Source organism: Neodiprion pinetum, chromosome 3 (genome assembly GCF_021155775.2).
Source record: "Neodiprion pinetum isolate iyNeoPine1 chromosome 3, iyNeoPine1.2, whole genome shotgun sequence".
Lineage (NCBI taxonomy): Eukaryota > Metazoa > Arthropoda > Insecta > Hymenoptera > Diprionidae > Neodiprion > Neodiprion pinetum.
The window spans coordinates 1,114,865-1,372,569 of record NC_060234.1 but is presented as its reverse complement, the minus strand read 5'-3'; the positions used below and the strand labels follow the sequence as shown (position 1 = coordinate 1,372,569).

The window sequence follows — 257,705 nt, the reverse complement described above, 5'->3', positions numbered from 1 at the left end:
CCCAGCTCTTCGAGCCGAGACTTGTGCCTTCCGCGTTCTCACCGCACAGGGTGGAAAGTCTCGGGCGTGAAGGAGGGGCGGTAAATCATCCCTGATTAGACGAGGCGTCTGATATAAGGCGTGTAACCACTCACCAGCGACACGTGTGTGAATCGTCGTCGTCGGCATACAAGCATGGGAGGTGAACAGCGACGACAAAGCAAGCCGCCGTCCGCCTTCGTGTCGCGATGCCGTGCTGGAAGCGGGGGTGCGAATAATTCAAGCACGGTTGAAACGGCAAACGGCAAACGGCAAACGGCGAGGCGGCCGAGGAAATGGGATAGGAAAGGGGGGCGTACGGGTATATCTCTTGTCGGGAAAATGTCACGGGGGGAGAGGTTGGCCCCCGTTGATCGTCGGCGTAGGGAAACATATGGATATCAATCCTCCACACCGGTTCCAGTTTAACCAACAACGTCGCACACAGTCGCACGATTCGGATCTTTCGGATAAAATAATAACCGCCTCTTATACACGCGTACGATGAGCACGTGTCACGAGACTCTTGGATGCAACCCTTGTTGCAGTTTCGAAATTTTAAAGATAATACAATTTTCGTCCGGTATCCAGTAGGCGGAATACGATGTAATTATAACGATCTATAATTGTATATGATTGCGAAAGAAGCGAAAGAAATCGTCTTTGAGGAAAGTTCGATTCCCCCTTGTCAAAGCTTTGAAATACTTTTCTCATCGCGGTTGCCCAACTTTTCATCAACTTCATTCATTCGTTTAATTATTCTGATCTTTTCTTGGGATATTTCTTCACTCCGTGCCGAAGACGAGAATGAGAAAGAGAAAAAACTGTATTCGAAAAGTTCTATTATAGAGACACGGTGTAATGTGAAAATTAACTTTATTATACCCGTAGCTTACGTCCACCTAGAGAATATTTTGTTCCTCGCTCGACGAGAACTTCTGTGATAAAATTTCTTCCCCTAACAAGCGCTAGAAAAAGTCTAAGGGTAGAGAATCAAAGGATAGCGTGAAAAAGGAAAAACTAAAACTAAAAAAACTAATGGTCTCCGTTTTTTTTTTTTTTCAACCAACAAACCCAATTACGATTTCAACCTCGCTCACTTTTCAATGACCCTATTTAACTTCTTTCTTACAATTTTTTCTCCTTTTGTGGATTGTTTCTTCTTCAAGTTTTCAAATCATACCTCAGATACGCTCGGTCGAAAAATTCTAAGAACAAAACTGCGATCGCACTTTTCGTCCTCTACTTTCATACGAAAAAATGATGAACCCAATCCGAGACATCGACGTTATAGAATCTCGATCGAGATGTCATGGAATGCCCCATACGTAACAATGCGTGTCGCCGTTGCTGATGCACGTACGTACCAACATCTCCGTGCGGCAAAGCGCTGCGCGAGAGCATCGGAGTATCATCGTCGTCATCGTCATCATCGTCGGTGCGAGCGTTGCACGAGAAGTTCGACGGCGTCGGAGGGGTTGCGAGGGGGGGAGGGTGGGGGAGGTCGGCGCCGGGCCGGGCGATGACGCCCCCCTCCGACGCCGTCACTCATCCCCGGGAAGGAGAAGCGTCACACGCGCCCCTCCCGCGCCCCGGAGTATCGTCACCCCCGCGGGGTGTTTGCGGGGCGGGGGCGGTAGGGGACATGTGCGCACCTCCAGGCTCGCCAACGTCAGAGGGAAACCGTCCGCGCAGAGCGTGGGAGTTTAGTTCTGGTGAGGGCGTCCGTCGGCTCACCCGCCCGAAAACCACCACCACCGCCGCCGCCGCCGCCGCTGCCTCCTCCTCCTCCTCCTCCTCCTCAACCTTGCACCCTCACCCCTCAGCCCCCGGACCCTCCGGCCTTCTTCTCCTATCGTCCTGCAACGCCTGGCTGCGCGGCGTTCCGTCGCCCTCGGATACATGTGTGACATGGAGGTATACGTATATACGTGTAACGCAGAGTTCGAGTAGCTGCTTGTTATTCTTCTTCTTCGTCTACCCAATTCCACCGTCGTTTCATAATCCTTCCTGCACACGGACGTGCATCAGTCGATGTACGAAGTAAGGAAAGAGGGGTGAAGTAAAATCGGTACCGGGGCGCTGCTCTGCGTGCTCTGTTCCCGACGGCGTCGCCACAGGTTCTACCAACCCCGTCGAAACGCGGTGATCTTCAGTCGCCCGCGCTGGGCTGCCCCGACCGAGACGGAGAGCTACCACCACCACCGCCACCACCACCGCTACCACCACCACCACCACCCCCGCCGCCGCCAGCATCGAGCCGCCGCCGTCGCCGTCGACGTCGACGTCGTCCTGCTCGGCCGGCGTACGTCAACGATCATTTCAGTTTTGAGAGAAGCACCAGAGGCGAGGGCAAGCCGAGCCGAGCCGAGACGAGTCGAGACAAACGAGAGTCGGAGTACGTTAATAGGAGTCCAGTCGCGGCTGATCCAACGACGGCCTCAGTTGTCGTATACGTCGCACACGCAACACGGAACCGTACATGCGGACAACGGTAGTAAACGAGAAGAGATAAACGGTGAAACTGGGGTGAGGGGGGGGGGGACGAAAAAAATGCCGTCGATCGAAAGCCCTTTACACGGGGCTGATGTTATGGAAATAAAAACGCTCTTCCATAATAACAACAATAATATGACGCCTGTCAACGGAGAAGAGGACGAGGACTCGGTCTAGTTTTACTCGAAGCAGCTTACGCCGACGGTGCTGCAGGGGTGCGGGTCTCGTAATTGGTCCACGCGTTGATCACGGCTCTGTGACGAGAGGAAAATTGGAAGAGAGCGAAAAAAAATTGTCAAAAAACCAAAAAAAATCGCTCAAGTCCTCCCGAAACCGCGTTAACGGCGAACGACGACGAGGACGGTGTGTGTCTTCTTCTCCCGTCCATTTCGTCCACCCACCAACCGCCTCCGCCTGCAGTCGTTTAACGCCGGTCGAAGTGATCGCATCGCGCACAGTCCAGTCACACAATCGCGGGGAAACGGTCGTTTCGTCGTCGTCGGTCACAGGATCCGGTTGTTATCCTTTCTCGTTTTTATTTATTTATTTTTTTTTATTTCTTCACGAAACTGGACCCCCGTGTTTGATATTTTTTTTCCTCCCACATCGCGCGATAAAACTACCGAGACAATTATTAACGTTTCTTGGATAAATTAGGGTAAAAGAAAAGCAAAAATCACTCTCCGTTAACAGAAAGTGTTAAAGTCTAGTCAGACAGATCACTCCACCGCTTTTCTTACCTTACATATGTATATATACAAATATATAAATACAAGCAAAGTGTGGTCGTGAAAACGTATATAATCAATTTCTTTTTCTCTCTTCGTATGCGTACACGTTTGTTTAAATCGCCAACAAGATATTCGAGAACGATCGTGAATTTAAAGCTGCAACAAGAGAGATTGATAGAAAGAGAGAGAGAGAGAGAGAGAGAAGAAAAACGTAACACAAAATTAATTCGAGAATTCCGAGAGACAAAAAGTGCGTGGCGATAAAGCTGTATTAATCTATAGTGGTACTGTGAATGAGTATAACAATAGGTATAACTAAAATTAAAAGTTTCGCGACGGAGAAAAACCCCGAAGAAACATCTGAGAGAGTTACAATAACGAAGCGACAAGGCGACGCTGATCATGTGGTGGATTCTTGACTAACGCCTTTTATTCGTGCGGGTGAAATTAAACACATATAATAACAAGTGCACGACGAATATAACACATTAAAAAACAAATTTCAACATCGACTGCACGCTGTCGAAAAATATTCACAAATATTCAGCTTAATCCGCGTGCAAATCATCACTACAGTGAAAGAGAGAGAAAGAGAGACTGCAAAAGTCGAGGTCCTGAGGAGCTGTGGAGTTTCCTATCGCAGGCGAAAAATCTGGTTACCCTCTGCCGTCCGTTTAGAAGTAAACGGATATATATCTGAAGAAGCAAGTACCAAATATATTCGGCTTGCGTATTGTAATCTCGAAAAAAAAAAAAAAAAAAATCAAGAAACCAAAACCAAAAAATAAGCACTGCATCGCACAACTGCACAATTATTTATAATTATTGTCCATCACTTTGTGATTATTACATCTTAACGCAAAAACCACCCTTATATTATACATACATACACTCGTAGCAATTTGCCACATAACTTTTGTTTTTGTAATCTGTACAAACAACAGCCAACATCATCATCACCGTTGTCCGTAGTCACCTATTAATATTCACGAGCTAATTGCACAATTGTATATTACATTGTATACGCGCATTCAAAGAAAGAAAGTGAAGAAAAAGTATTCAAAGCGCATGTAAAATAAAAATCTGTAGGATTTGATTAAACAGATTTTCATTTATATGAATGTATACATATGTATGTATGATAAAATTTTTCAAATGTAGCGTATTGACTTTACTTTAGCTCTTCCCCCATCCGATCAACACAGAATGCACATTTTTTGACGCACCTGTTGATATATACATAGAAATTCTATACACCAGTTTGCGTATATATACATATATATATATATATATACATAGTAATAATAATAATAACAATAATAATAATACACACACACACACACATATGTATATATATATATAAATGTATGCATATGTATATACATATGTGTATCTAGTAGTCTTTCAACTCGTGTATTAGATACGTGTAACGTACGAACGTCAGGGAACACAGTGTGATTTAGCACGAAAATTTGACTTACAAACGTCACTCCGAAGCACCTGATCAGTATTATTATCATTTACATTATATATAATTGTCACGTTTTTTTTTCAATTTGTCACGCGTTCGTTCAATTAATACATTATACATACGTGTACTGTATATAAACGTTGGCTATTAAATATATACACCTATACATATATGTATACATTAATGACTGTTGGTTTTCCGTTACGTCGTAGGTAAAAAGCAAACATTAAAGAAAGTTGTAAGTATACAGAGAAGGAAGTATAAAGAAAGAGATAAACATACACACAATATAGATATATATATATATATATATATATATATGTATATATAGATATATGTATATATGTATACAAAAAGACGTAGATAAAGGCCAATTTGTCGACCTGAGAACCTTCAAACACCCATTTTTTATATTTTTAAGCACTTTTTGCACCAAAGAAGTAGAAAAAGAAAGGACGAAGAAACAAACAAGAAAAGTAAAAATAAAAAGAAACTGTAAAACTATGTAAACGCAGACACATTCCGCCCAAACGAATGCCTACGAAAGCAATTAGTATTTGTATTTTGAAATTGTATAAAATATTGTACGCGGAAATTGTTATTATTTATTTAAATTTTGATTTTTCGCGATTAATTTGTTATTACCATTATACACATTGTATATTGTATATAGATGCATAAAATATGAGCACGCATAAGTAGACGGTGTTGTTTGTACAAATATAGAGGCGCGTTGTATTGACCGCGGTTATACATAACAAATAACGATAAATACAACAATAACAATAATAATTAAATAACGACAACAACAATAATGTTTTGCAAAAAGTGATACATAAGTAATATTATACAGTAAAAATAACGATAAAAAACGCATTAGCAATAATTAAAATTGAATTTGCAAAGTTTCTCTCGACACGTGTACTCATATATTTATATTACGCACGCGCCGTGTCCGATTTGTACATTAGTTTGATTTCTTCCTCATTTCGCGCTGTGTCTATTATACGTACCTATGTAGCATATATACGACGATTGTCTCGCACAATTTTGGTGTACTGCGCTGAGTCCAAAAATCGTCATAATCACCGCCATAAAAAAGCACGAACACAGCTCTCTATCACACCCTTCTGTTAGAGCACCCCGCGATCTGCAACCAACCTCTGCACTGTGTTATAAGTGGTCTGCACAAAAATATTCTCTCTTCTTCACGTTTACTTGAGATACACGTCCCAGCACCAGCATTGGCACCGGCACCGGCACCAGCACCAGCACCGCAACCATTAAAAATCCTGCCGAGGTCGAGCGATATATTTTAATTAGAACATATAATAATTTACAGGACCGATCGAGAGAAATATCACCCGGCGAAAGAATCGATCCGAAAGTTTAACCAACGGAAGAAAAAGAAAGAAAAGTAAGAGAGTTAGAGAGAGAGAGAGAGAGAGAGAGAGAGAGAGAGAAAGAGAAAGAGAAGAGTACGGTCGCAGAGGTAAGACTTGGGCTTTCGAAAGCAAAAGTGAAAGAAGAAACCTTTCCTCCAGACCGAGGAGACTAGAGTCGTTGTACCTTTATCTCGAGTGTCGAGAGTGAATTATATTGCAGTAAAATTTTTTTGGAGCAATCTCCGAATAACACTGGCCTAACTGTATAAAAATATTAAAGAAAGATAGAAAGAACAAATAGAGACACGGGAAAACAATTGTCAATGATAATTAAAAGAAAGCAACAAGTGAATAATAAAAACAGACTGACTGACTGACAGACTGACTGCTGTTAGAAGGGAGTTAAAAAAAAATAATATAAAAAAAAAAAAACAATACCTAGAAACTGTTGTAGAAAAACAACAAAAAGAAAGAAAGAAGATTAAACAAGGGGTTACAGCGGTGAAGGACTGATTAAACAATCCCCCCGTAGAAAGGAAAAAAAGCAACCGCTTCAATAAAGAAAAAAAAAAAAGAAAATACTAGAAAAAAAACACACACAATCACACAGAATGACGATCGGAACGCTTTGGTTCTTCAGCTACGTCTGTGTTGGCCTAGCACTGGCGGTTGGTAACCGCTTGGACAGTCCATCGGCGAACGGTGTTGTAGGGAAGGAAGAAAAGACGCGAGATGCGAAGCTCGCCGGAGCGAGTCAGGGAAAAATGGGCCACCTCCACCTGCGAGCTCACCAGTACGACGGATCGCGTCGCGACGCCGTTCAAGATTGGCTCCAGACGTACGACGATCAGACGGATAACATGGTCCCGGGATTCGGACTAGGGATAGGCGGTGGAGGTGGGATGAGGTACCGGGACGTGATTATGGACGAGGCGAGCCAGCCGGCAATCGGGACACTGCTGCCACGGCACGAGCAGCTGCCCTTCCTGTACGAGGAGGCGGCCTTCTACCACCAACAGCAGCAGCAGCACCACGCGAGGAAGAGACCAGGGGGCTTCAAGCAGGCCAAGAAGGTCGTCGGGCTGCCACCCCTGGTCTACGGGGGATCGGAGGAGGAAACGCCGCCGGGCCAATCCGAGCAGGGTGGAACCGGCAGGACTTCGAACATCGAGGACTTCTTCGACCAGCAGAACTCGCGAAGCGGCCCGACGCCCTTCGACAACCTTGGCGGACTACCCGTTGAGCCCCCTGACTCACCCCACAAGCTTCAGGGGGGCGGAATCGGGCTGAGTCCGCTTCTATTCGACACCGATAAACCACCCGGGAAACGTACCACCGCTTCGTCCGGATCGGGATCATCGATGATCAACCAACAGCAGCTCCCATCGCCTCCCGGCAGTGCGGCTATCGCTTCGCAGTTCATGCTCAGGTCGGCAAGGGGCAACAGACAGTACGACGTTCCTCAGATCGGTGAGTAATACGAAAATCAATCATGCGATAATACCAACAGGCACCGATCTTTATCTCTGTACTAACTGGATGGCTGACTCCTATGCTTCCAGGAGACGGCAGCTTGTGCCGATTAGAAGTCCCAAAAACCGACACTAGCGCTGCGATAACCGAAGTTGAACCAACGGGTCGCGTGAATGACGCCACCTATCGGAACCAAACTTAGTGACAGTGAACCACGTGATTCGTTAGTTCCATTGCGGCTATGAAGCGCTGGTGTCGATTTCGTCTGCTTCTGATCGACTCAGGGCGAGGACCCTATCCTAGCCATCCAGTTAGTATAGATATCATCGCTAGTAGGTGTAACCTTCGTCACGGTGTCCGGTGGTCCTGGAAGTCTTTGAGGTGTTGATAATGTCCTTGAATTTGTTACGGATTTTTTTACCGGCCACCGTGTAACCTTTCATATAGCATTGTCCCAACTGTCGGCGTGTAAAAACACGCGGTTCTGTAACCTCTGTCAGAAGCGTTTCAAGAGTTGGAACGATTCTGAGTTCCGGCAGTCTTGGCCACTGCCAACCTCGGTTTACCGGATTTTTGTGATCGCGTGAATGGGGCAGTTTAAAAATTGGCGCACAGGTCGCGGTTCTCTACATATGTCATACCCTGTGGAAGATTTAACACGGTATGTCCAAGTATGTCTTTCCGTTGATCCTCGCGCCAGTTTGCCGTTCATCGATCGAATCACGATGTAATAAGGAAATAAGGCGAAACAATACGCACATACGCTTTAGTTGAACCAATCGGAAAACATATCCAAAGTGACGTCATACAGGCATGATATTTTGTCCTTTGGTGTGTACAGCATGATTTTTGCAACTTTTGACTACGGAAACTGACATTTTCAACAAAATTAATATACCTACGGAAATAAATAAGTAACATCGAGTAACCTCTTTACGTAATTTCCGTGACATCATCTCGTATATGCGCAGACCGAGGGAAAATCGGTATTCAGTTCCGACACACTTTATTTCCTTACATAATGTATTGAATAATCATTTCGTTCAACATGACGTGACGGTCTTCCTTGAATCGTCCTGTCGATCGACTGCACACATTTATATAAGAAGTAGTATTATACTCGTACTACTGAAGCTGATTCATATTTGTGTAAAACGGTTGCTTTGCGAAACGATTCGCGAGGTCTTCTTCGTTCGTGACTCGGCCGGTACGAAGAGAAGGAAAGCAAGATGGTAGAATTAGAAGCCGGACGCTCGCTCAGGATCGTTCGATTTACGATCACTTGCGTGCAGAGTTTCTTTCCCACCGTCGAGAGGAACATTATACAACGATCTAGACGGTATTAAGAGAAACGAACGAGAGTAGGATGAATATAGTTCAGGCCGGAAGTGCCTGGGTATCAAAGGAAAATTTCACATCCACGAGAACCGGAAGCGATCGCTACTCCGTCTATCTCAACGTCGGAGTAGATAATCGATACCGAGAAGTGCTTGCCTACAAAAGAGACGGTTTAAGTTACATCGTTCCCGAAATGTTTCCCTCGGTTAACGACCTTTCAGTACGAACCATCCTGGCTAAACAACGAACGTTTTGTAATTGAAACCGTTTTCTGTGTATGAATAGGGTTTTGTTTGCTTTACAAAACGAAGATAGAAAGGACTGCTATATACGACCAATTAGCCAAGACGTTTTCTCGTAATCTGCATTATAGGTATGGAAATTTTTTTCTCTCACCAACGATACCATCGCGTTAGAGATCCTCTTCGCTCACGGTCATCGCGATGTTACGGGGCGGGTATTCCGTACTAATTGCTACAAAGTTTCGAACAGCGAACAACGAAGAAGGACGTTGGGAAATTGTTTTTAACTCGAATCAAGCGCGGCGGGGCTGGTTTATCCCCTTCGTCAATAGCCGGATGTTATTTCCTTCGAAACCGAGACGCAAAGGTATTTAGAAAGGTTATTTTTTTCTCCGTCTAAATGTCTCCGCGCGATTTCCGATAGAAGATTCAAGATTCAGGCTAGCGGAGAAACTGAGACAGTAAGCGATACTGAATTACCTTATACAGCGGTAAGCCAGCATACACGATAATAACGTAATAAATATCACACGAATTTCTATAGTCCAATTCGTAGCCCCGACGAAGAGGGGGAAAAAAAGAGACACCGCGAGGAATAATTTTCGTAGAATTGGCGAAAAATCTGCGAAATGTGCGGAAAATACTGCGCGTCAGAATATATAAGGTTACGTATACCCAAGGGAGTGGAGGAGAAGAGAAGGGAAAAGAAACGACCGAGACGACGTTGTTTTAGTTTGAAAATATATAGGGCGTAGATTGCAATCTGGTTGAAAGAAGGTATAATACGTGCCGCCCCGAAGCAAAAACTTTGCGGCTATGTATACTTGGGGGATGAAAAAACAAGGAAGAAATCAGGTTTATTTATTTAACGGTCTGCTCCGTCTGCGCCACGGTTGAAAATTCACGGTTCCGGGTGTCTTAGTGGGTTGAGTAGGATGTAGCACAGTCAGCGGGTATGTATGCGAAAAAAAATATATATATTTTTTTTTCAAACGGGCTACAAAATTTCGGTAGCGTATCTCAAATAGAATATTCCAGCCAAATATGAGTTCCTAATATGGATATTTATAGGTGCCTATTTAATTTTTTCCATTTCCAATTTAAATAACACGTCACAAAAAAAAAAATCGTAATATTTTTGAATTTTATTTCTCGTAAACGGCTTGTCGTATAAACTATCTGAACGTAGATTTTTATAAAAAATTTCACGCTATATATATATATATATATATATATATAAGTAAATTAAAAAAATATTTGTATACGAAAAAAAAAAAATTCAAAAATTTTCCGCTTTTTTTTCTACGTGCTATTTAAATGAAAAATGGAAAAAATAAAATAGCAACCTCTAAATATCAATATTGCGAGCTCATATTTAACTGAGATACTCTATTTGAGATACAGTTTTTTCTGGAACACCCCAACGTACCTTGCATTCTTCCCAAGACCACGCAGCATAGGATCATCGAGGTTATCCGTTTCATAATGTTCGGCACAATAATCGCTAAAGCGCCGCAATTTATCGACGATGCTGACCGCAATTTGCTGTCCAATGAAACAAAACAAAGAAAAAAAACCGGTACAACAGCGCAATTTGAATATATAGGTAAATCTATATCGATAACTTATTGCGAGCGTACCTGTAAGCTGTGATTTACGGCACGTAGCGGCAACGTTGGGCGAACAAGTTTGAAACTCCCGAGTAGTTACCCAGGCACTCCACTTACCGCAGCCGCGAGTCTGATTGCACGTTTGTTCATTTTGTCGCAGCATGTGCCCTAGCTTCTCGAGGTATTTTTATCCCCAGCTATATTCGCGACCATAGTAGTATGTATTTATAATCGCCCGGTATTACATACAAGCACACGAGAATAATATCTTTCCATACATCTTGTCGGCTATATCAACCCCCCGCCCTTCCACCACCGTCACCCCGCACAAACACACGCAGACATTCTCGCAAAACTTATACCTCCCGTAAGTGGACAGTTGTCTAAGTTGTGTGTCCATAAGCTTGGAAAAAATCCCAAGTTCAGAAACGCCGCGGCGCACTTGTTGAGCCACAACTTGCGAATCGATAACTCCAGGTCGCCCTGGTCTATATCGAGGCGTTCATTCAGGCCGGGTAGGTTAGTCGACGTCACGTCTCCCCTCCCCCTCCCTCTCGCCCCACCCACCCCACTCGTCCTTCTTCGCGAAAAAAGCAATCATGGAAAACAACTTCTTCGTTCGAAAGAATTTCTTTCTTTTTCTTCCTTTTTTTTCTCTCTCTTTCTTATTTTTTCTTTAATTTTTTTTACACTCCGATTCGTTCTTCATTGTTATCAGCTTCTTGTTTTTTTTTAATTTATTTTTTTTTATTTTTCTGGCGTTTTCTTTTTCTATGTATCTCCCACTTTTTCCCAACCGACGAACCGTCGTGAAAATAAGTTTGAAGTCTAAACGACCGATCAAAAGAGATAGAAATATAGGGGCCGATAAAAAGCACACGTTTATATAACGGAGAATTTTGTAAAAAACCTCCCGCGTGTCATACTTTGTACCTCTTCTCCAGATTTTCTAGCTTCTAAATATTTGAAAGATCCTTCGGACCGTTTCTTATTCTTTTCCATACCGAACTGCCGTGAAAGGTATCAAATACGTTATCACCTTGTTCGAGCCAAGGTCGAAACGCAAAATATTCGTTACACGTATCATGTGGTGAACGATAAAGCCGCGTTTGAAAAAAAGAGTACGAGGCGCACGAAGAAGCTGCAGGGTGGAGTCCCGACCCGGCTGACCGCAACGAGGCTTTACTACTGAAGAACCCAATGCAGAAGCACGGCGCCGTACGTTTCACGATTCAACCGATAAAGTCGGTGTACGCAGCTATAACACGTTTATTTTATTTTGTACTCGTCACAGCGGCGTTGAAGACGATGTCCCGTAGTGCAGAGATGTGGTAAAAGAACCGAGATTAACAAGGATTTACGGGTTATACATTCTCAAACAGACGTGAGTCTCGTCGACAATATTGAATATTTTATGACAAAATAAAAATCGGCAAAAAATGAACCACAGTAAAGACGACGAGGGAATTAAATTTGAGTAACGATAATACCCAAAAGTTATCAATAAATTGTCTACGCAAAATATTGTTTGTTAAATTTTTAGGGAATGTTTTTTTTTTGTCATGTGAAATGAATTCGTTGATTTTTCTGAATACACGTGAATTTTTAAAGAATTTTTTCGGTATTTCGAAATATCCCTATTCGAAAATTTTCCAATTTTTAAAAACGGAGGAAAAGTCTTAAAGTTTGGACATGTTTTTGTAAAACCGTTGTACATTACAATTGAGAAGTTTCCGGGGTATTGAACGAATAATTTCGTAAATACAACCTTTGCATATTTTCGAAAGCGAAAATTTCAAAATAATTCCTAAAATTTAATTTTCTCATCGCCTTTATTGTGAATGAAAATGTTCAATATTGCCGACGAGACTCGCTTTTGGTTGAGAATTCAAAATCCTTAAATCATGCGACGTATAACGTGATGATATATCGACTAGCAGGACGATTTTTAAGATTATTGAAATCACGAATGAACGAAAGAACGAATCAGTTGCGTGCGATACACGGAGAGACAAAATGCAGCAATTCATGCCCACAAATTGCTCCCGAAGCACTCGCAGAAGAGAGAATGAATGAAGAACTTGATTACTTTCCGCCTCCTCGTTACGCCTCGATTTTTCACCATTTGCATTTTTACGCATATACCACGCAGTATGCATGCACGGACGTAGTTACGTAACGTGCAGGCGTGTGCTTGCGGTACGTTCGGATTCCATTCGTCCGGTGAGCTGATTCGGATGAACGGAAGTCGCGTACGCGACCGCACTGACGACCACCTGTCTACGTATCCACTTTCTATTACATACTTTATACATAATACATATACATTATATACCTAAAGTTGAAATTGATTACTCTCCGTCCAAGGCCCCAAGAGGCTCGTTCAACTTCCGCATGTATGCTTGCACGCATACGGTGTGGGTATAAAAGTTATTTAGAGTGATCGTTTAAACTGCCGACCCCCGACTGAGGCGTCTGCACACGGTCCGAAGTGCGTATAACCGAACTATCATCTAGTGGTAACATCGCGTTGTGCTTTTAATTGTCAAATAGCGACGGCTTTTTGATAAAGTTATTCCCTATTTTTTTATTCGTTGTTACAAACGGTTTGAATCGTGAGTCTACCAATTTGTCGAGCAAATTCGTTCGTTCTACAGTCGGTGGCGAAGCATTGACGAAGCAATACGAAGAGGATGGAAAGCGAAAGAGAGCGAAAATTTCACGTCGAGGTTTTCTTTGATTCTACGTATATTGAAATCCATTCAAAGGTTATATCTGGATATCGGTTTTATATGATGTATGTACATAAGAGATATTATATCACCGCGGCACAAACAACGATAAGGACACGTTTCTGTGGAAAATTGAAGGAAAACAACAACGGAGAGAAAAAATAAAAAATCAAATGAAGACGAAGAAGAAAAATTAGCGGTTTACGTGAGGGCTGCGACGATGCGACATGGACGCCCACGTCGGGGTGTAAAAAAAGAAAGAAAATGAAGAGAGAAAGAGAGAGCTAGGAGAGAAAAAACGCAAACGAACATTGGTTCGAAACTAATGACTCTGTCCATCGGAAATAAAAGACTCGGGCGTGGATGATGAGCAACGAACGAACAAGTAAAATGGTAATTAAGGTCAATTATACGATTCCAGGTATAATAGATATACCATGGAATTACATTATATACCAACCATGCGCGTGCTTTTCACGTATATAGTATATGGGAAATACGTGGGGTAAAAATGTGCTTGCTTACAAAAAATGCACGCAGAGTGCCTATATACGTGTAAAATATGTATACGATACACGTATACCAAACTTGGTGTTTCATATTCTTTGGTTTATAAATAATTTAGAGTGCCAGACTCGTGCCGCGCACCACATCGCATTGCAAGCAAGCGGTGTGATAAAGCTCCCGCTGTGAGTGCGTTGTACGTACTTATGTAAATTGCTGTTCTCGTTATCAACGCTGCCAAAGCTCGGTGGCCAATGCGAATTTCAACGTTGCCCAACGGTGTCCCCGACTAATTCCCGGATGTTGAGAGCGGCCCTCGTTTCCAGACTATAGATATCGTATTCGGCTTGTTTCATTTTCTTTTTTTCTTTTTCAATCAATTTGTTCTTTTCTCGCAGGTATTCAAATTGCACAGATTATACGTGCGTACTAGGAGGGTTCATTTTTCAACTTTTTTATCCCACGGCGCCACTCGAAGAATCAGTGAGAAATACCGAAAAAAAAATTGTCGTGAAAATTGGAGGAGGTAGGAAAATATAAGGCGTAGGCATAAAAATCAATAAAAAATATTACAATAATTGGTAGCGACCTCTGAATATTTTCTTACTTCCTCCAGGTTTTACGACAATTTTTTTTTGTTTCTACTACTTGTCACAAATTTTTCGTGAGGTACATCAAGGAAACAATAAGTTAAAAAATGAACCAATGACTATACTTTTTTCTTTACTGCAAAGTTGTAATGTAGATGTAATCTAGATATAGAAATCATGTAGATATATGAAAGTACAACAATTGGTTTCCCGTACGGATGAAACGTATACGAGAGATGGTAGAAGGAAGGAAGGAAGGAAGGATGGAAGGGACAAATTGTCACATGGATATACGGTGAATAGGTTGAAGTTTGGCACCAAAGTGTGTACAAGGTACAAGAGGAAAGATATAGAGAGGTGCTGCAGGGATATAAGGTATACGGTCTAGAGGCTAGCAGTAAATTCTATTTTTAGTCGAATCCCGTCGCCCGCCCGCCCTCGCGGAGAGAGAGAGAGAGAGAGAGAGAGAGAGAGAGCTGACTGGGAAATTATATTAGCGCCGGAGAATCGAGGGTAAATAACTCGACGCCAGCAAGCGGGCGAGCGAGTTCGAGAGGGTGGTTGCTGCAGGGTGGGTAGGTAGATTGGCGGGATGGATAGGCAGAGATAGACAGTGGAAGAATCGCGTTTCGCGTTAGTTCGATGCATGTGTGCGAAATTCGAATCTATCATCCCCCTCGAGACATGTACAGGCGTATAATGTGTAACACATATAAGGAATCCCGAAACCAAGAGAAAGAGAAGCGTTACCACTTATTTACCTCTCCTTTTCTTTCCAAAGTTTTTTCCTTCCTCCCCTATTCGTCTATACCTCCGTCCATTCATCCATTCCTGATTTCGCAGCCGGCACACGTCCCTCCTTTCGCAAGGATCGGAGCTGAAGGTTTACGGGGTGGGTTGCCTTCGCTAACAATCAGCACTGACTCTCCTCTCCTCTCCTCTCATCTCCTTTAGGCTCCCCTCCACAGGTCTTCCGTCATCATCCGGAGGATAGATAGATAGATAGATAGATAGATAGATAGATAGATAGATAGATAGATAGATAGATAGATAGATAGATAGATAGATAGATAGATAGATAGATAGATAGATAGATAGATAGATAGATAGATAGATAGATAGAAAGACAGATAGATGGATAGATGAATCATTGGGAAATTCGATAATGACTTGAAAGGAGCTGAATTTTCCGAATAAGAGCATATTTTATTTACAACAGTTTACTAAATTTCGGAAGGTCATAAAGGTGCGAATTAGCGATTTTCCTTAAACATACGTTAGCGTCACAGTGAAACGTTATCAACTTCGTCCTCATTGAATGGATAGATGAATATTGCTACACATAGATAGACGGATAGATAGAAACATCGGGAGACACAGAGACACGGACAAATCCGAAGGTAGGGCGAGAGGCGGGGAGCGCTGGCGTCTCGGTTCTTCGGGGGCGCCGCTCTCAAGCGTGCATTGCCTCCCGGGAGGGATAGGACGACTGGCTGCCAAAGCGCACTCCGTGCCGACATGGAGGAAGCCTCCAAAAAGCAGAGGCCGTACCTCTTACCGATATTGGCAGCATTGAATCACCGGCCAAACCTCTTCCAACTATCCTGGACGCCGATCGGGTTAACCGTCCTGACTCCTGACGGATACCCACGCGAGACCAACCAAACTACCGTTCACTGTGTTTCTGACTTGCAAGGAAGGTATTCCAGGTCGATTCTTACTTTGGAGAGTGGTTTCACCCCCTTAAAGTGCTTAACGTCAGATGAAAGAAAAAAACGTGCAGCTTAGTTTGTGGTCTACTGTAACATATCACATTGGAAATCAAATCGTAGAGATCGACCTGGGATGGATACCTTCGTTGTTATTGTTTCCCGAGCTAACCACCCTACTACGCGCCAGTCTACAACCCACCAAATCCGGCGAAGAGTTTAAACTTGGATCGATTCATGCTCTCTCCCGAGGAACCGGCGCCGTGCCCGCGGCGCGATTCGCTTCCTTCTTTTCAATTCCCACCCATTGATCGAGAGGACTCGAAACTGATCCTTGAGAATTTTCCACAGCACTGACAATGAAATCTGATCAACCGCACTCCTGACCCGATCACCACTGGTCCTCGTCGCGTTTCCTCGTCCGGTTCGTTTGTTTCAACCTGTTTACTCGCATTTCCCCAGTCTCGTTCCGTACGTCACACTACCCTGACCGACCTAGTTACAATCGAGAAACAATATTGACTCGACTTTGTTCCCACCTAATTCGTTACCGTTTGTCAAACGACGTAATTCTGACGATTAATTTTGACAAAATCCGTTGCACACCGGTAGCAGAGTTTTACGATCGTATTACGTACTAACGACCCCGGGTGTAGTTTTCTTGGCCAGAAGTTCGAATCGACCAACGACGGGGTAATCGGCTGGCTAGCCTATTGCTCTCGATTCTTCGCAGTTCGGTATCGCTGTGAACTCTTTAAACCGGCTCGACTTGGCAACCCGGTGGTAATTAAGGGGTGGGATGGAAATAAGGGAGAGGCTATTTTCGGAGGTGAAGATGCATGCGATGCGGAAATACTCTTGTGCGCGCCTATACAACGTAAAAACCCAATACCGGGTAGGTATAAACATTCATCATGATACAAGCTAGGATTCGTACGATTCCATTATTTCGCCCACAGAGACTACGAATGCTGGCGCATTCTCTGCATTTCGAAAATATGCCAAAAATGGAAGGAAAAAAATGAAATTGATAGAAAAGGAGTTTTTGCGTCGGTAGAATTTACCATACTTTGAACGCTTGCACCCACGGTGTAAAAAAACAAGGTGTGCTCTGAACGGATATGCGCAGTAGCAAGGTCACGTGATCCCCACATGACGTCACGTCACGACGAAAATTCCGTTTCTGTCGTAAAAAATACAACATAACCTCTGTAACCGATTATTCAACATTTGAATATTACTTCCCCATTAAATAAGATTCTATGGACGTACGAACGAATGGCTGTTTCATAGTTTTTAAAAATATTGCTCAATACGCAAACGTCGTGTGGGGTCAACGTTCTTATTCGTCGAAGCGCCAGTGATACTCAAGAACACACCTTATTTCCTAACACCGTACTTGTACCTACAATAGGTAGATTACAGTCCGATTACTCGTTACACCGAATGAATTAAAGAAACAAAATTTGCAAGTAAACAGGCCGATAAAGAGAGCAAGGTGGGGGGGAGAGAGAGAGAGAATGGATTAAAAATATTAACTCGAGCTACCTACATTTAATGAAGAAATTGACCTATCCGCCGTTTCTCTGTAATGTAACGCAAACATGATCACGTGGAGTACGATATATTCGAACCCTTGGGAAATCACCCGTATATGGGCAAAATGTTCTATAATATAATACCGTGACCATCAGAGTATATTGTAACCTACGTGGTCGGCGGTGATTAGGTAATCGAGAGATGATTATTACACACCGCGCACCTACCCAAAGTACCACACGCGCGAACACACAGACGCGCACACGATGATAACCGGGCGAGTTGTCGGAGAATATTGCTGGTAGAAATTCGCGGCACGTATTTCACTTTCGTCTTCGAGACGGCAAGGTATAGCGAGCATATGTAGGATCTAGCTCACGCTACGAGAGTCAGGAGAGTACGAGAGCACCGAGACAGCGGCGATTCATCCCGCGGGTCCCTCGGGAGCCTGACGGGCGCCGTCAAAGGCGAAGAAAGCAGGCGGGCGGGCAGGCAGACACTTGCCGAGGGAGGAAGGAAGGAATAGTGTGCGTAGAGGGATTACAGGGCTTTCTTTTCGCGCATTCCGCCACTCCTTCACTCCGTAGGCACGGCACGGTCTAACCAATACCTTTCACCTGGACCCCTTATCGTCGGGAATAAAACACGAGGGGCATTCAATAATGCAGCTGGGTTGGCACAAAGAGGGCGCGTGCAGCTCTTCTCTCCCCCTCTCTCTCTCTCTCTTTGCGCTTACGTCTCATCCAAGGTACACAAAACGTGCATGTGACGAGCGTGCCTCCTCGGTCCCTTCTGTTCCTCTCGTTTGAGCTCACGGGATCCTCTTCCCTCGTACTCCCCTTGCTTTACAGATGCTTTGTAAACAGAGAACGACATCCGTACCTCCTTACACTCCGAGCGTAATCGGGCATGCCGTACACACCCGCTCTAACGATAAGTAGGTTTACGTACGGTCTAAGCGTGTCACCCGAGCAAGAGAATTTCGGCTGCGAAATCAAGAAATTGTGACGAATGTGCCGCAAGGTGTGAATTAAAAATACACCCCAATCTCTTCGAAAAGCTTACGACTGACATGTATTTCTCGTATAATTCGATCTCCCCCTCCAAAAAAAAGGGACTCGTAATATTTTTCGAACAAACTATCGAGTATTCAAAAAAAAAAAAAAAAAATAAAATTCAATTTTGCAATCGATCGTTGTAGCGTGAGAATAAAATGGAAGCAGCTAATCCCGTTTTAGGTCTATCGAGCATACCTGTTGGTTGTCTTTTTTTTGTTTCCCTTTCCCCCGTACATATTACTACGGTTTTCACCGGCGTCTAACGAGTCGCCAGGACCCTCAGCAATAACAGGGTCGTAACGGAGTGTCGTAGAAGCCATCAAGAGCGTTCATTCGAACCATAGATCACCGGAGCCCGTCGTTCGATTCGATTCGATTCGGGCTCCTTACTTCGATATACGGCTAGTTTAACGGCTGTCGTGTCTCGGAGAATCGCCTCTAGGATGCTCCACCACGAGCCGGGGATAGATGGCTCGCGATCGGGGACGAGGTGGGGCTCGCCGGACGGAATCGATATCATCCAGTTCTCTCTGTGGGTGACTCTGCCCGAGTTGTCGACGAAGGGTCCCTCGGGGTCGTAAAAATCACAAGTCCGAGTTATACGCACGCTGCCCGGTGTAGAATTATCTACCGTTCAAGTATCGGCTGACGCATTTTTTGCAAATTTTCACATCCCACGCCTAGTCACGACGATTGGCAACTCTCGATTGTTCCGCCCACCATACTGTTTTTAACAATAGCTAAGACTTTTTCACAAGTTTATGGGAAAATCGATTCATTGCCCGGGAATTACAGAAATGCCATTTACAGTCGCATCCTGATCAATTTATTTCTACTTTGTTGAATATTAATTATTATTAATTATTAATACAAATTGAAATGTTCAGAAAAACCTAAATTCATTATTCATTGAGCATTAAATACATTATATATTGTCTTTCTTCTTAAATACATGCAATAAACGTTACATTTGCTAACATATTGTTATTGAGCAATTCGTGCATTGTTAATACCTCCTTTTAACGAAATTTTTTTTATCATTCTCAGGCAGGCCTTGAGCACGCGCTTTGAATTTCCTACGTTCGCTCACGCTTGCCTGGAATGCCTAATAACACAGGGTACCAGTTGATAACGTTTTTCTGAATGGTCTACCCCTGTTTTAGCGTTAGCTAATACTTGAATGGTCTCTTATACATACAACAATACATTTTAACGGGACGAAGAAAAGAGGGAGAAAAAAGAAAAAAACACACAGCGATAACGATAGCGATACGATTTTTTTCAATTTTTTTTTTACCGCTATTAATTTTTTTCATCAACTGAAACATTGTTTGAGCAATCGGAAAATTCCCGAAAAATTCACAAAATTTCTATTTTTCACTCAGAACATTTGTAGACCGGTTTCATCGCGAAGTTGATAAAGAAAAAAATTGAATACGCAGAAAAAAATAAATAGACAAAAATCGCTCTGTAATGGAACCGGTCTAGAAATGTTCTAACTAAAAAATTGAAGTTATGAGAATTGTTCGTAAAGTTGAACAAATTCCTTTCCAGAATCCCTTTAAATATCCACAAATAATTGGGTAGTTGAACAAAGGTTCGAAAAAATTCAGGGTACTGTTTCAGAGTTGGGAAAAATTGCAGAAAATTTTTTAACGCACATTCAAAAATATTGGGGATCCAAGGTTTGCATGGAATTTTCCAAATCGTCCATACACGGCTAGAGGGAATTCAGACACGCGCCCAAGAATCTCTCGCGAATTCCTTACATCTCCGGAGACGAGAGTGTCTAATTCGCGATTCGTGCCGTACCGTAACGCGAATCACGGAGGGTTTAGTTTAGGGCCATTGACAAGGCGAGGCACACGCGTGCGGAACCTTAACGTTAAACTCGCAGCCATGAAACTCGAAACTTTCGAGTGCTCTTCAAACGCCTTTGGCTATGGTCTGGGGGAGCTTCTGCTGATACTCGACTCGGTGGAAATTAGTCAGCCGTTTATCGTACACTCCACACCCGCGTCGCTTTTTCATCCCGCGTATACCCACCGACTTGCATTTCTTTCTCGTTTTTCTTTATCCGCCGCTGCAGGGCATCTTGATAAAATCGTCATCTTAAAATCGCTCGTAGGATCGAGGCTAACTTCGATACGTCTAGCCACCCGCCGCGCGTGTGTCTGACTCAGCATCGGCTTGTTCTACTCGCGTTATGACCGATTGCCCGATTCCACGCTGACTCGGCCCACTTGGCACTCTTTGCAGCGATGGGAACGACGCGACGGCCAAATTATACACGTGGCTGTTGACGAGAAAAAGAAGAAATGTGTACGCTTTTCCTTATCGAGATCCAACCACCGACAATTAATTCCAATTCTAATCATCCATTCTTCCAATATTCGGTCGGCCTCGTTAATTACGCAAGACTTTTTTTTTTCTCTCCGAAATGACGTGACACGAGAAACAAGAAGCAGCCGAGAATGAGGTAGGTAAATCGGATCATCTTCGGACCTATTAGCACCTTCAATGTGATTGCGAGGCTTTTCGAATTATGAAATAGCCAAAAATTTCCATTCAAACGTTTAAAGTTTCGTCAAAGTTGAGCAATCTCCTTATTCATTTTGACGTTATACAACGAAGGATGAAAATTTTCATTCTATACCTGATAATCATCGTATACTATACAGAGGCTTCCTTGCTATGCGATAATTGATGAGAAAAATTCGATAACCCCCTTGATTACAAGTATATATAGGCTGATAAAATAAAGTTAATAAAATGAAATTTGAAATTTACATAAAATTTAGAATCAAGCCGAAACGAAAGAATAAAATTACTCATTGGTTCAAATCCATCGCTTTAATTTATATTTTCCAGATCTCTCTCGTATCATGATTTCGTTGTTAAGATTAAGCGATAAGCTTCAAGAGGGAAAAAAATATGTAAAACGTTCCCAGACCATTTTAGCCAGCGAGAATGAAGATGGACGTTTAGATCGGAGAGTCGGTCACGAGCACAATAACGGAATTGCGGAGCGAAGCGTATCCGAGATAAATCGATTTCCTCTCTTCGGTAACGAATTAATACGATGATATAGAGATAGACGCGAAGGTTATATGTTATATCTCGACTCTCACCTCCTCGCATACGGTGATTGATTATCACGGGTGTGTGACATCATCGACCACTAAACGGGGCGATTTGACGGAGGCGAGAAGGGTTGATTAGAATCCACGTGAGAAGATTCCTTATCTAGTACACATTTTCTTCTTCTTCTTCTTACCTTTCTTCTCGCATTTCGTTCGATTCCTAATTTGGAACCAGATTGTACGACCGTCCGGAGATCAGGAGAGAATGAGAAAAAAGCTCTTCTCCAAATAAGGTATTTGTACCCTGATATAGCTGGCGACTCTGTTATGCTGAGCGGAGTTTTTCTTATTTTCTTCGTTACAAATTATTCGAGATAATATAAAACCAAGCGTATGAATCGATCGAAGAGACGATTCTTACGATGCAGCTTGCGTCGCGATAAGACGTAATTGGGTTACCCGGGTGTAAGGTTCAAAATGTAACATTTGAGCTAATCGAGTTGAACAGAATTTAAAAAAAAAAAAAAAACATCTCTGCGTGTTGGAAAAAAATTTTAGAACACTGAATTTCAAGTGTAAATCCTATAAAAGTAAACCATTATTGACCAGAATTAATTTTTCGGTTAGGAAAATTGTAAAATAACGTAATTTGTCTGAGGTCATTAATCTAACAAAACGAGATGTTAATAGTTAAAATTGCGTGTTATCAATCTTTTTCCTCCATAAGGAGAACTTTTCGAATCAATTTTAACTGCAGATTAGCTTCGGTGAAATTTTTCAAATCTTTGCTCGATCAAGTTTTTTCTTCAACAGTTTTCACCCCGTTATAAATTCTCAACTATGAATAAATACAGGTATGCGATAACAATTGTCGACGAAGAAAAAAAGGCAAGGGTAAACTATCCTCGGCGTTACGTAAGCGTCCACCCATACAACCGCGCATATACATACATATATATGTATGTATATATACATATATATAGAAATGTAGAGTGGATGGATATTCCGGGAGCTTTCCTACCGGACCGAGACTGTTTGATATTCCTCCGGAGTTTGAATAAATGTATTTCGGTGATTGCGTCACCCTCGAAGCTTGCGGCTTCCCGCTGTCGCTGACTGAGCATGGCCGGGATTTTACCCGGCCGAAAAGTGCAGTGTGCTTAAGCCCAGAAGTGTTATTTGTAAAATACTATACATATATGTATGTTCAAGAAAAAGGTGGGAGTCTCGAAATTTTGATTGTCGTATTTGCCTCGGCGCTTCACGTTGACTCTATGAGTGCCGCGTTATTGTGCCGAGTCAACTTTTATAACAAGACAGTGTTCTATGATTTTGGGGTCGCTGATTACGAATCTGAAATTAGATTTTAGAAATTCAGGATGGTGGATCCAATATGGTGAAAGAAAATGTTAAATTTGATCGAATACGGTCAAAGAAACTCTGAGCAAGGGTTTTCCGGGTCACTGATTGGGTTCGTCGCACTGAATTTTCAATACCTGATTCCAGATTCGTAATCAACCACCCCAATAACTTATAATTGACGTAAAATGAATGCGATATTACGTACAAGGGTACATAAACACGGAGAATTTACAAAGCATATAGGTACTGTGTTGTAGTAATATATGAATGAGACGGAGAGTGAAAAATAAACTTATTTCATCGAATTGGATCCGATCCGTTAAACACAAATTTAATTTACCTAGAAATTCTGTGACTCTTGTTTCAATCTCGAACAAGGAATATCTAAATTTTTCTTTTTTTCTTGTCACCTCTCTTTCTTTTTCCTTCACACTGTTCAAACGTTTGCAGTATCGTATAACTCAGTCGGTTAGAAAGATTCGAAATAGACACCAAGTTTCCGCTGGAATGGAAAATTTTCTCTTACATCAGCTTCGTACCGTTTGACATCGACCCAAGTTACACGGCAGGATTGACCTTTGCAGGGTGAGAAGAAGGAGAGAATATGACGAGAGACGCGGTGCTACGCGTGCTATATCGGCATCCTTCCGGTTATCCCGAAACGCTTTTATGGTAACGAGCCACCGTTCTGTCAGAGAGTTAATTAACCGTTATCGCGAGCGAGAAATTCGACCATCGCCGACGCGTATCTTCGTACATACGTATACCTACCTATGTACGTGCATACATTGTACAGGCGCGTGATGTAAATTAAACCTGCTGCAAAGAGAATGTATCATCTTATCCTTAAAATAGCTTCGGCAGGTCATCCAGAATACATTAAATGATCGTTGTACGGAGAATTGATAGCCGAACACGCGGCCGATCAATCAGCATCGTACGATGGATAAAATAGCGCCAGATTATGCACAAGTGATTTAACGAGTGTAAATTTTTAAGTATTCGCTAATGCGAATATTTGTCGTCGATATGCATTTTTAAAACTGTCGCCACTTCTCTACGTGGCTAAAAGTCGAATATTGATTGACCGCCAGGTACACCGTGCAAGTTGCATGCACACATTAGCGCCGTTTGTATCTCGTCCCGGAAATTGCCGAGTTGATCCGAATCAAGCGGATTGTTGGTTTGATTATTTAATGACAAATTGATAGCAGAAAAAAATTTAATTTCAGGTTACAGTGCGAATCAAACGCGAAGACAAACTTTTCTAATAAAAGTTCATTATCAAACTAATATTTTTTTGTCTTATTTAATATTATTTTCACAATTTTTATAAGCAAAATATGAAGTATTTGCGACAATCACGGTCGCCGAATGTTCGCCACGTGTTTTGCGAATGTCAAGAAATATGCGAATATTCGTTACATCGCTGTTAGGTATCTAAGATACGATACATCTGTTCCGTTCTTGCCCTTCGACCTTCCCTATCGCGACGTAATTAAGTCTAGCTGATCCGATGTAGGTAGCTAGCTGTACAAAATAGGATATACCTACAACGAGCAATTTGCCCGGGACGCGGGGATATAAATGAGGAGGAAGCACGTCTAACGACCCCGTAAAGCCAGAGTCTGCAATGGTTGCACGTAACGACACGCCGAGTGTCGGAGGAGTTGATAAATTAAGGTGAATGCAGGGAAGAGATCGAGGGATCCAAGATTACAGTTTTCTACGGTACCTGCAGCCTATCCGATAAACCTACAAAGTTCAGCGCAGCTTGCACCGGTTTAGAAAAGCTTGATTCTCTAAGTATGGAGCGTAGAAGTAAGGAAGACCGTCTCTGTGTGCAGAAAGTATCCGTTAAATAGAGTAGAATTGAGACGGCGTTGCTGTAGGAAAAGTTTCACATTTGAAATAAAGCGCCAATCAGATCGAACCCTGATTGCTTACACGGATCTGCATAAAAATATTTTATTTCAACTGCGTGGGACGTTTTTGTTAAAGGTTATATTTTCGAGTGTGCTGATTCCAAAAATTGCTTCCATTTCCCTCCATCGTGTACAGTATTTTTTAGGCAAACTGCAAGATGTTTCCATAAAAAAAGAAAAGAAAAACAAACGTATAACAATAATGAAAAAAAAACACCATTTCATTACAATGAACTAAACGCTATTCCTTAAAAAATTAAACAAACAATTTCTTCGTGAAACGTACTTCACATTCCGTTTTCGTTCTTCTCGAGTGCTAATCAATAATTAATTAACAGTATAAAAAACCTGTAAAGTTTTTTGGTTGCAGGCCTGTCTTATTAACGCCATGCCGGTGACTCGTTGAACGACTATTTCTCGCTTCTTGGCGGAGACACCTTTTCAGTCGAAAGTCCATACGAGATATTTCTCATTACCTCTACCCTCCGTAAATCAAAGATACCCGACTGTAATTGCATTCAGCATTCGGCATTCAGCATTTAGCATTTAGCATCGCGACGTGATCCGGTCGAGCGTATTTCGCAGGCGAAGCGTAGGTGCAGGAACGGACAAAAGCTTAAACCCCGTGGCTGAAATTCACGCCAATTACGGAACAGAGCGAGGGCAGTTGAACCGGAGTGAACTGCAGGGTACCGCTTGCACCACCATCCGCCTGCCTTCCGGCGATTGCAGATATTTGTGGAATTAGAGGGTATTACCGTGAGCCCGTCCGGGATGCTAACACTTTCCCTCGACGCAACGCGGCGTGCAGCAGCGCGGATTATACAGCTACGTGTGTATAGGATGCAGTGTTCGAAAGCTTGCGGAAATTACAGAGAGCGAGAGAGATTTGATTTGTTTATTGTGCCCTGGCATACCTTTAAAAAGCAAAGATTACATATGCGTGATATAGCGTAGAATAGCAGTAAGAAATAGTTGTGTCCGCGTGATTATCACGACGATTAAAGAATTAAGAAAAGGACTCTGAGCCGATTACCGTAAGAATCCATGCTATTTTACGTGTATAGCTAAACTGGGCACGTGGGTATAACAATAAGACGAATAAGGCTGAGAAACGAGTCGAAGAATGACAGATAATAAATTAAAGAAGAAAACACTAGAACTAGCGGCGCAGTTATCACGGGATAATTTGACGTCGAGTAAAAGAAAATGGTTATAAGGACTTGGAGCGGAGTTGATATACGCAACGTACGAATATCGACAACGCATAGTATACGAGAAAGACTAACGATAAGGTGAGCTGGGATGAAAATATTGTGATCAATAATACTCGGGTAAATCCTGGGCGAATAGGTGAGTGTAGAGACAAGTTTTAAAAGAGAGAGAGAGAGAGCGAGTGCAGAAATTAACGATTTGACACACGTGTCGGCTTGCGCGATGCTAATTAGCGAGCTAGTCGCAGGACGCATCGTGTTGTGCTGTACATAAATCAGAGAGCAACGAGAAACTGCATCATTAACGAGAATTATAATATAGTTTTAATTGCTGATGCAAACTTGAAGACTCCTTCATTTATATACTGTATGTGAATGCATATGCACATATATATATATATATCTATACATTCGTATTTGAATATTTTCCACGAGATTTCAATATCTGTATATCTATGTATAAGCGAATGTACCAATCACCTAGACCCCGAGTCTTATCTAGCAAGTCTCGCTGAGCATATATATGAGGCATTCCAGCCAAAATGGACCTACGCCTGACACTCTCACCATCGGCCATTTTTATTTTTATTTTTTTTTTCATTCGTAAACAAGGTGCGAGTCGTAGAAAACTAACATCTCTCACCGAGTTCTAGACGTTGTACAATTACATCACGAGTCTGAATTTTCTTAATGTCAAAAACATGAAAACCCAACTTTCGAATGAATATCCTTATAATCGAGTAGCTTTAAATTTTTGCTCGTGAATTTTTCGTTAAAAAGAAGAAAATTTTGACACCATGACGGATGTTGGCAAGCTATACAATTGAAACGGGAGGAAAAACGTTTAAAATATAAATTTGTATTTTTTCTAAATTTATATTTAATTCCATTCTTCTCACTTTTCAATCACTTGTTTCGCCCGTAACTTCTGAACCAAAAAAGTTTACCAGCTTCCATTTTGGTCTAAAAAATTTTATTCTACAACAAAGAATTAATGAAACAAAATTTGAAATCAATCGTTGGGGCTGTCGATTCGATAATTGGGTTCTCGTGTTTTTGAGATCAGTAAAAATCAAACCCAATATCTATGTCACTTGTTACATTCCTATTAGTGAATATGACACAAATTTTTGTAGATTTAACTTTTAAATAGTCATATCAACATTTTTTTTTACAACTAGCGATACATTAAGAAATGGTTATATATTGGTTTTGGTGAATCTGCTCAGACATTTTTGTTTATCATTTTTTATTTCGTTTTCTAACCGCGCGGGCAATAAATTTAAAACCAAGCAGACGACGGAAATATTATACACAAATTTATACACCTGTATATTAAAAACATGACGAAATATTATTCGTGGTCGATTGAGCTCTTCCTCCATACGCAAACAATTCGATCCGATAATATTGTAGCATTGAATCGGGATTGATTTTTATTGACAAACGCGACGGCGAAAGTATGTTTACACCGATGTGCGACGAGAGTGCAGGGAAGTAAGAAAGAGATATAGGAGGGTAGGACTGATATTGGAGAACGATGCCGGAGGTACGAGTTGACGAGGATAATTCAATTTCTCAATCGGAGTGTGTTCCCCGGGCGGAATAAACGGATTCATCAGCATAACCCGACTGACACTTCGAACGAACAAATCGCGGCGGCGAGGCTCGTCGAGTACGCTGTACATTATTGTTATACCTACCAACAACTAGACGCACATACACATGTATGTATATGTACATATTACACGCAATATAGTTAAATGCATATTCATCCGGCAACAATAATTGTTGTAACATCAGGACGGTAAAGGGCTGTCGTAGCTGGGCTGTCGGAGATCCAGCTGCTCTGCAACTTTCCAGCTTATTATAATATGTTTAATCAAAGGATTGAATACCTCAGGCCTTGGGCGTTTGCTTTACATTTATATTTAAATATACACCGCGTATCCCACAATGGAAATTATGCGTTTAATTTGGGTGAAAATTTAATCACATTATTATACAGTCTTACACATACGGCTGATGTGTATGTAAAGTGAAACGTATACATACGCGTGTACGAAGTTTCCGCCCAAATATATTACGCGTTCAGTTTCCAAGTATGTTCTCCCACCACCCATAATGAAGTTTCAGGGGATTGAAGTAGAACATTTAATTAATGAAAAATTTTACTCGACGAGTGAAAATTTTTTTCAACGAAACGGAGAAACGGTTTGTCGCTACAAAACGAACAAAGTGACACGTCGGCACAACGCCTTACCCATCTATTACAGGAGAACCTCGGAGCTTTTTACATATGTACACGTATATAAAGTATATCGGGTATATAACGCGCAGCGAATGCTTCACACTTGCGTTATATGCACTTATATACTTATACACTGGGATGTCGTATACACAAATGTACACATATACATACATACATACGTGTGTGTATACACGTATGTATTATATGCTCATTTCGGTTACGCCCAGGCTAAAATGACCGCCACTTGTTGATACAGCATTACGGATGTATGTACATACACATGGCATACGTACCCTTGTGCGCTTTTGCCTCTTATCGGTGGCGAATGGTTGCTGCGTACGAGACTTGTGCTTGAGAAGCACACGTGAGAAATACGTGAAGTTTGTTCAATTGTTGTTCGCGACAAATGTTTGAGAAAATGAGCAGTTTTTCTTAAAATCCGCAATATCGTTCTGGTTTCTACAGGAAAAAACTTTTATCTGACAAAACTGTTCTTTCATTTATCAGTTACGTAGAAGAGATGAAAATTTGACATCTAGAACCCAGACACGAAATTCGCGTCGACCGGTGTAGTGTGTTCAGACGTAACTATGGAGATAAAATATAAAAAGTAGATGAAATTAAATTCACCAGCATGTTTTCATACAGCACCGAACAACGTTGTCCATTTGTACGAAATTGAAAACGAAAGTAACGACGATCAATTTACATATTATACGTACGTGTGTGCAATTATATCAGCAGGTTCGTGATGTATAAACGTGGTTAATTATCAAGAGGTTAAAATTTGCTCTTTCAAAAAGGACAGAATACTATGAATAATTCGTAAGGTTGACAGAACACGAACGAAATGTCCCTCTGACATTCGACTATCTAATAACAGACAGTCGGAGCTGGGTGGTTGTGATAATTACGAACAAGTCTGAAGGAAGACGTGCTATTAGCAGTCAGAGGCGACACACCTGGCTCTATAATTAATGTCTCGGGCTCGTTATCGAGGTAAAGAAAAAGACGTGATAAAGAAAGCAAGAAGAACAGAAAGAAGGTAGAAGCGCGACTTCGAGAGACAAAATTTCACCCTCGAATTCCTTCAGTCCGATTTGTCCACATTATTAGACTCCCATCAACTCGTGTCTCCTTGTCTCGTTCTTGGCTTTGTCCGATAAATCGAAGAGGGCGAGAGCGAGGAGGGAGGGGGAGAGATGTGCTATAAACGTAACACGGGTCGAGGTGGTTACAAACAATCCACCCCCCACTCCACCTTTCTCTCTCTCTCTCTCTCTCCGTTGCCCTCCGACATTTCGCCTGCTGTCAATTGTGTCGGGCAACATCGTCGAAATCACTTGGTTCGTTAAATTGCAGGTACGTGGGAATCATCGGTGATTTCCTCAATTTCGAAATATGCTTCTCTCTCTCCCTCTTCATACATCCATTGCACGGCCCACGCACTCACGCACTCACACACACACACAGAGACATATTGTAGGTTGAGGCAATCCCTTGTTTCCGAATTCGAATCACGTGCCGAAGGTACGATCGCCCGACGGTTTCGCAAATCCGAGGCAAAATTTGGTAAACCAAATGACAGAGCTTCTCCGTCAACACAATGCGAGAGCGGCAACCTCTTATTCGAGAATCAGGATCAAACGGTGCGAGATAAACGACGACGACAATGACGAGGTATTCGCAGAGTCGCGGTAGGACAGGGTGAACGTAAATCCTCCTCGATCGAAGGCTGGATCGATCGAGGGATGAATGGACGAGTGGGCCGAGGAGGGAAAAAGGATTCCTGAGATAACGCGAGGGTGTAAAACACTGTCCGACGGTCACGAGGTAACTCTTATGGGAACCGGTGAGAGACCAGCGGCTACCGGCTCGTGTCTCGCTTATCGTAAATCTCACGACGAAACAATAAACCAGCCAGTTTGTCATCGGGTATTCCGACCCTCGTCGGCTCATTTTTCAACCCCTTTACACACGGTGCTTATAACATCGCCGACGTTCCTCAACCATGTTCAACGAATCCGTCCTCCGTCCACCTCAACCTGAAACCATAACGGAGTCAAACGGTTCATTCGATTTTTCAACCAACCGATTCCCCTTATTTTTTCAACACACCTCGTACGCGTCAGCTTCGCGAGGGCTTTTCTCCTTCCCTTCCAGTTTTCAAGTATATCGTCTTGGCCGGGCTGCGAAGGAGAAAAGTATGGACCAGCAGCGACGCGGACTTTCGAATCTCGAGCGTAAGCGTCTCGACAACTTTGCAATGGCACGACGTCGCGGCTTGGCGTTGACCCAAACCGGCTGGACGGAAACCATACGGAACTTATTCTCTGTGCAATTTCCTATTGTGTTTTGTCTCTGGGGGATAATGTAATGGCAACCACCTATAATACCGCAGTTATATTCAAGCCCGAGTCGCGTATGCGTTACATAAGATATGATGGAAGAGAAGAATGCAAGTTGCGATGTACGTATAGGTGTATAGGATACACGCGTATGTGCACGATTAGTTTAACGCTGCGTTGCCGTTGCATCGTGATCCTTCACTTTTCATACACACTTTGCAACAATTCAACTGCGCTCGCACTTCGTTCAAGTGGACCGTATGAGAAGCTTGCCAAAATTTACGAGATATCAATACCGCTATCCGCTTACTTTCACGCACTAAAAAGAAAAACGCGAAGCTTACAGTTTGAGAGTATAAAAATGGCGGAGCAAGACCGGACGAGAAATAAACATTTTTTTCTTTCATTCTCTCATTGTACACACGTAGGTATCGTGTGTTTATACGTAGCTAGAAGTGCGCATCTCTGACCCGTGAGAAAGATATAAAAGTCGGCACCTGGCTCGATCGTATAACCTTTTCTTGCTCCATCGGATCGCTTTTCTTTTCTACTAGCTAGCTGTTTTACGACTTGGGGTTATACGATAAAGGTAGCTTGAGGACTCTAATACCCTCTGCAGGTGAAATTTTCTCAGGACTCGCAGAAGAACTAAATAAATAAATAAAAAACAATGAAAAAAATAACTCAGAGGAGTAAAAAATCAGCGGACCAAGAAAATTTAAAAGACAAAATCTTCGTCGCCCTTAGGTGTTTGATAGCCGTTCGTTGTTTTCGCCACCTATATTGATCTTACAAACCCGGTCTTCGCTCCGAGTCACATTTACACCCCGTTATTGTAATCCGAGGAGAAATCAAGACGTCGATGTAATCGACTTTTCTTGATGCACTTGTACGTCGTTACGATGATAGGGATTTCCACGGGATACTCGATCTTGTCTGAATTATCGCCATCATCATCATCATCGTCGTCATCGTTAATTCATTAATTTCATTAATCGGAACTCTCTGAAGAATAAACCGATACGCATTATTTTTTATACGATACGATGTCAGTCATGGCGGTAGGGCTTGTGATGGTGGTACAATTATATATATTTAAGTATGGCAGCGATAAAAAAGAATAAGAAGAATAAGAAGAAGAAGAAGACGAAGAAGAAGAAGAAGCACTCGTCGTCAGCAAGCCTCCTCTCCTCTTCCTTCCTTCACTGCTCTTCACGTCCCTTCGTAATTAACACATCGAGCTAATGGCTTCTCATTAATTTCTTTTCGTACAACGCGCGAGACGCACTGTACATGCAGTCTATGATATATATATATATATATATATATGCATATAAAATATGCTTATATATGTATATATATATATATGTATGTATATACGAGTACATAATAATGATGACAGAGAAACCCGTCTGCATTACTTTCACTATTTCTTTTACCTGCACTCCCGCACTCACCATATCACCGAGAAAAGTTTAATCCTTTGAGTCGCACGTTATTGTGCCGAGTCAAGTTTTATAGGAAAGTAGTATTCTATAGTTTTTGGGGTTGCTGATAACGAATCTGAAATCAAATCTCTAATAATTCAAGGTGGTGAATTCAACATGGTCGACGAAAACTTCGAATCCGTGTTTAATTTCAACCCGCGGCTTGTCACTGACATTTTCAAACACGTGTCACCGCCGATAGAGAAATTCAAGTTTAGGCAACTAGCCGTTTGAAATTTGCAAACTTTCACGATTGTATTTCTGCGTACGGTATACGAAGCGTCGACACTACTGGTGGTCGGGCAAACTTGTCTGTAACACGCCGCTACCGCAGACCATCCGTGCGGTTTGAGCTACAGTAGCAAACTTGTTTTCACGTTTATTTCCGCGGTTACTGTATAAGTATGTTCATATTCCAAACGAACGAACGAATAGAGAAGAGATCACTTCGAGATATCCCTATAACACGTACGCGTAGATAAAAGCGAAATAAATCAGGACCGCAACGGTTGCGTATATTATAATTCGAGTGGCAAGTATTCAGCATTTAATATACACCGCGATAAATAACGGATACCTGAATTCCAAATCGGTATCCCAGTCGATTATTCACGCAGGGTGTGAAGTTCGACGAAAACAGGGAACCAAAATGTTCGTTATTTTTAACCCATTCAGTTGCGGCAGCCATTGCAGTGTCGTCCTTCTCATTTTTCTTATACTTCATTCAAAAGCCTGATTTTTTTATTCATTTCCAGGTAAATCAAATACTCAAACTTCGGAATGATTAGGATTTTTCTTGAATCTCAGAATGGCTATTAGATTTACAAAATTCAATGCACGGGGGTAGTTTTCACCCTCCCCAAGTATGCATCGTAGATAGTATCGGGGGCTGCACCTATTCTCGGTCTAAGATCGTACTGTTTAAAAATAAATATTCATATAAACAATGTTGATAATTCGCCCAGTTTTCACCCCATTTTAGGGGTTATTTTCAAGTTCTATCGCATTTTTTACATCAGATTCGCATTCAGCGTCGAAAAATAAGTAGACAATGTGTAATTGCACTTCCGTGTGAAAAAAAAAAAAACAACTGAATTACGTGACTAAAAGAGTCGAGAAAGATGCGAGGATGTGAGATTGAAGCGCGCTCCTGTCCGGGAGTGTGACAAAGGAACGTGTCCCGATGAGTCTAGTCCCGGAATGGATTACGATCCATAGACAAAGGAGGCATTCACGGAGACCGAGAACCTCATCGTGAATTTTAGAATCTGCCTGCGGAATGTACAAAAGCAGAAGGATAGTCGTAGGGTTAATCCAATCGAATTGAAAGAGTTTCCGGTAGCCGAACGCCAAAGGAATCTCCGGACTTCTCAAAGATAAGCTTACAGAATAGGTGGGTATATACTAACTCTGGCTCACAATCAGTTGGTACTGGCAACGATTCAATTCGAGCAATTCGATTAGTTATACTGGGAAGAGAGAGAATATCGAGTAGCGTAACAAGAATGTCACAATATTTCAAGCGAGCAGCGAGCAGCCAAGCACAATTAATTACGAAGTTGAAGTTAGTAACGTTGTCGTAACGAAACATAGTGGAAAGGTCACTATTTTCTTATAATTTCGCGTAATCCATAAATATCAAACAATCCACACAGCCTCCTTCCGGTGCCTATATCTCGGTAACTACCGATTTGTGGGACTTGTGCCTCCGAGAACTTTTTTGATCAGGAGGACAGGTTCTATAAAACATACTGAAAATCCAGCCGATTTCCGTAAAGATTCTACGTGGTCCAATTTACCGGTGGTCTGTTTGATTAACGCTGATGATCAGGTGGCTGTAAAGACTGGCAAAAGATTATCTTCACCATCGTTTCTACCACTCTTTCAATTAGGTAGAAAAACACGTATAAACGCAGCTGCAACGTCCCGCGAGTAAATATTATCTTGGGTACAAACGAGGCGAAGGGGAGAAACTTTCAACCGTCGATCACTCAGAGTGCAGGGTGACCTCGGGGACGTTTGAAAACGTGAAAAAAAGATTTAAAAAAAGGGGAGTGAGTGGAAGGAGGGTAACAAAAAGGTGAACAAGAAAAGTCGGGAAGGCTGGGAATAAGAAAGAAAAAAAAAAAAAGAAAAGAAAAAAAATTATCGGCGTCTATCATTTTGATGGAAATTAATGTGACGCCTCGCCTTCTTCTCTTTCGCGCTTTCTTTGTACGCCCTTAAGTGGGCAGATAAAAAGCTGAATCAACAGGCATATAGCGTTATTCAGGTATATATTTATACATATGTATATCGTATAATAAGATGCGCGAGAGCAGAGCACCTAGCATCGTTCAGGCGTCTGATGTCGTGGAGACACCCCGGGGAAACGATTACCATGGCATTTGCATAATATCCTGTGTGTATACATACACACATATACATATACATATAGTATAACTACGTCGAAGAATCCGAGCCATAAGTCGGTGGTTATCGAAGTTCAGATTCTGAACTTTGATAAGTCGGAATACAGGGGGTGGTCCCACGTCTCAATGACGGTTTTCAATAATTCTTGTTTTCACAGTAAATTTTATTTTAGTGTTTCAAAATTTTTTACGCACAAAATTGAAAGTTACAACGCAGTGCTAAACATTTTTTTCTTCGTTTTTGATGGTAAATCTCGCTGGTAAAATGTTAAAAACAGTCGTTTGAGATGTGAGACTAATTCCCGTGTAGAACTTGGCAACGAAGCAGCATTGTTGATTGAAATGATGTAAATCCCGTTTGTTGTACAATTTTCCAAGTTCTAAATGAAGGGGTGTCCAATTTCAATCACCCGTACAGAAGTATTTGTTCTGCAATATCGTAATTCCGTTCACAATTTACACAGCACCGAAGTTTTCTCGTTAATTATGCTTTCAATGGGAAGGATTGAATGAGAGAAAACTGAGATAATTGATTGTTGAGACGAAATCGTAAAGCGAAGTAATCACTCCTTAGACGACAAGTCGGCGAGTAATCGACGAATGAAAATATTCCAAGTGTCTGTTTTAACCAATCTCTGGGTTTTCGCTTTGATGATCCCTGCGTAGCAAAATACTAGCGAGGAAATTAATAATTACAAAACGACGATACCGGCAACACGGACGGGCATGAAAAGCTCGTCGTTGTAATAATCAGTCATAAACGTAGAAGGCATAAATCGACAAAGCGTTGTTTGATCGTGCAGACTATAATACCAACAATCGTGCAGAATATCATCAAAGAGCTGTACGAAGTATTCGAGTTATTGTTCGTCAAGTTCACGTAGAAACGGGGCGCGAACGAGGAAGAATCGCGAAGGGTTGAGAGCGACGTTAAACTTGTGCGTTTATATTCTCGCATATGGGAAATTCCGTGCAAACCCAACCAACGTCTAAATCTCAAACAATTATTGACTTTTTTAAAAATTGTTTCTGCATTTTTTTTTAAATCGTCCCATCGTGAGCCCGCTCCTAAAATGTTTGGAATAAAAATTAAAGTTTCTGAGAATTTTTTTCCAAAACTTAAAACACGTCCCGGTCAAAATTACTTGATATATTTATAAAAAATGTATAAAATCAAGTAAAAAATTAAAAAAAATTCAGGGTACTGTTTTAGAGATGGGAAAATTGCAGCACAAGTCTTAAACAAAATCAGAAATGGCGAGGGTGAGACGTTGGTTGAGTTCGCATGGAATTCACCATACATACGCGTAACGCGGTCGGAAGGGTTGTTCGTGAAAATCGATGCTCAGTGCGAGCAACAAGCTGTGTAACGAAAGCCTGTCCCTGAAAACAGTTAAGAATTTCTTAATTGAAATTGTGTGTGTGAAAAACATTTGAAAAAAAAAAATAAATAAAAATACTAAAAATACGCGCGAGCGTGAAAGGAAATTTGTTGCGGCTTAATTCCTCCGACGTGGCGTTAAATCGAATGCTTCACCCGCGTACGCGTGCATGTAACCCCTTATTCAAATTTACTACCTCGCAGCCTATTAATACACCCCTAGTTTTTAATTTCGTCTATCGAGCGGCGGCGGCGACGCGGCCTCGACGTTTGCGGTTTGGGGGTTGAAGGTTGGGGTCTGGGGTCGAACATCGAGTCAGCGGCAGGTTGGCAGTGGCACTCGAGTTTCTAAAAATTTCCCCTCGTCAATTTCAACCACCCCTTAGGTATATTATATTAAGCAATTCTCTTCTTTGTACGCTGCGGTGTACGGATCTTGATTTTCTCGACGTATACCGCATATTAAAAATAATTGTCAAGTGTATGAAACAGGGGTAAAATTTTTTGACGAATCGATCGCCGCGATCTATTTTCTATAATTATTCTCACGTTGCGAGAGATCATAAATTTTAATGGCAAAAATAAAAAATAAATAAATAAATAAATATCAATTTCTGAAACATATTGTGAAAGACAATCGCAAAATTTCAAGTCAACATCTTCGTTTTTAAGTGAACGGTTCAAGCGATTGTATTTCCAGGTTTACGCGATTCTCTCCCTCTGTCTTTCACCTCAGCCGTTTCTCTATCCGTAGCCCCGACTTTGTATTTCAGCTTTGTACGAGTCGGAGAAGGGATAAAAAATGGAGAAACAACACCACCGTTCAACGTTTCTATACATATGTGTATACCATATATATTATATATAATATATATAATCGGTTCGCATTCCTTAAATAGATGTTTTGCATACACACAAGCACAGGTATATCTATAAGACTTTCCACGAATCATTATATCAGCACGCAATATATATCAGAAAGCCCAGGAGCTTTCTCTTTCTCCGAAACATGGATTCAGTCAACATCAGATTCTTCGACTTGGTTCTTATTTTTGTATTACATAGAGGCATACATCCGTATATATTCCCCGAATGATTTTCTTTCCTTCCGCCAAGTATACTTTTCGTGTAATGTTTTTTCGTTTCTTTTTTCTCTTCCATCTCTGTCGAAGGAGGATATCGTCGCAGACTCGCGTAATTAATCGACGCGTCGAGTTATTCGAGGAGGCGGAGGCGAAAGGGGTGAAGGCGGGCACCGGCCGGACAGCCAGCCCCGGTTGACAAGAATATGTGTATATTTTAAATTGTATAATTGGATGGGCTGGGCTTAGCGGATCTCATAGGGCTTTAGGCGCATGTAAGTTCCATTAAAATGCAAGAGAGCATTTGCAGCGGCGGCGTTGGTCTTACCTTACACGTTCACCGTCCCTCGGTTTAGATGGGTACACGCGTTTCTATTTATTCAGAAGCCGTATAACGAATTTTAAGACCGCGTACCCGACAAATTACGAACCTGCACCAGAGACGATGCCGAGCTATCAAGTTATGCGCGATACACGGTTACCTTACAAATACACCGTCGGCAAAAAGCTTGGATACACCGGTCAAAATTTCTTTGAACCGAAAACTAAAGTTCATCAAATTTACCGGGCGGCGTTTTAAAGAGAGCAAAATTTATCTTCGTTTTGCTTCTTTACAAAATTCTCGAAGATTTTTTTTTTTTTAATCCTTTTTAAGTTTATTATTTAAAAAAAAACCGGGGAAAAAATTTTCTCCGAGCTTTGGGTTTAATATTCGGCGGTTAATGATGAGCCAAAAATCGACCATGTACAAAAGTACGTACCGGGAGCGAAAAAATAAAAATAAAATCGTAGAGAATTTTCTAAAAATGGAAAACGAAGGCAAGTTTGTCCTCTTTAAAACGCCGCTTGGAAAATTTGATTACCTTCATTTTTAAGTCCGCTGTCTAACTTTTAATGCGGCTAGAAATTTCTAGCGGTGTACCCAAACTTTTGGCTGACGGTGTAAATACATCCATACGTAAAGAACGGCACAGAAGCAAACTTGAGCAGTCCAATCAAGCAATTCCAATTTCGTTTAAATTTGCATGAAAACCTTTCCAATCAATCGGAGATAAAAATTTTAAAAAGAGGTTCAAAGGATCTTGGAAGAATATCCCCGCAATTCGTACGGAATAATAACGTCTGGGGATTCCGGAGGGAAAAGTAAATCCTTTCAATTACTAACGGAGAGAGCTGTACAGGTATGTATGTATAATACGTAGCTTAAAAAAGCAAACGAAGGGTTTCTCTCTTATAAAAATACCAAGCAACGTTGCGTATACCTGCGAGGGTTCAGGGTTGTGCAGGTTAGATTCTGCGATTCGGCGTCTAAACTTGGCACGATATTATCGCGATTACGCGTCTATTTCTATACAAGGAAAGAACGCTTCCGCGTCACCTACCGTACAAGCCTCAATCTCGGATACAATAAACAAACGAAAACGGGGCACGAGGCGACGGGGAGGTGGAAACAAACGCGTGGCGGTTTTCAAGATACTCCGTGCAATGCACATTAATATCCATAAATGCTTATCCCACCTCTCTATTCGCGTAGTAGCTTATTGCGAGTCGGTTAAGGCTCGAGTTTAAGGGGTTATACGGGGTCAGGAGGCCGAACAAAATGCGATTTTTCAAGGATTTTTCATCAAGAGACGTTTCGATTGATTAATGTAAAAATTTACATACATATTGTGGTAGCGTTGAACTTCGTTTTGATATTTTTTATTTGTAAAAATAATCATTCTTAAAGCTGCTACGTACAGCCGATCTCCGGGAGCACGTGTAAAAAAAAGCGTCTTGCGGTGAGCAAGATATTTCTGAACTGGATAACTCGAAATGAAAAAACAATAAAGATTCAATTAATATAAGCTGTTATCTGCTCTTTAATCAAAGGAACAAGCAAAATATTAATTTATGACAAAACGGCGGATTCTATCGAAAAAAAGAAATCGATCTTTCATAAACATTTCCGCCTACATTTGTATATTAATTAATATTGAAAATTATTATCCTGCTTATTCCTTCGATTGAAGACCAAATAATACATTATATTAACTAACAACAGGTGTTTTCTGTTTTTTCATTTCGGATGATCCAGTTCGGAAATATCTTAAAATAAATTTTTATATTAATAAATTGAAATGTCTTTTCACGAAAGATCCTTAAAAAATTATTTATTTTTCGCCCTCCCGACTGCGTATAACCACTCAAAGAAACCCTACCCCAAACCCGCAACTAGAAATACCAGGAAAATGAATACTTCACGTACAGGCGTATAATTTTTTCTTTTTTTTTTTTTTATACTGTACAAAAAATGAACGAAGAGATGAAAAATCGACAAAACCCTAATATACCGTGGCTGTACTCGAAGAGAGAGAGTAAGAGATAATATTTTTTGACGACTGAATTCCAGTTGTACGGACGTGCCTCGTATTCGAGCAAGAAACGTATAAAATTCATATCTCAGCGATAATTAATAGGAACGTTATCGGTATAATTTATAGAGCGTGAAAAGCGAGATAGTGAAAAAGGGAGAGGAGGTCAGCTGTCGGTTCAAGGACTTGCGGGGAATTTGACCTCGCGTAACCCTCCGTCGCATCGGAGAGAAAGGAGCCCCTAGACGCCCGCCGTCCGCGCACCTGTGGCACTTGATTTATTTTTTGCCACCCGCGTTCTCGTGCCGAGCTTATACGTATATTATACCGATTCCTCCTCCGCTCATTGAAAAACACTCGCGTTGTTGTAAGAACGAAAAGCTTCGACGACGCATCATTCGTTTCCCACCATCCTCGACATCGTCGTAGTTTTTTACCGTCGTCGTCGTCATTCTCACAATTATTGTTGCGAAAAAACAGAAGCTTGCAATAATTAGCCATCGATGGTTAAAACAAAAATAAAAAAATAAAAAAATAAAAAAAAAAAAAAAAAAACAAGGTAGACGTATAGCCGATGTATGTATGTACGAAGGAACAACGCCGGAAATGGAATAAGAAGGAGAGGACGAGAGGAGAGAAGAGAAGAGAGGCGAGAGAGAGAGAGAGAGAGAGAGAGAGAGAGAGAGAGAGAGGAAAGGGCGCCTCTCGAGTCTGCAGTGAATTATTTATATCGGACGTTTCTGACGAAGGCCCGGCGGGAGACGGAGTGAAGGTAGAGTATCGACATGGTATAGACTGAAAGCTCTGAATCAATTCCCTCGGCTCTCGGGGTTCTTCGAATGAAGAAAAAGTAAATCAATATTATCCTTGACTTGACATTAAACATCGTAGAAGTCAGATGAGATAAAAGAAGAGGGTGAAACATTACTGGGAACACTAGTTTTATAACGTTGGAATAAATGAGGGAAGAGTAATACATACGTATAATAAGTGTAAACGTATATACGTGCACCGTTGTTAAGAAAAGACAATTAGATTTCTCAAGTAAATGTGGTACCCGAGTACAGAAGCGAGGATGAAAAGACGATGAAAGAAGAGAGAAAGTTGATAAGAACAAAAACAAGAAAAAAAAAAAAAAAATTCACAGATACGAGAAGAAAGCATATAAGGGGATGAACAAAAGGTAAAAAGAAAAGAAGAATAAAGAGAAAAATCTCGACCAGAAGAAAGAAGGAAATAAGAAAGGTAAGAACGAAATAAAGAGAAGAAAAAATATTACAACGTCTGCCAAGCTCAGGGAGAGAGAAATACGAGCGAGTGCCCATTTCGACTCTCGACGCTCTCACGGGGGTTGTAAATAGCGACCCCGGGGTATATCGGTGGGTGAATTTCATCGCAGCACCCTCGTCTCCGATCGTCAGTCTTGGCGTAACATTAAGTACGCCACGATTCTCGTCAAACACCTAATTAGACTGTTTAGGATATAAATCTTCCACCAAAAGCACATACTCCACACACTAAAAGCTATCCGATAAAACGAGTTCCGTAAGTGTGTCGGTGATTGGAAAAAGCGCTGGCGAGAGTGCAAATTATCCAACGTTGACTGTTCTGAGAGGGGTTAACATTGCTGTCGACAAACGAATAACTTTTTTTCGAAAAAAACGAAAGTTCCCCTCAATTATTCAACACACATTATTTTACAAGCGGCGTTCTAATAATACAAATTAAATCAAATCAAAATCAAAAAAAGAAACGGTGTATGCGTTGATTTAACGCGTGTTGACTTGTGTATGCGTCGAGATAAATTATGCAGTCGACCGTGCGAGTGTTGAATTGACGTACTGAATTTATCATGCGTTACTTAGGCAAGCAACCGCGTGAGCTATAGTCAGATAGGTAGATACGTAGGTACGTTGTGATCGCGACAGGTAAATCTAGCCAGGTTACGCTTTCCGCAAGAGACTTTAACAACCGCCACATGCCCCTTTGATCCACACCCCGGGCAAAAGGAGTGGAGAAATAGACAAGGGGGATGACGGCGGAGGCGTACAGCTGAAGCTGAAACGATAATTACAATCAGGCAGACAGGCAAGGGTGGTTAGAGCCGAGGAGCCGGATAGACAGACGGTTGGCTGCTTGTAACGTATCGCGTCAACCGCAAAGGAACGCGAGGCTGATGATGTAACGAAACATGGTGGGGGGGGAAAGATTATTCATTATTCCGCTATTTTAGAACGATTTTCAACGAGTCGGCTTTAAAAAATTAACGAATATGTTTTGTTTGTAACGTTTTACGAAATTTCAGACAATCCAGAAGTCGCGAAGCAACGATTTCTCCGAAAGATATTGCATCGTTACACTAACGTTACGAACTTCAACTTCGTGAAGGAACGTCGTTATGTAACCACTACCAACGGAGGATCTTGCTTAAAAGCACCTTTAAGGATTATTCTGTTTTTTTTTTTTGTTTTTTGCTATCTACTGCTCGTTATTCTCGTTTGTTATTACATGAATATTTAAGGCGCAGGCTCGCGTTTAAGATACCTTACAATTTATATCCGCAGGTATGTACATACACCTGTAGTCCTCCTCCTCTCTCCGGTTAGGTACACGATCCTCATTTTTATCTCTACTACTCTCGAGGTTTCCTCTCTTCTCCTCCCCCCTCCTCGCCTTATCGTATCTCTTCGTATACTCTTCCACCGAATGTTAACGTTAGCATTCGTACGTCACGTAGCAAAAAACGTTTACCTTAAGGGGATCGTCTAATGTGAAGGCTGTTTCTTAGAACGTTTTTTTGGCTATTTTTTTTTTTTAAGACAAACTGTTGAAATCAAATTTATAATAATTTTCACATTACATTTATTGACAATTAAACGAACTTTGCGATTTGAACACAAAGTATTGCCTGATAGGATCGTAATTAAAAAAAAAGTGTAGACCTGATATCTGAAAGAGCACTGGACTCAAATTTCAACAGCACCTTTACTATACCTATACCTATCGCGTGAACTAGGATAATCATGACTGCTTTCGTAGATTTTTGTTTTGTAAGGAAAATGTGAAATTTCTTTTTTTTGTCCATTTACTTATAGCTCCTGAACCAAAAACTTACAACGCAATCATGATTATCGTAGTTCGCGCGATAGATAAAGATATAATAAAGATGCTGTAAAAATTTGAGCTGAATCGGTCGAGTACTTTTCAAGATATCACGTCTACACTTTTTTTGTCACAAACATTCCAATCGGGTAGCATACATTAGGTTATTTTCACTATTTCGACTCGAAAAAATGTACAAAGTTTGTTCAAACGTCAATAAATAAAATGTGAAAACTATGAAAATTAGTACTAGTATTTCAATGATTTGTCTGAAAAAATAGCCGACGAACCTTGTTTTTCTCAAAAAAAAATTAATAAATAAAACAGCTTACACCCTAGTCGATCCTCTTAATTTCCTAATTCTACAATCTGAATTGTACTCTGTGCATTTGCTTCCTGATGATTTATCTTTCGACCGACACACGGTACAAGGTGTCGTTTTGACGTCTTTGACCAAAATCCAAATACCTTGGAAAGACGTACCAGTCACAATCAGTATTGTAATAATACACCCAATAACGCGACAGATTCGCGGCGCATATAATACCCTGCACGTACGTAACAATGACAACGTACCATGTAAACGAACACCATTGTATTACTGGATAGGTATACCTATTTCACGTACACGGTTGCACACCTGTCCGCTGGCTAAGTAGGCACCTAGCCAGGTACTTACACGTTCTCGCACTATGCGCTCAACCCCTTCCGTTCCAACGTCTCGCTCTATAATCTCGTCCTATGGTTATGGCGTGTATAGCTGTACGGGGTGACCCGAAGTAAAAAAGATGCTCAAATATATCGAAAACCAAGCATTGAATTGACAAATATTTCGGAAAAAAGTTGTTGTGCATGAAGGGGGGGGGGGAGTCTCATCGGACGAGCATCCCAGTTTTCGGGTCCGGAGCCTACCGCTGAGCACTTGGAGACCTTGAGAGATAAGAAAATGGAATAAAAAATAGGAGGTTCCGTTTGAAAAACAAAAGTTGGACCTCAATGGGCCCAGCAGAGGCCCCGGACCCAAGAAATGTGACGCTCGTTCAATGAGTCCCTCCTTTATACGCAACAACTTTTGTCCGAAGTATTGATCAAATTGCTGCTTACTTTTCGATTTATTTGAGTATATTTCTTAAAACAGGCCACCCTGTATATCGGACGCCACAACTGCGCCTGCTCTCGCTATTCGAGAGTCCATGCATAGTGGAGAGCTTCGGTTGGAGGGTCGAGGGTATAGTTGAAGTAAAAAAAAAGCAAAAATACGAACGAAAACAAGAAACTGTAAAGACGTCATTTCCAATCCCACCTTCGGACAATGTTGAAGCAGTATATTATAACAAAGTGATCGTGAAAGTTGATAGAAGAATTTCAAACGGTGACATGAAAAGCAACCGAATAAAACGTATATGCAACGATGGACACGAACGAGGAGACTGTTTAACGAAAACCTAAAAATAAATTCACCCATAATTTATTTCGATGGTGTTTCGCTGTCCAACTTGCGAATTCGCGACTTATTCTCTCTTCCGACTTAAATTACACACAGCTCCCAACGTCCTGTAGAAAACGGCGGTGCATAAAAACGACGCGAAAACATGTTTACGTATATACGTGTGTGTGTATACATATCCCCACATCTGTATAGCATATAATCTGTCATCTAAGCCCAGAAATCATCACCGGCTGTGCAGCAGGACATCCCAGAGAGTTGAATTGGAACGAGAGTCGCGGTGGTAGACGAATAGTCTTGTTTACCGCGAGTAGCGCTGCAAATCTAGTATAAGGCATATAGAGCTAGACTTGTACCTATATAAAACGAGCGAGAAACTGAGATACGCGTACCTATGCTAGATCCGACTGAGGCGCGGGCTGTGCGGGAGTGTAGCTGCAGGCTTTTACTTCCTTTGAGGATTTTCACAAAATAGCATCACATTTATTACACTGGTCCGTAGGAAATTTTTTTTTTTTTTCCGAAGGAGTATTTCGTCGCAGACCTGTGTTATTTATGTACAACGGAAACGCGTTAACAAGCAATTTTCTGTTGGGTCATATTGTTATAATATTATAGCTTGTTGCGTGCAGTCCACTGCGCTCATGTCTTCTCTAAACTAATTCGATGAGAAAAAAAAAAAAAAAAAACACAGCATAAGGGTAGAAAAGTTATTTTACAGTTGGTGAAAAAGAACCGAATTATGGGAAGAAGATACACTCAACTGTATCTCTTCATTCGGCTCAGTGGACCGTGATTTATGTCTCTCTCTCTCTCGACTCGAGAGAGAGAGAAAGAGAGAGAGTATTCTTCGCGGACGCTCATCTTCATCGTTGTCTTACCTTTTGTTTCTCACTGTACTACTCCGAATATTTCTCCTCGACTTCGACAAGTTACGGAAACGGACGTTTTTTTTTCTGTATTTCTTTCTTTCTCTCTCTCCCAATCTTTGCGTATCTTACAGATTTCCACGGTGACACCTGTCAATGCCAGAAGTAGGACATAGGTAGAGCTCCTGTCGATGTATCGTTCAATCATGAGCTATAAACTGACAGCAAAACCAGCGGCAATCGTTCCGTTACACGAAATATACCTACGTGACAAGAGATTGAAAGCGAATTCGAAAACACGCTCAGTCAGGGTCCTTTTTGGAAAATAACTTTCGGCTTTCGCCGTATAATCGCCGTTTATATCTGTTAGGATGTATATTCTACGGAATGTTGGTGTTAAATAAAAACGCTTTGCTGTGCGAGCGGATCAGATTAAATCACAATATTGCCCGGCATAGACAAAACAACCGGACTGATACGCTCCTCGCACCAATTCCTCGCACGTCAATCTTGCAGCACTCATTCCTAGTTGTTGGCACTACCTTTTGGAACTCTCTACAGCCAATTGTTACTACTTCAATGTCATTGGATGTGTTTAAAGCAGCTTGCTTCAATCATCTTATGGCAATTGAGCGAGCTGATGTGAGCGCGTTGGATTAATGTGCAGTTACATGCCTGTGTTTAATTTGAGTCCTGAATCTGTGGATCACTATTATGTGCAAATGTGCTTTTTTATTTTTATTTTAGGCAGCCTAGTGCAATTTAAGCTTCATTATTTTCTTTTTGTTATTATTGACAATTGACGTTGAGAGACCATACATATAGTACTGTTATTATTCTTAAAATGTTTTTTTTTTTTTATTGCTTATTGTTAACTACGATTTTCAATTATTCTTTCGACTATTGTTCTTATTGTATGCTCTGTATATTTGTTGTATTTTCTTTAGGCCGTTAGAGGATTTTAATCCTACAGCCTGTTTAATAAATTACATTAAGAAAGAAAAAAAAAAAAAAAAACGCCTCCACAGACTCTACCGAAGAACCCATCGGGATTTGGTGCAGACCGGATGGCGGTATTGGTAGGAGTTCTGGATTGATAAAGCCGTCCATACACCTAGAGAGCTGCAGCTAGACGCGGCGTAGAAAAATGACGTTAGGTAAAAATAGAGGACGTAGAGAGAAGCGGAGGGATGTTGGTTGCTGGAAGAGATCGTTCCCCCCGTGACCTGGCGCCCAACGTTATCCCGGGTACACCGCCCGGGGGCGGAGGGGAAGAGAGGCAGGGAGGCACCTGGGGGACGCCAGAGGCGCGGAGGCGACGTCCAGACGGACCGCCGTTCGTTCCCTGCAGCATCCGACGATTCCGACCGGGGATTCGTTCCTCTTACGTTCGCCGCCCCTCTTCCTCATCCCTTGAACAGCAGCATCGACGAACGAACGAACGAACGAACGGAGCTTTTCGTAGTAAACACTTTTGCCGCCGTTATACCCGCGAGCTGGTCGTTTTGTATATATGTATACACTATACATAACACCGTAGAGTCGCGTTATGTAGGGCGTTCCAAAATCGGATTAACGACTGTTTAAATTGAGGGGATTCGATCGTCGACGAGCTAAACCGCAGCTGTTGTTCGGAAACGAATATCGCGCGTTACCAGACCGGATGTTATCGTGCCTACGCGTGGTACGATTATGAAAACACCCCGTAAACGGTGATCGGTGCCTCTTATACAGCTCGTGCCCCGTCATTCGTTGTACATAGGCGTTCTCGTGATTATTAAAGAGCAAACAAAGGGTTGATTATAGTCGTAAAGTCATAAAGGGGTACAGTTTTGCTCGCTTAACGAGAGCGACGAAATCGAAAGGTGAAACACGGAGGTGGGATGGGTACGCCAATAAAGAACACCGATCAAGTAAATTTTTTAACAACGAAGGTGCTTACGGATATTGAAATATCTGTCGTCTACCCTCGTTATGAAACCATATTTATTTTTATTCGATCACCTCTAGTTTCTGCGTTACAGGTTGGTTATTCGTTGTAACTAATTAACTGATACTTGTTGTAAATAAAAAAACAGCTTGAATCAAAAAAGGTAATTCAAAACGACGAACATTCAATTATACCGGTAGTAGTTGTAACGCGAAAACTATACCTGATCGAATCAAAATAAATATGATTTTATAGTGAGAGTAGATGGGTATTTCAAAATTAGTAAGCACCTTCCTTGTTAAAAAATTTTGCTGACCAGTGTAATTAGATATATTGAAGTCTCCCAATTTTCCACTGATTGACTAACGGAGAATGTATCTGGTTTAAACGAGTTATGAAATGAAAATGTAAAGGTATCGGACACAAACGAGCAAGTTTTCAACGCATACAAATCGATTACGGGATATCTTTCGTTATTTTTTTATTTCTATTTCGAATTCATTTCATCGTTAATAATGTCAAGCCGCAAGTTGTAACGGCTTCGATATCAGCAGCATTTGTGATGCCATAAACCGCATACCGGATGCACAATTGAAGTGCGTAAAAAGTTTTCATACCGCACCATAGTGGGGTAATTATGCGCGGGAATCGAGCAGTCTGCAGCAATATAAAATCTCTCTTTCTCTCTCTCTCTATCTTTCTCTCGCTTTCTCTCGTTATCATGTCTGAATTTGCAGTGCAATTATTATCCTATCTGAAAGTTCTAAAGTTGTTTTACAAGGGTTGAGACTGCCCGCATACACAATAATTTATACGCTTTGTCCAATCTACTATAAATTCGTAATAATTCATCCCAACGAACATATACCAGGTTAAATTCTTAACGCAGAATCATCATTGTGAGAATATTGCGTGTATATGTTCTTGTATCTAATTGTCGGATGACGTAAGGAGTGTACTCATCGGTATCACGTCTAAATATCACAAATGATAACATTTGCAAACTCGACACACATTATTTTCAACGTTAAAAATTCAGCAACAACCAACGTGCCTAAATTATGTTGTATCACGAACCCATTTCACGGTAGTGAAAATCATGCGGCCTTATACAGAGTTAGTAGTCAACGATCGAATGATCTAACGCGCATGAGCTAAAATTCCAGAGCAAAAGCGGTTGTTTTCTGAGGTTGACCAACCGTCGCGCGTCGTAAGTTCAGATGACAATTTTTGCAGCATGTACGATAGATCAAAGATTTTGGCCGTTGGAACTGTTTTCGTAAGATCGAATATTTATTTTATTAGATTAATATTGGCAGATTGCCAATGTTTATAATCGTAAAAACTATTAATCGGTGAATGACCGAATTTGAGCACAACTTAATACGGTTGGTCAACCTGAAAAAACAACTGCTTTTCCTCTAGAACTTTAGCGCATGCGCGTTAGTCCATTAGAACGTTGGCGACCTATTCACTCTGTATAAATTTTGGTGAAATCCCCTATAAACAGACATTACAATATGACATCGTAAAGCAACTTTTACCCTCCTTTAGCGAACGGTTGGTTGCTTCATGGCGATATTTGCTGCCATATTCCGTTCTCTCCCTTTTCTTTCCGCGACCCATGACGGACTTTGGTAAATGTTTTCCTCCGGAGGATATTTTAGGCGGACATAACCCAACTTTCTCGTTTCCTTAGTATTATTATACCTATACACATATCGTACGTGCGTGCGTGTGTGAAAGGTGTATATACGTATAAGAGAAGTCCGAAATAAACTGATCTTCACCACGCCAGCTACCGTACCTAGAGGTAAGATTCTTCGTCTTGTTTTATCTCTTTGGTCAAAAAAATAAGAAAAAAAAAAAAAAAAAAACAACCCTGCTGGGATCGTCTGTCAGGATTCGAGGGGAGTTAATCAAGAGATTTTCTGCTGGCGTTACAGCCGCGTGTCTCACGAGGGATGCCCACCCTCCAATCAGTTTGTTCCTCGTTCCACGTTCTAATTTCGTTGCCCGTTCCCATTGTTTATTATATAAGTGGTAAGGGAAGAGCAAGGCAGCCTCACGTCAGCGATGATCTCTACCGCCACGTTTCTCTTTCCTCGGTCTCGGTCTCGTCCCTCCTTTTCCGCAGGGTCTCTTTTGTTTCACAAGCAAAGTGACAAACGCCATACTCAAGAAACCTTGCAGCAAATAGCGGCAGCGACTGCTGTTGTCGATGGTGGTAGTCGTGGTATTCATCCAGCTTGCCGTCGTTTTTGTAGCTCTGTCCTCGTAATTTCCCAACTTTGGATCGTAAAAATTCTCAACCACGCAGAGAACAAGCCACCGTGTGAGGAAAAGTTTATACTTTTGTGAAAATGGAAATGAAATGTAACGGTTTTTCGCTTATTCTACTCCGTGGTTTATGCAAAACTCGTGCTTTTCCTATCTCTCTGTTCTAACCGCGCGGTGCGGGAGAAAAATAAAAACCCGATGTAAAACACAATGCGCGCGTTTATTCCACCAGTGAAATACTCATGCATCTATGTACATATATGGGGCGTTCCACTCCAAGTCAGTGAACGGTTGACCGTGACATTTTTTTAATTTCACCGAGGATTTTTCCTACGTTATTACGACCCTGTTTTTTAAACCCATATCAAAAACAATCAAATTGATTTTTATGAAACGAGAAAAAAAAAAAAAAAACATTTGGTTTTACGAAATTGAACATTTTCACGCAAGATTTAATTTCGGAAACCAGACGGTTTTTTTTCTCGTTTCGTAAAAATCATTTCGGGTTTTTTTTCAGATAGATTTAAAAAATCATAGAGTAAAGACGAGTGATTAAAAAAATTTGCACATTTCTTTGGAAGCCTTTCACGGGTCGTACCAGCGTAGGAATAATTCTTGGTGAAATTCAAAAATGTTACGATCAACCGCTTGACGGGTTGTCTTGGAATGCCCTGTATGTGTATATGTGATTCAGGGTGAAGATAACCAGAGTGCAACGCTCTTATCGACGCCTACCCGGTCTTACCCATAAGGCGCAGGTGGCATGAACAACAATGGCACATAGCTTTCGCACCCCTCGTCATGCGGTATTAAAAACTTTTTCCATTCCTTATATTTTCTTTGGATGTATGTATGTATGTATGTACTGTATAAGAGGTGTGTAATCCTTAGAGTACCTTGACACTCGGTATTTTTCGCACCAACTTGCGGGTACGTACGCTATATTTTCTCATTTCAAATTTAACGAAAACAAAGCGCAGCAGCCTGACACCCTCTTTTAAACCTTAATTCTTTCACCCTTAAACGCCAGCTAATGTAACACTGATCAAGTCAGCGCGCTGGGGTGACCAGTAGTACGAGCCGTGTTAAAAAAATAACGGGAATTTTGTAATTTTACTAGTTCGTAATTTGTTAGTTCGATTCGGGCGATTTTACGCTTTTACGTTGGTAAAGTTGTCTGAAAAGTTTCCGCACCGTGTTAGCCATATTGGATATTTAGTCTATTGTCGGCTGTCGAAAAGTTTGCATGTGTTTTGGTAGGATCGGCGATTTCGAAAATGGATCGGAGAATTTTCATTCAATTTTGCTACAAGAATTTCATCGCTTGTTCGTGACTTTTCTTCCAAAAACAACGCTGCAACGATGTCCCAGCCTCAATATTCGCCAGACGTGGATCCGTGTGACTGTTTTCTGTTCCCAAAAACAAAGAGAACCTCAAAATGGCCGTTCTTTTGCAAATATAGATGAGCTTAAAAAGGCATCGATCAGAGAGCTAAAGGCTATCCGAAAGAACGAGTTCCAGAAATGTTTCCGGAATTGGAAAAAGCGTTGTCATAAGTGTACAGTATCCGATGGTGACTATTTTCAAGGGGGTAACATTGTTCTTGACGAATGAACAATATTATTTCCAAAAAACAAAAATTCTCCTTATTTTTTTAACACACTTCGTATACAAGAAAAGCATGTATTGATCAGGCGTAAAATGGAAATCGATGAGATTTCGGTAGATATGTACGTGATATGTATCTATCAGCATCAGGTTGAAGTTCGTCGTTTAATTCGCAGTATTCTTCCTCATTTCGTCATTTGACATTTTCTCCGAGTAACAATAAAAGCCTCGTGTGAGTTGACCTCGTCGATACGTATAACTCGTCGTATGTGTACGCATACGTGTACGTACCATACAATACAACACACATCAAGGTACACATGCATGGACGTATTATTCGAAGGAACGAAGCATCCCGAACTCCACTGCGCGTCAGAATGGCATTATAGAAGTTTCGATCGATATGATATAGGTGTACGTATAAGAGCTGAGAAGTGGATACGTGAACGTCCCGTAGCATCAATATTCATACGAGTAACAGAAAAAGATGATATTCCCAGACGGGAGTTGAATAATGAGAATATGACGATAGACCACCGCTTTGATACCGAGTTCTATATACATACCTATGTATACGTATGTGTTGGACCGCATCAAAAAAATCACTTACTTATTTTTGTTCAAAATTCGAGTTGAAAATAACGAATATAAATTACGAGAAAAAGATGCTCTCCGACTGTACTGTACCAAAAATGATTCAGGGTTCTTGTAAATAATTTTTGATCTCAAATAACATTAGAGAGAGTAGATTTATCGTAAAATGATGAGAGACCTTTTTTTTAGAGCGTTCAATTCCCTACAAAAACATTCTCTGGCCTTGTTGGAGTTAAAAAAAAAAATTTCCCATGTTGTTATTTATATGGAAAATAGAGAATCGCGATGATGAACCTTTGAATATTAATAATAATACCTGAACTTGGACGTCATCTTTTTTTCGTTATTTGGGACAATATTTTCGACTTGCATTTTGAAAAAATAGTCGATACAGTTTGTGATACAGTCTAATTATATATGTACATACATATATACGTAAATATATATATCAGTCAGCCAGCGTACGTAAAACTATACCGAATACACATCCATCTGTCCGCTTGGCACCTCGAGCAATTACTAAACCGTCATCCCTCAAATGAAACGAGATGAAGAGAAAACAGTCCATCGAAAAAATTTTTATCAAAGAATACATCGCGGTTGAACGAAACGTGATTGCCTCGGTAAGAAAAACACATCGGTTCTTATTCGTTCTCCTCCTCCTCCTTCTCATCACCGAGCAGGTTCCGATGAAAAAGGAATTTTGCATTTATTAATGGCAAAGCTAAGAGAACCGAATATAAAATGAAGGTGAAATAAAAAATCTTCAAATAAAGAACGCGAGAGAAGATCGTGACGTGAAGAGGGCGTGAATTTGAGAGAAAACGGAGAAGTAAAACACAATTATGAAACGATAAGAAAAAATTTGCTGTTTTCACGAGCATTATTTTTACCTCGTAAATGGAAAAATCGAGAGACTTACCAAAAACTAAAATATCATAACAAATGCTTGTGACATGAGAACCAGTACGAGTAATCAAATTTTATTGGCACAAGACAATTCGTTCGGTTATCGACTCTTATCCAATTATTGACCCTTCTGGGTTGTATATCTGTTTGATCCTTGGTCCTAAAACGACCAGAAATTAAATTTGTACCATCTAACCCTCCAGCAATTGCTTTTGGTCATCGAGAAATTTGCAATTTGAGCCGTAAATTTATAATTTTGAAAAATAAAAGTGTCAATAATTGGTTCCAAGCGTGTCAATAAGCGGTACGCTGACTTCAGACGCTCTTCCACCTGCATCTGGCCTGATATAGATCCACATAAAAGAAACGATATCTACCAGATGCCGAGTCCTTCTCACTCTTTGGATCTCGACAACCTGTGGCTCTTATTCTCATACCGTGTTGCAGACAATAGTCTTGTGTCACATTTTCTTATCGTCGTAGAAAAATGAGTGTGGTGGATCTGTCGGATCCGCACTGTGACAGATTTCCGTTTCTTTCATTCTCATCCGGTTGAAAGCCTGTTGAGATTTGACGCTGTTTTAACATTGCTTAGGTATAATATATTTTCATTCCGTCATCGGCGTAAGATGCCTTGCCGAGTTGAGCTAATCAGGGATATATTCGTATCCCGAAGCTGGGCCAATTACCAGAGCTTGGGCGACGAAAATTAAACATGACGAATAGACCTTAGGGTACGACGAAGGAATTTACGAAAAAAGGAAATCAGACCTCTTGACGGTCAATAAGAGGGGTTTAATTCCCTTACTCCCTCTCCGGGGGTGGAGGGGGGTTAAATTATTGAATTACACTCGATGAAAGGAATTATGGTACCGGCTACAGCGAATAAACGAGAGTGCCGCCGAGTATCCCCGACTCTCGTTCCTGATTAACGTCATTCAAGTAAATAATTGGGACGTTTCATCAAAATGTCAAACGGTCCAACAAGGTTCACAAAGTTATCTCCAATTCAATCCGATCCAATCGCATTGGTTCGTACAACGCGCATCACTCGATCATCGAGTTTATACGTTCCTCCAAATGTAACTCGTCGGTTCGATTTGATACGGCATGCACTGCGTGCACTTGCACCATTGACATCTCCTTCGATGACACAGGAGTTTCTATCGAAACAAATAAATTTACATTGTATACATAAAATACTAACCAAAACCTTTATTTATTACTTATAAAGTTTGTTTTGGTCTTTTTTACCCTGATAAATTAACGAGAACGCGATGGGAGACTACGTTTGGGGTTCGATACGAGAAAATTCGTACGAAAATAGAAGAAGTACGGAAAATATTCATTTTTAAAATTTGTTCATCAATTCTTTTACGCCTGTAGTTTATTATAAATTATTATTTATGAACTAAAGTCATTTAAATGTATACCGAAGTTTGTTCCATTGCTCTTGAAAAAATAATGTTTGAGAAGATTAGTAATTTTTCGTAAAATCCGAAATATCGTTCCCGTTTCTACAAAACCGAACTTTATCTGATAAAACGGTTGTTTCGTTTATTCGTAATGCTTTAATTACCGCTGAACCGACTTGCGGGACAATGAGAAGAGTTTGACAGGAAAGGAAGAAATTCAAGTACCCACCTACAGACTGTACCGTTCGGTCGTAATAGCCTTAGGAGGCCAAAGACCACACCCGCTAGATGAATCGTGTATCGGAAGAATAGTTTCAAAGCTATCGGCCAGAGGTAAGAAAAGGAAAAAAAAATAATCAAGGTGCCTCCTCAGCCTTCGTCTCAACCCCAACGGAAAATTTGTAAAACTTTGTTCGTTTTGTTTAAGCAGGTATACGGGCGATTATACATGTACGTACGCGTACCTTTCGCGATAAAGGCGAAAGGCCGAACTTTGGAATACTTCTACCTTTGGCAAACCAGTCAACTCCGCAGAGCTAACACTGGCACGGTGGTAAATATAAAGGAACTTCGTTTAATATTTATTACACGACAGGTTTAAATTCTCTCACGCCACGGGCGCTTACTTATACCTACCCACCCGCACCCTCTCGCAACGATTCGCCATTACAAAGGGTACAAAGAGACGGCATCAGGATGGATAGCTCTTGAGTTTGAAATAAGGAACAAGTGTACTCAGGGATACGGCTGTCCAACTGCTATTCTTAACAGGCCTGCACAGTACCTGTCCCATTGTTTTATATCCGCCCTCCGTTTCAAATCACGACGGATTATTCCTAATTACCATTTTTGGTAACTAATTTTCCAAAAACGGTGATTGTGAAGATGTGGTTCAACGATACACGATGTCAACGTTATTACACACGTCGCGTGTCCAATGGCGTAAGGTCGTAAGCGCCGTCAAAACGAGGGTGTAATTTTTATTTTTTTTTATTTTGATCGTATCTAAGCCTAAAACATGAAAGTATGGACTGAAACGTTGAAATTGAATAACGGTTTAATTGAGAGCGAAAGGTCACGTGTACTGGCAGATACGACCTTCTCCCACTGATTCAACCATAAAAACGTACGTCGACTAATTCCATAAGGTCGTATCTGCCGGAAACATATTTTTTTTTACTCCTTTGTTTTTTATCTCAGAGAATTTTTTTCGTTTTTTTTTTTCACGCATCATACGTTTCGACAATTTTCAAAGCGAATGACGAAAGATAAAATATATCATACACCCTGTTGCCACTGAAATCGCATTTTTGGTGTTTACGACCTTATGCCATTGGGCATCCCCGATTCGAGTTGAATAGAACGATAATTTTACACCTGCACTTGGCGTATCGTCGACAAATAATACCTACGACGCTGCAGTTCAACAGGTCGCGGTGGTGTTGCGGTAGTAACGCGAGAGTAAAATTGGAAGTGTCGGTAGTTAAATAACTGGCTGCAAGCGTCGAGCTTGCGGGTAGGTGGGGTATGTAAAAGGTAAAGTTATATGCCGTACGTATGTATATTGTATGTGCAGCGATAAGAGAGCACCGCAGACTCGTTTCACCGATATAAAAGTACATCAAGGTGATTCTATAATAAATGTCACTTCTCGTTCGAACCCGGCGAACAGGTGCAGAGATAAGGGTGCGGTTATTCTAATCACGCTGCGAACGGAATCGGATACCTGAGCATGGAATACAGTCGCATGATAATGCGTTCTTGGAACGAGCGAGAACACCAATGCGGTTCATTGTGAAATGACGATTGAGGGGTCGGAATTAAAATGGCTACATAATTTAGAAATTCTCTTGAAGTAAGATGAAAAAAAGTACACTTTGTAGATAAGCGCACGGTGGTAATGAAAACGAAATCCCGAGTACGGTATGGGAAATCACTCTTTTCACAAACGTCGTCCTTTTTATCACCCTCAATTTCCAAACGCTACGCGAACTCCGAGTCTCATTTCATTCAATTTCATTCAATTTCATTCAATTTCATCCAATTTCGTTCCATTTCATTCCGTTTTAAATCAAAGACAACATTTTGACAAGTAGCCTTTGAAATCGCGTCCTTGCGCCTTTCGCCTTCCAGCCCCGATAAAGAGATTCTCGATAAAGGTAGACGGTTGGACAGTCAGTCGTCCGCTGGCGGATTTGTAGTTGCGGTAACTACACCGGTTCCACAATGATGAGTAAGGAGACTCGCCGATCTTTCGGAAATCCATCGTTAATGTAATTACCTAATTTTCCCAAGCCACCGGCTCCTCCTCGAGCACAGCGCCGCGTTGATGACTTTGTTAATGGTTATAGGTACGCCTACCTGGCTGAGGTCGTTGGGATATAGTCAAGCCAATGAACCTTTCGCGCATAATTAATTTCATCCCTTTTGCGACTTTGCCAACCCACCCACTCCTACTCCTGTTCCTTCGCTGCTCGTAATTAAGGCTCAATTCATTTTACATTATTATTTCTCTGCTTTGTTCTTCTCTTCTCTTTTCTTCTCTTTTCCCTTTCTTTCTCATTGCCACGCTCTCTAATGACGGTAATTATTATACAGGGTGTCCTAGCGTCAATGACGTATCGAATTCCCTGACATTTCCCGCTTTTCCAAACATTTCCAGGATTCGTTTCGACACAACTTTACTAACAAACTCACTTTTTCCGTGCGAATCAGTTAAAACTTATTCTTAGATATCGGACGCTTCCATCGTAAGTTAAAACAGTCCAATTTTTCTCAAACTCAATTACCAAACATATCGATAATAAAAATTTCAATTTCAAACAATTAATTTATCGAGTAGAATCTTCTTTCTCTTAATTTCAAATACAATCCCTATAGTTTTAATTTTTTCCTTTCAAACAGTTCGTTACATACGTTAATTGGCTGTTATAATTATAAACGTTCAACGAGCGGCGCAGGATTCCACTTAAGCCACAAAGCTCCCTCTTCGCGAGAATGTTTTCTTCTATCGAAACTAAAGTTTCCAGGGTAAGGACCGTGAAAAATCAATTTTTGTCTTGTTTTTTTTTTTTTTTTTTTTTGGAATACCCTAGCATACACACACAAGGCTTCACACGCCCAAAGGTAATTGAATTGTCGAGTCAAGTGTCTAGGTATAACCTAGACAACGAACCTGCAATGCTACGCAGCCATCAATTCGGCACTCGAGGCTGCAGCAACAACCCGTAGGTACTGTGTCAAGTCAGTCGAGTGGCTGCTCCTCAAAGCATGGCACACCACTCGGTTCTCTCCGTTGCGATCAAGAACCAAACTTCACTTCTGCTGTCTAATTAATTCCGAAACATTACTTACGCAGGTCTGCGATGAAAAAGTTTTCTAATTACTCGTACATGATACACACATATATATATAGATATAGATTTTGGTCCGCTGATTCGGAATATCAACTTCGTTTTTACGCATCACATCACGATTTTTTGCTATTCATATAAATATACACGAGGTGATACTTTTCTCAGGATAACTGTTATTAAAATAAATATTTATAACAGTTTCAAAGGAATAATCCAGTAAATTCATGTATACTTCGTTGACAACATGATGCAGACTCTGAGAATATCATGACAAGTTCAGAAAAAAAACCTGGAATCGCTTAAAGACTGTTGTTGCTAAATTTTTAGACAACGTAAAATATCCTACAAATTATAAAAATATTCTCCAAGAAATGTTAAACAGCAACTATAAAGACTTGGGATGTAATATGAGTCCAAAATTTCACTTTTGTAATTCGCACATTCATCGTTTGCCAAAAAAAAAAAAAAAAACAAGGTGAACCGTTACATCAAGATGTAAAAGAGATGGAAAGAAGATATGAAAGCCTTTGGGACGTCAGTATGATGGCAGACTGTAGTATAAGTTGGATGATCCATAAAGATGAAGCGGATAAAGTTCATAAATGGACTCCGACGAAGCAAAGCTTTGCTTCAAAAAGAAAATGAAAAAAAAAATAAAAAAAAACACCCACAACAGCGATATGATTTATCCCGCACATTTTGTATTTATTCCTGTTATTTTTAAGCTTCAACCGAACGATGAAAACTTTGGATACGGGTAGTTTTATTTCATTCAACCTGTAGTTTTCACCTATTTTCGTACGAACGTCGTTTCATATTAAATTCATGACTACTTCCGCGAATATTAACACTCCGGTAAGTGAATATTCGGAAAAGAAAAAGACGCAGATCTGCGTTATCTATCCTTATCCTCTGTATGTGCCGGTTATATCAAGTTCAAGTATTTCGTACAGCGTAGGAGAAGTGTGTATAAATGTCGCAAGAAAAAAAAAAAAAAAAAATCCAGACGGTGATTTTTTTCATTCATCTCACCCTAATCTCAAGGAAAATAAGAGAGAGTCGAGAATACGATGAGAGAGTCGATTGTTATTACGTAGGTAATATAATCAGATTACGTCTCACGTTCGACGTCAAGTGACGCCTCTGCAGAACCGCAACTGCCCTGTATAAGCTTTCGAAAGAGACTCTAATCTGGCTTTATGGGCTTTAATAAGAAGATATTGCTTGCGAAGGATGATACTTCGCCGATATATATATATACATGTATTTTCCCTTCGCATTAAAAGACACCGCGCTGCTCGTTATTCTCATCGTCATTACGCGATCGTTATCATTCAGGCATGATGTGTATTCGCCTACAGAGGATCAAAAGAAGACGTTCTCCTCTCCGATACACGACGCTTCGTCATCCGTATATACATAATATATGTATATATATATATATATATATATATATATATGAATAAAAGACACCTACGTGACAAAAAGTTTGAACAAAGTTGATCCAAGTTCCGCTATTTATACGTCGAATCCACACACCAGAGTCACGCGAGCAGTCCCGTATATATCCTGAATACGGGAGCTCGTATGCCCGGAATTTTTTATTTAATACTCAGAAATTCAGCGCACAGAAACAACGATGCGGCATAAAGCAGCGTAAAGTAAACGTCCCTACATTGCGAAACTCAGAGTCGTTCGAGTCGTTCAACAACGTATATAACGTAGGTACAGCTAACGTATACGGGTATTACACAAGGAACGGCTCGCCGTTGAATTATGAATCACGTGTTATCGCTTAACCTCCCCCCATAAATAAATACCCCAAGAGGCAAGGGGATGATTTCTATATCACAGGTACCCGTGAATCATCGCTTGAGGTTACCGCATAAGTTAATAACTTTACCGCGGAATGCGGCGGTTATCATCGCGATTTTCCAATCTCGTGTAACGTTAGAGTTCGGCTGAATTATCGCAACGATAATCGTTGATTTGATCGACGAAGGGTTCTTTTATAACACCATCTTGCGAGGGGATCAGTAAAAAACTGCACAGGTTTCTTTTTTTCAGCCATTTCTTACAGGGTTTTACTCACTGAAACCGGGAAAAATACTAGTAAAAATTTCATCACGTCGGGTTTTTTTCTTAAACTCGTGCACGTAGTTTCATTTAGAGTGAAACTTCCGTTTAATTCGAAATCCGGTATCGTGTTATTTATTCTAAAAATTCTATGCAAAAGCGATTTCTTACTTTCATTCAATATCTATTAGAGCGAGACTCGAAAATAAACAAAAAGAGGGAAAAAGAAAACGGAACGCCGAAGGCGTGTTCGGAGAAGTATCGAAGAGAAGAAGAAAAAGTTTCGTAGATCCAAAGAATGAAGACAGAAACGTCGAGTAAATTTCACGAAGAAATTGTTTGTTTAATTTTCCAAGTAATGTCGTTTAGTTCACCGCAACGAAACGATGTTGTTTTCCATCATCGTCCTATGCTCTTCTTTTTGACGCAAGCACCTCGTATTTTGCAAAAATACACTACGCGACGGAGGGTAATGGAAGTAATTTTTGGACTCGGCATGAAACTGGAAAACATAAAATTTATCAAAAACATCCTGTGCTAACCTCGCCTCTATTTTCCAGAGTGTCCATCCTCGGAGGACGGAATGGAACGGTTCGCGTGCCCAACGCCGGACCGGATGGGACGATATCGGTGCATAGACGACCACGTGTTGTGCGACGGTTTCATAGATTGCCCGACAGGGGAGGACGAGGATAGACAGGCCTGCATGTTCTACAAGACTGTGAGTACCGCGACGCTGCGATACTTTTTTTTTTTTTTTTTTTAAACAAGCAAACAAACAACTCTCCCAGGGGTCTTCCACCCACTCGTACGGGCGTATCTCGCCCGGCTCGAAAGTGATAAAGTTTGCAACACCCGGCACGTACGTACCTTGCAAGCCCGCGCGTTTACCTCTTTCGTTAGCGTACAAAGCGCGAGAGAACCAAAAGCCCGGAACTACGTGACTGCTTCTCCAGCTGTACCTGCCAATATTATACGTACGTACAAGTATATTTATTAACACGTGCGTCGAAAGGCTGATGTTGCTGAAGGTTGGGAAAAATTCTCAACCACCTTCCCCGAGCGTCGAGAAACTACCAAGTATCATATGTTACTTTGGGGTGTAACTTGACAATTAACCGACACCCTTTGGGCTGGTGCACAATTTTCTTTTCTTGATTATTCGCTGAAGCGTTTTTTACCAGACAAAAAAATTTCGCAACGATATTTTTAATCCTTTGAGAACGTACCGGGTACCCTTATCTTTTTCTTCTAAACGGTAATAATTCAAAAATTTCTCGTCTTCCGGTTGTTTTTTATTTTTCTCTTTTTTCTTTTTTATTTACATTTATGACTTATTCGTACTATTCATACTTCTAAGCTACACTATCGCGTTGCAAGATACCGAAAGTATACCCCTGAATTTCTTCGCGTACATCGTATTCGTACGTCAAAAATGGGACAGGCTCATTTTGACCCAGAGTGTCCTCCACGATCGAAAAAACAGGCGTGTACTCGAAGGGTTGATTTTAAGGTAGAATAAAAATTTTTTTTCTCAAGGCAGAAAGTTTCAAGTTACGAAAATCTCGATTAAAAACCCTCGGGTAACCAACGACCCCGAGGTTCCAGCTAAGGCTCAATATTGCCAAACAATGATAATAATTGTAATAATAATAACAACAACGAAAACAACAAGAAGAACAGAAAGTCTGCAAGAACTTAAAAGTTGAAAGGAAAAAGATCACTTTTTTCATCATACTTAAAAGCTAGAACGAGAGGAGAAAAATGGCGAAATAAAAAAGTGAAGAAGAAAGAAAAAGAGAAAGAGGAGTCAAGTTTAACGCGTGTTCTTCTCGCAATCAGCAAGAGGACTCTCGGCAGCGAGAGATGTGATATTTTCAGGTTTTCTCGTTGCGGAGAATAATTCATCGCTGAAACCACGACCACCGCAATCTTGTCTGTGAATTGTCTCTTCGATATCATTTTCAATATTTTCGTGCAAAGAGGAGAATGTCTGTGAAAATCGTTACTTTTTAACTTTTTCATCGTGATTCTTTTATTTTTTTTTTTTTTTTCTTTATAAAACCAGCAGAAAGAGTGGAGAGAAAAAAATACCCAAGAACAACTTCGGTAACGACCTACGAGTACCTACATTTGCTGAGTTATGCATGCGGAAGAGACTAAGGAGAGAGTGCAGACCGTGTGTGTGTGTGTGTGTGTGCGCAACTATACGCGTGTAAGGGCGAGGGGAAAGTAAGTCGATGAAACGATGCGACGACAGGTTATTCAAATTCATGACAATTCAACCGAATGAATGAGAATTGATTGAATCGATGAAAAATAAATGAATTTGTCAGAATTAAGTGAGAAATAAATGATTTATGGAAAATTAAGTCAACTTGATTCGAATTAGTTTGGATTCCAGCCGGTATCGTCTATTTACAGAGAAAAAGAATGCTGAATTAAAATCAACACAGGAATTACAAGAGAATGAATCGAAATTTTTTCAACCCACTTGAATTAGGGTGAATTGACGAGAATTGTCGAGGAAAAAATTGAAATTTTAAAATGGAATTAAATTAAGTTGAATGCCAGAAATTTGTTTCAACTGATAATATTATTTTGATATTAAAGAAAGTGGAGTTAAATTACACGAAGCGATTGAAATCAATTTAACTCGGAAGCTTAGTGTGCCACTGAAATCTTGAGTTATTTCCACCCGAAAAGCAAATTCTGTAAGACGTACGGGGTACGGATGATACGTTCAACAACACCAAGAGGAATCTATTCATAACCGTTCATTTCGTCGCGGATAATATGATGTAGCAGAGCCATATTTCGACTCGTTACGTATTTTGACTATTACTGAAATTTCAATAAAATTACGCCAATGTTATCACTCGGCGACGTTGATACAAGTATTAGGTATTAGAGGTACTGCGGATCGACGGGTGCATGATAATAGTTGTAAAAATAAGAATTACACGGTATATAAGTTAAAATAACACCGTGAGAAATTCTTGACAAATGATATTTCTAAAATTGAAATTGACCGTTATATTCTTTGTTATTTTCGTTCCAGACGAAAGCGCATCTCGACGTTCTGGCGGACGCGTTGCTGCGATGGGCAAGAGGACGCTAATAAAGATGCACATGCATGCCTATATATAATAACATACATACGCATATATTATATATACGACGACAACCGCCTGCAAGAACATCGTCCAACGGTCCTGGAGAGTAAAAAAAGAAAGAAAAAATTACAAAAAGAAAAAAAAAAACAACAGCAACAACAACAACAACAACAAGCGAGGAAGAAGAATAAAAGATGGGAAAAAAAAGAATGAAAATCCGTACCGGAATCAAGGAAAAATGAAATTAAAAGAAGATAAATAAAAAACAGGACAGACGCGGGAAGAAGAGGAAGAAGAAACGTGTGGTAAATCTGACAAATCATTCGCTCGTTGCATAGATATATATATATGTATATACATACATATATAAATGAATAAACACAAATATATACATACATATATACACATATGTATATATGTATATATATAGAGATGTCTTGAAAAAAAAAAAAAAGAAAAGACAACAAAATAACAAGAGAGAAGAACAAATGTTCCATTCTTCTTTCTCCTTTCTCCTTTCTCCTTCTCTTCTCCTTCCTCCCTTCCTTCCTTCCTTTGCCCTCTCTTTTATTACAACAAAAGCCTTGTATCTAAAATTTTCTCCCTTTTCACCCCCTCCCCTCTCCACCTCCTCCCCCTCCCGCCCTCCCTTCATATACCTTATATACGTTATATATAATTAATTACCTATATAAATTATTATACCAAAGAGCCGCGGCCAAATTATTTAGGTATACAAGATGATACAATATTTATTATACCGTGCAGCCGATCGGTGCGTTTTTATATACATATGTACAATTGCATAAGTATATATGTGTACAAGAGGGGGGAAAAAAAAAAAAAAAAACGCTCACGTGCAGAGATATCTGAATTGCTCCAATTATCACCGCTATTATTTATCCATTTGTTTATTGAATTTGTTTGCTCCATTATTTATTTATCAATTTCTTTCCTTCTCCTATATTGTACCTATAGACTTATTTACTATCACTTTGTAAAGGTTTTATCAAAAACGTACCTACCACAAGCTATTATATACTATATTTTTAAGTATGTAAACTATTGTAAACGGAAGTAAAAAAAAAAAAAACAAAAAAAAAAAACAAAAAAAAAAAATTCTCAAAAAATTTATACGTCTATTAAAAAGCGAACCGAGGCTCTCGTGGTGGACATAACGAATTGAAATAGAAAACAGGCAAACGAGAGAAGGAAGAGAAAAAAAATACCTTAAACCAGCCAAAGAAACTGACGAGGTGAAAAATGAAAAAAAAAAAAAAAAACAGAAGAAAAAACAATCACGATCACGACGACAATAGCAAAAATAAAAAAAATACACTGAACACAAAAGTCGATGAAAGTGACAAAATCAAATCAGTTATGTATGATATACAATTATTATTATTATTTTTATTTTTATTATATACAAAGTACATCAATCACCCCCCGTCCCCCATTTCGTTACATTCCTCAATCTAAAAAAGCTTCCGAGGCAGCTTTCTATGAGACTGCGAAAGTCTTCGCAGCATTACGAATTCTTTACCGGCAATTACAATCCAGTACCTGCTATTATTTACAATGAAACCTCGTTAATGTCAATCGCTATCAGGTTTCGCATACTGTAAGCTGTGAACAACGATGACGTAAAATTGCTGAGCTTGAGAGAGAGAAAGAGAGCGGGCAAAGGAGAAAAAAAAAAAACGGAGTTTCATTGCGCAAGAAAAAGGTGAATAAACTTTATAAAATGCGCGATACATACGACGAACCAAGTCTGCTTATAAATATTGCACGTACGCGCATACAGTACATAAAGTACGAAACTGCGATCCTGAAAAAAAAAATCAAAACTACGAAGGAACATACGTATAACTAATATGAAACAAATTGAGACGGTAAATGGTTATTACAGATACGGTAAGACTTAATTCGGCCGCAAAGAGAAGATTGAAGAATATTTTGCCGTATAAAATTTGCGGACGAATTGAAAATTTGTAATTGTGTCGCGAGTAAAAAAAAAAAAAAAAAAAATTCCCATACGTATGCGGCGTGAATTATCGACTATGTGATTAATTATATTGTCGGACCTACCTACACAACATGTATACCTATAATATCTATCCAATTAGATTTGAGGAAAGAAAGGAAGCGATAAAAGTAACAGAAGACAGAACAAAACTTTACTTTGCATTATACCTGCGCTGTACTATACTCTGTAATGACTATAACCGGCAAACAACACACAACAACAACAACAACAACAACAACATTCATAATAATACGAGACGTAAAAAGTAAAACGAATAGTTAATTTTGTTATTTCTGTTACGTTTCTCCTTAATTAAATTGTCTCTGACAACCTTTTACCATGAATGTATAATAATAATTGGCAATTCACGGCTTATATTCAATAAGGTGTGGTGTTTTAATGGATATTGTATAATAAATAATACGTGGGTATCGCGAAGAGGCTCGTTAGAGTCTAGCGCCGGTATCCAATCAACGTATGGAGAATTCCATGCGAAACCGACGAGTGTCTGACCCTCGACATTTCTGGTTTTTCTCAAAATTTTTTCTACAATTGTCCCAATTCTGAAATTTTTCAGATTTTTTATTCAATCCTTCAATTATTTGTAAATATTTGAAGTGATTTCGAAGGGGACCTTTTTTAAGATTCTCAAAAAATTTTCGTAAACCGTGTTTCCTGTTTCGATTTTTTTTTTCTATTTTTTTCCCATACTTTCAATTTTTCTTGGTCATCAAAAATATTGTTCGAACGGTCCGGCAATTCCCGAAAGATTCTCAAAACTTCGATTTTTCACTCAGAACATTTCTGAATCGATTCAACCGTGGATGGATTTTCGTCTATTTTTTTTTTTTTTTGGTGCATTCAACTTTTTTCATCAACTTCATAGTGAAACCGGTCTAAAAATATTCCAAGTGAGACATAAGAGTTTGGTGAATTTTTTGAGAATATTCAGACCGTTTAAACAACGTTTCAGTCGATAGAAAAAATTAATAGTGCTGCAAAGAAAATAGAAAAGAATCGTCCCATCATGGGCCGGATCTTCGGAAGTTTGGAAAAGAAGACATAGCTTCTGATGATTTTTTGTGACTCTTCAGCAAGATCCTTTCCAAAATAACTCTCAACATTCATAAATAATTAACCAGTTGAATAAAAAAGGTGAAAAAATTCAGAGTAGCGACAATTGCGGAAAACTTTTTGAACTCAAGCAAAAATAGTGAGGGTCGGACGTTGGATGGGTTCGAATGAAATTCACCGTATACATCACCAACTTTCCGCACATCCGATTCTGCATGCAGATGTTGATTAAAATAACGAAATAACGAAATAACGATGATAGATGCGCGTTTGCATTATACGAGAAGAAGAAAATTCACCAATATGGGAACACCGAGGTTTGAATGAATTTCTACAACCATACAGGGGCCGAAGTTTCTAGAGGAATTTGACTTCACAGACTGATTGATGTCGGATTAATTGATTAATTATAAATTAAGTTGCCTGGTTGTTGTTGCGTTTTCTCCCTTTTTTATTTTTCCGCTTCTTTAGTTCTGTTCTCATTTTTCATTATCTCGCTCTTTCCGCAATAATCATCACGGCATCGAATCGTTGAACGATCGGAAAGATCGCATGTGCAAAATTATAAATACACGCGTACGCGATACAAGTTGGGGTTATAAATTTGAAACTATATATTATGTTTAAAATCGGAAAATGCGTTGTAGGAATTACATTGCATTCATTAACGAATTATTAATCGCAAATTGCAAATTTAGTACGCCTATGATAGCTGATCATAAAAACGATAATCGCATTCATCATTTATTACATATAATATACATGTATTAAGTATTCGCCGGTGACGATGTATATAAATATATAATGATTTATGATAACCTATATAATATCAATAAATATAATAGTAATAATAATAATAATAATAATAACAATAATAATAATAACAAAATATTATCCGCAGATAAATTTTGCGTTTCCTTTCGAGAGAAAATCAAATAAGAACAAGAAAACTTGAGAAAAAAAAATTGTTGTTACAATATTGTTGTTGTTGCTCTTCCTGTTCTTGTTGTAGTTCTCATATCGATCTCGTTGTTCTTGTATAATATAATATTGCATCGTAAATATACATGGGGCATTCCACGTCAATTCGGCCTGGGGTTTTTGGGTAAAACCCAGGTCGAATTGACGTGGAATGCCCCATATATATATATACATATTTGTATGTATATATAAGTATATATAAATATACATCGTCGCTCGCATGTATGTATGCCGTTACATGTAATAAATGTAATATTTATAAAGGTGAAATTGTATTTTTTATCGAGCATTCCCACGGAGTCGGCGAAATAACGAAACGTACCTAAATAAAATGCACCGACTCGAGAAAATAAATGTAACACGTGATAACTATTTCCAAAGAGTGAATAAAATTTGCAAAGATATCGCGAGCGTGTACAATAATAATAATTCGTACCGCAGACGTGCACGTAGGAAGTAGAAAGACATTGGCATACGACCATAATATCATTGGATTTAATTTTGCATTACTGATAAACAACCATTTATACAATTGCTTATAATTTACCGTCATTTGTCACTTAGGTTCGTATTTTTTCCATTGCAATTATTACCATTACTAATATTATTATTATTATTATTATTAGTATTATTATTGATGTGGTTGTTATCGTCGTCGTCGTCGTTGTTGTTGTTGTTGTTGTTGTTGTTAATGCTGTTGTTGTTGTTATTCACAAGTCACTCGCAACGTATCTGACATATTATATACCATATACTATACTTATATAATTATTATCGCATAAATGTTACAACGTAGACGAGTATTATTACTATCATTATTTTGATTATGATTATGATTACTATTATTACTAGTCTTATTATCATTACTGTTGTTGTGGTTGATATCATGATCATTACTATTATTATTGTTGTTATTGTTGTTGTTGTTCTTGTTGTTGTAGTTATTGTACGTATCGCGATAATGTTTTATAATAATAATAATAATAATAATAATAATAATGATAATAATAATATGAGATTTAAAATCGTCACATAAAGATACTTTACGTTGATATTTTTATCGGGGTATCTATGAGAAAATCCTGACTGCGATTAAAACACGCATAGACCCCAGACGCCTATTTCTATATTGCGAACAATTGTTTTCACAACAACGCATATTACAGCTTATAACATTCCAGGCTCGCCACGATACGTACGTGATACAATTAGTGTTATACGCGTGTTTGATATTCTTACGATCGATCATTAAACAAACCAATGACACTTCATTCGTTACCCCTTTCCCAACCTCCAGATTCACACCAATAGAAAGTGAATTCTTAACGACCGCACGCTCCGTCGTTTGCTGAAATTTAACGCGCACGCGCGTCGAGTCACAGAGCAACTGTTTGCCAGGGCTACCAACTGTCCGTGGCCTCGAAAACTTCGACCGATGTCAATTGATCGCACAAACGCCGGTGACACGTTTACTTTCACGACGGTTGGTCACACTGGCGAACATTTAGATACTCTCGGATTGCGGCGCGTGCGCGATAAAATTTTAGCGGACGACGGACCGTGCGGTCGTCAGGAATTCACTCTGTATACGTATAGATCCGTAAACATGAAGATTATACAAATGTACGCCTCGCCCGATGAACTCGTAACTTATAACCTGCATAAACTCGGCCTAATATAAAAAGTAACTTTATCCACTCGTCGTCCTCGTCGTCTTTGATTATAATAATATATAATATAAAACTGCATGTAAATAATTGACAGATGTTTTCTCTCAACGAATTTTTATCCCTTAATGATAGTTTTTTCTTCTACTAAGTTATTTTTTTTCTCTTTCTCTTTACTTCTTTCGTTCAACTATTCAAATGTAAAATCAAGTTTATTTCTTGTAATTTATATGGAACCTCGTTATAACATAGGTATAAGGCATCACCGCGACTGACACTCTTTCACCGTTGTTGTTAATATTATTATTATTATTGTTGTTGTTATCATTATTATTATTATTATTATTATTATTATTATTATTATTATTATTATTATTACCGTTGTTGTTGTTGTTGTTGTTGTTGTTGTTGTTGTTGTTATTAATGGTCGTGATCGTGATCATTACTATCTTCACTGCATACACGCACATGTGTATGTACAGTATGTATTTATGCATCTCTATACATACACGTTAATAATTCCTGATACGTCGTATAGTCTTTTCGGTTAATACGAAGATTAATTAATTACTTGTGATATGATTAAAATTTGTATGTATCTATAATAAGTCTATTTGTTGTTATTTTTGTTACCGTCATTGTTATCGTTGCATTAAATTTTCCCGATATTTAATACATCATACAAATATCGAACTCATTCGTTTATTAATTAATGCGTTTCTTCAATCTTTCCACATCACAAGCCTTAATTTCACAGTTCCGGTATTATTTATACAACTCCGATATTACATAAATGGACACATATAACACGTGTATGGATAAGATGTAGAAGGAATGACTATATTGTGTAAAACTTTACGATCCCGTGTTATGTGCAGTTGAATTGATCGATTGCCTTTTCACAAAATTTACTTGCGCGTGTGTATAACTCAAGGGGATAAAATTATTATTGTACTTTTATTTTATTCATACAATTACGCTCGAGATGAAAGATTTACGAATTTTACCAACTAACGAAATATGTTGTATGAAGATATTTTATAAAAATACAATCACTGCTGCAGCATTACGACAACAATTTGTTTTGTACCGTTGTTAATATGTCTAACAATAAAATACAAATCAAACGCACACTGAATAATAGATGAAAAAAACCAGAAAACGAAGGAATGTCAAAATCTTATTACTCGAGATGAAATCTTTAAAAATCCTTACAGCGCGATCCGACGAAAGAGATGAATCATAATAACGCAGATGGATTATCGAATGGATATTGATGCGAAGTAGTCAACGGTTAATCGATCCGTGACACTTGTGACGACGAATGGCGCCTGGCAAAGAAAAGGAAAAAAAAAAAATAGACAAAAAGTTGAAAAATTGCCTGACAAAAAAAAACAAAAAAAAACAAAAAAAAGGAAAAAAAAATTGATCGATAAATGGCTATTATAGGTTGGTCTATTATAATAATGAACAATTATTATTATATACGTACAAATATATATATATATGTATATGTATATATATTACCTAATATATATATCCATATTCTATGCCTATATAATATAAGTTTGTGTGTGCTTACAATTAGATGCTATACATATTATATTATTATACGTAAATACATATAACGAGTCGTTCGTTTATATACCATATATATATATGTAATGTATATTAGAGCTGTAATTATACAGTCGCACGTCGTCGTCCCAGCAAATCCGAGGCCAACAGTTGAGAAATTTTGTGAAATTATACCGAGCCTGTTTTCCCCCAATTTTTCACGTCGATGAATATTGAGTGCGTACCCACAGGTACATGTTTTTTACTTCAAAGCACAAAATTATCCTAACCGGACGAACGAAATATTACCGCAGGTTCGACGCGTGTTCCGGATTTTAAAAATTTCTTTTTACACGTATATATATTCAGTATTTTTTATTCAGAAGAGAAGCGGCAGGAGAATGGAAATACGTGAATGCATAAATCGGTGAGAAAGAGGGGACGAGAGAACAAAAACGAGAAAAAAAAAAAGAGAAAGAGAGAGTGCTCATTTTTCGCAACCCATCAGATCCGGGCTGTTCTTGATTTAATGGAAAGCTCGTTTTTTATGGGAAGTGAAAAATGATGTCCATGCACCGGGATTTTATTTTTCTTTTCTTTTTGTGTTTTTTTTTTTTTTTTAATTTTCGTACTCACAAAGTGAATTCGAGAGCTGTAGTATTTGTTTGTTCATTATTATTGTCCGTTTCTTTTTGTTTCCATCGGTTTAGAAGTAAGAGGAATTGATTAATTGTACCAACCTCGCCTCGATCTCGCTTTTTTTCCCCTCTTTCATCGTGTATACATTATTTGAAAACAAATCATTTATTCGTGTTTTTAACAATTTTTTGATTTACCGTTATCTCACCGTACATCTTACACACAACGTAACGTACGTAGGTATTCACAACTGTTGGTCTCGGAGATTTTTGCCGGTAGTGTCACTGACGATAAGGATTTGGAAAAGAGAGTGAAAAAAAATTTGATCAATCTTCAAGGAGAGGAAAAATGGCGAACGAAGAAAACAAAAAAAAAAAAAAAGAAAAAAAAAGAAAAGAAAAGAAACGAAAAGAAAACAGCCAAGATTTGTAACAATTACGACGTTCCTGTCAAAACAGTTTCGGAATTATTCAGACGAGTTTGAGACTAGAAAAGAGGCAAAGAGTGTCTGTTTCGGGGAGAACAAGGGGCCAGCTGGTCCAGGAGGCTGGGCCGAAGGCGAGGCGTCGTTCCTTGGAGTTCGCAAAATTAATCAGCACGCGCGGCTCGGTAAATTAGCGTTATAACACGGCCAAAAAGGGGTTGCGGTCCGGGCGATGGGCGAGCCAATTAGTTCCGTCCATCCTGAGCCACCCGGGTCCGAAACTCCTCGGGCAAATTGAAAAAATCAAACGTACGCGCGTGCTGCGAGAGAAAAATTTATTCGTCGACGATAACTGTTTCGCGAATATAATCGTCCTTGTACGGGGACCGAATCGATTCCTCGATTCCGTCCAACGAATGTTTCGTCAAAATTCGATACTCCAAATTTGCGATCCGCCGATTGCCATCGGCACCATGGATCGCTGCCCGTTCTCCACTCTACAGACACTGCGGCGTACGTTGATGAGACTCGAGTTATCCGGTGAGTGTCGAGGATCGCGGAATCGAGTCGAAAGACTCGATGATCGTAAGGATGTTACGGTTTTTATCGAGGGGTCGATCAATTGTGAAATATGATGTTCACGTCTCTCTGTGAATCTTTTCGTATCTTTCAAATCTCGTCAAACTATTTTAAATCTTGTGAAAATCTGTAAAATATTTGGAAGTTATTCGAAATCCTTTCGAGTCCTTAAATCCCGTGAAATTATTTCAAAGCTTGCATGATCTGAAATCCTTGAAATCTTTTGAAATGTGAAATATCTTCAAATAATTTGAAATCCTTTGAAATCTTTGAACTCGTGCGAAACCTCTTGAAAACATTTGAATTCGATTAAAATTAGTTGTGCGTCAAAATTGACGATTGATTAGCCCCCTCGGTTTTTACATAATTGTATTACAATAACGAAACTCGATGTATTAGCAACGGTACGAGTAGGCGCATATTTCTCTAACGTAAAACTAAACCTCCGAATTAATATTTGACTGAAACACGTGATCGTGACGATTCCTAAAGCGATTGAGAACCTTTCACGCTATATAATGCTTGAGAGAATTTGAAAATTGCGCGATTTCGAATTTCTTTTTCATTCCCAATTTACCAAGTATAGACAATTTTTTCGTTTCACATTGAATTTGCACGCTACAGCTAAATGCGTATAATTCGGATATTCATAGAGATTTGATTTTCACGGCTAATTGCGTACGCACACCTTACCTATGCTTGGCTAGAAATAGAGAGGCGCGAGAGAGACAGAAAGATATATAATCGCGTTCGTCTTGCGCGCGACTTCGCTTGATCCTTCCAGCTGATCTCTCGACCCTCGAGACCTCGTATCAAATTTCCTCGGATTTTCATTTCACCCGCAAAAGCCTCATGTTCCAAAAATCGAGCGTCTAGACTTTCGGCACCGACAAATTACGTCCACCTATACGTACGCCTACACCTATATCCCCATCTACGCGAATTAATTACAACCCGTATAATAACGCGTCTGTCTGTCTGTCTGTTATAAGTCTCTGTTACTCCATTTCACCGAATCGTTGCTCGTTTCTCTGCGTATTATAATGTAGAATACAATATCACACACCGTAATTCCATGCGCAACGGGACTGAACAGTCAGTGTCAAATATTTCGCAACTCGTGTACATCGATTGATTCTTTATTTTTCTTTAGTTGAGAGAAGACGAATCATAAAGATAATAAAATTTGAATCGTTGTCATTTTATTAATTTCTTCTTCTTTTTATTTTCTCCGTCTTTTCGGAAATGCTGTTATTATCATTGTTTTTCCCGTGAGAATACAAACATGTGTATATAATATGTATTTCAATCACTCCGATTATAATTACCAAATTACAACACTATACGAAAATTCCGAGCAGGGCAATATTGATATGAAAAAACCGAGAGTCGACACACACACACACACACACACACACACACATAAATACATATATGCATGTATGTATGTACACCGATTTAACTCAAAGGTTCGATATCGCATCAAATGTATTACATTGTTGTATAAAAATAAGACCGTCGAGTTCGAAGGAGCTCGTCTTATTTGCTTGAAATTATCTATCCAACGGCGAGTGATGAAATTGTAAATGAGTAAGTTATCTAGCCGCTGGTACACGCTTTGTGGTACCTATAAAATATATATCTGCGAAACGCCGTTCCTGCCCCCAAATAAACACCGTAGTATACATATATACGTTTAAATATACATCCTCTGCTGCAGCAGTGCGGTTATCCTGTCAAACAAAATTATTGTTGTCATCATTTTTACTATTTTTATCATTATCACTACACGTTCAGCTCAATAAATTATCTGTATCGAAAGAAACGCTTTTCCATCTCTATCAATTTCCATGATACAATAAATTTCGCGTCGAAATATCGGTTTAACGAGAAAAATGACAAAAAAAAAAAAAAAAAATGATGTGAGCATAAAAAACAAATAATCGCCGATTACATTAGAAGGATCGATCGTAGCAATGTATACACGTAATAAAAAAATGACAAATACCTGTTTCAATACAATATTACAACAACACAAACGCTCGTTACGCATAAGCGGCAAAAAAAAAATGTTTTCAATTTTCTTCAATAATAAATGATCACGCATGCATTGTACCGGAAGAATTTGTTAATTAATTCGAGCAGCGTATCGGTGGAGAATCAATTATTCACTCTCTGTCACGCATGTTTTCAAATTTTTTGTTTTATATATTTTATACCTCATTTTCTTGTTTTTTTATTTTTCTTCTCCCTGCTTTTCATTACCTTTTTTCTGCTTGTCGCAAGCGTTCGAAATCGGATCGATGTATGCATACCCTGACTCGAGAGAGAGAGAGAGAGAGAGAGAGAGAGAGAGAGAGAGACGCACGTCGTGTGGCGTACATACAAATGCGTGGCGTGGGAGGAGGTTCTATTCTTAGAGCCACGCAAAAATTATATTTATTTTGCCACGAATATACGTGCGTACGTATGCGATATACGTACGTGTACAAGTATAACACCCTATAGATATACAGACAGAGTGTATACACGTGTACGTACTATACGTGTATCCGCATGCCTACCCACTTAACCTACACCCTCCTCTTTCCTTTTCCTTTCCTACGACAGCCACCCTCCGACATCTCGCGTTCATCCCCCTCACGACACGTGTATCGTATACCAATACACCGCACACGCACGCACACAGCGTGAATCGGGGATGACGAGAGAATACCCGAAGAAAAAAAATGTGGCGATAAGGGCGCGAGAGGGAGGGAGGGAGGGAGGGAGGGAGGATATCCATCCTTTACCTTTGAGGAACAACGTATCGCGCAACGAGTGTAACACGAGTGGCTGGAAATTCCATGTATACGTACGTGTACGGGACATTCCACGCTAAATCGGAAAAAGGTTGACCGTGAAATTTTTCAATAATAAGACCCGTGAAAACCTTGGAAAATAAAAATCTGAAATTTTTTTTTCGTTTGTGATGTTTTAAGAACCTATCTTAAAAACAGCGAAATTTCTTTTTGCGAAGCAAGAAAAACAAGCCGGATAAAAACGCTTTCTTTGCGATACATTTCATCGTCGTGAAAATGGATTAGAGTCTGTCGGTCTGTCCGACAAACTTCCGCGATGATCTTGAAAACGACCGAGTGAAATATCTGAAACTGATAGGACTTGGCAGACAAATGATAAAATTTCGAATGAAGGACAAGAAAGAAAAACATTTCTGAAAAATAAAAATTTTATAAATCATTTTTCAAATAAAAATATAATCTGGGAAAAAGATAATCGTTTATTTAGAAAACGTGTCTGTTTGTCGGTTAAACATTGAGAATCGATTCATTTCCGGTAGAACGTAAGGTTCAAATAATTTCTGTAAGTTTCAAATTTTTTCATCGATCGGAATCCGAGATCGTCGCGGCAGTTTATCGGACAGATCGACGATCCGACTTTTTTCCAAAAACCTGTTTTCTGGATTCTAGAGGCACGAAAACGTAAAGATTCGTTGAAATTAGACAAAATAATTTTCGACCGAAACCAATACTTTTCTCACACAGGGAAAAGTAATGAAAAGTAAAAACATTTCCCTCTCGCGAATTAAACATTTTCACGAAAGATTTCGGGTGGAGGGTATTTTTTCCAGTATAGATATCATATGATTTATATCATTATTATTATATGAAACAAGAATAATTAATTTCACGTAATAAAATATGTGCGTGTTGTGTGCACTATTTATTGGATAGAATTTTTAATCTCATAGATGATGATGATGATGATGATGATGATGATGTACATTGTATATAATAAATTTCGTCTGCTAATGACATAATTCATGTACAATATACCTACAAGTATGTATATGAATTAATTATATCCAATATACATACATATTATAATTTGTTAGGCATCGTTCTTACTCTCATCACACCTGCGTGTAACAATGATATGATGTATCGATAAATGTATAACTACAAGATAGAGGAAAAAAGGTAGTAGAAAAAAAAAAATAAATAAATAAATAAATATATAAAATAAATAAATAAATAAATAAATAACTCCAGGTTCGATTATACAGTATGAACGACGAATCGCGTTTAACCGAAACAATTACTATGCCTGTAATTATGTGCAGCGATTTGGTGATGAAGAATGAAATGAAATTGAAAAAAGCAAAGCAAAGCAAAATAAAACCAAAAACCAATACCAAAACAGAAAACCACAAAAACAAATTTCCCGCAGGCTAAACTGCTTATGACGAATGGACAAAAAAAAAAGAATAACAATAATAATCTAAGGATTTGTCAAGTATCATAAAAAGCATGCATCTTCTCTCCCGCGATCGGAGATATCCTGTTACGATGTACCTAAATAATATTCACACATTGCATCGACTACCTACGTGTAAATGCCTAACTTAACCTGAACTATCCTAACCTGCCCTGACCTATCCTACCCTAAATTATGCTAAGTATAAATTAACTAATTCTTCAACTGTTGGATGTTCCGATCGGCATTATTATGTACACGTATTATTATTATTATTATTATTATTATTATTATTATTATTATTATTATTATGGTTGTTGTTGTTCGAAAAAAGAGTCAGAAAAAGAGAGGAAATAGTTATCGGTGATGATAGTAATAATAATATTAACAATAATGCTGATGATGTTGAATAAGAATTTTGACAAATCATCAACATAAAAATTATATATAATTTATATATGTATATATAAGTGAATTATGTGTATATTTTACTATCAATAATGCCACAATGCAACGTACCTATATATGTGTGTACTATACATATACGTATAGGTATATATGTAAATACACATATATGTACACGGTCATACATAACCGTACACACCCTGAATTGATCAGTGTATTATACTAACTCTGAAAAAAAAAAAAAAAAAAAAAAAAAAAATTAAAAAAAAAAGGTGCCAGAAAATTGAACGAAATTCTGATAAGGAGAGAAAGAAGTGTGGCGACGAAAAAGATGAAAAAAAAAAAAAAAAAGAAACCTAAGATTAACAATAATTATAATAATTGAAAATTCTTATTATATGAGAAATCGTCATTGCATTATTATTGTGAAATATCCTGTCGGTTTATATTATTACCTTATACATAATATAATAATGCGTATATATTATATATATGAAATAAATTATTATACAGAATAAAAGTATAATAATGTAATGAAACGAGCGAAAGAATTATAGATAGATGGAAGTGACAACTGTAAAAGGTATAACTGCGGAGCAAAAAAGATTCTGAGAAAAAAAAAAAAAACTATATGCAAAAATCATATGTATACTGCGCGAAAGTAAAGAAAATTGAATCAAATTGGACTAATTATATGTTACCCACGATGATTAAACTGTTCGGTGAAGCGTATGATTAGTCCATGCGTCATGGCTATGAAACGAGTATCGGCGAATGACGATGAAAATAAATCCACGAACAAAAAATAATACCGTATCACCCAACTGATTGAAAGAATTCAGCCCAAAGCGAAGAAGAGAAGAGAACAAAAAAAAAAAAACTACTCATTGTATTAAACAAAAAGAAGAAAATAAGAAGAGGGGAAGATGAAGGAGAGTGAATTACATTTAAAAAACACGAAGCAAAAGGAAAAGTGAATGGGTGAAATGAATAAATAAATATATTATATATGTATAAAAAAAAAAAAAAAAAAATTAAATTAAATAATAATAAAAATAAACGCCTCAGCCAGTGAACGAGATCACGACAAAATCATTGTGTAATAATTATTGTCTTTCATTTATCCCCTCACACAGTATCCTATGAGAAAGTAAGTAAACAAACAAGATGAGAACAACGATCATATAAGATGAACATATTTATTATTACATTTCACGAATCATTCGAAACAATTGTACACAGTGCCTGTTAACAGGGAGTAAAATTGTTGATTTTCCGGAAAGAGATTGGACGACGAAATTTTCGTTGGTTTCACGGTTTCGTCGCTTTTTACAATTTCCTCGTCTATAATATCGCTGCAGGCTCTGAGGCTGATCGTGTAAGTGTGAAAAAGATCGCGAGCACCTTGAATAAACTTCGTACGTTTAGCGCAAGATATTTTCGAGTCGATGTCATCGACGCGGAAGCATCTGACCTCGGGATCGAACCTTACGCTACGACGACGGGGACAATTATTATTATTATCGTACGAACAATAGGACGATGATGAAAAACGGGTATTACCGCCGTTTTTTAAACACGAGACGTTGGCGTCGATTCCATTTTTCAAAAATGATAATTTCCGACTCTGATCCCTAACTTCCTCGTCGAACACCCGACAACCCTTCGACGAAGTTTGCGTGAAGCATTCCTTCCTAGTACAACCTCGAGATTTTCCATCCTTAACCCTCAGCCCCCGATTCGAATCATTGCTCAGCTGTAGATGAAACCTAACCTCAAACTCAATCCTATCGATAAGAACGGGATCTGTACCGATGAAAGTCCGCCTAACACTCGCCACTTTCTTAATTTCTTCGCGAAATTTCAAACGAAGAATCTTCCTCCTCGTTAAACTCCCTAAACTGTTCGATTCGGACGTTAGAAAGACTCGATTCCACTCCCGAATAGCATCCATCAATTCTTTACTGAGTACCAAACGCGGTTCGAAACGATCTGCAGAACCACCGTAATCCATTTTGGCGGGCTCGATACTGACGAGTACCCGACAGGAGTTTGACGAGAGGTTTGAAAGCCTGGGAGGTGAAGACGCTGCATCCTTTTTGAAAACGGATGCGTTCCGCGGTATGGAGATGAGCTTGATCACCCTGGGACGAATGGTCGTCGATATCCTGCGAGGAGTTTTTCCCCTCTTCGAGACGGCTAAGAGCTTCAAGCGCAGCTTGTGGCACCTGGCCAAAAGTTCGCGATTCCTTTCCTCAAGTTTTGCGATCTTCCTGACGACCAGAGGATCTCCACCACCAGCGCATGACGAGGCAGCGGACATCCTCGTGAGGTAATTGACCTCTGCCATGTGGGCGTCGAGATCATTTCTGAGCTGGACCCTCTCTCTCCTGTACCTCTTGTTGGCCTCTCTAAGCTCGGCGACCCTTATCCGCTGGTCAAGGAGCGTCTGGTTCAGGCCTTCGATCGTCGCCCGGAGCGATTCCCGGTCGTTTCGGAGGACCTCGAACGCCCTCGGGGTCCGGGACTCCGCCTCGTCCTCCCCGAGTCGTAGTTTCAATGTCAGAGCTTCGAGCGCGGTGGTCTGGTGCTTTTTCAGAGCGGCAAAAACCCTTCCGTAGTCCCGTCGAAGCGCCGTCAGGGTTTCCTGTACCTGGAATGGGGTCGTTTTCGAGTTTTCGTTATCGGAGATTCGCTTTTTGCTGGTTTTCGTAATTTACGAACGGCGTTTGGTTCCTTCGGGGGATCAACGATGACGTCGTCCACCGGGTCCAACGCCTCCTTCGCGCAAATCGACGACGAGCAATTTTTTAAGGAAGGCGAATCCGGGAAGATCGAAACATTGTCGTGACAAGGATTGGACATTTCCGAACTGTACGAGGTTCATACCTGCGGTGAAGGATTTTGCAATGTTTTTAAGATATCAATTATCTTAAAACTATCCTCAATTTTCAATCGTACATTTATTCGGATGAATCATTTTTTAGCTTTTTGTGTTATCAAGGTGCCACTCAAAAATGGACGTAAAAATAAATAAAAAATATCACAACAATCAGCAGGGATCTCTAAGTATTTTGCTACCTCCTCCAGGTCTTGCGACAATTTTTTTTTTTCAATATTTGGCACCAATTTTTCGAGTCGCACCTCAGAAAGAAGAGAAAAGTTAAAAACCGAATCACCCCAGTACGTACGTACGACGTGCAGAGTGAAATTAGGTACTTACTGCAGAAACGGAAGGGAGGTGAATGTTTATTTTAGAGTGATGAATAAAGATTTGAGTGCCTACATCGTACTTTGCTTTTACATTATACGTATACACTTGTCAATTTTGATCGTTATTCCGAGACGTCCATGTTTCACCGTCGGAGGTTTGGTTCTGACAGTAGAAGACAGATGCGGAGAAAAAGAGAGAGGGAAAGAGTAAAATAAAAAAAAAATGAAGATAAAAATAAGTTGAATACGGTGAAGTAAAACGAGTGGCGATAATTCATTCTTCCGAATTTGCCGAGTGCCAAACGGAGGCGGGGTTGGTAGATATCGTGTTAGTCATGTTACGGTCCAACTTCACGCGGGTTTAAATTTTTGACATGGTACGAAATTGGAGGTAAATTTTTTACACCCCACTCAATTTTCCTTCTTCCTCTTCTTCTTCTTCCTTTCCTCGTCGTCGTCGGGTAGACCTAACAGTACGTTGTCTAAACGAGGTGAAAATGAGAGGCAAGCAGAAATCTGGAAGAAGTTCGAAAGCAGGGAAGCGAAATTCAACAGCAAAGTCGGAGGTTAGTCGTCTCGCAGTGGATCCAACAACACAAGTTGCATGATCCACACAGTTGCGATTTGCAAGGCGGAACACGACACTTTTTTAGGTAATTTTGGTAATTGCGACCAAATTGTTTTCTGAGTGCAGTCTGACTTCTCGAAAGTGGAGGCGAAGGTCGACAACAAGGCGCCCAAATTCAATCCGGATATATACCTCAAATCACGGAACCTGCTGGCCGATGCTGCGCGACTAAAAATCATCGACAGAGAAAACTTGGAGCTGGTGCAACGACTGAACTTCGTTTACCGTTTGGGTGTTGGTGTTTAATCATCTGTCAGACACCCTGAACTACGAATTTCGCTGTACATTCTCAACCAAAAGTGGATCTCGTCGACGATATTGAATACTTTGTGATAAGATAAAAATCGGGAAAAATCAACCACAACAGAGGCGTCAAGAAAATTGAATTTGAATCATAATAATGCCCAAAAGTTATCAATAAATTGCTCAAACAACGAAATCGTTGATTTTTCTGAATGCACATGAATTTGCAAAAAAATTTCTCATTATTTTGAAATTTCCATTTTCGAAAAATTGAAATTTTGAAAAATGGAGGAAAAATTGTGAACTTCGGATACGTTTTTGTAAAACCGTTGCAAATTACAATTAAGAAATTTCCGGGGCATTGAACGAATAGTTTCTCAATTACAGCCTTTACAAATTTTCGAAAACAGAAATTTCGAAATACCGAGAAAATGCTTTGAAAATTCACGTGTATTCGAAAAAATTAACCGACTCATTTCACGTGACAAACAAAAAAAAAAAACATTCGCTAAAAATTCGTTGATCAAAGTTTTGCCTAAGCAATTTACTGATGACTCTTGGTCATTATTATTATTCTTATCGCCTTTATTGTGGTTGCTTTTCTTCCAACTTTTACCTTATCACAAAGTATTCAATATTATCGACGAGAATCGCTTTTGGTTGGAAATGTATAGTCAGGTACATCCTTAAATATAACGGTCGTGATTAACCGCAGGGTAAAACGGACTGTTCAGAGCCGACAATGAAACTGGGAAAGTCGATGGTGATAGAAAAAGCAGAAATGGACAACCGTAGGATAACGAGAGAGAACAAAGAATTCCTGCGCGGTATAGAATCGACGAAGGCTACCTACCCGACGGCGGAATTCCTCAGGGATTGGAAACGCATCGAGTTAAACATGGAGCACACCGCGAAGTGAGGGTGGATAAAGACCGCATTAATTTCCTCGGGCAATTTCCCGACTATAGAAATGTAAAGCGTGCCACGATTTTAGGTACCCGTTAATTTGGAAATGCCCCGGGAGCCTTGGGGCCAATCGAGCCCAAATTACGAGCGACCCGGTGCCCGAAGGGGCGGACGGGATGATCGCCCCCAAAAAACGTACCCGATGCTTTTTCGACCTGAGACTAAAAAAATCCGGGGATGACCTGGGCCGAATCGTCTTCGAACTCTACGATGATATCGTCCCGATAACTTGCGAGAATTTTGCCGCTTTATGCCGCGGTCACGAGGGACTTTCGTACAGGTAAAACTCCACCTCGTCTTACGAATTTTATGATCATGGATTGAGTAGAACTCTGGCAATTATCCACACAGCTCTCCGGTAATGATTTCATGAATTTTGGGAAGAATAAATTTGGACGTCCAACGGACGTTCCTTCCATCCTTTATTCATGTGCTCCTCGATTCCATCCACACGGAAGAATTACCTTCAACGGACGTGTCGTGAAAAAATATTTGAAACTATCGCTTGCAAATTTTGTTAATGTCCTAGACAAAAGGTCCAAGGCTTAGGCAATACAGACTAGACACTTAAGAACCACCAAACACGTAGATAGCGGATGAAATTCGCTGCTAAAGTGCCAAATTGCTGGGGCCTTGTTTGACGACCCCGCAAAATCCTTATGGAAAGTGACTCGCGCTCGAATTGGCTGGATTTCCAGCATGTTATAGTACATATATTCCCGATCAAAATTAATTCTCACGGACAACACAAGTCCCAAAAATTCGTAGCTTCCGAGATACAGACTTCGAAAAAAAGGTCTATTAGAGATCGACCATGGATATGGCCCTTTCATGGAGCTTTGGATCCTGTATTGACCTCCGTTAGATGGAGTGTGCCGTGTGGATCACCGTTTTAAATCCACTTTCAACTCGTACCGGGATCGTTGGGTTCTTTGATTGGGGTACATTCGGCAGGGGGACGCCGTTTCACCGAATAGTACCAGGTTACTGGTGCCAAGGGGGAGATGTGACGAAGTTCAACGGTACGGGAGGCGTCTCGATATACGGTGAAAAGTTCAGGGACGAAAATTTCACCCTCCGACACGCTGGTTCCGGGATTCTCTCGATGTGGAACAACGGGCCAGACAAGAACGACTCGAAGTTCAACATCAGCTTCAAATCCCTGCCGACGATGGACGGGAAGAGGGTTGTTTTCGGAAAAATAATTCGCGGCTTGACCAATATTTACAAGGTTTGATTTGGGAGTCTAACACTCGGCCGTGAGAAAAAGTTTGGAGGATATTATATCTGGGTAACGGTACGCGTTATTTTTAATATTATAGTATACTATTTCCACCCTAGATCGAGGAGTTGGGATGCAGTGCTGGTAAACCGATCAAAATAGCCATTGTATCAAACTGCGGGGTTTTATGCAACGGAAGTCGAAAAAATCCAGAGGGAATCTAACCAACTGATTTTGTCCAATCGACGGAATCGATGCGCAAGATGCTCATCTAGTATAATGTGAATTGAAACTTCAGTTTGTACGTATACTATTCCAATCGATGTACCCACATGGCTACAGATTCTAATCCAACATCAATTTTTGAATTGAATCATGTCGGGAGATTTTTTTAATTTACGCGCAATATTCCATGCATCAGGAATGAAAATACCGACATCCTCGAAAAAAGTCGGTAAGTATGCATGCGCAACGTGCATTCTACGGTATCGGCATAATCAGTTAGCGTATCGACGATTGTAAAAGCAGTCGGCATGCAATCTGCAATAGCGGTATAGTTGGCTGCCACACCAACATTTATACGAACAGTCGGTATTCGTCGCGAATTTCGTCCCTGTACCGTGGGCGCCGTTTGACGATGCCGCGCTTTTCCACAGAACCGAAAAGTATCAAGCGACGCGCAAAAGGCGCGGTTAAACTTGAAGAGTTCATTATTCGTATCAAAATTTAGAAAGCAGCTGAAAAATCATACACTGAGAGTCCTTTACTTTTTGATATTACATACCATTTGCGAAATCGTCGCGCATAAGCAGCGTCCAATTCTCGCGATTAATCTACACGCAAAAAAACCTTAAAGCGCTAGGACGTGTCGATAAATTCTCTAGAAACCCAATCCGCATCTGCGTCTTTACAAATTCGACGCAATGCGATGCGGATTGTTGTTCTGAGATGCGAATCAAGTCCGGGAGGGGGGTTGGGGTGAAAAAAAGGCATGCATTATTGCGTGGCGTGACGGTCGGCGGTCCTCTTCGACGCGACGTCTTCGAGCTCAGCATCTCTTCCCATCCAGCGTACCACGGAACGCGAAAGATGGTCCAGAGATGCGTTTCGCCCATTCAGACGATCACAGAGATCGATTGAATAAAATAATGACGAATGACGACTGAATAATTGAACTAGATAACGACTGAGAAATCGTTTCAGTGGCAAAGGCATGCGGAATTGAGCCTCGTTAAAATTTGAAAGCTTACAGATGGTCCGGAAACTCTTATACCGAGTCGTTCGTGTGTTTTAAAAGGAAAATCACTGTGATCGTTTGACGCTGTGGATTGCAAAAGTTAGTAACACCGCGATACGTCGCGACCTTCCTACCCTCGCCTTAATCCCAACGAAACCACCCAACGGAAATGTTGCGAAGAGAGACACTCGCACACACATGCGTAAACACCGCGGCGAGTCCCAAAACGACCACCTCTACCTACCCGGTTACCTATATTCGATCTAAGCGATTCCCCATTCTTTCCAACACACATCATTCTTCCTCATTTGCGCCGTGGTCACTCTGACTTACTTTTGCGTAGTTTACCTGTGGGGAGCAAAATGTTTTTGTACCTTAGTCTGCCGGCCTTCGGAGAAACCCTGGTATTCTAACGTAGGTATTATTTTACCGATTGCCGGCGGACTACCGGTACATCAACCTTTTGTAAAATGAATTATGAACATCCTGTACGCTAATCGGCATTTCTCTAAACGAGCTAAACCTGCAGTTGATTGATACTTGCTGGCCTTTGAAAAATTGAAAATGATTCGAGATGTGACATGCAGTTTGATTACGTTACGCTTTGCCAGACTTCGAAATTTCATCTATTGAACAATCATGTGAAAATGATTAAAAAACCTCAGGTGAATCCATCCCTTAAGCGACGTCATTGATAAATCTCAACGTAGATCATTATATCAGTTATAGTTAAACGCAATTCGTTCTCGCGAATGCCGAGTAAGCGATGGTTACCTGTCGCGATCCTCATTCCACTTTCGGCAACGTGCAAAATATCTAACTTCATCTAAGCTATGGGAAAATTAATGGCAAAAAATGACTCGATTGAAAGTCAAGCATCGTTGCGATTGCGAATGAGTCTATCTCTAGAGCTAAAAAATCAAAGATTCGTGTAACAATTGTTACCGCCACGCCACATGACAGAGAAGTCCCAGGGAAATACACCCGTAACCTAACTCATGCAAACTCACCAGCGTCGCCAAGTAATGGAGAAGTTACTCGGATGTCTCTGCTTAGCTCTGGAAAAAAAGAAGAAACGAAACTCGAGTTATTTTACCAAACTGGATAATTCGTTCTCAAAATAATTATCACTTTTCTCAGCTTTCGTATCTATTCACCGCATCTTACGCGTGGACCAAATTTCGCTTTTAAATGTGCCACCTTGAATTATCAAAAAATTATATTAAAATAAGTATTCATACCTGCTCCGGGATGCTCCACACTTTCCATGTAGTAGTTCTCCTAGCATCTCACGATGGATGAACGGTAAAGCGACGCACTTTTTACACTGGAATGAGGATATAACAGGATCTTACTTACACGATCACTTAGATCAGATTTTACGTCACTACAAACTGTCTGGGTAAAACTAATTTTTTTTTTTACAAGATTTCAATGACTTTTACGTATTAATAAGTAAACTGCAAAAATTAAGAATAGAAAGCAATTCAAATAAGCACAAGTATTGAATAAATGTACAAAATCGGTGAACATTTTAAATCATTTACGATCGAAAGCAATATTATAATTACAAATAATGCCATTACTTACCTGTCACTTTTATTTAGTACAGTGGAGGATCTATTTTTCACTTTGGTCTGAGAAATCGATTCATCGGGTTACTTCATTCGGATCATTGCCAAATGCAGTCCAATAGTAGTGCAATGTAGCCCGTCCCTATAAACAGGTAATAGATAACATTATAATGGTGTTACCAAAACACCAATTTCTTGAAGAAAAAGTTATAGCGTTATTGTATAATAAATAATGATTCCAAACGTATACCTGTTTCTTATTTTTTCACAACCTTATAAAAATTTATCACAATTATTGAAAAACGTAGTAGTCATGAGGCGTAGACAACAATCAACGATTTACATTCATTCAAAATGTCGAAATAATTGTTAACGCTGTTCAACAATGCATCAACATTTGCTGCATGGTAATTAAGGATGACGAAATGAAAGATGACAGTACCGATCCCCAGGAAAAACATTGAAAAAAAAATAAAATTGCTGACTGGTGGGTAATTCCAAGCAATAATCGCAGTGATCAACACGAACTGAGGTTTGTTATTTGTTCCAAACAACAAAACACAATCGTGGCACAAACCATATAAAAACTCGAGACCCGAAACGAAGCGTCGATGTTTTGCAGGCTGAGTTCACTTCGGTATCTCGTTTTTTCTTTACGCCACACACCGTCGTTCGTGTATTATTTACCATGAGTTTGTTGCGAATACAGTAATCGAATTACGTGCATAGTTTAAAGAATGCCATTCGAATTTCGAACCATCAGCGAGCGTGTTTTCACTCCGGCCGTTCGGAAGCAAGTCTCGACAGGTCGAAAGAATCACTTGAACTGCGCGCAACACAACAAGATGTGTTTACGATCGTAAATTGCCGCTGCATGCAGCGTTAGGCGTATACATAAATTCTCCGACGACTTTCAACGAACTAGATTATGCGTACAAATGAACCTCGTCTTTTCCCAACAAAAACGCTAAACGTAAATGGATATCTAGCAATGTAGATTTCCAGGTGCAAAATGCTGTACAGATAGACAGAGAATGTTAGGTACTCACTCGATGAATTTGGGGAATCCATGGCCTTTCGCTTCAGGAAAACAAACAGCGTTGATATCGAGGAAACGTTGTTAGTATTACTACTGCTGTTAGTATTGCCGTGGCGTCCTTCGCTAATGAATATTATAGACTTACACACACTTTGGCGTCCCTATAATTCACTGTTCATCAGGGTAAAGAGCTGACAATTATCGTGGCACGAAACTTTCGACACACTCAACGCTACCACACTGAGACTACGGTCGCTCCGTCCCGAACTATTTACACCCAGCTTTGAGCTGAAAACAGGCGGGAATTCTTCGACTTTTACCCGGTTTCCTTATTTCTGTTAACTTTCACTAATCTGAACTTGAAATGAAGTCGAAATAGGCTTCAAATCGGTTTAAACGTCGATTTTCTTACGCTCTGATCTGTCTCCAACTGTGAGCGTCGACCAAACAATTGAGCATCGCGGAACTTTCTGGAAACTTTTGAATTCCGAAAGCGCGGTATCGATAGTCAGCCGCCATATTGAACGATTACTTCAGGTGATTGCGATTTAATTTTTTTCTTATCAACGTAAACATTTATAAAGCGATGTTCTTAGCACTGATTTTATGTTGCTACGCACGACCAAAACACCCGATGTATTCGACAGACTTAAGACGTATTGCCACCTGTAGCTGGGATTTAAATTTCGCTGCTACATAATTCATAATGATTCATGCAGCGGAGTGATAGGCACAAATGAAAATACAAGGAGCTAGGAGGATGATCGGAAGAGCGATCGCGTTGACGCGTCTAATTTCAGCTAAACGTGCAAAACAATCTGCCACCGGTTCACAGAATATTTACAGATCGATTTCAAGCCACGTTGTAACCAGCAATAAAGTTTCTTCAGGCCAAGAAATGACGGATCAAAACAATAATATTGGCTGCTCACAGTCAGGGCTCACTGTCATCGAGCAGCTAGGACATCTTTTCAAACTCAAGGAAATTCCAAACACCAGTAACTGGATTGTCGAGGTTAGCCTGTAGATTCTAAGTATGCTTCTACTCTGAATTCCAACGGTGTTAGCTTTTTGTTTCAGACAAAAATTCAGTCCCTCTGCAACGCGTACGTCGCTCTCTCAAAAAATGACAAAGAGACGTTCCTTCGCACTCTGGCATCCAAGTACGCTGTCGACCACGATGTTGTTCGGAAAATGGCTTTTAATTTGGCTTGCGACGAGGTACAGATCCTGAGTACGGCGGAAAAGTAATACACCCATAAATCCTAGAATTTGTTGAAAAAAAACCTCTTACACTTTTTGATACAGAAGAAGCAACTTGACGAAAGGCAGATGATCAATGGCGAGCGTACTCTAAAGAATGTTCTCACACCTAAGTATCACTGGCTCTTTTTACTCACTGGACGGCTCAAGCACGGAGTCAAATTCCTTGTCGATCTTCGCACAGATGTCTTGGTACTTATTACTATATTGGCAACTATCAATTTGCATGAGCTTGTTTAAAATTAGACCTGTAGACCTGTAGGGACCTGGGCATTGATTCACAGTATTATAGTTTTTCTTCGCAAAGGAACGTAATCCTAGTATAAGCCCTCCAAATTACTTTCAGAATCTTCTGTCTGAGCTGAAAGATCCGGATGAAACAATCGTGGCGCAACAGCTGAACATAACGCTGCATGATCTTCTTCTACAGTGGTTCTCTGTTGGATTTTTTGACCTAGAACGTGTGACCTGGCAAAGCTCGTGCGAGATGTTAGAGAAGGTAGAAGATCGCACTATAAACTCAAGTTCATTCATTTCTAGTTAATTATTGTACCTATTTCATCGCACTCAGGTTTCCAACTACGAAATGATTCATCCTATAAAAAATTGGACAGACCTGAAGCGGAGAGTCGGGCCTTACAGAAGATGTTACGTATTCACACACAGAGCAATGCCAAGAGAGCCTTTGGTTGTCCTGCATACTGCCCTTTGCGGCTCGATACCTAGTAAGTAAAACAGAACAAGCCAACGAGTTCATCTTGCCATTTGAATGTATCATTTGTGCCTAGGTAGTGTAAAGGAAGTCTTTCAAACCGAGGCTCAAACTGATGGAATGTACGGAAAGGCTGAATCCTCAGCTCCCGAAGACACATCCAAAATAAAAGCAGCTGTTTTTTATTCCATAGCTTCGACGCAGAGGGGCTTACAGGTGAGTTAATAAACCTGTGTAATATGGTGCCAGAGACGTTTGTTGAACTATTTATGAGAAAGACTTTCGCTTACAGGGCATTGAATTGGGTAATTATCTGATAAAAAATGTCGCTGCTAAGGTTTTGGAGGAATTTCCACTAATTGATCAGCTATCCAGCCTGTCCCCGATCCCAAATTACAGGATTTGGCTTTTAGAGAGGATTAAAAATGGTGAAACAAGATTTTTCGAAACTGTATCCTTCATTCCGAATTAGTTCAACTTGTACGAGGTCATAGAATGCTGATATTTTCTTTCAGATGTTGGCCAAACATTCACTAAAGAGGAGCGACAACTTATTGGAAGTCTTTTGTGCAGCACTGACATTCATACCGCGTTAAAGAAGGTATTGAGTAATTCATTATGGATCAATAACAAAGACATAGTCGAGGCTCTTAGAGTACCGTTATTGCGATCTTGTGCTAGCTATCTTTACAATGAAAAAAGGAGAAACTATGCTCTGAATAACGTTGGTAAGTTGATTTATTTGGGTTCAAACTTACACTTGTACAGTGATTTTAACATGTTTTATTAGTGTTTTGCAACAAAAATAGACAGACTTCTTTTCGTTGTCCAACAGCAAACTTTCACCTACGAAATGGGGCTGTTATGTGGCGGATAAATTGGCTCGCTGATCCCTCACCACGGGGGGCAGCAAATAGCTGTGGTATTATGGTGAACTACAGGTACTTAAATATTTATTTTAAAGTTAATAAATCAAGGCTCGAAGAACAGAGAAGAGATAAATTTTGTAAATAACTTGCTGTCATCTTTATGTGAATTAATTTTCGTGATCAGGTACTATTTGCACGAAACTGAAACTAATAGTAGAAACTATATCGAGAGGAATATAATTAAAGCCTCAGAGGATGTGATTAGACTAGCTGCGGAGTCCGAAACGTTGTTGCAAAAATCACGTTTGTGAAAATCTATGGACGCCGAGAATGATGGTGAAACTGACCGAATTGCAAACCATGTTTCCAATGGTTAGTAATCATAAACTCCGAGGTACTCCCAACGCGTTCTGGGGTTATGAGCTGTATCAAGAGAGGGAACAGTGCTTAACTTATAAAGGAGATATGGTGGAAGATTAAAACTGATATTCAGAAAGAAACTGACGGTCTATGAGTTTATTTTTTTTGATGAATAATGTATATACATGTAAATTTGTTTCAACATCCAGTGACAACATTTCTGTACATACTGGATGAAAAATTTTATTCTTTGCGATGAGATAAGGGGATAGATGACGTGACTGATGCATCGAAGATCAAACGATGATCTTGCAACGAATGCCTGTCTGCTGCTGGGTATACAATGTGTGAGCAGCTTCATCACATTGTTAATTCCTAGAAAATGAGACACACAATGTTATCACCAAATGAACAAAAAATTCCTTGACACGTATCATCAGATCTGTTTCAATTATCATATAAGTAATAATTGTCATCTTGGCACTCACCATAATCGCATTGACGATGTCGTTTTGATTATTTTTCAGAGCTTTGATGGCCTTCCCTCGGCTAACATTAGCTTGTGACATAACAAGGTCAACGTCCTTCTCCTCAACTCCCGTCTCATCCACTTCTTCCTCCTCGGATTCCTCTTGGATCGGTGCTACCACCTGATATTTGTCAAAAGTAAGTTAATAATGTGCAAACCGAATCATGTACAAGGAGATTTGTTACAAATGCCTGCATCTCAAATAGAATTGAATTTGTAAGTTATTACCGTTGTGCTGCCACCAGCTTCGGTTGCTGGGATGACTTCGGGTGCCTTGAATTTCTCTGCGGCAGCGACTTGGGCTTGTTGACTCAGATCTTCAATCTAAAATTACAAAAAAAATACTGGATTATTGGAATTGCACAGCTGGGTGAGTTAACTACAAGAAAAAGACTTGTATCGATCACGTTCAGTCTGCCAAGGTTATCGTCAAAGTATATTTCAGCAAATAAGCGAAACACTGTTGGTATCATCATTACGACCAATAACATCACAGGAGTCCAGTTTAATACTTCAATTTCAATTACCTTCGCTTCACCAAAGACAATATAGGTGTCGGATGCAGGATTCTTGTAGACGTCTGGTTTGTTTATGACGAAGAGAATATTTTTTGATTTTCGAATGGTCACCCTGTTGACACCTTGGACCTTGTTGGGAGGAAAATAAAATTATTAAATTAAACATACAGTGTCATTTCGAAAATTTTAAGAAGGGGCTCGAGCCTCAGACAACTCACTGGCTTAAGTCCAAGCTTGCTCATCAACTTTCTGGCCTTCTTTTCCCCGCGGCTTTGCTTGGCCTTCGAAACGGAGTCAATTGGCAAACCTGTTCCCGGCGTGCCAGGAAAACCACCTGCTTCAGCAACTCCAGCATCTTCCAACTCTGGAATCGTGTCGTCAGAGTCCGAGTCAGTTCCTGAACCAGCGGCTGCAGCTGCCGCCTCGACTTTGGTAGGTTCGGAGGACGCAGCCTTGTCCAATTCAGTTAATTCCGGCATAATTGCGGATCTGAGGTAAAAATTGACAAAGGGATAACATCGTTTCTGACATGAATTAATCAGTAAATCAACTGCATCGAAAAGTATTATCAACCGATCATCAGTCTGCCAAGAGTTTCATCACGGTATTGTTCATGACAATGTAATTGTTTGCGAAACCTTGATAGAATATCATCACGTGATCCAAGCGGCTAGAAGCCGGGGGGAAAAACTGCAAGATCGGATATCAAAGTGGGCAATCACTTTTCAGGTGAAGTTGGAGTAATACGAAACAGATCATGGCGGCTGATTTTCAAGCGCCTGAACAACTGCGAAAAAGGCGAAAATCTGATCGGAACGAACTGCCCGATAGAGTGACAAGGGACACGCGGTGAAAGGTGGACGCAAGACTGATTTCAATCCCGTAAACGCGGCAAGGGCCTCTACTTTTCGGTAATACCGGAATAATGTAACGGCGACGCTGCGACGTGCGCGATGCAGTTACACCGAACCGGATGAAAACTCGATTGTAATTACAATAATATACGATAATGCTACAAAGTACTCATGAAATATTATTATTCAGTTATCGCTTGTTAGATTTTCACACACTTCGGATCGGCACACTTTACGATGCCATTGTATCAATCGGATTTACCTCGGATGATACTTCCTGTACGAAACGGCACTACTTTGGTATCACAAACTAAGGCCGATTCACATCTCCGCCTTGTCGTTGCCGTGAATATAGGAACGCGTGTAGTACGGCATGTCAACGAACGGCAGCACCACTTTCGCTTTCAATGGTAGCTAACGCGGGGCGGGACGCAAATTTTTGAATTCAAAATTTACACCGACAGAACGGGCTCAATAATATAGTTATACTTATAACTTTATTCGAAGATTGATGTTTACAGGGCGATGTCAAGTTTAAGGAAAAATTTGGGCGAATTTCTACTCTTCAATGCGAACTCCCGCCACCTTCTATCATCGAGGAGTATAAGTATTCTACGGAAACATAAGGTTAAGACCAAATCATCTTCACAACGTCGTCCAGCAATTAAACCGGCCGTCGAGTCTAGCAGAGGTGATTTTACAAAAAGGGGACCTGACACCGTATCCGTGGCTCTGATCGGTGGTGGTACAACCCCAGCCTATACTGCGCTTCTTTTGAAACAGGCGCCAATTATAAAACGCGTGCACATTGCGGATACCATCGACAAAACGGCGTCTCTGATATTAGATGCAAGTCATGTCGATACCTCGACGAAAATAAGATACTTCAAGAGAAATAACATGATAGAGGCAATGCAAGAGGTAAATGTGAAATATGAGTTTATAAAAATCAAAGACGACACCAGCTGATCGCATGTCATTTCTTCGCAGGTGGATATAATCGCAATTATGGACGAAGAAGACTTTACGTTGGGAAAAGCAAGTTCGCACGGTCAATTCTTGGCGGGTTCGCAGCACGTGAAAGTTGTGGCCGAAAAAATGGTGCATTGCTGTCCCACTGCCTTGGTCGCAGTCTTCGCGCATCCTGTCACAGCAACTTTGCCTCTGATTTCCGAAATTTACAAGCGCGCCGGTTGCTGGGATCCAAATCGCATTGTCGGTTCTGTAGCCATTGACTCAATGCGAATTCAAGCCATGGCTGCAAATCTCTTCGATCTCAATCCAGCCTTCACTACGGTCCCAATTGTCGGCGGGGCTGACGCTTGCACCGTTGTTCCACTTTTGTCTCGAGCTAAGCCTGTCAATCAGTTTTCAAAAGTACAACTTTTGTCTGAAATTCATCATAGACTCGCTCTTTCTTCCATATGTCGTTATTGTCGATATTCTTCTATTTAGGAGCAGCAGAATTCGCTGATTCACACACTCAGGGCATCCGATAACGAGTTGGCGAGCATCGGAGAGTGCAGAGCCGGTCCGACGCTCTCGGCAGCAGCAGCCGCGACGAAATTTATAGTAACACTGGCCTGTGGTTACTGCGGTTTTAAAAACGCTGTTGCCAGTGCATTCGTTCGATCGAACGTGCTTCCGGTGTGCCGATATTTTGCCACAGAACTACAGTTCGGACCTGGAGGTGTGGAAAAAAGTTTCGGCCTCCCAAAGGTCTCGTCTGTCGAACTTGAACTAGTAGAACAAGCGATCCCTATCATCAATGCGAACGTCGACTTGGCGGTTAATTTCATACGCGCGAATAGCAAATTGAGGTCTAAGATGTAATCGACTTTGTCATTTCATATCGCGTGTGGGTCATTTAGTATTTTTTATGTGATGTAAAAAATATTTGCGGATTAATATACTCCGATACTATGAGCATTGCTTATCTGTACATAATTCAGTGCGATACGTAATAGCTACCAAAAATTTGTAGAATTAGACATTTTTGCTTATAGCAAATTTCAAAATCATTAATTCTTGGACGGGCAAGATTCTCGTGCGTGTTTTGTTTTTTAATTCTTTGCCTGCCTCTTAACCCTTTCAGTCATAGAAGCCTCTATAGTGGCAACCTTCGTTTTTTCATATTTCATGAAAAATCCTGAATTTTTTTTCATTTTCAAGTAGAAAAATACTCAAACTTTGAAATCATTAGGATTTTATGTGAATTCATAATTCTTTATAATTGTTATAAGTAAACATATGCAAACAAAAAAAATGTACTTTCATGAATGTAATTCATAAGTGGAAAAATTCGATAATAAACGTACACTAGAAACGCTTGAAACTAATCGGTTAATAAACAGAAATCTCGGAATGGCCATGAGAATTACAAAATATAATGCACAGTAGTAGTTCTCACCCTCCTTATGGATGCATACAGATAGTATTGGGGGCTGCACGTATTCTCGGTTTAAAATTGTACTGTCTCAAAATAAACAGTCATGTAAATTTCAGTCAAGAGCACTGTCTAAAACAATATTGATAGTTCGTCCCGTTTTCACCCCATTTTAAGGGTTGTTTTTAAGTTTTATTAAATTTTTTACATTAGTTTCGCATTCAGCGTCGAATAATACGTAGGAAACGTATAGTTGAACTTCCATGCCAAAAACAAAAAAAAAAACATGAATTGCGTGATTGAAAGGGTAAAAGACAACGCCACTTACGGATCCGTTGTTTAGCTACTTTTTTATCGCAGACGGTAGCGTGCGGATCGTTTCTCTGTGGTTTCTCAGAACAGTCGACTTTCTAGCTGCATTATTTATTCACCGGCAAACGGCAGCGCCGCGTGTTTCGATAAGATATCAAATGCGAATGTGATTCAGTCATTCGGTGCCGTACGGTAGTTGATTAATTTTAAAATCACGTTCGGGATGTCAAGTAACCGTGCGGCGGCGGTAAAAATGTCCCAAATATCGTGATGAATATTAATCCTGTCAGATTTGCGATGACGGTGAAATGATTATCAACGGACCGTTTAGCGTGTTGAAAAAAAATCATCTGAAAATAGGGAAACCTTCGTTGTTAATCCAGTTTCCAGTTAAATTTCCGGTAACCGTATTGAATCGGCGGCAACGGCGGGTGTCATTCATGTCATCATCGCCACCGTCGGCCCCCCGTGGTCATCGAGCTATAAATATAACATCAAGAGGCATTTAAATTTGGACGCGTCAAGTTTCGGTCTGCCCGTTGCCGGTGAAAACAGGCCGCAGCAACAGGAGCGGAGCGGCTGCCGGAGTTCTATTTTCATACCGCGCGCAATAAATCTTCTCGTAGCAACCGATTTAACGTGTCACCGTTAACTCGTTGCATTGATATTAACACCGCTGGTACGGGTTGCCGGTAAACAATACCGCCTTCAAGATGGGGATTCTCTTTTCCAGGTTTCGAGTGAGTAACAATATCATACGTCAACCTCGCATTATATTATACACGAAATTTTTAGGTTACACAAACTTGGACTGATCTCTTGATAATGCCCTAAAGAAATCTCCTATTTTTTCTCCAATCTGTTGTATTCTCCTGATCGTACAACACCCCCTTGGATTTCACGCTATTGTTACCCTGAAACAATAATTCTTCGTTCCCAGTATTGTGGGTATAACTGTTTATCCGGATTCAAGCATAAAAACATTGTAGCCAAACGGAATTTGAAAAGAAACAGCGTTACAGGCACCGTAGTTTGATCCGTGGTAGAAAGTTCTGTTGTTCTAATGGAATTTGATAATATAGCGTTTTCGAATTGGGTAATCACGTACAATGTGCTGGAATTGGTATTTTTTTTATCGTAGCACATTATTGTTAGTCAATTTATGCTTGGAAAGCATCGTCCTGCGACGCTGTTGTATTAGCATTGAATGTGGTCAGTAATTTTATTCCAAATTTATTCCTGGCTCATTTATATCGCAGGTCAAGTTTTACTTTTGAACTCTGTATATATAGATATATATATAAGAATTTTTGTCGCTTCGTTTCGTCGAATTCGTCACAAATGCACACTTTTTGTAATTCCAGAAAAAGAAGGCCACCTATGAGGTCCTGGAGGATCTTGAAACGGTAATCTTACCAAACATGAACATTAGCTTCTACAACAAGGAGTGTCGGAATGAAATTATTTTTAACGCAAATATAATTTATGCTAACAGAAAATTCAGGAAATTGAAGAATACAGACAAAATACCGAGCAGACGCACAAGAAGATTGTCGGCACGCTGATTATCTACAGTGTGGCTCTTTACATTATTGCGGCACTCGTGTTCTATTTCTACTTCTTCCCAGCCGCTCTCTATGATCAAATATTCTATATGATTCCACTACTCATCTTTCCAATATTGTATGTACATATTCATTTCTCATTTAATGCCACGTTGAAATTACTTTTATCCTTCCGATACGCAGAATTTGATAGTAAATTAATTAGCTTTACTGAGAAATTGGGACGAATTTAAAAATTTATCCTCTGTTGATATTTAACACACATTTTTCTGTGCTGCACAGGATATTATTTATAAAAAATTTAGTATCCTGGTACTACAAACGAAAAATATCTCGAAACCAGACCAAACTCACGAGTATGCAGCAGGAGAAAAAGAAAATTTTGGACGAAGTTGTCGAAACTGAAACTTATAAAAAAGCTAAGGAGATTCTTATGAAGTTTGCGCCTGATCAGCTGAGGATGACACCTGTAAGTGGCACTGTATTTTTCTTTTTACTCTATTTCATGTTTGACCTGCTTAACTTGACCACTGTTGCTTGAGTAAATAAAGCAAAGCAAATGTTACTTTATTATATGTAGTATATTTCACACCTAATCACTTGCAATTGACATAACTCAAATATAACTAATGATCGCGGCTTCTTTGTAGTGAACCACAAAACTTGATATAAATATACATTTGTTCCCCTTTATTATCAGCATTGTTCATACCACAATTTAATCTCTGTTCCTTTCACAGCTCTCGCCGCAGGTTTGTATTATGCCGCGAACACAACATTTATTTGGTAAATGAAATCAAGTAGCTTTCAATCCTTGGTATGTACTGCAATGAAAGATTTAAATTATTTTCAAGTATCAGTGTATACACTGATCAATTTTTCGTGAAGTATTCATCTGAATTGATAATTCAGTATTAACAAAATATCTCGCTTTAGTATTTAGCATGGATATATACAAGTTAAAAAGCCTTGCAATAAATATTTGAATTCGAGCAAATACCTCTAGTGTGGAATTTAAACGTTTTAGCCGACGCAAGCAAAAGCTTTGCTCCACAGTGAAAAGCCTCATAGGCCTAGCACACCTCAGGCAGCAACACCGTCGATGCCAAGTGGGGGGCGAACTGAACTAAGAAGACGACCGTTGGTTGTCGCCAATTTAGGACCAAACAAACAAATTGGTAGGCTGGTTAATCCTTCTCCAGTTCCTGTTGGCATGATGCCCCCGCATACTCCGCAATCAGTTAATATATATCCTGCTGGAACGGCTCCTAAGCAGTTTAACACCCCTGCCGCTACGCCTAGTTAGTATTCCAGATTTCGTTGATAATTTCTTTCTTTTTTCGTCTACTTTTCATACTTTTGTTATTTTATTCCTCTATTTTTCGCTGTGTGTGATTTTCTTTGCTTGGAAAAGCTTTGTCATGTAAATTCGGTTCTCTTTACCGCCCGATCTAATGCTGTATTGTGATACCGTAGGAGCGCCTTTACCACGTCCAATACTTCCTCAACAGAGAAGTTACCTAGATCGTTTGGTAGAGTACTTGGTTGGCGATGGACCGTCGAATCGCTACGCGTTGATATGCAGGCAGTGCGAATCGCACAATGGAATGGCACTCAAGGAGGAATTTGAGTATTTCGGTACTATTTTTTTTTTCATCTAGTTTAATTTTTCGACCACCCACTTCGTAATTTTTCCATTTATTGATGAAAAAACTGCAGGATTCAGGTGTTGTTACTGCAACTTTTGGAATCCCGCTAGAAAACAAAAACCCTCCGCACCAAGATTGGAGTACGATAATACCCCAGTGCCTCCAGCCATGCCAAGCCTCGACGTTACCCAAACGCCGTCACCAAAAATCACAGAACGAATATCAAACGTCTCAGACACTGGTGAGTTGTTTTACTATTATATTAGAGAAATATGAGCCTTGTGGTTACAAAAAAAACTTGCATGTGCCATGATCGCGTTATTTGTTACAACAGACCCTGGGTATTGATCTAGCGTAATCTAGTACGCAACAAATTTCAGTGTCATTTTTTTTTTTCGATGTCGTTTGAACAATGCTACTTATGGCAACTTGATAGAGCTATATTTGTATTTGGTTGCAGTGTATAAGTGTCCCGAGACCCAGCAACTGAAATCCCATCGTCAATCAATCCTTGAAAATTGCGAGTTACCAAATCCAACTAAACATCGACTATTCCTCTATAATAAACTGCATTCTGACTCATCAAGTATTTTTAGCAGCAACGGTACGAAGCATTGTCCAAGGCCTGCGTCACTTGCAAACTCGGAAAACAAGACTGAACAAAGAGGAAAATGCATTTATCAAGTTTTAAAAGATAATATCTTCAATTCTGATAATAATTATCCTCCTGACAAATCTTCAGATGCTGACAAACACTTTCATCAAGTTAATGACCAAAAAAATTATACCCAGGATATCGATTCCCAAAAAGTTTCTCACCGCAAAATCTTATCATTTAAAAATTCCAATCCCCATAGATTAAATGGTTACATGTATCCTTCAGCTTTGGTTGAAATATCCAAAACATTGCCTGACACTGCTCTCAGTAAACTTTTAACAGCTTCCGAAGACAGGATTTTGCATATGAGCTCAACTGACAGACAGTTCAGTGAAAAGGTCGACAATTTACATGTTCAAACTGAAATTTTGAGAAAAATTAATGAACAAAAAAGGAAATTGTATACATAGAACCAGATGCTGTGAGCAGTTACGATAAAACGATTCTTTTTCATTTTCTTAATCACTAATATAACGTGTATATGCAGTAAATTATAACAATGATCAACATTATCTAATCTGTACTTACGCATTTTTTAAAAACATTGATTCAATAAAATTTACGTGCGTCTTCAATTCGTTGAAGTTTGGCTGATCAGACGGGTTCATTATGCCCGTAAATACTTGAAGTAATTGTAGAAAAAATCAGTATAAATACGGACCGATATTTAGGTGCGTTTAAGCTGACTCATCCTATACGATGAACCTTGGAAGTGGTATCAGTTACAATCTGTATTGTCGTTTCAATGATATCAATTACTATAGAGCTCGTATTGTTTTCACGTTTATAAAGAGGTTTATAACACTTTGCATTACCTTATTTTTGGACTCTAGATACAATAAACATTGCTCCGAGGATATTGACGAAAAGTATTAAATTTTCAGACTCTGATATAGAAGTTGTTGAGAAGCCTGAAAGTATGGAAGACAGTACGGAGGAAAAGTCTGCCGACGAAAAAGAGGAAGGTAAGAACAAAATCTTTCCATCAGCATTGAAAATTAATTGAACGACATACATGAACATGTCTCTTCTGAAGTGTACCAATATTTTCTTACGAATCTGCGATAGAATTGGATATAAAAATTCGCAATTGTTCTGCCCCGTTATAGCACCAGCAGCTATTGAAACGTCTGAAGTTTCGGTGGCTGAAAAACCTTCGGATGATAATAAAGATGAGAAGGTAGAGAGTAAAGAAGTGGGTGTAGAAGATGACACGGATAAGATGGAGGTGGATGGATCCCCATAAGAATGATATAAAATTCTATTTGTTAACGAAAAGTTTTACGTAAATTTCTAATCTAGCAAATTACTAGTAAGACAGGAAGGTACGAAATACCGAAAGGTAACATCTCTGCCGCGTTATTGTATGGTATGACAATTTCGTTCGTTTTAACTCAGGTCCGTTAAAAGCGTTGACAAAAAACAATCCAATTTAATACTAAAGAGTGTTTAACGTCGTCACCTCGTTGCTAGGCACAGATTTGATCTTGAATAAACTTCCGTCAGGCTGCATTTCCCGAGTGTTGTCGTAGGCATGGTATAATTGTAAATAATTATCGCGTGCTTTATTATATTTTTATCTGAATATCGCGACAAAGACTTATATACCCATGCATATAATATCTTTGCCAAGGTTTTTTAATTAATTCATCGTGTTGTATTACACTATTGTAACAGTAGCTGTCCAAAAAGATTCCCAGGCAGTCTTACGAAATTATAAATATATATAGTTCCCTGTGATGTTATTATTCTATTAATATTTCTTGTTTTTATAGAATTGGCGCGATTATATTAATATTAACGATTGCTATTTGGTTCATTGTTAATGAGAAGATCTCGCAACTTGAAGTCTTATCTGAAATCTTTAATTTTAGGTAAATAATAACCGTTAGTCCTAGCACAACGTTGATTGTTTTACCTTCTCAAGCCTTCCACCACATTCCAGAAAACGAGGAAGAGCAACAAACTACAAACCAACTGAAATTTTACGATTGGTTCGCTCCAAATTTTCTAAGTTCAATTCGGATATGATCCAATCTGCGAGTATTACCTGTATTTACAGTGATGTATTTAATACTTCAATTAGTTTGTTTTTCTTATTATTTTCACTTTTAAATCGAAATAAGAATCCTTCCTCATTTACTGGGATGGCTATCTTTAAGGTAGATATATCTAAAAAGACTTATTTTCGCTATAGCTAATCTATAAATTTCTATTTATACAATAATTCAAAGATATTGTTATAAAACTTAGTTAAGGAATGTACTTTACATCGAAAATCGAAATAACTTATGTGTTTTGTACGCAATAAACAGAAAAAAAATAATTTTAAATCACCCAATTTCCGCATTGTTTTTTTTTTTTTTTTTATTTTTGCGGTGCAAATCCAGTCATTTTAAGTCTCACCGCGGCGCGAAAAGGATCACGGTTTCATTGGTGCAGTCATATTTAATCACAAGCAATGAGAGGAGAGGCTTCGATCAATTGCGTGCTAGTTGGTGCTAGTGAAGTTATTTGACAGTCAGAAAATTTGTGTACGGTAATCCCCAACGTTCCACGAAATAAACATTGATCAAATGAATGACAAATACTGTTTATGAGATGCCAAGAAAATGGACTCCTTGAACATTCTCATCGGGATCGGTCTCGTTCATTGCACCCTATTTTTCTTCGATACATTTTTCCGGGTAAGATTCCTTCTACATAACCTAATACTTTTTTATTTCGTTGATTGCCGGTAAACCCAATAATGCTAAAAATCTTAAAATATTCCGTGACTCGTTATGTTACTAAAGCGAATTGATTTCCAGTCATGCTCCCATTATCCCTATCTCTACTTCCTCAAAAATACCGGAATCACGATCGAGGCACTCCGGATCAGGTGGTACACAACCGCCTGCAACAGGATGATCATGAAATGGGCAACGGACCGCTCCAAGTTCTGGTTGGCCTGGTTCAACGCCGGCGTCATCATAACCATACTTCTCCTGCCTGTGGCTTCGTTTATCATCCTTAAAATGACGTTCAATTTGTGGACCGGTCAAACAGCAAAGGACAACAGCGTGCAGACGTTGGAGCCAATGGTTCGACCCAAATTTTCTTCAAATCTAAGTTGTCCAAAGCCATATCCAGATATTATCCCGATAAACTGCTTTTGAAATGAAACACAAAATATTCTTCAAAGATTTGACAGAAAAATCCTCTCAGCTTTCATGCATGTACAATTGAAAATTACAAAACACCGCAGTTACCAGGTGTGAATCTCCCGCTCGACGAGATTGGCTACTACGCCGCGACGCTGGCACTTTGCAGTGTTGTCCATGAGTTTGGACACGCTTTAGCAGCAGCGAGGGAAGACGTTCAAGTCTTTGGTATGGGCTTGCTAGTTGCATTAGTCATTCCGGTAGCTTACGCTCACATCAGCAGTGAGCAGCTGGGTGTTCTGCCGGTATACAATCAATTGAGAATACTTTGCGCCGGTGTCTGGCACAATATTGTGCTGGCCACTTTGGCAGCTGGTACCTTGATTCTAACAACCTGGCTGTGGGCTCCTTTGTATACCGTTGGGCACGGAGTTGCAGTTAAGACTATAACTTCTGTAAGTTGCCACGTTTTAAATCGTTGGGCTGGCTTTTCGAATACACGAATAACCCGCAACGTACATTTTTTATCCTTACAGAACTCTCCTCTGCTCGGATCGACTGGTCTACTTCCTCGCGATACGATATACAGAATCAACGACTGCACCGTGAACGACTGTGACGACTGGTATCACTGTATATTGACCGCTGTGCGGCAGCCTAGTCCTGGATATTGCGTAACGCAGAAGTTAATACAGGTGATACGATTGCGAATCATGTGTTGACGAACTTGATCTTTCAAATCAACTGATCAAATCGATTCAGGAATATGACGAATCAGTCCCAGCCTGGCACATGGCTAACGGCGCAGTGAGCTGCTGCGGGGAGGATAGCGAGGCGGCAGGTAGCCTGTGCTTCGAATACATTGAGGGACCTCCTGCAGCGCCCCTACAACTGCCACCCCACTCTTGTCTACCTGCCAGATTAGTCACCTCCCATGCGCAGCGATTTTGCCAGTACAGTCATCACTGCACACCTCATGAAACGCACTGTATGCAACCGTCGTTGGATAACGTGACCAAGGTTAGAATATTCAGAAAATTCACCGCGGGTAATTTAAACCCAATAAGCGCGCTGGGCAATACTTTTTTCTTAATACATTTTCACAGGTGGTACAGATAAAGAGGCGAGAGGGTAAGGACGTGCTATTCATCGGTGATCCAGGTGACATATACCGGACAGTTGACGTATCGGATTGGGTGCCCAAGTACAGTTTTTTGAACTCAGAGCTTCCCGAGGCCTTGGCTCTTCTCTGCAAATATGTTACAGTGTTTTCTGCAGGTTTGGCGGTTGTTAATGTGGTGCCCTGCTTTTGTTTTGATGGTCAGTATATCGTCGCTGCTCTGTTCATGCTCAGATCTAGAATACGTCAGAAAAGCTTGCGTCAGGCGCTTGCTCTGACGGTTACATGCATAGGAACACTCTTTCTCAGCATCAATCTCGTGTATATATTTGTAAATAAAATAATTTAGACTAGAATCCTTAATTTATGTAATTGTTTATATTTATCTTTGCTACTATCGTTATTATATACCAAGTATTAAGAACTAATTACGTATTTATAGATAATTCATTAAGTTGCACCTATGTTCAGCGAATAGCTTTCACGAGCCCTTTGTTCGATTTAAATTTCTCCTTAGTTCGGCAAGCGAATTTTCTCCATGTATTATTAGAGACTTGATGGCGAACTAAAACAGAAATTTTGGATCCTGAGACTCCCTCGAGAAGAAATTAAAGCTAGTGATGTTTGTGAAAAAGTATAGGCCTACTTCGTCTTTGATGTCCCTGTTAGACCTGAAGTCATTTCTCGCCCAATCTCTAAGGTAACGCCGGTCCATCTCATCTGGAACTTGTCGAATTGTTCGCATAATATTTCGGTACAATTTCAACACTTCTTGGTGAACCATGAACTGAAATATTAATTTCACGTTCATGATTACGGGACCTCGGCGATAAGTTATGTTAGGTCAAGGTTCGTGTTGTATTAACCTGTTTCAAGCTCATCGCAGATCGAGGCAGCTTACCGGACATTTCGATGCCGCTGCAAATGTTTGAACGGTGTAAAAAATTAACCTTTGTAAACATAAAATCGTGTTAGAGTTTTACACGAATCAATGTTACCTCGATTTGACGTGAAGTTTGATGCAAGAGAGGTCTAGAAAACCGATAATTTTATCACGACAAACGCGTAGATAATATTCGTTGAACAATGCATACAAGTTATTATATTATCAATGAAAACAACTTTTGTATATGATTTAACATAACCTAACACAACCTTGTTTTCCTGGCATAATGTCTGGTGATATTAATGGTTGTTAATAGTGTTTAAATGTTTTCAATTGGCAGCATTGAGTACGTTTTCATCATGTTTTCACTAGGATTGCGTCATTGCTATCGATTAAAAATTGAGGATATCGCTGATCGCACCCTTGAAAAACGTTTTATAAGTCGCGAAGGTAGCGGCAGGACGTACTCGGCAACAATCGATGTTGAATCTCATATGTGTTCAGAGTCGATAACACAATTTTACGTCACGCAATTGACCGTCCGGTGTGGGCTTCATTATTTCACGTAAAAAAATATATACATATTTGCGATTAACAGTATTAGGAGGAAATTCGTGCGGTTGACGAGGATCAGATAATCGCCCGGTGAATAGCTCAATTTTTGTCCCATTAAACCGCGTTTTTCTAACTATTTCTTAACTTAATAAATTAATGTCCGCTTTGATTAAACCGCAGTGCGCTCTGCGCGGGTTTCTCAGCGGTTGGCGGCTCGCTCAGTTCGGGTTGCCATGTTGATAGCTGACGAAGGGTTATTCGTACCGCTGAATAAGAGTGATTGATCCGCGTCGCGTTGCCGAACGTGATACCGACGGATTGCGGATGAAGATGAGCGGCGACATGTTTGAGGGAAAGGACTACCCCACTCAGTGGGCTCTGAACCCCTCGGCCTACCAAAACATGAGTAATGATCAAGGTGAGAATCATCTGATTTATTCCCTTCTCCTAAAAGTTTCACCAAAAACTTTTCTCTCACCGATCTCGAAATTCTTCACCTTTCAGTCGACTGGGCCGCCTTGGCTCAACAATGGATAAAAATGAAAGAGACCGTCGTGCCTCCGGCTCCTCCACCCCCTTCTATTGGCCCGAACCAAACCAGTGACGGAGGAGGCGGAGAAGCACCGATGGATATGGATACCAAAGAGGATGAAGTGCCTCAGGCTCCACCTGCCCCTGGCATAAGCGGCACAGGTAAATCGAGAAATAGGGGAAGTTCAGATCTGCCAACACCTGACTTTTCGTTGTAGCACTTTTAATACATGTTACGAACCTTTTCTTCAAACAGAAGGATGGAATCAGTGGAGTCAATGGAGCCAATGGAATACCACAGGAACGGGATCGAGTGGCTGGGAATGGGGTGGAGTTCCACCGCCTGGCAGCACTCTGGGACCAGATGGAAAGCCTGTTGCTGTTCCTGTGGCTGTACCCTCGGTTCCGCCAGCTCCGACGATATCTGTGTCGCCAGGGTTCACTATTCCTCCACCGGCAGCTCCACCTTCGTACAGTTATAACACTGTCACACCGCCGCAAGCTTATAACCAGGTAATTTGCCCGAGTAACTGGTAGCTTAGTAAGTTGAAAGTTTTAGCTTCCACAGACAATGATTCTATGTTATTTGTTTGATGTGCCGATAGGTACCCGGTTATTGGACAGGTGAACAGTCATCTGGTGTCGTCACGACCCATCAACCTCCACCTTTTATGAAAAGCGTACGACACTCTAACCGAATGCCGCATATGCGAAGTAATGACATCATGAGGGGCAGAGATGACAGAGAGAAAACACCTGAGGAAGATACCAGCACTACCATAGGTAGAAAAACGATCCTGTCATATTGCGGGATTTATATTCCGATGCTTGAATTTAGCTTCGAGTGCAATAGTTTAATTATCGCTTTTAAACTATTGGTTAATGATTTAAATTGTTTGGAACTTTTGAGCCAATTATCTTTGTGTTTATGATCCTGCGCTTAGGCTCAGCAAAGAATTCTTTTGGATTCCATTAATATCTCACAATATTGCACTCCTCCATCCGTTCGACTCACATTAATTCGCAACAAGGATTGGGACTGGTTTGATTGCTGTGCTATTAACTTGAATTATGTGGTTAGCGCATCTAAGAATATTTTTTTCTTCCATTTTTAGTCGCTGTGAGCGTTGCACCTATCTATTTTTTCGTAAAATTTTCAATTTTAATTTCTGTCGTATAATTTTATGGGAATTGTCTGTTGAAATTGAAAATAATTAAGTTATTAAATAAAAACCTATTAGCCTTCTCTAAAGTTAGATTTGTGACGTCTATAGATTGTCTAACGATGTTAAAATGACCCTTGCTTCAATTCTACAGATGCAGCTAAAAGACGACAACTCCCAGCATGGATTAGGGAAGGTTTAGAAAAAATGGAGAGAGAGAAGCAGAAGGCAGTTGAAAGAGAGAGGCAAGAAGTCTTACGTAAACAAGAATTAGAGGTACGGAAACAAGCGGAAGAGGAAGCAAGAGCGGTGCTTAATCCTGCCAAGAGCAAATTCGTGAGTATCTATTTATTTTCCTTATTTCAATCTGGAGGAAGAAATTTTGAATAAAATACATTTATTTTAAAAAGTTCGATAATTCGTCGTTTGTCTAAAACCAATATTTCCGAATTCTTGGTAACATTTAGGATTCAGACTCCGAAGAGGAAGGCGAGGTAGAATCGGAATCGGGCTTACCTAGTACAGACAGAGAAGCCGAAAGGGAGAATGACAAGAGTCCCGATGTTGTTGTGAGGCCTCGGCGATCTCGATTCAGGGATGCCGCTTCCCCCGATCAACGAGTGTCCACTGAAGAAAGTCCCCGTTCTACACCAGTCTCTACTCCTGCTCCTACCCCGATTAAACGATCCCGGGAAGACATACTACAGGATGTGGTAAGTTGGATTCCCTATTTTTTTGTATTATTCCGCCTGACAGGCAGAATACACAATTGCAGAAGAGGATATCTTTTGCAAACCATACAATTACCTTCACAGATGTTGAAAGTGCGAAGATCGCTGACTGAGATCCTGTTGGAAGTGACAAACGAAGAGATATCTACGGTCTGCAGAGAGGTTTGGAGCCGCGCACGTGCCAAAGGTACCCCAGATAGACCCGATAGACTAATAGAAAAATATTTGCGATATTTACAGGCGAGAACAGAGCCAGGCTCTTCACCACGGAGTTGGCCTCTTGCCGCATTGTATACAATCTTAAAAGTATTAAAAAAGGTTTTTTTGATTCCTAAGCTTCATTATTTGATACACTTTCAAGAATGCCCTGTTTTACTTTTTCAGGATGTCGAGTCTGGATTTATATTGTTGCTTAATCTGTTACATTTATATACTATTTTTAGTTTACAGCATTCGAAATATCTCTTATCAAGTTTATTTATCCCAAAGTGAGTTTTAATTTGGGAGAATAATTCGGAAATCTTTTTCCTCAACCGTTAATTCCAATTAATCATTCTTCATTCGCTACAGTATATTTTTCGCGTCATAAGCGAACCATAACTTTCTACTGCTTATGCATAAGTGCGCGAGTATCAGGGCGTTTCAGACACATTAATATCGCGTTAGTATTTAAAATTTCATGCAAAATTCACCCCTTAGCTATTACTTAATCGATATTTTTACATACACACGGCATGACGTTGTTTTAATTGAGTTGTTTGAACAAGTTCAATCATAAAATAGGCAATAATCCGAACTCTTTTCAGTCTGAGGATATTAAGTATTGTATATAAAATACGTTGAATATGTTTAACGTGAGGACAGGGAGAGAAAACTCTCCCTATCGCAGGCCGGTTCGGGACTGTTTAAAGAAGGGGGTGCCCAGAAAAGTGGTTGGCACCACGAGATTGGTTACTAAATGCGTGTGTATTGTAAGCCCCTGCAGGACAGCCCCCCGTCGCATCCTTCAACAACTCGGCCCCTCTTGCTCAGATCACTCGAAAACTTGGTAAGTTTTTTTATTCCAAATATACGATATCTCCCCAAGAGAGAGACTGCGAGAGGAACTATAACTCGTTTCATTGTGTATCGGCTTTTTTTTTCTTATAATAATTTTTGGTGCATAATCTGGGCGAGCAGGTTTTTGTTTCCTTCTGAGATCCGAGACTATGAATAATAAAGCACTCTTCGTCCAACTATATGTTGAATTAGACCTCTCGCCAAGATTTCAGAGTTGTTATTAGATTTCAAACATAGTTCCATCGCACGTCTGGTTTCATTATGTCTCTGTCTGGCTGTGGGAATGATTTTTGAAAAAAAAAAAGAAACCATCGGATTCAATGGTGGTTGCGTGCGACAAAGAGTTACGTGATCTTAATCATTGAGTCTGATTTAACTGGGAGTTCGTGTGTGGTAGGTCTGGGCATCTATGGGGCCAGCGACAGCGAGTCTGACGACGAGCAGAGCGAAGACGAAGAGCAGCAGGACGTCGACAGTGATGAGGAACTGCTGCAACTGAAGGTATGCTCGGTACATTGCGTGATAATTATATGAATTGAAGAATTAGATCAACAGTATGATCAGTGTTGGTTATTTCAGGAAGTCTGGAAGCGACGGCAACAGGCGTTCAAGAAGGTGGAGGAGGAGATAGAGGCTCAGCTTGCGAAGGACGAGGAGCAGGAGTTGCACCAGCAGCAGGAGGAAGATAGTCGTCATAACAAGCAAGAGGATAATCATATGGGTAATACTAGCAGCAATGACTTAGGTACGTTACACAAAATAATATTTTTATTGTTTGAAAATGATTGAGAGCGTAATTTGTGACGTCATACTTTAGTTGATGAAAAAGAAACGATAAATAATCAAAGAGAAGCATCAGAAACACTATCAAGCGGCGGACAAACGCCGCAGCGGCGAAGTGTTACCACAGATACAGCAAAGGCGAGGTCGCCGTCAAGATCGGCGGATTCAGAGTCTAGCAGTGGCGAATCCAGCAGCTCCAGTTCCAGTCTCGCTTCTGTGAAAACGGGCAGAAAATCTAATAGAGATAGTGAGAGGGATCGGAGAAAAAAGAGGTCGAAAAGCAGGAGCAAGTCGAGAAGCAAACACTCGAGATCCCGATCGGCCGATAACGATCATGGCCACAGGCACAGACACAGGTCTCGCTCGCGGTCGCGGTCGCAGTCGCAGTCTAAAACTCCAAAACGGCATCGCTCAAGATCGAGCAGCTATAGGTCAGGAAAGAAACACAGATCGAGATCTTGGGAAAGGAAAAGATTGCGGTCGCGATCCAAGGACAAAAAAAGCTCGAGATCGCGGTCGCGGAATCGAAAGAGAACAAGATCACGAACACGTTCACGGGGGAAGAGGAGATCGAATTCCCATTCTAGGGACAGGAGAAGGTCTCGATCCAGATCTCGTGACATCAGGGAAAGAAGAAGGAGTCGTTCACGAACGAGAGAGCGGAGAAGGAGTAGAACCCGTTCAAGGGAGAGGAGGAGGTCTCGGTCGCGATCAAGGGATCGTAGGAGGTCTAGATCTTATTCTTCCAGAGGCAAAAAGAGGAGCCGTTCAAGGTCTAGAGATAAGCGGAGGTCACGATCCAAATCACGTTACTCGAGCCATCGTGACGGTAAGAAGTCATCGCGTCGGTACAGGGAGTGAACCTGTCCACCATTTTAAACCAAGGTTGTATTTATATTCTTATTATTAGAGATCACAGATTAAAACAGACTGGTCCATAGATGACAATATCAAAAAATACGCAATCACGGGCTTGCTTTTTTGTGTGTTTGCGATTCTATTGCAATGACTGGTTGTCGATAAGAGATACGGTAGACATTTCACAAAACAAGGGGGATAATATATTATTCTAATCTACATGGACACATGAATGTTCACAACAGACGCCATACGTTATTTTACATTTCGTCGGATGAAAACCATCCAAACAGCAAAAACCCAATTCTTGTACCCGACTGAAATCGATCATCTGTATTAATCTGTTCCATAAAGTAATTAGTCGATAGCGTCTCAAGAGTAATTATCTGCAAAGTTTTAGAATCGAATCGTTCGTCTCGATTTTTGCTGATACAAAAAACAAGACAAAAAAGAAAATACGAAAAATATCACAAACCAGGCCAATATAAGTGTTCAGAATAGGTTTTTGGAATATCGTTTTGTTTCAGCTGGTACGATTGGCTTGGCAAACACGTCTACTTCATACCGCAGAACCACTTCCAGCTTTACAAAACTTCCGCTTTGTTTCATCAATGTTCAACACAGTGGTACAGTTTTCTTTTAAATATACTTAGCATCGTTTTTCACTCTCTTCCTTTCTCTTTCTATCTGTTCTTTTAACGAATAATGAGATGCACATGACTTGATAATCTTCTAATAAGAATGATAATAATAGTAATAGTGTCCCATTACAGTTCAAGTTGATATCAGTCAGTTGCCAAAACTTATACATATATAATTTAAAACGTTAACACGGACTAAAGCGTTTGTGTAAATAATAAATATATATTATAATCACTTAGATCCGAGAAAAATTTATTCTCTTCTTGCTACCTTCTTAAGATATAGCGGAAAATGAATTTTATTTTAAGGCCTTGTCTTTAACAGATAAATCTACTTAATCGAACCAATTATGGAAAGAAAATAAAACGCAGCTAATTATCATGAAATACTATGGTAGTTTATTGGAATATGGTTCATGGGTGATCAGTCCCATTCTAAACTGTATGATACGTTCACATATCTTCTTATTATTTATATAATTTATGTATACAATATTTAGATGCAGTATATACACACACGTCGATTCATCTGACCAATGATCACAAATTTTTTCCATGGAATATTTTATACTTATGATTTATAATAATTTACATCATCACACGATACATACCACTGTTGTGAATACATATTATAGGTAGTTTGTTGTCGCTCGGGGAAAGCAAGACGGGAATACTGTCTAAGCTGCAGATTTTATATTTCTTAAGATAATTAATCTGAAATGAACTTTTCTTACAATGCGTTTCACCTAGAAATTTTACGCAATAATTTTTCGCGCTAGATCAATATTTCCCGTACTGCTCCATAATTTATTCTTCACCTTTTTAATTGCTACAAAATATTGGAATATTTTCAAGTGTCGGAAATCGCGCTGAAGCTTGTTTTATACTTATACATGACAAATTTCATTCGTGAAAATAAAATTTCAATAATAATAAAAATTGCTCCATTGTACCATTTGAACAAAAATACATTACAGTTAGATGAATTTATTCCTGGTTGTTAAAAAAGCATAGGTGGCTGGTGTTATATTAAACATCAGTTTAATTATCAGTGTACGTATGCAAATAACACTTAAAATTCATCCAATATTTCCTTAATTTCATACGCATCTATTGATTATTAATTTAGATTAATTTAACGTCGTATAAATACCTTCTATACTTCAGCATAAGAAATTACTACTCCCGATAACAAAATTGTCAGCACGAGAACGGTGCATTGAAGCAGACTCGAAGAAGGACATCTTGTACAGTGATTGCAAATGTTTAAATGTTTACCGATTGTCTGCCATAATTTTTACTATTTGTTCATATTCTAACATATAAGTAAGTAAATATGCTCAGCAATACAGGTTGTCACGTAAGTTGAGAGATGTAAGGAATAGTTGTTCCCTTTTATTTTTTTTAAAACCAACGAACTGCGAAATGTTGTACATACACGTGGGACAAATAATTACATTCTTGCCTGTAGAAGTTGTCCTTCTCTATTCACCGGGGCTCGGAATATCATAGAATCAAGAAAAAAAAAACAATAGTACACCTGGCTGTACATACTATGTAGATATTTGTATATTTGCACTAAACAAGTGTTACCTATATGTCCCATTAACTTCCTCTTTTCAGTCTTTTGATCCATGGTTAGTTCAGCACGAAGTATGAATCCCCCTATATTCGTATGTATAGATACAACAACCTGTGACGATTGACCGGGTTGAATTTTCTTGACAGCCATATGATACGACGTGTTAAAATTTAAGATCCTAGCAATTTTTCATCACTTCCCGTACCGCTGTTCGCATTTTGCGTACTTCTCCAATAGGTTGACAAAATCATTGACTCGTATATTGTGATGACTCTCCAATAGGCTATAAAAGTAAATGTATAATAATTAATTTAAAGACATACCAAGCATATCGAATTACAAAGTAAGTTACAACTTGAATGAAAATAACGTTCGCCATGCAGTTTCCAAAAGCGACAACTTTTTTATAGTACTAATAATTAATGATTTGGAGTCACCTATTGCTCAACTTACAGGAATTCCGTGGTCCTTATGTGCCATGGAAGTAGACCATACGTGCTACACGTTTTTCCACAAACAACAGCTAGATCGGGATCAGGGTGTCCCCCGAGTTCTAGCTTGTTCTCAAGAAGGTCAGAATTGATTTCTTCCAACTTCAGTGCTCCAGTGATTACCCCCTTTCCCAACGATTGTGTGAGTAGTGCCACTTCCCTTTTTCCATCTGTGTAGGACAATAGCTGCACTTGCAATTTGTGCTTCACACCTGTGAAATGCGGTAAAAATCTTTATCGAATTCAGTTCAGGCCACAGGGCATGGGATAAAAATGGGGAAATTTATGACATTAGTTTCGATTTGCGTGCAGGTTTTCAAATATTATATTTCACCAGTACCGAACCTTTGGGATACATGAGAAAGTTTTAACTCAATTACGCGACAGGAGACATAGATCGAGTGCAGCTTTGAAACACGCTGGAGCGATTAAAGCAAGCGTTGAATGAAAGTTATGACTATAAGTGATAGATTTTCTGTGATGCGTTTAGTGGCAAGTTGAAAATGCAGATGTACCATTGACACCGTTCTTAACGGCTTTCACTGGACACGTCGAATTCCAGTTGACATGATCGACCAGCTCAGGTTTGAATTTAGCCAGCGCCCTCCTGGCTTCCTCTTCGTTCTTTCGCAGTATACCTGAAGAAGTGATAAGAGGTGAATAATAAATTGCAAACCCAGAACGGTTGCACCGTCGGTTAATAGTTGTCACATGCAACATGTACCGTATAATTACCATCGTAATCGTAGAAACTGACGCAAGGTATGCCGGCGGTTGCCGACCACGCGATAACGCGGACAATATCGCGAAGCGAGGCTCGTTCGCGTCCTAGAATCAGGACAAGATGCTTCGGGAGGCGGGTCTGATCGACCCTCCGAACGCAACGTACGAGGTAATCGGTGTCCGTAAGGACTTTGCTTCTACTGAGGTTAAATAGTTCAAGTTGAGCCGCGTCCGTCCACGCCTTCCGCAGGAGGGTGATAAACGCGTAAGAAATATGCAGGAGGGTCAGAAGCGCTCTGTAAAACTTGACGAACATATTGTTCCACGGTATTTTCACCCACTTTATACACCATAATAAATACGGGGATCTATTTATCAACTCATAACACAACGCCGCGTGTACGTCTGATTCATTCACGTTGAGGACTGATTACTACCTGCTACGGACAGCCACGGGAACACCGTCATCGGGGCTCGGGCACGGCGATCAGCTGCTACGTCGGCCAATCACGTGCTGACATTTCTCGATTTGTATGTGGAACAGCGTCTCGACCGTCTCGACTTTGGATCGCCGCTGAGTTGACAAAAATCAAATGGTCCATATCGACTCCGTTCGTATTTTGTGTCAACGATTTCGGTGTATCGTTCATCGATTTTTACTATCGATCTTGCAACAATTGCCACCCGAAATTCAAATTTCGCGCTTTCGGCGGCCATGTTTTATATAGGGTACGCCAACTGGTGGCAAGAATGTGAGCTTAGTGGGAGGATTTATTAAATTTTTATAAAGCAACTTCCGGAATGTCATTATTGAAACGTTTTCGACGTAACGTATTTGTGCATCCACGGATGCAACAAATTATTTTCAACGATGACATTACGAAAGTTGATTTATAAAAATTTAACAAATCCGCCCACTAAGTTCACATTTTTATCACCAGTCAGCGTAAAAGTCATGTCGCACCGTCCCTACATCATTGTTTGTCCATAGACTGGTCAAATTCGGTATGAAACTGTTAAAATAATGCTAAAAAAGAACAGACTTGTAAAATATTAATGAATTGTGAATCCAAAAATAACCCTGCGTAATAATTTAGTTCTTACATTATTGTAACCCAACCACAGTTAATTATTTCTGAAACAGTGCTCAATTGACTCACGATACTTCCGTGCCAGATGGCGTTCAATGGCGTTGTTTCCGGTGCCGTTCTTTGCATCCTGACCGTGTAGTTGGAGGTGAGTCAGACATATTGTTAACCGAAATATACTGATTAGTGATTGAATTGGGGGTTAAATAGTGGCGAGAAAAGCTTAGACGTCGTATAATTGATCGATTCTGAATATACGAAGCTGTTTGAACCTGCAAAGACCGTTTCGATAGCGTTGGAGCCCCGATCACTTTTCTAACCACACGTGTTTACGGCGTGACACTGAACGTGTGATTTTTCATACCAGACAGACCTCATCATGCAGTTACACATCCGCGGACAGGAGTCCCATGTCATAGAGTGCCATGGCGATGAAACCATCGGTCACATCAAGGTGAGCCTCACGATTTGCTGTCCAGATTATCCCGAAAAGTTTGGAAAGTTCTGGAAGAGTTCTTTAATTGGCCTGTCAAGCATTATAATGATAACCCGGCGACAAGGAATCCTCTTTTGCTGGAATGAGCAATAATGCCAGATTAAAATTAATCCAGATCTCAGGGAGCCCGAAGTTGCGTAGTTACTTCCGGCTTTTCATAGACCTTGAACAAGACAAACTTACAAAATTTAGTATTTTCTTTCCGGATCCCTAAATTCGATTCTGATTTGTCGTGAATTATTTTCTAGGCGCAAGTAGCAGCCATCGAAGATATTGACGTTGGTAGCCTCAGCCTTTCCTGCGGAGGAGCTCCCTTGGAAGACGATGCTCTTGTCTCCGAACTCACAGCCTTATCCTTGGACTTGACCGTGCCCTTGCTTGGAGGTGAGTTTTTCTTCTATGTTTACTTCTAGTTTCGTTTCTTCACTATGCATCGTCGACTTTCTACCTCTGCTATTGTCTTATGTCTGATATTTAAGCAACGATGCAAACTTATATGGAATTCTATTAGCGGTAATGAACGTCCAGCTGTTTTCGATCTCCGCTAAGTTGTCAAACGTATTTCGACGTTGAGAAAGTATTCGCTGTTTGAGATCTTGTTTTATTTTCTGTGTCGATTTCTTACTGATTTTGTGAAAAAGTGACACTCTGATGCTCAATTGTGTCAGCAATAGCTGTTTTGTTGGAAAATTATACATACTGTAAACGAATGCCTGGAATTTTGCAACTTTGAGATCTGTGGAAGCCCCACAAAGTCATCTACTGATATTATCTGGAATATAATCCCACTTGAAGAAAATGCATTAAAATGATAAACTGTTCGATGGTCTTTGTCATCTAACGGAACGAGCAATAATGCGATATCACAAAGCAGTTTAAAGTGAGTCTATAGTTTATCATTGGCTTTAGTCTTTCATGAAATTGCGACAAAACATACCTTTTCATCATTACCATCATGATTTCCATATCTGAATCTATCTTATCGATATTTTTTCCCCTGTTCGTTAGGTAAGGTGCACGGATCCTTGGCTCGTGCTGGAAAAGTAAAGGGACAAACTCCGAAGGTGGGTAACAATAGTTTGAAAGAAATGTCGACTTCATTTCAATAACCATTTGTAATGATAAACATAATAATCACACTGATCTCTCCGTTTTTAGGTTGAGAAGCAGGAAAAGAAGAAGAAGAAGACCGGCCGTGCTAAGAGGAGAATACAGTACAACCGACGATTCGTTAACGTAGTGCAAACGTTCGGTCGTCGTCGCGGACCCAACGCTAATCCTAACACGTAAACAGATTCCTCTTGTATTCAATAAAATAAGGACGACGACGACGATGATGATGTAAACGCGTCGCGTTTTTGTAATACCATGTAATTATAAGAACAACTGATAATACACATATGCGTCGCAAATTTTTACCCTTACAATTATTAAACCCAAGTCCTTTACAACAGGTTAACATGGTATATAAGTATCCCGAACCTTTATTACAAGTTAACACTCAAGTGATAAATAACTGCGTTCACCTGAGCAATATCTCTGAAAATTTTACGGAGATAGGAAAGATATTTTTATAATTTATTCTCTACCGAGTGGTAAATTTTCGTATGATAATTGAGTATCTGAAATGTCAGAGAATCTTGTAACTGGCCAATATTTTGAATGTGATCGTTAATCTGCTAGGTCCCTTCAGGTAGAGTTTGGTAAACACCAAACGTGATCCGGCAAATCTACATGCGCAGCGTAAACATCTCTAATTATAGGCAATTCAAGGTACCCATGTACACCGAGCAGAACTTCGAATTGCGGATTTTTTTCTTGAAACCGATAGCGCTCGGGTCGCCCCGGCGTAACTCGGAGCGGCTCACAATCAGTGAACTTGTACCCTCAGTTGCCTATGATCGGGAATCGCTGTGTAGTCCGGTATTTACTCCTGATGCTGCCTGCAGCGGCAATTCAGTAATATAAACATCTGACTGCGTTGAGGGCGCAGTTCGCGTCGCTCTTTCGACCTGTCGCGACTTGCTTCAGAGCAGCGGGAGTGTAAACATGCATTCCGACGGTCCGACATTTATATCGTATTGTTCAAGCTGTGTCACGTGATTTGATCAGTGTATTCACAACAAACTCATCGATGAATAATACACGACCGGCAGCGTATGGCCTAGAGAAAACAGAGATTCTGCAGTAAGCATAGCCTGTCAGCATTGAAGGTGAGTTACATGTCCAGCGAAGCCAATTTGTTACTTGAGTTTCAGTGAATTCGCTTATTGTGCATACTCGTTGTTAGAAAAGTTCGTTAGCCGCAGAAACAAATGACGTCGCTTTTCTTTGTTTGGCGAGTTCGAAAAATTCGTTGCAGTAGTTGCAACGCAGAAAGCGATTAGAATTGAGTGATACGTAGGGTTGGGAAAAGGGATCTTGGCAGTTGGTGTAACACCTTCGTTTGATTGTGAATCGTACTGTTGCGTTTCGCGTCTCTCGTGCGAATACACCTCGATAAAACCCAATTGTAAAGCATTTATTATCGCATGGTTGGCTTTTGCGTTTTGTTCCTCATGGATCGGAAGAAATTTATCCGGACGATGGTCGAAACGAAGAGTTCGGATCGGTTGAGGCTCAACGATGCGTTGTGTTACATGAATGTAGCTGCGTTTGCGGCGGTGGTTCGTGCAACGTGTCGTTCGAAATCGAACCCCGGTTCGCGTTTGTTTGTCACTGCGAGGCTGTCTTCACATTTGGAATCAACGATGCTGTCTCCTTCAAAATTTCTTCCTGGGTATCGGTACTGTACTTGTTTATTTCGTTACGTCTCAATTTATTATTGTAGATCAAAGGTTGATGCATGGTGTTGTTGTCTCTAAAATTTAGAGCGCCTTGAACTCGGAGTGTCTTCCAAAGTTGCAACCGAAATACGTATATATACCAGTTATTTTTGCAGTAATGGCTATCCTTTTGTAAAAAGAGTCTAAATTTTCAACAACGATTTAATGCGTATATCATATTTTTCAGAAATTGTCGTAAATCTTGAATGCTGCGTCTATCAATTTGGAAATCATATCGCTAACAAAATATCGTCGTATTTTATTTGATTGCAGAAATGAATTGCAACAACGTTGATACGTGTTATGGATTATCTGGATTCAAAGAGCCTGCCAATAAATTTTGAAAACATTGTGCGGTATCTGAACAGATGAATTCAATGTAGAAAAATAACAGGTATGAAACATTCGGGATCAGTTTCAAAACTTACTTCTATTCAATACTACATACATATACGATTTGTTTGCTTATTTATTAATTTACTTATTAGACATTAACGAGATATACCTATGTTCGAGGAAAAAGATATAATACTGTATATGAATTATGAAAATGAAATATCAGCAAAATGCTACTTTACACAGTAACGGAGAGAAATTACAGCAAGATCGCAAATATTTGAGTTGAGAGATCCCTTATAGCAACAAATGTCGGAAAATATAATACAAAATCAGAACGGGTGACAATGTTGCGGGAAAAAAAAACTGGCACGCGTTTAATATCAGTCTTGATTTTACTTTGATACCGCTGTGTGACGATATTATAATTTCAAAAGTGCCCGCGAAATTTTGCTTGGCACAGCCATTTCGACTCAGGCGTCAGGCGGGAGAAACGGCTGAGCATTTGAGAACATTCTACGGGAAGACGCCAAGCCGACCAATCTTAAATTCCCCGCAGAAATTGTATACTCATTATTAATACCAGTTTTAATTAATTTTAACACATCATTACCAGTTAGTCTCCGTAATTACAATAACGTGTGATTCAATACTAAACAATAAAACGAAGACACGAAATCGACAGAATCATCAATTTTAAAACTTTTGCGCATTGCTGAGTCAGCACGAAGAAAACTTTCAAAAAACCGTAGTCTTCAACTTCATCGGAAAATACTCAATACCATCTAGACGGTTACACGACGGAGCTGCAGCCAAATAATAAACAACGGCACGAGTGATTTTTAATTTATTTATGAAGTTTAAACTTTTTTGTTATCATCCCAGACAATTTTATAAACTGACGTGTGTTAATTCCGGTGTATTTTATTTTAATTTGTTTGTGAATGTTTGAATGAATGTGTAATTTTAATTATTTTGACGATGGACAGGATTTAAAGAGTTATTATATGCTATTTATATTCCCTTTACATTTTATTTATATTTTAGTTATATTTCATTTACATTTTCTTTATATATTTAATTTTTCCCAGTTATAGTCAATCTCATATTTATTATCGTATTCATCATTTTTTTTTCTAAGCCTGTCCATTGATTTCATCTATTTCATTTATATTCTGCAATAGGCTCAAATTCTTCACCGTCCCCTTATTTATGTTATTTATATCCCCGTATTTACATACGTGTTTGACCTCCCGAATTAATAAGAATAGGCAAAAACAAAAATAAAAAAACTGTTATTTACATTTGGCACCCAACGTTCAGGCAAGAATTTGAGTCTTTTTAAGCCTCTAGGAATAACAACTTAGACATAGAATGACAAACATTGTTGATGGGTAAAAGTAATGCTAATATAATCGTTACTAGGTCGAGAGCAAAAACGCTAAGCCTGCACTCTACCACTACACCGTTGACTATTGATAGACGTAAGAAGACGACTCAGTCTATTCCGTTAGACAAGGTCATGGAGGAAGAACTCAAACAGTTACGATTGGAGAAGGAGAAATTGGAACAACTGAAAGATGATCTTAAAAAACAGCAGGACGATCTCCATTCTCGTAGTGAGTTGGCAAAACAAGTCAGCTTGTTGCAAAAAGAAAAAGAAAGTCAAGCGCGAGTTTCAAATGAGCTACGCAGAGGTTCATCAAGTCAACAGGTAAATACAACAACTCAATTGACAGGTGGATTGATAAATCATTTTCAATGTTCACAACTTGAGATTAAAGTCCCTAAATTCAGTGACGAAGAGAATCAAAACCCTTTAGAATTTTTAGCTGATTTAGAAAATTATTTTAATGTAAGTATAACGTATCGAATTTACAGAAAGTATGGGTATTCAATAATTCGTTGATAGGTAGAGCCAAAGTATGGTTAGATTTAAATAAAGATGTGTGCGACACCTATGAAAATTTCAAAAAATATTTTAAATCAGAATTCTATTCCGTGCAGTATCAAGTTAAAGCAAAAAGTAAATGGGCTGCACGTAGATCCGTCCACTGATTTCATCTTTTTCTTTTATATTCTACAATAGGCTCAAATTCTTCACCGTCCCCTTATTTATATTATTTATATCCCCGTATTTACATACGTTTTTGACCTTCCGAATTAATAAGAATAGGCAAAAACAAGAATAAAAAACTATTACTTCCAGCTGTTATTTCCCGAAATTTACCGATTTTACAAGAATGGCCCGATAAAATTTCACTGCTGCGTGTATTGATTTGGCGGATAAAATACTAACAATATCTTATTGTCTCTTATCTAATTACAGAAACAGACTACATTGCAGCGCTATTGACCGCATCTAGCAATGATGGGGGTGAAATCACCAGATCAATCAATCTCTGAGAACAAAGTAGAAACCAAATCAATCACTACGCCGAGTAAAAGTGAGTGGTACGTAATCGATATGATTTTGAATTATCGGGTTACCCCTTTAATTGCGAATGATTTTAGCACTTTATTCTAACTGATATTGAATTTTGTTCACCTATTTATAAAGCATTCCTTAGATACTTGGGCTTATTCGATATACCTTTTGTTATTCAATTCTGTAGTTCTTTCATCAGTGCATCGAAAATCTTGCTTTGAGCCAGACTGTCTTTAGTGACATAAAATCTGATGCAAATGGTCGTGTAAGTAATATCTTGTTATATCCTCATTCCAGTGTAAAAAGTGTGTTGCTTCACCGTTTAACCTGATCGTAAGATGCTAGGAGAGCTACTACGTGGAAAGTGTGGAGCATCCCGGAGGAGGTAAGAATACTCATTTTAATATAATTTTTTGATAATCCAAGCTGGCACATTTAAAAGCGAAATTTGGTCCGCGCGCAAGATGCGGTGAATAAATACGAAAGCTGAGAAAAATGATAATTATTTTGAGAAAGAATTATCCAGTTTGGTAAAATAACTCGAGTTTCGTTTCTTCTTTTTTTCCAGAGCTAAGCAGAGACGTCCGAGTAACTTCTCCATTACTTGGCGACGCTGGTGAGTTTGCATGAGTTAGGTTACGGGTGTATTTCCCTGGGACTTCTCTGTCATGTGGCGTGGCGGTAACAATTGTTACACGAATCTTTGATTTTTTAGCTCTAGAGATAGACTCATTCGCAATCGCAACGATGCTTGACTTTCAATCGAGTCATTTTTTGCCATTAATTTTCCCATAGCTTAGATGAAGTTAGATATTTTGCACGTTGCCGAAAGTGGAATGAGGATCGCGACAGGTAACCATCGCTTACTCGGCATTCGCGAGAACGAATTGCGTTTAACTATAACTGATATAATGATCTACGTTGAGATTTATCAATGACGTCGCTTAAGGGATGGATTCACCTGAGGTTTTTTAATCATTTTCACATGATTGTTCAATAGATGAAATTTCGAAGTCTGGCAAAGCGTAACGTAATCAAACTGCATGTCACATCTCGAATCATTTTCAATTTTTCAAAGGCCAGCAAGTATCAATCAACTGCAGGTTTAGCTCGTTTAGAGAAATGCCGATTAGCGTACAGGATGTTCATAATTCATTTTACAAAAGGTTGATGTACCGGTAGTCCGCCGGCAATCGGTAAAATAATACCTACGTTAGAATACCAGGGTTTCTCCGAAGGCCGGCAGACTAAGGTACAAAAACATTTTGCTCCCCACAGGTAAACTACGCAAAAGTAAGTCAGAGTGACCACGGCGCAAATGAGGAAGAATGATGTGTGTTGGAAAGAATGGGGAATCGCTTAGATCGAATATAGGTAACCGGGTAGGTAGAGGTGGTCGTTTTGGGACTCGCCGCGGTGTTTACGCATGTGTGTGCGAGTGTCTCTCTTCGCAACATTTCCGTTGGGTGGTTTCGTTGGGATTAAGGCGAGGGTAGGAAGGTCGCGACGTATCGCGGTGTTACTAACTTTTGCAATCCACAGCGTCAAACGATCACAGTGATTTTCCTTTTAAAACACACGAACGACTCGGTATAAGAGTTTCCGGACCATCTGTAAGCTTTCAAATTTTAACGAGGCTCAATTCCGCGTGCTTTTGCCACTGAAACGATTTCTCAGTCGTTATCTAGTTCAATTATTCAGTCGTCATTCGTCATTATTTTATTCAATCGATCTCTGTGATCGTCTGAATGGGCGAAACGCATCTCTGGACCATCTTTCGCGTTCCGTGGTACGCTGGATGGGAAGAGATGCTGAGCTCGAAGACGTCGCGTCGAAGAGGACCGCCGACCGTCACGCCACGCAATAATGCATGCCTTTTTTTCACCCCAACCCCCCTCCCGGACTTGATTCGCATCTCAGAACAACAATCCGCATCGCATTGCGTCGAATTCGTAAAGACGCAGATGCGGATTGGGTTTCTAGAGAATTTATCGACAAGTCCTAGTGTTTTAAGGCCATTTTCACCAGGTTGACTAACCGCGCTTTTTGTGTGACGGTTTTGCAAATGTTGTATATTGTCAAAAGGTTAAACCTTCAGATCTTCAGTCAATTTTGTTACGAATAATGTATTTTTCAACTGTCACTGTGCCTTTTGCGCTTCGCTTAATACTTTTTGATTTTGAGAAAAAGTGCGGCATTTGCAAACCGCGCTCAACGCGCCACGTTGGGACGAAAATTGCGGAGTGTATAGTGAATGAAGAATATTTATGTAAGTATTCATAAAGTATTCACAAATTGTTGAAAAATATTTATTGTACTGATCCTATCATTTTTTCTTACAGGGTAACAGACAACAGACAGGTTTTATGCTTGAATGAAGAGTTGCCATAATGACAAAGTGCGGTGAAATTTATTCTTTCTAACGTTTTTTTCGTTCTATATTTTGCATTGTTTAGCAATTAAATTGCATTGCAAGTTGCGGATGATTCGTTGAAGAGATACCCGTTAATGGTCGATTACTTTGAATTTACTTTGAATCCTGCTTCAGATCTCTGCAGATCTTTCGATTTGCAGCGATTGTGCTTCTTCTTCTAATATCTAATTGCCATTTAAAATGCTCCGCAGATATCCGAACTCACACTGCATCGAGATGGAACTCATAACTCTTCATCCTAGTTTAGGCCTTGCTGCAGCTGGTGATGGGTGGTCCACCGCTTCCAGTGTTTTGAAAACAAGCACATGTAAGATATTCTATCTCCATAAATGTAGTACTCGTGATAATTTGTTTATTTTTTTAAATGTAAGTAATTGCGATCTTGGAAATTCCAGGTTCAGGTTGTGTGTATCTTTATTTGATCAATGTGAAAAGTTTGCGAATCTGTTTTTGTATACGTAGGTATATTGTGTGTATGATTACCGAAAATGATGCTACTAATAGTTGGTTTTCAACACCTGGTGCAAAAGTGTCGGGATTTACTCTAAAATGAATAATTATTTATCGGCCGAACAAGTTAATTTGATTCTCACATAAAATTTGCAAAAGCCGAGCTGATGTTTGGAAAGCGTTTCACGATCGGCTTCTTAGAAGTCTCCGTCAAAAATCTAGTTACTTCAACGAGGGGGGAAAATAAATGTACCGTATAGTCAAATCTGGAATAGATAATAATAATTGTTCGATAAGTTAGATTACCGTGTAACTCAAATTCAATATTCATTTCTTTTTGTTGGACGAATAATTATCGTCCGATCATTTCATTGCCATAACAATTTATTGAATTCGCTTTAATCGAAAGGGTGCCAATCAATAAACCCTTGTAAAGCAAACTAAAACTGATTCTCAAATATTCTACAGTGCGTATGGTAGTCGTGACGAGCTTGAATTTTTCTAGTCTAACCAGAGTGAATTCGGATTAATGCACACGTCGATGCTTCACAGTAACAAAAATGAATTTTCATTCTCATAACAATCTATCGTCTTGAGGAAAATCGAATTCACTTCTTCGTTAATTTATTCGCACGAAGAAAAACTTTAAAAGAAGGTAGTTTCCGTCGGTTAAGATGGAGTGCAGAAATTCCATTAGTTTCATTTTCGTCGGCTCGGACGGAGTGCAGAATCGTCATAAGTCAACTCTGACCAAACTCTGACTCTAACCCTCGCAATTTTACCTCCGGAGTTAGCAGCTCATTCAGTTTGATTGAAATATGGCACGGCGGGCATTGCCAATTCGAAGTGCAGATCGGGATGTTCCCGGTGTTGCACGCTGCAAGGCTGACGAACGACTGACGTCCGATCGTTTTCCCCCACCCGAAATTCAGTCGTCACGTGTTGTAAAACAACAGAGACCAGGGAAGCCGATTAATAGAACAGGACACAGGATGTTTTGGGTACCGCGGATCGTACGAATGGGGAATCGTTCCTCCGTTGCATTGATTTTTTCGCAAATTGCAGGCTGAGGTGTTCGTATTTATTTCAACCAAGGTGCGCGTGTAGAAATAGAGCGGGAAATTTTTGGGCGATATTATTAGTATTATTTTCATACCTTTTTATTAACTCGATTTCTTGTCCCTCTGTTTGGTACAAAATTTGCAATCGATTTTAAACCAACTGCCCAGTGAGCCGGGGACTTGAAACTTCAAACACAGCTCAGACCTGGATGACAATGCAATGTTATTTGTTTGAAAAATATGAGAAAAAAAATTTCGGACAATTCGGATTGGAACTCGAACTCAGATCAGGTGAAAAGAAACTGTAATATACGTGACATTAGTCACGTGTCTTCGTCATAATCTCATCAGGATATTTAAAGTCGATTGTAAAATTTCACGCAGTTACAGACAAAACTAAAAAGCAGAAAACAATGATCTACAACTTAAAAACTTTGAAATTCGAATCGGTTTCTATTCGTTTTTCTTCGAGCCGCGCGAAACACACACTAGTCTCTGTTGATCATTGTTGCTGGAGAGCATTTCGCTAATTGCGACTCGAGTATCCTCCGCACTGTCGTCGGTATACGTGGTCGGTGTCTGCACCCTCGACCCGCGTCTGTTCGAGCACCGCCTCGAAGTGCTGCGGGTGCTGAGAAGAGAGCTTTTTCCCCTCCCAGTAATTTAACGTCCCCTTCTTTGATCCTCCGCAACGTAACCCGTCGGGGCTACCAGAGATTTTCCTCCGCCTTTGCGAACTTTGCATTTCGGGGTAAAGAAAAACAAGGTGAAAATATGAACGTATGTACACGCTGTTGATTTTTCGTGTGCCAAATTTTTCTTCTCATTTGCCCTGCCGTTTTTTGCCTTATCTTCTTTCGCCGCACGGACGAATTTCTCGGGATATAGGAGCCTGGTGATCATTTTGTTAGAATGCAAAAGGGACACGGGTTTACGGAAAATATTGAAAATTTGTCGAGCAAATACTTATACGCACAGGCTTGTCAAAGCTTTGACGAGAATCGTATAGACGGTTATTTTATTTGAGTTTTGAGTTGTTACATTTAATCAACAGCGTATTCACGCCTTTTTCATGCTGCAACAAGGCGACGGCATATCGATGATATTCTGAAAACATCGATGGTGAAAACAAGCGCGGGAGTTTACAAAAATTACAGCAACAATCGTAGAAAGAAAAATGAGCACGAAAATTAAAAATTTTCAATCATCGTCGTTGTTATAAATATGTATGAAATGTAAGAATTTAGTATAAATTAAATTAGGCAAAATTAAATTAACTAAACATTCTAACGAGCAGCGAGTAATTTAGCTGAAAATATAGATTTATTATTGAACTCATTGTCAGTAATGTGGGTTTACTTTTTATGTACCTTGATAAGTTCCCGACAGATGTTGGCACAGCAATTTAAAGCGAGCACAGCACCACACGAGCACGTTGTACGTAGTCTCACACACAGAGAGATCACACACACTCTCGCAATTCCGCGTACATACCAGACTTGATTCGATTCAATATTTCCACCAACTCGTGCGACACTCACGCCTTACGTTTTGTCCTGTGGTGTATTTCGCCTTCTATTGTTTCTTGAATTGCCCCTTTGCGAATTGAATTTAACTCCCATCGGTTCATTATTACGTTTACGGTTGTTCGATTTTTTTTTCATCAAACCAATTAGCGATTTTCCCCGTTAATTATTGCTCCCGCGTTTTATTAAAACGGTCCTCGTTACTGCCTCATTCAAATATTTCGTTTCCTCGAATATTCCTTAACGATATTTGTCCGTTTCTGCAATTTTTCCGTTCTATTCAATCTTTTTTTTTTTTTTGTTTCTTAACAACAATTACCAGCTGCTGTGAATAAGTTGTGTTATACGCATTGCATGTTTCAGATTCCATCAATAAATACGTGCAATTGAAATGAAAATTTCAGTTTCTCGATAAAGAATATGAAAACTTACTACATGGGATCAAAGCTTGTCTTTTCTGTGCGTTAGAAATAATTAATGCGCCAACCGTGATCTCAGAGAATATGCCTTAGTTAATATTACAGGACGCGTGCTCGGCATGGGCGTAATAACGCGGCATTCCTGAGCCAATTTTGAAAAGTGCTCGTTCAATTAGTAAAGTTCGCAGAATTGGGTCACTGTGCGTTGTTATACATACGTGTTTTGAATGTGCCTACGTGTGTCGTGTATATGAAGACGATTTTCCCCCAAAACCGAGCGCAGGGCGCAAAGTGGCTACATTATATCTCTGAATTAATAACGGATTAAATTGTACGCTGATCCCAGCTGCTACGAGGGCCGTGTAACGAGCAGAAAATTTGGCTGATTAGACCGTCCGCATCCTTCGGTTTGCGCGTGTAATCATAGGGTAAAAAACAGTTTTTTTGCGGTACTTTTCGTCACAATGAAAAGGGAAGAGTCCGTGGGTCTTGTCGAAAAATGAAAAAATTTTGAAAGAAATATTAGAAACATTCTTGAAATAAATATATAGATTGGAGAAAACGTAATCGTTTATTTGGTAAACACATACTTCCGGTAGAACCGGAAGTTCAAATTAAACGGGATACGGCAATTTTTAATGCCCATCATTTCGTTGCAAAGTTCTGTAAGTTTTAAATTTTTTCATCCAGCCGCTTTCGTTCTTTCGGACAGACCGATATTTTTCTAAAAATCTGTTTTCCGGATTCGAGAGGTTCGAAAACTTACGTTCGTCGATATCAGAATAATATTACTCAACAACGGTGACGAAAAGTAATAAAGGAGAATAGAAAGAATTTTGTCACGTTTGGGCTGTTGTATCATCTGCTATTATAGTCGCAGGTATTTATAAAGCTACCTAGAACATTAATGGTATTAATATTTTACAAATGAACGAGCGTAACTTAATTATTCATAATCGATGGGATTTCCGCCTTGTTGACTCACGCGAGTCGAAATATTTGTCAACGAATCTATGCAGGAATGTCCGTATATGTAGGCATAAGCAATGAAATTACGAAACTGACGCGATCGAAAGTCGATCCACGCGAGTTTAACGATTTCACTAATTTTCAGCGATCTTGATTTCACGACACCGTAAACGCTCACAAAATTTTCACGTACGTGTCTTGGGGGCCATACGAGTATCGGCTAACGCATTTTTTGCAAATTTTGGCATCCCACGCCAAGTGACAACGATTGGTAACGTCAGCTTGTTCTGCCCACTACACTGTTTTCAACGTTTTAAGGTCGCGTTTTCAACGCGTGCGTTTAAAGAATTTTATTTTATTATTCTTGGCTTTGGTCACGCACTCTGAATTTCCCGGAATGCCTGGTACTACAGAGTAACGTTTGATGACATTTCTCTGGACGGCCTATATCCCTGTTTTAGGATTAGCTGATACTTGAATTTCCCCTACCGCGATATCGATTTGTGGAAAAATTTGAAGTTGCAAACGATCGTTGCGTGTTTTCCGTACAACTTACAATTATACTACATAGGTATAATAAATATCTCTCGCAGGATCCGAGGCACATCCTTTTTACCTGCGCTTGTCACATCGTACGTACATAATTTGTCGAAGAATTACTCAACAACGCGAAAAGCTTGTTAAAAATTATAAGGGTTCCCGCTTTGTTTGGGTTTGGGTATCGGATTGCGTCGGGTTGGCTCGAGTTTTGGCCTCGTTTCAGTTACGCCTCCCAGATTTTCGTGATAGGGGCGCCTCGACGAAACCAGCCAAGCAAAATACGCATTAACGCTCCCTTGTTATACCCTACACGGTTAAACAAACTTTTACAATGATACCTGCAGGCCTCGCTGGCTGCGCGCACGAGTTTCGTCCAACGTTGCAAATCAACCTCACTCACCGCGTCCTTTGACCCCGTTGACCACTTACCTTCAACTTTTCATATTGTAAATAATACATCGTTCTGTAGAAAATTGTTCATTAAAATAAATCTGGACTTTATTTTATTTTGAAACACTGGTTGATTGATACACGAGGTTTCCTTTGGCATAATTTGTATACTTACAAAATTAGGTATCGTTTTCCCTGTTGAAATTTCAGACTTTCCTTATCCTATCCTACGTGTGACATCGATGTATATAATTGAAAAAAGAGAAAATTTCACTTGAAACATGTTTTTTTTTTCAGTAAGCGGTGATCTTGCACGATTAATTTTTTAAATTCCAAGAATTTCAGTAGAAAATTAACGATATCTTATCGCAATTATCGTCGTTGCTATTCTACAAAATTCGTCAGTTCTTCATTGCATAATTTATTCATAATTTTGAGTATAATAATCAGCACAAAGTTAACCTTCGATGTGTTTGCAGACATTTTAGACGAATTATACTCGTCGAGAATTAAAAAAAAAGTCCGGATTCATCCACCCTTAAAATTCCTCTGACTTCGCCGTTTTCTTGAAATTGAGAATACGCGTAATGAGAAGTACTGAAAATATCAAAATCTTCGCGACACGTTTCCATACCGAAAACTTGATCGCTAAAATTTAGTCCAAATCCTTCGAGTCATTCCTCTAATAATTCGGATGCGTGTAATAATTGTTGAAAAATTGAAATATTCGCTATCCCGTAACCGGAAGTGGTGGAAGCTTGAAAAATTTCACGTATCATGTCTAAATACCCTATACTTTATTTTTTTTTTTCATGAACCATTAATCGAAATCGACGAAGCAGTTTTCCCGGAATTCACGACGAACAGGCGCAACATTTTCTGCGACAATTTCTCACCGCGCAGCTTTCTGAATTTCTCCTTAATTATACAGCCGTTCGATTTCCAAAACCGCGTCTCTCGGCGAGTCCATTTATCCCTTGACGCGTCTCGCCCTTTTTTCGCGTTTCTTGTAACTCCTCCCGGCGTGATTCTGCTTCGCTCCACCGTGCGGCTGACGCTCCTTTCCGCAATCATTTTTCGTGCAAACCCTCGTGTTGTTCTTGCACCGGCACGTGTTGCACTCCACGTGGGTGATCTCGCCCTCCTTGCAATCGTCCAGCTCGCGTCGCATACGCGTTGCGCAAAAGGACGATTTGCACGAGGCTTTTCCACCCTCGAGGCAAACGCAGCTGACGCACTCCTCGGCCCAAGCGTCACCAACGACGCACGGCCTGTCTGCAAAAGTCGTGAAAAACACACATTGCGATCAATCCAGCGTTGCGAAAGAGAAGGAAACAAGCCGGAAATACACTTTTCTTGCTATACTTTTCATCACCATGGAAAGGGACGAGAGACTGTTCTCCGAACTTTTGCGATCATCTCGAAAACGTCCGAGTGAAAAATCACAGCCAAATTTAACAGTTTTGAAAGCAAAATCAAATTTTTTTTTTTTCATCGATTAATTATCTGACGTCAGAAGTACTGGAATAAATATTATCTTTCGGATCCAATGATTCCTTTTTTTTTATTTCTTGCGTGGTACACGAGAAGCGATAGAACGAGAAGAATTAGAGAAATGTTGCAAAATTATTTCGTCACACGTCTTTTCAATTCATTCCGCTAGAGATTTATTTTATAAAATTACATATATAAATCTAAGGTCAAGACAAGTGTTTGTTGGGGTTGGATATAAAAAGTCGATTTATTCGCTCGGGCGGGGAAGTTTATACCGCAAACGTGGGAATCTCACAACGCGCCAAAAACTGTCGGAAATAATTCAGCGATGATGTTTATTTGTAACGTGTGGCTGTGGTGCACAGGTGCGGAGAAAGGTGCGTGTCTTATGGGGTACAATATATAAACCAGTTTAAAGTCCGCGTTGTACTTTCATTTTTTTTTTACTTTTTGTTTTTTTTTTATTCTCTTTTTCCATGCTCCATATTTTCTTCTCACTTCTCCATCTTCATCCTTGCCTCAACGTTAAATTATGTAGAATGATCGGAGAAAATCCGATCTAGATTAATTGTACAAAACTCTTTTCTATAATCGACGTATGATAATAGTTATAAATAAAGAATTAAAAATCGTGACAAATTACGCAAACGACGTAAACTTCGACCGAAAGAAATAACCTGTAATTTCGAAGATAAATCATGCATAGTCGGAGGATTTGTTTCAATATTACCTTCACTTGGATGTAGAATGGCTTTTCATTAATGTTCCTTTTTTTTTCTCAATGAATTTTACGAGTAACGATGGCTCATCGCCAAAAGTCAAGGATAGTTTACAAATAGTATAAACAGAGATAAAAATATTTCTTCACAATCAGCCACGTTTCACCGTAGGCGTTAGAGAATGATCAGGTTTGACTCGTTCTCGGCTGACGAGCTTATAATGCCTTTTCAAGAGACAAAAACAGAAAAAAGAAACAAATTCTTTCCGCGTATTTAATTACATAAAACTATACAAACAACGATGTCATTGAAAAAATATTCCATATAGTACAACAATTGGTGTAAACTGTGATTATCATTCGTCCGATCAGAACTGATGAGGTTTTATCGAACGAGAATAGAAAAAAAAAAAAAAATTATTTTACACAGAATTTAGACGTGAAAATAAAAATTATACGAACGAAAAAAAAAGGGGGAATGCAATTTCTCTCACCGTGGCTGGGCTCGATGTTCAAGGCCTGAGCGAGAAACCTTTTTGGGTCTGCGGATTTGACGGATAGAAAAAAGATGAGGAAAATGAAAAACGGCGAATTTCCCCCAGCGCCGATCATGACTCGGTGGGAAATTGGAGGGATTGTTAATTTTTTTTAAATATTTCAACTTAATTGATTGACTTTGAATCCCGACGTTTTCCGGTATTCTTACGGAAAAAAGAAACGAGAAAAAAAAACAACAAAAAAAAATTAATAACCAATTCACGCACAGCTCATGACTCGCGTCCGTTCCCGATGATAGCTGCGTATCGACTGAACCAATTATAACGGTCGTCCTCGTCGCGTTGCGGTTTATTCAAATCTTCCCTCTCCCTCTGTGCGTTTTCTACGCTCTCGTATTATTATAGCTGCACGCACAAGCGCTTCGGTATTTTTACGCTCGCGTGCGCGTGTCACTAACACGCATTTAACACGCGATTACATCGGTGTGATTACAGTCTCTTGACCAGCTCGGCGGTCGCTGGATACTGTTACGCACGTGGCTTCTCTGTCTTACGTCACGCGATTCGGTTCTCAATTGACGAGCAGGGAAAAACGGCAGTGCCAATTTCTTTACCGCGGGCGAGAAGATAAGATGACAGGAAAAATACGGGCCTCGACTGACTGACCCTTGGACAACCACTGAACTTTCAGGTTTCAAACTCGTTTCGAACTGAAATATTATTAAAAGTTTTACCAATCTGACTTCAGATTCGTCATCAGCGATTCAAGAAACTTTCCATTATCAATTTTCGTCGAAATTCAAAGGGTTTTAGTTATTTTTTCAGGGTGTTGAACAAGCTATACTTGAATTTTGCAAATCTGATTTCGACTTCGCATTCAGCGACTCGAAAACCTCATGGTTATACCAATTTTAATTCGGATCCATTATCCCATTCTCAAAATATCGTCGTTATAATTTAATCTTTTGTAATGTTATGTTTAAATAATTTAAAATTGTACTCTAGACTTCGTAACGTGGAGATGTAGTGAGAATACAGTTTTTTATATTCACGGTGATTAATAAATAACTCTTTTTTTACTCTGAAAATAAAGAAACTCAAAGTGACAAAATGTAAAAAATCATGCAAACGTATGAAAAAAAAAAAAATTCCTGCACATTAGTACGAAAATAATGTTATTCTTTTACGCTCATTTTCGGCTCGCTTATCAATTTCGCGGGTGTTTGTTGCGAGAGAAAAGCAGAGAGAGTCGCAGCGGCAGGAATTTGTAGCGTATCGTGCAGGCATTAGCGATACCAATTTTAATGGCATTCACGACTCGGTCGTAAAAACGTTGTAATAATTTTGCGCCCGCTATCGTGTCACCAACGAATTTTATCACCATCCTATGCAATTTCAATTTCATATCTGCATACGGGTAGAAGAAATTCTATCCTCGAAAGAATTTAACAATTATCGTTTTTCTAGTCATTGTCAGACAGGAAAAAATTCAAATAGATGTCTTTCGTGTGGATTTAGATTATTTCGTAATCAAAATTGAAAGGATTCTGTGGCGAAATGGTTAAAATCTTGGCAGAACTGTAATAATGTAGTTTTTTTTTTTTTTTGAATAATTTGACAAATCATCATGGTAATTTACTAGTTCTGAAAAGAAAAGTATGACAAGTGAATGAATTTTCGACGTGTTTATAGACGTTTTAATCCTTTCGGTACTATTATCCGTTCCTGTGTACATACATTGCAAAAATTTATAACAAAAGTTTTACTCGGGTTTTTTTTTTTAGGAATAAGTTTTACGAACAATTCGAATACCTACCTGAAAAAAATATATTGAAAACTGACCGTTCATTTAACAATAAGTATGATTTTTAATCGAAAAAGTACAGCTAAAGTAGTCGAAAAAAGATGCGTGTAATTTTCGTTCTCGTGTTTAATTTTATAGCCCATTTGAAATTAATTTTCTGCCTGTAGTAAATAAAAAAACTAATGTTTCTCGAATAGTCTGAAGTGTCATAAAAAGAAATGTACAAGCTCGGCGCCTATTATTGTGAAGTTGTAAAAGAAAAAAGAAAATTCGTGTCCACTGTAATGGACGTGCGTGTAATTTTTTTACACGTGTTTAGGAAAATTTTGAAACAAATTAAATACCGTGATCAAAGAATACAGAATCATAAAAATCAGAAAGATACCGTGAGGAAAAATTTTATCGCAACGCTAGGATCTAATTTAGCTTTGAAATGGTTAAGGGTGGGGGAGGGGGGTTTACAGCTTGGACGGTATAAAATCTTACCTATTTTTAGGAGTTTCTTTTTATTAAGAAAACGAAAACATTTGGAGTAATTTGAGTTTCAGGACTTTGTTATTTATAGTCTCAAGAATATTTTAGAATTTTTTGTCATCGAAATTATTAACAAAATGGCGGCATGGCGTGTATTAAACGAAATGTAAAACTTGGAGAATTTTAGAAAAAGTGGGATACGTAGATGCGTTGAAAATTTGAGGCGGTAAAAAAAGAAGCGAACATTCTCTTCCGATTTCTTTGACCTACCGTTTTAAATCAGCTGTATATTTCTGCTGCCGCGTGTTTCCAGGACTCACCCTCCAATAATTCCTAATTCTCTAGCTCACAATCATCCCTGAGCCTAGGCGCGGAAGGGAAATCGAAGCCGGGACGCCGACCCGTCGACGGATATCAAAACCTGGAACAGTCGTCGTTTTCATCCCCCGCAATTTCCCACTTAATATCCTCTCGCCGCGAATTGTCGACCCTACTCTCTTACTCTTATTACAACCTCACCCCTCTCCCACCTTTCGACGATTTTCGCTTCTTCGTTCGTGCGGGAAACCCCGCCCCCCGAAAAAAAATCAAAAAAAAAAAAAAAAAAAAAAACTAAACGTAATCGCAAAGTAAACAAACCCGTTCATTCAATCGGAAATCAAAGCTCTTGACAATCAATGAAAGCAAGGCTTTCCAGTTTGTCACAGAACCAACGGAACTTTATTTATATACTTGCGTTTCGACGAAGATATCACGGGATTATTGGCTTGAATCGGTGAGTCGATTTTCGAATCGCGCGCGCGTCTCGCGATCCCGTCAATTTCTCGCGTACGAAGCGCGTTGTTTCTGGATGCGCGCGGCTGAGGCGGGAGAGCCAGAAAAGCTTGAGGGATCCAGACGGCGCTGGCGTCCCGACGCCTCGCCGCGAACTTTTCGCTTGATCCCAGTTTGAACCTCACGCGGTACCGAGACACTGGCCGGCCGCCAGTGACGAACCGTAAATATAACGCGCGGCTGATTGATTCCGAGGCGATTCGTTCAATTGGATTTGTTTCCGTGCCCTTTTCCCTTGTATTGAAAACTTGATTGTAAATTGCCGACAAGAAAATAAATCGGTGTTCGATTATACAGACTAAAACTGTGTAAAACTTTACAATTAATGAAATTCGATTGATCCGTCGAGTGAGCGTGATTGATAAAAATTTTATTGTGATCCGTTTTGACAGTGTGGAAAAATAATCGTGATACAAGGAACAGCGATTGCAAAACATACCCGAGGTATCTTCCACGCCAACTCGGCGAATCATTTTTTATACGATTTTCCTAACTCTAAGTAGCACTCGTGATATATTTAAAAAACTTCTCTCAAACCGTTATTGTTTTTTTTTTTTATTTATTTATCAAGTTTTAAAGAGGAAAACGGAATGATATTTTTGAAATTTGGGAAAAAATTGTCACAAAATTCTTCGATCAAAGACGATCATTTGAGACCAAATTCGGAAGTGGAAATTATTTCATTTCATACTTATCTGACGCATTTCAAGAATATAAGGGTTCCTGAATTGGCTTAATTTCGTATTTTCATTGATAATTATTCATTCTTGCACGTGTATAATTATCCGTTTCGTGCATAAAAATAAATAATTACCAATGAAAAAACTAAATTAATCAAATTAAGGAATGTTTACTTTCTAGAAATTAGTCAACTAAATATGCAAAGTAAATAGTTTCCACTTTAGGATTTCGCCTCAAATAATCGTCTTCGATCGAAGAATATTTGAGAATGTTTCTGAAAATTACAAAAATATCATTCAGTTTTAGTCTTAAAAATGTGTGTGTGTTTTTTTTAATAAAAACCAATTTTAGAGGAAAGTTTGAAATAATTACGGAGTGCTATTCAGAGTTCCGACTTTCGTAAAAAAAATGATAAACGAAATAAAAAGTGGTGAGAGGAAATCCTTTTTACCGCGTACACGTTACCTGTACTATATAACGCGGATTTCTGTTTCTGTAATTTTTAATTAGAAACAATAGAGAAAAAAAAACCCGGAATGAACGTGGAAAAATAAAGATAAGCCGTCTTTGCCCATACAAGCCTTACTCTGCGCACAAGCTTTCGACGTTAGCTACGCAACTGGTAAGTGGCTCGATGTAATGAATGTAAATTATGAAACCACCAGCTCAGACAAAACTACGGCTAAATCGCTTCGCCTGTGAGTTCTAAAAGGGATAATTTAGCTTTGAATTGTTCATTTCTCGCCCGGTTTTGTTCATTCAAATGTTGATCCGCAGGAAACCAGACGCGTGACAATGGAAACGGAATTAATCCTCAAGTATCCTAATTCTTTTCACCGATAGAAATATTCTGCAAACGCTTTAAACAAACTCGATGCCTGGTATGCTAAAATTTCATACTAATTGCATCGTACAATTGTTTAGAGAATTTCGTTTTTCGAAAAGCAGGTGACACATTTTGGAATAAAAAAAACAGCAACGGTTGTTGAGATATTTCGTTTCGACCTGATTCGCAACCCCGAGTCTCGTTTCATTTATTTCTTCTGTTTCTCAGAATTTGAAGAGACGGAATGAAAAGTTATTATTACCTATATGGCATTAGAGTTTATTTATTGCAGTGATCACTGAACATTGACGTGTGATTTATATGGTATTAGAACGCAGAATTGTAAAGAACCGCGAGATGAATATCTTTGCAACCGTTTGCGGAGTTCCAATTAATTAACACTCCCCGTCCATAATTTCCCGGTAAGATATGTTGGTGCCGTTGCATCATCGGTGATAATTTTGAAACAATGAGATCTAAGATCGTATAACACGAGTGTAAGAGTTGAGGAGAGGATCGTATGGTAAAAAATACGATTAAACGGAGAAATACAGGAAAATGATAAAAAATGAGTTACAGCGAATTGAGATCAAACGTCTCCGGATGTGGTTTTAAACGTCGTTCGCAAACGACCTTACGCACGCAATTAATTCACGTATTGCCACGGAGTTGATACGATTCTTTGAAATAGGTTATCCAATAAGGAGGGAAATAGGACGGATAAATAAATAAATAATTATATATATATATATGCGCGGTAGAGTAATGGATAATTGTCTACAGGTATGCTAAACGTTTTTATCTACCTGGCAGTAGAATCTGCGTTTAAATTGTGCTGGCCACCTGCCAGTCGTCTATAATCGAATTCAACCTACCCGCTTGCCTACGCAAATAAATATATTGTCGATATTTACCAATCGTGATATCCCGGCTTGCTAGGAATTTTGTCGTTGCGGGGCTTGACATGTGAAAATGTGTATACATGGCACGTACGTACCATGTACACGATATTTTATACGATATCGACAATTTGCTTGTGACAGCATGTTTTCCGGGAGGGGCGTATATTCACTCGGGTTCTCAGCTCTTCGCAAGTCCAATCACGACGGATTTTACGTCACTTCGAGTATTGTCGGACGACTTTTCAAGTATGCCGTCTTTCGATACAGATCCATCGGGGCGGGGTTAAAATTACGAATTTGAAAAGTTTCGAAAGCGCCGAATTCTGAATTTTTTTTCTTAATTTCGGAACTTTAACCCGGCTCTGTTCTCGAACTCACGCGTTGTTAATTTGCTTCTCTTCTTTCTCCTTCATCATTCCCAATTCTGTTGATGGATTGGGTTTGTTCTTGGTCTTTTTTTTTTTTTTTTTTAAATTCACATATTTTCGAACACCGCATTCGTGTTTAATTTTATACCGGCTTTAGGTTGAAAAGATACGTTCTGGTCTTATCGGTAGTACACTAATGCGTCGACGAGTTATAAAATTGGAAAGTTAAAAAAAAAAAATATTCCCCGTGTCATTTAAACGAGAAATAAAAAATTGCGACGATGCACACCTCGTAATATTAACAGCTCAAATTTGGACAGCGTTTTTGTTTTTGTTTTTGTCTTCTGGAGTCAATATTTTCGATTTGAATTTTGAAAAAAATTCTCTAGAAGAAAGCGAATGGTTTAATTTCTGCCAGACTCTAAACCCGTCGGGGATTTTCAGGGCGTGTATATCCAGGAACTAGGTGAGCGAGGGGGCGGCTAGCTGGTTGGCGAAGTAAAGTGCGTTCGTTCGCGATGAGATAAGAGAGGAGAGAGGAGTTAAGAGCAGAGTCTGCGCTGCGTGCGGCACATGTAGTACGTACGCACTATCTCGCCTTTATATTATTATTCCGCGGTATCTCGCTGCCCGATAAAGCTCGCTAGATGAACGCGTCCGTGTTCGGTCGGATGATAGGTATTATATGGATACCTGCCCTCGTACACCGTCGTCATCACCGCCTCTATCTCGCCTCTCAAACCTGCCCCATTCAGCCCTGTATCCTATAATAAGCGACACGAGGTTGTACAACACGCGAGTACGAGTAGGTGTACAAACAACCGTTCGTTTCAGCCATTCTTACTCTCTCACCTTTGTGCCTGATTCGTTCTTATTTTTCTTTTTTTTTTACATAATATTTTTTCTTTTTTTTTTTTACTTCTCTCTTCTTTCCCCTCGCAATTTTTGTTTTTCCCTCGATTCTTAATGTTTCAATTTTTCTTCGTTCGATCTCGTATTTTGTCTGTTTTAAAAAAAAAAAAAAAAATTTTTTTTGTTTTGAATCTCTTTTCCTCTTGCGTGGGTTCAAATTATCCCGTTGAAATTTGTCCCGCCCTTGATATGTTTGGAAAAGAAAATACAGTTTTTGAGAATTTTTGAGAATTTCAAAACCGGTCCGTTTCAAAATCACTCTCAATACTTGATCAACTGGTTAAATAAAAATTTCGAACAAACGCAGAGTAATATTTCAGAGTCGGTACGATTGCAGAAATTTTTTGAACGAAAATGAAAAATATGGCGAGGGTCGGACGTCGTTGGTCGGGTTCGTTATTCAATATAATCAGCGATTAAGTAAATCAAAGAACCCAATTCGTAAGTTAATTTGTTACGTAAAGACAAAAGAGAAAGAAAAAAAAAAAAAAACAAATATCTTTTCGCGAAACGCATACAGACTTACATATCCTACTTTTTTCACCCGCGATCCCCGTGTCTATTTTTTCAACTCTCGAGATTCGGCATATTCATTTGTTCGCGATTTTGAAAGCTTGCCTACCCGTCGCGAGGCTGCTTAACACGGCAACCCTTGGAAAAGGGGAGGAGGCTGCACTCCTCCCGACGGATGAGAAACTGGCTGGCAATTAATTTTAGATCTCGGTACCGCGGAGCTTTTGCTTTTTCCGCGTCTGTTCGACGGTACGCGAGGACCGAGTAGCTCCACTACTGCGTGTCTGACTATCACGCTCCGCTACTACTGGCCGCCGGTTCGCCGTCCAACGAGGCCTCGCTTTCTGAATAGGGACGCGACCACCCCTGCCGCTCTTTTTTCCTCGTTAACACCCTACAAAAGCAGCGATAAAAATGCGGGGGATAAGAAACATAAAAAAAAAACAAAAAAAAAAAAACGATCCCAAGTCGCGAAAATTTTACTCCAAGTTTGGAATTTTGGGCAAAATTTTTTTTACTCCTTCTTTCACTCCGCGTAACGAAAGTAAATAATCAACGACATTTCCCACTAGAATATTTTCGTTACGTTTACTTTGTTTGATTTTATGCAAAATTTTGCGGAAAATTGCACGAAAAAGAGTTGTAAGGAAAAAAAATTACTCCGTATGAATAAAGGTTACTCGTCGCTCTTCTTTGCGTGTTGATAAAAGCAGCCGCTAAAGAAGGAAGAAGAGAATACGGAGGGTTCATTCCACGCACGGTTAGACCCGACTTCTGTTACGAGCGTTCTCTCTCTCTCTCTCTTTTTCTCTCTTTCGTTGCAGTCTTTTTTTACAGCTATGTATTCACCTTGAATGAAAATCCCCCGTTCGTTGGCGGCATCGCGTCGGTTAGGGCGACACGGAATATGAAAGAATGGGAGAAGGAAAGAAAATGAGAAAGCTCCGAGGGAGGGGTAAAAAGCCGAGCTTTACGGCGTAAATAACTACCGACGGATGTACATTTATATAAAAGTATAATAAACGTATATACCGTACTTTAGTTATCCCCTGATGAAAGATCTTCGACCTTGATTCGCTGACGAAGATTTCTGCCCCGCGTATCAGCGCTTTTCAACGATTTCGGTTTCACGTTTGGATCGCCGATGCTAATTCGCCTTCCTTCTTGCATACACAACTCGCGTATCCCGCGGCTGTTACGATTGTAGACACGTGTAGCTATTTTTCCACGTTGACGGTATAAAATACACGCGGATATATTTCTCCGTGCTTCTTTGTTTCGATTCAGCCGCATTCTGCAAGCCAGCTTGGATAATGATCGGAATCGTCGAGTAAAATTGCCGGTGTTGAAATTAACCCTATGCCGTATGGGTACGTATAATAAAAGCTTCGCGCTTGCAAGGATTTTCGAAAACTTTACCGAAGTGCCCCTCTGTGCTTCGGTCATTACTTACTCTCCGACTGTTTTCGTCATACGCGCCTGAACGAGCCTGAACACGTGGTTCGAAATATTTTCATCGACGATTACAAACTTTGCCCCCACGTCTCTACCTATAACAGCGCGGGGCATCGGCCTCTCCGTCATTCGGTTTTTCGATCGATCAATACTCGAAACAACGACTCATTTTTACCACTCTAGATTTCAAGGATGCATGGGACGTACAGGCGGGTCTAAAATATGCCCAATCTTTCTTTTTTTACGATAGAGAATTTTCACCTCATCGAGCCAATTATATCCGGTAAAGCTTATCGTGACTTGGACAGTATAAGTATATGGGGCATTCCACGTCAAATTAGCAGCCCATGTACCTCACCCCCTACCTTGTTACTTTTTTTTTCGAAAGTTTTTAGACTTTCCATGTCGGAATTGTTTTTGCTTTTTTGTTTTTCACATACCTCGATATAAAATTCAATGATTCCGTGATCTATTTAGATAGAGGAAAAGAAAAAAAACCACCAATTCCGGCACGAAAAAACTAAATCGAAAAATATTCCGAGATTCCTTTGGTTCTTTACGAATATCATACTAAGAAGTAATTAAAATCGAAGCGGATGAGGTGCACGGGTTGCTACTTTGACGTGGAATGCCCCATATACTTGAAGACGATCACGTCACTCGATCACACATCCTTCGCACGATCAATTATACTATATGTATACCGGAATACGATTTATATACAATAAATACAATTTCATATATAGCGCATAGCGTTTTCATCAAGGTATCTAATTCCCGAGGATTAGTATCCGCGCATATACTCGCGACGAACTTTGGTGAAAATCCGTCGCTTTTACGTTACAGGGTGTAAATTCTCATTGAATCGCATTACCGTGATGTACTTAAAGCTGTGGTTGGCTTAACCGTCTATCCGCACGTCTTTAACACGGATTGTACAAGCATCTGCTCGCGTGTAAATTTCGGGTGGCAGGATTTATTATTCACCGTTTTACTCGTACATCAACCCTTCATTTCGCGTCCCATTGTTCCCCTCTTCTCTCTTGGTATTCCGATCTTTTTTTCTCTCTATTTCTTTTCCACTATCCCTCAGGACACTATGCAATCGTGGAATGATTTTATTCCGTTGTTGGTGGAGATCGTTTCTATCGCGCGATTAGATTTTGCCGATCATGAAATGGAGAAAAAAATTGGAACGAATTTGACGGACACTGGGTAAAGTCGGACAGTGGTCTCATACTCGTCCGCACATACCGTAACATAATCCACTCGTTATATTGGACGTCGTATTTAACCGCTCATCGTGACGGTTTGACTGGCTTAAAACGACGCGACGAGAGTAAATTTCCGGTATATAGATATATATGTGTAGGTCTGGTACGGCATTACTTTTATCACGATGAGATTCGTTCGAGGAGAGTTGGATACCAATTTCATCTTGAGACGAGGAAAAGAGATAATGGAAGAGATATGTAATTGCGACTATGGTGATCTGATTTTGACGGGCGTAACGGCGATCAGCGAATAATCTAACGTCAAATATAGGATAGGGGGAGAAAAAATTGGACCAAGTTCCATCAGCGTCTTCATTATACCGTGGAATTGTCTTTGGAAGAAAATAGAGCTCCGTGATCGAGCCGTGATTCGCGAATAAGTCGCATTATATGTGACGTATGAAATTTCGCGAGGATCCCCGCGGTCTTGTAATGAATGTGCATAAAAAAAGCAAGCAATCCTGCGCGCCCTTCCCATCGTATTATCCCAATCTTTGCTGAGTGATCGCAATCCTCTTTTGTTCCAGACTCAATCTCCACGTTCAAACAAATCTGCATTAAACGTACTTGAGGCGGTTTGATGGAACATTACACACGGGAAGCGGCGATTCCATTCCATTCCCGTTGCGGAAAGTGAACAACATTGCGGAAGCTAGCCCGCGTTATGCAAGCAGGAAATAAGGGTGCAAAAAAACATCGCATCAACGGCACCAAGATGAGCAGCTCAAACGCTCGACCACCGTCCGGCCATTGTTCGATAGTGAAAACGGCGCTCGAGCTTCCGGAAGTTCGCCGAACGTAGCCTCCGGATCCCGTTCGAAACATGCTGCTGATCGTTTACTTCTTAGCCACGTTTGTCGGCGTCGCTGCTGCCGGGGATCCGTCGGCTAGAGTCAAAGGTGACTTGGTCATCGGCGCCCTCTTCAGCGTTCACAAAACCCCCAGAGGTGGTCAGGGTGCTTTGGTCTGCGGCGAAGTTCGCGAAACGTACGGTATTCAACGGGTCGAGACGGCCCTCATCACCCTCGACAAGATCAACAGCAACAGCAGTATTTTACCTGGTGAGTCCTTGTCTTCGCGACGGTTTCACGTAACAAAAGAAAACGGAAGAGTCAGCCCTTCGTCTTCTTCTCATTCAGGCGTCACCCTCGGACTCGAGGCCAGGGACTCGTGCTGGTCGGCTCCGGTCGCTCTTCAGCAGAGCATCGAACTGGTTCGAGACGCCATAACTCCGGTGCTCACTCAGTCTCAACTCTCGCAGAACGCCGACACTGCGCATTGCTTGCAAGCCGCGCCTCAGGTCCCTATTCAAATCCTCAGCTATCCTGGCTCTGCTTCCAATTTATGACCGTCAAAGTCGTTGTTTGTTTTCAATGTTCCAGCAGGAGACTCCCGACGGAAAAGCTCCGCTTGTCGGCGTTGTTGGACCAGGATCGAGTTCCGTCACTCTTCAGGTTCAAAACCTGCTTCAGCTTTTCTCCATTCCGCAGGTGAGTGGAGCTGAGTAAATTCAGATCTTGCGGTGGTCAGTGATTAATCAAATTCTCCTTTTGTTCATCGGTCCGTGTAGATTTCGAACCAATGCCTCCGATTCTTTCGACCCGAACCAGATATAACCTGCTACTATTCGTATTTCCTTGGGAACTAGTCTCAATCTTTAGTCTCTATCAAACGTTAGAGTTGCTTGAAGTGGTGAAAAAGACCACGTCATCGGAAGCCAACCGATTTTCCCAACATTTCAAAGATCTTACGAAACTTCTTGGATCACGAAAGGAAGTTTAGGTGTCCAAAGCTGCCTACACGATACGAAACTATTTTCCTGAAGGAGTGTTCACTTGAAAAGTTCTTCTCCAAATTCATCGCTGCCGAATGATTGTTATACCGTTGTTACTCAATTTAGTGTTTTCACGTTTTGTTTCCTTACCGGGAGATAATTACGGTCGGTCTTGAAAATCTGTTGGACTCAAGCCGCCGTGTTTTAGGTCGGTTATTCGTCGACGTCACGTGACCTCACCGACAAGTCGAGGTACTCGACGTTCCTGCGAGTCGTACCGTCGGATCATTACCAGGCCCAGCTGCTGGTGGATCTGGTGAGATACTTCAACTGGACCTACGTGTCCATCGTCAACACTGACGGTGAGTGTGTCATCCCCCATTCCCAATTAGCAATTCCCGAGATCCTCGATCAAATCTTGCCGCACAACGCGCATGAATGCATTGTCCCCAAGGCCTAAGTCCCGTTGTGCACCTCGTATCTGCCCGCTGGAGTCCCCCGCATATCGAAACCCTCGGCCAGGTGGCCTTCTACACAAAGCGACGTCGATTCCGCAATCCTCGAATTGCTTCGTTGATTGCCTCGTACCTACCAACTTCGGAATTGGTGCCTGATTCCCAGTCGGTCGTCCCTGAAAAGTTCACTCGCGGATCGATTCATTCGTTCGTTATGAATTCAATTATTCCTTGTCTCGTCACTCCGCTCAGTTTAGAACCGCACCAGAACTCATTCAAAAATCGCTGAAATTCGTTTCTTGAGCGTCTCAAAATTTCGTAGATTATTGAAAAAAGTGTATACACAAAATCTGCGTCTATTCTTGATTTTCATTTCCTCGAGTACTTCTTGTTTGGAATTTTTTCTAAAAATATCTTGTTTGAGGGTGCTCTCGAATTTCCGAATCAAACCGTCGATCTCGACAGTTCTCTGTTGCGTACAAATGAAATAATCTCGGCTCGACGAATGGTCTGAACTTAGCCCCGTTGCAGGGCGTAAGTTTGTTTTGCGGAGCGGCTCTCAGTACTATCGAGTATCTCGTACGCGGCTAATAAAGTTTAGAACAGAAACTCCACTCATGATTTGGCCACGTGCGCGCGCGTATCCGCAACAAAAAAGCACATATCTCAATATTTACTTCCTGGCCTTTCATTGTGGACCAGATATCGGACTAACGCTCAACCTGAGTTACGACCGATCTTAAAAGCTTCTCGGATATATTTTCACACGTGTGAATCCTACGTCAAAGTATCCGGCGTAATTATTCTCACGTTGGGTTCATTCGGAGCGCCATGATACGGAGTTGCGGTTGATCATGGTGTGGCGCTGGTGTATGTATTGTATTACAGAGGTCGATTCATCGCGTTATATGCAGCATATAAATATCTACGGACTCAAACATACTCGAGAAAAAAAATTCCACCCGTTGAAAAATCGCGCTCTCAAATAAAATTAGCGTATAAATAATCGTTGGTCGTGATTTTGTAGCTCACCCTTTTCCAATTATTCTATTCGCGTTCCTCTCCGGGTTCTTTATTTACCCCCGAAACGCGACATGGACGGATCGGGTGAAAAAAAAAAAAAAAAAAACAACTGTTTGCACGAAAAAGAGAGAGAAAAACAAAAACCACGGTTGTAAAGCTCGATCTCGCAAAGTGTACACAATCCCGAACGGAGCGACAGCTGAGTGAATGGAGACGGGAATGAACGGGTAATTAAGGGGTTGGCGTTTCGGTGCTTTGCAAAGCGATCAAAGCTCCGGCTGTCCGGTGATTCGTTGCAGTAAATTTAATTGAAAGGTTTTTTCCAAAAAAAAAAAAAAAAAAAAAAAAAACACGTCCTATACGTACGTCATTCATTTTATTTTCAGACCTCAAGTGTGACAGACACGGAACGTGCGGACGAATCTGTGGTGAAAAAAAATATTCGCGAATTCTTTCACATTGAGATGGATACTCGTATGAAAATGTTGACGTTGAGGCAAGTTTACGGAGGAGAAAAAATGACGATCAGTTCAGATCGGATGCCCGAATAAATCTTCGTCAGATTTCACGCAGAGGCAAAATCGGTGCTTTTCGACTTATAGCCTCTACGGGGTATAGATATAGTTATTTTTTTTTTCCCCCCCCATCTACGACCTTCGGGATTTCCGTCGAATATTGAGAAGAGATAAAATCGGAATGTAGAAAAGAGGCGAATCGAGAAAAACCATTGACGCCGAAACGAGGAGTCCTTCCTTAACCTCATCAGTGTTAGCTGACTCGAGCCAATAAACCTTTCCTCATAAATTCACGCTGCAAGCACATCGAAGGTGGCAGCGGGCAGTCGCCCCCCGGCGTTTCGGGATACATAGATTTTTTTCAATCCTTTTTACAAGCCAGGGGATTCCCGGGGTTCAAGTTCATTTTTACCCCCATCTTTTTTCCGACCAAATTCAAGCGGGGCTGGTAACGTCGACTATAATGTATCCTTGGAAAGAGCGTTAGCGCAGGGACGAATTGCCTCGAAGCGAAGGGTGCTTTAAAGGAAATGAGGGAAGAGAAAAAAAGTATGTCTATATAAATTATCCGTTTAATTGTCGTGAATGAGTTCGCGGATTCGGCTTCATTCTGTTTCGTTGCGCTTTTATCCCCCCCCCCCCCCCCCCTTCCTTTCTTCTTACCCTTCTTTTCTTCTTATCTTGTATTGTCTCCGTATTGACGTTTCGTAAATGGTTGCTTCGAGATATGAATTCAAGGCACGGTTATAATCCATCCACACCGTGACAGGATAAAAAGGGGAAAAAGAGTGGGAACAAAAAGACAAAAAAAAAAAAAGAAAAAAAAAGGATAAAACGCACACTCTAATTACCCTTTGTTCGCTTTTGCGGTAAATTAACCTGCCATTGTTACGTACGGTGATAATTATCTTCGTTCACGGAGTGACGGTATTCGGTTCCGTTTATAGGTAGGTACATACCTCGTCATAATCACGAGAATACGTTTCGCAAGATTTCGCACATTCGATTTTCCGAAACTTCAAATGCACTTGGAATATTAAGTGTATATCCATGTGTATGGTTGTATATGCGTTTCTATATCCATACCAGAAACTACAGGAACCCGACAGAGTCAGCGAATTTCAAGTTGTTGGGACAAATTTATTCTACAACGGAAACGGAAACTGTTACCGCGGTTTCCCGATGCGAAACATGCAGGATCGGCGGGGCGTATATATATATATATAATATATATATTTACGATTTTATTCACGCGACGACAAATCTGTCGCGTTTGCAGTTTTTCTCTATTTATCGATTTTCGTCATATCTTGATATTTTATTTTCTCTTTCCCCATTAACTGTCAAAGTGCGAATCTTTTTCTGAAATATTTTGATTCGTTCATTGACGAGGTTGAGTGAAAACAATTTTGTTGACATCCGTCGACTGTGTGACTAACGAAACACGGTTTTCTTTAACCCTTTCAGTCGCACGTTTTTCAACTCAATATTTTGGCCTGAATTTTGTTACTCGGGGACTTTTTCCGGTCGCCGATCACGAATCCGAAGTCAGAATTTGATGATTTGTAAATCCAAAATGGCGGAAGAAAAATCAAAAATATAATGCCTCTCGCCGAAACTTGTTATTCCGGGGTTTTTTGGGACGCTGATCCCAAATCTGAAGTAACAAAGATCATTTGAAGTTGTAAATAAACTGCGATAAGGGTAGGACATGGAAATTTTTGAGGCGGGACGCTGAGCGTTCCGCTGTGACGGAAACGGTTGAGAAAATGACTGTTTTCTTTCTTTATGTATTTCTCTTTCTTTTTGTTTCAGAAAATTATGGCCAGAGTGGAATCGCGGCGTTTCGCGAGCTGGCCGAACGAAGCGGAGTCTGCGTTGCTCGAGAAGACGCTGTTCTCTCGACAGCGGAGGACGCGGCCTTCGACAGAGTCCTGACGAACCTGAATCAGGATCGTGCCGCGAATGTTGTCGTCTGTTTCTGCGAGGGCATGACGATGCGCGGCCTGCTGGGAGCGTCGAGGAGGCTGAATTTGACAGAGAGGTTCATGTTCATCGGAAGGTACCTTGTTGAATGATCGTTGGAAAAAAAATTATTGATTCAGATTTCGATGGAAAAACATGTCGAGATGTCCAATCTGAAATGGACAACGGACAATGTAATTGCGAATTCTCGTGTAGAAATTCTAAGGAACTTGGACTTGAGGCGAGGAGTTGACCTAAGCTCTTGAAATTTTTTGGACAAAACTCGTAAAAAGATCGTATTCGGAGTGATTGTCTAACGACCGAATAGTCCGTTGTCTCCTAGGCGCGGGTTTGAAGTTCCAAATTTGCTTCGTCGGAACTTTGCTCTATCGTAACTTCAGATTTCGGAACTTTGAGCGTCGGGTTTCGGGCCATTCGAAACTTTAAGTTTCGGCGCTAAAGAATTCGGAATTTGGCGAAAACTCTTCATAATCGACAAGTCGCCAAATTTATCGACACGCAGGTCTAAAATATGGTTGTATTTCGCCAACGATTGATTCATGCTTGCCAAAAGAAAAAAAATCTTTATCTCGTAAAAACTTTCATCGTTTCAAAGAATTGCCGAGCGTTTGTATAGTATAAATTCGACCTTCTTTTCGGAACGAATATTTCGCCAGTCAGCTGCGCCAGCTCAATTCTTCCTCTGGCAATTGACTCGGTGACCTTCCAGCTGGATTAAATCATGACTGATTTGCTGGCTAATTTCAACGCGCCGGTGGTTGCGTCTTCTTCTCCAGAGTGGACGTGGGCTCGGGTTGGTACGATTAGTCGGTACATCAAAACGTCAATTCCTAAATTCATAAATTCATAAATTTTTCCGCCGTTTCGATTCGTCACTCGAGGGTTTCCACCGATGCTAACTGAACTCGTCGGCTCGGCAACGGGGGGACAAATTTTACCCCAACGATGATTAAGCTCTCGAACGAAGTTGGCTAGAGCTACGAAAGCTCGGCGAACTTCCTCGGGGGTTAAATCTCCATCGTCGATAAACGGCGCCGCGACGATAAGTCGAGCAGCGAACGGAACTGTTTAAGTAACGGATGCAGCGACTTAGCTTCAGGAAGCAAATGGTCTAGGGGTGGGTTGACAGAGAAGGGGAGAGACTCAATTACGGTAAACCGCAATCGCAGGTACCTCGAGCTAGGTAATCAGCCGAGGTGCCGGCGAATAAATTGTCGAAGCCTCTATTTTTCCATTCGCTTTTTCGCCGAATCTCACCTCAAGGGTGTATTTGCTATACGTTCTCAACCATAATAAAGACGATAAGAAAATTAAATTTTACCGACAATAATATATAGACCAGAAGCTGTTGAGAAATTGCTTAAACCAAACATTGTTTAAGAAATTTTCAGGGAATGCTCTTTTTCTCACGTGATATGAATTTTTATCTTATCGCAAATTGTTCAATATCATCGACGAGGCTCACTTTTGCTCGATAACGTATAGCCAGTAAGTCCTTAATTTCAGCCTCTCCGTTAATTATACATTATCAACCGGCTAATTCACTCCTTCGCTATAAACAGCGACGGTTGGGCTGATCGAGACGACGTCGTCACCGGGCACGAATTCGAGGCTTGGGGCAGTCTCTCGATACGAATCCACTCCCCCTACGTCCACGAGTTCGATGACCACTACTTCGCCCTCAAACCCTACAACAACTCGAGGAATCCCTGGTTTCAAGAGTTCTGGCAGCACAAGTTCAACTGCTCCTTGCCCGGCCTTACCGGTAACGACGAGGACGTCGAGAGGACTCCGACAACCACTGTCTTTCCCGTCGACAAGAAGATCTGTACCGGTGAGTCGCTGATTTCATTCGCTTCTTTCGCGACTTAACGCGAATCGCGTGTTAAACCTCACCCGCAATCATTCGACGATTGGAATTCATTCGCCCATTTGGTTACCTGCGAAATTTTACGAACAAGGAGAGTATTGGAACTTTGAAGCATGGATTCGGCTTTACCATTTCCTTGGCCTAAAACATGAAGCCTGTGATACGTAATTCCATCTCACTAATTCCTCTCTTCGCTCTGGGTAAAATTGATAATATCAACGATTTGACGAGCAAAATGTTACGACAAATGAAATTCGTTGGGTATTTTTACCTTGAACATTAATTTTTTCTTGATTTCCATCGAAGCTCCAGTGACAGGATCTTATAGATTCATATTATCTCAGTAGTACAATATTTTTGACCCAAGGAAAACTCTCAGAGAAGTCTCAGCAGAATCCATGATCCGAAGGTCTGATACTCTACTGGTAAGTCGTCGAAGGTATACCGTCAAATCTCTTATTATGTACTTCATTGGGAAGCGGGGACCAGTGTCGGTGATAATTGGCAGGATTGGGTAATGAGGGAGGAGTTGATCCGGGTCGAACTGTAGTCTGACCCATAGACGGACGGCAGAGTTTGAACGGGTCGTAGACGCACGGATGTGTGTAATCCGGAAATCCAATTCCACGACGTCGGTGGCGATGAGAAGCTGAAGCTGCGGGCCGTTTTCCAGGGACGAGTAGGCGTCAGGAGCCCCGCGAAGAGTGAATTTATACTTTAATCATCGTCTTGAACGGCTCGGAATTGATGAAATAACGTCGGAAAGACATCTTGAAAGAATTTGTGCTCAAGTGTTTAACCCTTTGCGGCACAGCGTCTCGAATATGAGACACCTTTTTTGAATCGGTTATTCGAGATTTAGATTCAATTTTTGAGATGTCGCTGTATTTTTTTTTCACGCATGATTGGACTTCTAGGATGTCAATGTTGATGTCTTAAGATGGATTATCATGATTCCGTGAATATACTGAGCGCTGTAAATAAATGCAATTGTGGAAAGTTCGTGGGGATTAGAATATTGAAAGTCGCTAAAAACGAGTACACTGTCAGAATTTCAAAATTCAAGATGGCGGGCTGAAAATATAAGAATTGATCCTATTCGCTCATATCAGAACCGGCTTTTTCAACTTTGAAAACTTCAGACATCGAGAACGTTTATACGCTCAGTTTCAAAGAATTCGACTGCAAGGAAAAATGTATGCTTCAGAGGGTTAAATTATACCTGCACCTGTAATCTATGTAAAAAATTTGAAACTATATCAGACTATGGCAGTTCCAGCGATTTTTTTTTTCGTAAAAAGACATACACCATTTTTTTTCGGTGCTTAAATATGTTACACTGTTTTTACTCGACTTTCCTTTGTTCCGAGCCAACAGTAAACCGGAATGACAATACTTCGGCTCAGGAGCCCTTGATTCGCTCCTGGAAAACGATTGACTTCGGTGAACAGTTAGTCGAAGATCGAGTATCCGAACCGCCGTCAAATCGCCCTCCCTATTTAATCGACAGACAAAATGATATTAGGCTGAATTGACATCAGCCGCCGCGACGCTGATCGTCTACATCACCCGAAAAAAATCGAATTCACCATTCAGCGATATTGCCAAAAATTAGAGTCAGCTCGATTATAATTAATTGTCATCTTTTAATTTCGATAAACTCCCGCAAAAATCTGAAAGAAAAGAAATTTCCATCCTTCGTATAACTATTTAGATTCTACACGCGATATTTGTGAGATAAAAATTTGTTCTTTTTTTATATTCACATTCGGAGAATATTTTTTACCGCATTCTTGTCGACGGTCGAACAAATCGTTCCTTTCAACGCTTCTTTTAATTAATTCACTCCTCATATCTCTTCCGCTCGGGTATCGCGTGAGTGTTTAAAAAATCTGGCGATATTCCAATAACAGCCACGTCTGGCCGGATATTTGGTTTTTAACAACCATGTAGCCAGTCGATGCTGTGTATCATTCAGGTAACAACAAAACCACGATCACGAACGCTGCCGTTCGTGGTATACAAATAGACAATTTTACGATCGTCGTCGATCGTCGTTCCCATTTTTATGAAACTAACACGTACCGGGCCAGTCGATCCTGTTTTCCCTGCCCTAAGCCCTGCGGAAAGAATATAAATATCAGTCGCAAGTTTGTTTATTTTTTATTTTATACGTTTGTGTAGTGCTTTTATTTATTTATTTTTTTTGTATTTTTTTTCTTCCTCTTTGCAAATCGTACGAGAGATTCCAAGGCTCACAGAATCTCAGTTCTAATATTACAATGCCTACATTCGCCGCGTCTATTCCAGTCTATACGTGAAAATTCGCCGCCTCTAGGCAGCTCGGCCTCGAAACTGATTAAAGTCAACAAGACCGTGACTGCAGGCCGTTGCAAGTCCATATAGAAACGAGCTTGAAACTAAATTTCTTGCAAAGAAAGTCATAGTATACGATACGCGACGAGTACATGGAACAAACGATTTTGGGAAAAAATCCAAGGGCCGAAAGAGGGTTGAACGATAAAAAATGGTACATTTTTTCTGAATTATGTCGTCGCAATAACATCTGCTATTCGGTGTTGCATTTCATTTCTGTTGAAATTCAGGAAACGAGAAGCTCAGCGAGAAATACAAACAGGACCCGAAAATGAGCTTCGTGATGAAGTCGTTTTGGGCCATGGCTCACGGGCTTCACAACATGCTCGAGGAAGTATGCGGGAAAAATTTCTACGGCGTTTGCAAGGCCATGCGTCCCTTTAACGGGACGCTCTTCAAGGTGAGCTTTTCATCAACTTGAAAGAATTCTGAGATATTTCGCAAATATTGTAGACTCGATCCCCCGTAGTTCGAATGCCTCTTCGGAAATACTGAATCATCGGAAAGAATACCTAAAAAAAAATCTTGTTCTTACGAAAAAATTAAATTTCTTGAAAAAGTTGTCATCTTTTAAATTTTTACATATTTTGGCGAAAGAATTGAAATAATTCGTATAAAATAGCGGTAAAAACGAAATTTGCGTTTTCTCCGAGGGTCAAGTATTTCAATATTTATCGTCGTCTTATTCTTACAACGCATTCTGATTCTTCAACCTCAAGGATCACTTGATGAACGTCACCTTTTCCTTCGGCGGTGAGGACGTGGAATTTGATCGACGTGGTGATCCTCCAGGCAGGTCGGTGCGTATATCGGTTTCCAAAATTTTATTTCTTCTTCTGTCACGAAAGGGGGGATGAAAAGATTTAATTGAAAATAAGTTCTTGAACAAAAAAAAAAAAAAAAAAAAAAAAAAAAAAAACCCGGAATCTTTCATCTAATATTGCTTTTCTGATTCGTGTATAAAAATGTCGATAAAATAAATAACTGGAGTCAATTTCGAAAAACTACGCTTCCTTCTAGGGTTGTTGAGATCAAACCTTACTAAAACCATTCAAATATCAATGGCGATAGAACCACTGATCAAAGTCAACAAGTTAACTGCCCTGAGCCCGATGCAAGTTCGTAGAAACGAGCTTCAAACTGAATTTCTAATTTCAATTTATATCATTACAATCTGCGATCAAAAATTTTGGTAGTAAAAAAATTGTCGGTATGTAGTTTGACGGAAGTAATTAACAACCTGAATTCCACTCTGTATATCTTAAGTGAAGTCATTTTTCTCTCGAATTCAAATCGAAGAAAAACAAAAAAATAAAAACGAAGCCAAGCATGTTTGGTCGTCGGTGACCGAGTATCGAACAACAACCAATATCGAACTAACCCGGTTTTGCTGCGCTTCAGGAAGTCAAAGTGAGATCGAAATAAGGCTTCCTCCCTGCAGGGCGAGTTCCATAAATCAGGGGGTAATCTCGAGCTCGATTTGACGCGTTTTTTTAATGGGGCGGTGGAGGGGAAGCGAAGAGAAAAAAGGGTTTACAGTATTTCACTTTTATTACCAATATGTCGCAGCTTCTCTAGCTGCCGATGGTGGGTGGACGTGAAACCTCGCTCTAATTCATCCTGTACATACATTCACGGGTATCGAGCTTATGTTCAAAACAAAGCGTGAGAATTCTTCCGCAGTCTCGGTGTAATTAATTACCAAGATATGCGTATGGAAAACCGTCGGGGAATTTCAACTCACGATGTTCGTATCTTGGTATATCGGGGTTTTTTTTTCGTATTTTTTTAATCTTTGTTTTCACTTTTAAAAAATGATGTCCGTGTACGTTGCGCGTATCCTGTAGAGCAGATCACGTGCAGATATAAATATGCACGGATGAGTTGAAATATAGATTTTATTTTCTTTCCAACGTTTCGCTAATTATGTAAAACATCGATCGGACTATTTATTCATTTTGTTAAAAACATTGTACGTACATTGCGATAATTGTTCGTGCAATTAATTAATAAACGCTTTGTCAAACGCATTGTATTGTTTCGTTCGCTTTCATTCTTCTTTGCACGATAATTTGATTCACGTTTAAAAGTTCTCTTTTTTCTCTTATACTTTTTTTTTTTTCTTCTTCTTCAAAGTTTGATATTACTATTCGTTTCACACAACGTATCTTGTGAATTTGAAAATCGCGCATCGTAATTCTTGCGGTGAATCGGGACGAAAATTTTCAACAAAACGGAAACACGAGTTACGGAATAATTGTCAGAAGTAAAACGAGAGTATAATTAAATTAATTAGGCATAACATAAATCAGCCTTCAGACCGTTCGTGGAAAGAAGAGGGGTTAAAGTAACGCGTGTTGTTCGAACCGTGACAGCCGCTGCAGGTGCGTGTTTAATTAAAATACTTTCGTGGTTTCGTTTGGCGCGCCCTTAAGGGCTTACGTGGCTCTCGAAGGTTAAAAGAAGAAATATTTTCTGTCATTTTTTTTTATTTTTTGTTAATATAATCAAAGAATCATTTTATCAAACTTGAAGCATATGAAAGAAGAATGTTTGAAATTTATATCGAAAAATTTGGAAAATTCAAACGTTCAGAACCGGTTTTCGGAGATTAAGTATTTTCGCGGTCGACACGATAATTCATGCGAGTTTTATCTGGAATTCAAAAACCAAATATTTTCTGTCAGTAGGTCAGCACAGCTAGCGATTGGACGATGGGTGAAAAAAAAAAAATAAAATTGAAGTACGATTTTTGGTACAATTTACACAATTTATCGTCTTGTAAAAAAGTGGCTATACTCACCTACCGACAGAAGATATTTGGTTTTTTGATTTCAGACAAACCTAGCACGAGTTATCGTGTCCACCGCGAAAATACTGGCTCTCCGAAAACCAATCGTCAAAAATTTTTCGATGAAAATTTTATGAAATTTCGTTGAAATATTCTTTTTTCATATGTCTTAGGTTTGGATGAATAATTCTTTTATTATACTTGTTTTTACAAGTTAGAGAAAATATGTTTTGCTCTTTAACCTTTGAGACCCACGTAGCCCCTTAAAAGTGTTCGTGGATAACAGTGGCAGGGATTATTTGATTACGATCGAGTACCACAATCGGCGTTCGGAGAAGTCCTTCTCTTTTAAACTCGTTTGGTTATTTCTTTTTTTTCTTTTAATTTTTTATCAACGTCCTCACGTATTTTCTCCAATCCATATTACAGGTACGAAATATTGAACTATCAAAAACTACCCAACGGGACTTACGACTACATACAAATCGGCGACTGGAATAATGGGACCCTCGCATTTTCCGGCCTCCCACAATCACGCGGCACTCAAATCGTCGAAAGTGTTTGCTCCAAGCCCTGCCCTCCCGGAAATTACAAGGTAAGTTTACCTGAAAGGAAAAAAACATTGTAAAAAAATAAGAACATTTCACGGGAAACAAACCGCAAAAATAAATTTTTAGCGATACTTTTCATTGCCGTGAAAATGGAAGAGTCTGTAGGTTTTGTCCGACAAACTTACGCGATGGTCTCGAAAACGGCGGAGTGAAAAATCTGAAGCTGATAAATTTTTGCAAGAAAAATGAGAAAAAAAGTTCATTTTCTGAAAAATAAAAAGGCTTATACATGTTTTTTTTTTTAATGAATATATAAACTGGGAAAAACATAATCGTTTGTCGATTCCAGAGAGGTTCGAAAACGTAAATATTCACTGAAATTAGAAAAAGTAATTTTCTTACATCACCGGAGAGGATTACAAGTAGAAAATTCTCGCTTTTCATATACGCGCACTAAAATTATATTATAACTTATGTTGTAAATGAAAAAGAAAGAAACAAAATTTTAACACTGTTTTTTCCTAAACCGCTAAAACGTCGAACGTAATTAAAAGATCTATCAACTCTCCCGCATTGTTGAAATTCTATCCAAACACGATCGATACGAATGGGTGGTAAAAATTGCACGTAATTGAAATATCAAAAAAGAGTTGTTTTTTTTTTCCCTCTCGACGCAAATTCTACGCAAGTCCGTCGAAAATTTTACTTTGAACGAGTTAAATCGAATCAGGACTTGACAAATCGGACGTAATATCGCGCAAACAGCGTTCGTCAAATTCGTAATTTCAGTCTTCGGTCAGCGGTGGTGGCGCAATTTCTGCCCTCGGGCCAAAAACCGAGGGGGAAACGTTTCGGGCGAGGCAGCGGGCGACGAGACGCGGGGGTCAAACCGCACTCGGACGATTTTGCATGTTTGGCCTTTCTCTAGTTTCATCGTACGTCTTCCCCAACGGGATGTTTCAGAGTCTCTGCGATCCGAACAGCGCGCACGTTTCTAACCGAAATTCCCCCTCCGTTTCAGTCTGCAAACGAACCGCGAACTTTCCGCGATCTAATCTAGCAGCGGTCGCCAAACCGCGAATCCGACAAAGATACGTCACGGCTCGCATTTCCCGGGCTCTGGATCCGACCCTTGCGCCTTGGCGTAACGCAAGTTTTTACACCCTTGCAGACGATTTTGCGATACAATTTTTTTTTTTCTTCCAACTTCCCGTTTCTCTGTTTTCAGAGTAAAATTCAAGTTATTGCAATTACTCGTAATGCGAAAAATAGTTCTCGACGTTTTCAAGTTTTGAGAATCACCACTTCCAATCATTATCAGACGGACGTCTGTATTTCTGTGTTTACGTATCTACGTGATCAGTTTTGTGAACGAGTTACAGGATTTCAATGGTTTTGGTGTCAATCGACGCGGCTTTTCTAAACTTAGAACCTGTTGGATTTTTGCTTCGATCGAATTAAAATTTCGATATCTTGAGAACGGATGAATGGATTTGAATGAAAATTTGCACCGTGAGGTTTTTTCGGTCGCTAGTCACAAATCTGAAGTCAGCTTGCGAAATCCAAAACGGGGATCCGATGCGGTGGGATTTGAATCGTTAATCACGAATCTGAATTTCTAATTCGAAAATCGAATTTTTTTTTTTATCTCTATGAACTTGAAACCTGCAGTGTGAGAACGGGAAATTCGAGAGCAGACCAGCTTAAAGCCGATTGTTTTGAGTAGTAATACAGCGCAGATTAGGCCAATTAAAGATTAGCAATTTCGTATTAAACTCGAGGGATAAACAATGGTATTCAAACAAACGGAGCCTTTTGAGGAAACTCGGTGTGAAATTTCGGTGTTTATCAGCAACGAGGCAAACGGGCGTATGCATAATATACAAGCTTTGAACGTTTGTACGTTATAGAACAAAAGTTTCGTATAAAACACGTGAAGAGAAACAGAGGGTGAGTGGAACAGACCTGAATCCAAGCATAGAGAAAGTTTGCACGCGAAAGTACGTACACGTGCTCACACGCGCCTGTGGCAGTCGCTTTGACTTCACTTTGCGTTGTTTAATTAGACCGGTACGAGGCACCGAATTGCCTACCTGCATTACTTTTTCACCCTTATGGACTATATTACGTACCTACCCACATTTTCACGGCTTCGCTGTTCGCGAGATTTCACGATACGCAGCTTTCTCCGCGATTCACGCAACTCGTTGAATAACCACGTCGCGTAATCTACGCAGAGTTGTGCAAGAAGCGAGAGAAGCTGAGAAGAAAAATCGGCAAACGTAAGAATGGACAAAAAAAAAAAAAAAATTGGCGAGGGGTAATCGTTCGAATTGATTGCTAATTAGCACGAATATTCGTTGTATAATATTATAGTAACGATGATGATTAGCGAGCGATTATTATCCTCGGTTCATTCACGCGTTACTCGACGCCGTGTAATTATAATTATCTATTGTGCAAATACGCCGCTCATGTTTGCCTCGCAATTACGGTCTTCAAAGTTCATCCCGTCTCATCGATTTCCTATCCTTCGCTGCTTTGACGTTTTTCTGCAGACTCGATTTGCGGATTTTTTACATGCTTGATTGGCCGACATACGCAATTCTCTGGCGAAAGTGGAAAAGTGGAAAGGAAACGGAAATAAACAGAACAGAACCTCGAGGTAAAAAATTTCACTCGAGGTTTCGTTTCATTTTTATGAATTTCTATTCGTAAAGTTATAAACTATGATTAATTTAGGCTGAAATTTCAAAGCGCTGAGAGCAGAAAGTTGATTAAAAAAAAAAATCTTTTTGCTACGATGAAAGTGTTTGCATAAAGAATTTTTGGTAGCAGTGAGCAGAAAATCATGCGTTGAAAATTCCTTGCGCCTATATGTGCCACTTTCGTAGTAGAATATTGACATTATTTTTCTTCACACACGCTGTACACATGATTTTTTGACTACATGGTTTTCAGCGAGGAAGATGTAAAAAAAAAAACAATTGTTTTCGTCAAAGTCTCACCAAAATCTTCTTCCAAAGTAATGCGAAATTGGGTAAAATTGTGAATTCCGAGGTCTTGACACCGGGCTTAATATATGCGTGAAATAACGTATTCCGCACCTTTTGTGACTCCTTTTACTTCCCCTTGGTATTCACCTCGTCGCCGCCGTTGACGTTTAAGGAGACAAGACTGAGACAACCGACGGTAAAATCTTGATGAAAATTTGATGCCGCCACCGTCTCGCATCATCCGCGCAGCGCTCTCGCACAGCCTCCTGTAATTAGCCTAATCTAACGATCCTCGTGCGGACGATTTATTTCGAAAAGCCGCTTTTAAGGGAAACAGGCGGCGAAAATAGGCCGGAAATGGGATGAAAAAATTCAAATTTCGGCGGTCAAGAACTGAAACAACTCGCGCTCACATTTTCTTTTCAAAAGTTTTTATTGGAGTTTTGACTACGAAATTCAGTGGTTCGAGTTTTAAAAATATAAATATCTAAGAACCAGGCGATATCTGACCGCGTTCTTGAGTTATTCTGGAATAACTAATGGAAAACGTCTAGTGAAAAAGGCGTGTAAACATGTGACACCAACATCCGAACGCACGGTGGACTTCAACGCTCAATATCTTTTTTTATTATTAACGTTTTCTTTACGCGTGCCGCTGATTTTCGTCGACAAAAATGCGACAAACAACTGAGAAATAACAAAAATTGCGTTTATTTTTTGAGTAGTTTGTAAAGGGCGAATTAATTGAATTTTTACCACATTTTCAGCCGTCAAAGCCTTCCTAGTCCACCTGAGCTCAATTTGGCGAATTTTATTTTCTTTATCGCCCTGAAAAGCTGGTTTCCTGATATTTTCACAGAACTTCAAGACCGGTGGCCAAGAGAAACGGTGCTGCTGGGCCTGCGTTCCCTGCGCCGACCACGAGATCGCCGACAAGGATCAACTCCAGTGCCATCCTTGCCCGAACGGACAATGGCCGAACGGCAACAAAACCGGTAAGAAGATTCTTCTCTCCGTTGACGTAAAAAGAGAGAAAAACAAAAATAAATGAAATCGGTGAAAAAAACAAGGGAGGAAAAAGCGGCTGGGTGGAATTGGAGACCAAATTAGCTCATGAATCAGATCAAATTTTGGGATCGCAATCTGGGGGGAAGACGAATGATCCGGGAATAGGGAGGGATGGAACGGTATGGGTTCGGAAGACGGGAGAAAGAAACTCGGACGTGTATATAAACGTCTGGTGCAGGATCTCTGTTGTTATAACGGGGAAAAATGTTATTTATCGCGTAGCTTCCTTCGCCTCTAGCGGCCATCAATCGCCGGTCTTTAGAAGTAATTTATGCCAGCGTGACTCGGGGGAACGGTTAACGCGACAATGCCGTCGGAGGAATTTTTAAACAAGTCGTTAGTCACCTTCTCCCCCGTACTTTACATCCTCATCCCTCCGCCCCTGTCTTCTTCTCTCCTTCCGACAAGTCGTCCGCGTTGCCGCTTAATATCGTTCCCCCGTATACGTCGGAACGCGTCGCTAAGTATTGTTCCCCTTCGATTTCGTCGCAATTACACCACCGCATGGGACGTGATCGTAACGAGGATCTTGGCGCCGCATCGCGTCGCGACGCGGATCCCCGAACTTTATCGTCGCATATCGGCTAATTCGATCACTCCGTCTCTCCGTCACGCCTTTCTCTTTCTCTGTCCCCGCCAACGAAAGAGTGCCTCGTCATCCCCGACGAGTACACCTCGTGGGGCGACGCCGAGGCCGTCGTCGCCATGACCTTCAGCGCCCTCGGACTTCTCGCAACCTTCGCCACCTGCCGCGTCTTCGTCAGGCACAACAACACCCCCGTCGTCAAGGCCAGCACCAGGGAGCTCAGCTACCTCATCCTCGCCGGCATCACCCTCGCCCATTTCGCGGTATGAGATTATGTCTAATCGACTGTTTTTCTTATTTGGTTTTGTTTTTTTTCTTTTTAACACCATTTTTCCATCAGGTCGAGACTTGGTTCTCAATCATTGTACGGCCGTTCGGCCTTTCTTGCTATCTCTTCTGGTTTCGTATCGTACGACAATATACGTACACATACGGGTGGAAAGGTTTTATCGTTTTACAATATTAATTTTTTATACCCTCGTATCAAGGGCTGCGACAGATGGACTGCCGTGTAAAAAGTGAGGCTTTAATCTACTTGAATGACGTATCGTTTCCACTTTTTATAAATTTTTTTCTCAACATTTGGTTCCTTTTTGTTTTTGGTTGTCGACTTTCTTTTTCGAACATCGGAGGGTTTAATTATTTTGTACTATTTTCGCCCTCTGTTTCAACAAACAATCATCCGACGTAATTTTAAACGATAAACTCCGAGCCTTGGAGTGAGTATATCAAACGTCTCTCCGGCTGTAGGAACTGTAGGCTTAAGAAGATAACAACAGCGGACCGGACGGCCAGCTACGGAGCATGATTAATTTGCGGACCAACTCGGTGTTAGCGGTACCGAAGCCGTTAAAATATTTTCGCAAGCTTAATTTTTCTTTCTTCTTGTTAGTTTTTTCCCTCTTTCTCTTTATCTTCTCTCTGTCTTTTTTTTTTTATTTTTTCAAAAATCATATTCCCAATGCAAATTAATCGTAATTGAGTTGAGAAACTCGAAGAAGAAGAAGAAGAAGAAGAAGAAGAAACCCTCGCGCCATATTCTTTGGGCACAAAGTTCAACTCGCTTAATATCGCAGTTGTGCAATCAGCTACCGCAAGAACCCGGAAAACCGCATACAAGCGTTTCGCCAAATTGAATATGGCATTCCGTATTCCGTTATGAATAAAGATGAATGCCGGAACACTGTTCCTCGGGTTTGCCCGAAGGTACGGAGAGATCGGTTGTTGATTTTTCGACTCTTCAAGTCGTAACCATTTCGAGAAGCTCCCTCTCGTTGAACCGTGAGAAAATAAAAATAAACAAAAATCCAGTAAAACTTGGTATAAACTCCCGATAGCGGTAATCCGGTTGATCCACGCGGAGCGTGGCCGAATTTTAGTTGCGATAACGATAAAACACTTCTCCAGGTATTCCCAATCCTGGCAAAGCCGAGCGGACTCTCGTGCGCGGTGAGCCGCTTAATGCCGGGAATAAGCTTCGCGATGATATACGCGAGCCTTTTGACGAAGACGAACAGAATAGCAAGGATTTTGGCCGGCTCGAAGAAGCGCTTTCCCACGCGAAAGCCGCTCTTCATGTCCGCCACGGCGCAGGTGAGTCCTCGAGATTACGCCGCGGCTCGAAAATCGGGCAGGATACAACATTTGTCTCTGATCCCAACGCAGGTCGTCATCACCTGCATCCTGATCCTTATCGAGGCGGGCGTCGCGACGGCGATGATGCTGCTGGACCCGCCGTTACCTCTGCAGGAATTTCCGGCTCGGGACAGATCCGTCCTGACCTGCGCCACGTCGCCGAGAGCCGTGCTCTCCCCTCTGGCCTTCGACGCGGTCCTGATAGTCCTCTGCACTCTCTACGCCGTCAAGACCAGGAACGTCCCGGAGAATTTCAACGAGGCAAAGTTCATCGGGTTCGCTATGTACACGACCTGCGTCATTTGGGTCGCGTTCGTGCCGATTTACTTCGGCAGCGAGTCCAAAGTGCGTGAAAACAAACGCCGGAGGGTAACCGCTCCTGGAGTTGGGTGTATGTCGTACAAAGAGTCCTTTCGAGTTACTTGGACTCGTTCAAAATCACGGAATTGCTTCAAGTCACGTGAAGTCACGTAAAGTTACGACAGTCGCCTGAAGTTATCGAGTCGTCGAGTCACCTGAAGACGCTTTAAATCACGCGAAGTAACTGAAAATCTTTCGAAATCTCGAGGTCCTGAAGTTATTTGTCGGTGCGGCTAACTCGAGGAGCGTTTCTCCCGTCGGTGAAACGAATGCCCGAGATTCAGCCGTCGGATTTCTAACGAATCGTCTCTGCCGCAGGTGATAACGATGTGCATGTGCGTGACCCTCAGCGCCTCGGTCACTCTTATTTTTCTCTTCCTACCGAAACTCTACATAATCGTCCTACGGCCCGAGCGGAATAACCGGGCCCTCTTCACCACCAGCAAGTCAATCAGGTGCCACATCGGGGCCCGAGTTGCCGCCGCTATCGCCGAGCCCCCGTCGAAGCAGACGATATATCGACTGTCGGGGGAATCCGAGGCGACCGAAGCCAGCAGTAAGTCACAATCGCGGTGTAGTTGACGCGATTGTAAATCCCCGCACAGATCCGCATGACAATGCACAACGGAAGAGCACCCCTACGATTCACGCGTTTCGAATTTCCCTGATTCAATCAACTCCCATTCCCATCCCCCCCCTTTCTCTCTGTTTCGCTCTCTATTCGCTGCGTGCAACGAACAATGCGCCGTTGTAATGCAAACCGGGAATCCAGTTTGATGCTAATGCTTTTTGTTGACGTACCGGGAGTAATTGCCAATCTTAAATTGGACTCTCCCCGCCTTGCCCTGGTTCTATTCTCATTTTCGTACAACTCCCGACAGACAGCTGCAGGGCGACGATCCAGCGCCGAACACTCAGCGTTCAGACGGGCGAGGAGCTGTTGGCCGATCTCTTCTGCATATCCTCCGAAGAAGATGACAAAGTTGGAAGAAGGGGCGGCGGGACGGAGGTGCCAAAGTCGGTTGTTACGAAATTGAACAATTCGATGGAAACTATCGTTTCGAGATCGATGGAGAAACTCTGCAGGTCGATCGAGAAGATATGCAATTCCAACGAGAGCGTTTACCGCGCGAAGGAAAGACCCCTCAAGGTTGACGATAACCCAATCGGAAATGGAAGGAGGAGATCTTCCCCGTCCATGTCAAAGGACTTTGGCATCCAGCTGCAGCTTCCGGATTGGGCTGAACTCGATCCGAAAAATTTAATCAACGATCTCCGCAAGTGGTGAGTATATTAATTCGGCAGGGACAAGCTCTTTGGAAACTGTTTAAAGTGTGATTTCACTACTGATTCGACGAAAAATCAATCGCCAACTTGGCCGAACTTGCAGGACATACTAATTGTAAGAGGAAACGAGTAAAAATATCCGAAGAACAGTACCGAGTTGGCGGCTAGTTTTTTTGGTGGAATCTTTTCCGAACCATCCGAAAAACAAACCGCCTCGGAACTCGCTTGTTCAGCGGTGCGTTTTTCCGTTGAAACGTCACAAGAGGGTAAATTTCAGCTCGCCGACGGTGCAGATGTTTCGTTCGTCATCGCGAAACGTTTCACCGACGAAAGACTGCGGCTGTCGTGAAAACGTTTACCAGATCGTTGCCGGTGATAATTGCGTGAATGATTGCAACGTTTATCGCCAATTTCACGACGCGACGAACGTCGGCGACGACGTCGACGAGGGGATCGTCGGTGTGAGGATACGGGAAGAGAACGACGTTCTTTCCGGCGACGACGAACCCGTTGTCAAGATCACCATCACTCTGGGGCAGAATTCGGCTGCTACTTCTGGAGGATGCCTCGTGGAGGAAACTGCCGGCGTTTGATCGTCGAGTGACGTATTTACGCGCACGTGAATCGTTACCGTTACTTTCTTTCTTTCTATTCATATTTATTCTTCTTTTTTTTTTTTTTCGAAACCTAATTACGCAGAAACTAGTCGAAGAGAGTTATATTTTTAACTCATCAAATTGCCCCGATCCGTTTTTAGTGATTTCGTCAACTCTAGTCATCGACGTTGTAGGACGCGTAGTATTCAATTGGCTGCGACGATGCGAACATCGATTTTTCTCAGACGAACAGTTTTTATCTCTCGAGAAGTTGCGCAGTCGTAGAAATAGAAGAAAACGAAAGGAAAGTTCGTGGAATTATGGGAATCTTGAAACAATATCGGTTCTTGATATACGATCGTAAATACGTAACGAACGCAATTCTAAATATATTCTTAAAAAGGAATACGTTCATTTTTTCTACTCTTGATGCTGATTTTGTTCGTTCGAATCGAACGTATTTAAAATATATATTTATAATAATTATTTCAATCAACATCCGCTAACTCGAACCCCTTTCGACATGAAATATTATCACCATTATTCTATGCAGATTTCAATCGATTTTCCTATCAATTTTTATATTCCAGTCTTTGAGGTATAATTTTCTAATTTAATACTCTGTACCGTCTATTAGTCGTCGGGAATAAATAAAAGGTTATCTACTTTGTGTATAAAATACTAACAAAAAGAAGAATCATAATTAGCGTATATATATATACGTACACATATATATATATATGTGTATGTATATAAGCTAACAAAAACTGGAGACGCGTAGCGAAGGGATCAAAATGTAGCAAGATTTTTTTTTTTTTTTTGCGTACTCTGAAATTGAAATTGAAATTTCGTAATGTTACATCTCTACCCGTCATTAGAGAAAAAGGAAAGAATAATTTGAACAATATTTAGGCGTACAAAATCTATTATACAAGTATATATAATATACATGTTGTATGTCAATAAATTTTCAAATAAAAAACGTATAAATATACCTACATATGTTACTCGCACACTGAGAAAGACGATTTTATTTTACCTGTCACATTTCCGCGAGTCGAGAAACTGAACATTTTTTCGTTGTGAAATAAAAAAAAAAAAAATGATATTCTAGTCCCGCGGGTTTGTTCGAAATGTGACAATTGTTGCTCCCGAAAAGTGTTTTTCTTAATGTGCGTGTGTTTGTATACGTAGGCATTTAGATTAGGATATTCATACAAGGAAGGGGAGGGTCTCGACTTGTCTAAATAATTATCGACAACTCTGTAAGGTGTTTGTTCAGTCCTTATCCGTTATCTTCGTGTGTTGAAAAGTGTTTCATTTCTTTCCAATTCTTATAACGCACAGATCAGTGTGCTGATCCCACTCGCCTATCAAAGTTGTTATCATGATCTTTCGTTACCGAATTGGTCCGACGGCGGTTCCAATCCAACAATAATTGTCTAGTATCCCTCCCTTGAGATGCAATTAATAATCGTAGACTATATCGTACACACAATTGTGAATACACGAGTCGTTACGCTTATCGTCGTTTCGTTTTATCGACGACATCCCGGACGTAACTTATTGTAGTTGTGCTATTATCGTTTCGGTCAAGTCGATATACTTGTACGTTTGGCAGAGAGAGAAAAAGAAACGTTTCTCTTTCTTTTTTTTTGTTTACACCATTTTTCGTTGAATTATTACGACGTGGAAATTAATATCTACGTACGTGTAACGTAATTTTAGCGCAATGTATATTCTATTGTTAGAGTTGAATTAAAAAGAAAAACAAATTTTTTAACACTTCGTCAGATGATCGAAATCACTCCGTCGGTTTATACCCTGCGAACGTTTGAGGATTAATGTAAAATTTGAAGGTGAAGGTAAAATTTTATTCAACTTTTTTTCATCGTCAAATGATTTTACATACCTACTTGAACGAGAATTTTTTTCATCTTCACTGTATGTTTCTAACGCACGATTTCAGTAAAACTGTTTGAAGTCTGGAGTTTTTTTTTCACGTACTATAATAATTTTCAGCACAGCGGTAAAAAAAAAAAAGAAAAAAATACTGACGCGAGTCCGCAATATTTCAATCTATGCAGAGTAAATTCACTGCAGCGGCACAGGCGAAGCAATTGGTTGGAAACAAAAATTCCATAGCTCAATTCGAATGGATAAATCGACCCATGGGATAGTCGTAGCTGTACATGCAATCGAGTCGGCTCATACGAACGGCGGATTCAACAACAAAAAGGAAAAAATAGAAGACGGAACGAATGTAGAAGAAAAAAAAAAGGAACGAGCGAGCTGAAAAAAAAACGTGGAAGAAAAACCACAGCGTTGAAAGAATAAAGGTATCAGGTATTTAAAAAAAAAAAAAGTGCGATTCGTTGGACAAATGTCGCGTTTTGGTTCGTGGAGCGAGTATGGAAATCTGAAGCGAAGCGTGCAAGGTGATCAACTCGCCGTGACAAATGTCGCTTAACTTTGACCCGGTAAAATCGGTAACGCTGCCCTCGGGATCCACGAGTAATCGTGATTATGATTACGGCGGATGATCCGCAGCATGCTGCGGTGCGGAACCCGCGACGAAAAGCTCTGATTGCCGCAATCAATTTCAATTGCAAATCAATGACACCGCGCTGTATTTCCCATCCCTCCACGTTTTCGCGGACGCGTACAGAGTTGAGGGTGGGGGTGGGTTACAGCTTGGACGGTATAAAATCATACCTATTTCTAGGAGTTTTCTTTCTTTTGTTTTCTTTCAAGTGCCGCTATTTTGTTATTAATTTCAATGAAAAAATTCTAAAATATTCTTGAAACTATAAGCAATGAAGCCCTGAAACTCAAATTCCTCCAAGTGTTTTCATTTTCTTTGAAAAAAAAAAAAAAACCCTAAAGAGTCGGTATGATTTTATACCGTCCGAGCTTTAACCCCCACCCCCTCAATTTTCACATCAGTGGGGCAACATTATTTCGCTGAAGTTTTGCTTTCTTAATTTTTCTTCTTCTTAGGTTTTCGCAAACTTTTGCGGACAATTGCAAAGACCAAATGTTGGACCTTCCGAAATGTTTTTTTTTCGTCACCGAGTTGAAGCGCTTTCGGTTTTCAATTGATTCTTGGCTCTTGAGTATTGTTTCCCCCGCGGACGGGAAAGCATTTTGTCGAAACTGCGAAAGAGGGAATCTGGCATCTGGTGCAGGCACTTAGATCTCGGCTGCTTTTTAACTCTCCGGCTACCCGAATTCAAAGCCGAACACACATCCGTGCAGGGCGTAACGATTCTTCTTCTTTTCCCCCTGTTCTTCTTTATTTCTTCCTTTATTTCGTTCTTCGAAACTAAATTCGAACTACACTTTAACTCAGTAATTTCCTTTCTCTCCGTAAAATCGAGGGCGAATCGTAAACCGCATCTTTACTTCAGCTGTCCGTTACTAATTATCGTATCGTTCATTGGGTATACTTTATACTTACTTATTATTGCTCCCAGGAACCTGACAAACAGCACCATCAAACAAACGGATAAACAAATATCTCAAAAAGTGTATTCATACGCCAAGAAAAACGTGAGTAAAAATTATCCGATCATCTTGATGAAGCCCGCAATAAAAGAAGAAAGGTGGAGAGAGGACCGCTTATCGCAACTATTAGTCATTGTCGTCGGTCGCGCTTAGCTCGAATGACCGAGCAAATTCTCCGGCATTAGTACCGCATCGCGTGATCCGCAGACCACGAGTCGTGCAATTTTGTCAGGTCGTTGCCGAAGCTCGTATCACCGTGGCGAACGAGATACAACTGCCAAGTTGTGGTCGAATTATTCACACAAGCACTACGGAATTCGACATGTAAGAAAAAGATCACAATTCTATTAAAATTTCGTATACACATGTCTGCAAAAAATATTTTATCTCAGCCGCATGAAATATCTTTGGTACATGTAATATTATGTTTTCGAGTACGCTGAATCCAAAAATTACTTCCATTCCACTCCATCGCGTACAGTATTTTTGGAGGATGCAAGGTGTTTGCACAAAGAAAGCTTAACAGTAAGTCTCACTTTGATACATTTTAAATAGAAGTCAGAAATCATTTTCGCATAGGATTTTTAGAATCAAGAACAGAATACCAGATTTCGAATTAAACGGAAGTTTCACTTTGAAACTACAAACACGAGTTCGAGAAAAAAATTGACGTGATGGAATTTTTTTTAAATCTATAAGAAACGGTATAAAAAACTTGTAGTGTTTTGGTTGTAGACCTGTGACATTATACGTGTTCTTTTTTTTTTTTCATTTCTGTCTAATACGTTTAATAAAAAAACTCTGCTTCTACTAGGCGGATCCGCGAAACCTTGGCACAATAATTCAGGATGAAGAGACTCGGGCGAAACGTTGCGGCGACAAGGATGCGGGAATTGAACGTTGCATTGCGGCCGCTTCGAATCGTGTCGCAGATTCTGGGCCTGAACATACAGGGAAAATGGGGTAGGGCCTACACACTCTGGGTCTTCCTGGTGGTGGGAGGGCTGCTTTACGGGAGTTTCGTCTTCCTGTTGAGCGGAAAGGCGGAGACGCTGACCAACATCGACTCGCTGATTTTGTGGGCGCAGGCGGCGGCGAACGCGATCCTGGTGGCGGTTATCCTGGTCACATGCCTCGTCCAACCGCACCGTTTCCTCTTTCCGATTCAGGACATGAGACGGGTCGACGTGGTGCTCAGGTGGCTTGAAACCCCGTTGAAAACACCGCCTCGCGGACTAATCGCCATCGGCGTTTCTTCTGCTTTCAGGTATCTCGGTGCCAGGATAACGAACGCGTGGCTCCGCCGCAGGCAGCTCGTCCAGATTTCAATGTCATTGGCCTTCCCGGTGGTCCTTGGATACCGGGACCTCTTCAAGATGTTCCAGTTCAGCTCTGTCCTGATCCTCGTCCACTGTCTCTGCTACGGCTACGCGGTCTCGTCCACCATGGTCATCGACTGCCTGTTCGTCGATTACCTAGCCGTGATAACCGACCGGTTTTCCGAGCTCAACCGAGTGCTCAAGGCCTTTGTCGAGCATCGCAAACCGCCCGTTGGCCTGGGCCTCGTCTTCGTTGCTGCCGACTCCGATCGAGGAACCCTCGGCAAGGAGAACGCGAGGATCGTCGCAAACGTCGAGAAACTTCGACTAGCTCATCACGACCTTTGTGAGATCTCGAAGAAGGTGAGGAGGACGTTGGGACACCGATACCATGGAGACTACGTAAGAAGCACGAACTCAAATTGGGGAATTGACGAAAATTGTCACGTTAATCGTACACGTTATGTTTATTTTCTGTACCACTAGCGACGCCAGTGGTTCTTTTGCACCAAAGTGTCATTGGTTCCATGGATGCCCAAGATCGGTCAATCGATGATCTTGCAACGTGATCGGTAGAACCGCCTTATACTCCCTCCACCAGCGTCATCTTATATCGAGCAGTTATTTGTTCACATGGGGTTCGTGCTCCTTGTGTAGTCTCCATGACCAAGACGTTGAACCGGTTCTTTCGGAGTGGTCCAATTCACTTGACGGTCCAACATGAACTCACACTTTTACCTAGCGCGGGAAATGGGTTCGAGGAAGTGTTTCGTCGAGGAAGGTCATTGGATTGACTTGTGCGAAATCAAAAGAATAAGTTAAAGATGCAATTAGTGAAATTGAGTTTGAAGAAAACGAAAGAAATTTGCAATTGAATTATTTTGCAAAAGCCGATCCAATGACCTTTCTCGACGAAACTCTTCTTCGAATTAATCTCCTTGGGCCACGAATCCTAAATTGAAGATGAGTTTGTTCGTCAAGCTTTTCTGACTCGACGATGCAGGTGAACGGATCCTTCGGTGTCCAGCTCCTAGCCATCACAGCGATTTCTCTCGTCATGGTGACCGGGCAGCTCTACGAGGCTTACCACTTCATCCTGCTGGAGCAGAATCCCGCCGAAATAGCAGTCCAGAAGGTGATGTGGTTCACTTTCTACGTCGGGCGTCTTTCCTACGTTAGCTACGCGTGCAGTCGGGCCAGCAACGAGGTGATTTTCGTTTAAGGGGTTACACATACCCGGAACGGCTAAAACTAGGGTTATGTTTGAGAATTTTTTTTCCAGTATCAAACTGAATTTTATTCAACAACCATTACATATCTTTTAAAGTATGACACGTTATCTACAGTGTGTGAAAATTTGGTTGAAAAATTTCAAACGGTAAAAAAGTTACAGTAATTTTTCCCGGGGCGTGTTTATGTTTATAGCATTTGCGTTACTAGACGTACCTCAACTATTTTGTATCTGAGAAAAATTTTTTTTGAAGGAGATAGATGAAACTAGTACTCATCGAGTTGGAATTTGAAAATTCAATTTTTTCGGATCACGTCAGTCTCTGGAATAAAACGGGTGATTTTTTGCCTCAAAAAAGGTATATGTAACCCCTTAAACCGTAAAGGTGGTCTTTCCGTAACATCCCGATCCTTAAAAAGCTCTACCGGTAAAAACTCGAGGCCAGGAAGTTACGGAGAGTCTGACAATTTTTGCCTTCTCTTTCGGCGCAGGCGAGTCGCACCGCTGTTATCATCTATGAGATTCCTTTGCACCAGGCGTCGAGCCTTCTGAGCACTCAGGTAAATTATGTTTCACCTTTTTTTAAAACTTATACCTGTGGCTATGTCGATCTCCCGACCGTTTCAGATTCAGCACTTCTGTCTTCAGATGTCTCAAGAGAGTCTGAATTTCAACGCCTGCGGATTCTTCACCATCGATCGGAGACTACTCAGTGCGGTAAGTTGTAGCATTGAGAGTCTTGATCGGACCGCGTCAAGCCCTCTAAATTTCGTTCCAGATCGTTGGAGTGGTTTCAACCTACTTGGTGATACTGATACAAATGGACAGGAAAACAGTATGCAGTTAGGTATTGGAACGTCAGTTGTCAGGATAAATAAAAAACCAAACAATCGATACCCTTATCGCCCCGCAATTCGCACCCTGATGAGATATTTGCGTCTAGATCCCTTTTACTTAAGTATCATATTAAGTTTTCTCAGTTTTTACTTGTATAACGCTCTCCATCTAGATCACGATGACGAATTGGGTAACGTCGAAACAAATTCACTCACGCTTGTAAAACCGATCAAACTCAGGTCGAAGAATCCGTCGCATCGGTCACGAAAAAGAGCTGCTCCTGGACTTGGAATGAGATGTGGAAGGCTTCGTCATCAAATTTGTAAAACCCTTTCTTGATCCGCATTGCGTTGATCGGAGAGGCAGTCTTGTTCGCCTGCAAGACAAATCGATAATAATATCAGTCATTCAGATGATTGAGAGACTCGGCGGGGTCTCGAGAATAAAACGCTCGCCTCTGCGTTGGTGACATAGCGGGTGAACACATGAGCGAAGCACGGGTGGTCCAAGTGCAATTCGTTCAGAGGCCTTCGACCATGCCGTTTCATCGCTTCGTAGTTCCGATAGATCTGCTCGGTGAGGAATTATGAAATAAAGAAATATCAGTTGAATCACTAAGTCGAACAATTGTTTTACCGAAAGATTATTTATCCGAAAAAGGTTTTTCAGGATAGTTTGTATACCCAATGAACAAATCACAGAATGTATAAGAGATGTGGAAAATTGATATTTATGAATTTGAAATTAAGAACGGCAAACACTTTGAAAATCCAATGAACCGAAAAAATGTGTCGAAAATAAAAGTTGCCAAGAAGTAAAATTTCGATCCGGAAAATGTAGAATGACCAAAGCTCCGAATGATAGGATGCGCTTGTCCCTGGTATAGTGCTGGTAGACAACGACGGTATCTATTAACCGGCACTGAAACTGGTAGATAATATGCTTTCGTTATTTTGGCCCTTCTGTACCAATGAGATTCGGTACATTGACTTGTCGAATTATGGATGTTTCGCTTCGATAAAATTCGGATTTGTGAATTTCCGCAAAAAGTACGACTCTGAAAGTTGAACACTCGTCTTTTCCAGTATTTCATACTTATGTCAAATCGATATTTTGCCCGTCGTAATCTTGCTTATTCTTAAGAGGTATTTCTGTATGAATTTATTTCTACATATTCGCGTTCTCAATTTTTATTCTTTTACCAACACAGTTTTTCCTAGTTACGTCTTTTCTACGTTTTCAATTTTCGTTAATTTGATTTTCGGCATTTCTATCCGTCGACCTTTTAGTCTTTCGGAAATTTTGCCTCCAACCCCTCGAAATCTTACCAACTTACACGTATCTCGTGAAGCGTTTATCGCATATAGAAGTAGCGAAAGACGGTAACGTTCCAACTTTTGAACATTCGGTGTAATCGTCCCAATGAACTTCGACTCGCACCTATCGCGTCTTTCGCAAATTCGTAGAAACACGACGTCAGAAGAGTCGCTCGTCATCCGCCTTGCGTTGTCGGATTGATCCCAATCACCCTGGCTACAATAACGAATACAGGCATCTAGGATGCAGCTTATTTTTTCGTGATACGTTGGATCCCGAATGAGATGAGAAAACCTCTCAAGTATACTCGATTGTTGTGCCCTTACTTTGAGATCCACAAGACAAATTATTCCTCGCGAATAGGCGAAACCGCAGGTACTTTGAGGATGGTGCTTAGCGGAAATTAAACTCGCGGTTATAGTTCAGACGGAGGTAAAACTCGTCGGAGGCTAACGAGGGCGGTGCTGGGACGGAGACGAGCTTCGGACTCATTTGCTTAATTGCATTTCACATGCTCGTATCTACGTAGGGTACGTACCTGTGGGGATGCGGAAACCAGCCTCGTCGTGTCAAGTCTTGTGCAATACGGGTGCGCCGCTGGTTAATGACCGTGCGCCTATACCTATCGACTCTCCTCCAAATGTCACGTGATCGTATCTCGTCCCTTTTGATTCCAGATAGTGGTATCGAGGAAATTGGATCACCGCTGGTACCGGTGCGACGGAAACTCCAGACTTACGGAAGTCATGAATTAGGTGCGTTTTCTTGTTCCAATGAAAATTCACTCTATTTTTTACAACCATGGACGACCAACTTTTTCATGATTTGGCCAAATTAATCTATCGATCGATCCGTTCTCATTTGTCCAAAATTTATTTTACATTGTACAATCATGATAAATTGGAGTTTATGAGGGTAAGAAAGAGATTATGATGAAAAACCAGTTACTTCATCTGACGAAAATCCAACGAAGTAGACAGAATATCGTAAGATTCATTACGTTTCATTTCGTATCTGGATATTTTTTTTTTTTATCATTAATAAATCCTGATTTAGGAGTCCCACGATCTTTGTCTTAAAGGTGACCGAGACTCAAAATCGAAACTTTTGAAACAGAGAGAACGAGAGGCACAAATGGAACTCCAACACAAAGAGCAGGTGGGCCACAACTTCTTCGTGCTCGGCATTCAATTGGTGGGCTACAACTTCTTCGTGTTCGGCATTCACCTGAACGTTCAGGTGAATGCCGAACACGAAGAAGTTGTAGCCCACCTGCTTGATCAACTCCGCGGAGTTAAACCCGTAGAAGGGGCTGCCAAGAAAGAAGCAGAGCCTCAATCATGCAATGTAATTTTTTTGAAATTATTATATGAAATATTTTCTCTTCATAATGTATCTATTTCATGTAACTATTCGATTTTTTTAAACTTCGTATACCATGATATGAATACTATATTTGGGAGTAACGAAAGGCTTACCATGATTTTCCTAGTCCGACTAAACAGAGCGGTTTTGGTCCAATCTGGGTCTTTTTCAACATCACCTTCCAACAGGCTATCATCTGTGAACGGATAGTCTTCGAAACGTTCAGCATTTTGTGTTGGGTATTCTCCGTTTGATTGTTTTTTCTCCTTTTGAGATGAGGTATGAGGTATGGAAAAAAACCATCAACCGAAGAATACCCGAACATATCAACCGAAACGTCAGGACCAAACCATCGAAATCTAAAACACTGCGACAATCATAGAAAAAGCGGAGGATTTCTATCGAAGGTCAAGCGCAATTTTATCAACTAAACGAAACACTATGAATAATTTTGTACATTTCTAATTCATGTTTTTACCTAAAGGACTAGACATATTAAAGTGAATCTCAATTGAATTTCACAATCACGAATAACTTACATGTTTATTCTTCATTTTCTCCTTATTGAGCACTTATATTTTTATTTCAGTACAACTTACGGCGCTTAGCAAGCTCAAAGGTTAAAGGCAAGTAAGTGAAACTATACGCTTTTTTACCTAAGCATTGTGTATTCAAAATTATCTCTTCGTAATTCAGGTATTTCAACAAATTTTCAAGTAGTCAACTAAGCTTGAAATTATAGTCATGTTTAAAGTAGCTTTATAATACATAATGTTATGACTTGATTCCACAACTATTGATGTATTTTTTCGTCCTCAGTAGATCTTGCATCTCTTTTGATTCTAACAAATAGAGTTGCTTTGACCTTTATCTTGCGATAACTGAATACTTGTGACAGTGTTTAGTTCAAAATTCCCTTGTAGTAACATCCCATTGTTATACCTTCAGAACAGCGCCGAATCATCGGCAACCCAGCCAACCTCAGTATCACAGTTGTCCAAAGCTCCGCCAGATAGCGCAACAAGTTGGTTCAAACCACGGTCTCACATCCAGCGGTTCAAACATTAGCGCCAATTTCTTCCCGACTGGTGGCGCTTTCACGAATTATTTTTACCGCAAGCCGGGCAGTGGGATCAGTTCAAATTGCGAGGTAAAAAAAACTCTGGTAAACCTCCGAAGAAATTGTACGCAGTTTCATTTTATGGTTATTAACGATCGACCGCATCGCATTTCCCGTACCATTAAATTTCCTTGATAATCGAGAATCGCGACGCACGCTTACTTACCACCAGTGTGTATCGACGAATATGTATACACCTGTAGGTTTGCGATGTGAAACGATTTGTAGCAAGAATTATTACCCAACTAACGAGAGCCGCGGCGTTCCTGGTCGACGCAGAAGGAGATGAATTACACGTTCAGGCATCAGGCGTTGCTGGGCTTTGCACCGGACTGATGCAGTCACTCTTTGCCGGTCTGTTATTGCTATGGATCGAGAATATTAAACTTCCGGCACTTGTGTTTTGCTCCCGAGAGACGCGCGGGTCAAGGATACGCGCACGCTGGGGCTGAACGTGTTTTCAGAAAGATGATATATACTCCAGGTACGCGAGAGGAGTTCGATACTTTAAACAGGAAGTTGTGCCAACTAATTTTCCAATCTTGTTTCAAGATATTGACTCACTAATTTCGAGGCACAACGATAGAAAAATTTCAATAACAACGGGGGAGCGGATCGTGAATAATTACACACAACTTTAATACTGCAGGGTAGATTTATTTCAATAAAAAATTACAATCGTACGGTGATTGTTTGATTAAAAAATTTCATTTCTTTCGTAATGGAACATCATGAAAGAATTTAGGAAAATTTTTTTTGGCGTTCGAATTTTTGTCATAAGAAGAATCGGGTTCGCGGATGTCAATTCTGAACGTAATTTAATTTGCTGTTAAAATAATAAAAGCAACAACAACAACAACAATAATAATAATACTAATAATACTGATAATAATAATAGTAAGATGAGATATTTGCGTCTAGATGCTTTTTATATAATAATAATAATAATAAGTACATGGTACCGACATAGCTACAAACGCGTTCCTCGTCTCGTAACGAGAAGAAATTACAGACGAGCGTTACGGGAGTTCGTGTTATACATTCTCAAGTATAGTAGTCATGTCACTCACACATGTATTCGTCATTACGAAATATAGTCAGTATGTAGTGTATCCGGCTTAATATGTTTTAAACAGACGAAGAAAAAGAATACATAACATAAGCTCCCACAATTTATAGCAGATAATAATATGATTTTTATTTCACATTCAGCAGTATAGTTTATTACTTACGGTATGTGTAACATACATGTATGTGAAATAAAGTCCGACAGAGATTATGCTTGTGGAATAATAATCCTCAACATTAGATGAAGAAAAAAAATAATACTAAACAAACCGAGAAATAAAATAAAATAAAGACCAAAATTGGCCAATTTAGCGACGACAGAAACGTTGTATGAAAAAAACAAGATCACTCTCTTGAACGTTGGGTCCATTTTAAAAATTTTAGCGGCGTTTTCTTCCAATTGCGAGATATTAATCAACGTGGCTGATAACTACACCGACCGTGTTCTGTTCCAGTATACCGTTAAATACCTGGATGATGTAAAAAAAAAAAAAAAAAAAAAAAAAAAAAACGTTGAAACGATTATTGGGTCAAATCGACGATTGACAGAGTGGAGAAAAAAATATCCCGAGAGCGGTTTTTGAACGGTTATCAAAACGGAGACTATGGACCGATATTTGTGGTCAATTTAGAACTCGAACGTGTGGTAGTGTTAGATTGACAACGAAAAATACTGTATAAAAGTCTATACCGCATTTTTTTTTTTTACAGTACATCGCGGCCTTATCGAGGCTCGAAAATACAAGGGGTGATGGACCCTGGTAATAGTAAGGAGAAGAAGAAGTTGTGAGTAGCCGGTCGAAGAAGAGAGGCGGCCCGGGTTGACCGACGCGACCTGGAGGGGGCCCGGGGCCGATAACAGCGTACGTTTTTCCCTCGGTTAAAGGCGAAAGCCGCGACTCCCACCAGAGAGCCAGCGGCCAGGCCGCGCCGCTTTTCTCGCCCCGCACCTCGCCGCAGCGAGGCTTTCAGCCACGGCTTGACCGCGGCGTTGCCTCGCAAGTCGGACTCTATAGCATCAGCGCAGCTCTGGGTCGCGGATCGCGTACGACACCCGCGAGTTCTCTTATATATATACACAATATAAATCGTAAATTACGAACGGATAATATTCTTCGGCGAAAGGTCGAGGCGGGAGATTTTTGTGCACGTTTTTTATTGTTCCGGTCAGCGAAGGCCGCAAACTCGAGGCAGCCGATGGCCAAGCAGGAGGGCGAACAATTCCAGCATCCGGCTCCGGCTCACAATCAGCCAGGTGAGTCCGATCAGATAATTTCACACCGTTCCGCAACTCGCCTTTTATGCACGCCGGCTCGGCCCGCACTGCGGCACGTCGCACAACCGCTGGGGATGTATATACGATGCTCTCCTCCCGGTATCAGAACTGATAAACTCACCCGTTGCTCGATAACGAGTAACTCCGACCCCCCCTTCCCGAGACTCTACGTGCATCGCAATTTTTTCCGCGCTCCCGATGCCTTTTCACCTTCCGCATGCGTTTTCATCTTGCGTCGTTACCAGTTTTGTGTGTTTAGTTTTTCCGCCGAGATAATTGCCCCGAAGATAGCGAGTATTTCAAAGCTCGTTTCTTCAGCGAGAGAGTTTAGAGAGTTACGCCGTCTGGCGGCAACTTTACGAACTGCGTCGGTCGCCCCGGGAGTTTTGAATCGCACAGAGTTTTATCGCGAGTACTTTGAATAGAACCGTGACTCTGGTATTACATTCGCGACAGATTCTTCGAGAAACTCAACAGGGACACGGACTTTAGCGTGCCGGACATGTTCGCCAATCGGCAAATGGTAAACGGATATCGAACTGCCAATGTAGATCGCGAACTTCAATCACACGGGGCATTAAATTTATCGACGACCGGATTGCTGGTGGTGCATACCTCGGGTACAGAAGCGAGGAAAACAATCAGGCGATTGGAGCCGGGAGTACTTTTGCATCCCATTGAATAAATCACGGCAGGACATCGAGATGTTTGGATTGGAAACCAATTGGATCCTTGGCGAAACTTGTATAGCACACGTGAACAACGCGAGGACAATGAAGTGTAAAGTAGCTTCGAGGTGAGGCGGATTCCGCACAACGAGTGCGCTCGAAGGTCGAGGAACATGGTATATAAATATATTCAACCAAAGGAAGTTAACGTTTCGCAGATCGTGCGGTCAGGGCAGGAGTCTTGAGAACACGTTGGTTTGTTTCTCGGTAGTTCGAAGCCGTTGCACAGGACATTAGCACGGCTGAAAGCCACTCGCTGAAACAATCCCAAGGAAATAAAAGGTCCGGTCTGACAATTACACGACATTCAATTATGCATTCGCAGCCCTTACTTGACACTCAAAGCAACGATTCTCGATAATCGAAATCGCCGATCTTTCCCTCGGGATCGGTTTTGCAGAGTGACGTTATGCCAACGGACGTAGCCAACCGCTTCCGGTGGCCGCATGGCGGGAAAGCGTCAGACTTTCTCACCACGGTTTGCTTCCTTCACTGAGCGGCTCCTCGCCATTTGTAACGTTTGATTTCATTTTCTTTTTATAAATTCTGTAAAAAGTGCGTCAGGATAAGGAATACTCGGCTCGGGATAAGACTGCCAATGGATCGGACCGTAAGCTCGCCCTGGCTCTCTGTCTCTGTCGATTTTCTCAATTCTCTTCGCTTTGGCTGCACGGTTACGTTTAGCGGTGCGATTACTATTACGGCTTATCGGGAGACACGCGTCGCAACATATGGGACTGGTTATCCCGCTATCATTTGAGGTCGATGACGTAGCCGCGGACGAGCTCTCAGAGAACTGATCAAACGCAGCTCAACCGAGGAATTATCGTGGCCACTCATTTCTAATATCGCCGTCCAACTCGTAATTATCTTTTCAGCGTCCCGTTGCTTACCGACATTGAAGAAACCTGCACTTGCGACCATTTCCCCACGTCATCCGCCAGTGACGTCACGCGCCACTGCCGTATCCCTGCTTTGCTAATGTGCACTCCGGAAAGTGGCGGGAGTTTCGAATCTCAGTCGGAGATTCGATGCTGGGAAATCAAAAACGTGTTTTCGGAGCTCGTTTCGAGGGTAGCCTTTCCGTTGAGCCGCGCGATATGTCGCAGCTCGTTGAGCCAGTTTCGTTATCGGAAAGAGCGCTTTACGCGTACGGCGCAGTAAAGCAAGTACAGGAAAATGAGGTAGGTACGAAGCCTCGCGGTAGCGTTGTTTTGTATGGTTATTAAGGAGGCGGGCATTATAATTAGGTCGGAGTAAAAACACCGCAAGTGTGTCGTTGGTCGTGCGGAAGTGTAGGTGAACACACGCCGCGTAAGTTAAGGCCGCGAGACGCGTTGTGCGGACAGCAACTGCCGGACATAGGCAAGCAACAAATGACCACGCAGCGTGGTTATAACTACGTGTGTGCGTATTATATGTTTTCTTAGTTAAAAGCGCTGTACACACAGCATAATAATGCAAGTAAAAGTTGGGGCGGAGGGCACGGGGCTCTTGTGACTCAGTACGCCGAAGGTTCACGAGTCCAACTTTGCTCTGAGTTGCTTGTTTGACTGCGCGTTGCACCCAAGTTGCAATTACATGCGATGTTAAGGACACGTCGGGCGCACAGTCCACTCGTTCACAAATTGTTCATCAATAACAATATACCGTCTAATCGGACCTTTGAAGACTTAAATCTAACTTGAGTTTCGTGAAATTCATTAGCAGGAATCTTTCCTCAACCTCGAAATCGAAAACCTGAAAACCCCAGTTCAAATATAGACATATAGTTTAGTTGTTTGTAACTTTACGGTTCCGGCATTGGAATTAAAATCAACAATTTGTTTAACAATTTTATTTGTTCGGACACGTTTTCGTTCGGACTGTACAACCGATACATGTCTTTGCAAGATCGAGGTGACGAGCTATCGATATTAAAATTTCAATAACAACGCGAAACCGATAGTCTGCATGCCGAGTAAAATGTTTACTTGGATACATAATTTACATTGTTAACTGGGTATACTTTTCCTCAACTTATGCAGCGCTCTGCTAGCGAGGTAGCAAACGAATCTGTATACTTCGAGAATGACCAAAAACAACGGATTTTCTATTAAATCGATTATTTTTTCCCGATTAATCGAGCATCATATATTATTTCACAAACTCGATCAATCGACCGACTCGATTATTTTTTCTCACAGCCGGTTTTTGTTTTTTACCACCATGAACGACGTAATACAATATTAATTTATGTGATTAAAGTATCAATCATTATCATTGTCTTAGTTATTAAGTTCCTGTTTGGTGCAACAAGTGAAAGATGGATGAATATTTTCACCTGAAATTTAAAAATACTTTGAACGAAACTATAAATCATCAAAAAACTTTACCTCTGTCAAGACTACGTAATGAAATCCACGATTAATCGATTAATTTTTATCGGTTCAATCGGGCCGTGTTCGATTATTTTTTGGACTCGATTGATCAACGCATCGATTCTTTTTAGCTCCGGTAACGGCCATCGCTATAATTCAGTTTCAATTCGGAATTCATAAATCGGGTGCGCAACGCGAAGCGTATCGAAACCGCGTCGATTTCCTTCAATCCCATGCTTGCAGGCATTATGGGTTGGTAAAACTACGCCTCAGCATTGAGTATACGTTTGACTCGTTGCAGCCTAGAACGAGAACCGATCCCTGCTATATGAGCAAAGTTATTACACGTCGAGATCTCGCCGCAGCCGTAAATTCGTTCCTCCGATCGTTGCGTGCATAATAATTACATCACAGAACCGTTTGTGTTTCGATCACTTATTTTTTCTCTGCATCAAATCGTACAGTGAAACTAACCACGCGTGCGTACTAAATGTCCAATTCGTTATGAAAGAAGAAAAAATGAAATTTTTCTACATTTCGATGAAGGGAAAAATGAATGCCGTGAATTGAATTATTGAAAATTTTGTATCGTTGCGGCGCGACTTTCCTACTGTGTAAGTAACCGTTGCATAAGAGCTGTGCAGGAATTTATAGCCAGTGTTTTTTAGATTCTCAGCAACGCCGCAAACGTTGGTATCGAGCTTAGTGAAATTAACACAGTTCATAAGAATAAATACAATAAAGGAAAGAGAATAGAGTCGTAAGAAAGTTGAATGTATGATTGACCGCAGTTACGGAAGCCACTATTTCTGTATATGACAATACGATGTGTGTAAAAATAATCGAATCCCCGCATTACAGCAAAACACCAGATCATCGTTATGACTTTTCTTAAGGGATTATACCTAGTCGGAAGGCCGAAAAAAACGATTCGCCGAGGATCTTTCGCGAAGAGACATTTCAATTTATTTGCATAAAAATTTATATACATATTGGAGTAGCGTTGAACTTCGTTCGGATATTTTTTATTTGTAAAAATAATGATTTTTAAATCTGCTGTAGCCGATCTCCGGAAGCACCTTTAACAAAAGGCGTCTTGCGGCGAGCAAGATATTTCTGGACTGGATCATCCGAAATGAAAAAAATAAGAAGGATTTAGTTAATGTAAGGTATTATCTGGTCTTGAATCAATGGAATAAGCTAAATATTGATTTTTAACAAAACGTTGGCATCACAAAACTCTGACCAGGTATAATCCATCAAATAATCTGCAATAATTCCGCAATTCCGCTGCTTAAAAATTCTGCAATTCCGCACGTGATAAATATTTGAGGAAACGAGAATCGGAGAGTGAGAAATGGAAACGAAGCCGCTAACTCTTTGCGCCTGCATCGTGCCGGAGGCCATGACGGAATATTCATGCGACGCGTATATAGATATATTGTTAATGGGGCAGGCTATCTCCCCCTCGTTCCCGGCTCTGAATCAGGTTGGGGCATCGTTCGTAAATCAGGTTTCAGCGAGGGCGGACCCTGGCATCTCGCCTGTCGAATCAGGAGCACAAACGCAGGCTGGATATTCTGGTTTTTACGCTAACGATCCGGTCGAGCGATCCTCCGTACGAACCGCTTTACTTTCTCCTCCTCCTCACGTTTTCCTCTCGTTTGGCAAGACTCGAGAGCGATATTTGGGAATTCTTGTTTTTTCGGACCAAGAAGGAAAAAAAAAAGAACAATTGTTGAGCCGTAATTTTTCCGGCTAGAAACGGGTGTTCAAACTCTCGTGAGGTATAAATTCCTTCCAAGAACGTCGTTCGACTAAAACGGTGAAACGTTTTAGCGTATTCCATGTCACCCGGTCTACTTTAGCTCTCATAACTTTTTGTTTTCGTCTTACATTTTCCCCGCATTTCTGGGAAACGGTGTACGTATAACCGTATACGTTTATCTAAATTGTGCTTCTGCATCGGTGTGCGAAGCACACGCATCACGGATCCACACGGACGCGACGTCGCGCGCGTTATCTCTCCTCGGTCAGAAGTCAGGTTTTCAAATGCCGTCGCTCCGATGGTTCGTAAATAAACAACAGCCACGGACACGCGTATTCAGAAATGGAAGTTGGAAATTGCTGGGTCTAAGCGTTTTTCACCCACGCTTATTTGTATCGTACAACGCGTTGCTCGATACCTTCGCAGATGAGCCTTTCGCATTGCGGCACTTTGAGTATAGGGTGCGTTTGCATTTTTTCTCCCTGCTTGATTATTATTTTCTACGGACAAATTGGAGGGAAACCTTCTCTTCTCGCCTCGTACTTCTCGGTTTATACCCCGCATGTTTGGCCACGCTCGATGTGGATACAAGGCTCAAAAGCGTACAGATAACTCCGGAATGGTCAACAACAGTCCCTGCGCCCCGACATGTATCCTCCTCAATCCTCATCTCTGTACACACGACTGGCGTCCGATTGCAAAAAGTTACAAGAAAATTAAAGAGTTTCGGGGTTCAAATTTTGATTTCTTCTACGTAACTGATATATGAAAAAACAGTTTTATCAGATAAAGTTTGTTTTTGTAGAAACTAGAACGATATTTCGGATTTTAAGAAAAATTACCTATTTTCTCAAACATTTATTGTAAATAACAACTGAACAAACTTCAGTTTTGCATTCAAATAACTTTTATTAAAAAATAATAACCCGCCGCTGACAACGTTAATAACGAGAACGTCCATCACGTCTTGGTGACAACGTTTTCCATTTTTTTCCGAATAAGCACCCTGCATATCAGCTATCAAGCAAAAACACACTTTATAAGTAATAAATAACGGGTTTGGTTACTATTCTATAGATAATATGTGTTTTGAACGTTGCGATGACTTCTGTTATAACATCGATGTGTCCTGCATCCTACATCCATTATACGGGTATAAAAATAACCACGGTTAACGAAAAAAATGTCACGATTTCGGTGAGACGTTTCTTTTTCACTTGCAATTAGCTCAGACTTTGAAGCGTTACACGATGCAGGCACAAGTTTACCGATCATTACTCCCACCGCGCTGCATTGTGCTGTAGAAGAGGAAAGAAGCGGAAGCGTGGAACAAACCGCACGTACACTCGGAACGAACGAAGCCAAGGAACGAAGCTGCGGTGGAAGAAGTGGAAGGAAGAAGAATGAGGGAGAAAAATCTAGCGGAAACAATACCTACTCGCCGGCAGCGCTCGACTCTCGCAATTGCATTTCTCTGCTTGTGAATTGTCCTGCTATGCACACGTGCATAAAAGCTACGGGGATTTCACGGGGAAGGCGGTCGCGTTGCTCAAACTCGGCGAATAACTGTTTCAACTTCCCGAGTAGCCGTTGTCAGAAGTCCGGAAATTTACCCCTCGAAAAACAACAGCTCCGAAGTGAAAAGTGTAGAACTCGTCGGATTCGCTCTGTATTCGATGAAAGCGATCGAAAAGTTTCAATTCTATTGGATCCATTGTCGTTTCAGGCGAATCGTAGGTTGAAAGTCTGGCATAAATATTGCGAAAATGTTCGATAGGCTGCCCGAAGTACGAATTAAACATTTCGGACACTGATTTCTACACGGTGTCACCAGAACCGTGTACGAGGTGTGTTAAAAAAATAAGGGGAATTTTCGTTTATGTGGTAAGAATTTTATTGATTCGTCGACGACAATGTTATCCCCTTAGATAGATTTTTCCAATCCCTGACCCACTTCCGGAACGCGTTCTTTCGGAGAGCTTTTAGCTCTTTCAGCCATGCCTTTTTAACCTCATCCATGCTTGCGAAACGACGCGACGGTCCTTTTGAGGTTCTCTTTATTTTTGGGAACAGAAGAAAGTCACACGAATCCATGCCTGGCGAATATGGAGGCTGATGCGTCGTTACAGTGTTGTTTTTGGCAAAAAAATCACGAACGAGGGATGAAATTCTTGTAGTAAAATTTAATAAAAATTCTCTGATTCATTTTCGAAATCGCAAACTCTCTTTGACAGCTGGCAATAGACTAAATATCCAACACGACTAAGGCGGTACGGGAACTTTTCAGAAATGTTTACCAACACAACAACGAAAAAATCGCGCTAATCGGACTAACGCGACACGCAAAGTTACAAAATTTCCGTTATTTTTTCAACACACCTCGTATACGATAGTTCCAACAGCATAGTTACAGAGGGCACTTTTTCCTTAAACGGAGCGAACTCTGCGCGGTAAGATGACGAAGAAGCCGATCGTTCGATCCATCTTCGAGGGATCGTGAACCGTGCCTAAAGCAAATGTTTGAGGTGAGCCATCGGTAACGGTGACAAACAAAAATACATATTCCGGGTTCGATAGTCCAGAACCTCGGCCAGACTGGCGTCGAAACGCGCACTCTATTGGGGAGGAGGTCGGAATTTCTGACTCTCCGAATTTCCACCAACTTCACGTCACACCGGTCACTGCACGGGAAACGTTTCCCCCTTTTCATTCCGTGGTCGAAAATGGAGCGGCGACGAACCCGAGACCGAGTTCTCACCGTCTCACTTTGTCCACTTGGCCAAAGGACCCCTTAAGCCGGAGGCTGATCCAGTCGAAGGAGCGACTCGAGGATCAAACGGGTGATCGAAAGAGGAGAGCGTGCCTCGAGTAAAACTTCTTTAAACGGCGATCGCGGGCTACTGAGGCAAGCCAGTAAGTCCGCTGGCACTCCTCCCCGGTATACTGATTTCATGAAATATGCAGTGATAATGCCTCACCAACACACGCCACGGCCAGATAGTGGAAACGCACGATATCTCCCGTAGTAAGCGTGTACGTACGGGTTTTCTATCTTGGTTATGTGCCCCGGCTGCATGCACAATCGCGCGAATGACTGCTCGGTGTGCGTTTATAAACCGGGGAACCGATACCCCTTATCTTCCATCCGCGATACCGAATGCCAAACTGCCGGCCGAGGAACTGCTTCCAATTCACTTCGGGATCCTCCACGTGCGATTCTCCTCATCGGCCGAACTCGGCTGCTTTATTCCAACGACGCGTATCTTTGGAGAAAGTCCTTATTTCGCTACTTTCGGGGTTACGGGAAACTTGCTAAACCGTTAATGCAGCATCAACGAACTTAGATTATGCTGACTTAAAATAATCATTTTTCTTTCAACGTTTCCATACGTTAACGTTACTAACTTCAGCCTCGATTCTTCTCTCGATTTTCTATATTTGTTTGACGAAATTTTCAAACTGTAATTATACACTCACCAAAGAATCAGAGTTTTCTTTTTCAACGAACCTGGATGGGTTTTTTTTTTTTTTGCTTGGTTAACCGTTTCATCGATGAATGTCAACGTAACGACTTTTTCAACAAATTCTTCATCAAATGAACTCGTTTTTTGATCGGTAGAGAAACCGAATGTCGACAAATTCTAGCTCCTGCGTGGAAAGAAATATAATTTAGATTCTACATTTCCTGCGGTAAATATGTGTACAGCACTTTTTTGGAGTTTAACGTACGGCAATTGTGGCAAGATTAACAAATCCGATGATAAAAGATGGAACACCACTACAGAGAGTTACGATACGCTTATATTGATCTACCACAACTGATGTAGATTTGACTCCGAAAAAGTGCTGTCCGTACACATACTCGTCATGACAGTTGTGGAATCTACATTGCCAAGAGGGATCTTTTCGCAGAAGTCTCGGAAAAGATCGTTCGGTTCCAGTGCGGATCAATTTAGAATCTGACACCGAGAGGGAGGGGAAGGGAAGGGAGAAAAAGGTCGAAACAAGGGGAGGGAAAATGACACTGGAAGAGATCGTATGTCGAATTGTAAAATACGAGGAAGACTAACCGTACTCGTAAGAATTGGATGACGACGCGGCGACGCGGAGGTGGAGGTTGACGCTTGAGTTCCGGAGCGAGAGACGTCGTCACGTCGTGGTTGTTTAAACAATATTATTACGCGCTGACGACGAGGAGCGTGGGTGGGTGTGCGTCTCCTATTAACGAATGCCAAGGTGCTATCTCGGAAGATAATGATACGCGTATCCCCCGCCATGGCGGTGCGATAAAATTCGATACCCAACAACACGCTCTCCGCGCGCTCCTCTTTTGCTCCCTTTTGCATCCTTTCTCCGTCTCTCTTTCTTTATTTCAATGCCTTGTTACGCGCCCAATAAAACGAGACTTGGAACGCGATACTACGCTGCGGAATGCGGCTGTTTTTATTCGGAAGTCGGAAAAGCTAAACGTACGAGTTGAGTCCAACGAATAATTTTATAAGCAGGATTATTTTTTTATTTACGGATAATGCTGACATCGGAAACTAAAGTCACTTGGAACATAATAAGTATGAAACACGAACAGAGACTGGCTTCTGCATTAGAAGATTAATTGCAATTAGACACAAGTGCCTTGGTGAGCCCGCATCGAATCATTTACAAAATTGAAGCGCGATACGCACTTGGCCTAGATTTTTGAGTCAGAGCTGAAAGTCATCGCTGAGCGAGGAACGTGCGAAAAAAGTATGAATGAAGAAGTGAGCGAAGGAGAAAGAAGGCGAACGAGATAGCCAATCAAACGGTTTGCGCCAACGTATCTTCGACGCGTGTGTAAAGTACGTGCTACGTGGATTACACAGGGACAGATGCAAGCGTCACAACCGTGCGTGTGTGACTATAGCCAAGCATAGTAAGCTATCGGCGATAGGGTAATCTTTGTGGCGAAAGATTAGCCAAGGTCGGAGAGATAAACCGACACCATTGTTACGCGTTACCTCTCTCTTCAGCTTTTCCTTTTCCAATCCCTACCATGTCGCTGGTGGAAATGAATTTGGAAATCTGGTTTCAATCGTTTGTTGTACTGTAGGGTTGATGTTGATGTACCGAATTTGAGAATCTTGGATCATTTAGAATTTCGATATTTCAGATTTTTCAATTTTCTCATATTCGCACTTTCGGAACTTTGAGCGTCGAGTTTCGGACCATTCGAAACTTGATGTTTTTTCAAAGTTTGATTTCTTTGCTCCGTTTCACAGCCAAAAAATTGGGAATTTGGCGTTTTCGAAACTTTTTAAATTCGGAATTTGAACCCCGCCCCTAACAATTCACCACTCCCTCGGTAATCTTCGATCTTGAATATTATACCTCCATCACAAAACTGTACAACGCTGTATAAAATTCGCTCCAAAATTCATCTCCTGGACATTCACGTGTCCAACCCAATTAAACGAACGCATAATAAAATGAAGGGATAAAAAATGTGAGAAACGATAGCTGAAATTCGTTATCGTCCGACAGGGCTGCAGGCTTGTTCCGTTCCGAGGCGGTGACGAAAAAACGGAGCAAACATTCAGACACGCGGTGAATGCGGAGCAATATTACAACGAGCCGCGGCAAGAGTGGCGGGCGACGACAGCTGGAACCCCCGTGAATTGATAAGGGAAAACGGTCGTTGGGCGTCACTGAACGGAAACCACGAAGCTGAGGACCAAGTCGCCTGCACGCTCCATGCGGGCTCCTATCAGCACTGACCAGCTCTCTTTCTTTCCTTTCCCGGCGAGAGTCGACTCGCTTTTTGAAAACCTCGAATTTCCAATTTTCGAGGGAAAACAGGGCTCGGCTAACGAACAATAGCTTATCTCCATCTCGTGGAGGAGCCTCCGACGCTTTCTTATCTTCAGGATCTCCGTGCAAAGGGTAGAAGATCCTCGAGAGGCGGGGCGCGGATATTTGTCCCGGTGAGGGGAAAATAAGCAAGCAATTAACCGGGGATGGTTGTCGTTGTGAGGAAATTTGTAGTATGTTGTGTTTCTACGCCTAACGAGGTATTTTTCCCCCTTTCGTTTTTCTTGTTTCTTGGGATGAAAAGTCGTACTTCCAGTGACACGTGACGTAGGTACCTAGACACGTGTACCATTTTGGCCATCTACTATTTTCACTTCGTTTCCTCGTATAGATCAACGTTGTTTTCTCTCGATCCATCATCGAGATCTTTTCAAAACTATCGGATCATCCCCTCCAGTGGGTGGTCGTTTTGACGATCGTTAAGAATTTACTGGCTATAAATTCTCAACCAAAAGAGTGTCTCGTCGACAACGTTGAATACTTTATGCTAAAATTTATTGATAACTTTTGGGCATTATTATTATTAAAATTTAACATTCGAGGGATGGGTAATGGCACATGATTGTGACTAAATTATTCCGATTGTCATTCCTCTCTTCCTCAATCGCAGAAGCTTGTTGCTTTTGCATGGCATGACGTGAAGGTATTATAAGGCGGCGATCCCTTGCACACGTGTTCCGCTAATTCCTTTTTGCAACTAAGAGCTTACGGTAGCTGCTGTCAGAGCGGACGTGCGCTGTGTTAACGATGGGAGTAGAATCCTCCCGGGAGTCCCTGAGGAATCGAATCCCGCCCAGAATGTACGCCCATTTCACGTGGTTATCTCGTCCGCGCAGCTGAGGAAACGTTGTCGGTTCGTACATAGGGACTCAAACATCCATGTATACCGACACCGTAATACATATGCTCAAATAATACATGGCGTGCAAACACAAGGAGAGGTTGGAAAACCGTTGCAATATGGAATTAATCCTGAAAATGTGTTCATCCCTTCTTTCTTTTCTTATACACGGCAATTGTATCCTTTTGAAATTATAGATTGTAGAGACGACGTGCAGAGTGAAAAAAATTAAGTAATTCAAGAAGGAAAAATCGTGGAAAGAAGGGAAAATATTATAATGGAAAATAGAGATGGCGAAATAAAGAGGAACGATAGGGTTGTTCGATTTAAATATCTGGACAAGGCGAAATCGACATGTAACGTAGGTAACTGTAGTGATGTAACGAATATTCGCACATTTCTCGACGTTCGCAAAAATCATTTGACCGTCGCGGATATTTCATATTTTGTTTGTAAAAATTGTGAAAATAATATTAAGTAAGACAAAAAACATTAGTTCGATAATGAACCTTTATTATAAAAGTTTGTCTTTGCGTTTGAATCGCACTCTGACCTCAAAATTGATTTGTTTCCGTCATCAATTTGTCGTTAAATAATTTGATTAGGCAATTTCCAGAATAAGATGCAAACGGCGCCAATGCGTGCCTGCGACTTGCACGGTGTACCCGTCAGTCTCAATCAATTGTCAATTTTTAGCCACGGAGAGAAATGGCGCCAGATTTGAAAATGTACATTCGTTGCATCACTAACAGGTACGTACAGCGGTATGCGAAAGACGGAGAAGCGAAGTGGAAAAAATAGTTTAGGGAAAAAGGAAGAAAGAAAGAATGCAAAGCGCGACAGCGGTATAGCGAAGGTGTACACCGACAATATTTTACGAGTACCATAAGGAAATGTCGCAGCGCTGATTATTGTTCCTATTTGTGCATAGGTCATGCCTGCATGCCTGTATTACCTGTCCGCATATGGTATTATATACCTGTGTGCACGAACAGGCCTTGCAGGCGGCTACGTAACGCAATATCCACTTTATCTACCTACCCGCAGTTGCAGTTGCAGTTGCAGTTAACGTCGCAGTTCCGTCCGGAACGCAAAACGTAAAGGCGCGTTCACGTCCGACGATACGCAGCGAATAACGAAACCGAAAACGATCTTCTATATCGATGTGCCTTGTATTGCCTGTATAAGATAGGAGCAATGAGTACAAGGAGAGATTTCGAACATTGAAACGAACAAGCGAGTTAAAACGCAAAGTCCCGCAGCAACTGGTGGCGAAATCGAAGAACACCCCAACCTATAAATTGGTCGCATTTAATCATGCGAGTGATTTTTCATCGCGCATTTCATCTACGGAACAAAATAACGCGGTAATTGAAAAAGCCAACAGCTTGCATCAAGTTTTCGGCGCATCGATGTTCCCGCAATTGTCTTCGAGCGATCAGCTGATTGCCCGATGCGACGCCATATTAACTCAGCCTGATGTACCGATTGTAATTGAATAAAGTCGAGGCTGAAACGTGGCTTGGATGTATTCTCGCTCTGGTTTAACATTGGCAGAAAACTAGCCGAAGGAGGGGGAGGAGTCGGGGAACGGCTGATTTAGTGATTTTACGGTGTGACGCATAAAACAATGCAACTAGGTTACCCTACGCTTCGCCATATACCTGCATCCGTACGCGTCGTACAACGCGTACGCTTTTACTCGTGCTTTGCAGCCGAATGGAGAAGTCATTTGCCAGCTCTAACTGCAGCGCCCGATACAAGGCATTCCGCGCCAAATCAATGCCACGAATCGAAAGCTCTTTCCGATTTTGCCGCAATTTTTTCTTCACAATTGTTCGAAACATTTTTCATTGATTTTTCTACAACAGCCGAAACGAAATGTGGAACTGAATTTTCTTCAACTGATTAACAATTTGTCTACCAATTATAATTGTGTTATAAACACAGAGCTGAAAGATAAATTGTTATTGTTATTATTATTATCGACTCGACGCCGTTACAGGCAGTGTACGCATTTTTTCTGCGAACTCGTGCCATCTGTGGCGAGATCCGCGAATCTTTTCATAAACCGGAGAAAGAGAGACGAAAAGAGTTGAGAGAGAGAGGGAGAGAGTGAAAGTTGATTCATGAACTTGTTGTTGTTCGATCGGTTTTTGTTATTCAACTTGTTGTTGAAATCTCTCTCTCTCTCTCTCTCTCTCCCGCTTAATCCTAGTCTCACGATCTCGGCTCGCGACGTTGTATTCTTTGCGGCTAAAATTAATTAACACGATACGCCGTAATCATAATTCTTCAACAATAAATATCCTGCGAATAATAAGAAAATCCGATCGCGTGTTGGAATATTCCGCAATTACGCCGACTGTAATATTCGCCGAGATGAATAAACGCCCCAGTCTTTGTGTGAGTGTACGACATACGCCTCGGCATCGCAACGCGAATTGATAACCGATGCTGCAGAGACTGACCGGCTGATAACGGAGGACAAAACTTGGAGCGTCGCGGCTGCGCAGCGAGAGAATCTCGATCTCAATTCTAAAAACGGCGTACGATTCTTTCCTCGCGTCACTGACGAACTTCGTCCTTTTTCCTGTTTCCCTTATCTGCTTCACTTTCCTGAATACACGCATCGACAATTCTTTCATTTCACATCGTTCTTCTTATTATTATTCGAAGGGTTGTCTATCATCATCATCGGCAATAAACGATCAGCAGTCGAGAGTGTTAGTTTAGTAAGCGTCGGCTCGGCTCATCCCGACCCTGCAAGCGGTGAACAAAAGCGAGGCTCGATCGCAGCCCGAGTAAAGTAATAACGAGGCAAATATTTGCTGATTTTCTCCCACCCTCTTTCTTCACCCTCTCTCCAGGTATAACAACGACGGACCCGAAGAAGCGAAGAGACCGAGAAAGCCTCGGCGACGATTTCTTCAGCTTTGCTGTTGAATTATTTTTTATTCTACCTCGAGGTTTGAGGTCGAAAGAGGCGATTTTAAGAGTGGTGACTAATTAAAATTCTGTGGTATCTCGGCGTGTCCGGCAATTAGTAGCTCGATCCCAACCGCTCCGCTTATTCACGGGCCCAAACACGATCCGTTGATTTCGTTATCGGTTTGGGCCGCATTGCGGCGTTCGGGAAGACCGGATTTCCGCCTTCAAACTGGCACGCTTCAGGATAAAATGCGTTGTGTTGTATTCGGTTTTGCCGCTCTACGCTTTAGTTCGTGCAATGAGTATTAAAAATAGAAATGGTAAAAACAAACATCCCGAGAACAGAGTACACTTTTCAATACCGTTTCAAATATTTACAAAAATCTTAAAGGCCGATTCCACGGTATCGGTTGTTTCTTCCAATTCCGTTCTATACGTATGTATATTAGGGGGGTGGTCTTCATTTGGAGGTCGGAAAAGTTTTCATTGGGACGACCCGCAGATTGATATGGTACAATTTAAAGAACGCAACATACAGTGTCAATGATTGTTTAAAAAATCAGCAAAGTTGTCAGGTATTATAAAGAGTGGCTTATGTTAATTTCGTTCTATGTCGCACGGTGTTTTTTTTTTTTTTTTCTTTTTTTGCCCCCAGTTCGGTCGAGAAAATTAGGTGATAAAACGAAAGTAAAGAAATCTAGAAAACGGAGCGAAGGCGAGGACCTTAAACGGTCATAAAGTCCGTCCGAAAACGCGAGTTTAAGTGGATTTTAGTTTCGATTAGTGGAACAAGTGGGGCATTAAAACCAGAATTCTGTAAATCGTGCGTAACTTGTTCTCTCTGTTAATTTAAGCAGGCATGCGGAGTGCGTAAGATGTATGCCGGGAAAAATAATAAGAATATACAGGGGGAAAGGGAAAAGAGCGGAGAAAAGGAAGACGAGGAGGCGGCGGATGGCTGCGAAGGCTCAGTCCTCTCAGGGTCGAGTTTTGGGGGTCAGACGCCGGGGTGATTTGGGTCCGGACGGGGCTGTAAATCAGTCACGGGGTGGGTCGGAGGGGTTAGAGGCCGCGGCGGCTCCCCGACGCCCCGGATGACGGATACGCGTACGAGGGGCCTCAACCTCCGATGTCGGGCCCATTAGTCGGGCATTATATTATTTCCAGTCAGTCACAATTTTTTGCCCCCCTTTTAAAACAACGTCGCGCTCGTGCATCCCCGATTTTAATTGGTCCACAGATTTACGATCGACGCTTTCACCGTTTTCGTTTTCGTCTTCTTTTTTTTTTTTTGTTTTTTTTTGTTTTTTCGTTTCACCTCTTTTCGGACTTCATTCGACTTGCATGTTTCATCGTTCGTTAATTTGTAAAATTAGCCGTGTGTCGGGTAATCAGATTATTGTTGAATTTCGAAGGAGGCTGATTCATTTTCTCGACCTTTTCTTCTCCCAAACAATTTTTATCATCTCTTGTCGAAATTTTCAACGGCTTTGCAGAAAAACGCTGCCGCATAATTATGGCGTTGAAGAGTAAAAAAAAAATTTTTTTTTTCAACACCACCGTGCTTTTTTCACTGATTATTCGCCTTTCTATGGACTTTTCTTCACGTTTTTCATCGTCCCTTTGAAAACTGACAGCGGAAAGGAATAATTCTTCTTAAGTGCGCAAGTCACTGGCGTTTACTATACAAAAACCCTGACGAAGTCCGCGTGTCGTGTGTATACATATATACGTATTGCGACTGTTAGATATTGGTTCGTGCCTCGTTAATGTTTTGTTGCGTCAGAGAAGACGGTTTACGATCGAACTTTGAGTATATTGTGTTGAATTTTAGAGGCGACGAAGAAAAGAGTCGGAAAAGAAGAAAAAAAAAAAAACAGAGAGAAAAGGATCAGATACATGGCAACAAATTCGTTAAAGCGATCGTTTCTCCCTCTTTCTCTCTCTCTCTCTCTCTCTCTCTCTAAAAAAAAAGGAATTTGAAAATGAAAAGAAAGGGAGGGAAAAAAACGATTCGGCACTTGTCACCAATCCTGAGACGTCCAGCTGCGCTGCTGCAAGTGCCAAGTAAGCTCGCTGGGTTTCGGGACAGGACCGAGTTTCAAATTACTCGACGTCAATGTTCAGGCATATTATATAGCGTTGAATATATGCTGCAGACACGAGTGTATAATTTTTGAAACACGTCGTGCTGTCTGGCTAGCGTTTTTCGCGCTGCAAGGAGAATAAAAAAAAAAAAAAGAAAAAAAAAATCCCTCCCGCATATGCATGCATATCGGTTGACTCTTCTTCACACTCGAATATAGAGAGTCCTTTTCACGCATCACGCACGTACATGTATATTCGAATAGGGAATAAATCATGTCGAGTTTTTTTATTTTATTTGTTTTTTTTTTTTTTTAATTCTAGTCTGGCTGTTTTTTCTGTCCCTGGTTATACGTTGACCAGCCTTTTTCTTTTTCTTTTTTTTTTTTTGAGGGGTTGGGGGTGGGGCTTTTTGAAGAAAACCGCTCGTGACTTGAAAAATTGTCAACGTAATATGTAATTTAAGAATGTATACTCGAAAACGAATTAGTGCGAGGAGGAAAGGGACGATAATCAATCGTTTCTCGGTTCGAATTCTAACTTGTGTCAAAATATTTCAAACCAGTCTGCAACGCGTTTTCCAATCCCCCGACCAATGCATCCCCGCGTTTGATCTATTACAGCTATTATACAACCACTCGCACACCAGACCTGACACTTCTAACTACCGCGAGATTAGGTATCGCATTCTCAACGTTGAGGAGAATGAAAAATGTCATCGTTCTTCTCGTACCATTCGAGGTTCGATTTTTTCCTAAAAACAAAGTCTCGTCGCCTTATCAACGCGGCGAAGAAAAATTGCCCAAGGCAGATAGACAGAAGAAAAGAGAGGAAAGAAAATTTACGAAATCACTAGGGGAAAAGCGTGCGGCGATGGCACATCGGCGAAGATTCGGGTCTTAGGCATAAGCCTCGGTAACGAAAGACAGAAGAAGAAAAATGTAAAGAGAATAAAAGAGGAAAGGTGGCGAGAAAGCAAACAACGTGCCGTGTGTGCATGCGGAGGGTGGGACGAAAATACGATGGTTTCTCGGGCGCGGCGGATGAGGAAAATGGCAAATATTTTGTGGACTAGGAACTGAGGCGAGGGTCAACTTCCGGTACCTGCCTCTGACGGGCCCGGGGTGAGCCGCAAACGAGAGTTGCGAGCCTTCGCGGCTTTTTCCAAAACTTTTATGACACCATCCGCAGGCCGACCCTCCGGCATTGTTTCTTCCTGGCACGCCCGCGGCTAATAACCGCAGCTTTTATACCCCCTCCTCGGCTGTTTGAACTAGTCCTGGCTGCAGGTACGTCTAATAGGAAATCCTGGATGAAGGGATCCTGTGTTCCTCACACCGCCAACAGCGATCCTTGGATGTGAGCCGCGTTCGCTTCGCGTGTTCCCCGCGTCCAGAGTTATACATCGCTAAGTCAAATCACGCCAGAGTCAAATACAATTTGAACAATGTAGCAATCATATCGCACGTCGGCTTCAACGATGTTACAAATAAAAAAATTGCCATTTCTTAGTAGAAGCGAACAGCTGCGAGTAAATGCTTTGCATGTTTTAAGGATGTCTCTTGCTGTTGTACGAAGTAAACCGTTTACGGTGAAAAGTTTTTTCGCGGCTTTTGAAAATCGTTTGTAAGAAACTCGCGTCCATGCGGTTTCACCGAGGTCCCTTTACGTGGCGAGAACGAACAGTCTTTTTTGATTTGTGTCATTTTTGTTTCATACGAAAACAAATAAATTGGAATTATTAAAGGCGAAATATGGAAATCGAACAAATTGAAAGAAGCGAAAACGATGCCAATTTCCACACGGGACAATAATGATGAGTTTTTACACGTATACTTTTATTTTTTAAACTAAATATTGTATTTATGCACCAAATACCGAATTTACAATATACAAGGTAGGAAAGATAATTTAGACGATTCGCTCAAGTTACCGTACTTTTTCTTCCATCGCATAAAAATTATTCAACATTCAATAATAATTATTGTAACCGAGAACGGGAATTCCGTTACAAGAGTAACCTGGCCTGGAGTAATTTTCCACCTTCTCGACTTTGCCGGGTATTCATGCAGCGAACCAACCAATGAACGATATTCGCGACTGCGAGACACCTTCGGCTCTGGAAGTCGAAAGACTCGAGTCTTTAAAGAAGGTTTAAATCCTTGTATTCAAATACTCGGAACGTGCGAAGAGCCTCGGTAATCCGCCCGAGGCTCTCCAGAATTTCGGAGTGAGAAAGGCTGAGACAACAAACATCGAGGTTGGAATAGATTTTCACCCGCGGAATTGCGGAGGTCCTTAAAATCGTCGGGGATCCTCGAGATCGAGACGAGGCTCCGTTTGTTTACAACCACGGCGAGATGATGCCGAGCGAGATGTTTTCAGCCGCTGGACCAGACAGACAGACAGACAGACGGTCTCGAGTCCGCCAACGGAAGAGGCCGAGATAAATGCAGGGGGTTAGTGACCTCTCCTCGAGAACATAACGGAGAGCATAACGAGGATCTCGATTCGAGGAGTATCCGAGGGTGGAAATACGAGACGAACGTAGCGAGAATCACCGTCTGTGAATTCGGGCGAGTCCTCGACACGACGCGGCCTTGACCGGAACGCGGTTATCGGGTGAGGTCCTATCGCTCCGAGGCCTTCCGAACTTCGCGAGGCACTTTGAGCCGGTGTTTCGAGATAGCGAGAGATAGGGGATGGATGGAGTCGTTCGGTCGTCCCGAAGATTTCCGTCTGGAGTGAAAGCACGAGGGTTCGCTTCGCGATAGACGCTCGCGTTCAGATACGACTTCCTGCAGTCGGTAGTCCGCTGAGCTGCACTTACCAGTCTCGTGACTTGGGGCAGATTTCCTCAACGCTTTCCTTTTCTCTCTCTCTCTCTCCCTCTTTGGTCGCTTCAGTCAATTACCGGGGCGCGGTCTTGGAATTTTTTAAGTTTCAGGTAGGTACGAGGTGACCTCCGCCTCCACTCCCCCACATGCAGTTAGACGCTTTTCCACACTTCGATACACACAGCGCGTTTTTGCCCGAATGGACTTTGTCAGCTTTTACCGATTTGTCACTGTCCTCGCTGCAGTCCAACCACGTGCCATTCTTTGCGGTGAATCATTCGGATTTGACGTCACATGTCACCGCGGTTACGTTTCCCTTCTTTGTTTCTCATTCTAATTTTCCTGTACAGCTGTACAAGGATTATGAGATAGATCACATCTCGAGTCGAGGTGGTTTCGAAATTTACAAGTTAACTTTCCCGTTCATCTAGCATATGACTGATTATTGGGGCGATGCCGATAGTCAGTCTCCGAGTCGAAATTTAGCGCCTACTGTAAACCCTACGTAGGGTTTCAAGATAGTACAGAAGGTTCTGTTCCAATGTAACATCAGATCCCAGTTTGGAACCTGCTTCAACCCTACAGAGGCTCAAAATTCTATCCCGCTGATAAATGTCCACCGATTCTGTTTGATTGTGATTGAAAGAAAAAAAGGACGATTAAAACGCGTGAAATCAAAATCATGTTGAAATAGCCCTTGGATTATTCGTTGTAAACATTTGAATGTAATAATGTATCTATAGAGGAGGAGTTACAGGTCCAATGGAGGAGCTGGAGATCAAATGGCGTCAAAATAGGTTCAATCGTCAACCGGGATCGTCAAAGTAGGGTTCGGTACTTCCATTTTTAAGAATTCGAGGTTCAGCGTAGGGTTTGTTCATAAATTTTGCGGAGCCAGAGGGTTAATGTAGGATTTCTAGGTTCAGTTTCCTTCAAAGTAGGTTCAAACGGACCTTGTTCGGGTGAAATGCAGGCGCTGAATTTCAGCTCGGGCTTATGCGAATGAACCACTGTTCTCCAATCGCAGTCTGAGTCGAGGATCAGGCACGTGGAGCTCGGAGAGCGTGGTCACCGTAAGAGATTTCATTAATCATTTAATTAAACTATCGCGGCATGCCGGCAGGTGTTCGCGACTCAATGTTCGTTCTGTGTTATGGTTTTTACTGTTTTACAAGCTCGTCATACCGTATTCAACATCGCGCCGAGCGCGGGCGATGCCTGATTCTCAATTTCACGACAGAACGATTATTATTGCGTCGAGTATGAGAATAGGAGAGAAAGAAGGAACGTGGACAAAAGAACGACGCTCAGAAGCCGCTGTAGTCTCTCCGTGTGGATAGAAGGCGATAAGAAAGCGAGTATTTCCAATCGTGGAATATTTGTTGAACGTATTAAACGCACACTCATCTACATTTTCCGGGGGATGGACGGTACAAAGATCGTCACGGGTCGCTAGAGTTCAGTGGCACCAACACACTCGCTAGCCTGACGTAAACGCGTCGTCATTCTTCCAGCCTGGAAAGAAAGAGAAACTCGACAATGTTTTCGCAAAGCTTCGTCCAGAACCACTGGACCAAAAGACACCGAGTGTTGTTCGATCCCGTGGCTGTCTCGGCGAGCGTGACGAATCGACGATCACGTTCGATGGACGACAGCTTCCGGGTGATGCCGGCTCAACGGTAACTCGACGTAGCCGCAGCTCATGACGAGTGCTAGAAATAAGCTTCGGAGAATTAGTAATCGGGAAAAAAAGGATGCCGGTTTGCGGTCGACGGAATCCCCGAGATGACAAAGCTGCGATCGTCGGGCAGCGATAGCCCGCTCTGGATGCGGACGTGGATGTGGAAATGCATCACGGTACGGTGACCAAGGTGCGGAGCTGGACGAAGAAGAAGCAGCCTCTCGACGTCGGAGACGATAACTCCTCGAGTCGTTGGTTTATTCGTACACACGAGGATGGTTCGTACACACGCAGGGTAATACGCAGATATCGCGTGTAACGCGGCACATTGTGGCAGCTCGTATCGCGGTCGCGTGCCGTCCAAGCTCCTATCGCATCGCCGCTCTTATCCGTCCTTGTATCGCTTCTCTATCCCGGTTATCACCGCGAGATGTTCCCTGCGGTCCGTCGCGCTTCTTCGCGGCTTCGGGTCCTCTCACCTCCCGACGACCTGTCTCATCGTTCCGTTCTCATTCACAGTCTCTCCGCGAAATGCGAAAAGGCACACGGCCAGTGGGACACTCGAATGGCCCGAGCGCAGATTAGCGGCTATCGTCGTTCGCCTCGACGCCTCAAGCTCCTCGGGATGAATGGACTGCGCGATTGCGCTATCACTATTTCTACTCCAAAGCTATCATAGCCAGCCTCTGCGTAACCGTAGTGTAACGTATAACGCGGAGATACGCGTCTCGTTTATAAACCGGCCAAGCGATATCCAACAGCGATTTATTCGGGAGCAGGTATCGTCGTAGCCGCTGTCACCCCGCCGATTACACACCGCGATAGTCGAGTTTGACTTACCGCGCAATCTTCCCACCACCGGCTTCGCAGAAATCCGTGTTAATTAACCCTCCGTTGGCCGACGTATATACTAATTTGTCCAGTCTGACCTTCCGCCGAACGGTCGCGCGACTCGATTTCTCGCTCTTGATTAATTTTTCATCATTATATCGCTGAATATTTAAATTGGTGAAAAACGGTTGTCGACGAATTCGTATACGTTGGCCAACGGTGTGTAGAAAAAAGCACATGGCCAACGGAGGGTTAATTTTGGTGCACCGTTTGATTACCGAGAATAGAGAAAAGACGATTTGACGAGGAGAGGGAGAGAGAGAGAGAGAGAGAGAGAGAGAGAGAGAGAGAGGGGGATGGACTTCTCCTGGATCACGGCCGGCTTGCGGAGGTGGCCACGCGCGATGCGATTCCTCGCTCGTCTGGCGAACACCTGGCTGGCCTCCGAGTCTTATCGGAAACAGGCATAACCTGGCCGCCTCCATCCTGCACCGACTCTGTGCATCCACATCGCTCGACGACGATGTGTGTCAACTGGTTTACCGCGATACACGTTCACCACTGCGCTGCAGTGCGCACACAATGAACAGACTGTGCTCGATCGCAAAACCGCCTCAGTCATGGTTATAGCTGCAGTTTGTAAGCCACAACACGGCCTGGTCGTGTTTAGAATCCCCAACATTCGCATTTTAGAGCAGACTCAACGCTCGGGATACGGTGTGCTTTGTTACACCGATCTCGGATGATGAAAAAATCTGCACGACGATCGTTTTCTCGAAGAGCAATCGATGAATTCCAGCAGGCTGAAATTACGAGTCCGGGAAGTCGTTACGAGCTGCGTCGACGATCTTAACGCGAACGATGCTCGACTCGCCGGAGATAAAGGAGATCATTGAGACTCCTTGAAATCAGATGCATGTAGACACGGTTTATCGGTATTATATTAGCTTACTGCTGGTCATGGATGACAGAGGGAGTTTTTGTTGGTTATAAACGGGGAGATAACGAGGGGGCAGGGAACCGAGGACAGGGGGTTGGGTGGGGCGGGGACCTTTGAACCGTGCGAACAAAACCTCTTCCGTTCCTCAACGTCTCTATACACACACCATATTTTACAACTGTATTACATGCGTTTGCGTCCGTATGGCACGCAGGCGCGGTTTAACTCCTTTCAGGCTAACCATAAACCTGCGCAGACGTTTCCCTCGAGTAGTTATTGTGTTGAAATCGTCGATCTTTCGTAACTTTGAACAACGACGTACGTATACATACACACGCATACGTGTATAAATATCGTTAATATATTATAATCGATGGACGGAACATTTATTATAATAATTATACACACTTTCGTGGAAATATTTATCCGCTATGCAGCATATAGAAAGTATGACGTTGCTAATTAAAGATTGTTTTTCTCCCTTCTTTGTATTTTTCTAGTGTTTTCCTTGTCGTTCTTCAACGCCGATTTTATATTCTCACCAAGCATCTCGGACGCGGCAATGATACATTACATATTATGTATGTTATACCCTTTGACACGAGTGACGCAAATGGCTGTTCGGGTCGCTGCAAAAATTGTGCGCGTATGCGTGTTATTGACCGTGTGTGTCGTACGTGTATGTATCTGTATGTATTTGTACGGACGATACAGAGTAAATTCGAATTTCTGTACCCCACTCTTGAGACGCGCGATTCGTAACGGAGCGAAATTTTTTTTCTTCACCAATTCGCATGCCTAGGTGCGGTAAAAAAATATTCGCATATATTGGCGTTTAATAAATCTTGCACAACGATATCGATCAGTCTTTGCAATCTCCGGACTAATCGGAGAGAAATTGCCGCATCAGCTACCTTATTTTATTATTACTCGTGCGTATCTATACTTGAAATTTATATGCGTGCGATAAGACGCGGCTTAATACGACCTTCTCCCCTTTCGCTCCCTCTCTCTCTCTCTCTCTCTCTCATTCCCTTTTCCTTCAAAATATCTTCAATTTTCAAACGGCAAACAGTTTTCTCCATTTCTCGGTTATTTTACGCCACGATCTCAATTTACCAGCAATTATTGCAAAATAACCAGAGTGGGCGGTGCTGAGGAGCTGGTTGATGAAAAATAATATTACAGTGCAAAATTGTTACGGAGAATATGGCCGTGTTTGTTTCGGCCTCGATAGTATAATTATACGTGCAAAGAGGGTAATTAATAACCTCGAGTCAGCAAGAAATACATTTCGCAAAATGTGCGACGGGTCACGTAATTGTAATTTCATCGCGATGTGGGAAAAACAAAATGTGTTTTCTTAACTCGTCCTCCTTCGTCAAGTCTCCGCACAATTAACGATACGGGTTGTAATGCAATATCGCCCCTCCGCAAGTACGGTTGGCAGAATATCAAATGCGCGGAGATAAATCGCGCTTCGCGAGACGCGAGAGAACCTGACCTTACCAAATTGATTAGGTAACGTCAACAATGTCAGATCAATGTTAACAATATTCTCGACGATACCGCAGTGCTTGCATTGCCTGCTGCATCCGATTCTCCTCCTTATTATTGCTCATCTTATTTTTTCATTCCCCCTTTCACTGGCTCAAAATCAACGCCGCGATTAATCAACATCTACGCTAATTAAATCGTCTCGACGACTACACATGTATATATATATATAACGAAAAAGAAATTATTATTTGTACTTTGATGCGAATGAATTTCACTCTATTTTTCGATCCATTTTATCTTCTTGGCACTTGTTCGACGATTCGCTCGTGCATTTTTGTTGACATAGTTTGGTTAGTTTGCGAAAAATCAAAGGATGATAAAAAAAGAAAATAAAAACACTCGAGATAAATTTCTTAGGGATCAATTCGTCAGGATTTTCCATAACTTCACAGACTGCGCAAGAAGCATTGCGTGCCGTGAATAGTTTTCAACGAAACATTAGTGACAAGTTCGACGATTCTAGAATAAAATATTCAAGAATAATTTAAACGAGCATCTCGATGGAAAATTAGAAGCCGAGCTAACCGAGGAAAAAAGAAAGCAAAAAGAAAGTAACGAACGGGTGAAAAAGCTACATAAATAAATTGCTCGCGGTCAGACTGATCGAGGGGTGGAGGAGGAAGGGACCGGAGAATATTATACCAATTAAGAGTAATATTTTTATCATCGGAGAGAAAAAGAAATATTGAAACAAAGAGAGAGAGAGAGAGAGAGAGAAGAAGCCAGCTCACGCACAAAACTCGTAGTGCACGCACACCGAAAAGGCCTGCACGCAGAGACTCGCTCTGCCTGTAGAGCTGAGAGTGTGTACGTGGCGTGTTTCTCTCTCTCTCTCTCTCTCTCTCTCTCTCTCTCTCTCTCTCTCTCTCTCTCTCTCTCTCTCCCGCACACACAGAGACACAAAATTGTGTACATGCACGCCGTGTACAAACGCGGTGAAAGAAGATAAGGCTATTTTTGTATCGTACTGGATAGCAACAGTGCTCTTGGGGGCTTTGGGGTAGCGAACCGCGTGCACCGCGAGACGCAGTGCCGCGTATAACGGAACGTTTCACACCCGACTTTGCCGATTCGGACGAAAGGTATCGGGAAAAGAGGAAGACAGGACTCTGATGCCAAGGTTTACGCGCGAAGTAATTTCACAGAAATTCAAGGCACTCGTTTTCGGAACAAACTTCTTTCCCGAGGAGTTGGAGGGACGCGGTCATCGAAACGTGACCGGTGGTCGAATCGTCTACGATCGGGACGAAAGGACCATTTCGATGATTGCAGGTATTCAAGGAAGAAGGAAGACCGGGTTCTCATCCCAAAGTTTACGCGCAAAGTAACTTCACTCAAGTTCGCGGCACTCGTTCTGGCGAAAAGCTTCTTTTCCGAGGATTTACAGAGACTGCGGTCATTGAATTACGCGACCTATAGCGTCGGTGATTTCTGAAATGCGATTTCTATACTTCTTAGCGAATATCGTAGATATCAGATGATGGTGGAATCTGCATACATCCTTGGATAGTTTTTTTAAAAGCATCCGACCGCATTGACAATACGTGATCTCGGCGAGTGCAGCTGGACTCTTGGCCAAGTCCTTTACGACGCGATTCGTAATGGTGGGATGGTAGGATTCCTTTACGAATCTACGATTTTCGTTGGGTCGGTCGTTATAACCGTCCGCGATAAGAGTATTTGGGATTGGTACACGACATGAGGCGCATGAAGGTCGTCGAAAAGTTTATATCAGTACTAGAGTCACTGTTCGTGGTGAACTTAGACCTTGTACGTACATCCATGTAGACGTATACTTACGAACGTACATTGAGCCCCGCCGGTTACAATGAAATGAAGCGAAATTGAAGTAATGAAAAAAAAATCAAGCGTCGCTGCGTTTCGGTTATCAGTGTCCGCCCGTCACCTTCGACTGCGCGCGCTAATCGCTGGGTAGCGATGGCCAAAAACCGGGCACGTCGAAATTTGGCGCCTGCATTTTGCCCTACCAAGCTTCGTATGAACCTACTTTGAAGGAAATTGAACCTGGAAATCCTGCATTGACCTTCCAACTCCTAAAAATTTAAGATCAAACTCTACTTTCACGCTCTCGGTTGACGATTCAACCTATTTTGACGCTATAGATATGTTATTAAAGCGACATTTAAGCTACTTCGACATAATTTTGATGAGTTTCGGCAACATTTGAAAATTAAGCATTGCATTTCAACTGTATTTATTCAACGTTCTCACGAATATAGAAACCCTTTCAACCGATTCAATATAGAAAAAATACGATTGGACGCATGTGTAAACCAATTCCTGTTTATTGGGATTTTAATTTGATTTCGTACGTTTTAATCGTATTTCTTGTATTTCAATCATATTCAATCGACGGAACTTTATCAGCGAGGTAGGATTTTGAGCGTCGAATGAGGGTTTCGAGCAATGAGGTTTAACCCAACCTCTGGAGGGTTAAAGTAGGTTCCAAAGATACCCTACTTTCAGTCTAAGCTCGGTAAATTGGGAAGTTTCGGTAATTTTTAGCGTCCAAGTCTGACATTGCATTGAAATAGAACCCACTCTCCTGTCTTTAACTTTAGGCGCTAAATTTCGACCCGGTTCGTTTGATTTCAGCCATGATGGAGTATAACCAGATCATCGTTCCGACGGAATTCTCCGGAGCCGATTCCTCCGATCATCCTATGGAACTCGTCAACGGAGAGCCGGACTCCTCGTCGTCCTCGTCGTCGACGGCGGCTGCAGCGGCTCCTCGGCGTCGGCACCAGCTGCGTTTCCCGTCGGCGAACGACGGTGGGGACGGCGTGGGCGTGCTGGAGGCGGGACACCGACGACTCGAAAATGGCGCCGGCGGTGCCGCAGCTGGTCTCCCAGGGAGAGTCGTTGATCAGGACGAGGAGCACGGGACGAGCTACACCCTCCACCAGCTCGGGTGAGTGCCGTTTAATCCGATCCGTTGCCCGTGGGATCACGGACCGAATCTTACCCCTCGTAGTTTTCCCGTAATACCTTTCGGACGGTCGGCCGAAGGCACGTCATCCTCTTCGTTCCTGTTTCATACGTCACTCCCGGATCCGTTATTCCTCGGGAACATTCACCAAATCTTCGGACGGAATATCGAGCTCGTGTCACGTTTATATCACCGTTTCTCGAGTGCAGACACGCATTTCATTGGAGTGCCCACTTGAGGGTGGCAATAAGAAGTAGCCAGATATACGTATTGAGTAATTATTATTAGGCGCTGAAACGATCAGCGACATTGCCTTGGTGACTTCTTGACTGTTCTTTTTTTTAAACCGTTTTTCACCGTCACTTTCATAGGGCTAATTTTTGAAAAATACTCACAGTCAAGCCGCTTCACCTGCAGGCAATGTGGTAATACCAATCTGCGTTCCAAGTGTCAATCATCGACTCGATCACGTCCTCATTGAAAGAATCAATTCGGTTTAGTTGGCTGCACGTTTTTCTTCAACGCGGATAGCGCGGTACGGATTCCAGCTGAAAATTCGAAGTAAAAGTAAGAGCTCAGGGTTTGGATCAACCGGGGTTTAAATAACTCTGTTCGGTGCCTGAAAATGGTGAAACTCTCAAGTGGCTTGAAAGAACTTTGAGAGCGCTGGAAGACGAACGATGCGCTGACAATTTGGTGGTGAAATTCAAGTGTTATAAGGTGACTAATGGCCTCGATGATGAAGGTTGGAGATATCGCGCAAACTTGACGTAGCCTCGGGTCAGTCGTCGTATTGCAGCACAAAATTCTTAACCCTTGCACTTTGTGAATTGCTTACTCCGTGACGTTGGAGTAATTTCGAGTTACTTCTGTGCCTACTCGGTTCCATTATTCCGACTATTCCCGTTCCGTCGTATCCACGATACGGAGTCCGTAAGATCGGATTGTCAAGAACGGCTACCCCCGGCACTGTTTAAGCATGAAAATGCCCGCAACATACGAGTCTCGTCGCGGTTACAATCGTACCAAAACACCTACTCCCAGGACTCTCGAGCCTTGTTCCATGTAATTGCCGGGATTTTATTACCTTTGTAAATGTTGAAGGGGTTACCTCGGCGAGGAGGGATCGCCGGAGTACGACGAGGATAACCGGGTGCATCCCCATCCGTCGGAGCGAGGGAGCGATGAGCGTTTCGTGGTTCTCGGGGGGGGAGAAGCGGCCCCGTCGACGGGGGAGGGTGGTGGGGATAGCCTAGCGGGCGAGGAGGTCTCGGTGGACTCGGAGGGCCAGCATGGTCACAGTCACATGCCGCACTCGACGATGCATCGGTACGCGACGGAGGCTCTCTCGCCGACGGAGCAGCACCATCACCAGCACCAGCAGCACCACCAACAGCACCAGCACCAGCAGCAGCAGCAGCAGTCGCACCTCGGCGATCACCGACACCCGCACCACCACCACCACCATCACCACCACCACCACCAGCAACAGCAGCAGCACCAGGAGGCCGAGGAGGAGGAGGAGCACCGGGTCAGCGGTATAGCCGCGGCGATGCGTCAGGTCGGGGCTCGCGAGGCCGGCATCGGGGCCCTGATGTTCACCCACCTCCCGGGGGGCGGGGGCCACAACCACCTCGACGGCGTCCTCCCCGAGGAGGCCTACCTCCACCAGATACGCGCCGGCGCCTCGCCGCCGGTCCGAACCGGCAGCTCCCCCGGGTCCAGCCGCAGCCCTCGGGAAGACCCGGGCCTCTCTCCTCACCGGCACCCCTCCCAGGACGCGGGGGATTACTCGCCCTCCCAGGACCAGGCCCGGCTGCAGTCCTTCACCCATCTGACCGCGATGCAACCACCGTCGACCCAGGCCCACGGCCTCCAGGACTCGGACCGCGTCGCCGATCAGCTATACATCGAGAACATGTACGCCCACCATCCAAACTCGACGCCGCATCACCATCAGGACCACGATCAGGGACCACCGACTCCTCACTCACCCGGAGGACCTCTGTCCAGGTTAGTTCTATCGACGGTATTTAGTGTCCTTTTGCGGTATTCGGTTTGTGAAAGGAAAAAGTGCCCGGTTGGATTCCGTGAACAATGATGTCGTGCCGTAACGAACACCAATTTGGCGGGTCGGTTGGTTCTTAGCCCCGGAGATTGGTGATCTAATGCTTCGAATATGCGCGTTTGGCAAGTAACCAAATTCGAAAAACTTCTCGTCTCATTCCCGGGGAAAAGTTATTCCCGATTAGGTTGATAGAAACAGTGTTCTAATAGTCTCGCTTTATTTGAAAAACGAAGTTTTATAGGTATTGGATATCCTTACAGTGGCTTTGACGTATCACCGATCTGACTCGTGGAATTTTTTTGTTTTAGTTTCTTCTCACCCAGTGTTTTACGTTTTTTAATTATTCAGTCGTCAAACCTGTTTGTCAACTAGAATGAAAAACTTCAATCTATTTTTATCGAGCAAGTATTTACCGGTTAATAAAAAGTGGGAATTAATGTCAACTAGTTACGGTCAAATACGATTGATTATTATTATATAATCGATAATCGAAAAAAGACGTCGAAATTGCTACAATAAACTAGATCGGGTGTAGACAGTGGGATTTTAATCCCACCGTAAAAGCGTCCGACAAAATTTCTAAAACTTTTTCAATCAAGTAGTGAAAATAAGAGGAATCGTTAGAAGAGTAGAATTTTCTTTGATTACAACCGTAAATTCGGATTTGATTTACTCGCCAACGGGCTTTCTAAGATGTCCATGAAATTTGAACAATAATTGTTTCTGTCCCTAAATGTAGTTAATTGATAGTTTTTCAAATTCAAGCATCACCTCTGCTAAATGATCTGAAATCGAAATTCTCTTTTCCCGTACAATAATGAATTTTCACTCTAATTTCTTATCGATTCGATTAGAGGTAATACAACCTCAAACTTGACTTGATCTAACATTTATACGTCGAGAACGTCACCTTATCTCTTCGTTCTGTGTGGTTATGAGGCTGATTGTGGTTTGGAAAGATGATTTGATTCCAGCGAGCTTATCTCGTCATTTATCGCTCACCTCACGGGTTTTCACCCTCTGTGACATCAGGATTTACGTTCAGTTCTATTTCGAATTATCGCTCGGTCGGTTCATGCGGTTGTACCCGGTTTGTTTTTTTTTTTTTGTTTTTCTCTTCGTAACAGTATTTAAATTTCCACCACATTCAGGTTTAATTACAGAAAGATATTCCATTTATTCGCAATCGCAATCTAGATTTTTCTTCTTTTCCAAAGACCCACAAAAGTTTAGTGAATTAGCGAACAATACACCAGTGAAAATTTCTTCTCATCGTTCTCTTCTTCGTATTTGGGTAAAGAAACTCCGCAGTTCCGTAATAAAATTGCTGCAGAGAGAAAAAGAATTTGAAACATATCTAGATGATGTAGAGAAAAAAAGGCTGCAAAGTTTTCAAAAAAAACTCTCCGGTTCGGGTGACGAAGTTCTTCAGGCCCAAGATGCAAAAAGAGACATGTATTCTTTCAGGCCCGTTGGGACCTCGGACTGCAGCGGGACTTAAACGCGAAAAATATTTGCTCGTTAGCTTAGGTTCCGAAGTGTATATACACACGGCTTGATCCTCCCCAGCGTTTGGGGACCGGCAAAAGGCCAGAGGGCAGGCCGGCTCTGTATATGCGTAATCTTTGCCTGGCCACGTCTTCCAACTCCCAAAAAATCCATCGCAGTAACAACGAGCTGAGGACCTATGCTAACACCGCGGCCTTAAGAAAATCGCTGGTACAAAACCCGGGCGTCGTCTATACCTCTAGGTTCTTGGCAAAATTTACACCACGATTTAGACGATTTTTTAAACGAATTTTTACTTTTCTCGCGATAGGATCATCTTTCGTAATTATAAAATTAATGTACAGTGATGGAAATTGAAGCTGTTCAACGCTTCAAAGTAGATCGGATCCCAGATTTTACGAAAGCTCATTGTAGGTATTTACTTTTCTTTATCGTTAGGTATTTGTTTCTTTTTTTTTTTTTTTTAAAGCAACATTTGTAACAAGATTCAAACCATTATTTAGACACATTTTTACGTTTCTCGCTACAGCATGATCTTTCTCCTCTTATCAATTCGTAATTATAAGATGAATAAACAGTGATTGAAAATAAAGCTCGTTTGCGCTTGAAAGTAGATCCGATACCAGGTTTTATGAAAAAATCGGTTGGAAAAATACTCATTTTTCTTGCGACATTTAGATCTTTGGTAAGTTTCCATGAAAGCGAGCAATGTATCAGCGAGTGGAATCAGTATAATGTTAATCGAGAGTCATCACGTGTCAGGAAAGTAATGGCGGATCGTTTCCGGCGGCAATGTATACACACACACACACACATATATATATATGCACATAAAACACGTACATGCCGCACACATTCACGTGGTACATATATATATATATATATATATGTATATAACATAACAAATTGTCGTCGGGTGAATCACTGATGCAGAAGAACTGCGCTGCAGTGCAGATCGTACCGACCGATAACGCATCTTCTCATACGCGATGAAATATTTCAATCTTCGTACTCAACGGTTCGAGATTCGATCTCGATCCTCGATCGATCCTCATCCGATTTCGTCCGATGCTCAGAGACAAAGAAGGAAATAATGGAAATGAAAGGAAGAAAGAAAGAAGTGGCAAACAACGACGCGCGTGGATTCGTAGAAACAGATGGCAAAATTGTGTGCACGCATAACGATATTAAAAAACAAAAAAAAAAAAACAAGCAAACAATAATCGCTGTTATGTTTTGCCCGGTGAGCAGCATCGCCGACGATCGTTTGCGCGATTTCGAAATCGTTGCGTTTCCACGGTTCACCGAACTATCACGGATCGACGCTGTGCACGTGTCGGTGCTCGAATTGAACAACATTTCAGGTAGTATTTTGCAAACAAACCGCGACACCCGCGCAGAGTTTTACGGTAGAAAGAAAAATCGGGTCGAACGAAAAGCGCGACGAGGAGAGTCAAGCGGATAAAATGAATTCGACAATAATCGGTGATCGATTCGTGATAATATCGGTTAAGGCTTGTTCAGAGTGGACTAGTCTGTATTTTTTCGTAAAACGGTTTACACAACCTCGTCTGTTACATAAATGTTTCGATCCGGCGATCGATCGTCGACCCGAAATCCTCCCGAGTCTACGTAATTTATTATTTTAACGACCGCGATCGATCGCTCGGGGATATATTCGTTATATGCTTACACGTTACGCGCGGTAATTGCATGCCTGTATCTCAAACACGATCAGTCTTGCACACGCGCGCCTCGTTTTGGTTGCCGAATTTTGCTTGCTTCTCAGTTTGGCGAAACTGCGGGTCTGCGTCGGCGGTGACAGTGAATTTGAACGTACGTGCGAGTCTCGATGTTATCTTTTCTCCTTCTCGTTTTCATTTTCATCACTTGTTGTCGTTCTCGCGTTCGAATCGTTGCAAAATATCACCGAGGAGAGAAAACATCGACCCAAACCCGCGATGCGGAATATCGTTTTCGGCACATGCGTTCCGGCATCGGATTTTTACCAGTTTCCCGACGATCGGAGGTCAATTTTATTGCTTGTAAAAATTGACAAACAATGTATTATCTATCACCTGTCGACGATCAACGATTGATAAATGCCCGAGTAAATTCCGCGGACTGCCTGTTATTTTATTCACGATGAGATTCGCTGGTGCGAAAAGCTTGTAAGGAGCTTTCATCTCGAAAGTTTTCAACGTCCGTATGAATCGTCGAAATAGAAACGCAACGAGATTGATATTCGAATTAGCGCGTGATAAACGACGTGCAAAACTTTAATTTTTTTCCCCGAAACGCACGCTTTTCCGCAAGATTAAACCGTCGAGGTTCAAAGCGACTCGTCCAACCCTTCGGTTTCATCTCGCCAATTATTTTCGCGCAGCTTTCGACGTGATCGAGGCTCGAACCGATCGCTCGGAGCTTCGCCGTGAGCCGAGGGTGTCGTATGACGTCGTCGGCCGAATGCCGCGGGTTCTCCGACTTTGGTGGGGGCTGCCGGGTATTTTGGAGGGGAGCGAGACGTCGTCCACCTTCGAGGGCCTCGGGGCCAAGCCGTGCTGGAGTTGAGCGCGTGTCTTCTTAGTTCTTGTTTGCCCGGTGACAGATACGGGCTCGACTCGAGACTTTTGTCACTTTCGCGGATCGATTTTTTATCCCCGTATTTCTCTTTCTCTCTATCTCTCTCTCTCTCTTCATTTATTACCACTCCGTTTTACAAACCCATCTCTTTTTTTCATCGCCGAATCAAACTTTCTCCCACTCTTCTTAATCATTTCTTTCCCCTCCTCTCCATTCCATCTGTCTCTGAATTTCTCCTAATCTATATAATTTCTTTTCATCTCTCTCTCTCTCTCTCTCGCACTCTTTTTCTTTCTTTCTTTCTTTCTTTTTTTTTTCGCTCCAACTTCGTAACTGCACGCGAGTCGGGATTGCATTGTAAAAAAAGGAAACAAACAAAAAAACAGATAAACTGTATTCTTGTAATTAAATATCGAGCACGTATAATCGAAAAAATTCAGATAAGTGACTGTCAGAAGAGAAGATCTTGAAGAATTGACGACTGACTTTTGGGGAAAGAAGATAATCAGCATGCAGTGAGTGTTTTTTTTTTAAATACAAACACATTTTCGATTTGTTAAATTCTACTATTCTAATTACTCTACAATGATTGTGGTAATAGTTTAACTTATTGTCTCGCATATCAGGGAGCTTGGTTATTCTATTTGAGGCACTTAATACGCAAAAACAATGCTGTTTACCATAATACGTACACTGCACGCTTAATCAAACATCTCTCTTATATCAATTACTCACATATACGTATAAGCATATATAATATTTGTCAAAATCTTTCTATTTGTTTTAAGTATCGGCGAAAAAGTCGGCAAACACGTTTCGAGTTTGACAATTTCAATTCGTACCTTATTTTTTTTTTTTCGATCTCCTGTAATCAACGTGAAAATTAAAAATGATTCGCGCGAGAAAATAGTGCGAAACGTAAAAATATTGAGAAATTCGGACCTTCCCGCAACTCGCCGTAGCTTCGATTCCTCCGGCGGCTTTATACACGGTCCTTGCGAGCGGACAAACGGCGACGATTTCTCTTCTATCTCCTTATTCATCGGTGGCGACGGTGGTCAAATATTAACATTTTGAAAATCCCGCCTCGCCCCCTCGTGCATATATATATGACATAATCTGTGCATACACGATGTGAAATAGACGCGACACTGCGTGCTTGCCGAGAGATATTTATTTGACGAAGGAAGAAATGCGAGTAAAACGAGAGGGACAAATAATTCAAAAAATGTCGTACTCCCTCCGCGGGTTCCCCTGTTTCCGTTTCTTTCGTTTTTTTTAACATTTTTTTATTCCATTTCTTAGCCTCGTTTATGCCTCTATATCTTCCGTATATGCGGACGATATCTTTGTCCAAGATTTGAGACCTGAAGCGAGTGCGTGTATACGTACAGACACACATATAATGACAAAATGTAAACCATACGTAACGAGTGAGCAAATAATCGAGCGGAAAAGGGAGAAATACGTTGAGCTTGAAGAGGTGTATAATTTTTTTCTTCTCCTTTTCTTCCCCCCACTTGGTCACCACAAGCCCTGTGACTTACCAGCCCGACTTCATGGCAGCTTATCAATTTTTATACTCTCCTACTGATATCGATTCGATCATTCCACGGATGGCAGTAAATATTATTCCATTTATCCGTAATATTTTTTCTGTACTGTACTCGAAGATCAACGTCGCGTCGCTTTTCAGCGTGAGTTCAAATCAATTATGGTATAATGTACGGATGGATTAACGAGATTCAACACTCATGGATCTATGAGAGATTGATTTGCATGGTGAAAAAATCTTCGATAAAGTACAGATTCGATATCTTAAAAGCGTCGTTTTTTATTCTCGTCCCGTTTCGAATTCGCGACATTTACGTTCTTTGCCAATTAATTTTCACATTAGCTTGTATAAATCGCTCCGCCGGCGATAGTAACGAAGAAAAGTCCCTGAACCAGACAATCGTAAAACAACAATTTTCTTCCCTTTCCACGTAATTTATATGTTGTTTTTCAACTAATAATTTATGGAATAACAACCGTAACGCATATGCAAGAAACCGAGATTGTAAACTAATTGCGAGTTATCGTGTAAAAGATTAATAAAAAAAAAAAAGAGAGAAATGCACGACGAAAAACGAAGGAGAGCTGATTTTACAGCGTTCACAACAATTTCGTAGCCTGAAAATTGGGCCACAACTATACAGAACATATTTATACACGCATGCCAATTCGTACGTGTAACCACCTTGTACCATATTCCGTTGCTTTATCTACTAACAAACAAATAACAATAGTATCACTTTGAGGCCAATCGGCTGCCTGCCGAACGCGATCGAAGGAAGGGAAGGGAAGCCGGTTTTGCGCATGGCGGTTGGATATTTTGTTTTAGAACGCTGCGAACAAATAACGAGAAAAAGAAATGAAAAGGGGGACCATCGTTTTATAAAATCCCTCCATAGATTTCTACGGATTTCCGTATCGCGAATCGCGTAGGTTTGAGTTACACGAAAGAGAGAATAAATTTGTAGGCGGCGACGTGATTCGATTTACGTCAATAATTTTTCCCAATTTTCTCTTCCCATAACTCGCACCTCGAACGGAATCTGCGAACTCGCGAGATTCGCAGGATCTCGCAAAGCTCTCGGCGTTTTTACACAAACGACGTTCGTCGTCCGTCTAGAATGCGACGGCGACGCGTATTGCATTTCGCGAATTTCGCGCTTTTCATCAGATCGTCATCATCAGCTGCAACAAAAATCCCCCCCTCTCGTCAGTGTCAGTAACCTCTTACGACACAAAACTGCAGCTAATTGTAAGACGTCGCAATATCGTTGTCTCGTTGCGAGACGCGAAGAAGTCTCGTTATTTTCATTTTCATTCTCTCTTCTCGTCGTACACGGTTTCTTTTTTCTTTCTTCCGTTATAATTCTTGTGCAAAATTTGTACCTCTTCGAAGCTTGAACAAACAAACAAACAAACAAAAAAGAAAAAAAAGAAGATTGATACCAGGGTAATGTAGCACTCAATTATACAATTTTTAATTAATTGTGACGAGTTAATTACGGTATAAGTATTTCTTAATCTTGTTATATTTTACTTTTTTTACACGGAATAATAATATTTCCCTTATCGCGATTTAATTTTAGTTCGAAATCCCCAACTCACCGCGACACCGTTTTCGTTTCACGTCATTCTCGCGTATACCTGAAGTATAAGCTTGTTATTTATCGCGTTTTCACATTTTAATTACCAACATCCGTTCCATTTTTTTTCCTTTTCTACACTTGGTTATAATACTAGATCGTACCCATACGCATATTATGTGAGTTATAACCCAAACCTAAAACTCAGCAGCTTTACATCAAGCCACAAGAAACGAAACGTTATCGGCGGTATGTAAAATGTACGCTTTTTTTACTTATTAGGAATTCAGTTAATTATACAACTCTCGTTCTTAAACTCTTTAGCTTTAATTATAATCGGAGCAAGCCAACAAAAGAAGCATAAACGAATACTCTTTTTAGACAGAGTTTTCAGTTTACTTACTACGAAGGATGTGAAACCTGAAAATTTGTTAGCGGTTGAAAAATCGACTCTGAATCTCGCGGAAATCAAGTCATCGGGTTGCAAAGCGGTAAATTTCCCGAGTTTCAGGAGTGAGTTGCGATCGTTTACGGGGTTATACCTAGCCAGGATGCCGGAAAAAGCTATGTCTGAACAATTGTTTCATGAGAAGGGATTTCAATTTATTGATGTAAAAAAATTATATACATATTGGGTTAGCATTGAACTTCGTTCCGATACTTTTCAGTTGTAAAAATAATGATCTTTAAAGCTGCTATAGCCGATCTCCGGGAGCGTCTGTAAAAAAAGGCGTCTCGCGGTGAGCAAGATATTTCTGAACTGGATCGTCTGAAATGAAAAAATAAAAAATATTTAATTGATATAAGTTATTATCTGGTCTTTAAGCGACGGAAAATCAAAATATTAATTTCTAATAAAACGGCGACTATAAAAAAAGAATCGATTCTTCATCAAAAGTTACGCCTTAATTATAATAGAAAATGTTTATCGATGAGAAAAAAACCTTCGATCAAGGACTGAAAAATATATTCATCAGGCTTGTGTAAAAATTTGATACTGATCGGTTCAGCCGTTTTCGAGAAATCTTGCTCACCGACTTTGAGAGCATAGTTTTGAGAAAAGCGCGTTCAAAGTTTGAAAGTGCTTTTCAAACGCTCCGGGACGTTTTTGCAAATCTGCGCGTAACTTCAAGAATATTTGTCGGATCGACATGAAATTTTTTGCGGACGTATTTGAGTATACGTATATTACGAAAATGAAATTTGGAGAAAAAAAAAACAATCGATTTTTGAAAAATCCTGGCCAAGCATAAACTCTTAACCTAACCTAAAACTCGACCACGATCGGCGAGGAAACCTGAAATCGTCAATCAGCGAAACAGGCTCGTTCCTACAAAATATAAATTCAACCGACGAAGAGAGGAATGAAAAACGAGGTGGAAATCGCGGCGCGCTCTTAATATCGGTAACTCGAAACCGGGCTAAAGTGAGTCATGCATCCATAGGTCGGCTTCGCGGTCTTTGGACCGGTGCGGAATGGCATCTGCGTTGTACCGTGGCGATAATTAACGCGGGCGTTAATGCACGCGGTGTTGGGCTCGACGCCGTGCCATTCATGATCGCTCGGTGCGTGAACGCGATCCACCGCCTGGTGTGTGCTCGGATCACGCCGCTTCCGAGAAGAAACGCGAGATCTCGTCAACTATCGAAGAGCTGACGTTGCAATAATTGCCCGCACGACGACGGTTGGGCCTTTTGTTACGGGCGTTGCGTACAAACCGCCCTGCAAATATCGGATCGACATCGGTTCTCGAACCAACGATCCCGCCCGTTTTTATCCCCATTCCTCTTAGATGCGCAATTTTTTGCACGGAGGTGAAGTTAGCAACGTTGTCGTAACGATTCACGTTTCCGTAAAAATCGCCGTTTCGTGTTTAGAGGAATTTCTGAAGTGCGGTAAATTGTAACACCACAAAACGTATTCGTTTAGGCTGGCTTGTGTTTTTTTTACATTTTTTTTTTTTTTTTAGGGTTCTACTCATAGAATTTATGACAAATATTGAAGTAAACAACAAATATTTCAATAATCGGCAACAACCTCGAAATATTTTCCCACTTCCTCAAGGTTTCGCGACAATTTTTCTTCAGTAGCACTTTGAAAGAAAAAAGTTAAAAAATGAACGACCCTGATATACATATTTTGAAAACTTGACTGCTTCAAAGTCACTCTAAACTTGCAAAACAGCGAATCCCCCGCAACGGTTCTTTACGTTAGCGTTGCAAGCTTCAGCCTTGTACATATTTGAGAATTTTTTTTTTTTTGTAGAACAAGCGTTATATCACAACGTTCGGCAACGAGCAGTAAAAAATATCTCTCGTTTCTGTCGCGGTTGCAAGAACCAAGTAACGATTTATAATAAATATCAATATATAGTTACTGTTTTTCGAAGAAACGCATTAAGCTAATTGATCCCGGCTATCTGCTGCAGTCTCTGACTTGCGCTGACGAGCCGTGTCTTCGTCGAATCATCGATTCAACAAAAAATAATTTCCCACAATAATTCTCAGACGAATCATTCGATAACCGATTGGAACTTGTTAGTTTTATTTCCCGTAATAACGATTTTCCGCGTTGCGTCTATTTTCCTTCGTTATAATGCTCGAAAATTTTATCAGAATTTTTGTCCCCGTATCGATTGTATAATTGTACAAGCATTATAATATACCGAAGTGTAAATTGTTCGAGATACATTTATGGGAGAATTTAGCTTATAGATGTAAACTTTGACATCGTTGCAGTCGATTTTAAATCACAACGATAAATCGATACGAACGATTCAACGAACGGCTAATCGTACCGATATTAAATCGTGACATCCGTTTTAAAAGCACGTAAGCAAAATTAACTTTTTATACTTTATTAGAAAAACGAATTCAAAAAAAAATAAAATAAAATAAAACAATTACTAAAAGAATTGCAGTTCGATAATTCGAGTGAAGCACGAAGCGATCGCGCGGAAAATCGCAACGATCGGGGAGAAGAAAGAAAGAGAAATCGGTTTCACGCGATCGCAAATCGTTCGCGTTCAGCCCGAACGATGCACACGTACGAATCCCGTGCGAGCTGCAAGAGCAAAGTGCTTCGGCTCCGCGACATGTTGCGTATCCTGAATACGACACATATTTGCGAAGATAGACTTCTCGAGGCCGCGCGTGCACCGACGCACTCGAAATGGCCTCCTCGCACTCATCGCGAGGCACGTACGCGGACACTAAGTACGTGCCTCAAAGTGCAGCACGCGCGCTCAAGGATACCTCTGGGTATTTACGCCGTTTTTTCAAATACATGCCGCATGTTTTACCTCATTTTTTTCCTCTCTTTTTGACTCGACTCTTTCCCTGTCACTCATAGTCCATCGGGTTTTTTAAACGACAACGCGGGTACCCGCCATTTTTCACAAGGTTTTTCAACTCGAGATATCGTCGACTTTACCGAGAACTGGAAATCGACTGTTGGAATTTTTTCCATTGCGTACGGTGACGGCTGAAATCGGCAGAAATCGGTTCGATATTTCGAATAATAAATAATATTAAAATCTTGGACAATTTTCGGATTATTACTAATGAAATTTCGTAGAACTCGTGGATACGCTTCGCAGCAATCACCGATTCTATCGCGTATCCGGTATATCTGTTCGTTGAAATCGGCGGGGAAATGTTTTGGCAAAATATCATGAAAGTAAAACCCAAAGAAAAAATGAAAATCGTCGAGATAACATCAAGTCCCGAAGGACGTAACGATTTTTCACCAATCGAAGGAGTTACCGATTCTTCAAAGATCGGATCCTCGCAATTTCGGAGTGAATTCCGCGTCGATCGGTAAAAACTAATCCAGTGTCCTTCCAATTTCTCTCGCATGAAAAATCCACAACGAAATCGTCACCTCTCAGGCGCAGAGAAAAACCGTCTTCGATTCGACCGGTTGGTTTTTTTCACTTCTTATTGCGTAGCTGCGAATCGAGCTTGCGGCGATCGAGGCGCAAAGTAGCCGGCGAGTAACGGCGAAGGGCAGCGAACCAGGTACCCGGTTGCAGGTAGGCCACGAGAGAGAGACCACCTGTAGGGCGACCGGCCGGAAGTGGTTCGTTGGGGGCCGGAACCACGGGGCTTAGATTCCGGGTGCGGGCGCGTGCCCGAGGAGCATGCTGGAATTTCCTCGGACGGACGAACGGAAAGTTGGTGGAACAACAATACGGGATGCTCGGGGAGACACGACAAGTCCATTAGCTCTCGGCTAGCCTCCGTCGACGGCTAACTGTAACCGTAATCGAGCCTCGCCCACCCGCCTAATACCTGTCTCGCCTCGGTGATCCGCCTCGGACGCGGTAGAAGAAACTACTCGCAGATAAAGAATGAGTTCGGAAAAACGAGGAAAACGGACAGAAATTCCGCAAGAGAAAAAATACGGAATTTCTTCCTCTTGATACAAATCTCCGTCGCGATAAAATTGCATCTCGTAAACAAGGTGTCCCATTTTTTTTCAAATATGCTCAAATATGTCGAGGATTAAGCGTTAAATTGAAAAAATCTTTCTTAGAGAAATTTTTGGGTCTGGGACCTACTGCTGGGCCCGTTGTGGCCCAACTTTTGTTTTTCAAATGGAATCTCCTATTTTTTTTTTTTTTGTCTCACTGAAAAGTGAGTAAATTGTACTCTCGGTCATTTTTGGTTTTCGTCTTCGAACAGGCCCAAAACGTGGTTCAAAATTTTCTTGTGAAAAAAGTATAGATACGTCGATCTTTGCGAGGAATTTAAAAATGAGAAGGTCTGATCTACGATGAACGGAATTTTTTAGCATTTAGAGGTGTTTAGGCGCTTGTTTGCATCGTTTTTTAAGCATTGCTAAGCGTTTAAGAACCGCCAACAATAGCGTTATCCGATCGAGCAGCCTTCCCGCGGTGTACGTCGGGTAACGTTAATGCCAGCTCGGTTCTTAAACGCTTAGCAATGCTTAAAAAACGATGCAAACACGCGCCTAAACACTTTTCGATGTTGAACAATTATTTTCAACTTCTTCGCAAAGATTGACGTATCGCCACTTTTTTCACGAGAAATCTTCGAACAACGTTTTGGGCCTGTCCGAAGACGAAGACTCTCACTTTTCAACGAGACATAATAAAATGCAATAAAAAATCAGAGGTTTCATTTGCAAAATTAAAGTTGGGCCTCAACGGACTCAGCAGTAGGCCCCGGACCCAAAAACTCGGATGCTCATCCGATGAGCCTCACCTTCATACGCAACAACTTCTGTCCGAAATGTTTTTCAATTTACTGCTTAGTTCTCGATATATTTGAGCATATTTTTTTAAAACCGGACAACGTGTACGTCGTGTAAAATCAAAAACTGATTTATTTAATCTCATACCTAAAACTTTATTTTTTTTTATTTTTTGTTCAACCAATTTCTTGTTTAGACTGCGAATTTTTAGCTGTTAGTTTTTTTTTTTTGTTTTCCAGCTGTTAGTAATTGTTTTATTAATTTTTTTCACCTTCCTCACGGAATTGACGGGATTTTGAAACAATTCGTTAACCGCGATTGTTTTTTCGAATTCTTTGGTTTCCCATCTTTCGAGAACCTCTCTTCGCCTTATCTTGACTTACTACACCGAGAGCCGGTAGGGTTCGGACCCTCCGTATTTTCCGTAACATATTTTCTCGGTGTTTCGTGACCGGACCTCCACGAAGTGCGATGCTTCTTTTTCTTTTCTCACTTCTGGTCTGACCAAGAATCCCGTAAAGTCTTTCTTTGCTCAAAATCTTGTGCTCAATGTGAAAAGCAAGAACATTCCAAACGAACGTGGACACTAATTTAAGAAATATTGTTGATAATTATCCAGCAACGAAAAAAGGGGATAGATTTTCGAAACACGATCGGTAGTTAACGCATCTGGATAATTGTAACTCAGAGGCTGGGTGGCGGCCAGACATTTGAACTGAATTCTATATTCCCTTGAGAAGAGGCGTCGCCAGCAGTTATACGTATAATTAATTAGCTGTGCAGCCTCTCTGGTGTATAATACGTAATCACGAAACTGAACTAAATCGTCTACCGCAGCCTTGCACGGCACGAAGATCCTCGAAGAATTGTCGATCAATGATCGAAAATCGATGTTAAAGTAGCAGCCAGATTTTACCTGCGTGTAAAAAAGAATCTCACCATTGTCGGACGATTTTCAATTTTTCCGATTGATTTTACTTCGCGAGTGCGGAAAAAGAAGAATCATTTGTGAATTTTCGGCACCAATTACAGACACAATACCGTAATACGAATTCCCGTTACTCTGTCGAACATCAAATGTTTTCACCCATGGTTTTCTTTCGTATATTCATCATACTCGTTAATACTCATTTTCAATTTCTTTTTTTTTTTTTTTGTTCGATATTTTGCAGCTCGTTCGCCCGAGGGATGACGGGGGTCGGTTCGATGAACAGCGGGGGCGGTGGAGGCGGCTACAATTTATCATACATGTCGGCCAGCCCCACGGAACTCGCATCCCCGACTCAGGCACTCTGGGCATCGCAGGGTAAGGCCGTGAGAAATCACGAGGCTGAAGTTAGGAACGTTAACGCAGCGAAACACGATGGAAAACATCATTGTTGCACAATTTTAGAATGGTTTTGAAGGAGTTGGTTTGTCAAAATAACCGTATCTTTTGTTTATCGTGGTTTATTAAATTTCGGACATTTCTACGAGGGTGCGGAGTAACGATTTTTCCTGAACATGCATCGTTACAGTAACGCGACCAACTTCGTCCTCGTGCCTCGAAAGCTTCGAAATTACTCCTGTAATTCCACTCTCCTCCGAAAACTTTCAGCCTTGGATTCGATCTTCAAAATTCAAAATTCAGAATTCACTTGTTCCAGACTGTACTCAAAGCGGCCAATTCCGATCTTGGCGCCTTTAAAGTTGTTCGATGTTAGAAATTTTTCCATCACCATTTATACCCGAAGTCTCGAAATTTATTGCAGAAAGAGAAAGTTCTTGTCAATATTGAGCGGAACGTGTCTTAATTTCCGAAATTTCACCCTATCGAAACGTTATTTTTCGGAATCGTGCTTCATCGGAACCTTGCATCATGGAACTTTGAGTCATCCGGTTTCCCGATCGTTCGAAAGTTTGTTCTATCAAAGTTTCGCAAACTTTTCAAACTCGCCCCAAAATTATCACGTACAACCTTGTACTCGAAGTCTCAAAATAAATTGCAGAAAAAAAGGCTCGATCTCCAATCGTGTTCGATTGCGTTCTTCCCACGATCCATGTACGCCTCGTTGGCTTACGCGATAAATTTCCAGGCTTGTCCGGAGGGTTGCCGCTGGTGTCCGAAGACTACGGCACGAGCAAATCCACGGTGACGGTGCCGCACCAGGCGCTACCAGCGTTCTCCCAGCGCTTCGGGACGAACTTCCGTAGCTACAGCCCCCCCTATTCATCGCAGCAAAGCAATCCCGTTTCCGGTTGCGGGGGGACCTCGGCCGAGCCCGGTTCCTGGTCTTACGCCACCGCCGCCGCAGCCGCCTCCGGCGAGCACATGCCCGTGCAGTACGGCAGCCTTTCGACGACCTCCAGGAGGCAGGCCTCGAACCCTCAGGGGCAGCCGATCAGCGCCGCCGCGAGTCTCTCGGCAAGTGAGTTGACCATTTTCGATATCCATATTCTTTTTTATTGCCCCTGTTTCTCGCTTATTCTCAGAGCATTTTTGTCCCGCTCTAAAATAATTCGGCTCGTTTTGTTTGGATATTGTACATTGATCGAACGATCGTCCAAGATCGCGTTGTAAATATTGCATAGTTTTTTGATCGACATTTTTTAACGAGATGACAGAAAAAAAACCAAAAAAAAAAAAAAAAAAAAAGAAAATCAAGAAATAAGAAAGAAACTTCTGAATCAATTTCAATAATTGCCGACTTCGAATGGCATGAGAAGTAAACAAGTTTGCAATTGGAATAATTATACCTATCGAAGAAAAAACGGATAGCAACTAATTTCTGTCCGAAACTTTAAAAAACAATATAGAAGCAAAACCGTTTGTCTTTCATGTTGGATTTTAGAAATTTTCCACTGCTCTGAGATAAATTTGATAAAATCACTGCATTGTAGATGTATTAATTGGGTGTACAAGAAAAAAAATACAACGTACGTCTGAATGAACGAACGAACGAACGAACGAACGAACGAGCGAATGACGGTGTGAAATATAAGAACTTTTTAACCTATCCGAAGGAACGACGTGTGCCTATATATTGAAAACATGGCTAACGAAAGAACAAAAAATAACCAAATCGTGGAAATTGAGAATGCGTTCCTTCCCCAAATCTGGCAACTGTTCACGGAAAACGATATTCGGAAAATCTTCAAATCTAAATCGACGTTTTAATGGCTGCTACGAAGGTGTATTACTTATTTTTTTATTTTTATTTTTTTTCCAATTTTATTGTTTTTTTTCTTTCTTCCAAGAATGTTGAATCGGTCCGCGTAGCGGGTGCCTAATTTGTTTCTTCGCGATAGCGCGAAGGCCTGAAAATGTCGGGAGGGCAAAGTGGATGAGTGTAGTTTATATACGTCACATACATTAAAACCAAACAGGCGACCACATTGCGTCACTCCTAATGCGCCCAGAACTTCCAGAGCTAGAAGAAGCGCGGCGCCTTTTGATCAGGGTGGGAACGGGGGGAACGGGGGGGTGGGGGAGCTGAAAGAGGGAGAACTGGAAGTTGAAGTAGAAGTAGTCCGTCAGGGTGCGCGCGCCGGGCGAGATAGAGAGGGTGAGAAATAGTGGAAGGCGTCCGAGCGAGGGAGATGATTGTAAGAAGAGCGAAAACGAGAAAGAGCGATGTAGAGAAAAATGAAAATGAAAAAGGAAAAGAGGAAACGAAGCAAAGTGGCGCTGCCCGCAGGAGGGTTTCTGGCCGTAGAAAACGCTTGTGATTCTCTCGAGATGCGTGTGCATGCCGTTCCAACGGCGCCGGCGTGCGTGGTGAGTGTCAAGTGTGAGGGAAATAGAGTCGAGGGAGAGGGACGGAGAGAGATAGGAAAGTGACGGAGAGGACGAAAGTCTGCGGGGGGTGGGGCGAACAACGAGGAAATTTGGTGGTTTGAGCCAGTGCAGCAGCCCGAAAATGCCTGCAGACGGTACGCGGAGTGCGTTCGTTCGTGATCGGAACGATTACACGAGAATTTTTTTTTTTTTTTCTCGAGAGTTTATTTTTAAACAAATCAATTTTGATTCTATACATCGAATTACTATAACGGAAATCTTCATTTATTACTTGTAAAGCTTGCTTTTTCACGTTGATGAATAGTTCACGGATCAACACGAATTTTGAGTCTGGATTCTAGATGTGAAATTTTAATTTCTTCCACGTATTTTACTAATAGAAGAAAATATCGTTTTATTGGATAAAGATTGTTTTCGAAGAAAGCTGAATTATGTTTCGGATTTTTAGAAAAATTACTTATTTTCTCAAATGTTTATTACAAATAACAGTTAAACAAACTTCAGTTTCGCATTTAAATTTTTGAGTAAAAGTGGATTTTTTATTTATAATAAATGTTTGGGAAAATATGTAAATTTTCTGAAAATCCGAAATATCGTTCTTGGTTTCGACAAAAGCAAACTTTATCTAACGAAATTACTTTTTCTGTTGTTAGTTACGTGGAAGAAATCAAAATTTGACATCTGGAACCTAGAATCAAAATTCGTGTTAGCCGATGTTACGCATTATTCCAATTCTCTCTCTCTCTCTTTCTCCTTTCACGTTTTGTTTACACTGTTTCATGATTTTACACCCTCAGTTTAGGTCCGATCGGGTCAATCGATCTACATTGATCGGTATAATTCTCGTTTGGCAAGGATAAAAAAAAAAAAAATGAGGAATTTAAAATATCCATGATTGAATAGAAATAAAAACAATATCAGAAAACCGTTACAGCTAAAGACCCTCGCGTTTCATTGTTCTTCTTGTAAATTTTACTTCTGATTTTTCCCCTGAACCAGGTACAATAAACTAACGACAGAACGAGAAGCCCAAAAATTTGTCATGCTCGTAAATTATACTCGGAGAAGTCGATACAATATTTCACGGTTCGACCCAACATATATATATATATATATGCGTATAAATAACACGAGGGACAGTTTAAGTCGGGGTAAAAGAGTCGAAATGCATTACTAAGTTGTCGTCTTGGATATACAGAGTTAATTCACAGCTTGAAGCGAGCCTGTAAGTCAGTCTCTCTTCGTGAGGGAAAAAATGACAGATGGAGAGGAGGAGGAGAAAGCAAGAGTGGAAAAAAAAAATCTTGGGGTTGTCGCATTGCTCAAGCTTTTTTTTTCGAATTTTTTTTCACGTACAAGAAAAATGTGAGAAGAAGAATAGGAAAAAACCATTGAGTGTCGTTTAATAGCTTGCTGTATAAATACTCGAATATAACTGTGATCAAAAAAATTCTTACAAATTGTGGCAAAGAAGAAATGATAGAATGAAAAAAAAAAAATATTAGGAAACGTGAGAAAACTGGCTAGCCGAAAGAAGTGGAGGAAACAATAATAGAAATGAATTAACGGCGGTAGGTGAAACGGCAAAATACTGCATATTATGGCCACGACCTAGTCAATCGCATCGGAATGAATATCTTAACTGCAGAATACAAAGTTACATATAATAATCACACACACACACACACAGACAGAATAAGTAGCGTGGAATTTCGATAGCGAGTGGTTTGGTTTCGTATACATATATGTATGCGTTACATATTGATCATGTATATTTATAATGATTGCGGATAGCGGTATCTAGTCGGTACGAGTTTATTGCACAGAGATACAGCGATAAAATAATTTTATTGTATTTTTAAATTGTGGTTTGGTTAGCTACGAAACCGTCGCCTTCGAGATCGCCTAATAAAAATGTATGTAATGTTATATCTAATCATACTATGCCGATACGATACGCGATATACGTGTGTTACACTTGTAACCACGTTTTCTACCAACAGTGAATAGGTTATGGTTTCAGATTGCGGTTAGTTACTTCAAATCTATCTGTCTGTATACGTATCTTGTCTTGTTGTAAATAATTCTCGTATCATCAAATCGGTGTACAATCGAATCTCTTGCGATTCGATGAGTAAACTTCAATCGAAAACAATAAAAGAAGAAGAAGCAAATCGTTGTACCGTGGTATGAAAATTTCTGCAAAATTTTGATTCAACTTTTTTCCTTATCTCTCGTTCGCTTTAATTAATTACGTTTTTCGGTCATACGAGGCATGTTTCCATAATCGCTTTTTGTTTTCGTGTTTACTTTTTTTTAATTAAATTTAACTTTTGAATGTAAATAAATCGTCCGCGTTTACGCGGCTACGTGACATACTTGAAAACAGAAAAAGAAACGAATAAAAAAACAATCCAACAGTTGCGATAATATTATACGAAAGATCGTACTTTGAGCTGAGTGAGTTTAATTTTGTGAATATAAAATTGGATAAATATTACACAGAATATAACAATAAAGGTGATCGTATGCGCGACTTAATTGGACGGTAAACGAAGAGAGAAATAATTTTTCAAATTCAAACGCACGCGCGTACGACAGATTTCACCGCGCATTAAAAATCGAATGAATTATCGAGCAAAGTCGTTCGTCGAGGCTTTTGTAACGTTCGAAAAAGGCGTGTCGACAACGAACTCGGAGAGGCGGAGAGATCTTATCCGATTTGACCTGATATTTAACTATCGAGCCGAAGGCCTGGATCCCCCTTTTCCCCGTTGTTAACCCTCCCTTGAAACGCTTGACACTCGTCGACCCCGACGGATATATTTGGACGATAAGAGATCATTAAACGGTCACGTGTAACGGCTCGCCAGCAGCGGCATCGAAGCCCCGATGGACCGTATTTTACGGTCCAATGCGCCAACGATGCGCTTGTGCAACTCCTACGTTCGCCGCATGTAACACGTGAAACGCAAAAGCGAACGCATATGTATGTATGCATACATGTGTATATTCATACTTATGCATACAGCGTATATGCATACGCGGAGCGGAGGAGAAGGAGTGAAAAATTGTATCGACGTCGGGCGCACCACCACCATGGGAAATTCTTATCTCTACTTTGTACGATAATAATCGTATAACAAGTCGACGACGATTCTACGACGATACCGTGTCATGTGCGTTAGGTATCGAACGATGGAAGTTGACGAGTTTGATGAAAAATCGAATTACGTAGGGAGACCTGCGTCGCGATAAAAAACGATGGTTATGGAGATTCATTTTTATATATTTTCAAATCATAAAGAAAAAAAAAAAAAAAAAATGTCGAGTCCTCGCTTTTACGGGGACTCGAGCGCAAGCTTTATGTACGTATAATACTTGATACTTCGCGCACATCAAACACCTACGTGTGTATTTTCCGAGAGGGTAATGTAACAAAACAGACCCGCGCCAGAGTTTTCCCATGAGGGCGAAGCACCGGTGCTTTATGTATGTATATATATATATATATAATTATGTATATATATACGTATGCTCGAGTGGATTTTTTAAACATACTCGTTCTTTTTTTTTCGTACAACTCGCTCCTCTCTTCTTCTTCTTCTTCTTCTTAATTTTAATTGACTCGAAACACAAGTGCTGCTATGAATAAAGTCGAGACTTTGCCGGGCCTTTTTGAGAAGCAGCAGCAACATCGCACAATGAGCTGCGAGTCTCGATTAACCCTTTTAAGCCACAGAAGCCACTGTAGTGGATCCCTTCTTCTTTTTTTTTTTTTGCATTTTCGGGAGAAAAAAATACTTTGAAACTTTGGAATGATTAGGATTTTTTGTCAGTCCAGAATTGTTTATCATTGGTATAAATAGATATACGCAAAACAATACATTATTCTCGTGAATGTAATTCGCTAGGGGAGAAACTTGATAATAAGCGTATAATAAAAAGGCTTGGAAATTGAATTGAATCGCGTGACCGAAAGGGTTAAATCCCGCTTTAAAAATCCCATGGAAACATTAAACTTCCACGAGGAAAGTGCGAACGAAGATCAGGCTCCTCGTCCTCAAACCGATCATCTTCGCACTCTCATGCGATGATGGGAAGACGACGAGGAGTGTTCCAGTGTCTCGCTGCTACCGTGCCACCAAGCGAATTCCTCAACCAAGACCGCGGTCTAATTGCGCGGTGAAATTCACGTGGCGGTTGACGCAAGGAGAAGACGGTAGCTCGTCGAGGAGCCGCGATTGGCGTCCCACGATGGAGTCGAGCTCCGGAAACCTGAGGCGAACTGCCCGACGACCCGGTGGAGGGTCGAGGTCCTCATCCTCCTCATCCTCCCCCTCCTCGTCTTCTTCTTCTTCTTCTTCTTCTTCTTCTTCTTCTTGAGTATCAGCATCGTTTAGAGTGCAAATATACCCGGATCCGATTCCAAACTCCCTTCACCCTCCTGCGACATCCACCAGAGCATCTCGCTTGTCACTGGCGCTCGCTAATGTCGTCTTAGATAGTCTGTGAACTCCTCAACTCATCCTTGTCCCAGCCACCAATATCGGCTTACATTTAACGAACTTGAGACAAACTCGAAGAAGGTTTAAAGCGGGCTTTGATTCGACCGTTCAAGAGCTTTATTTCCTTCTTACGGCTTGTTCCGAGTCGTCCGGTTCCGAAGAAACAAACATTTGTAGCAAATAAATGCCTCCTCCTGGTTTAAGAAAAGTTCAAGTTAATTGTTGCGCCATTAGTTGTTATAATCGTTTCACAAATACCGAGTAAACCGTTATTTACTGTCCCTATGCGTACAGTGTTGTTTTTGCCATAAAAATCACAAACAAGCGATGAAACGCTTATAACAATATTTAGTAAAAATTCTCTGATTCATTTCCAAAATCGTCGATCCTACCAAAACGCGAGTAACTTTTTTTGACAGCTGACAATAGACTAAATATCCAACGTTACTAACGCGATACAAATACTTTTCAGACAAGTTTACCAACGCAAGACCAACGCAATACGCGATATTGCAAAATTTAAATTTTTTCAACACACCTCCTAAGCCGGTAAAGTGGAAAGGCGTCTCTTGACGCTGAATGTCGAGCCCCCATGACCGCCATGTCGTTCGAACGAATTTGTATGTGAAGCGCAGACCGCGTGCATAAGATATTTATAATCACAGGCGCTATCGCCGCAGCTCCGGAAGCTCCGATAAGAGGCCCGCGTTGCGTTGGCCGCCATCCTTTCCTGCATTTCCTGCGGCTCTTCTCCCCCGTAGTTCTTCGAGCGTATTATTCACCCCACGTACGAACGCGCATTTAAACCGGTTTGTCAAATACATTTTCACGGCGCCCTCATGCATCGTTCTTATGGTACACCTGCGCCGTGAATCGACGCCGAGCCGATGATTTGCATTTTTTAATATTTTTGATTTTCTTAATTTTCTAAAACGTCATTCGCGACGGTTCGGTAATCCAAAGATCGAAAGATCAGTTGCGTAAATCGTCATACGGACTTTTGGCGAATTGCAAAATTAGCAGCCAAACCTTTCGAACCTTTTGGAATTAGAAAAATGCAGTCGACGTTTATCCTCGTAATTCTATAAAAGTATCGGGACCTCAAGTTCCTTTACAAAATCCGAGCGAGAATTAGAACTTTTGGCTGCTGGCTTCAGCCTCGTGTGAATCGGTACTGCGGTGCAACAATATTAGAAACGAGGTGTTCGATTTTGGGGTTTTTCAAATGCTGGTCGTGGGTAAGTAACCCGGTTAGGTTCGACCGCGACATCAATAATTCAATTCCCGGACTGCAGTCGTTACAATGATACGTTATTAGAGAGGCCACGATCTGAATTCGGAAAACTTGATTGAGGATTTTAATACCGCGCCCCGAGGCTACGCCTTTAAATTGCCTGTATCAAATGATCATTAGGTAGGTGAATATTTCGACATTTCGAGTTCTGGGTCACAGCGGGACGAACGTGTGTGAAATTAGTTTGTGAACCAAGTGAATATACCACTGATTACGATACACGAAGCGAAGAGACGACGTGAAACGGAGGGGAAAAATTAACAAAACGAAAGGACAAAACGAAACAGGTCAGTCCAGATAAACGGCTTTACCCGCTCTGCCTTGTGTCGTACTGTACAATACGATACAAGATCCTCGATAACGTCTTGCTTCGAGCTTTGAATTCCCAATTTTTGTCCCGCTGTGATGAGAACTCCGTTCGAATACTCGCTGCAAAGTAACGACTCGATATTAATTTAACCTTTCATTAAAGGAGGGGGGTTACAGCTTGGACGATCCAAAATCATATCTATTTTTAGGATTTTTTTTTTTTAAAGTAAATGAAAATTCTTGGAGCAATTTGTGTTTGAGGACTTTATTGTTAATAGTTTCAAGAACATTTTCGAGTTTTTTTTCTCATTGAAATTAATGACAGAATGGCGGTATGGCGCGTACGAGTATCCTCCCTCCACCCTTAAGCGACGCGTGAATTTTGAATTTTGAACAGACGTTATCGATAAGTCAAAAACTGCGCACAGTTGTCAGATTTGGTAGATGCGTGATTGATTGATTGCCTGTTTGCGGGATTATATACCTCATCTGAAGTGACTCACTTAATGATTAGTTGTGAGTCGAAATGTGCCGTCAAACGAACAAACCAGAAAAGAAAAAAATAAATAAATAAGTAAAAAAAAAAAAAGAAAAAAAAAATGAAAGCATTTGGCCAACACCCTAAACGGAAAACTTCAGTGCAAAACATCGACGCTGAGTACTTCTCGGAGGGTAGAGAATGCGTCAACTGCGGTGCAATATCGACACCGCTTTGGCGGAGAGACGGGACCGGACATTACCTCTGCAACGCTTGCGGCCTTTACCACAAGATGAACGGGATGAATCGTCCCCTGGTGAAGCAGCCACGCCGCCTGGTAAGACTGCGGGACTAGAAAAAACAAAAACACACGTCGAAAAAAGATCCCCCGCGACGTAAAGATAAAAAAATAAATAATTAGTACGTCATATTATTTTTATTTTTTTTTATTTTATTTTTTTTTTTTGCTTTCACCTTCAACGAGGAAGGAAAATCAAGTTCCTTGTGGAAATCTGCCCGTGGTGTTGCTTCCATTTGTAAATTTCCCGTGATCGGTCTTCTTCTTCTTCTTCTTCTTCTTCTTCTTCTTTTGCCGTCCCCACCACCGCCACCACCACCCCCTTCTCCTTCCCAGCCCCCTTGTACTGTTGTTGTTGTTGTTATTATTATAACCTGCAGCCCGACCGACGCGATGCGAGCGGGGACATTGTCGACGATAATTGTTGTTTGGTAGGTAAAAAGCGAAAGGGAGTAATCGGTGGCGCAGGGTGTTGTTGCGATAGTAGCCGATTGTTAAAACTGACGAATTTCCGAAACCACGAGACGAGCCCCACAGACAACCCTAACATCTCGACTCCTGTCTGTTTCAGTGGCGGACCAGGGCGTTTTCTACAAAAACTTCTGTGGGTATAGTAGCACCCCTCGCATCCACGAGGAGAAATCAAGCCGTCGTTTGGTAGGTGTCACTCCCCCAATCAACGTTCTCTCGCACTCTTCTCACTCGCTCTCACTCTCTACCTCTCTATATACCTCCATCTCCATCTCCCCGTCCTTCATCTTCCACTTCCTCTTTCTCTCATTAATGCATAGAAAAGATATACAGATCGTTTTCATCCTCCCACGTTTCCATCCGTCCTCGTCATCGTCATCGGTCATCTCTTCTCGCAAAGACCTGTCCCGTTCTCAATCGGTCCAAAGATGAAAATCGAGTGCCGGAAAAAACTTGACGGTGAACGGGAAAAGTTCTTATCCACGTCTTACGGTCCCAAACCTAGGCTGCGTTCACACTTCGTGTAAATGGAAACAAGAGAGAGAAATATCAAAACGAAAAAAAAAAAATAAAATACCGTTCAATTATTTCTCACCATTGTAATGTTATATTAAATATTATATATTACGCGAACGTGTGAACGAAACCGATTTCTCTGTGTGAAGAAATTTCCTTTTTCTTAAATTAGTCCGATTACCTGTACATTCTTCTTTCTTCTCTTTCCTTCTTTTTTTTTTTTTTTGTTCGAAAAGAAAAAAACAAAAACATTATACATGTTAAATATCGCAAGTAGTATTTTTTCGCTGTCTGATGTTATGTTTTCTATGCATATGTATGTATGTATATGTATATATATATATATATATATATATATACATATTAACGTATACGCATGTACGTAGATACGTATATGTGTGCGTATATTTAATGGTAGCTTGAGGTGCCACTATACCCATGGTAACCGCCTCACCGTCACGAAATCACTGCACCGTTGATTAATTGATTACTCGATTACTTGGTTACTCAATTATCGATCAATGCCGACATTATTGTCCTTGTTAATTCTGTAATTGTTGTTTCTGTTGTTGTTGTTGTTGTTGTTGTTGTTGTTGTTGTCGTCGTTGTTGTTATTGTGGTTGTTCTTGTTGTTATTGATGTTACATTATTGTTAATGGTGTCCTACTGTTTTATGTCGTTTTAATTTATATTTCATATGAATATCTACATATCGCCGTAGATGAATAATATGTGTGTATGTGTATGTATAATATTAAATTATACATTTTACAGGCGGGCTATGTGACTTCGTGACGGATGGCAATTTTCCTCAATCAGTTTATAAACTGAATACTATATTATTATTATTATCGTTGTTGTTATTGTTATTGTTGTTGTTATTATTACTATTACTATCATTATTATCATTATCACTATTATTATTATATTGTTTAATCCCGCGACCGACAATCAAAATTTTTTCCCTCTCTACGTTGTTTGTTCACGTTTTGTCCCCCCCCCCGCCCCTTCAATTCCGCTTTGTTTTCTTCCACAAACTTTTGGAACTTCCACAAATTTTACGTCTCTGTGTTCGTTTGAAAAAAAAAAAAAAAAAATAATCCATTCATCCAGCGAAACTTTGATATTTTCGTTTTCTGTGCATAAACCATTTTCTCCATCTGATCGCCTCTTTCACGGTGTATAATAATAATAATGATAGTATAATTGAAAAAAGCCTCGATTTTACCGAAATACCGGTGAACGCCCGTGGAACAAAATAAGAAAGAAAAAAAAAAGTAAAAACGAAGCACAAGGACCGGAAATTTGTTAAAATCTATTTGAAAATGACAAAAATTGAACCGAAACAGCGCGACGTACGTGAAAGAAATTCTTTTTCTTCCGGTATTTCGGTGAGGGAAAAATCGAGGGTGCGTATAGATTGGAATATTACATTCGACGTAAGGTTGTGATTTTTGTACAGTTTGGCTTATAAATTTTTTAAAAACACATCCGCAGCATGCCTCGAGACGCGTGGGATTGTCGTGCAGCAATTGTAGCACGAGCACAACGTCGTTGTGGCGTCGAAACGCGGTGGGCGAACCAGTTTGCAACGCGTGCGGTCTTTACTACAAGTTGCACAGCGTAAATAGACCCCAAACCATGAAGAAGGACAGTATCCAGACGCGAAAGCGAAAACCCAAGGGCGGGAACAAGCAATCCGACACCTCCTTGGTCTCCGGTACCGCCGCCGCCGCCGCCGCCGCCGCTGCCGCCAACAATAACAACAACAACAACAACAACAACAACAACAACAACGAAGCTGCACGCATCAAGCTTGAACCGGGTAATTTGAATTTTTTCCAACGAATTTTACACGGTCAATTGTTTATTTGTCGATGCTTTCGAGACCGGATCTTGTACGAAAATTTGTCAACCAATTGAGTCACGCGTTATTGTAACGAGTCAACTTTTGTAACGAGATGGCATTTCGTGGTTTTTGACTCGTTGATCGCGAATCCGGAATCAGATTTTGAGAATTCACGATTGTCCCAGCATCTCAGGTTTTTTTTTCAACTCGCGTTTACAGTTTCATTCGGAGCGAAACTCCCGTTTAACTCAAAATCTGGTATCTTATTCTTGATTATTAAAGTTTTATGAAAAGTGATTTTTGGCTTCCATTTGATATGTGAGTGAATGAGACTCGAGAATAAATACAAACAGGAAAGCAGAAAATGGAAAGCCGGAAGCGTGTTTGGAGGTGTATCAAAGAGAAAAAGAAAAGCTCTCACAGGCAAAAGGAATGAACCCGGAATGTTGAGTACATTTCGTAAAGAAATTGTTTGTTTAATTTTGTGAGAAATATTGTCAAATTCATTGCGATAAAATGGTAGTTTTTTTCGTTATTGTTGAGCCTTTTTTTTATGCAAACATCGTGGATTTTGCAACAACATACCGTACGCGATGGAGGAAAATGAAAGTAACTTTCGGATTCGGCACACTCGAAAACATAATATTCACAAAAACATCCCATGCAGCTGAAAAAAAAACCAAGAAAATAATATATTTTTACAAACCTGTTTAACGCGTGACTCGAAGGTTCGATATAACGTTTCCTGTGTACAGATTTTGCATCGTTCCTCGACAAATTGTTGGTCATAAGAAATTTCTTCAAATTTCAGACGGCTCGTACGGTGACTTAAGAATGGCGCATTCCGGGGTAGCTCAGCTGCCTTACACGGCCACCTTGTACGGGGGTTCCCAATCATCGGGTAGAATAACCTCCTACCACCCTGGCAACGTCACGAACACCCTCTACTACGACATGATCGCCTCCCAGCACCAGCACCAGGAACAGCAGCAACAGCAACAGCAGCAGCAGCAGCAGCAAATGATGGAGACGCACTCCCCGAAGGTCGAGTGTCCTTCGTCTCCTTGCGCGACGCGTTCCCCGGTCCTCGTTTCGGCCGGGCATTCGCCGGACCACCACCAGCTATCCTCGCCCCACATCGTGACCGTGGGGGGTGGCAGCGTGTCCCCCGGATCCGGAAATCCCAAGATAATCATCGACAACGGTCATCTCGATCGACCGACCGTCGTGTCAATATCGTCATAATCCAGCCGACGGTCGAGAGGTGATTCGTAACTCGGATTATTGGAAACTTGGTTTACGACGTGCCCGACGTATCCGATCATCCTGCGTCGTTTGTCTGTAAAATTATCTTTTTTTAAGGAAATTGACGAAGGGTGAACGGACAATGAGAGGCTAAAAAGAGAAAAAAACACGGCAAGGATCGAAGGAAAATGATTTACGATACATCGACGAGGCGAGGATTGACTGCGCTGGGACACGCTACGCGACGCCCAAGCTGAAATACGTTGTACAAAGGATGTGGGAAATTATCAAAGGACACTAAAATTTGTGTTTTTTTTTCTTTTTTTTTTTTTTCGATTTTATTCCTTTATTCATTTCTCGTCTTTTGACAAAATTCTCCACACAGCATCTATCTTCCCATCCATTTTTTTTTCTTCTCAATTTCACCGAGTTTCACAGATGTACAAATGTACCGTATATTTATTTCCCTCTCGATATTCTTTATCTTGCATAAATATATGTCTATGTACGTATCACATTCGCCGAACGAGACGAGAAGAAAGAGAAAAGAAAAAGCCCCGAAATCGAAGATGAGATTCAACGAAATGCGAATTGGACCGCTCCAGGTGATGAGAGATAAATTCGACTTTACCGGGGATTTAAATTCTTCTACCAGATGCTGTGTTAAGCAGACTTGGATGGATCTCAGACGTGATTGTCAGCAGGTGCTATCTACCAGCGATTGTTGGGACTACGATATTCTACGACGATACGGTAACAACAACAACAATCGTGATACGATAATGATAATAATGATAATAATGATGATGATGATGATAATTTCAATAACGGGATATTTAAACTCGATGAAAATTATTATCTGAAACAAAGTAATGAGGGTGGAAAAAGTTTTCGGCTCTTTTTTCCTCTAAATCTTACATCGCGTTGTATATTTTTGCCTGTTTGCTGTGTTACTATTATTATTGTTATTGCCGTTATTACCGTAAATGGCTGTATAACGTTATCGATAATTTTTAATATCCATTTTACGATGATCGTCGCGATCAAATATATACGTTTGTGTATGTATATATATATATATGTATGTGGATATAAATATGATATAAGTAGGTAGAATAATATAACGAACACACTCTCGCGCGTGTGAAATACGACGCATCGATCGGACCGGATGTTTGGTCGTCGCTGAAAGCTTGAAGTAATATGTACTAGTTTCGTGCGGTACGATGTGTATGTGCTCGAATCATAATTGTAAGTCTGAGTTTTTGCGTTCGTGTTGACTTGATTGTTAGAATCGCCAAAGGATATTATATTGACGAGCCAGTGACGGTTTTGAGAAGTTTGGGTGTAACTGCGATATTCATAAACGAGGAGAGGAAAAAGTTTGTCGGATATTCGTAATTTCGTGTAAAATTTATTATCTACCTTGCGGTTTTGTTTTATTTTTTTTTTTTTTTTTTTTAATTTTTTCCCAACGATAATCGCGTCTCTCGGACCTTAATGGCGAAAAGAAAGTAACAGAAAAATAAATAGAAATAATATCAGGTGAGGGAAAAATTTTGAAAGTTTTGATATTTTGAAGAATACGAAGAGGCAAGGTTAATAAACGGAAGGAGGGTAAACATTCCGAGATGGAAATTGAATCCGCGCAACGTGCAGCGCAACATAACGTTTCAATGACAATGTCGTGACAATGAACTACGCGGGCTGCAATGGACAGTGATAATTTGTTACAAATTACGTTATTTAATATGTAGATAGATAGATAGATAGATAGATAAGTATAAATTTGTTTTCAACTATACATATACCACACAATATAAAATTAGTGACGGTAAGAACGGTGACAATATTGAGGAGTGAGAAAAGAAAGGGTGGCAATTGAAGAAATATTCATGGACTTAAACGAATCAATTAGTCATCGGAATTCTACGTGTTAATCAAATTGTTTTATTTTCTTTTTATACGTTGAAAATTTGTATAATATTCTCGTCACGCAGCAGCGCGAAATCCAAGCTTTTTAGTTTTTTACTCTTCGCGGCAGCACGAAGACAGGTTTCAAATTCTTTTTCGAAAACGCCTTGCGATTTCTTATCAACTCTATTTCATTATTTGTAATTGTTATCACCGTTATTACGCTGAAAACAGGGCTATTCGCGAAATTGTGGTAATTTCATCCTTTATCATAAGTCAATAAAAAAATAATACTGATTATTATCGTTAGGTAAATTCGGATGCACATATTGCTATTATGTAGGTACAATTTATACTTACACAATTATAAATACCTATTACCTTATATCGCAATTAAGTATCCTCCGCTGATGAACTTGCCACAATAAATAATTTAATTTTAGAATCAATAATGTTATCGACAACGACAATCCAATCACGATAGTAAAAATCATGATAATATCAATAGTAATACTGGTTATATAATGCGAAATTTGCTGTTCCACAATTTTAACCAAAGACAATTTTTATTGCCAATAATGATAATAATGATGATGATGATGATGATGACGATAATAATAATAATAATAATAATAATAATAATAATAATAATAATAATAATAATAATAATAATACCAACAACAACAATAATAGTAATATTAATAATAACAACGAATAAACAAATAAACAAATAAATCGCTGTCGTATAATAATAATGTTCTTGTTGAAGTGAAAAAGTTGAATAAAATTGAAATTGAAAAGGATCATCTACATGATAATAACGATAATAATCAAAATAAAAAAATAAAAAAAATTAAAAAATAACGGCGCGAGTGTAAAATCAGAGGTGAAATGACGACGGCGATAACAAATGAAAGGATTTTAAAATAGTAAATAAATACCCAAGCGAATATCATAAGTATACCAAATTTAAGACGCTATTCCAAACAAATTATGATGCATGTGTATGTGTGTGTTTAGGTGTATGTACGTACGACGCTGTAGATAACTTGACAATAGACTATAATTGTTACAGGAAAATACATACACACATACATGCGTACACACACGTATATATGTATATACGCGTGTCTTTACTATATTTGCTATTATCGTACGTTAGTTTATACTGTGAGAATATATTATACATAATGTGTACAATTATGCAGAAGTACATGTGGAATATATAATTTTTAATCTATATTAATAACAACAACCGGCGATCATAATATGTAGATAATAATTAATGATAATTAATACGCGAGCTTGATTGAGAGTAATAATCAAAACAAGTCTATGCATAGAAGTTTATTTCATAATAATTTTAGCGCGAAAAATCTGCTCATCGATTAATCAACAACAACGATAATAAGTACTAAGATTAATAATTATAACGATAATAATAAAGGGATATATTTAAATCAGGACTCCGATCGACTCACTCATTAAACGTATATCGAAAGATCCGATTTGTATTGTTGAAAAAAATTAGATTACTTTTGCATCGGTGTGAAATGAAAAGGGAAAGCGATACGAATCGGGCGAATCGTTGACACGTATAATCTGGGGCACAAATGTTTATCCGTCATTTTATACGTGTATTACTTGTACACTCTTACACCAGTTGAACCAAAGCTTAAAGGTGGGTATAAGTATACAACAATCGCGTTTTACGGTTTGGTCGATAATACTTACGTACCTCATTTTACATCAATAATCTTGTGCAAAAAGTGAAGTGACATTGTGTGAAATTCATGTTTTCCTTTAAAGTAGTGAAAAAATTTCAGCAAATGAGAAAATTTTTAATCGATGACGAATAAATTTACCCCGTATGCAATTTTGACGAAAAAAAAACAAACAAGAATCGCGGCATATCGTTTGCGTCTTGTTCGAAGCCGAGGCTGAGAAGCTTCAGTCTATGAATTTGTTACAAGTGTAAGTGTAACCTGCAACGATAATACGCGACATTATCGCGCGTGTATCACAATTATAATTGAGGCAATATCTGACGATGGGTTTATCTGATAAAACCAACTCTTTTATATATATATTAATATATATATTATTACATATATATATATATATATATATATATATATATATATATAGAAGCTCTCTTACAATTAGCTCCTAAACATATCGAAATGCGGAATCACGAAACGTAGTTTCGTATACAAGAGACACGGTATTGCTCTTTAGATCGGCGTCCGAGATTTAGGGTTTCGAAAATTTGGGGCAACGCATCGATGCGTCGCGTTATTCTTCACAAGTGCCTGCATGGCGGTGAGTCAAGTTGACTTGTTTACTTTTCTTTTTCTTTTTTTTTTAAGGTACCACTCGAAAAATTTGTGACAAACAGTGTGAAAAAAAAAAAAAATTGTCGTAAAACCCGGAGGAGGTAGAAAAATATTTTGAGGTCGTTATCGATTAATGTAATGTTTTTTTTTTTTTTTTTTTTATTTATTTATTTTCACGTCTACACCTTTTTTTTCGTATCGTGGTCCAATTAATCGTTCACCGATCAACAGCAAACTGCGCCCAACGATTTCGCAGTTGGCTGTTCTAGTCTTTTATCCGAAAGATTAATCGTCTCGGAGAAATGTGGATAACAGTTTTTGTTATCGAAAGAGGATTATCGCATCACCAAAAATGTCCCCGTATCGTTTTCATTACTGATTCTTATGAACAACGATTAATTGGACCACGATATGAAAAAAATAAACTAATATACGTGATACAAGTCCGTAAGGTGTAGACGTAAAAATAAGTCCATAATATTACAATGATTGGTAGCGATCTCTAAATATTTCCCTACCTCATCCACGTTTCACGACGGTTCTTTTTTTCAGTATTTGTGCAAAATTTTTTAAGTAGCACTAACACTAAGAAATGCGCGAAAGAAGAGAAAACGAAATTCGTTGCGAAAGTGAAGAGAATGGAGCAGAAATCGAAGAAATTTTAAGGAAAATCATGTCTATTTCCCAATTTCTCGTTATTTTCGTTTCTCAACGTTTCTTCTTTTTTCCGATCGAGCTTTTAATTGCACAATTGTAGACGTACGAAGACGAGATTCGTGAGATTGTCAGAGTCACGCAGTCGGAGGCCAAGCCGGCTCTTATCATCGCTGGGGCTCACGGTATGTGTGTTCGGTAACCATGACAACACCCCCGACTTACAGATAAGAGATTCTCTCCAAGCATCGGACGGATTATGCGCAGCGTGTGTTGTATACCTGCAGCACACAGGGATGGCTGTAAAAACGACCGAGAGGCGGAGAGCGACGTATAAAAGTGTGTACGTGTACGTAACACGTTGCGTCGAAGAGAGAACGGACGTTCAAAAATCCTTCATTTTTTATTCATTTCAAACACATCGGGATTACACGAATTTTCGCCATCATTTTTTCGCAAACGATCGTTCGTGTCTTTATATCGCAAGCCTAACCGATGTTGCATCTTTTACAAGAACAAAAATATAATTACTCCAACGGTAAATTGAACAATCATCCGAATAATTATCGATGAAAAATTTAAAACAAATCAGACGTTAATTTTCCGGACTTCTTCCTCGCTCGCTTTTCTCCTAATTATTTATAATCTATTTGTATTATTTGCCTCTCATTCCATTTCCCAATTGAATACGTATCGTACCGTTAACATTCGTAACATGCCGTGTAACAGGACGATTGAATTCGGATTCTCAATTCACGTCCTCTTCGGATGAATATGAAAAAATGAAAAATAAAAAAAAAAAAAAAAAACGCGAGAGTCGACGACCCGTCAAAATTGCGACCACGTCTCAAGACGCGACTAAAATAGGAATTTTCACCTCTTCCAAGGTATCGCCTACACGGGATGAACTTATATAAAACCGTAAGCATGATAAGTTACAAAATGGCGACGAGGCAATGAGTTTCAGATGCTCGCGGAGTTACGTACAGGTAAAATGCGAGGGCAGAAAGTAGGTGGGCGGGGGGGGATGGAGGGGGCGGCAGCCTCGACGTAATCGTCGGTAAATATTTGAGGGTGGGGGTGGCGGCGGGGGGGGGGGGGGGCGGCTGCCGTCGCTGCCGCCGTTCCGTCATCGAGTGCGATGATTTCGGAAGCGGTTACCAGGCGGCGACACGTGCGATGCCTTGTGCATCCTCCGAGGGAGCGAGAGAGAGTGAGACGGGGAGAGAGGAAGGGCGAGAGAGAGAGAGAGAGAGAGCGAAATGCAAGAGGAGAGAATAAAGGTAGAAAAACAGAGAGAGAGAGAGAGAGAGAGAGAGAGAGAGAGAAAGAGAGAGGGAGATAACGGGAGAGTGACTCGCTCTCCGATCAGCACTCGGAGGCCAACCAGGTGTTTTCGGCCTGCGTGCAGATCTAAATTAGAGCGCACAACGCGTTAATTCACACGGGGGGCGGCCGTCGACGTCGTTTAGTACACCTGTCCGGCTGCAGGTAAAGAGGAAAAAATTGAAAAAAAAAAAAAAAAACATTACGCCAGGGCCTAAGAATCGAGGAGGGATACGATTACTGCAGTCTTTATTGTTTTATCGTCGCATTTACTCGCGGAACGGACGCCGGCGTTGAGCTGAAGGTGAGTTCAGACCATCAAACTGGTTCTCTTTGCAAATTTACGTAACTGTAATCAAAGATGCACCGAGCACGAAGAACGAAAAACTAAAGAAACCGATCGAACGCTGCGCGCTTTTAATCGAAATACGAGAGACCCTCCGGTTGTGTGTAATTTACGTTCGTCGATGAGATGCGTTAGCGGGATACCAAAATGGCGGAGGACGCGGCGCGTCGATACTACCCGAGTCGAAATTTAGGATCTGCATTTCATTATACCAGGGTTTATTTATATTTACTTTGCAGGAAACTGAACGCAGAAATCCCAAATTCGACCCTCTAGCTTCTAAAAATTTATAAACAGACCCTACGTTGAAACTCCAACTCCGAAAAATTAAAGTACCAAACTCTACTTTGACGTGTTTACAATGAATAATCCAAGGGCCGGCTCGACACAATTTCCATAAGTTTTGGCAACATTTGAAAATTAAGTATCGCATTTCAACTGTATTTATTCAACGTTTTTACGAATACGGAAACCGATTCAACCGGTTGAATATACAGAAAATACGATTCAACCCATGTCTAAACCAATTCCTGTTTAGTGGAATTTTAACTTGATTTCGTACGTTTTAATCGTATTTTTTGTATAATATCAATCACTGTTAATCAGAATCGATGGACCTCTATCAGCGGGGTAGGATTTTGAGCGTCGAAGGAGTGTTTCGAGCAATCAGGTTTAACCCAACCTCCGGAGGGTTAAAGAAGGTTCCAAACAGACCCCACTTTCAACCTAAACTCGGTAAATCGACGAATTTCGAAAATTTTTAGCGTCAAACTTACAGGTTCTGATATTGCATTGAAACAGAACCTACTTTGCCGTCTTTAAAAAGTAAGCGCTCAATTTCTACTAACATATTTGTACCGTCAACGTGCCTCTGAAGATAATGGTTTAATAATCATTATGCACATTGAAAATAATTATTGTACCTGCTATTGCAATCGCGTTATTATAACACTCTTGCCCGATTCTGAAGATAACAACATGTCAACTACGCGAGTAGTATAGTACAATTTTTCAATCCAAATCATCATTCGCAGTTTCTCAGTTATACCTATTAAATTGCGAACGGAATTGATTATTTTTTTCCTTACAATTATAAATTTGCAACCTTCGTCACCTTCGTTAAATTTTTACCAGAATCAGGCAAATTTTCGCTCTCGAACACGGTATTGAAAACCCGACCGTAACGATGACTCATTAATCGGTGCAAAGTACACGATAAACAGAACGCGTTTATTTTATCTATAATGTATCGTTGATTCATCCAAGAAAATATGTACCTAATCCCTATTTCTTTTCGGTTTCATCCTCGTGCCTATTGCCGATACGTTTTTATGCATTCCAAAAACACCAAACGTATCCACCGCAGTCATCGGACAAAATTTTGGAAAAGTTCCGATCATCCGTTCATTTCCCATTTAATTTACGTCGACATTTCTGATCGGTTTACCGTCAAATCGAACCTGTTCAACGGCGTAAAAAGGCCCGACGTGCAACGATAATAATTAACCGTAACGTTCCTCAAAGTCGCATCAGAGATAAAGCGAGGCGCGTGATACGTACTAATTGTGCGAAACGACGACGGAGACGCGATATCGCGCTCGTGTTATAATCCGCGGAATCTAGCCGAGGCCGAGGATTTTTTTTTTTTTTTTTTTTTAAATCCATTTTCTTTTTTTTTCCTTCTTTTTACGATTTCCTTGTTCTTCCGCGGTACAAGGTGGTTTCTTTCCTCTTTCAAAGCCGGCAAAAAGATGAACAGTTTCCGGTACTCCTCAACCAATAATCCAACATTCGGTCCGCGTTACGTTCTTCTCCGTATTCCTTTCTTTACCCGACACTTTGAAAATCACCCCTCACGAATCGTCGCTGTTTTCACTGGCACAATTTTTCACCGCGGCACAATGCTCCCGTGCATATACGCGCGTGTGTGTGTGTGCGTGTCGAATCGGAGTCGATTTTCGTATCGTCCGTCGGAGGCCGAAGAGAGACTTACGCGGAGTCGGGTGCAGGTCAGAATTTAACCGAAAGAACAGCCCTACGTGCGGCAGGAGGCGGCTCCGCATACTGAAATTATCATTTTAGCTGATACAAGCTAATGTAATGATGCAGTTTTATCTCTTATATTATCATGGAAAACGAGATAAATGGCGATAGTGTGGTTTATTTTGACAACGCTCTCCCTATCGTCAGCGCCCCGCTGGCTATGCGCGGTTATGTCTCTACGCGAGCTGCTCTGCTCGGCTATACCTTAGACTTAATATAGGTATGTTACATGCACGCAGAAATCAGCCCTCGTATACTTCACGAGGACGCACTTCGTTCGTCCCGATTCTTCGCGTCTCGATCCGAAGATTAGCTATGCACGAAAACCATGAGCGTCGTTTCTAGATATCCAAGTTCGAAGTTTCATTGATCCGGAAGTTTCCGCCTTCAAGTGGCAATATTTGGAATGGTCGGTGTATCGAAACTTTTGAAACGTACGAAAGTAAAATAACGAAAGACGAATTGATCGAAATCTTGAGTTTCGAAAGTTGCACTGATTACAGAATGACAGTCTAAACATGGTAGACGACTGATCAGTCAGACTTTGAAATATCAAGATGTCGAACAATTCGTCTTTGGTTACACTTCGATGTATCAACCGTTCCAAATATCGATCCTTCCAAGTTTTGACTCCCATCCAAGGTGCCTGCGTATTCTCCTCTCTTGATTTATTTGCGATCAGTGTTTTATAGTGAAGAATCGCGGAGCAGGAAAAATTGGTAAGGTTTAGCGAGTGCCGTAGGTGAAAACAGCAGAGGATTGAGCTACGGTTCCTTAACTCTGAGAATCGGCGATTGCGTGTCCGCGAATAAACATCTATCGTATCGTAGACACGCGTTACAATTATAAGCGTGAGTGAATTGCGGGCTGTATGGTTGCTCTGTGCACAAACGCGATTATTTTCGGTCGTGCGATTCGTCACGTAGACCAAACGCTTCGACAAGCGTAGGTACAACAAAAAGCGCGACCTGCATCAAGCTGTCCATATTATAACATGACAACCAATTGTTCGATCCGGTCTGGAGAACAAGAGAAAAATAAGACCCAGAGAGACGGTATGAATTAAAGAGGAAAGGGTTCAAAGCTGAGTTATAAGGTAAACGCACCCAAGCTGCATTAAGGATGCATACTTATGGTTCTTATCTTGGCAATGTCGAAATTTCCTCGCGCTCACCCCCCAAAAGCAATCTTGAATTTAATATAATTTACTTTAAATTTAATGCTGTATAAAAAAAATCTCTTTTAAAATTTTCGTAAATCTAATATTTATTCCATCTAAAGCTGTCTTCATTTATCGTGATTTCAATAACGCGATAAATATTAGATTAACGAATATTTTGCAAGAGATCTTTTTTGTACAGCATTAAATTTCCTACAAAATAAAAATTTTTTTCAAGTAATTAACGATGTTCTTAGAAACAATTTCAAATTGATGCATGTTTACGTATAAAAATTCAACTGCTTGGCTGTTAGGGGTGTCAGAGTCATCGGAAAAATTCGAGGATTTAGCCGTATTTTTTTCTCCAAACGTTGATAACTCTTGACGAGGGGGGAGTGAGCGCGAAGATTTTCCGTCGCATGACCAAAATATAATACCTACTCGTAAGAAGCACTCCAATACCCCCATGTACACGATATATATTGGGCCGAAAGGTGCGCGTTGATCAAACGTCAGTCGATGACGAGCGTCAGGGTTTTTCACCAGTCGTCATAGCCGCAGATCAGTTTGCGTGTTCGCTCGTCAGGTGGGTACCCACCTACACCCATACCACACATCGCGAAACGAGGAGAAGTCTGCCCAAGTAATAAGCAAAAATCGCGCCCATGCGGCGATCGTCGCGAGGCTTTGAGTGCACGGATTCGTCAATTCGTCATCCCCCGCATCGACGTCTGTCCCGTGGCTGCGCGAAGTGGCGGCCACCGATCGAGGACGATGCTCAGGTGTTACGCGCGTCGTTTGCTGCACGACAAAATGGCCGACGAGCAAGATGGCGCCGGTAAGTTCGGATCGCCCGGCAGCCGCGGCAGCCCCACGGCAGGCGGCTCTTATCTCCCGCTGCCGTCGGCCTCGCGTGGAACGACGAACGCATCTTTCCGGTTTTATCGCCACCGAACAAACACTCGACACCCTGTACATTCAATATACGTTTACATTACGCCCGTGTGTATTGTGTACATACTAGGGTGGTTTTATTTTCTTGTTGACTACCCTTCGAAACGTTGGTTTTCAGCCCGAAGCGAAGCCTCGTGAAACCGGAACTCGGTAGCAGTAGTATTCTGAGAGCCACCTCGTCCGGTTTGAATTTGTCAAACATTATTACCGAAATATCTCGCAAACAAGATATAACCAGATAAATAGTAATGGTGAACAAGACGTAAATAGAAATTTTCGGGAGTTTCGCATTCTATTTTCAACTTCTCCTTTCATGCACTCGGCTTATCTCCAAGACTCCTCCGTACAGATGAATTCTGAACCCAAAAGCGTTCGAGATACGATCTACTCTGAAACGACGCTGAAAATCGTGAAGTATTTAGAATCTCACTCCATGCCGGATGCAAATAAAGAAAACAAAAATTGGAATCGGATTGTAGCTTATATATACCTACAATTTATGGATATAAAATGTTTTTACCGTCACTTGTGCCGATTCATCTGCGTAGACACGATTATTCCTCTGCATGCATTTCGCCGTTTACGTAACCCCGATTTCTATTGTTCGCATTCCGAACTGGTCTCATTTCTTCTCGGCACTATTATCTCGACAATCTCATTTCGTGCTGCAGCGATCAGCGGATAATCGTTACACGGTATTACATACGGCTACAACGTATATTCGATACAAAAACCGATCCCGCGGTCTCTGTAATCGCTCAAAGTTACACTCCGGTATCCCCCCTCCCCATACGTATATTTTCTTGGACGATAACGATGTGGTCGATTATGTAGCTTGGAGGCGACGTTGTACCTGTGTATCTGTTACACAACCTATACAAGTCGGTGTGTTCGACAGATAAGATCCGATCAATTCGCAGTAATAGACTCTATACGCGGAGAATGGTGCAGGTACCTGTATGACACACGTTATAAATTATGTAGGTGTGAAAGGTTTGCGTTACACGTATACACAAACATGCAACAGACAAGTCGCGGTGAAAAATTAAAATCTGCGATAACAACCTGTGTAATTGATCGATCGCTGCAGCAGGTACGTTGACGATTTTTTAATTCTTTATTCTCTGTGACATTTTTCCACTTCTATTTACAGACGCGATCCGCCAATTCCAATCCGGCTTTGAAACTCTCAACGCGAGAGTCGACTCGAAATTTAACGCCTGCATTTGATACGAGCAACGTTCATATGAACCTGCTTTCAAGGAATCCGAACGGGAAAAACCTACATCGATCCTTCAACCCCTAAAAATTGACGAACAAACCCTACTTTGGAACTCCACTCGTAAAAGTTAAAGTACCAAATCCTACTTCGACGCTCTCGGTAGACGATTGAACCTATTTTGATACCTACTATTCAATCTACAACCTTCTCCATTGAACCCGTAATTCCTCTATAGATATATTATTACAGCGACATTCAAGTGTTTGCAATGAATAATCCAAAGGTTATTTCGACATAATTTTGATAAGCTTCGACAATATTTGGAAGTCAAGTATTGCACTTCGACTGTATTTCTTCAACGTTCTTACGGATATAAAATATCCCTTTCAACCGATTGGATGTACGGAAAATACGATTAAGCTCACGTGTAAACCAATTCCTATTTACTGAGATTTTAATTTGACTTCGTACGTTTTAATCGTATTTTTTTGTATTTCAATCGCCATAAATCAGAATCGACGGACCTTCAACAGCGGCGTAGAATTTTGAGCGTTGACGGAAGGTTTCGAGCAAGCACGCTCCGAACCCAACCTCCGGAGGATTAACGGAGGTTCCGGACAGATCCTACCTCGAGCCTAAACTCGGTGAGATGGTAAATTTCGGAAATTTTTAGCGTCCAAGCAGGCTCTGATATTGCATTGAAATAGAATCTATCTTACAATGTTTAACCCCTACGCAAGGCTTAAAGTAGACGGCAAGTTTCGCGCCGGACTAACATGGAGGCAATAATAATAGGACTCGGCCGGCATGCGGCCTCGCTGTGACCAATGGGGTGGTCGGGGCCGGACAATCGGCCGAGGGTTGGGGGACCTAAGCCGCAAAGCGGCGCCGAACGTCACCGTCGGCAGGTAGATAAGTTCGTTTCTCTCCTCTCCTCCCCTCGCCACGCCGCCTGGTTCGTCGAGCTGAAACGTCGCTTTTGAGCCCGGTGGTAAAGTGCGGGGGGCCGACACGCGACCGACACCCACGCATCATTCCAGTTATTCTCCGCAGTTTGCCGCGCGCGGTTTAAGCAGGCAGGCAGACCGATCAGAGCAGCACCGCTCGAGCCCCTGCAAAACCCGACCCTGATCCTCGTCCATGTGTGCGGTGTGATAGTGTGCCGAGAGTGCGAGCATCCGAGAGGAATTTTTCGACCCTTCCTTGCTCTTCGAATCGTCAGCCACGCGAGGAACGCCGAGAAATCAAGTCAGTCCGTTCAGATGCGACACGTTACTGCGGTTGAGGTAATTTTTAAGGTCTACCATTCTTTTTAAAAATATCCCCAGGACAAAATTCCCCCTCAAGAGTTTTGCGTTTTCACCCAGAGCAATCATCGAATTGTCAAAATCGCACGTTTAATTCTCAATTTGGTACGTTTTGGCTTAATTTAATTTCATTCAGTTTAATGTACACTTTTGTCATTTTGTGTCAGTTTCAAGGATGATTTTGTCCTGAAAGGATTTTATCCGGGGAAATTTTATCAGGGAGACTTCGTTAATGCGAGATTTTTACCGGCCAACAATTTTTGGTCGCACTACGGTGGGAGGGATTTACTTGTTTTCGAATACGAAAAAGAGATCGTGCCATTTTTGACAATGAACCTTAATACCGACGAAATTTCTTACGGTGATTATTTCTCCAGGCCGTGGATTAGCTAAAGACTGAGTGTCTTGTGAATTGTGGGACTAAACTTTCATACGAAATTGCTTGCGAGGTGAATACTGGTAGTTGATAGAAAAATTATTCTTCTTTGAATCGTATAACTGTATAATAGAATGAGCTCACAGGAACCACTATCTAAGTGACGTTGAAGTTATATTTCCAGGCTGACAATTTGTGTGTTGAACGATCGCCTTGTTCCATGTTGGTAAATCAGCTCCAAAGGGGGTCAAAGGCCGTAGCGGGTCAAGCGGGGTGAAAATTCCTTTCACGAATACCGTAAGGATATTTCAAGGATAAGCAGGTACCATCGAAAGACGAAGATTCTGCGAGCAACAGATCTCAATCTCAGTTGGTTGTCGAGAAAAATAGAGAAAACTGAAAGATACAAAATAATTTTCACCCTACGATTGATCTGACCGATTTGTTTCAAAATTCATGGGGACAAATTTTCAGCTCCATAAACTCACGATGAGAAAAATTATTGTCTCTCTTAAAATCTTTGTTTTTCACTGCGATACTTTTCGGGAAAAATTATGAAACTTATTTTTACATTTCTTATAGATTTCTCAACAACTGGTATTTTTTTCAAAACTTTCGTAACGGTACACCCTAGTTACTAAATAAAAAAAAAACAAAAATAAAAACCTTCTTTGTTATCAGAAGAACTGAATTATTAAACGAGTTTCAGGCGCATTATTGGATCATAAATGATATGCTGAAATAATTCATTTGCGTTAACGTAACTCAATTATTTCAGCGTATTATTCATGAAAAAATAAGAGTAGAGTTTTCAATAGTACGGCCTCGAGTACGGCTAAAACTTTCGAGGTTACCTCATACTGTAAAATTTTTAGAAGCTGTTTGTTGTTTACCCCCTTTAAAAGACAGTTTGAACGGTTAACTAACATGCAATACGAGGATTGACGGTGAGACGTGTAAATTCAATTTCTTCTCTCAAAAAACATGGAAAGGCGCGAAGAGACATATTTTATCAAATTGTATTTTTTCCCCATAAAAATGTTTGAACCCACTCCTCGAAGCGTACGTGAGTTGAATACTAAAAAAAATTGATACTACCTCGGCAATTTGCCCAATATTAACTTTGCTCGAAAAATATCACAGTGAAAAACAAAAATTTGAGGGTATTGTCTCTAATTTTGATTCGTGAATTTATTGAGCTAAAAATCTATCCGTTGCGCGCGTGAAAGCTCTCGACTTCCTTAATAACATATCAATGTTTTAGACTAATCGGTCAACTCAATCCTAGGGAAAAATCTATTTCACATATTATAGTTTTCTTTACTTTTCTCGAAAAGACAATTGAGATTGAGGTCCGATACTTTCAGGATCTTCATATTTTAATAGTATTCTTATCCTGCTTAGCCCCTTACGGCTTTTGACCAACAACTTGTTCCGCGGGTTCCTGAAACTATCCAGTGATGACTCATCGTTGTGTGCCCCGAAAGAAACTCTTTTGTGACGGAATGTCAGCTTGTAAAAATGAATGAAACGAAGTGAACGCTAGTGAATTGTGCTCGTCCAAGAAGAACGTCGTTTAGATCGTCGCTAAACTACGATTCTTGTGTCAAAAAAGTGGGAAATAAGGTGAAAACCCGTACGGCGGCAGCATCGGTATGATTCATTATCAGCCGAAAAGAGAACCCGAGAGTTTATTGCACGTGAAAACCTCGATTCTATCCTAGTCACGACCCTATACATTCGACATAACGATGAAAGAGTTTCAAATTGTTGGGGAAATGAACTGGCGCAAGACGGACATTACATTACGTACATGATTTACCGTCACAAGAGATTCGTCACATTTATAGACGGAATCGTTATCGCAGCAGAGTGTCGAGGGTGAGTGTAAGGATGGGTAGGTAGGCGGCGGTTTGAATTTGCTCAGGAACGCGTCATCGGTCGAGGGTTTGGCACTGAGGTTTACCAGTTGGTGGACTGGGGGATTTTCGTACGCGTCAACCTACACAGCTCTGCCTTTCTAATGTACGTACCTGCGTTTACCGGCGACAAAAACGTGAGTCACATTTTACAGTGTGTTTACCCAACGCCTCAACACGCTGGGCTTTGGCCGGACGGTATTTAATGACTTGACGACGTCGATCTGCACGCCTTTTCAACGCTGTGGTTCTACCGCTTTGCCAAATTTCCTATGATAAAATATTACGTACAATGTGGTGTCGGGTCACCGTGTAGTTAAACTTATTACCGTGCGGAAACGATGTTTGCCTCTCGAGTTGCAATTTATCAGCCGTTAATTGTCCCAGATGTCGAGTGTAGATAAGTCATCAATGCGGAAGAATGGTACAAGGACATCGTTCAAAAGCCTCGTTTCGGTTTCTATAGAAATTCTAACGTCAAGTTTTCGTCGCACTTAACCAGACGTGGAATTTGATTCTTTTGGAAAACGAATTCACCCTTGTGGAAAAATTTTACTAGAACCGATATCATATACGGGAGTTGGGCTGACGCGGCGAGCGATTATTGAGATCGCGAATACGAGACGAGATTGTCGGATGAACTGGTTAGTACGAAATTCCCCGTTTCTCTTTTCGCTGTGTAAACACAATGATCGGTTGCAAGTCGGTCGGTGAGAGCTCGACGGGATTATCGGGGAAGGGGATTAGCCTTTATCTGAGGCTTGGACACTCGGGGTATTAAGACGCATTGATGCAGGTAGCTCTCGTGGCTAGATAAAAGAATCGGATGATTGAATGAGGCCGAGACGACGAAGCTCTGTGTCTGTCTCTTTTGGCAAACAGTTACAAATCCGGTTAAAATCGTCGAACTTCCGAGCTAGGTGCCTTGGAGGACAATGCGAATGACTAGCGTGGGCGGGGGGAACAAAGCGCGCGTCACCTCGTTTGAAGAAACGATCCCGAAACCGGCGGAAGTCGAAACTTGACATTGCGGAGCGGAAGTGTGACGTGCCGGGCAAACAAAGTCTCACATATTTCAGCTCGCCACGTCTCGAGCTTAAGGTGCGCCTCGGGCTGCAGCGCAGTGAAAACCGGGCACAACGCGTGTCGTCGCGTGCCAACCGTCTCGACCCCCCTTCCAACATTTTCCGGTCCATGACTAACGGACCCGACAGCCAACCGAGAGAAGGCCCAGACGGATATATCCATCGAACGACCCAGAAACCGATGAACCGAATATCTGCAGAGAGACCGATCGGTCGGCGCTTGCTTCCAGGTAACCATGAAGGAGCCCCTGATCAGTAACCAGCAGGAGTCGAAGATAGACTGGGACGGAAATCGGACTGAGGGAAATTCGCCTCGGATGTCGCAACAACCCCCGGATGACCAGAACCAGGAGCCGAACCCCCGCAGCGTGATAACCGCCAGGCGGCATGTCAGAACCATAACCACAGCGGGACACATAACCGAGGGGACGGTCGGAGACCAGGAATCCGAATCCCCGATACCGAGTCCCGTTGGCGCCGGGTTGCAGCAGGCCATGCCGGTCGGCACCGCCCAGGAACAACACGAGCAACATCAGCACCAGCAGCCGCGATACCAGCAGGATGATCAGCACCAGCAACACTTCATCGAGGTATCGCGAGGCTCAAGTCCCGGTGATCCTCGTGACCAGCACCACGTTCCGACGTACGCCACCAACGGTCAGGACAACACCGATTCACAGGAGAGCGGAGAATCCACCATCACAATCGCTGTCAGCAAAGAACCACCGAGGTAACCACGCTTCGATGTTTTATTACCGGACCGATGACTCCGTTCGGCTTCAATGACTTACAAGTACTGAAGAATATTGTAATTCTGACAACGCTGATACAGTGGAGTGATGAGTATTGGAATTTTAGGTCAACGAATTACGTAACATCATCTTTCGTTAACGGCTCGACTCGAGTAAGGGAGCTCTTCGGAAGGAATATACATTTGTTAAACTGTCACTTGTCATATCCGTAGACCCTCGGCCGGTCCCTCATTACCTTGTTTTCTTTGTGTTCTTGACACTTTAATTAAATACGTATTCGTTCTGAGAAGGGGCCCTTATTCGGGTCGAAACGTTAACAAAAGACGATGTTACGTTTTCATTGACATACAATTTCAACACCCGTCACTCCATTGATTTATAACTGCAGTCTGCTGACTTGAAACTTGTACACCTGCAAATTTGATCTAGATACGGGACGCCGAGACCCGAGAGAACAGAAGTGAGGTATATGTACGGAAACCAGGAACAGGAAGTGCGTAGGGAGGAGCTGGTGGTGCATGGCGATCACCAGCAGCAGCAGGCACACCAGAGGTACAGTCCTCAGGAGAGTGAGTTGCGGGCGAGGTACCAAGGATCGCCGCTCGGTCACCGCGAGGATTACGCAGCCTCGCCAATGGTTTCGCAACCCGGGGGAACTATCCAGATATCGGCGTCACCGGCAGCTCCGTATTCCCCACCGATCGATGGGATCAGAGCAGCTCAGCAACAGCAGCAGCAACAGCAACAGCAGCAACAACAACAGCAACAGCAACAGCAGCAGCAGCTCGTAGTCGCGGGATACTCGGATCCCGGTAGCGTGAATGTCAAGTACGAGGCTGAGACCGTCGCAGCGACAGAGAGCATCAAAGGCTCCAGTACTTACACGACCCTGGAGACCGTTGCTCTAGCCCCAGCGCAGCCGGTTCAGTACGCGCAGTACATCTCAGCAAGCGAATCGTTTCAACAGACAGTTCCAAGTTACAGCTACTCGAAACCGGGTGATTTCTACCTGAGCTTTCCAGCCACAAGTCAAGCTGGAGGCCGAGCGGCAGAGGTGAGTATCTATCTTAAATAAGTCAGTGTGAATTTTGAGATTGCATATCAACTCACATCTTCGCGCCCGGGTGCAATGGCTCGGGATTATAGTCAGTCGGTAATCTAATCACACCTCCTCGCCGCTCCTCCCTTACCCTCAAGGTCGACTCACCGAGCAGTGTCTACATAAAAAGTGACCCGACTCTCACCTCATCCTCGCTTCTAAGCGGTGGACGACTCCCGCCGCTGCATTACGAGCAGCCTGGATCTCCCGGGTCCCAGGTCACCCTCCATGGAAGCGGGACGGCTACCTACCAGTACGTCAAATCCAACGGGGACCAGTACTGGTCTACGGGGGGATCGACACCACCATCGACCCTTGAGTTCGTCCAAGGGTACGGGGGCGGCGTCGCGGCCATTTCGGCCAACGACGCCGCCAACATGCAGCTCTACCCTGGCGGCGGGTACAACGGTGTCGGTAACGGGAACGGACCCCAGTCACCATGGACCACTCTGCCGCCCGGTGCGGGCGACGACTCCTTCGAAGGCCCCATTATGACCGCCGAACTTAAGGAGTGCGTCAATTGCGCCGCCAACATGACACCTCTGTGGCGGAGAGACGGGACTGGACACTATCTCTGCAACGCCTGCGGCCTCTACAGCAAAATCAACGGTGTAAACAGACCTCCGATTAGATGCGGGAAGCCCAAACAGCCCGTCGCACCGGTGAGTAGATCTTCTTTCGTATGTTTTGCGATAAAGTCGCGGGATGACGAGAGGTCAGCTGAGTTTTGTTCCCGACCTCTCCAACTTCGGGTCAATTTTTCGAACACCGAAGTTCATTCTCCCGGATTAAGTATATCGGAAAATTACCTTAAGCACCCTCAAGGCTCGGACTTGACTGCTGGAATCAGGCCATTGATATTTGCTCTGATAAGGTGGTCGAGCTGTTCGTTCGTCCGCGGTTCACGGAGGTGACTAGCGACAGACAGACAGACAGACAGACAGACAGACGGGCACGAGGGATGGCTCGTTCTGCTACACGACTTCGATATTAAGTAATGTTTGTGCACTCGACGGGCAAGCGAGCGAACAAGCAGCTCGAGCTAGCCAGCCAGACCCTTATCTCTCTATCCGGGCGAGCAAATACGACGAGAAAACCCGCGTCAACCGACACAATGCGGTACTCGAGAGACAGGCTCTGTTTGCTCTAGTTTACTCCCCCTCACCTCTGCCCTGGATACCAAAATTCTTCCTCGAGGAGGCGCGGTCTCCCTCCTCGTTCCATGCACAACAACATTTGTCAACGAATAAACCGTCTCTATCGTTTCGGTATTTTTAATTTGTGTGACATTTTTTCAGACCGGGGGTCGCAGGACGGGAGTTCAATGCGCCAACTGTCACACCAGCAACACGACGCTCTGGAGACGCAACAACAACGGCGAGCCGGTTTGCAACGCGTGCGGACTTTACTACAAGCTGCACAACGTGAGTTTTGGGTCGTTTTCAGAGTTTAACAACCCTCTGTTTATTTGGCTTTTGATATCAGCGCCGTGGCGCTACGTTTAATTATATTCCCGGCGGTGAAGGTGACAACCTCACTCGGCCGGCCAACCCGTATCTCGGAGCGATTGCGATGATCCACATTTAGATAACCCCCGTGCTGCGGCACCAAACCGTCTGTAACGTATTCGGTAACGTGATAATGGTGTGTGACGGTAGTGAGGAGAGTTGGACGCCGAACGAAATCATCATCCTCGTGACGCAAGGCGAATCTTGCTCCACGGGCAAGCTTTAAGTGAGGCTGTAAATTTCTAGTCAAAACAAGCGCCGTAAAGGGCGCAAACAAGTACGCCAAGTCTCGCGAGATTCCTCTTCCAGGAACGGTTCACGCGCGTTTGGAGAACAAACAGAGACAGCGCCTCCTCCTCCTCCTCTTCTGCAGGCGACCCGCTGCATGGCTGCTCATGTATAACTCATCCCCGAAGCGAGACAATGAGAAAAGAAAGAATTGTTTCCGCTCTTGAGCGTTTGAGCTCTGAAAATCCAGGCGCCATTCGAACTCGATGGTATCGACGACGTGCGGTCGTCATTCCGATACGAGAGGTGACGTCAACCATAGGAATACCATTTTTATGCGCCGGGATCTCAGGGTAACCAACGGTGCTCTACTAACTCGTACACTTTATTGTGTGCACGTCGTACCTGCCTCGGTGGATTACGATACTGTTTAAACTGTGCGCGAGACGCACACCGAGGCAGATCTACGTGCCCGAAGATGGAAGGCGAGTGGTAACCGGTAATTCTAAGCCTTGAGCAACCTCTTTGTCCGGGCCGGTAATCAACTTCATCATTTTTAATTAACATTAATCTTGCGTGTCGGTCGACTGGTCTTATCGCGGTCTTGCCATCGCTCGGCAGTTGCGATAAGACACCGTAATTACCTAACTATTTCTGTCGAAAATAATTTCACCACCGAATAAAAAGATCGCGGGTAAGCTCGACGCGTCACCGTTCGGATTATCTCTTCATCGCGCCGATCATCGATACATATACAGGTACCCGCGCTGTATCTACACATAGGTACTCAGAACTGTTGCTTAACTGAAAAATCTTCCATTTACCAAGATCGATTCCACTGCTCGCTTTGTATCTCAGCCATGTCAGCCAGCTCTTCGCCTGTTTTCCCCCAAGTTCGATCAACCCGTTACTAATTATACCAAATCCTCCTATCAAGCCTAGATGCTTATCCGATTTCAATTGGCTCCGGCGATCCAAAGTCCGAATCTCTTCGCTCCGAGACAGTTGCAGTTGCCTGAAATATCCCCACGGCTTTGAGACATGCTCTACCACTCTACTCCTTCCGTTTTCAGGTGAACCGACCTCTGAGCATGAAGAAGGAGGGAATCCAGACACGCAAGAGGAAGCCGAAGAACCCAGCAAACCTGCCGGGAAGTCTGGCTGGATCGAGTGGAATGCACAAGACCGAGCTTAAAGCGAGCTTACTCGGTGAGTCTCCGGTGAGCAAGACACTCATTATTATCAAGTAAAAATCAGCGAAACAAAGGAACCTCGACGTCGATGCGCACATTTCTCTAATTATCCTCCCGATGCATGATGGCCGACCAAATTCCCCGCGCATTCGCCGTGGGCGGACCCTGGCCCTCGATTGGTCGGAGCGTTTCCGATAAGCTTCCGCTCTTTGTGACCCCTTCCTCTCTCCTCGGCGAAAGAGGGCTAGTCGATAGATAGACGGAGGGTTGGATGGAGGGGAAGACGGAGTATCGATCTCCTTCGTTTCTGATCCTTGTGTTTTTCGTGTTTCAGTGGAATCGAAACTGCAGCTGAACATGTACCCCAACGGCGGTTCGGGGGGTGGATCGGGTGGCGGTGACGAGCACTATTTACCCGTCGGTGCCCTCACCACTGCCCAGCTGAACCACGCGCATTCACCCCTAGCGCTGCCCTCCGCTGCCGCCCTTAATCGTCAGACCACCCTCTCGTGAGTTGAAAATTCGACATTCGAAGCTTGGAGATATTTGCTAGTTAAGATGCGACAGGACACGCTGCACAGCGACTGCTTTTATCGTTGAAATTGACCATCGTGCCACTTCGTCTCTAGCTTGACAAGACAGTTTCCATCATCCCCAGGGATGCGATATCTTACCATTCTTCGTCTGCAAATTTCACACCACTTTTACCGCCAACCTATCTCGCCCGTGGGAAACAAAACGACGCTAGTTACTTCCTGACAGGAACAGCTACAGCTTCTGACATCCTGATGCAGCGAGACTGAAAAGTGAAATTGCTGATTGCATTCAATAAAAATTCTCTTCAATTTTGATACAGGGTGCCCCCGCTGGAACCGATCAATAGTCGATCGGCGGCCGATCTAACGTCGGTAATAACCTCAACAACAGCCGCTCATACCGACAGAAACTGATCTCGCATGTGGGTAAGCGATTATAGAACGTGTCTTGGCGTGATGCCGACCGTGCGCTGTTGTACTGGCTAGTGATGTGGCCGAGCTGATTTGAGATCAGTTCAGTGGGTAACTGAAGCGCCCTCGTCGCCCTTTAACCGTGGTCAATAGTGAGTATATTTTATTACCGAGTTTTCTAGAGGCATTTCAACTGCGCTGGATGATTGCCGTGAATTCCATAACGGATAACACATTATTAATTTATATGACTTATTATTAATATCATTTTTATGTAATATTAATTAAGTACCTTATTATAGGTAAATATTAACTAGGTAATTTGTTATCACCGTCGTTGTTGTTAGGATTAATTATGACTATCGTTATCATTTTATTATTAAGACCTTCTGTAGCGAAGTTTTATCCCATCACGTACAGTCGGTATGACCTTTTAATTAATCGTTTTAGCGGAATACTTGTTGTTTTAATATGTATATATACACATATATGTATATATATACATACATATATATATATATATATAGCTTTTTTACGAAATTCCCAAAGATTTATAAATACCCATATATGTATATGACTATATATATATATATATATATATACTTTTATGTGTGCGCAGTGTATTATAAACGGACAGAAGGAAAACAAAATTTAGCCCAAAGAGTAATATATTATTATGTAAAATAAATACGTACGTGTAATATATTAACGTAAATATTATACACGTGAATGCAAAAATATAAATATTTAAGTGTAACTAAGCGCAGTTATTGTATGTAGAATGACGTAAACGTAACATATATAGCGTACTGTAAGCCGACACATCGATAAGAAATATTAAGATACCCTAGCAGACTTGAATAACTCACGTGGAGTAATTGTCGATGTCATTACACTGATCGTATCTAATTATTATACCTATATAATACATAAGTGAATGTATAGTAATATTATATGTATACAGTATACATATAATCGTTACATGTGTACATTACCGGTCAGTGATCGAAAACCGGTAATGTACACGTACGCAATATTTAAAAGATTATTGATCGAAACAGCAGGTTCAAAAAAAATTAATATATCATTTTTGCTTTTTGGTCATCCAGGGAGAAATATTTAACCGTCTCTTGGCGGACTTTGAAGCAATTCAGAATAAAAATACGACGAGGCGGAAACAGAAGACATTAAGAAGCATTTAATTAGCAATCGCGAGTCATGTGATTTGCTTGCGCGAAAGTTTCGTGAAATGGGGTTGAGCGCGATTACTGCGCAATTAGGGTGACAGAGGGCTGCGCAAGAAAAGGGACTGCCGGTGACTCGGGGTGGATTAACTATGCTAGAAGATCCGGGATGAGTGGATAGTGCCGGGTTCGGTTGGTCCTCTCTCTCTCTCTCTCTCTTTCTCTCTCTCTCTCTTTCTCTCTTTCTCTCCCGGACGAATGGCTCGGCCGGAGACGAGGCGCGAAGAGGGGGGGAAGTCCATCAGCCGAAAGAGCGGTAAGACTCCTATCAAGCCGGTCTCGACTCCGCTAAGGGCTATTCCATGTTAGCCGGTCGTCGGGCGATCTTTATTTTTATTTCGTCCTCCTTTTTCTTCCTCTTTCCTCACTTCCAGTCCGAGCAGTATTTTCTTCCTTTTCTCGTCTCCTCTTCTTATTCTTCTTCTTCTTCTTCTTCTTCTTCTTCATCTTCTCTCGTTCGCAGCCTGGCGTCGCCCTCGGAACTCTGCAGACGTTACGCTGCACCGATTCCGAATTAACCTCGCAATAACTGTCCTTGATCAAGGAAATCGAGAGAGCTTTTCCCGCTCGAAATACGTCGCCGATTTAAAAAAAACACCCCGGTATACGCCTGCGGTCGACGTCGGCGCGACGCCCGACGCCGCCGACGGCCAGGCGACAACCGCATTCCCCCGTTATCAACTCCACTTCGCTAGATTCCCACAGATTCAAGGCTCGGAATACACCGCGATGCGCGCTTCTCTTATACGTATACGAAGACCGCAAGCGGCGCCAACATTCCACGATCTTGTTCAATTCACTCGGGGGTTAATGGAACGTTGCTCAAGGGACCAACGAAGCCGAAAACGGAAACCGAGTATTTTACTTTATTCATACACCGTTACGTACGGTCCAACGTGAAAGCGTCCGTTAGTTCCAAAAGTCTACGCGACGTCCAGGGACGATTCTTCACCGGCAATGAGATAGAGCGAACTTGTAAAGCATGGGGCAACTCGCCTGAATTGGGACCACACCTGCCTCTCCTTGCCCTAATCAACTGAAACGGTCACAATCTCCGCGAGGAAGACACCCCGGTACTTTAAGAGTACCTCTTCGGCTGTCCAGCTCAACCGCATTAATGTACCAGGCACTTTAAAAACCGGCGAGAGAAAGACTGGTACATTGTTTACTCACGTGCCTCGAAAGCTCAAGCTATTGTCGGAGTCAGATTATGAGAGAGAAGGACGAATACTCGGGTGAATTTATTGGCTGCGAAGTTCTCAGACCGAAATTAATCTGTCCTCCGATCATGATTTCACGAACGTTTCTCATCCCACGTTTGACGGAATATTATCATCATCCCTGTTATCGTGGTGAGATTGGATTTTTCGTGTTGTACAAATGATCGGTGATTACCGATTTCAGATTACCGGTTTTTATAGTCTCGCGATCTTGGGCAGTTCGTATCCCAAGCAGCGTATGTTGATATGCATATTCAGAAGCTCGTACCACACGACACTCTTCCTGTCTTGGCAAACAAAGTTGGAAACATTAACGGACTCGTTGGCTACCGGATTGATTGACACCGTTTACTTTGTTCCAGTAAAAGAGTGTATCAGCCAGCGATGGCCGGTAACGATAGGCATATAATTGGATTACTCAATCATCCGTTAATGGAAGCTCGATAGGAGGAAACTCGTCATTCTTCACCGATATAACTGACCCGGCGCAACTTGGGACCAGTTGGTATCAGCGAGATTCGCCTCAAGCTCGACTGTCACTCGGAAGATATCTCTCTTCGTCAAGTAACGCGATCCTTGACACCGTTACTCTGCAAGGGATCAATATGGAGGAGAGCCTGCGGGTTCGACGATGATCGTCCACGGGACTGCAGACAGGATTCTGGGTTCCCGATCGGAGGCATGGCGCCGACGGAGTCCACTTATCAACCAGGACCCGTTACACCTTTCCCTAATTTCTTTTCTTTATTTCTAGTCGTCCTCCCGATCGTTCGACTCCATTCCAGCCCCGGCATCAGGGTTATCTACGAGATTACACGTGCATTACGGGATTGAGTCCTCGTTCTTGGCCGCCCCCGCCGGTTCCCCCCTTATTCCTCGTTTGTACGTTTCCAAATATTCTACTCCAAGACTATTCTCCGTCCGTAGGAAATTAATGACTGATCACCCACCGACTCGAGGGACGCCGAGTGGTTTGCCTAACGGTACCTGCCTGCACTTCGAGCTTCGACCACCGAAATGACTGCTTGGTGGTTTCGAGTAGCGGAGGACGTGTATATTTCTTGATAGCTAACCAATTTCACGAACACGACATGGAGCCGAATAAGAAGTTGAAGAACAATCCGCACCGCGTTATCATCCCTCGCCTCGCGCTGCATACACGGTTTGCAGGGCTAATCTCCTGTCTTCTTAGAAGTTCATTCGCGATAGAGGGATACTTTATCGTACACCTCGGTGGATCGAAGAAGCGACGGACGGACGGCAAGCGAGAGGAAGAGGGACCCCGGTCTTTATTCCCGTCACATCGCCCTCCCGATTGGTCGACAAGGTTCCAAGATGGCTGAAGAGCAATCCTCTCGATTAACCAGCGAGCGCACGTACACGGTAACCGCGTCCACGGCGAACCGTGGGTGGAGGCAAGTTTAATTTTTGGAATTTGAGCCGAGCTAGAAAAGCTCTACCGCC

General features: G+C 41.3%; 14 protein-coding genes and 2 long non-coding RNA genes across 39 annotated transcripts; 11 read left to right on the top strand and 5 right to left on the bottom strand.

Annotated features, from left to right (window-relative positions):
* Positions 1-1,965: 1,965 nt before the first annotated feature.
* Positions 1,966-64,570, top strand: jeb (jelly belly). 2 transcript variants are annotated; one of them, XM_046616792.2, is made up of 4 exons: positions 1,969-3,949; positions 6,059-7,571; positions 59,942-60,102; positions 62,443-64,570. In XM_046616792.2, exons 2-4 carry the CDS (start codon positions 6,713-6,715, stop codon positions 62,500-62,502), a joined length of 1,080 nt encoding a protein of 359 aa, XP_046472748.1. In that variant the 5' UTR covers positions 1,969-3,949; positions 6,059-6,712; the 3' UTR covers positions 62,503-64,570. The 2 variants fall into 2 exon arrangements, with proteins under 2 accessions (XP_068990596.1, XP_046472748.1); XM_069134495.1 differs by lacking the exon at positions 59,942-60,102 and having other exon boundaries at positions 1,966-3,949.
* A 22,238-nt stretch (positions 64,571-86,808) lies between these two features.
* Positions 86,809-89,572, top strand: LOC124215235 (malonyl-CoA decarboxylase, mitochondrial). Of its 3 annotated transcripts, none has more exons than XR_006882313.2 (10): positions 86,809-87,243; positions 87,309-87,449; positions 87,537-87,683; positions 87,838-87,990; positions 88,063-88,216; positions 88,280-88,419; positions 88,496-88,631; positions 88,719-88,804; positions 89,039-89,144; positions 89,257-89,395. XR_006882313.2 is itself a non-coding variant. In XM_046618377.2 (10 exons), the coding sequence occupies exons 1-10, from the start codon at positions 86,965-86,967 to the stop codon at positions 89,381-89,383; spliced, it is 1,596 nt and encodes a 531-aa protein (XP_046474333.1). In that variant the 5' UTR covers positions 86,809-86,964; the 3' UTR covers positions 89,384-89,572. The 3 variants fall into 3 exon arrangements, 1 of the variants encoding a protein (XP_046474333.1); XR_006882312.2 differs by having other exon boundaries at positions 88,994-89,144; XM_046618377.2 differs by having other exon boundaries at positions 88,719-88,931; positions 89,257-89,572.
* Position 89,573: 1 nt separating this feature from the next.
* On the bottom strand, positions 89,574-90,958 carry Nacalpha (nascent polypeptide associated complex protein alpha subunit). The gene is made up of 5 exons (XM_046618380.1): positions 90,698-90,958; positions 90,489-90,608; positions 90,190-90,285; positions 89,921-90,082; positions 89,574-89,807 (listed from the first exon to the last, which is right to left on the bottom strand). Exons 1-5 carry the CDS (start codon positions 90,956-90,958, stop codon positions 89,793-89,795), a joined length of 654 nt encoding a protein of 217 aa, XP_046474336.1. The 3' UTR covers positions 89,574-89,792.
* A 5-nt stretch (positions 90,959-90,963) lies between these two features.
* On the top strand, positions 90,964-93,787 carry LOC124215572 (malate dehydrogenase, mitochondrial). 2 transcript variants are annotated; one of them, XM_069134414.1, is made up of 4 exons: positions 90,964-91,466; positions 91,855-92,254; positions 92,324-92,710; positions 92,789-93,787. In XM_069134414.1, exons 1-4 carry the CDS (start codon positions 91,453-91,455, stop codon positions 93,164-93,166), a joined length of 1,179 nt encoding a protein of 392 aa, XP_068990515.1. In that variant the 5' UTR covers positions 90,964-91,452; the 3' UTR covers positions 93,167-93,787. The 2 variants fall into 2 exon arrangements, with proteins under 2 accessions (XP_068990515.1, XP_046475074.1); XM_046619118.2 differs by having other exon boundaries at positions 91,071-91,743.
* A 395-nt stretch (positions 93,788-94,182) lies between these two features.
* Lnpk (zinc-ribbon metal-binding protein lunapark) lies at positions 94,183-100,237 on the top strand. 4 transcript variants are annotated; one of them, XR_006882309.2, is made up of 10 exons: positions 94,183-94,771; positions 95,396-95,437; positions 95,527-95,714; positions 95,879-96,065; positions 96,337-96,348; positions 96,624-96,897; positions 97,073-97,234; positions 97,316-97,486; positions 97,706-98,697; positions 98,788-98,868. XR_006882309.2 is itself a non-coding variant. In XM_069134840.1 (9 exons), the coding sequence occupies exons 1-9, from the start codon at positions 94,745-94,747 to the stop codon at positions 99,147-99,149; spliced, it is 1,281 nt and encodes a 426-aa protein (XP_068990941.1). In that variant the 5' UTR covers positions 94,199-94,744; the 3' UTR covers positions 99,150-100,237. The 4 variants fall into 4 exon arrangements, 1 of the variants encoding a protein (XP_068990941.1); XR_006882310.2 differs by lacking the exon at positions 96,337-96,348 and having other exon boundaries at positions 94,184-94,771; XM_069134840.1 differs by lacking the exons at positions 96,337-96,348; positions 97,706-98,697 and adding an exon at positions 99,013-100,237 and having other exon boundaries at positions 94,199-94,771; positions 95,879-96,077.
* Positions 100,238-100,335: 98 nt separating this feature from the next.
* On the top strand, positions 100,336-102,529 carry S2P (membrane-bound transcription factor site-2 protease). The gene is made up of 6 exons (XM_046618378.2): positions 100,336-100,590; positions 100,714-100,986; positions 101,151-101,501; positions 101,583-101,741; positions 101,809-102,066; positions 102,153-102,529. Exons 1-6 carry the CDS (start codon positions 100,516-100,518, stop codon positions 102,513-102,515), a joined length of 1,479 nt encoding a protein of 492 aa, XP_046474334.1. The 5' UTR covers positions 100,336-100,515; the 3' UTR covers positions 102,516-102,529.
* Positions 102,273-103,502, bottom strand: LOC124215241 (LYR motif-containing protein 2). 2 transcript variants are annotated; one of them, XM_046618384.2, is made up of 5 exons: positions 103,165-103,502; positions 103,033-103,084; positions 102,813-102,953; positions 102,628-102,731; positions 102,273-102,402 (listed from the first exon to the last, which is right to left on the bottom strand). In XM_046618384.2, the coding sequence occupies exons 2-4, from the start codon at positions 103,072-103,074 to the stop codon at positions 102,648-102,650; spliced, it is 267 nt and encodes an 88-aa protein (XP_046474340.1). In that variant the 5' UTR covers positions 103,075-103,084; positions 103,165-103,502; the 3' UTR covers positions 102,273-102,402; positions 102,628-102,647. The 2 variants fall into 2 exon arrangements, with proteins under 2 accessions (XP_046474340.1, XP_046474339.1); XM_046618383.2 differs by having other exon boundaries at positions 102,273-102,731; positions 103,165-103,499.
* LOC124215233 (arginine/serine-rich protein PNISR) lies at positions 103,495-110,365 on the top strand. 3 transcript variants are annotated; one of them, XM_046618372.2, is made up of 13 exons: positions 103,495-103,697; positions 103,788-104,025; positions 104,112-104,300; positions 104,395-104,651; positions 104,744-104,921; positions 105,456-105,637; positions 105,769-106,014; positions 106,117-106,219; positions 107,009-107,080; positions 107,489-107,592; positions 107,671-107,836; positions 107,909-108,759; positions 109,260-110,365. In XM_046618372.2, exons 2-12 carry the CDS (start codon positions 103,932-103,934, stop codon positions 108,733-108,735), a joined length of 2,418 nt encoding a protein of 805 aa, XP_046474328.1. In that variant the 5' UTR covers positions 103,495-103,697; positions 103,788-103,931; the 3' UTR covers positions 108,736-108,759; positions 109,260-110,365. The 3 variants fall into 3 exon arrangements, with proteins under 3 accessions (XP_046474328.1, XP_046474329.1, XP_046474330.1); XM_046618373.2 differs by having other exon boundaries at positions 103,495-104,025; positions 107,018-107,080; XM_046618374.2 differs by having other exon boundaries at positions 103,495-104,025; positions 107,671-107,812.
* On the bottom strand, positions 109,750-112,807 carry Tango14 (transport and golgi organization 14). Its single transcript, XM_046618379.2, has 4 exons — positions 112,182-112,807; positions 111,962-112,084; positions 111,409-111,658; positions 109,750-111,238 (listed from the first exon to the last, which is right to left on the bottom strand). The coding sequence occupies exons 1-4, from the start codon at positions 112,483-112,485 to the stop codon at positions 111,148-111,150; spliced, it is 768 nt and encodes a 255-aa protein (XP_046474335.1). The 5' UTR covers positions 112,486-112,807; the 3' UTR covers positions 109,750-111,147.
* A 525-nt stretch (positions 112,808-113,332) lies between these two features.
* RpS30 (ribosomal protein S30) lies at positions 113,333-115,165 on the top strand. Its single transcript, XM_046618382.2, has 5 exons — positions 113,333-113,405; positions 113,625-113,711; positions 114,002-114,137; positions 114,762-114,817; positions 114,912-115,165. Exons 2-5 carry the CDS (start codon positions 113,637-113,639, stop codon positions 115,041-115,043), a joined length of 399 nt encoding a protein of 132 aa, XP_046474338.1. The 5' UTR covers positions 113,333-113,405; positions 113,625-113,636; the 3' UTR covers positions 115,044-115,165.
* A 686-nt stretch (positions 115,166-115,851) lies between these two features.
* Positions 115,852-163,763, top strand: LOC124213681 (metabotropic glutamate receptor 1-like). 5 transcript variants are annotated; one of them, XM_069134089.1, is made up of 22 exons: positions 115,903-115,966; positions 116,852-116,972; positions 118,340-118,628; positions 119,244-119,368; positions 119,640-119,727; positions 119,911-122,083; positions 140,411-140,944; positions 141,023-141,183; positions 141,266-141,373; positions 141,866-142,019; positions 145,466-145,712; positions 147,199-147,470; positions 150,113-150,282; positions 150,602-150,678; positions 153,103-153,268; positions 157,080-157,215; positions 157,935-158,137; positions 159,282-159,467; positions 159,540-159,854; positions 160,188-160,425; positions 160,751-161,153; positions 161,434-163,763. In XM_069134089.1, exons 7-22 carry the CDS (start codon positions 140,707-140,709, stop codon positions 161,747-161,749), a joined length of 3,390 nt encoding a protein of 1,129 aa, XP_068990190.1. In that variant the 5' UTR covers positions 115,903-115,966; positions 116,852-116,972; positions 118,340-118,628; positions 119,244-119,368; positions 119,640-119,727; positions 119,911-122,083; positions 140,411-140,706; the 3' UTR covers positions 161,750-163,763. The 5 variants fall into 5 exon arrangements, with proteins under 5 accessions (XP_046471176.1, XP_068990190.1, XP_068990192.1 ...); XM_069134091.1 differs by lacking the exon at positions 115,903-115,966 and adding an exon at positions 116,472-116,538 and having other exon boundaries at positions 141,269-141,373; XM_069134088.1 differs by lacking the exon at positions 115,903-115,966 and adding an exon at positions 116,472-116,538.
* On the bottom strand, positions 127,537-130,185 carry LOC124213684 (uncharacterized). Its single transcript, XR_011176714.1, has 2 exons — positions 129,838-130,185; positions 127,537-128,406 (listed from the first exon to the last, which is right to left on the bottom strand). It is a non-coding gene; the product is annotated as an uncharacterized lncRNA (long non-coding RNA).
* A 1,570-nt stretch (positions 163,764-165,333) lies between the features above and the next one.
* LOC124213683 (putative gustatory receptor 28b) lies at positions 165,334-171,564 on the top strand. 7 transcript variants are annotated; one of them, XM_069134093.1, is made up of 8 exons: positions 165,334-165,583; positions 166,074-166,941; positions 167,582-167,785; positions 168,301-168,526; positions 168,588-168,656; positions 170,641-170,718; positions 171,080-171,310; positions 171,456-171,564. In XM_069134093.1, exons 2-7 carry the CDS (start codon positions 166,108-166,110, stop codon positions 171,241-171,243), a joined length of 1,575 nt encoding a protein of 524 aa, XP_068990194.1. In that variant the 5' UTR covers positions 165,334-165,583; positions 166,074-166,107; the 3' UTR covers positions 171,244-171,310; positions 171,456-171,564. The 7 variants fall into 7 exon arrangements, with proteins under 7 accessions (XP_068990194.1, XP_046471183.1, XP_046471180.1 ...); XM_046615227.1 differs by lacking the exons at positions 170,641-170,718; positions 171,080-171,310; positions 171,456-171,564 and adding an exon at positions 168,819-168,942 and having other exon boundaries at positions 168,301-168,369; positions 168,437-168,526; XM_046615224.2 differs by lacking the exons at positions 170,641-170,718; positions 171,080-171,310; positions 171,456-171,564 and having other exon boundaries at positions 166,074-166,457; positions 166,527-166,941; positions 168,588-169,621.
* LOC138190535 (uncharacterized) lies at positions 165,583-171,242 on the bottom strand. Its single transcript, XR_011176545.1, has 4 exons — positions 170,502-171,242; positions 169,102-169,215; positions 168,862-169,022; positions 165,583-168,620 (listed from the first exon to the last, which is right to left on the bottom strand). It is a non-coding gene; the product is annotated as an uncharacterized lncRNA (long non-coding RNA).
* Positions 171,565-174,369: 2,805 nt separating the features above from the next.
* Positions 174,370-234,668, top strand: LOC124213682 (uncharacterized). Its single transcript, XM_046615221.2, has 8 exons — positions 174,370-174,771; positions 201,815-202,130; positions 203,253-204,161; positions 217,836-217,969; positions 218,739-219,071; positions 227,192-227,367; positions 229,813-230,140; positions 230,976-234,668. The coding sequence occupies exons 1-8, from the start codon at positions 174,714-174,716 to the stop codon at positions 231,407-231,409; spliced, it is 2,688 nt and encodes an 895-aa protein (XP_046471177.1). The 5' UTR covers positions 174,370-174,713; the 3' UTR covers positions 231,410-234,668.
* A 3,058-nt stretch (positions 234,669-237,726) lies between these two features.
* LOC124214679 (uncharacterized) lies at positions 237,727-254,960 on the top strand. Of its 4 annotated transcripts, none has more exons than XM_046617219.2 (8): positions 237,727-237,943; positions 248,281-248,780; positions 249,232-249,856; positions 250,000-250,563; positions 251,200-251,325; positions 252,711-252,846; positions 253,165-253,339; positions 253,460-253,761. In XM_046617219.2, the coding sequence occupies exons 2-8, from the start codon at positions 248,287-248,289 to the stop codon at positions 253,587-253,589; spliced, it is 2,250 nt and encodes a 749-aa protein (XP_046473175.1). In that variant the 5' UTR covers positions 237,727-237,943; positions 248,281-248,286; the 3' UTR covers positions 253,590-253,761. The 4 variants fall into 4 exon arrangements, with proteins under 4 accessions (XP_046473175.1, XP_046473174.1, XP_046473177.1 ...); XM_046617218.2 differs by lacking the exon at positions 237,727-237,943 and adding an exon at positions 244,349-244,649; XM_046617220.2 differs by lacking the exon at positions 237,727-237,943 and adding an exon at positions 244,352-244,649 and having other exon boundaries at positions 253,687-254,960.
* The last annotated feature ends 2,745 nt before the right edge of the window (positions 254,961-257,705 follow it).

Coding starts and splice junctions, on each gene's coding strand:
- LOC124213683 (XM_069134092.1), top strand. CDS start 166,108: ATGAAGAGACTCGGGCGAAACGTTGCGGCGACAAGGATGCGGGAATTG. Junction 166,942..167,581: donor TTTGTGAGATCTCGAAGAAG/GTGAGGAGGACG, acceptor TCGACGATGCAG/GTGAACGGATCCTTCGGTGT. Junction 167,786..168,300: donor GCAGTCGGGCCAGCAACGAG/GTGATTTTCGTT, acceptor CTTTCGGCGCAG/GCGAGTCGCACCGCTGTTAT.
- LOC124213681 (XM_046615220.2), top strand. CDS start 140,707: ATGCTGCTGATCGTTTACTTCTTAGCCACGTTTGTCGGCGTCGCTGCT. Junction 153,269..157,079: donor GCCCTCCCGGAAATTACAAG/GTAAGTTTACCT, acceptor ATATTTTCACAG/AACTTCAAGACCGGTGGCCA. Junction 159,855..160,187: donor ACTTCGGCAGCGAGTCCAAA/GTGCGTGAAAAC, acceptor TCTCTGCCGCAG/GTGATAACGATGTGCATGTG.
- jeb (XM_046616792.2), top strand. CDS start 6,713: ATGACGATCGGAACGCTTTGGTTCTTCAGCTACGTCTGTGTTGGCCTA. Junction 7,572..59,941: donor GTACGACGTTCCTCAGATCG/GTGAGTAATACG, acceptor TCTATTTTCCAG/AGTGTCCATCCTCGGAGGAC. Junction 60,103..62,442: donor CCTGCATGTTCTACAAGACT/GTGAGTACCGCG, acceptor TTTTCGTTCCAG/ACGAAAGCGCATCTCGACGT.
- Tango14 (XM_046618379.2), bottom strand. CDS start 112,485: ATGTTCGTCAAGTTTTACAGAGCGCTTCTGACCCTCCTGCATATTTCT. Junction 111,659..111,961: donor CGTTAAGAACGGTGTCAATG/GTACATCTGCAT, acceptor CGCATTTCACAG/GTGTGAAGCACAAATTGCAA. Junction 111,239..111,408: donor ATAAGGACCACGGAATTCCT/GTAAGTTGAGCA, acceptor TTACTTTTATAG/CCTATTGGAGAGTCATCACA.
- Nacalpha (XM_046618380.1), bottom strand. CDS start 90,958: ATGCCGGAATTAACTGAATTGGACAAGGCTGCGTCCTCCGAACCTACC. Junction 90,609..90,697: donor GCAAGCTTGGACTTAAGCCA/GTGAGTTGTCTG, acceptor CCTCCCAACAAG/GTCCAAGGTGTCAACAGGGT. Junction 90,286..90,488: donor TTGTCTTTGGTGAAGCGAAG/GTAATTGAAATT, acceptor TTGTAATTTTAG/ATTGAAGATCTGAGTCAACA.
- LOC124215241 (XM_046618384.2), bottom strand. CDS start 103,074: ATGTCCGGTAAGCTGCCTCGATCTGCGATGAGCTTGAAACAG. Junction 102,954..103,032: donor CTGCGATGAGCTTGAAACAG/GTTAATACAACA, acceptor TTAATATTTCAG/TTCATGGTTCACCAAGAAGT. Junction 102,732..102,812: donor ACAGGGACATCAAAGACGAA/GTAGGCCTATAC, acceptor TTTCTGTTTTAG/TTCGCCATCAAGTCTCTAAT.
- LOC124215572 (XM_046619118.2), top strand. CDS start 91,571: ATGCCATTGTATCAATCGGATTTACCTCGGATGATACTTCCTGTACGA. Junction 91,744..91,854: donor CACCACTTTCGCTTTCAATG/GTAGCTAACGCG, acceptor TGATGTTTACAG/GGCGATGTCAAGTTTAAGGA. Junction 92,711..92,788: donor CTGTCAATCAGTTTTCAAAA/GTACAACTTTTG, acceptor TCTTCTATTTAG/GAGCAGCAGAATTCGCTGAT.
- LOC124213682 (XM_046615221.2), top strand. CDS start 174,714: ATGGCCAAGCAGGAGGGCGAACAATTCCAGCATCCGGCTCCGGCTCAC. Junction 219,072..227,191: donor CGCCGCGAGTCTCTCGGCAA/GTGAGTTGACCA, acceptor GGAAAACTTCAG/TGCAAAACATCGACGCTGAG. Junction 227,368..229,812: donor TGAAGCAGCCACGCCGCCTG/GTAAGACTGCGG, acceptor ACACATCCGCAG/CATGCCTCGAGACGCGTGGG.
- LOC124215233 (XM_046618372.2), top strand. CDS start 103,932: ATGAAGATGAGCGGCGACATGTTTGAGGGAAAGGACTACCCCACTCAG. Junction 104,922..105,455: donor AGATACCAGCACTACCATAG/GTAGAAAAACGA, acceptor TCAATTCTACAG/ATGCAGCTAAAAGACGACAA. Junction 107,837..107,908: donor TACTAGCAGCAATGACTTAG/GTACGTTACACA, acceptor GTCATACTTTAG/TTGATGAAAAAGAAACGATA.
- LOC124214679 (XM_046617218.2), top strand. CDS start 244,626: ATGCGACACGTTACTGCGGTTGAG. Junction 244,650..248,280: donor GACACGTTACTGCGGTTGAG/GTAATTTTTAAG, acceptor GCTTGCTTCCAG/GTAACCATGAAGGAGCCCCT. Junction 248,781..249,231: donor GTCAGCAAAGAACCACCGAG/GTAACCACGCTT, acceptor AATTTGATCTAG/ATACGGGACGCCGAGACCCG.
- RpS30 (XM_046618382.2), top strand. CDS start 113,637: ATGCAGTTACACATCCGCGGACAGGAGTCCCATGTCATAGAGTGCCAT. Junction 113,712..114,001: donor AAACCATCGGTCACATCAAG/GTGAGCCTCACG, acceptor ATTATTTTCTAG/GCGCAAGTAGCAGCCATCGA. Junction 114,818..114,911: donor TAAAGGGACAAACTCCGAAG/GTGGGTAACAAT, acceptor CTCCGTTTTTAG/GTTGAGAAGCAGGAAAAGAA.
- S2P (XM_046618378.2), top strand. CDS start 100,516: ATGGACTCCTTGAACATTCTCATCGGGATCGGTCTCGTTCATTGCACC. Junction 101,742..101,808: donor TAACGCAGAAGTTAATACAG/GTGATACGATTG, acceptor AAATCGATTCAG/GAATATGACGAATCAGTCCC. Junction 102,067..102,152: donor CGTTGGATAACGTGACCAAG/GTTAGAATATTC, acceptor ACATTTTCACAG/GTGGTACAGATAAAGAGGCG.
- LOC124215235 (XM_046618377.2), top strand. CDS start 86,965: ATGAAAATACAAGGAGCTAGGAGGATGATCGGAAGAGCGATCGCGTTG. Junction 88,420..88,495: donor CGACGCAGAGGGGCTTACAG/GTGAGTTAATAA, acceptor TTTCGCTTACAG/GGCATTGAATTGGGTAATTA. Junction 88,632..88,718: donor TTTAGAGAGGATTAAAAATG/GTGAAACAAGAT, acceptor ATTTTCTTTCAG/ATGTTGGCCAAACATTCACT.
- Lnpk (XM_069134840.1), top strand. CDS start 94,745: ATGGGGATTCTCTTTTCCAGGTTTCGA. Junction 94,772..95,395: donor TTCTCTTTTCCAGGTTTCGA/GTGAGTAACAAT, acceptor TTGTAATTCCAG/AAAAAGAAGGCCACCTATGA. Junction 95,715..95,878: donor CTACTCATCTTTCCAATATT/GTATGTACATAT, acceptor TGTGCTGCACAG/GATATTATTTATAAAAAATT.